The following is a 288,358-nucleotide window of genomic DNA, read 5'->3' as shown; positions in this document are numbered from 1 at the left end:
TGGAAATAAACCAAAATAAAATCCATTTGTGGAAAGATAATTCTTTTGTAATGTAGTAACCTGAAATTATCAGCAGAGCTTTCCCTGTTTTTTGAACTAGCAGTGATTTTCTTTAGGTAAGAACTATCCTTTTCTGGATTTTTAAAATTTTTTTTTAAACAATGTACTCCCGGCCATCTTGTATATTGCTTTTATTTTAAAGGGAGAACAAGAGATCAATATTCAGAACCAATTTCTACCTTTAGGTCTGATTGTAGCTCTTTAGTTTTGGTTTCAGTTGTAACTTCATCTCTGAACTCAGACATGTTAGCGGATGACTATTAGGAAAAGGACTTTTTAACAACTGCTGCACTGCTTTCTGCCTTCGGTGACCATTTGAATCCATGAACTAGTAGTCATGACTGCACTTAGTACCCACATACTATTATCTTTCTGCCAGAATGATGTGAACCAGAGTTTTCTATGTGCTACATAACACACCACAGAAAGTATAGTTCTTGTTGTATCAGATATCTTGAAGTTTATTTGCAACACTACCAAATTACAAGATTATAATAACACAGACTCACACATACACTCTGAGTTCTATGCTTGCTGATATTAAGTGCATTCCATATACATAGCGAATGTTCACACAGTATATTGACATAATTACACAGAGAGAATGGCTGAAGATGAGACGAGTACCTTTACACCAGAATATAATGTTGTGATTTTCTGTCACCATCATAAAGATACAATGATTGTGTGGTTTGGCTTCTGTGGTGACAACATAGTGAGTTCAGCTGATTGTAGTTACTGGAGTCGCTTTGTGAAGATTCTTAAAGCTCTGCTTTTTCTTAGGTGCAAAGGAACTACATTTTTAAAATATTGAAACATTTTTAATCTACTAAGAACTGAAAAATATATACCATTCAAGTTCATATGTTATGTTGTTTAGCTTTTAAACATCAGTTAAGTTCAGAATGCTCACAGATGGTAGAACACATATACACATTTTTTATGATAAGCACATTTTCAGCGATATGAATAAAATTGCACCAAGACACAACTCTTGAATGAATCAAGAATATCTTTTAGAGAAAAGAAAAGGTTCTGAGGTGCTGTCTGATTACAATGGTTCATGGAAGGTTTTTGTGCTTCAGGTTATGCAAATAAGCAGGAGTAGAAACTTGAACCATGACTTCACCTGAAAAAAAAGTGGAATTCTGAGTGCATTTTGCACACTGGTAATGCCTAAGGAGGAAACTATATGCAATAAACCTCACATGTTTTAATAGCTTATATTCTAAGCATAGTTTGATTGTGTATGGGCAGTATAACTACACAGACAAATATGTATGTTACGCAGATCAAAAAGCCAGGAAAATAAAAGGAATAAAAATTAGAAATAGTGATCTGCTGGAGATATTCCTTCAGAAATCATTATATCCCAGCTGAATTCCGGCAGATAGTACCATGAAATTCAATCCACCTAAAATGTGCCCAACATTCCATTGGCAGCACAAATGCGCTATATCCTATATCATTTATGCCACACGCATCACAAACTTCATTCCTGATCTTGCTATTCATATATTCTTAAATTCTCTGATACTCAAAAAATAAATTAATTAGAACATATTCTCACTAACTTGCCTGCATTTGGAGATTCAGGTACACATTGTCTCAGTGCTATACTCCTGTTCAGGCCATACTGTTTCTTTACCTTCTCAGCAATTCTATTTGTTGATTGAACTCAGGAATTCATTAAATTTCCTCTCCAATTTCAAAGTTCAAACTCTACAATTAGCCAGTTAATTTAATGAACTTTGTCGTTAAACTACTTTCAAGAGTAACTCAGTTAGAACTACTCAGATACTCATTCATACAGGAAAACTGAGGCAAAGGTTATCCCAATTTCTGCTTAAATAACATTGAACATTTGGAGAAGTTCCATTAAAATTTTGCTTCTACATAATTTATGAATTGTATTCGTACTCTTTATGTACTTAAAACTTTAATTTAGTCAGGCCACACTTTGTATAATTATGATTCATTGTCTAGTCAGTGTCGTAGATTGCAGCTTTTCAATAAAACTTACTGATAGTATAAACAAAATGTAAATTTCGTATAGCAGGTGGCGCCCTCTTCCTGTATAAAGATTACTTTCTCCACACCTATGATGTCAAATGAGGTATTCTTGAGTTGGAGACAGCACAATTGGCTTTAGCCTTAGTGCATTAGTGTTGTTGTAACTAATCATTTTCATTGTTGTAACTAATACTATGAATAAAATTTTCATACATACTTCATGAAATTTCTACTGCTTTTGAAATAATTAACATAAAATCAAATGCATGTATGGTGTATTTTGTTGTTTTGTTCAATATAAATGTATTCTGTTCACACACAAGAATTTGTGAAATAATAACTTGGGCTCTTTATTTAAATGTATGACCATATATAGATAATTTTCACTGGGAAACAAGTACAGGAACATCTCATTCCCATCACCGTTGCTGCAAAGTGCCTCACAAGTCGTGGACTTGGTTTTGGTGGATAAGTTTAGGCAGCAGTTTGAATTGTGTTCTAGTAAACTGTGTTCTTGGGAGGCACGGTGGCACAGTGGTTAGCACTGCTGCCTCACAGCACCAGAGACCCGGGTTCAATTCCTGACTCAGGCGACTGACTGTGTGGAGTTTGCACGTTCTCCCCGTGTCTGCGTGGGTTTCCTCCGGGTGCTCCGGTTTCCTCCCACAGTCCAAAGATGTGCGGGTCAGGTGAATTGGCCATGCTAAATTGCCCGTAGTGTTAGGTAAGGGGTTAATGTAGGGGAATGGGTGGGTTTCGCTTTGGCGGGTCGGTGTGGACTTGTTGGGCTGAAGGGCCTGTTTCCACACTGTAAGTAATCTAATCTAATCTAAAGGTATTTGTCATCATATTACAATATGGCATTTTTGATATCACACTGAAATTTTCAACTGTTTATATAAATATAATTCAACAGTTCGGACATATATGAACCACAGACCCATTAAGTCCAGCAAAATGTCTTCCAGTTCACTAGAGTATAAGTTTGTTATAAGCTTTATAATCATTGTTGCAATTCTGTGCATTAAAAAGCCCTTCAATGTAAACTCATTTTTGTCTTCCTGAGGCATAGTTTGCACTCACTAACTCCACCCTCTAAGTTGTGATCCAGTAAACTGGGTTAATGGCAGTGAGGTTTCCAAGCCACGGGCTTGGATTCAGAGTTTCCTTCTCCTGAATGAGTTGCTGACCAAGGCTTGAAGGGACTAGTGTTCCCCTGCAATTTTTTCCTTAGCTGGTATGCCAACAACTATATTCACAGAATGGAAGTGGTGGGGGGGGGGGGCACATCTTGTTCCAAAACAAGATTACTTTGGTTATTCAGGCCTCTCAGAATCCTTCCATACCTTCATCAGAGAAGACATTCCACCCAGCTGAGATCATGTTCATAATTTTCCTCCTTCTCCTTTCTCACTAGACCTCAGCTATACCCACCTCACTGCTGGTTGCAAGTGCCACATCCTGGCACACCATCTCTGCTAACAGGCAAGACATAGCAAGGAGAGAAATGAAGAATGATTGTGTGTACTATGTTTCCTTAAGACTGTCATGGTCTAATGCTTTCTGCTATAGAAAATAATGTAATTGGGAATAGTGTGACACTTAGATCTTCAGCACATGTGGAGAGGCTTTCTAACACAACAATTTCATAAACCTGGAGGAGAGGGTGGCTGGGCAGCGGTTTCTGATAGTTTGGATAAATGAGCTGCTCTTTCACATCTGGCATGTGAAGTTAAATTCTCTTCAAAACAGTACATTAAAGATTTGATGACCTCTTAATTTGGTGATGGTATGTCCATTTTTTCAAGTGCTAAACAAACAATTTAGCCTCTAGTATGTTAGGCAGGAAGCACATGCTCTTTCTGAGGTAATGGTGAACAGGAATTTTAAAAAGGCAGGCGTAAGGCATTTTCGCTATGCATACTGCATTTTGAGGGCTTCTGTATAAAATTGGCTTGTCTTGTTTGAGAAAACCAAGTCTACATGAGACTTCATCAACAGTCCTTAAAAGGATCACTGCAGGCCACAGTCATAAAGCTGCAGTTTTTTTAAAATTCTGAATGTGGACTAGGGAGCTATAGAAACCTCTGCTCAATATTAAAATATGGTTTGTTGCTAGAAGCTGCAAACTCTCTTCTGGATGACCCATTCAAAATTTTAAGTTCCTTTTCCAGCAAACAGTTGTTATCTCTGAAGTTCAAAAATCAGTGAAACAGAAACTACCCATTTCAATTCTTAGAAATGCTCCTGTCCCTTTGCTATTGACTGCATCAATGTCTACACCTGCCCTTTCAGACTAAATCCGATGGGAAGCAGCCTTTGTGTTGAATTCATTCCTAAACCTTAACTTTTCGTGGTATGCATGATCTGTCATAAGACATTTTTCCAGTTCTGAAATGTTGTCAATGTGCACATTTCTAAAAGCCTTCATTATCTTGACAATTGATTTCTCAAATGATTATCGTTAACAACTTCAGTAATTCCAGAACCCTATAGTCTGTGTTCTGTCCAGCACACTCATAATCCTTATCCTTGTCTGACATCATTGGTTCCTGCACTTCAGTAAATCAACAGTGGGAATTTTGACCTCCTTTACAAATCCCTCCTTTGCTGCTCTTTTATAACCTTACATTCTTGTCTTTCTAACTCAATTACTGATCATTCCTCGCATCCTCCCCTCCACTATCAGGGACCCATCTTTCAGCATGTGTGTTCCTGCCTTTTTAGATTCTTTCCTAAAACCACTCTGACTTGATAACAACGCCCACCCCCACCAACTCCCACACTCTGCCCATCCTTCAGTGTTTTAAAATATCTTTGATTTCACCAAATAAATTCCTCCTTTCGTTCTCTGTATATATAATGTTTTATAAGACATTGGACAGACATTCCTATACACCAGCAGGAAATAAAGGAAAATCCCTCAGGAGGTCAGTTCCCAGTAATGATGACAAAACTACCAGCAGTGGTTCAGTTGTGAGCTCCTGGGCTGGAGGACGTACAACCCTCAGGAATTTCAGCCAACCAATCAGGCCATCAGTCCCAGCAGCATCAGAACTACCAATCAGGACATTGCCTGAAGAGAATCATGGCTACCCCAGAAAGGTAAGTGCTGGTTGAAAACAGGTTAGGAAAGCAGAGGAGAGGGGAGCCAGCACCCCCTTAATGATGTCCTGCCCGCTTCCTTTTCATCTTTCTTCATAAAGCCAATAAGAGAAAATAGCATCCATACCTGCCTGCTTGCTCACACCAACCACATTTTGGCAAGGTAGTCAGGTCTGTCGGCTTGTCAACAATCTTAACTGACCTTGAATTATTCATTTAAGCATGACATGCTGGCTGCCAATTTCAATGCCGACCCTGACAGCCTACTATGGTCACAAACTCATGGGTCGACAAGAAGGTGACGGACTTTTGATGTGCAACACCAACTCCACCCTCCCCCAGCTAAAAATACATCCAGTGGGAACACTTAAAAGTCCAGCTCTAGGACTGAGAGCACAAAAATCAAAGTTGACACTCCTATAGAATCGTATATGCTGAAAAATCTGTCTTTCAGGTCAGCTGCTGAATCAAGGCCACATTAGTTCTGATGAAAGCTCATTTTTAGAACATAGAACAGTACAGCACAGTACAGGCTTTTGGCCCTCGATGTTGCACTGACCTGTGAAACCAATCTGAAGCCCATCTAACCTACACTACTCCATTCTTGTCCATATGCCTATCCGATGACCATTTAAATGCCCTTAACGTTGAACCCCCATCATGGCCACTCCCACAGCCACTTCCGCCCCTCACAATTCCTCATGCATCACACATGACATCACTTCTGCCGCTCACATCATCGCTGATGTCACATGCTCAGTGACTTCCGCCACCCCTACTGCCGTGTCTGCCACCACTTCTTCCCCCACCAAAGCCACTCACCTGCATTCTGCTGACACGCCCCCCACAGATCCCACTGCCACCATTCCCGGCCCCCAGAACCCTGAGGGGAATACCACCCCTGCTCATGACTCCACCCCATTCCCTCCACCATCACAACCACTCCAGTTACCGGCTCCGCCCCCACTTCCAGCTGCACACACACACCAGATCCCAGTTCCCAGCCCTGCTGAGTTTTCACCATCCCTCCAGACCTCCCCCTCATTGAGGATGAACGATCAGTCCTCAGCAAAGGACTCACCTTCATCCCCCTCTGTCCATGCATCAATGAATTTAATACACGCCGTGACGTTGAACACTTCTTCCGCCGCCTCCGCCTCCGAGCTTACTTTCACAATCAGGACTCCTGCCCACCTTCTGAGGACCCCTTCACCCACCTCCAACACACTGCATCCACCCGGACACCCCGTGCTGGCCTATTACCTGCCATCAACCTCTTCATTTCCAACTAAGGCCGGGACATTAACCACCTCAACCTGTCTACCCCCTCCCCCACTCCAACCTCTCACCCTCACAACGCGCAGCCCTCCAATCCCTCTGCTCCAATCCCAACCTCACCATCAAGCCAGCAGATAAAGGGGGCGCAGTGGTAGTCTGCTGCACTGTCCTCTACACAGCTGAAGCCAAACGCCAACTCGAGGACAACTCTTCCTATCGCCCCCTCGACCATGACCCCAACGCCCATCACCAAATCATCATCTCCCAGACCATACAGAACCTCATCACCTCAGGAGATCTCCCACCCACAGCTTCCAACCTGATAGTCCGGAATCCCACACTGCCCGGTTCTATCTCCTTCCCAAGATCCACAAGCCTGACCACCCTGGCTGACCTATTGTTTCAGCATGCTCCTGCCCCACTGAACTCATCTCTACCTACCTCAACACTGTCCTATCCCCCCAGTCCAGGAACTCCCCACATACGTTCGAGACACCACTTACGCCCTCCACCTCCTCCAAGACTCCACGGGCCACAACGCCTCATCTTCACCATGGATATCCAATCCCTCTACACCTCCATCCGCCATGAGCAGGGCCTCCAAGCCCTCCGTTTTTTTCCTCTCCCGACGACCCCAACAGTACCCTTCCACCGATACTCTCATTCGTTTGGCCGAACTGGTCCTCACCCTTAACAATTTCTCCTTCGAATCCTCCCACTTCCTCCAAACCAAAGGGGTAACCATGTCCTTGGCAGAGTGGGAGGGGGAGTTGAAATGTTGGGCCACAGGGCGGTGTGGTTGATTGGTGCGGGTGTCCCGGAGATGTTCCCAAAGCGCATTGGGGAGACTGGATGCCTCCTAGCAGAGCGCTTTTGGGAACATCTCCGGGACACCCGCACCAATCAACCACACCACCCTGTGGCCCAACATTTCAACTCCCCCTCCCACTCTGCCGAGGACATGGATGTCCTGGGCCTCCTTCACCACTGCTCCTTCACCACCAGACGCCTGGAGGAAGACCGCCTCATCTTCCGCTTTGGAACACTTCAACCCCAGGGCATCAATGTAGACTTCAATATTTCCTCATATCCCCTTCCCCCACCTCACGCTAGTTCCAAGCTTCCAGCTCAGCACTGTCCCCATGACTTGTCCTACCTGCCTATTTTCTTTTTCACCTATCCACTCCACCCTCCTCCCTGACCTATCGCCATCATCCCCTCCCCCACTCACCTATTGTACTCTATGCTACTTTCTCCCCATCCCCACCCTCCTCTCACTTATCTCTCCACCCTTCAGACTCTCTGCCTTTATTCCTGATGAAGGGCTTTTGCCCGAAACATCGATTTTACTGCTCCTCGGATGCTGTCTGAACTGCTGTACTCTTCCAGCACCACTAATCCAGAATCTGGTTTCCAGCATCTGCAGTCATTGTTTTTACCTTAACGTTGGTGAGTCTACTACTGCTGCAGGTAGTACATTCTACGCTCCTACTACTCTCTGAGTAAAGAAACTACCTCTGACATCTGTCCTTTATCTATCACCCTTCAATTTAAAGCTATGTCCCCTATGCTGGCCATCGCCATCCAAGGAAAAAGACACTCACTGTCCACCCTATCTAACCCTCTGATTATCTTATATGTCTCAATTAAGTCACCTCTCAACTTTATTCTCTCTAATGAAAACAGCCTCAAGTCCTTCTGCCTTTCCTCATAAGACCACCCCTCCATACCAGGCACTATTCTAGTAAATCTCCTCTGAACCCTTTCCATAGCTTCCGCATTCTTCCTATAATGCAGTGACCAGAACTGTACGCAATACTCCAAATGCGGCCGCACCAGAGTTTTGTACAGCTACAGCATGACCTCATGGTTCTGAAACTCAATCCCTCTGCCAATAAAAGCTAACACACTGTATGCCTTCTTAACAACCTTATCAATCTGGGTGGCATCTATGTACCTGGACACCGAGATCTATCTGCTTATCCACTCTATCAAGAATCTTACCATTAGCCCAGTACTCTGTATTTCTGTTACACCTCACTCTTTTCCATATTAAACTGCATTGGCCACCTCTCAGCCCAGCTCTGTGGCTTATCCATGTCCCTCTGTAACCTACAACATCCTTCATCACTGTCCACAACTCTACCGAACTTAGTGTCATCCGCAAATTTACTAACCCATCCTTCCATGTCCTCATCCAGGTCATTTATAAAAATGACAAACAGCAATGGACCCAAAACAGATCCTTGTGGTACACACTTCTCATCAACCACCTCCGTCTGTTTTCTTTCAGCTAGCCAATTTCCTACCAAGGGGAACCTTATCAAATGCCTTACTGAAATCCATATACACCACATCAACCACAACCTACCTTTTACAAAACCGTGTTGACTATCCTAATCAACTTATTCCTTTCTAGATCATTATAAATCCTATCTCTTATAACCCTTCACAACACTTTTACCAACAACCAAAGTAAGGCTCACTGTTCTATAATTACCAGGGTTGACTCTACTCCCCTTCATCAACAAGGGGTCAACATTTGCTATCCTCCAGTCTTCTGGTACTATTCCTGTAGACAATGACAACACAACGATCAAAGCCAAAGACTCTGCAATCTCCTCCCTGACTTCCCAGAGAATCCAAGGATAAATCCCATCCGGCCCAAGGGACTTTTCTATTTTTACACTTTCCAGAATTGCTAACAACTCCGCCCTGCGAACCTCAATCCCATCTAGTCTAGTAGCCTGTATCTCAGTATTCTCCTCGACAACGTTGTCTTTTTCTAGTGTAAATGCTGCCAAAACATGTTCATTTAGCGCTTCCCCTATCTTCTCTGACTCCACGCACAACTTCAAACTACTATCCTTGATTTGTCCCAATCTTACTCTAGTCATTCTTTTATTTCTGATATACCTATAGAAAGCCTTATCATTTTCCTTGATCCTATCCGCCAACAACATCTAAGGTCCCCTCCTGGCTCTTCTTAGCTCTCTCTTTGGTTCCTTCCTGACTGACTTGTAACTTTCAAGCACCCTAACTGAGCCATCACATCTCATCCTAACATAAGCATTATTCTTCTACTTGACAAGAGATTCAATTTCCTTAGTAAACCATGGCTCCCTCGCTCGACAACTTCCTCCCTGTCTGACTGGTACATATTTATCAGTTAGCCGGTCCTTGAATCAGCTCCACGTTTCAATTGTGCCCATCCCCTGCAGTTTCATTCCCCATTCTATGCATCCTAAATCTTGCCAAATCACATCATAATTGCCTTTTCCCCAGCTTTTGTCCTGCGGTATATACCTTGCCCTTCCCATCACTAAAGCTTTTAAAATTTGATTTGATTTATTCTTGTCACATGTACCTGGGTACAGAGAAAAGTTTTGTTTTGCATGCAGTACAGACAGATCATACCGTACAATGTACACTAGGGTAATAAACCAGGGTGAGAAATACAATGCTACATCTGCACAAAGAGCAAGGTCAACATTAAATCTGAAATTTGAGATGTCCATTCAGAAATCATTTTGACCTGAAATGTTAACTATGTTTCTCTCCAAAGACACTGCCAGACCTGCTGAGTATTTACAGCATTGTTTTGTTATTTTATGCCAGACCTACCTTTTAGGATGGATGCTGAAGATTGTACAACACTATTTGGAAGAATAGTAGTTGCATTCTCCCTGGTGCCCAAGCCAATATTAATATCTCTATCAACATCATTGCCAAGGTAAAAGTTTGCTGTTTGTAACTTGGATGCTGCATTTCCTACATTACAACTGTGTGTACACTGGTTATAGAGTAGTTTGAATTGTTTGTTATTTGTGTAAAGCATGTATAAATGTATTTCTTAAGTTCTAACCATTGCAACAGTTGATGTTCAGCATTGAATTTTTGGCATATAGCATAGTATCCCAACTGATGGAACATTTATATTTTAAGATGGAAATCTGGGAAATCTAATCAGTCACCATTTTGTTTTTCTAATTTCATCCCTTAATATTGATTTTTGGTTTCACAAGACTCCTGACCACGTTATAGTGTTAGCAACAATATTGTTAACACCACTGCTGGTGGCTTGAGGAGTCATCGCCCCTTCTTGCTGAGACTGCCATCCAGCATATTAAAATCACCCTGGGAACAGGCTGAGTTCAATCCTATTGAACTTTCACCCTCTGGAGAAGCAGTATGTAATGCATCCTATCTTTTTTTCAGTTGAGACTAATAATTAACTGTAAATATAAATAAAGGAAAAAACGGCCAAGTATTTAATAAATTAAGTCACATATACTTCCATGCCTTCAGCTGAAATTAGTATTTTGCACTGTTAGTCATATCATTTGAAAAGATGAGTGCTCCTATTGAATTTCCTTTGCCACCTGCCATTTAATGTCCCAGTGGCACTCACCCATAATGTTTTTGTTTGCTCTGCAGAAAGTTTCTCCTGTGAAAAACATGAACTTTCTAACTGCTTTTATTATCCTGCTGCAAAGTTGCGATGCCTCCCCCAGCAAACTGAAATTAACTAGCCCAAAGCCTTGATCTAGTTTCCTCAAATGACCTAATCTTTCTGCCAAGAATAGATGTGTTCTACTGTCTAAATATGCAGAGTTGTGTACATTCCTCTATACAAGGATCATGCAATCTGCAATGATGCCCTTAAAAATATATTTAAAAATCTGGAATCTTTTTGAAAATGTGTGATTTATAGCAAATTACAATAAATTTTAGTTGACAAATCATAGCATTTTTATGTCCAATACATAAACATGGATACTAATGCATCTATTTTAAATACATTAATATTATTTGGAAATAGTTGACATGGAAATGTCATATAATTGCATTAAACATTTATCTGCTAATATCATTACTGACAATTTCTAGACTAATTTTCTAAAATGCACCAAACCTGTGAAGTGAAAATACTGTTTAGTTTGGAGAATGATTGTGCTACTGGTGCAAATGGAAGGCTGAAGTTAAGTTATGTGCTAAATGATCATTTGATTCAGCTTTGACTGTTAGGTGCAAAGAATTGTATCATAACACAAGATGATTTAGTGGAATTCCCAATTAGCAGCCATTCCTTTCAGATGCATAATTTTGGAAAACTGATGAACTGCCCAATAGTTATTATTAGAGTCAAAGAAACCGACACTTTGGTCCAACTCTTCCATGCCGACCATAGTATTATAGAAATATACAGCACAGAAACAAAACCTTCGGTCCAACTTGTCCATGCTGACCACATATCCTAAATAAATCTAGTCCCATTTGCCAGCATTTGGCACATATTCCTCTAAACTCTTCCAATTCATCTCCCCATCCAAATGCCTTTTAAATGTAATTGTACCAGCCTCCACCTCTTTCTCTGGCAGCTCATTCCATACACTCACTACTCACTGCATTAAAAATGTTGCCCTTTAGGTCCCTTTTAAATCTTCTTCCTCTCACCTTAAACTTATGCCCTCTACTTTTGGACTTCCCCTCCCCGGGGAAAAGACCTTGTCCATTTGCCTTATCCATGTCCCTCATGATTTTATAAACCTCTATAAGCTACTCCAGGGAAAATAGCCCCAGCCTATTCAACCTCTCCCTACAACACAAATTCTCTAACTTTGGCAACATCCTTATTAATGTTTTCTGATCCCCTTCAAGTTTCAATCAACCTTCTTATATCAGAGAGACCACAATCGCATACAGTATTCCAATGGTGGCCTAAGCAATGTCCTGTACAGCTGCAACATGACTTCCCAACTCCTATACATAATGCACTAACCAATAAAGGCAAGCATACCAAATACCTTCTTCACTATTTTATCTACCTGTGACTCTACTTTCAAGGAACTGTGAACCTACACTCCAAGGTCTCTTTGTTCAGCAATACTCCTCAGGACCTTACCATTAAGTGTATAAGTCCTGCCCTGGTTTGCCTTTCCAAAATGCAGCAATTCCATCTGCCACTCCTTTGCCCATTGGCCCATCTGATCAAGATCCTGTTGTACTGAGGTAACCTTCTTTGACTAGATATCCTAAATGAATCAAGTCCCATTTGCCAACATTTTGCCCGTATCCTTCTAAACCTTTCCTATTCATCCACCCATCTAGATGCCTTTTTAATATTGTATTTGAGAAATCATTTGTTGAATTGATGGTGAATAAGAAATAAAAACAGATTTATGATACACTTCCAGTACTATCAACATCCAACAAAGAAAGACATGTTAAAGTTGAAGCTGTAATGCTCCATCATAAAACGCCATACTTGGTCTGGAGAAGTTCCCTTTATAGGGTCAATCAGTATAATTTAAGATATTGCAAAATATACAGGATTTCTGAATTAATCTCATATGCTGTGATCTGCTGGAGCAGCAACAGGAGCTCATTGGCTCAGAAGGAGTATGCTTCCTGTTGCCAATTATTTTGCAGTGACCCCAGAAGAAATGACAATATCACAACACCACCACCTAATAGTAATCTCAGGTCTCATACCTAGCATTCATATGCATTATTTCACCTCCACATAGTTAGCACTCCTGCAAACTTTAAACCCACATTTCACAGTTTACACACACTGATAGTGATTCAATCATAACAGCCACATCAACCAATGGATTGTATTATACTCATTAACACACTTCCATCTAACTTGCATAACAAGGCACCACACAAGTTTTCTGGATCTAACCAGAGGATAATTGTGAAGGTTTGTTCAGGCCAGTGACCACTGATAGTTGTCCTAATCTCTCTGCTCTGTCTATTGCTGGGGTGTGGGGTGGGGTGGGGTATGGTGGGGGGTGCACTAATGTAATGTAACAAGTAGTGTCACTCATACCACAAATGTTTGAATGCACTGACAGCACCATTTTCCACTCTAATAGCATTTATAACAAACAAAATACATGTGGTAATGAGCCCAAATTATAAGCTATTAAGTAACAAAGCCATGTGGATAAGCATGAGATTCTATATCCATATTTATTAAATAGCCCCACATTGTAGTCCTTGTATTCAGGGGCAACACGGAAAGCTTATCTTTCCACATTGAGAGGGTGTTTGATTGGAGACATGGGGTTTGGAGTTTCCAAATCTAAAAACACACTGAAGTTGAGACCTTGACCTGACAAGATAAAATCTAGACAACAGTCACCTCGTTGCTTTTGTTTTGTTATTAATTCTCCACTGTGTGCTTAACCTATTTAACTTTGCACAAAGAAGTGATATTTGGGTTTATGTATCAGAAGGCATTTCAAACTAAGCTACATTTCATAACGAGCTGCTGATCAGAGATCACACACAGCGAATGTCCATTGAATCCTTAGGAACCTGAATTTCAGCAGTCCAGCTGACTCATAGTAATGGGACTGAGAAAAAAGAAAGAAACCAGGCTTTGTGTCCGAAGGATTAGGATCAGGTGTATCACATGAAATTTTTGCAGACCTTATCTTAACACTTTTCAAAATATCTGTACTATGAAAACGGATTAAGGTATTTTCTCCCTCATCTAGTGAAGATTAGAAACTGAATGGGAAAAGGTTTTTGTGAATCTATTACAGGAAAGACATTTTTACAATGGACTACTATGGCAACAGAATGTCATAGCATCTGGATAATAATGGTACCAGCTTTCTTTGCTTCAACATCAAGGGGTTATCTTGTCTTTGATAGTGAGAAGGAGGATTACAAAAGATGCAAGTAAAAAAATGGAAAGTCAGCAATAAAATAAGAGAAGAGCAGAAAAAAGTAATGCTAAAAGGTTAAGAGTTGAATGTAAACTATGCTTAAAATGTTCTCATCAAGTTCCTCTTCCCTTACTCCTTTCCCTTCCCTTGAGTGGTCTCAAAGATTGCTATTTTGTTCTGTCAAGATGAACGGGATTGATAAGGACGTTTTCTTTATTATCCTTCTCACCTGATGAGAAAGAGGACCTACAAACTGTGAGAAGGCTTTTGTTAGTACTGGCCATGGTTTTCCAACCTTCCCTAACCTTCAGAGAATGGAAAGACTGTAGTGTTCCTCAGTCAAGGGTCACAGAATGTATGGTGTGGAGGTAAACAAGAGAATAACTGTGTTGAAACCCTGGCTGTGCTTCTTTGCTGTAAACCTATCCTGGCATTGACAGATCTGCTCTCAGGGACTGCCAATGCTGCATGTTTTACAGAGACAGGTGAAAGTAGAAACTAGAAGGTATTTCACGAGTAATTCAATTTTGATCTAATTTTCAGTTTGGGCTTCTTTTAAATATTTGTAACATTCTTTTTTAAAGAATTGACAGTGTAACTCAGTCTTGACAGTAATCATGTTCAGGCAATGCAAATCTGCAACTGTGTTAATACTGCTAATTATTGGAATTTTGTGATCACTTTGGATACAAAGAGAACACATTTGATGGCAATTATTTCATTCACAAACGTTTTGAAGTCTCCATCCAAGGACTGCAATAATGTCCAAAATAAACTGGATTCTGTAAAAGTAATTCTATGCATCAACTTAACAGATTTTGCTCTTAAACTCAATCATGGACAGAGTGTTCAATCCTCCAGTATCATTGTTTCACCACTAAAATCAAATGTTGTTATGAAGAGTTATGATATAAATATCATTTTTAAATGAATGCTTGGATCCATGTAAATGTATATTGAATGTAAAACAAAGCACACTTTGCTGAGGAAAACTCACTGGGCAAAAAGTGACAATGTCGCTCCACTAAGGATCAGAGAGATCAGATCAAATCATACAGTCTGGGGAACTTTCAGAAAGAGATCACATTGCCCACATTCAAAGTGGGGCTCAATTTTACATTTTCTTTGTTATGTGTCAGTTTGCAAGTTTATTTTGAGGGTTTCTCGCCATGACATTTCCCAACATCTGTCACCATGTCTGTTCAAACTTGCCTCATTGACTAACTATCCTGTCCCATTATGCCCCCCTCAGGCTAATTTCAGCTCCATCTTAACATACACTATTCCTGGAAGAACTCACCACTCACCGGATGTCCATTGTAAGACCACCATCCCTGAGCCATATTCAAAAATCCTTGTGCACTCAAATGAGCACTGGCATTCCAAAGCTGCCCTGCTTGGTGGCAGACATTGACTCAAGATGAAGACAAAGAAGGGATGATGGCAACATGATTCTCCAACAGAGACCTGAAGGTCCTGTTAGATGAAGTACAAGGGATGGTCTCTTCCTAAAGGACCAGCAGATGAAGCTATAACTAGAGAGCCTGGCAGCCAAGTCCAATGTTGACATCCAGGTCAATGCTCTCTCCACCTTCAAGAGAAATGACCAGCAATGTTACAAGATGGTCTGTGAGGCTGGAATTTTCACTGTGGCCTTCAAAATCTTCCCCACTTGGTCTTGTTTCTCCCCCAGCATCTAGGCCAATAACTCTGCACAGCCTCTGCTACCTGGTCTCTCACCCGGGAAACCTCACCAGCTTTAGCCCCTCTCACTTGCACTAACAACCATCCTATCTACTTTCAGCTCACTCAATCCTTCCCTTTCTCTCATTCCAGAAGACAGTCCATAATAGGGCAGAAAATTCCTGTGTGGGTCAAGGAGCACCCGAGATCAGACTCCTCACCCACATTAAGGAGAGAGTCCAGTCTTTTATAGAAGAAGACTAGAAACTCTCTTGTCGAGAAATTCAAGTCCTACCAATTGAGTAGGTACCACTCTTCCATTTCTCTGTAACTCTCCCTGTAACCCTGCTGTCAGTGTCGTTCTGACCATTAACTGTGATGTCTTCTCTGCCATATCTCTTGCAGATACCAGTGATTTATAGGTCCGTGCCTTCAGTGGGGAAATGGCTGGTTCCTTCAGAGGTCACTTCCTGTCCCTATGAGGACAAGGGTACCAAGGCCTCAGAGAAGACTTTGGCCATGCTGCCTCCTGCAACCACCACCGCACCCTCACCCCAAGCTCAGAGACTGACACATCATGGTATGTCACACTTAGAAAGTTTGGGAGCACAAGCTGGTGAGCACCTTACTGTGATATCTCATGGCTGGTTCAAAGAGAATCGTGCCAGGTTGCTGGCACTTGCTAGACTGTTAAGTCTCGAGCAAGGACAGGACCCTGTAGAATCAGCCATGCAGGACTTCATCCCCCGGTAGTCAAGCATGTAGGATGCAATGGCCCTCATTTCTCAGAGACTGCAGGAGTGAAGCTACAAAATGGGGAAACAGTTATCTCAAGCATTCACTGAATATCTCCATTGACAATCTGTAGGCTGCCATGGAGAGCCAAGTCCAGTATTGTCATAGTCTGCTGGAGTGACACACACAACTGCACTCCGTCACCCCAGCCAATTGTCTTCAGAATTGAAAGCATGGTGCCAGGGGCATAGGGAATCTGGCATGTATCCCTAGTACCACCATGGCAGTTGGATGAGGAACAACACACAAGTTCCTCAGAAGTCTCCTTTCAGAACAGTCAAAATGTGGCTGGGCACTCCAAATGCCTACCCACCTCTGATCCTTGAATGTTCAAGCTGTGGAAAGTCCACCTGCCTGCTTCAAGAGGACCCCCAGAAATTCTGAGCTATTCAGACACAAATGCTCCCAGGGTCACCCAACAAAATATCAAATGTCAACAGGTTTCACTGGGTAGCACACTCCTCCCCCCTCAACTGTAGAACCTGTGACACCACTAAGGCATAGTAGGAGGGAAAGAAGGGAGAAAAAGTCATTTTGAGGAAATTTGGTGTTCACTTCTGTATAAATTTGATTGGTTTTGCGCAGCATCCATTCATTTTAGTCTTTATGTAGCTGCAATTGTAACTGTGCCAGCAAGATATCCAACCTCATGTCCATACAGGATGAACCATGGATCAATGTCTGTGTTGAAATCCTGCTGCAGCATGTGGAAGCAAAAGGAACAAGCTGTGTATAGAGCAATGGGTTCTGCTAGCACCATTGTCCCTCAAGGTCAAATATCCATTTTCTTTCCCTGGCTTCTGTGTCCAAAAGTGTTGGTGTTGAATGGAATGCTCAGCAATGTGTGAGATGGCATTGTCCATCAGTCTTCTAGTGTAAGCCACCTCTCCAACTGAACCCATTTGTATCTTTGACCTCTGGCAATCTGATACATAAACTACCCTTGTCCTCTGCTCTGAATAAATGGTACTCATGCCTAGTAACACACCATTTACATTAAGTGTTAGTGTATGAGCTAGTATTCTTCTTCTGCCTCCTATTTTACCAGTTCAACCACTGCCACCACTGCCTGACTAAGTGGCCTTTCTCACTATATGAAAGAATTAATGCTCAGCTGTAGTGTTCTGGTGAGAGTGAGGAGGAAAGCAAGAGTGCCCTGTTGACATGGCCTGCAGTTTGTATACTAGAGTAGGTTACAAGATGAGAGAGAAGTTTAGGTATAAGCATCACTGAATGTTAGTTATAATTTATGATTGGAAAAGATTGTTGGTTGGTTAAAAGATGATGGTGAGGAGCATGGAATGTTTATGTGGATGCGAGGCCAGTGGTGCAGTGGGTGGAATCTAGTATTGGCAGATACATACACTGACCTTGGCTACCTTGATTATTGAACTTCTTACAGCACTGAATGCAGATCCTCAGGGCTGGCCACCTGACTTTGGCCCACACAGCTTTCTGCTGTGACTGTCTTTATCTGGAGGATCTTTTGGCACCCTATGAATAGATGACATCCCTCCTCCTGACCACCTCAACAACCATAACCTTCAGTGCAGCATTGCAAAATCTTGGCACCTGCTCACTGCCATTTTGTGCTATTATTGACTGCTCCCTAGATTGAAAGCTTTTCTAAGCTGCCGTTCAAGACTTACAGCTTCCAGAATGTGCTTCTTCTTTAAGAGGTGCAGGCTGGTGAAAGGGTGCAGACTAATCATTGTCATAGTCACAATTTTCAGGACCCTACTCAAGATATGCAGCCTGTCAACAGCAGATTGAATGCTGAACACTACAACTATTCAAATTAACAGGCAGCACAAGTTTTGAGAGTCACTTTCATTGATCCATAGAGATATACAGACACTTTAATCCAACTTGTTCATGTAGACCAGATATCCTAAATAAATCTAATCCCATTTGCCAGCATTTGGCTCATATCTTTCTAAACCCTTCCTATTCATCTCTCCATCAAGATGCCTTTTAAATGCTGTAATTGTACTCCCATCTGGCAGCTCATTCCATATATGCACCACCCTCTGCGTAAAAAAGTTTCTCCTTAGGTCCCTGTTATATCTGTCCCTTTTCACCTTAAACTTATGCCCTCTAGATTCCCCCACTGCCTATTTACCCTATCTATGCCCCTCATGATTTTATAAATCTCTATTAGGTCACCCCCTCAGCCTCCGATGATCCAGGGAAAACAGCCCCAGCCTATTCAGCCTCTCCCTATAACTCAAACCTTCTAACCCTGGCAACGTTCTAATGAATATTTTCTGAACTCTTTCATGTCTCACATGAACTCTTTCCTATAGCAGGAAGACCAGAATTGCATGCAGTGTTGCAAAAGTGGTCGAACCAATGTCCTGTACAGCCAAAACATGATCTTCCAGCTCCTATACTCAATGCACTGACCAATAAAGGCAAGCAAACCAAACGCCTTCTTCAGGATCCTATCTACCCATAAAGCAACAGTCACTGGTTAATCATCCATTACAATTCCTTTCTGACTCATCCATTTTCAGGAGTTATCAAATTTAACAAAATTTAATTGATACACCTTTGTATGTTTTCTTAGAAATTCAGCCCCTAATGGTTTCCTGAGTTATATTTAAGAGGTGCCTAGCACCATAGTCCACATATTTCAGTTTCCCTTCTTCATTTGCTTTGCTTTGCATTAAACCAGTCAATCTCAAGTCTGCACAGTCTGCACCCCTGACAAAGAGTAGCCTTGATTGAAGTTAACTGAGAATTCTTATCTACAAAGAAGTGGCAAACATATGTCATCTTCATTGTATTTCATATTTCTACATCTGTGTTGATCTGGATATTTGTTAATAAATGGCTCAAAAAGCTATGAAAATTACTGAAATTAATCTGAGTGTCGAAACACCATCAGTTTGAGAAACAAGACAATTTCTGTGCAAGAGACTCTCAATTCAGCAATAGATGATTATTTAACCAAAGGGATTTTATTGCAGCCTTGAAATGAAAAATTAACAGATAGAAACATACAGGCAGATGTTTTGAAGGTCACTAGCATAAAATTATTTTGCACATGGGAGCTGAATACAGTGTTTAATATTATTTGTTGTCATTGTCAATATTAGGAAATCCATTCAAGACAGGAATTACAAGTGGATTCATTGGTTGTACCTCATTGGATCAAAAGGTTTGAAATTATAAATTGTTTCATTTCCATTGCATTACAGTACAATCATATTAGAGAAACACGAATAGCTGGAGGTAAATGCACAGATGTCTTCCTTATGTGTTCATTTTATATTGTTTTTCTGGCATGCAATAATGTGTAACAATCTGACTAATATCATGCTACAAATATACTAGATGAAAAAATCCATATACGCTTTGTAATAGTATTCAGGTGTACAATAAGTCACAAGCTTTCAGAGCACTGCCCATTCATCATATGAAGTCAACTGATGAAGGGACAGCGCTTTGAAAGCTTATGATTTCAAATAAACCTGCTGGACTATAACCTGGTGTTGTGTGACTTCTGACAATGTGTGTGTGTGTGTGTGTGTGTGTGTGTGTGTGTGTGTGTGTGTGTGTGTGTGTGTGTGTGTGTGTATACACACCAGGTAAAGACATTTATTCAGTTATTGTTAATCTCATCCGAGTGCATATAATTCATTATGATATACAGTTTAAGGTAATACAAAAAATGAATGTGGAATTTGTTGATTCACCTCACTAAGTCTGTCAAACCACATGGTCTTTGTGAGATGCCTACTCATTTTTGCTGTTTTCTTTAAGCTTATTTTTTCTTGAATATGGATCAGTTTAGTTTGTCGGAAACTTGGGTGGAAGCTCTTGAGGCTATTAACATTTTGTGGTTCCCCACAAAGCTCGTCAAAATTGTTTATAACATTTTTAGTGGTTATATTTATCATTACAGTACAAAACAGTGAGAGCAAGTAATACAATCTATAAAGAGAGAGTAATGGTTATTTGAGAGCAATTACAAAATAGTGATCTGATGAAGAGTTTCAGATATAACAAACTGCAAGCTTGAAACTTAAAGAATGTTTAATGACAAACCCACAAAGCCAGATTATTTACTTGAAATGACTGCCAGCTGTGCAATATAAATGCATTATATTAATTTTATGGTCTGGTTTTAAATTATACACCATATTGTGCTGAATGTGATTGTAAATGCGATAGCCAATAGTCAGATTATTCTCGACTAAAGTGAAATTTATGATTGTGTTATTTTCCCCTTTGTTAAGTAATTTCTGGTCAATTAAAGGCAAATGTTCTGCCTTGTGTTTCGATGAAAACTAGCAATAACAGAGAAAAACATGATTTTGCTTTTCTTGCTCCTTTCAGATTCCTAACCATCATTCAAGTGAGTAAAGAGCATGCCCTGATGGTTCAACCAGGAGGTGCAGCATGTAACATGGAAATGATTTATTCAGGCCTATAGGTAGTGTACATGTATGGAATTTGTATGAAGTTAGGATTAACCGTGATTAATCCATGGTTAAATAGTCAGTAAGCATTCAATTTATAGCCTCCTACATGAGTCAGTCAGTGAGGCACCTGTGAAAATGTACGCAAAAGTCGGTCCTTTCAGTAAGGGCACAACTTCAGTTGAAGTCAGAAAAGTACTTGTAGAATTCTTGATTTATTAAGTTGTTGTATTCAAATGTTAGTTTTTCATTTAGGTAAAAAAAAATCATCATAAAGATTTCCAAAAGGTTACCAAAATATGTGTAGTTTAGCATCTTACATTGCATTTTGAACACCTGATTGGGTGTCTTTAGACTAAGGTTATGCTGAGCAGATAGGTGATGTGGAAAAAAAAGCGTGCTGTGTTTCCATTAAAACCCTAATCTAAAATGGGTCAGTCATTTAATAACCTTCACTGGGTCATAAGCATGTCAGGCAGCGTTTGAATAGATTTTGCACTCACGAGAAATACAGGATGTTGATTTCTACTATTTAACCAGAGAGAATGCAAACATACCTCTAAAAGAAATTTGCAGCCCTTGAGGAGTTGAAAAATGCATTAGGTGAAAGTCCTGACTAAATCTAAAACTTGACATGAATTTTAAAATTAATTATTTAATTAACTGACTCCCATTGTGAGAAGCACAGTTAAATCACGAAAGGGCTTTGCGACTGACCCGTATCGGATGGATTTCAGAATTGAAAATCAAGTTACCATGCATCACCTTCCACATTTTCAACCTTGCCAGCAAGTTAACTCTTTAATTGCTAAATGTCTCCTATAACTCATGCAATGTGCTGTTTCTCTCAATTAAAGTATACCTGCATTTATTTAAAAACTCTTTTATGACTGAAATATAACAAAGCAGAATTGCAGTTTTGAATGAAGCATAAAATTGCTACATTATCTTTTAATTAAGTGGAGAATTGATTTCTTAAAAGTAAAATTAGATTTTAACTAGCATTACAGTTCACAAGTATTTTTAAGTAAACTATAATTACAATATCTATCCCCAAAACTTTGATGGGACAATTTATTATTCATTATAAGTTAATTCTAGTTTGATTCGTAGTTTATTTACATTTCACTGTATAAATCTATTTTCCACATTCCTGGTTCCAATCATCCTGAGTTCACTTGAAACCAATGGCTGTTTGATTTTAAATTTAGAGTCTTGACCTGACATTAACACAGTATCATTGGACAAGAAGTACAGCAGTTTCACCAGAGAACATTCTGCACTTGGTGACATCAAAACTGACGCATAACATTATTAGTTTTAACATGTTTTATTAACAGCAAAAATACTCAAAGTAACAGATTGACCTGAGCATTTTCAGTCAGACATAGTGCTCGACCAGAGAATATCATGTATCCAAAACCTGCAAAATCAAAGAGGCCATTTATGCGTGTGCCCTGTGGAACAAATATGCAAGCTAGGAAACTCAGTAACATATGTAAGTTCTTCAGGGCTGGGATAATGAGAAATCTGAATTGTAAACCATCAGTAGAAACAACAGCTATTGATATTCCTTTAGCTTTGAGGGTCTTAAGGATGCAATTTATTTTTGAATTGATAAATTAATGTGAAGATTCAAGGCGTATATAGAATACAACGTTGCCAATTTGTGAAAAGAAGCAAAGGGAGATTAGAATATCCAAGAAATGGTGGTAAGGTGAGAATGCCAAATTTGGTTTGAAAAAAAACTCTGACAGTGCGACAATCAAGTATATAATGAATTTCACAATATTGTGACCCGAGGAAAAGCGTGTTGAATTCCCATTTCAGGGGCCACACTGCAAACCTCAAAGCTGGTTTTTATTTGAACCCAAACTTCCCTCTATGCATCAGTTCAATAGATGCTCAACTAAATCACCTGATGTGGAACTACATGGCAAATAGCATTCCATTCTGGACTGATGAAAACTATCCTGTCTGTAAAAACATGTCTCCTGTCAGAACATTACCAATGGTTCTGTGAAGTATACTGCACGCTCAAGTATTTCACACTAAAAGGGAAATCTAACTATAAAATTGCAAAGAAAGACGCAAGACTGAGAAGGTATTGCGAACAACGTTAGTTCAGTTTTCAGCCACGTGCAGACGGCAACTTTGATAAACTGGTCAAAACTATCATTAAATATCCACAAGCAAAACAATAACATTTTCTTTGATGAGAAATGTTTAGTAGCTTTGTGTTAACATGAAACTGTTCAGCTCCAGTGAATATTAGAAGAAATGAAACAATACTCTTCCCTCTAATTCACTTAATCCTTATCACATCTTGAAATCTGTGACCTGTTCTCCGAGAAAGTCTTAGTGCAATGTCCATAATCCTTTCAGTATGCAGAATGCAGGGTTTGGTGACTCCTGGTGACTTCCCAGTCTATTTTATACCTTGCACAACATTCCAAGAACTTCAGAAAGAATTTTTCCTATCTCTGCATTCTTTAACAAAAATACCAACTCCAGTGAAATTCTGCTCTATTGGTACCATTGTATTTCTCACATTTCAGCTAAAACACTCTAGTTATTGTGCACCTTTATGAAGGGCTTACTGAAAACTCAATACCACACACACATCTCCTGGCATTTCTGTTCTGCTGACCTTTTCCCAGGTCACAAATACAAGATAAATTCTTAACTTTACTGAAGCAGCCTTGTTAGATTGGCTGTATTGACTTTTTTTGGAGGAATTTAATCCAAGGTATTTTTTAACTAGCACAGCTTTCATATACTCATTTGGTTTTCTATTCAAGATGTAAGAAAATATTTTGTTAATCTAACTTTTAGGAATGATGACATTGGCTATTGTTGTAGTATCAGTTCAAATTGACAAGTAAAGTTTTATTTTGGCTTAGAAAGCAATTCAAATTGGTGGATCCAAATACTTTTAGCTTCAAAGGAGCCAAACTGCAGATTCAGCAGTCAAACCAGTTAAGGAGTATTAATGTTTGAACTAAAATTTAGAATTTTTTTCTATCTAAATGGAAATATAGGACAATATCTTATAGGGACCTGAACATTGTGGGTTGTGGTGAGATGAGTGGCAAAATCAGATAAAAAGTCCAGTCAGGCCTATCTTGACATTGGGAGCATCTCGATTAATCTCACTAGATAATGGCAAGTTGCCAATTAAGAGGGATTACAGTGTGCTAAAGATCAAATTAAAAGAAGAACTCACCAGCTTAATAGTCAGCTTTCTATGTTACCAAATGTGCCAAACAACCTAGACATGGAGAATTGTCGATCTGGGGAGATCAGAGCATGTACCTGGCAACTTCAGCTCACTTCTGGCTGCTAGGGGCCTCCAAGTTGTTCAGGATGCAGCAGCATCTCAGGGCACAATCCATGGGCACCAGCTGCATGCAGCTAATGCCCATGGTCATTGGTATCTGACATTCGGCAGCTCCTCACAATCCTCATGGTCACCTCTCGGATCCACTTGCTGGATACACCACAAGAACAGGCCTATTTAGAAACACGCTCTAAGAAACTGATATCCAATAGTCTTCACCTCTACAATACTACCTATACCCCATCATCCCCAACACCCATAAAAACTGATTGAGCACACTGCAGGACACAATGAGAAATTATTACTCCAATTACTGTAAAATTTGTCAATACTCTATAATTTTCAATGTCATCTAATCATAGGAAGGAGAAGTCAGAGCTAGAAAACAGAACAAGCTCAGGAACAACAGCAATGAATGTAGAAACAGAGGAGAGGAAAATCTTTCTAAGTAGGCCTTGGTTTTGTTAATCCGAACAAATTGCTTGACTGTGTTGATGAGTCATACAAGTCGAATCACGTTTAGAGAGAACAGGTATTTTATTTTGTTGTATGCCAGCAAGTAATTTTTAGTAGAGGTTAATTTCCTGTTAAAACATCAATTGGTACACATGCAGTGTTTTTGATGCATTATCTGCTGGCACATGGTGAAGGTGTGATATTGATGTACAATAAAATGACACCTACCTGACTGATAACTGCTGCCCATCAGGCCAGTTGCCTGATTATATGGCTGGACTAATTGGCACAGCAAGGCAAGGCATACAGGTAGGTGTTAAGTGAATGATTTCTAAGAGAACAAGCATGCAGCCCTGAGATCCAGCCTGGTCCAATCCATGATTTGGGTCATTGTTCATTCATCTAAAGTGTCCATGCAGCAGCCTCTCACTGCTAGCAGCCAGTATGTCATACAATGAAAGTCTATTCTCATGGAGTATCCTGCAAGTGGATCCAAGAGGTGGCCATGAGGACTGAGAGGGGCTGTCAAATGTCAGATATCTATGACCGTTGTCATTAGCTGCATACAGCCAGTGCTTATGGATCATGCTCTGAGATGTTGTTTCATCATGAGCAACTGGGAGGTGCCCAGCAGCCAACAGTGAGCTGAAATTGCCAGGTACACACTCTGATTTCCCCAGGTCGACAATTCTCCATGTCTATCTTGCTTGACACATATGGTAAGATAGAAAGCTGACTAGTAAGGAGGTGAATTCTGCTTTTAATTTAGTGAAGGCAGTTTTCTCGTGATGTCTGATCATATGTTTAAACCACAGATAAGCAATGTGTTTCAAAGCAGTTGGAAATTTTCATAGTTTTTCCTAGATGCATTTTAGATATTTTAGTTAGAACTTAACAGTACTTGTGTGGCATCAAAATTACTTGCCACATATCAGACCAAGTCTGCAGGTCATCCAGGTCTTGTTGCATTTGAGTAGTCATTGCTTCAGTATCTGTGGATCCAGGAGTTCTGCATGTGGTAAATATCCCATCTCTGACTTTCTGATGGATGGAAGATTATTGAAGCAACTGAAGGTACTTGTACCTAGGTTACTGCACTGAGGGAGTGCTACAGTAATATCCTCAGACTAAGATGAATGATCTCCAAGAAACACAACCTCTTCACGTGTGCCAGGCATGACTCCAACCAGCAGAGAGTTGTTCCCCTGATTCCCATTGACACCAGTTTTGCTGGGCCACACTTGATCAGATCCTGCTTTTATGTCAAGACAGTCACCTTCATCTCAACTGTAGAGTTCAGCTTTTTTGCCCACATTTGGAGCAGGGCTGTCAACAGGTAATGAGTTCAGTAATTCTAGTGGATCTCAAACAGGATACCAGTTAACAGGTTATTGCTATGCAAGTGCTGCTTGTTCCACATTTTGTTGATGACTGAGAGTAGACAATTGGAACAGTAATTGGCCGGCTTGAACTCATTCTGCTTTTTAAGGACAGGCCATACCTGGATAATTTTGCACATTGTTGAGGAGATATCAATACTGTAAATGTACTGGAATAGCTTGGCTAGGGGCAGGAGTAATCCTGGAGCTCAAGTCTTCAGTACAGTAATGAAGTTGAGCAGCCTGGGAGCTATAGGTATTTTTTGTTCACTGGTTAGCAGATCAAGCACATAACAAGCCTCTAGGGCCTCTGATTATTAGAGCTGTAAATAGGCACAACAAGAATATGTGCAATGGTCTTTGATCTTGACTACAACGGTTCCAGTGCTTCTCCAGCAAAACAGGGCGGAACTTATTATTTATTTGGAATTACGGGTTTTCAAAGCATGATATGGAATGAATCCCTCTGGCTGAATTCTGATTGAATCCAAGCTGCAAGCCGGAGGACTTCAGATTAAACCCTAACCTTGGTCATGATCTGTACCTGAAATCATTTTTCTGCCTTTGTTCAACATCCCACACTAGCCTTAACTAAAGAAGAATCTCAGTCTTGAAAGCAGCAATTGTCCCCGGCATCTATGGTCTCTTGGGGCAGAGAAGATCAGATTTCAGCTATTCTTTGTGTTAAGAAGTACTCCTTATTGACTGAGTTTTAACATTAAGGCTATGTCTCCTTGTTCTTGATGCTCCCAACATGAAGAAATGACTGACCTGTATTTACTCCATCAAATAATTTTAATATATTAAACATATTAATCAAATCACCCTCAAAATAAAAAATAACTTAGTATTTTTATGTAGTCTGTACTCATAAATTAAAACTTAAACCCTAATATCACTCTGGTGGAAGTGCAAACTGACAGAGAGTAATAGGGCATAAAAGTGGACTGAAGTGTAACTATAGGCCTCTTTAACCTTCAACTTTTTTGCTTATTTTATTTAAAGTGTGTTCAACAGAAATTTTAAATTTACTTCCATGTGTTATACAAGCTTTACTTTACAAAGATGGAACTTCTGAATTGTTTTAAAGAGAAAATCATATGTTTGTTACTAAAAGTGAAATGTAGGTTTCAATAACATATCCAGAATTTTCTTTAGATTTAGATACTGATATGGGTTACATTAGAGATTGAATAACAGAGGAACAAAAAAAAGTTGATGTGAGTGGATTGTTCTTCAAACTGATATATCCTTTTTTTACTCCGAATATTATTTTATTGCTAGTGTTAATTTGAAAAACTAGGCATTTCTTTTTGTATTCAGTATTTGGTACAAAATAAGCACATGTCATGAATATGAACAATGTCTGTCTCTCAGGAAAGTTTTGCTCCTTGTACATTCTCCATAAGGAGTGCTTTCATCTCTGCTCCCTTTCTTTCATTCATGCTGTTAGATAATTTGTGGTGAGTTTGATCTCAAGTTGCCCGGAGGAGTAAAAATGTTGCTCCCCCTCCTATCCTGTGCTGTCCTCGCTCATCATATCAGTCTGTCTTAAAAAATGTCCTTGTGTTGGTTTTTATAAAAAAGCTTAAAAGTACTCTGCATGAAGATGGACAAAGTTGATGATCTTATTTTGAATAAGATCAAAATGACTCCATTGTATCAGCAAATAGAGGTTGACTATTTAATAGAATCATTAATGCTTATAAAAGAAGAAATTAAAACCTGGAAGAAATAAGTGGACACAGGAATGCAGGAATGTAGGTAGCTATAACAGGACAGACCTAGGAAAGAGGATCAGCTTAGAGAGTACGAGCAGATCAGAACTAACTTAAAAGCAGAATTTCAAAGCTCATGATCTGCTCGAGCTTGCACTACCATTCAATAAGATCATAACTGATCGGTTTGTGCTTCAAATTCCACATTCCTATCAATCTCTGATAGCTTTTGATTCTCCTATCTAACAAGAAGGCAACCACCTCATCCTTAAAAATGTTCAATAACACCACCTCCAACCTTTTGAAACAGAAAGTTCCAATGTCACACAATTTGCAATACCTAATTTTTAAACAGTGCCCCTAGTTCTGGACTCAGCTGCATCCACCTTATCAGGAAAAAAAGAGGCCATTCAGCCCCTCAAGCTTGCTCCATCATTCTAGATCACAGCTGATCAGCTACCTCAATTCCATTTTCCTGTGATAGCCCCACAGCCGTGATGTCATTAGGAAATAGAAATCTATCATTTTCTGCTGTGAAATTATTCAGTGATTGAGACAATAACAAAGATGCACCAACTTAAGGAATTTCTCCACATCTCAATCCTAAAAGAAATGTCTTTTATTCTGAGACTGTGTCCTCATACCCAAAAGAAATATCCTTTCTGTGTTAACCCTATTGCGAATTTTGTATGTTTCTATGAGATCAACTCTCATTCTTTTAAACACCAGAGAATGCAAGCCCAACCTCCTCATTCTCTATAATTTCCCATCCTAGGATGCAGTCCAGTGAACCTTCACTGCTCTCCATGTATGGCAAATCTATCCTTCCTTAAGCAGAGGACTGCATGTAGTACTCCAGGTAATAGTCCAGTTGCAGTCTCATTAGTGTTTCATATGATCGAAACAAAACATCTTTACTCCTGGACTAAGATCCTCTTACAATCAAGGCGAACATACTCGTTTGCCTTCTAAGTAGCTTACTGCACAACCATTAATAGCTTTCAGTAACTTTTCAACAGGGACACCCCAGTCCCTTTGGCCATCAATACTTTTCATTCTCTCACCATTTAATATTTACTCTGCACCTTTGTTCTTCTTACCAAAGTGGATAACCTCACACTTATCTGCATTGCATTCCAACTGTCATGCTCTTGTCTGCTCTCACAGCCTAACAAGATTACCTTGAAGCCTATTTGCAAATTCTTCAAAACTTGCATTGCCACCACATTTTGTATCATTGACAAACTTGGAAATATTACAATTGGTGCTCCCATCCAAATCATTAATACAGACTGTGAACAGGCATCTATCGTGTGGCACTCCGTTGGTCACAGCCTGCCAACCTAAGAATGACCCATTTATTCCAAGTTTTTGCCTTCTGCCTGTGAACCAATTCTCATTCCATGGTAGTATATTACCCTCAGTCTCATCCAGATTAACTTACTTAATTAATCTTTCATGTGGGACTTTGTTTAGATTTAAGAAAATAGTTTCGTATGAAATTGCATCTTTTCAAACTTAATGGAAAATTCTAAGGTACAGTGGTCATTAATTCCTAAAGATTCTTATAAAACATGACTATCAATTTACTCTTTCCCATTGCATATCATTACATCCAAAATAGCTGGAGTCATATTTAGCTTTTCAGTACGGTACTCCAGAAAATGATCTTGAACACAGTCACAAATTCTTCCTCCACAGCACTGGTGCCCATTAGATTTACCTAGTTCATATGTAGATTAGGTTGATTGAAGTCACCCATGAAGACTGCATTCTCCTTGCTCTATGTACCTCTAATTTCCAGAATAATACCATGCCCAACATTGCTATCATTATTTTGTGGATAATAAATAACTTCTACCAATGTTTGCTAGCCTCTTTCTGTTTTTTAGCTCCTATCAAACATTGTATTTAGAATCGTTACATTTACTACATCCCTCTGATGAACGAGCAGAGTCACCAGCATTTAAAATAAAAGACACCCAGTAAGTGAGATAGGCTCAGGGGACTCCTACACTATCTGCCTGGTCTTTCTAGAGTTCCTATAATATGGAAACAGGCCATTCGGCCCAACAAGTCCACACCAACCCTTTGTAAAGTATCCCACCCAGACCCATTCCCCAACCCTATTATTCTAGAGTTCTCCTGACTAATGCACCTAACCTACACAACTCTGAACACTGTGGGCAATTTAGCATGGCCAATTCACCTAACCTACACATCTTTGTGATGGTGGGAGGAAACCGGAGCACCCGGAGAAAACCCACACAGACACCAGGAGAATGTGCAAGGTCCACACAGTCGCCCAAGGCTGGAATTGAAACAGGGTCCCTGGCGCTGTAAGGCAGCATTGCTAACCATTGAGTCATCGTGCTGCCGCCATTCCTTGGCATCAGAGTTTCCTCAGATTTATGAGGGGGTACCTTTGACTCACAAACCGATAATTACCGTTATACAATGGAGTCATAGAGTCATACAGCATGGAAACAGACCCTTCAACCCAACTCGTCTATGCCAACCACTTTTCCTAAATTAGTCCCATACGTCTGCATATCCCTCTAAACCTTTCCTTTCCACATATCTGTCCAAGTGTCTTTTAAATATTGTGATTGTACTCACCTCTACCACTTACTCACATTGTTATTCAACAGATTAAAAATGTGACAATTGTAATTATTCAGGATGTAGTTTAGCATCTGAAGGACATTTTTAAAGAGGAGCTGATCAACTATTTTCATGTCGAGGCAGGATAATCCTAGTGTTATGCATCAATGCAAAAGGAACAGCAACATAACTCAAAACTAAGCTCCTGATCTGGCTCTTCAACATACTAAAGCCAAGTTATGTCACCACCTGGCAGAGTTCAAAATTTTGCATATTATTCACAAATTAAGCCAATGACAATGAAAGATTTTGGCCTGGAATTTGTTGCTTCATTGATGGCAAAACTGTCAGCGCTCACTGTCATTATTGTGTAAAACTGACAGCAAAGCCTGGCAGCTATACATGTATGTGTACAATTTAATTTAGATTCCAAAAATTACTGTCAGGGGACCTTGTTTCTTTAGATTCTGCACTTAAGCAGTCTATACACAGACAATACAGAATCTGGCGATGTGAGCTTCAACTCATTTATATTGTATTCCCACTGTAAAAAATATTAATGTTCAACATAGTACAGTCAGGAGTAACTGAGTTTTAACTGCATCCTAAATCTTAATTACCGCTGAACCTTTCTGACCTAGAGAAAATAACAGTTAAATATTGTCTTATTTCCTCAGAAGGACACCTAAGAACAGCTAAAATGATGCATATTTTTAAAGTAGTTATTTTTTGAAGTTTGTTTGTGCTATTTCAGATTGTGTGTTAATCCCTTGTCTACGCCCCAAACTTTATTTTGTTTGCTGTAAAATGATTAAAAATGTGGATTGAAATCTATGGTTTTTCACTTTCTGATTTGCTGTCTGTGAGAATTCTGACAACACATACTTTGGAAATGGCACAAAATTCAAAGTATCCTTGAGATAGTGGTAGCCTATAACCTAGAGCCAGTTAAATCTTTCAGGGCCGCATTCTGTTAGTTAATCATTCCTTTGCCCCCGACTGCAAAATCCAGCCCAGTGTTGGACTAAGCATGTTTCTAATGATTATGACCCGTAAGGGAAGCAGCATGATGTGTCAACCCCTCTAGTCTGATATAATCACCCCACAGTTGAGAAGTTTAAGGAATTGTAAACTACTGCAGTAATTCTTATTCACAGTGTGAATCTTAACCCTGCTAAGTATTATTAACATTCACATCTTTGTGCTTCTTATAAATTCATTTAATATGGATTCGAATAATGTATTTGCAGGGTACCACTTTTACTCTAGATTCCTCATTTTCCAGGAATAAACTTAGCAGTTTGGTGAAATTTAAACAGAATTGTGGTGTTGTGATCCACACTGATATTTGTAAATTTTGAATAAGTTAACTTGACCTGGCATATGGTATGTGGAGATGTTAACCTCTCTAAGGAGATGCACATTTCAAAGCTGATCTATGGGTCTTATAAACAAGAGACAAAAGTATGGTACTGAATGATTAAATGAGAAGTAAATGTCTCCAGAAGGCACTACAAAGATTTATTAATATGTTTTGTTTTATAGTGACAGGATTTCGTAAAATTTCTGAATCACAAATGTCATAATAAAACATTGTGAAGGAAAGTTGTTTCAGACAAATTAAACCATAAACACTGACACATCTGCATTCTCAGTCAACTGAAAAAGACAAGAGTAGACAGGTGAAAATGGAACGACCAACTGAGAGGCAAAATCAGTAAAGTTACCGGACAGGATTATTATGTCTTAATGTGAATAAATATCGAGAGAAGCGGGCACAAAAGATTAATGCTGCTGTGCTGGTTTTGCACCATCAGGCCTTCCTCCAGCGATTTTGTTCAGGATGCCGAAAGGCAGAACCCAGTAACCGGCCTAATTTTGAAAAATGGCCAATTAATTTTGTTAATGAGCACATTGCCAACTTGTTAAGAGCCAGTTTAGAATTTTGGTGGTCTCTGAGTGAGATGGAAAAGAAAAAAGAAAAAGAAAAAAAAATAGAATTTTGATGGTAATTTGATGCAAGTGTTGCAATCTTGATCAGAGGTGTCCAGGTACATGGAGGTAGCAACAGAGCAGGAAGCCAATCAGTGGCTATACCTGAAATTAAATGGGTCCATTGGAGGGAGCACAGTAAAGAGGTGTTCAGCATTGATGCTCAGGTGAAATTGGGTGTACATTTTGCTGAGTTTGTGGAGCAAGTGGTTGGTACCAGTTTGGGCACTATAGGGGCCAAGACCTCTAAGGATTTTTGAACCATAAGATTGGCCCCAGTGTGATGTAAAGTTATATGTATATGCATACATGTATAAAATTTATTCTGGATTTTCAACAAATGGTATGGGAATTTTATATGTGTGAATAGGCTTAAGAATAACAGAGCTGTACAGCATAGACACAGACCATTTGGTCCAACTTGTCCATGCTGATCAGATATCCCAAATAAATCCAGTCCCATTTACCAGCATTTGGCCTATAACCCTCTAAACTTTCCTATTCATATATCCATTTTAAATGTTGAAATTGTACCAGCCTGCACCATTTCCTCTGTAGCTCACTCCATACACACACCACTCTGTTTTTAGAAAAAGTTACCCCTTAGATTCCTTTTACATTTTCCCCCTCTCTCTTTAAACCTATGCCCTCTAATTTTGGATGATGAACTTGTGCATTTCTGTACCCATGGTGATTTCTTTTTAAAAATAACAGTGTGTGAGAGAGAGAGAGTTCTTGAAGGCTAATTTGTTTACATTGGAAGAGTTTTGCAAGCACAGAGTAGTATGTTAGGCTTTGATTAGATGTTTCAGGGATCTGGGTATTTTTTAGCTGAGAGTGCACACTAATAACTTGGATTATTTTAGTTTCAATTTGGGACTTTGGAAAAAGTCTTGACTGAAGATGGGTGTTAAAAATACTTGTGTCTAAAGAAGGGTGATCGTTTGGAACTGTTGATGAAAAGATTAACTTAGTGTAAAGAGGAAGTGTTTTAAACTTCCAGAGCAGAAGTGTTTGATTAAAATCCTACAGAAGTTACTTGGGGCTGAGAAAGTCTAAGCATAGATGTGTGAGGAAACAAGGAAGAGGCAGTCAGATTCTCAAGGTGTGGAAAAAGGGAAGGGAATTGTCTGTGTTGTGCATACTGTAAGGGATTGCTGCTGGGATTAGTGGGATTGTCTTTTACCAAGTGTTTTGAAATCTGTAAACTTGTGTTACTTGCCAAAATATTTTTAAACATGATCAATCAAACCAGATTTCAGTCTGGGACAGGTTATGTCTAGTAAAAATATTAGCTGACATCACAATACCATAAACCATTGAGATTGCAGCTAAACATGAGCAAAACAACAGCTCAACACTACAGCAACTCACTAAGGCTTCTTCACTGTCATTGTGTCCTTCCAGCACTACCTTTCTAACAGTCTATGGATCTACCATAGACTGAAGTGGTTCAAGAAGGCAGTTTGTCAGTACCTTCTTAAGGGCAAATAGCGATGGACAACATGTGCTGGCCTTGTCAGAGATGCTCACATTCCAGAAAACAAGAAGAAAAATGGAAACATAAACAGAAATCATTGGAACAACTCAACAGGTTTGGCAGCAAATGCAGAAAGTAGAGTTAACGTTTTGGGTTCTATGACCTGAAACTTTGATTTTTCTTTGTAGATGCTGCCAGACCTGCTGAGTTTTTCCTGCAATTTCTGTTTTTGTTCTGATTTCCGCATCTGAAGTTTTGTTTTGATTTTTTATCTAAAAGGAAAAATGAGATTAATATTTTCAGATATTGGATCAAGTGATAATGAGGGTTAACATTCTCAGAAACAATGTCAAAATCCTGGAGTGAATTCTGTAAGGGATTAGCGGGATTATCTTTTACCATGTGTCTTGAAATCTGTAAACTTGTGTTACAGCAAGAATTTTTTTGTACACCTATCTTCAGCCAAGACTTTTTCAAACACCCCACACTGAAACTAAAAAAAATTCCAAGTTATTAGTGTTCACCCTCAGCTTAAAAAACCCAAATGCTAGAACTTTCTAAGCAAAACCTAACATACTACTGTGTGTTTATAGAACATAGAACATTACAGCGCACTACAGGCCCTTTGGCCCTCGATGTTGCGCCGATCTGTGGAACCAATCTGAAGCCCATCTAACCTACACTATTCCGTTCTTGTCCACATGCCTATCCATTGACCATTTAAATGCCCTTAAAGTTGGTGAGTCTACTACTATTGCAGGCAGTGTGTTCCATGCCCCTATCACTTTCTGAATAACAAAATTACATGACAGTTGTCCTATATCTATCACCCCTTAATTTAAAATTATGTCCCCTCATGCTAGCCGTCACCATTCGAGGAAAAGGGCTTTCACTATCCAATCTATCTAACCCTCTGATTATCTTATATGTCTCAATTAAGTCACCTCTTAACCTTCTTCTCTCTAACGAAAACAGCCTCAAGTCCCTCAGCCTTTCCTCATAAGACCTTCCATCCGTACCAGGCAACATCCTAGTAAATCTCCTCTGTACCCTTTCCAATGATTCCACATCCTTCCTATAATGCGGTGACCAGAACTGAATGCAATACTCCAAATGTGGCCGTACCAGAGTTTTGTACAGCTGCATGGTTCCAAAACTCAACCCCTGTACCAATAAAAGCTAACACATTGTATGCCTTCTTAAGTGTGTGCTTGTAATGCCTAGGATGCGCAACTGATAAAGAAGCTACCTGAATATATCAAAACATTGTTGCTGTGTGAACGTGCACCAATCTAGGGGTTTTGTCATTAAGATTTTCACCCTTATTGCAGAAGACCTCTGACCTCATAGCGCTGTTTACCATATCCTGTCAGTAGTCACTATAGTAAATGGCCTTGAACCTGTTCACCTCCTGCTCCTGGGAGAAAGTGAGGTCTGCAGATGCTGGAGATCAGAGCTGAAAATGTGTTGCTGGAAAAGCACAGCAGGTCAGGCAGTATCCAAGGAACAGGAGATTCAACGTTTCGGGCATAAACGCTTCTTCAGGAACCTGAAGATTCCTGAAGAAGGGCTTATGCCCGAAACGTTGAATCTCCTGTTCCTTGGATGCTGCCTGACCTGCTGCGCTTTTCCAGCAACACATTTTCAGCACCTCCTGCTCCTTCCAAGGATCAATTGAGGACTTTAATCCCTCAAGTGGCAGCACACCATTACATCTCACACATCATCAGTGTCCCAATTATTAAAGTTGGGCAGCACCTTGTGAAATTGCAGAAGACAAAGGTATCCTAGTTGCACAGGGGCGTGGTCGGACAACACAGGAACCAAGGTCCCACCACACTGGCATCAATGTGAGAGAGCATCAGATCCAAGTAAGCCACAGCCGAGCACTTCAGCTCCAAAATGGCAGGTGGAATCAAGGGCAAATATTGATCTGCGTTGATTAAGTCAGGTACTGTCAGTTCACAGTGTCAAATGGTGATTTATAACTTGCAGAATCACGTCAGGGGCTGGAGATGCAATCTCTCCACTACGTAAATGTATTCACATGGATATCTTTTATATGGGTTTGGTTGAGATTTGTGGAACTGAGTGCTGCAAAGAATCAAAAGAGTTAAAACTTAAAAAAAAATCAATCCAGCTATTCCACTGGTGTTCAATTTGTTCCCTTCGCAAAGACGTGCAGTTCAAATGTTTGTCCTTAAGATGACGAGGACTGCATGAGAGATTTTGCTGTGGGAGAGATTGTGGGAGCGAAGGGAGTCGTTGATCACCAGCAGAGCAAGAATTTGACAGTTCACAGACTTTGCTCTATGTGGATATTTGTCTCCATCAGAGACATAAAGTACTGTAAGATGCCCATTAACAAGCAGACTCCCTGCTCCTGCTCTTTCACACTTCCAGATAACAGCTGTGATTGATAGAGAAGGCAAGAGGTGTACTGATTACTGATTTATGGAGCCAATTTGTCTGTTCTCTGGGGTTGATTAAATTCATAAGCTACAGCTGTACTAATATACACATTTATTATACCATAATCAAGTTTTTAATTGTTGCTTACTTGCAAAGATCCAGGTTAACAGAAACTTTTCCTTGCAGAGTAAGCACTTTAGCATTCAGACTTAGTTTAAACAAGTCTGTCTCATTATAAATTTTGTAACAAAAGAACACAATATGAAATTATTTCAGGATGAATATAAATTTAATAATAAATAAGATTCATTATAATTACTGAGTAATTTTGGTGCTGTGCTCTCCAGCGCAGACATCCACTATTTATATATTCTATCTCATAGTTATACTGATTAATAATTACCAAAAAATTCAATTAACTTCCAGCATGTTTTATAAGATGTGGGCAGTTCTGGCAAGGCCAGAATTTTTTTGCAAATTCAAGTTTGCCTTTGAAAAGTGTGGCTTGCAAGACCATTTCAGAAGACAGTTTAAGAGTCAACCATTAATGTGTATCTAAATCACATGTAGGCCAGACCAAGTAAGGATGATAGATTTCCTTACCTAAAGGATATTTGTGAACGCCATGGATTTTTACAATAATCAATGCTAGTTTTACAGGCAGAGTTTAATATGGGTTTGAATAACATTGGCTATAGTGAGAATTAGAGCTGGATCAGACAATAAATTCACCATGGCCAGACTCAATGTTGGGAATATCAAGTTCCACCTTTTATGCTTTTAACCAGTGGCATAGCAAATTTCTCACTAGGCAGCTACAAGTTGCCAATTAAGGGGGTCATTGCTTGTTAAATGCCTCTTTAATAGCCCAACTTGACTCATTAATATTTAGCATTTGGTTTTAACTAACTTGTCAAATGAGCCAGACCTTGAGAAAACTTGATATTGAAATCAGAGTAGGTACCTGATTCAACTCACCACCTACTCCAAAGTAACTCAGTGTTGTTTAATTTAAACTGCATCTCAGGCTATGATCCAAAGGCATTAGTGCACACACCCCACATCCATGGATGTTGGCATCCAGCATTTGCCAACCCCTCACAATCGTCATGGTACTTTCCGATACACTGGTAGGCCAATTAGGAAGTGCATTGCAGGGTGCGTCAGTGACGAGAGTTGAAAAGCTGCAGTAGGGACACTTTACACAAAGGGAGAGAGGGCCAACTCGTGGACTGAACCAGGCTGCATCTTCTGGATTGCTTGCTTACTGTCTTAGTGCTCAGACTCTGAGCACCTAACAGCATGCTCGCAGCATTGCTGCCTTGCCTTGCCATGTCCCCATGCTTGTGAACACATTGGCATGGCCGAAGGGCTATCAATCCTGCTGTATTGAGGTGCTATTTTGCACAGACACACAGACAAACTGCTTTTCATGCTTGTCAATAAGGACAACTTGATGTACGGCACAACGAGATGTCAACTGAGCACCTACAGTATGTGCCAGCTGCCTATGTGCTAACACACTGTGCATTAAGTCAATAAAATGGCCATGTTGGAAAGTGGTGGGGTCTAGTCGAGTTCCGTTTGGAGGCGGGGGGGGGGGGGTGCGGGAGGAGTTGCAGCAGAGAGTCCTGGCCATTGTCTATTGTCCACTTAGAAAGTCAAGGGTTCTGTCCAAATACATCCATGCGAGGTGCTGCATTTTGGGAAAGCAAATCTTAGCAGGACTTATACACTTAATGGTAAGGCCCTAGGGAGTGTTGCTGAACAAAGAGCCCTTGGAGTGTAGTCCATAGTTCCTTGAAAGTGGAGTCGCAGATTGATAGGACAGTGAAGAAGGCATTTGGTATGCTTTCCTTTATTGGTCAGAGTATTGAGTACAGGAGTTGGGAGGTCATGTTGCAGCTGTGCAGGACATTAGTTAGGCCACTGCTGGAATATTGCATGCATTTCTGGTCTCCTTCCTGTTGGAAAGATGTTGTGAAACTTGAAAGGGTTCAGAAAAGATTTACAAGGATGTTGCCAGGGTTGGAGGAATTGAGCTATAGGGAGAGGCTGAACAGGCTGGGGCTGTTTTCCTTGGAGTGTCAGAGGTTGAGGGGTGACCTTATAGAGGTTTACAAAATCATGAGGGGCATGGATAGGATAAATAGATAAAGTCTTTTCCCTGAGATGGGGTCGGGAGTCCAGAACTAGAGGGTATAGGTTTACGGTGAGAGGAGAAAGATATAAAAGAGAGCTAACGGGCAACTTTTTCACACAGAGGGTGGTACATGTATGGAATGAGTTGCCAGAGAAAGTGTTGGAGGCTAGTACAATTACAACATTTAAAAGGCATCTGGATGGGAATATGAATAGGAAGGGTTTAGAGGGATATGGGCCATGTGCTGGCAAATGGGACTAGACTAGGTTAGGATTATCTGGTCAGCATGGAAGAGTTGGATTGAAGGGTCTGTTTCTGTGCTGTACATCTCTATGACTCTACGAACTTCCAGTCTAACTGATCCATGCGACATGATAGGATTTGCAACCAAACACACTTACTGCAAACATAATCATCAATAACCTGGAAACTCTCCTTAATTTCTGATAACCTAGTAGGAATAGCACATCACTCTACTAAAAGCCATCTTGCTCCTTAACAACTTACAGACCCAGAAAATAACACTGTTTTACTGCTCTAAAAAACACTGCTCCAGACTAACATTGTACCCATGTTTCATGGATGGGCTGGACCGGAAGGTGTGTTTCCATGCTGTATATCTCTATGACTCTATGACATCCAGGAAGTGGACAATGGCCAGTCCTGTAGGACCAGATAAGCAGGCAGGTGAATCATGTACCGTCAGTCAGGGAGCAGAGAACACAGTGGTCAGGGATCTCTTCAGTCATGTCTGTGGGCTGAGCCAACAAAAGAAAACAACAGAGGCTGGAGTTCTGAAATGGCCGGAGACACTCAGCAAGTCTGGTGGCATCTGTGGAAAGAGAATAGAGTTGGTTTTTCTCTCCATACATACTCTAGACCTGTTTTGGTTTATGTCTAGGAGCTAATTGTCAAAGCCAGTCAGAAGTCTGAGGTGAATACTGTCCTGCTTTTCTGTCTGTTAACTGGACAAGTGGGTCCTACAGGGGCAGCAGGAACATCACAGCCAAAAGCAGTGGGGCGATTGGGTTTCAAGGCTAGAGAGATGAAACAGAGGTATTTGTAGAGATGAAGAACAAGGATGGTAAGGGGGTAGAATCTATGAGTGTATGAGGGGGTAAGTGGGAGGGCATGATAGGCTAGAAGAGAGGGGATATGTGCCACACTGTTGTCTCTATAGGGGAACCATAGTGGATCAGAGTGGACATCATTGAAATGTGATGCCAGGGTTCGGAGTAGGGAAGGACAGGGAGGCAACAATCAATGTAGTTGGTCTCCACATAGGGGAGATGGGTGGAAATGGGTTGTCATACTTGTGCAATGTTAAAGAGGACATGAGGGGTGGTGGTACCTACAGCAAGGTGGTGTCTGTTGCTGAGTGTGTCCACCGTGAACAGTGTTCCCCGTCATCACTTCCCATTCTGTAACGCTGCTAGAAAATGACTGGGATGGTGCCCAGAGTGGAAGAAGTCAGTGCCAATTTGATGAAACCACAGGATTCACGTGTTCTGTGTGCTAAAACACTGCAGGAACAAACTTATGAAGCAACTGTTTGCAAAGTCCAGCTACGTTTAAGTAACAAATCAATTCATCAACCCATGGCTATGCACGTACATTGAAGGTGCTTCAGGGTCAGATGCTGATCAAAGGTGATTTGCATGATACCATTAGTGCGAGCATGTCGAACATGGGCATCTCAATAGTGATGAAGTTAGCAGCAATGATGGTAAAAAAGGCCAATGCTAGTTAAAGGTGAATTATTTTTTGTGCAACTCCCTCGGGTACTGTGGAGGAGAGAACAAGGCCTCCCACTGTGACCATTGCTCAATCCCTAACTCACACAGAGGACAGATACAATGCCACCCAACATTAGAGCTGTTGACATTCTGTTTCACTGCTTAGGTCAGTCTGGGGAGGCCCTTCAGCATAATCCCGATAGCTTGTACTGCGCCGTCCTGCTGGACTACTTTAAATTTGTTTTAACGTTTTAAGGTTTAATCATGTATAGAATGAACCAGTTGTTGGCACTTTATTTGATGGAAACATTTATCTAAAAGGAAAATGTAATTCCTTATGCATTCTTCAACAATTGCTCAATAGGAATGATTAGGCAAAAGGAAGAATTTGATAATCAGTAACACATTTAGCTTCTGCTGGGAATTCCATATGTTAAAGAAGTGCTGCAGATGCTGGAAATCTGAATAAAAATGGAAATATTCAGCAGGTCTGGTGGCATAGAATCCCTACAATGTGGAAACAAGCCATTCAGCCCATCAAGTTCATACTAGCTCTCCAAAAAGCATCCCACCCAGACCCACTCTCCTATCCTATTCTGTAACCTGTATTTCCCATGGCTAATCCACCTAGCCTGCACATCCCTGGACATGATGGACAATTTAGCATGGCTAATCTAACTAACCTCCATACTTTGGTCTGTGGGAGGGAACTAGAGTATCCAGACGAAACCAATGCAGACACAGCGAAAATGTGCAAACTTCACACACTTACCCAAGGTTGGAATCAAACCCAGGTTTCTGGCACTGTGAGGAAGCAGTGCTAACCACTGAGCCACCATGCCACCCTATGGAGATGAAACAGAGTGAACCTATTGAGGCCTGAATGATATGGACTGTGACAAGATTCATGGTAGAAGCACAAAAGAAGTCTGTTGAGGCCAATCTCAATGTCAGGAGCAACTTGCTGCATCTTTTCAGCATCTGACAAGTAGCAAGGTGAGTTTCCCACTAGGCAGCAGTACGTTGCCAATTAAGCTGAACTATAATTCATTTAAATGTTTTATTAACACTCAAACTCATTGCATTAAAATTCAGCTTCCTATCTGACCAAACAGACCAAACAAACCTGACATCCCGAATTCTTGACACGGAAATCAAAATGCGTACCTGCTCGCCACTTGCTCCAAAGGCACTGCATGGTTGATACTGGGCACCATCGCCTCAGAGCACTGCCCAAAACCCCCGCTACCCCCAACCCACATCTGCAGACATTGGCATTCAATGTGTGCCAGCTTCCAACAGCCCTCATGGCACTTCTCCATTCCACTTACAGGAAGCTTCTATACTTCAATGCTGCATCTTAGGCAGCATCAGCAACTATCATTGTAATGCCATAGCAAGAACACTGTGCACTCAGGGGCATATACCCAGCTGTGATCAGTGTGGGTCAAGATTAGAGTGGTGCTGGAAAAGCACAGCAAGTCAGGCAGTATCCAAGGAGCAGGAAAATTAACGTTTCTGGAAAAAGCCCTTCAGCAGTGTGATCTCACTAAGGCTGTGGTAACACTTCCTGCTCCTGGACTCAAACCTTTTGCAATAAAGGCAAATAAACTATGCCTTCCTAAATTTCAGCGCCTGCATGCTTATTTTCAGTGACTGGTGTACAATGATATCCAGGGCCTTTTGTATATCAGCCTATCCCAATCTATTACCATTTAAATAATACTGTTATTCTGTTCTTCCACTGAAGTGGATAACTTCACGCTTGTCTATATTACTCTACATCTACCACGTATTTGCCCACTCACTCAACTTGTGTAAATTGCCGTGAAGCTACTTTACATTCAGCTCACACTCTTGATTACACCTATCTTTGTATCATCCGCAAAAATATCAGAAAATATTACAATTGATTCCTTCATGCAAATCATCAACATACATTGTAAATAGCTGGGGCCCAAGTACTGATCACTGTGGTATCCTATTCATCGCAATCTTCCACCATGAAAAAGCCCCATTTATTCCTACTTCCTTTTTCCTGTCTGTTCATCAATTATTTATCCATGCCAATGTGGATTAATAATGGCTTGCTACATCTTCTAGCAATTTTATATGATTCCTCTTTGAATCTAATATCATCCTTCATTTCTTCTTTTAGCTGTGGTTGTGCTATTTTCCTCTTGTTTTTGAGCTAGAAAGCAATGCATGCATTTGTTTCTTGAATAATAATCTATTTTTATTCACTCTCATGACATTTAAAAAATGTTACTCAATCTATTGTTCCCAACACATCTCCCATACTTTCTTAGTTTTCGTTGTTTAGATTTATGGAGCCAAATTTCAAATTAGACCACTTCACTCTCCATCCCAATGAAACTTTCTACCATGTTATAGTCACTCTTCCCTAAATAACCCAGCACAACAAGATTATTAACTAACCCTTCTCATTTCATCATATGGAATGTAGTATAGCCTGTCATTAGTTGGTTCCTCAAAATACCTATATGAAAAATCATCTTGTTTACACTCTAGAAAGTCATCTATCACAGTAGTATTAGCAATATATGCAGATTATATTAGTTGTAAAGCAGCTCCCATTCCTGTTTCCTCACTTATGATGGACTTTAGGATTTTCTAAATGATAAAATCACAGAGACATGGAACTTGGCTCAACTGCAAACTTATTTATTAAAATAAACCTCCTCTTGTTTTGATACAAAGCCTCTAAGTGGATCTAGATGACAAATAGCTTAATTGGTTTGTTTGATTTGAATTCCTCCGTGAGGTAACCTCAGTTTCCACCCAAAACATGCAAAGTTACCATGACTTATTAAGACAAACCTTTATCAAAACACAGAAAATTTCACATTGCTGTCCAAACGTTACATAATTCAGATCCAAACCCCTTGGATTTATTATCTACACTTAAGTTACCTTAACCTCTCAGTCCCAGGACCCCTTTAATTTCTCTGATAGTTTATAATCCTCCAGATGATTTATCCTTCCAGTGCAGTCCCTTTCAATGATCAAAAGAGTCAATACAACATGATTAGTTCATAATGGATCTAATCATCTCTCCTGCGGTGTGGAGATGACATGGCAACAGCACTTGGCCCCAGGCTAGACATGGATTTGGATTATCCATTTCCCTCCTCAGTAGGAAGTCATCACAGTAACAATGGCCATATTCCAATACAATTGTATTAGGTGAGCAATCTCTTGGTTACATTAGGCAATAGGAAGTAATGGCATGTCTCTGTACTGTTGTCACATGAAAGTAGTCAAATTATGTTAAATTCCTCAACATGAGCCACTGGCTCAGTTTGAGGAATTTAACATAATATCTGAATTTAATCTCTGTACACATGTGCTGTTGATTGACTTTTATTTGCAGGTTTTTATATTTCATAAAGTCTAGATGGAGAGGATTCCAACCCTACATGGCCTATATATGGTATAAAGTTAACAATGATTACCATAGCACTTAATTGCATTCTTCTGTAATTTCATGATTATTGCCACTCCTTTACCATCACTATTTGAATATCTGTAGGCAACTTACAATCTATTTTCCAACTATTTTTGCTTCTTAACTCCACAGACTGATGTCACATTTAGATTTTCTAAGCCATTAGCCTTTCTCACTCGTCCAATTATTTTATCCTTTACAACAATGCCAATCCACCTCTTCCTCCTTTTTGTCTGTCCATCTTAAATATCAAATGCCCTTCAGTATAGTCACACCGTATGAACTGAACTGAAACATTCAAAATCTGTCCACAATTAATTTCACTTCAAACCTTATAATTGTTCAATGTTCCAAAAATTCTTCAAGACAGACTATTAAATTTATCATAGCAAGTACAGCTGCACAACACTTAAGTGTAGTGCATATTAATCCTCATATTTTATTTAATTCAGTTATCACTTTTTCAAATGTTTGTTGTCATTTTTGTTTATTTAAGTAAATAATATTTTTCAGTTAACATATGTTCAGTTTATAAGATGTTCAGTCTTGATCAGAGATCCTTGGTCACCCTACTGCTTGTCTCCATAATTGAAGACATATTGTACCCATTTACAACTATTTATGCTGTCAATTTATTTACTTTAATACAAAAGCTCCATGCATTCAGATGCAGTTCTTCAGATTTATTTTTAAAATGTTTTTTACACACTTTTTGTAATGTACTCTTAGGTACTGCTCCTTGTTTCCTCTGCCTTCTACTTTTGCTTTTTACTTTTCTATCTTTCATTTCCATCTTTTGTTTCCCTCTCCTATGTCTTAGCACTCAGGTTTCCAACCCCTACCACTCTAGCTCAAACCCACCCCCACCTACCAACAAATGAATCTGCAAGGAAATGGGTCGAATACTGCCAGGGCACAATGTTAGCTTTTAAAGGTCCCATCTTTCTCAAAATCAGTCTCAGTGCTTTTGGAATCCAAGTTCCTACCTCCATTACCATCTGTCCAGCCAAGTATTTGTCTTGTATATTCTCCTATTCATAATCTCACAAGCATGTCACAATAGAAATATTCCAGATATTATTACCTTTGAAGTCCTGCTTTTTGACATTTCTTTGTTTCCTATATTGTGGGAATAGTCCCTTTATTTTCTTTTTACTGAAGGCAATGGTACTGACATGGACCATGACCTCTGGCTTCACCCTACCCCTTCAGAATATCATGATGCTGCTCAGTGACATCCCTTGACATTAGCAATGGAGAGCTGAAAATGTGTTGCTGGAAAAGCGCAGCAGGTCAGGCAGCATCCAAGGAGCAGGAAATTCGACGTTTCGGGCATAAGCCCTTCATCAGGATTCCTCGATTCCTGATGAAGGGCTTATGCCCAAAACGTCGAATTTCCTGCTCCTTGGATGCTGCCTGACCTGCTGCGCTTTTCCAGCAACACATTTTCAGCTCTGATCTCCAGCATCTGCAGACCTCACTTTCTCCTCATTAGCAATGGAGAGGCAAAGTACCATTCTGTATCACATCAGTGGCTGCAGAAAACATTCTCCTTATGATAGAATCCCTGATCACTATATTGGGCTGATATCTAGCAGAGCTCATGTCTCCAGTAGGTTTAGCATCAGTGAGGTGCTTTGTGTGGTAGCCCACTGAGATTAAAGTACTTTGAATGTAGAAGTTGTGAATAAAGCAATGGGAAACCACTTTAGCTACGTTTCCTTAATATAGGCTGAAGGTAATCATGTGTGAGATTTGTGAGAGAAGCTGTCCTACAGTAAAAGTTGCCGTATACCCAGAAAGTAGCTCTCTCTTTACAGAAGAGACATCTGGTGGCGAGTTTAACTTCAGGGACATGATGCCTGAGGTGAGGTTGAGAAGGTGGGACCTTCACGGTAACCTTAGCTGATGTGGGGATTGAAACTTCACTGTTTGGCATCACTCCGTATTGGAAACCAGCCATTCAGCCAAATGACCCAACTAACACCACCTTCCCTCCCCCCCCCCACCCCCTGCCATTAGAGTAAGACACAATGGCTGGAAAAAATATGTCCTCAAATGCAGCTAAAGCAGGCAGCAGTCAGACATCTTGTTTATTTGGGGCAACATTCCTGTTAAAAGATTAATGTTTAGCTTATTAGAAAATACTTTGCAGGTAATTGCCACAAAGATTTGATGATTTGTTTCAAACATATATGAGTTTTGAAAAAACATGGAATTTCAGTATCATCCATTTTATCCACAATAATGGTCTGTAGATGTATGAGCACTGACAAGGTCATTGCCCTGATTTTGAAGGCAGACAATGACTCACATGTGTCTAGTCTGTGTGAAGAAGGGAGTGAGTAACAAGTTAGCAAGGCCAAGACCAGTGACATTGATGTAAATTACACAGAGATGGATGTGGTTTATATTCTTATAAAATGGGAGGACAAAGACTCAAAGTAAACACTGTTGAGGAACACACCACCCAGTGGCATGTCTCGGTAGTTTGTGTTTTAGGCTTTCACAAATTTCATTCCTAAGTGACCATTTCTGAGACTGTCATTCACCTCAGACTGTGTTGAAGATTTTAGTCTTTCAGGGCTAATTTGCTGTGTACCACAAAGCCTCAAAGCACACAGATGTAAAATTTGAATCTATATTCCAATTAATTCATAAATCTTGATTGAGCGATACCAACATAGAATATAGATGCATCCCATAACATAAGGTTAAGAATATTTCTGTAAACGTCAAAGCTCAAACTCAAGCAGAATATTCTGCCAAATATGGAATTTTTGCATAAGTAGAATTGAGTTGCCTTCTGGATCAGGTTTCCAAAGTTTGCACATGGCCCAAGAGTTGCAGCATGGGTAATTCAATCTAAGTTGGCAATCTAAAGGCACATGCCAATACAAATTCACCCTCTCTCCACTTCATTCCAATTGCTTTCATGGGATGTATTGAAGTTGAGAGATTGGATTTTTCTAATAATTGAAATCATGACAACAAAATGACAGTCCAACTTGGAATCTAGTTTATGCAGCTGATAATTTCTTTCAGAGAACAGTCGATCTGATATGTCACTATGCAAAGAAATTTGGTGCTGTCAAATCACAAGAGAGATTTGGATGGAAAATATCATTTGATCTCATTTTTCCAGAATACCAACCTACCCTTTTCCCATCGTAGCATTTAGTTGAATCCAGAATCATGATCACAGCCTACTTCAACAGTTGAACGCTCTCTCTAAAGAAGAACTACCTTACCTATCATAGAAATACTGACGTTCTTCCCTCTTTGTCTGCTGTTGTGGGGGGTCACAGAAACAGAGAGAATATAAGAGCATGAGTAGACCATTCGGCACTCTTTAGTCCTAACTGCTATATCTATATCTTTCTTGAAAGTCTTCAATGTTTAAGCCTCAGAGGTTTCCTGTGACAGAGAATTCCATCGGCTCAGTATTCATTAGGTGAAGAAATGAAAAATTAGAAATCCCTGTTTCTGACAGGAGGGGACCTTTACTGATTTTAATCTTTTCTCTTCACATACCTAAAGAAGCTTTTCCTATTGGTCTGCATGTTAGCAAGCTTACACTCATACTCTATTTTTGTTTCTTAATCAGTCTCTTTGTCTCTATTTGTTGGAATCTAAACTGTTCCCAATCCTCAGTTTATATGCCTGTTCCTTGAATTTAACACTATCCCTAATTTCCTTGTTAGACATGGTCTGACTGCATTTCCTATTTTGTTTTCATGCCATACTGGAATGATAAACTTTTGCAATTCTTCCATAGGCTCTTTAAATGATCCCCATTGCCTATCCCTTTAAATAATGAACCCCAATATATCATAGCCAGCTCATAGCTCATACCATCATAATTTGCTTTATTTAAAATTCAGGAACCTAGACTCAGAAACAGTTATGTCACTCTCCATTTTAACGAGGAATTCCATCCCTTTATGGTCACACTTTCCTAAAGGCCCATGCACAACTATGGTAGATTGTCATTTATTCCTTCCTCATTATACATTACCAATCAAGGATGGCCTTTTCTATCGTTGTTTCCCCAACATAATGATCCATAAAATTATCCCAACACTCCAAGTGTTCCTCCTCGACGTAAATCTACTGATTTAATTTGCAAAATTTTTATGCGTATTGCAGTTACCCAGGGTTATAGAAATAGACACCCCAATATTATTAATACAGGTTGGGCGTCAATATACAACTCCTACTACTGTCTTCTGGTCCTTGGTGTTTCTAAACTCCACCCGCACAGACAGTACTACATTCAGCTAATACCCCTCCTCACAATCACATTAATTTCCTTTTTAATCAGCAGTGTTACCCCGCCTTCTTTTCCTTTCAATGTGTCCTTTCTAACCACTGCCATATCTCTGTAATCCCCGCTATGTCATATCTGTTTAGATCTATTTGTGTGACTAATTCATCCATTTTATTGGAATGTTCCGCACAAATGTTTTTAGCTTTCTTAGTCCTGTTTATTTTGTTGCTTTGCCTGATTAACCTTTGATTTCTCTGCCTGTCATCTCTTCTGTTTTGTCTTTTGTTTCAATCTTCATTTCCCTGTCATTTATCTCCCTAGATTAGTTCCCATTCCTCTGCCATTTTACTTTACACTCTTGCCAACTGCACTCACAAATACACTGCCTAGTTCTGGTCCTGTCCAAGTGCAAGCCATCCAGCTTATACCACCTCCCTAGAACCAATTCCAATGCACCAAGAATCTGAAACCCTCCCTCCTAAGCAAAAGTGAGGACTGCAGATGCTGGAAATCAGAGTCTAGATTAGAGTGGTGCTGGAAAAACACAGCAGGTCAGGCAGTATCCGAGGAGCAGGAAAATCGACGTTTCAGGAAAAAGATTTCTGATGAAGGGCTTTTGCCTGAAATGTCAAATTTCCTACTCCTCGGATGCTGCCTGACCTGCTGTGCTTTTCCAGCACCACTCTAATTTAAACCCTCCCTCCTACTCCATCCCTCCAGTCACATATTTATTCGCTATATCCTGTTATTCCTACTCTGACTAGTGCATGGCACTGCCATCATGCTTGGGATCACTACTTTTGAGGTCCTATGTTTGAACTTGTTTCCTAACTCTCACATTCTGTTTTTAGGACCTCATCTCTTATGTTGCCTATGTTGTTAATTCTGATGTGTACAACGATCATTGGGTGTTCACCCTCCCACTCCAGAACATTCTGGAGCAGCTCTGAGACATCCTTGACTCTAGCATTCGAGAAGCAACATACCATCCTGGAGTTTTGTTTGTGGTCACAGAGCTATCTAACTCTTTCCCTTACTATTGAATCCCCTATTAGTATAGCATCATCGCCCACTTTCCTCCTCTCCTGTGCAGCAGAGCTGACTGATATGCATTGAGTTTGGCTGCTGCTATTTTCCTCCAAAGTGGTACATCTGTTTCACAGTTAATTACCCATTCCTTTGTTATCCATGGAGTCTAACCTGCAGAGTGATCACTTTCTTTACCTGCTATACTTGACTCTTCCAACATGTGGATGCTCCACTGTGTCCCCAGCTACTGCAGCTGCAGCTGGTTACATTTCCTACACACATCCTGGTCCTGTGAACATAACCACTTTCTCACATGGAGCATACCATAGCCTTGAGCTCTCCTTCCCTTAAACTCAAACAATATTAATTCTGGGGCCTACTGACCCAGATCTCTGAATTATAGCCCTTATGCTCTTAATACTTCAAAAACAATCAGCACCAATATCAGTACTAAAACAGGATAAATGGTACTTAAATAGTATAAAACACAACAGATAGAGTCAGATTAATACTCATCTAAATAGCTGGTTGTCCTTGCCCCCATCACTCTGAGAATTGTGTTAACAACAGTGAAACTGCATCCCCTGAATCCAGCAGATAGTCATTCCCCTACTCACTCTCCCACCCAGCTCCTCAACTCACCATGCTCACCCCAGTCAGTGTTTGCTCCCAGTGCTTCCAAGTTATCTGCATGCTTCATAACTCTCTGCTTGTTCCCCGCTTCACCACATACTCCCCAACACACGGCTCCTTCCCCAAATGCTCTGCTTCTTCCTTGTTTCATCACATGTTCACCAATTCAACACTCACTCCCAGGCTCATTGCTTGCCCCTGGGCTTACCAATCCCTTTCCAGCTCATCGTTCTCTCCTCAGTTCACTACATGTTTCCTAAATCAGCTCACATTCCCCACCTCAATGCACTCTCCCCAGCCTAACACACAATCCCTAGCTCACTGGTCACTCTCTGGCTCACTGCTCACTCAGTGGTTCACCACTTACACTTAAACAGTGAAACTTCCAACTCACCACTTGTTCTTTTAAACAGTGAACACGTCTGTAAATGCTGATGCTGCTAAATGGTATTTAGTGTTGGTTTGGTTGAACCTGAAATTTTAAAGACCATAATTTTTGTTCATAAGAAACTTGAAAGTAAGACCAAAGAATGGCCCAGTTCTCCACAGGTGAAAACACAGGTCTATGTCTGGCATCTCTAACTCAGAGATGTCTCATCTGCAAGATGTGACCATATGACTAATTTGCCAATAGTTTTGTTGCAAGCAGTGAAGCATTTGAAGGCAAAGCATTCTCTGTGGATAGAAAGAAATTGTAGATATACGTTCCTGTGATTTACAGAGGTGTTTGATAAAGCCTTGTCTCAAAGGTTATTGTGGAAAATAAAAGCTCATGTTGTAGTGGGTAACATATTAGCATGAGTTTAAGATTGGCAGACTGGCAGAAAACAGAGTGTGTGCATACTGAGGTCTTTGTCTGACTGGCAGAATGTGAAAAATGCAGTCACACGGGGATCTGCGCTGAGACCTCAACATTTCATAGTTTACAAAAAACAATCTTAGCTGAGATAATGGAATGCCTGGTCATTAAATGTGCAGATGGTGCTGGGGATCCAAGATGGTGGCAATCTAGGAAGATGGTGGTACAGAGTTCCGCACCACATTGCAAGCGGGACAAAGTCCTAACCCATCCTACCTGGACCACCACAATATCCTGGAACTCTGGAAAGGTCATGGAGTTCCAGAAAACTGTCAGAGACCAACGTTCGTCGGTTTTCACCCTCCAGGGATGCCAAAGAAAGGAGTAGGTACGTCCAAGGCCGGGTCCCCATCCCAGCCTGCAGGATCCTTGGACTCGATTTCCTACAGGTCCTGTAAAGAAGCTTGCAAAATCTCATGAGATGTTGGGCAGGCAGATAGAGGAGAAACTGGTCCCAATGTCTATCATGCTGCAGAAGCATGAAGAGCAGCTGGGAGACCTTGAGAAAAGGACGGATGAGGTAGAACATAGAGTCACAGTGGTGGAGCTGATACCAAGGATAGGATCCAGACCCTGGAGATGCAGGTCCATAATTTGCTTGACCAGGTTGAAGACCTCAAGAACAGGGACAGGAGAAAAAATATTCGGAATGTCAGTCTGCTGGAGGGTAAGGAAGGTGAGCGACTGGTGGAATTTATTGAGGACATTTTGCCAAAATTCCTTAACCTGAAGGCTGGAATGAGGAGCTTGAAGATTGAGAGGGCTCACCGGGTCACGGTGCAGAGGTCAGGTCTGGACCAACGTCCTCGTCCTGTCTTGGTGTGGTTTCATCACTATAGAGATAAGAAGAGAATCGTGGAAGCTTCCAGAATCCAGGAGAAGGATCCATGGGCCCTAGTTTACGAGGGTTCTAAGATCATGTTCTTCCAGGGCTTCTCAGTGGTGGTGATCTGGAAAAGAAAATCCTATGATGGCATCAAGAAAAGACTGAGGGAGCTTGGGATTCAGTACTCTCTGAGGTATCCGGCAGTGCATCGGTTCACCTTAGACAAATCTGTACATCTCTTTGACACATCGGAAAAGGCAAGAGACTATGTGGACAACTTAACTTCATCTGAACAGTTTAGTCTGGACAAACAGTAGTGTTGTTTGGGTATGTCTCCACTTTAAAAAAAGAGGAAGTCTGGTTGGGGCTTTCTTTTCCTTTTTTTATTGGTAATAATCTGGTCTAAACTATGCTCAGGAGCAGTTGGGATGTGCACTTTCAATTTCTAAGTTAAGTTATACCAAAGGATGGGTGGAGTACTTTACCTTTTGTTTTCAAAGTTTCTTTGTTCACATTGTTATTTCATGGTGTATTCTCTTTCTTTTCTCTTGTGTTTGTGGTACAGCTCTAGCTAGGAGGAGAGAAAATGGCTAGGATGGCGAGATGCCTACTTACGGGCAGTTTATGCCTGGTTCAGGTGTTTAAATGCCCTGGCTGCAGTATTGGCAGAGAGTGGGAAGTTGGGTTTTGGGATGTGTAGATGTCCCCTTTGGGCAGGGGATGAGTTCCCCTATTCAATGCCATTAGCGCTTTATATGATGGATTTTTAAAAATTTTTGTTATATACAGTCTTTGATAGCTTTGGAGGTTTCTTAACTGTAGTGGTTTTAGTTTATGTAGTTTTTATGTTCGATGCATCTTGCGACACTAAGGCTTGGCAATTTGTAATTCAAGTTCCTCCTCTCTGAAATCTAAATGTTACTGCAGAAGGTTATGGCTAATGACTTGATTAAATGGTGTACCTGGAACATCAAGGGGAGTCACTAACCAATTAAGAGGGAGAAGATATTTTCAAGTCTTAGAAAGGAAAAGGTGGATATTGCTTTATTACAGGAGACACACTTGGATGATAGGGAGTATTTAAAACTGCAGCAGAATGGCTTTAATCAGATTTACTTTTCATCTTTTAATACCAGAAGTAGGAGAGTAGATATATTGGTTAGGAAGAATCTCCCATTTAAAGTTTCTAGCATGTGTTAAAGACACACACGGGAGGTTTGTAATTGTTAAAGCTCTGATAAACAGGGAAGAATATGGTGCTTTAAATGTTTACTGCCCTCTGGCCCATCCTCTCAAATTTCTGGAAGATGCGTTCTCTAAATTGATCAGTCTCAAGTCCTGCATGTCATTATAGGGGGAGATTTTAGTTGTCTTATGAATCACACAGTAGACAAGTTGCCCAAAAACCCCCCAATCCACTCTGTACAAGATAAACAATTGTTGTGGTTCTGTTCGCCGAGCTGGAAGTTTTTGCTGCAAACGTTTCGTTCCCTGGCTAGGGAACATCATCAGTGCTATTGGAGCCTCCTGTGAAGCGCTGCTTTGCTGTTTCTTCCGGTATTTATAGTGGTTTGTTCTTGCCGCTTCCGGGTGTCAGTTTCAGCTGTAGTAGTTTGTATGTGGGGTCCAGGTCAATGTGTCTGTTGATGGATGTTCTTGCCGTTTCCGGGTGTCAGTTTCAGCTGTAGTGGTTTGTATATGGGGTCCAGGTCTATGTGTCTGTTAATGGAGTTTGTGGATGAATGCCATGCCTCTAGGAATTCCCTGGCTGTTCTCTGTCTGGCTTGTCCTATGATGGTAGTGTTTTCCCAGTCAAATTCATGTTCCTGGTTGTCTGAGTGTATGGCTACTAGGGATAGCTGGTTGTGTCGTTTTGTGGCTAGCTGATGTTCATGGATGCGGATTGTTAGCTGTCTTCCTGTTTGTCCAATATAGTGTTTTGTGCAGTCCTTGCATGGTATTTTGTAAACTACGTTGGTTTGGCTCGTGCTGGCTATTGGGTCCTTTGTTCTAGTGAGTTGTTGTCTGAGTGTGGAAGTTGGCTTGTGTGCTGTTATGAGTCCTAAGGGTCGCAGTAGTCTGGCTGTCAGTTCTGAGACGCTCCTGACGTATGGTAGTGTGGCTAATCCTTTTGGTTGTGGCATGTCCTCGTTCCGTGGTCTATCTCTTAGGCATCTGGTGATAAAGTTGCGTGGGTATCCGTTTTTGGCGAATACCTTGTATAGGTGTTCCTCTTCCTCTTTTCGCAGTTCTGGTGTACTGCAGTGTGTTGTAGCTCTTTTGAATAGTGTCCTGATGCAGCTTCGTTTGTGTGTGTTGGGGTGGTTACTTTCATATGAAAGTAACCACCCCAACACACACAAACGAAGCTGCATCAGAACACTATTCAAAAGAGCCACAACACACTGCAGTACACCAGAACTGCGAAAAGAGGAAGAGGAACACCTATACAAGGTATTCGCCAAAAACGGATACCCACGCAACTTTATCACCAGATGCCTAAGAGATAGACCACGGAACGAGGACATGCCACAACCAAAAGGATTAGCCACACTACCATACGTCAGGAGCGTCTCAGAACTGACAGCCAGACTACTGCGACCCTTAGGACTCATAACAGCACACAAGCCAACTTCCACACTCAGACAACAACTCACTAGAACAAAGGACCCAATAGCCAGCACGAGCCAAACCAACGTAGTTTACAAAATACCATGCAAGGACTGTACAAAACACTTTATTGGACAAACAGGAAGACAGCTAACAATCCGCATCCATGAACATCAGCTAGCCACAAAACGACACAACCAGCTATCCCTAGTAGCCATACACTCAGACAACCAGGAACATGAATTTGACTGGGAAAACACTACCATCATAGGACAAGCCAGACAGAGAACAGCCAGGGAATTCCTAGAGGCATGGCATTCATCCACAAATTCCATTAACAGACACATAGACCTGGACCCCATATACAAACCACTACAGCTGAAACTGACACCCGGAAACGGCAAGAACATCCATCAACAGACACATCGACCTGGACCCCACATACAAACTACTACAGCTGAAACTGACACCCGGAAGCGGCAAGAACAAACCACTATAAATACCGGAAGAAACAGCAAAGCAGCGCTTCACAGGAGGCTCCAATAGCACTGATGATGTTCCCTAGCCAGGGAAAGAAACGTTTGCAGCAAAAACTTCCAGCTCGGCGAACAGAACCACAACAACGGACACCCGAGCTACAAATCTTCAACCAGACTTTAAAGATAAACAATTAGTAGATCTGTGTGGAGTTAGGGTTGGTGGGCATCTGGAGACATCTCCACCCTCCAGGCAAGGGTTTTACATCCATGCAGATGTCACACCAGAATTGATTTTTTTCTGACCCAGTGGCAACCCTAGATTCGGTGGCATCTTGTACGGTTGGTAACATTACCATCTCTGATCACGCTCCAGCATACCTGTTGGTTAAGATTAAGAACGCTAAAGTGGGCCAGAGGCACTGGCAAATGGGTCTCTTTATCCTGAAGGATAATAAGTTTATGGAATACTTCTCTAATGAATTTAGGGCGTTCCTAGACATTAATTCAGGTTCGGTTATTAGCCCATCCGTCCGCTGGGAAACTGGCAAAGCCTATGCCAGGGGGTTAGTTAATTCCTACTCCGCCAATAGGAAGTGGCAGATGGAATCGGACTATTTGGCGGTACCCTTGGGTGCCGATCATTTGGCCCCGCCGTTTTGGCTGTAAATTGTTTTGGTGCTCATTACTTTGGCGTTAAGCTGTTTTGGCACCAATTCAGAATAAAAAGTCTTGTAACAAAAGCATTGTAAGAAATAAATCTAATTCTTTTTTATACATTATTTTTAACCTATTCATTATAAAAACAAATTTCTACATTTTGCTACATTTATCAAACACATAGATAACCATCGTGAGAAAATTTTGGTTTGTCTCTCTTGCTTAGAATGTTTTCAGCCATTTCTGGTATGGGCTCTACAAGAAAATAGAAAGAAAATTGTATTACAGCTTTCCAATGTGAAGACATCAAGGCAGTAGATGACTATTAACAATTGTTAAATGAGAAAATGATTACAAAACGAGATTTGAATCTACAGTGGGTCATTACAGCTTTGACTATCAACTCTTGCTAGTTGACAAAATTACATCGGGTCGTTAGTCATCCTCTCTTCTTTAACCAAACAAGACTTTTATTAAATTCTGAATTGGGACCAAAACAGCTCAGCACCAAAGTAATGAGCATCAAAACAGTTTAGAGCCAAAATGGCGGGGCCAAATGATTGGCGCCAAAAGGGCAGTGCCAAAACATACCCACCCGCAGCAGAAGGGCAAGCAGCAACATCTCCTCGAAGTACGGTTGAAGGCAGCTAAGAAGGCTTATTTTGACAGTCCCTTGTTGACCAAGCTACAGAGGAATATGGTGCTGCGGTCTGCATTGAGTTCCATGCTCACGCAGATAGCAAAGAAGGAGCTTACTTTCACAAAACAAAGGTAATATGAGCATGGTGACAAACCAGGCAAGTACCTGGCGTATCTCACCAGCAAATGTAGTGCCCCTCAAGCCATTACGTCGATTCGGGAAGGGTCTGGGAACCTAACATGTGATTCTAAAAAGATTAATGTGGCATTCCAGAGATTTTACTCTGAAATATACCAATCTGAGGGTTGTGAGGAGGGGCAGGCCAAGATGGAGTCCTTTTTCAAGGACCTGGAGCTCCCGGGTGTGACCCCCGGACAAGACTGTTTTCTCAATGCCCCCTTAACAGAGCAAAAGGTGCAGGAGGCTGTGAAGCAGCTTCAGAATGGAAAGGTGCTCAGTCCTGATGGATTTCCCAGCAAATTCTATAAGGACTTTAAAAGCATATTGTCAGGCCTGCTGCTCAACATGTTCAATGACTTGTACAGTCATGTTTGTCTCCCGCCATTTCTAAGAGAGGCCAATGTTTCGCTTATTCTTAAAAAAGGGAAGGTCCCGGAGGACTGTGCTTCTTACAGGCCCATTTCACTCTTAAATGTTGACTTAAAAATCCTCTCTAAGACTCTTGCATTAAGGCTGGAAACTGTGTTACCTTCTATTGTTGAAGGGGATCAGACATGCTTCACAAAGGGACACAGATCCTCCAATAATCTTAGGAGGCTGATTAATGTAATTCAAGCAAGTCAACAACAGTCAAAACAGGGATTTGTGATTTCCTTCGATGCAGAGAAAGCATTTGACCGAGTTGAATGGCCATACCTTTTTTATAGTTGAGAGGAGAAAAATCGGCGTTTTGGGCAAAAGCTCTTCATCAGGAAACCAGGATTCCTGATGAAGGGCTTTTGTCACAAATGTCAATTTTTCTGCTCCTCAGATGCTGCCTGACCTGCTGTGCTTTTCCAGTACCATGCTCTCGACTCTAATCTCCAGCATCTGCAGTTCTCACTTTCACCTAGTACCTTTTTTGTACTCTAGAGCGGTTTGGCTTGGGTGAAGCCTTTATAACATAGGCAAAGATTCTCTACAGTGACACTCTGGCTGCAATCATCATCAATAGGGTAAGGTCAAGCAATTTTAGCATTTTTAGGGACAGCTGACAGGGCTGTCCCCTTTTGCTATTGCTTTTTACATTGGTGATTGAATTGTTGGCGGGAGGCCATTCTTAGGGATCCCAATATATCAGCTCCAGAAGTGGGGTCACAATTCCATAAGATTTCATTGTACTTGGACGATATCCTCATTTTGTTTGTCTAATCCAGCAGTTTTGGTGCCCCGCTTGATACAATGCATCAGTTCGTTTGACACCTTTTCAGGGTGCAAGATTAATTTTGCAAAATCGGAGCCTATACCTTTGGTGCTAGGTCTTGAGGGCGAATATCGATTCCCATTTAAGTGGTCACGGGGGGTTTTATGTATTTGGGCATATTCATCACTTCAGCTCTTGACCGGTTGTTTAAAGCTAATTTTGTTCAATTATTTGACAAAATCAAACAAGACCTTCAAAGATGTGAGGCGCTTCCAGTCTCGTGATTGGGTCGGATAGTGCTTATTAGGATGAATATTCTTCCCTGTTTGTTGTACCCTATACGGATGCTCCCCCGATTCTCAATAAGCAAATACACAGGAGGCTGAATGGCTGGTTCAGCTCTTTTTTTGGCATTGTATGTGGCCCTTTATTACATTACCTAAACTGCAATTGCCTCACAGACTGGGGGTAGTGGATCTGCTTGACATTTAAAACTATCAACTAAGCTTGCTTTTATTTTACTTGAGTGATTGGGCTCGTGCGGACCTTCTTTCAATATAGTTAAATATCGAAACCTCTCAGGCAAAGTGCCCCCTTACTAGTTTGCTGTTTTTAGACAAAATGAGGACAGTTAAGGAATATTGCTATAACCCAGTAGTTATCAATACTGTTAAAGCATGGAGGGCAATTCAGCAGAGGAAAGGCAATATTGGCAAAACATCTTTTCTCACATCTATAGTAGGTAAGCCAGATTTTCAACTGGGGCTGATGGATTCAGGATTCAAACATTGCCTTGCATGATTCATTTGAGGGAGACACAATGATGTTTTTTGATCGGTTAGTGCAGAAGTATGAGCCATCTAGCAGGGACCTCTTTCATTTTTTTCAAGTTAGGGATTTTATTCATAAAAGGAAAACATTTTTGACTGACCCCTACAAATCCAACATAGAGAGGAGGGTGCTCAGTGGTAAGAGTATACTTTCTGTCACCATTTTATATCATCAGTTGGGGGGCGGTCCCTCAGATGAGTTCGATAGACTCTGCAGGATGTGGGAGAGAGAGCTAGGTGTTGAGGTTGAGGTGTTGGGAAGATATTTGGGAAAATGCAAGAAAGATATCTATTTGCAATAGCACCCATGCTTTGCTCTGGATCATTTATCAAAATTTTAACCTTCAACGTACCCCAAGCGTAAAGGTAGTGAGGACACTCTTACCCATTGTCTCTGGTCCTGTGGTAGGCTTCAAACATACCAGCGTGCTGTGGCAAGTGCAATGGAGGGGATTTTTGATGTAAGGTTGGAGAAGGACCCAATCTCTCTTTTTCTTGGCCTGCCCAGTGTATTCCCTGTAGATGCGCATAAGAAAAAACTTTTCAACATCCTCCATTTCTGCACAAGAAAGAATATCTTGTTAGGTTGGGTGTCCGAAAACCCCCAGGCCTGTCGGGTTGGCGTAAGATTGTTATGGGGCATATCCCCTTGGACTTTCTTACAAATACAGTGCACTACAAAACTGAGAATTTCTATAAGACATGGCAGCTCTTTTTGGGCTACCTGGACACAGATTTGTCTGCCACACTAATACGGGCTTTTTTATAGCCGTAACGATTGTGCTTTATGAGTCCAATATTCAGAGAGGGGGAACTGCAAATGTATGAATAGGTAAAAAGGACTGTAACAAACACTACATTGGACAAACAGGCAGAAAACTAGCCACCGGGATAACTCTTGATATTCGAGAGTTAGTGTTTTTTGCTGAGTTGTTGTATTATTATTTATTTAGTTAAGTAGTTAGTTGGGTTTTTTAAAATATCTTTTTACATATTTATACATTTGTACATGAGGGGACATTGGGTTTTTAAAAATGTTTTTGGTGAGCTTTCTTTGTATTGTTTTGAATTGTATTGTTTTGCATTGTGATCTTTAAAAAATCTATTTTTCAATAAAAATGTATTTAACAAAATGTGCAGATGATACAAGGTGAGTGGGAAAGTATATTATGAAGATACAAGGACATTGACGTATACAGGTTGATTGAGGGTGCAAATATCAAGCTTGTTGGGTATAATGTGAGGAAAATGTGAAGTTCTTTACTTCAGCAGGAAGAGTTTAAAAAGCAGAGTATTATTTAAATGGAGAATGACTACAGAATTCTGATATGAAGTGGGGTTTCACTGTTGTTGTCAATCAGAAACAGTAATAAGCATTCAACTGTACGAAATAGAGATAGACTGATCTCTTGACTTGTGCTTTGCATCCTGGGGTTAAAATGTAATACTTGGAAAAATTACAAAACTTCTCTAAACTCTGAAAATGCAGCTACTTATCAATCTCTTGAAGGTGACTATGAGAAAAAAAACCTTGCCTAAGGCTATAGGATTCCCTTACATTCACTCTCTAATACCTGTCAACTCCAGATGAGTAAAGGACAACAGTTAATGTTGCTGTTGCAGCTACGCTCTTGAAATGACCAAATTCTATGAGTGATGTATGTTCAAATTTAGATTTCCTTGAGCAGGGAAGCCTAGAAATGTCTGCAGATATTTTATGGCTCAAATTCCACCTAAAGTAAGGACCATATTTCATAGCTGACGTCATTGGCTCCTGAATTCCAAGATACATACAGTTTACTATCAGCAAATGAAGTATAAAGTAAGCTGCTTCATCTTCTTTCGAGCAAATACTCACAAGTGAATAAGGATTTGTCACTTTAATCTATCAAAACTACAGGCCCTGGTAGCACCTATCCATAACTCCTGAGAAATCTATGTCAACATTCCCCCAGAGTACTCAGGCTCCTTGGCATCATGGTAGCCCACAAACCCAAACACACTAAAACAGCAGTTAATTAACCTGAAAGACCCTATACAGACAATGAGCAAAACTAATGTCATTTACAAAATACCATGCAAGGACTGTAACAAACACTACATTGGACAAACAGGCAGAAAACTAGCCACCAGGATACATGAATACCAACTCAAAGTTTGTGAGAAGATTTGTAGCTCGGGTGCTCGTTGTTGTGGTTCTGTTCGCCGAGCTGGGAGTTTTTCTTTCTCTGTTTGGCCTGTCCTATAATAGTGGTGTTGTTCCAATCGAATTCATGTTGTTTGTCATCTGAGTGTATGGCTACTAGGGATAGCTGGTCGTGTCGTTTCGTGGCCAGTTGGTGTTCATGAATGCGGGTTGTTAGCTGTCTTCCTGTTTGTCCTATGTTTTGTGCAGTCCTTGCATGGGATTTTGTAAACCACGTTGGCTTTGCTCATGCTGGGTATCAGGTCCTTTGTCCTGGTGAGTTGTTGTATGAGAGTGGCTGTTGGTTTGTGTGCTGTTATGAGTCCTAGTGGTCGCAGCAGTCTGGCTGTCAGTTCAGAAATGCTCCTGATGTATGGGAGTGTGGCCAGTCCTTTGGGTTGTGGCATGTCCTCATTTCGTTGTCCTTCCCTGGGGCATCTGTTGATGAAATTGCGCGGGTATCCGTTTTTGTTGAATACCTTGTATAGGTGTTCTTCTTCCTCTTTTTGCCGTTCTGGTGTACTGCAGTGTGTTGTGGCCCTTTTGAATAATGTCCTGATGCAACTTCGTTTGTGTGTGTTGGGGTGGTTGCTTTCATAGTTCAGGACTTGGTCTGTGTGTGTGACTTTTCTGTGTACCTTCGTGGTGAAATCTCCGTTCGGTGTTCTCTGTACCATCACATCCAGGAATGGGAGCTGGTTGTCCTTTTCTTCCTCTCTTGTGAATCGGATTCCTGTGAGTGTGGCGTTGATGATCCGGTGTGTGTTCTCTATTTCTGTGTGTTTAATGATTACAAAGGTTTCATCCACATATCTGACCCAGAGTTTGGGTTGTAGTTGCGGTAAAACTGTTTTTTCTACCCTTTGCATTACTGCTTCTGCTATCAGTCCGGAGATCGGTGAGCCCATGGGTGTTCCATTAATTTGTTCATATATCTGGTTGTTGAATGCAAAGTGTGTTGTGAGGCACAGGTCTAGTAGTTTAAGTATGCCGTCTTTGTTAATAGGTTCAGCGTCCTGTTGTCTGTTATGTATGTCCAGCAGGGTGTTGTCAATAGAAGTGAACAGTGCCGTTACATCGAATGAGACCATGGTTTCTTCCTTGTCTATGTGTATATTTCTAATGATGTCCAAAAATTCTTGTGTTGACTGTATAGAGTGCCTGGATCCGCTAACCAGGTGTTTCAGTTTCTGTTGTAGCTCTTTAGCCAGTTTGTGTGTTGGTGTTCCTGGTAGTGATACTATGGGTCTAAGTGGGATGTCTGGTTTGTGTACTTTAGGTAGTCCATAGAATCTGGGGGTGTTGTTGCTTTCCGGGTTCATTCTTTGTAGGTCAGACCTGGTTATCTGTCAGTTTTTTTGTAGGTTTCTCAGTGTGTTGTTTATCTTATTGGTGAGCTGTGGAATGGGGTCAAACTCCCTCTTTTGGTAAACGTGGTTTACAAAATCCCATGCAAGGACTGCACAAAACACTACATAGGACAAACAGGAAGACAGCTAACAACCCGCAACCATGAACACCAACTGGCCACGAAACGACACGACCAGCTATCCCTAGTAGCCATACACTCAGATGACAAACAACATGAATTCGATTGGGACAACACCATTATTATAGGACAGGCCAAACAGAGAACAGCCAGGGAATTCCTAGAAGCATGGCACTCATCCACGAATTCGATCAACAGACACATCGACCTAGACCCTATATACCGACCACTGCAGCGGACAGCTACTGACAACCGGAAGGGGCAGATTCAAACCAGTATAAATGCCGGAGGAATCAGCACAGAAGCGCTTCACAGGAGGCTCCCAAGCACTGAAGATGTCACCTAGAAAGGGGACGAAACGTTTGCAAGAAAAACTCCCAGCTCGGCGAACAATGAATACCAACTAGCCACAAAAAGATATGACCCTCTCTCACTAGTATCCTTACATATGGATGAGGAAGGACACCACTTCGACTGGGACAACACATCCATCCTAGGACAAGCCAAACAGAGACACGCACAAGAATTCCAAGAAGCATGGCATTCCAACCGGAACTCTATCAACAAACACATCGAGTTAGACCCCATCTACCGCCCCCTGAGAAAAGGAACCGGAAGTGACTTCGCCACAGGAAATGACATCACCACAGGAAATGACATCACCAACCCAAAGAAACCTAAACATATAAATAGAAAGCAGGAATTTTCAGCATTGTTTCGCTGAGACCCACTGAAGATGTTACCTCATAGGGTAATGAAACGTCTGGAAATGAACCTTCCAGCTCAGCGAGCAAACCTACATCCAAAATCTCAACCTGAGTTACCAACCTTCTCAAAACACGCTATTCCCTCACTTGGCTGATATGGATTTTATCAACTTGTAAAACTCTGGGCAGAAACCAAGTCAATCGTTATTGCCTCCTGAAATTAGGGTAACAATTAGCCATCTGGAAAACTGATATCATTGCTGTGTAATGTGTACAAGTTCTGGAAAAGATGTTCAAATAACTCACTTCAAGGGTTACAACTCAAAGAAGCAAGGCATGTTTCGAGCATGATGCACAGCAAACAAGTATTAGAAAGAAAGAAAGAAACATAGAAAGTTGAAGCAGGATTACGTCATTCATCCCTTCGAGTCTGCTTCATCATTCGGTATGATCATGGCTGGCCATCCGACTCAGTATCTTGTTTCTGTTTTCTCCCCATATCCTTTGAGCCCTTCAGCCAGAATAATTATATATCCATTTCCTTCTTGAAAACATTCACTATTTTAGCCTGAACTATTTTCTGTGGCAGAGAATTCCACAAGCTTTTCATCTCTGGGTAAAGAAATTTCTCTCATTTCATATTCTCTTATGCTGACCCCTGGTTCTGGACTTTTGGATCATCAGGAACATCTTTCCTGCATTTACCCTGTCTAATCCGGTTTGGATTTTATAGATTTCTATGAGATACCTCCTCCTCATTTTTCTAAACTCCAGTGAATATAATCTAACCAATTCAATCTCTCTTCATAAGTCAGTCCTGCCATCCCAAGAATCAGTCTGGTAAACCTTTGTTGCATTCCTTCCACAGCCAGAACATCCTTCCTCAGATAAAGGGTCCAAAACTATACACACTATTCCAGGTGTAGTCTCACCACGTACCTGTACAATTGCAGCAAGACATCTCTGCTCCTGTACTTGAATCATCTCACTATGAAGCGCAACATACTATTTTCTTTCTTCACTGCCTGCTGCATCTGAGTGCTTATTTTCAGCAATGGTGTACAAGAACACCCAGGTCTCATTGCACCTCCCCCTTTCTCAATCTATCATATAATAATCCACCTTCCTGTTTTTGGTACCAAAGTGGATAAACATACATTTATTCACATTTTACTTCATTAGTCATGCATTTGCGCTCTCACTTAACTTGTCCAAATCATATTGAAGCAATAGTGCATCCTCCTCACTGTTGACCCTCCCACCAGCTTTGTATCATTTGCAAACTTGGAAATGGAACATTTATTTTCCTCATCTAAATCATTACTATATATTGCGAATAGCTGGGGCCCAAACTTTGATCCCTTCGATTCTCTACTAATCACTCGCTTCCACTCATAAAAAGACCCATTTAGTCCAATTCTTTCCTGCCTACCAGTTCTCGATCCATGTCAGTACACTACCCTCAATTACATACCTTTAAATTTTACTCTCTTATGTGGGACCTGAATGAAAGCCTTCGAAAAGTTCATGTAAACCTTAACCACTGGCTCCTCCTTGATAAATTGGGTCAATTGGTTGAGTTATGGTAGGTGGAGCAGGGGTCAGCAAGGATTGACCAGGATGTTTCCAGGACTGGGGGGTTTGAGTTATAAGGAGAGGCTGGGACTTATAAGGTCTTAGTGTCGTAGAGGTGTACAGCACAGAAATAGACCCTTCGGTAATGTAGTACAAACAGCCAAGTTTCTGGGACCGAGATTGGCTCTAATGTAATGAGGAGTACGTCAGGTTCCAAATGATCGATTGTGATAGGGGCCTTTCTAATCAGAGACACAGACAGATGTTTCTGTGGCTGACAGCAAGAAATCAGAATGATTGTGGCCTTCCTGGTGCCAGGATCATGGATATCTCAGATAGAGTGCAGAATATTCTCAAAGGGGAGTGAGACCAGCAGGAGGTAAATGTACACATTAGAACCAATGACATAGAAAGGGAAAAGAATGAGATTCTGTAGGGAGAATATAGAAAGTTAGGCAGGAATTTAAAAAGGAGGTCCTTGAGGATAGTAATATCTGGATTACTCCTGGTGCCATGAGCTAGTGAGGGTGGGAATAGGAGGATAGAGAAGATGAATGTGTGGCTGAGGTGCAGGAGAGAAGCATTCACATTTTGGGATCATTGGAATCTCTCCTGGGGTGGAAGTGACCTGTCTAAGAAGGACAGATTGCACTTGATTTGGAAGGGGACTAATATACTGTGGCAGAGAGATTTGCTAGAGCTGCTCGGGAGAATTTAAACTAGTAAGGTGGGGGTAAGATGGGACCCAGGGAGCTAATAAGGAAAGAGATCAAGCTGAGACTGGTACAGTTGAGAAAAGGAGTGAGTCAAACAGTCAGGGCAGGCAGGAACAAAGAAGAGAACGAGGTCGGACTGAAAAATTAAACTGCATTAATTTTGATGCAAGAAGCCTAATAGGGAAAGCAGATGAATTCAGGGCATGGTTAGGAACATGGCATTGGGATGTCATAGCAATTACAGAAACATGGTTCAGGGATGGGCAGGACTGGCAGCTTAATGTTCCAGGATACAAATGCTACAGGAAGGATAGAAAGGGGGTAAAGAGAGGAGGGAGAGTGGTGTTTTTGATAAGGGATAGTATTACTGTTGTACTTAGAGAGGATATTCCTGGGGATACATCTAGGGAAGTTACTTGGGTGGAACTGAGAAATAAGAAAGGGATTGTACTATAGACTCCCTAATACTCAGCATGAAATTGAGAAGCAAATTTAAAAGGAGATCTCAGTTATCTGTAAAAACAATAATGTGGTTATTTTAACTTTCCAAACATAGACTGGGATTGCCATAATATTAAGGGTTTACATGGAGAGGAATTTGTTAGGTGTGTACAAGAAAATTTTCTGATTCAATATGTGGATGTGCCTACTAGAGAAGGTGCAAAATTTGACCTACTCTTGGGAAATAAGGCAGGGCTGGTCACTGAGGTGTCAATGGGGGAGCACTTTGGGGATAGCGACCATAATTCTGTTAGTTTTTAAATAGTGATAGAAAAGGATAGACTGGATCTAAAAGTTACAATTCTAAATTAGAGTAAGGCTAATTTTGAAGGTTTTAGGCAAAAGTTGTTTGGGGGTGGACGTTCGCAAGTAAAGGGACAGCTGGAAAAAGGGAAGCCTTCGAAAATGACATAACGAGAGTCCGGAGTACCTTCCAGTTAGGGCAAGGCCGGCAGGCACAGGGAATGCTGCATGACTGGAGAAATTGAGGTTTTGGTTAAGAAAAAGAAGGAAGCATATGTCAGGTACAGACAGTAGAGATCGACTAAATTGCAAGCAGAGTATAAAGGCAGTAGGAGTGTACTTTAGAACGAAATCCGGAGGGCAAAAAGGGGACATGAGATAGCTTTGGCAAATAAGGTTGAAGAGAATCCAAAGGGATTTTATAAATATATTAAAGACAAAAGAGTAACTAGGGAGAGAATAGGGCCTCTCAAATATTGGCATGGGAGCCTATTTGTGGAACAGTAGGAGATGAGGGAGACTCTAAAGAGTATTTTACATCCACGTTTACTGTGGAAAAGGACATGAGAGATATAGAATATGGGGAAATAGTTGACATCTTGAAAAATGTCCATATTACAGAGAAAGTGGTGCTGAATATCTTAAAACACATAAAGGTGGATAAATCCCCAGGACCTCATGAACAGAAGAACTCTGCGGGGAGCTAGGAAAGTGATATCTGGACGCCTTGCTGAGGTATTTCTATCGTCGATAGTCATAAATGAGATATCAGAAGATTGGAGGTTGGCTAATATGGTACCACTATTTAAGAAAAGTGGTAAGGAATATCCAGGAACTGTAGACCAGTAATCCTGACATCAATGGTGGGCAAGTTGATTAGATTAGATTTTCTACAGTGTGAAAACAGGCCCTTCGGCCCAACAAGTCCACACCGACTCTCCGACAAGTAACCCACCCAGACTAATGCACCTAACACTATGGGCAATTTAGCATGGCCAATTCACCTGACCTGCACAGCTTTGGATGGTGGGAGGAAACCAGAGCACCTGGAGGAAACCCACGCAGACACGGGGAGAATATGCAAACTCCACACAGACGTCACCCAAGGCTGGAATCGAACCTGGGACCCTGGTGCTGTGAGGCAGCAGTGCTAACCACTGAGCCACCGTGCCAGCCACCAAAGTTGTTGAAGGGAATCCTGAGGGACAGGATTTACATGTATTTGGAAAGGCAAGGACTGATTAGGGATAATCAACATGGCTTTGTGTGTGGGACATCATGTCTCACTAACTTGATTGAGTTTTTTCAAGAAGTAACAAAGCGAATTGATAAGGGCAAAGCATTGGATGTGATCCATATGGACTTCAGTAAAGCATTAGACAAGGTACCTCATGGTAGACCGGTTAGGAAGGTTACCACAAGGAACACAGGGAGAACTAGCCATTTGGATAGAGAACAGGCTCAAAGGTAGAAGACAGAGGGTGGTGGTGGAAGGGTTGGTTTTCAGACTGGAGGCCTGTGACCAGTGGTCTGCACAAGGATCAGTGCTGAGTCCACTGCTTTTTGTCATTTATATAAACCACTTGGATGTGAACATAGGAAGTATAGTTTTTAAGTTTTCAAATTATTCTAAAATTGGAGGTATAGTGGACAGCAAAGAACCCCAACGGGATCTTGATCAGATGGGCCAATGAGTTGAGGAGTGGCAGATGGAGTTTAATTTGGATAAATGTGAGGTACTGCATTTTGGAAAGGCAAATCAGAGCAGGACTTATACGCTTAAAGGTAAGGTCCTGTGGAGTCTTGCTCAACAAAGAGACCTTAGACTGCAGGTTCATAATTCCTTGAAAGTGGAGTACCAGGTAGATAAGATAATGAATAAGGAATTTGGTATCCTTTCCTTTATTGGTCAGAGCACTGATAATAGGAATTGGGAGGTCATGTTGCAGCTGTACAGGACACTGGTTAGGCCACTTTTGGAATATTGTGTGCAATTTTGGTTGCTCTCCTAGCTGAAAGATGGTGTGAAACTTGAAAAGATTTCCAAGGATGTTGCCAGGATTAGAATGTCTGAGCTATATGGAGAGGCTGAATAACCTGGGACTGTTTTCCCTGGAGCATGAGACACTGAGAGGTTTACTTATACTTTTTATAAACCTTATAGAGGACGGCATGGACATATTGGACCGAAGGGTCTCTTTTCACACTGTGCATCTCTATGACTCTAAGTTGAGAATTCTTAGCATGGAAATCTGAGTGGATACCTGGTGACACTGTAACTAGCAGGGGAGAAAAGCAGCTTATACTGAAGGACTGCAAGAGGGTCACATTTGCATGTAAAGACAGCTACCAAGCTCAAGGATTGGACCTGGTTACATCCATGGGCTGCTCATGTGCTCTCTTTGAGCGCTGCTCAGTTCAGACAATTCAGTCTGGGGAATGGGTTGTATTTAGTCCTGTGGCTCGACAGCAGCCAATCCACAGTTTGAGCTATCACGATTGAGGAGTTGCACAGGCATTAGTCAAGGGTCTGGGCACTTTTCACTCGGGACTGTGTGGTTAGCTCACTCAAGGGGGTGAGCCGCAATCAGTCCATTTGGTCCATTCACAGAAACTAAGAAGGTTTGGAGAGTAGTCATTGGGCCATGCTGGCACAGGAAGCACAATTTGTTGGTTGGGATTGGGCATGCAGCACAGGGAGAAGTGGAAGCAGGAGTTTGACAACTGTGAAGGGTTGGCAACAGTATTCGTAGGGGAGGAATACATGGATGGGGAAGGGGCTATGTTTGCCCAAGGTCAGGAGCACCATGACCATGGAATACCAAGAAAGGCCTCCTTATATTCCAGGGGTTGGGGGAGGTTAAGGTTAGCAAGCGCAGGTTCACAAAGATGGGCAGCATGTACAAGAGAACACCATCACTTACAGATTCCCTCCAAGCCACTCGCCATTCTGACTTGGAAATGTATCACTGTTTCTTCAGTATCTTTGGATCAAAATCCCAGAATACATACCCTAACAAAATTGTGGGTCTACATATAGCAAATGGGCTGCAGAACTTCAAGAAGGCAGCCACCACCACCTTTCCAAAGGCAACAAGGGATGGTAATAAATGCTGACCAAGCTAGTGAATCCCACATCCCACATCCCATGCCCTACTTATCATTCTTTGTCTTCTTTCGTGATTGTACAATTAAAACATTTGTCAAAAGATAAAATTTTACATTGTACAATGGTTATATTACCTGCCTTGTGGATTGAGCACTCAACAAATAGTTATAGAACTCATTAGACAACAAACATTATTCTTGTGTTAAAAAAAATACAAAGACTAGAAAAGATCAGTTAGGCACAAAAACAAATTGTGATTTCTTTTCACAGTCAGTCTTCAAGCGAAGTGAATGTACTCCTATCAATAAATTTTGGATTGTTACCTAAAACTGGCAGATTTATCAGGTGACTTATAAGCTTGTTAGTTCCCAAACATCTGATAAATTTATAAAGGCTAACATGTCCAGTACTACTAAAGAAATATTTATATTGGCTGAATTTTCATGGAAGTGTTACAGAAAATCTCTTTTCTACAAATGTCTGTGCATTTGTTGCACTTGGAAAAGGAGAGGGACACTTTGATTTTATTTTCGAACATCTTTCAGTCATTGCTCTAATGTGATTACACAATTTATTGAAATGGATTGGGCTTGTTGCATGAAGGAAAACTGAAACTATGCCAATCAATTTAATGTTAAAGGCATTGTACTTTATGGCCTTCACCTCAGAATAAGTGAGTCTGCCTGAGTTTGGCACATGTCGGTAGTCCAAACTGTTTTGGTTTCTTTGGAATATTTATTCACAATACTTTAAAGTAATTCGATTCAGTACATCCTCACTAAGGATGCAATTTAACTAGATTGCCAGAAGCCATAAATTATAGCTTCTGGATGGCTAGAACTTTGTCTCTTGTCTGGTCAGATGACAACACTCATTTTCATATTGTTCTCATTGCTATTATTGTTATACAGATTGTGTCCTCTGTTGCAAACTCCCATGGTATTAAATGTCCCCTCAAAAAGTATCAGAAGCAGATATCATTATCAAGATTTTGTGATTAATATCTGTCAGAATGTTTTTCAACAGCAGAAGAAATGAATTAATGAACAATGAAACAACTCAAATGCAAATTTCTGATCATGGCAGTTATATCAAAATGCATGTCACAAATTAGAAGTTCAGGTAAAATACTGAAAATTGGATTTGAGCAATATATCTTGCAGTTATCTTTCGCTGTAGGTTTAACTTTTGAGTTTTAGATAATAATTTCTGCGTGTACACACTCAGAATAATCCAGGTGGAATGAAGTCAAATAACACAAACAATCATGAATTTTATAAGTGATGTGAAATATACCTATGACCACACTATGCCCAGAATCCATGACATTTAAATGTTGTTCACCATGTAATTTATTTGAAACAATTCCAAGGAAGTTTGTCCCAACTATTCCAATATTTTCTCATCAGTGAGAATCCAAGTTGCAGTTGCAACTGATCAGCTAGAGAGCAACAGCCTGAATGCCTAGCTTTCCACTGATCAGGATTATCAGACCTACAGGAATTCTTTAAGGATGTAACTAGGAAAGTTAAAGAGTTGTAGAATCATACAGCATGGAAACAGACCATTCAGTTCAACTCGTCCATGCTGACCCAAACTAATCTAGAATCATAGAATCCCTACAGTGTGGAAACAGGCCCTATGGCCCAGCAAACCCACACTGATGCTCTAAAGAATAATCCACCCAGACCCATTCCCCTTTACATTGACCCTGACTAATGAACCTAACCTACACATCGATGTACACTATAGCAATTTAGCATGGCCAATTCACCTAACCTGCTCATCTTTGGATTGCGGGAGGAAACCGGAGCAAACCCACACAGACAGTCACATGAGGAGAACATGCAAACTCCACACAGACAGTCACCTGAGGCTGGAATCAAACCCAGATCCCTGACACTGTGAGGCAGCAGTGCTAACCCACTGAGCTACCATGGTGCCTAGCCCCACTTGCCTGCATTTGGCCTATATTCCTTTAAATCTTTCTTATTCATGTACCCACCCGAAATATTGTTTAAATGTTGTAACTATACCTTCATCTACTACCAACCCTGGAATTTATTCCATACATGCACCACCCTCCGTGTGAAGTTTCCCATCAGGCCCCTTTTAAATCTTTCTCTTCTAACCTTAAAAGTATGCCCCCTAATTTTGAACTCCCCCATTCTCAGGAAAATATCTTTGCTATTCACCTTATCTATGCCCCTCATCATTTTATAAATCTCTATAAGGCTTCCCCTCAACCTCCTATCATAAAATCATGATGGGCATGGATAGGAGAAATAGGTAAGGTCTTTTCCCTGGTGCAAGAGTCCAGAAGTAGAGAGCATAGGTTTAGATTAGATTAGATACCCTACAGTGTGGAAACAGGCCCTTCAGCCCAACAAGTCCTCACCGACCCTCCAAAGAGCAACCCACCCAGACCCATTCCCCTACATTTAACCCTTCACCTAACAATGGCCAATTCACCTAACCTGCATATCTTTGGACTGTGGTCGGAAACCGGACCACCCGGAGGAAACCCACACAGATATGGGGAGAATGTGCAATGCCACACAGTCAGTTACCCGAGACAGGAATTGAACCGAGGTCCCTGGTGCTGTGAGGCAGCAGTGCTAAACACTGAGCCACCGTGTCACCCCAAAGAAATACATATAGATTGGATTAGATTCCCTACAGTGTGGAAACAGACCTTTGGCCCAACAGGTCCACACCGACCCCCCGGAGAGTAACCCACCCAGACCCATTTCCCTCTGACTAATGCACCTAACACTATGGGCAATTTAGCATGGCCAATTAGGGCGAGAAGGGAAAGATATAAAAGGGAACTAAGGGACAATCTTTTCACACATAGAGTGGTACGTATATGGAATGAGCTGCCGCAGGAAGTGGTACAATTACAACATTTAAAAGGCATCTGGATGGGTATATGATTCAGAGGGGTTTAGAGGGATATGGGCCATTTGTTGACAAATGGGACTAGACCGGGTTAGGGTTATCTGGTCAGCATGGAAGAGTTGGATTGAAGGGTCTATTTCTGTGCTGTATATCTCTATGACCCCAATAACCTGGAAACTCTCCTTAATCTCCCATAACCTAGTAGGAAGAGCACATCACACTACTCAAGGCCATCTTGCCTCCTTAACAACTTACAGACCCAGATAATAGCACTGTTTTACTGCTCTAAAAAACACTGCTCCAGGCTAACATATTTTTAAAATTTAATCAAGAGACAGATCCCAATAAAACGTATTATTTAAAAAAGAGCCCACTCTACTCAGTGTTGTAGATTTACAGCAAGGTTACACTTGAAAACTATGCACTCAGCTTCTCCCATACAATGAGCTCTCACACACAGGTTCCTCCAAGGTCAGCTGTGAATTTTGCAGTTTGTTATTTTTTCTTAGAGCACTCCAGTGTCCAGGGCTGCTTGAACTCAAACAGATTCACTGCTGTGTCAGATAGCAATGTAGGTTTCTTTCTCTGACCATGTGGTCTCTGACTCTGTCTCTCTTCTTGCTTTTAAAACTTGTTGTTTTGATCTTTTTTCCCCTAAAGTTCCAAAACAAAGCAACAGCTTATAAAACAGCAATTACTCCTCCTGGAATTCAAGGAAATCACCTCCAACATTTAAAATACCTCAAAAAAGGAGCAGCTGTTACAGCCACAACTTTTCCCCCATCATCCATCTTGAATTACTGAGAATCCAATTGGTTTTTCTATCCTGTTTGATGCATTTGGTAAGATAGCCTGAATTTTAATGAAGTGAATTGTAACATTAATAACAAACTTTGTAACATTTAACAAACTATAATCCCCTGAGTGGCAATTTGTTGATTCCTGACAAGAAACTTGCTTTGCAAAAGCATAATAGATGCAGACAGAGGCTGTCAACGTCATGGGTCTCACCAGACTTCTCATCCGATTATACTGCAAATCTCTCCCTAGTCGACATCACTCAGATTCCAATAGGATTCTACACAAAGAATAAAGCATTGAGATTTGTTGGGTGGTGAGGTGGACACAAGGGGTTGCAATGATGTATAGATGTGTTTAGTGAATAGGCAACAAGGTGGCTGATGAAGTATAAGGTCATCAGAGCCAGAAAGTACAGTCCAAATTCTGGTGGCGAGATAGTTCCATCAGCAGGATTGAGGCAAGGAGCTTGCTTCAGTGGTTATCTTCCAAACCATTATCCAGCAGGAGAGTAATGAATTGGGGTGATTGACTATGTGACTGTCTCTGACTCCAAATCCCAAAGGAATTTGAAGGACCAGAACCAATAAATTGGAATCCTGATGTCAACATCCCTAAATCTGATCCATCTCTGAGTGGAAAACTTTCTTTTCTCTTTCTCTTCCCTCTGATTAAACCACTCAACATTGCAGCATTTTCCATACTTGCATCACCTTCTGTGCCTTTACATTCTTCATTTGACCTATTTGTAGAAATTGGTCACAAATTGAGCTCTTTAGCACATAATTCTTCAGCATTGTAGTTGTCCATTTGATACTAAAATGATGTTTGTGCTGTATGTGTACATGTCCAACGTGATCTGTGCTAGTACAAAGTTTACCATGCTGCATATGCATTTAATGTGTGACTAAGGGCAGCTCATCATGCTGCTGAATGCCTGCTACTCTAGCAGTAGTCATGATGCTTTCAATCTGGCCTCGCCCAATATTCTCTCAGTCATTCAGTAACCACATTAAACAAGATGGTAGCTACTGGATGACAAGGGTGATCTATAGTGCTTTACATGTGGCTAATATTTCCCCTCCATAAGCAAAGAATTATGTTGCCACAAGAAACAACATTTAGCAAACAGTTATGCTGCAGCATCAGTTCCGCTGCCTTAGCTGGTCTGTAGGAGTCCTCCTGTACTTGTGCCCCTCCATAACTTGGTCAACATGAGGGCATAGTCCTTGGCACCAAGAATCCATTGAACAATTTAGGAACAGGAGAAACAATATATAGAAAAGAGGCAGCTGGTTCATCCAGATACTAGTCAGACTGTCCATGATCATCTCCTCCAACCCCTGTTCCCAGATATACACTATACTTTCCTTCCACGACTTACCAATCCTCTGGTCCTGACCAAACTCAGCGTCATTGCAGCCACAATGCTACACTGAAAGGCACCACAGGTCAGATGTCAAATTTATCCAACAAAAAGACAGTGCTTACCTTTTTCATTTCCTCAGCTCGTAGATTCCTCATGGATTGCAGCATCTCACTATGGGTTGCAGCAGAATGGAATCGACTGACCGGCTGGTAACTATCATGAACAGGCTGGCAGTAATGAGAAAACCAACATAGTTTCCAGACAGTCACCCTCACCTCTGTCTCTGTGAAGCTAATAAAAAGATTTATGAGCCATACTTGATACAGTTTGTGGATTGGTGATTGCAGAGATGTGGTGAATTAAACAGTATCGAGTCATAGAGATGTACAGCACAGATACAGACTCTTCTGGCCAACTTGTCCATGCCGACCAGATATCCCAAACCAATCTAGTCCCACCTGCCAGCACCCGACCCATATTCCTCCAAACCCTTCCTATTCATATACCCATATAGATGCCTTTTAAATGTTGCAATTGTACTGGTCTCCACCACTTCCTCTGGCAGCTCATTCCATACACGTACCACCCTCTGAGTGAAAAAATTGCCCCTTAGGTCTCTTTTATATTTTTCCCCTCTCATCCTAAACCTATGCCCTTTAGTTCTGGATTCCCCCATCTCAGGGAAAAGACTTTGTCTATTTATCCTATCCATGCCCCTCATGATTTTTTAAACCTCAATAAGGTCACCCCTCAGCCTCCAATGCTCCAGGGAAAACAGCCCTAGCCTATTCAATCTCTCCCTATAGCTCAAAACCTCCAACCTTGGCAACAGCCTTGTAAATCTTTTCTGAACCCTTTCACGTTTCACAACATCTTTCCAATAGGAAGGAGACCAGAATTGCACGCAATATTCCAACAGTGGCCTAACTAATATCCTGTACAGCCGCAACATGACCTCCCAACTCCTGTACTCAATACTCTGACCAATAAAAGAAAACATACCAAACGCCTTCTTCACTATCCTATCTACCTGCAACTCCACTTTCAAGGAGCTATGAACCTGTACTCCAAGGTCTCTGTTCAGCAACACTCCCGAGGACCTTACCATTAAGTGTATAAGTCCTGCTAAGATTTGCTTTCCCAAAATGCAGCTCCTCACATTTATATAAATTAAACTCCATCTGCCACTTCTCTACCTATTGGCCCATCTGATCAAGATCCTGTGTAATCTGAGTAATCTTCTTCGCTTGTCCACTACACTCCAATTTTAGTGTCATCAGCAAACTTACTAACTGTACCTCTTATAGTCCCATCCAAATCATTTATATAAATGATGAAAAGTAGTGTACCCAGCACCGATCCTTTGGCATTCCACTGGTCACAGGCCTCCAGTCAGAAAAACAACCTTCCACCACCACCCTCTGTCTTCTACCTTTGAGCTAGTTCTTTATCCAAATGGCGAGTTCTCTCTGTATTCCATGAGATTCCCTTGTCAAATGCCTTATTGAAGTTTATATAGATCACATCTACCGCTCTACCCTCATCAATTCTCTTTGTTATTTCTTCAAAAAACTCAATCAAGTTTGTGAGACATGATTTCCCACGCATAAAGCCATGTTGACTTTAATCAGTCCTTGCCTTTCCAAATACATGTGCATCCTGTCCCTCAGGATTTCGAAAGGGAATTCACTGATCTTGCCCACTTTTGTGTGCTTATAGGACTCTGGCACTCGGGTACTCAGAGTCACACTACTTGTATTGATTTCCTTGGCTACCGTTAACTTCATGCCACATTTCTGGATGGCCTTGTTACTCACAGTGAACATAGTTCATCTCTTGCTTGCACCAGAGTGTCAAGTGCCACATAAGAAAATCTTTTAGCCTACTCTTTTTCCTGTCGTGTCATCAACACTCACACCAGCATCCAATACTCCCATCTATTTTGGCTGCCATTCTGGAACAAAACCCATCAATCCAATTCCACTTTTGCTTATTCTCTCGTTTTTCAATTCCTTATAATAAGCACAATGCCAAAACTTATTGACTTGCATTTATCAGGACAAACACAAGAACGCCAAATGTTAAACAATCATGATAACTTATACCACATGAGAAACCAATTGCACCCCATTTTCTATAGGCAATCAATATCCCCTACTCCATTAGCTTTTCCTTCAGGCAGAAATGTCATCGATAGTGTAGTGGATATGTTACTGCGCTAATAATTTGGAAGCTAGACTAATGAGGAATAAACTAATTATCCTCACCTCTGAAATGTCCCTCAACTCAAGGGTAATTATGCATGGACGATTTCTAGATTGCTAGCAATGCGCACTCAGCCTTTTGGCTCAGAATATGTGGTGTTTCTGAGGACCTGAGGAAGAGATTCTGCTTGAGTGCTGCAGGTTCGACGCACAGGGCATGTGATGGCGGGGGAGATACCACGGGGATCGTGTTGCGTGTCGTCGGAAGTGCTGGAGATCATCGCTGGATCGTGATTGGACATTGGAGGAACGTTTGGTTGTGCTGACCTGCTCTTGGTGGATCTTTATGCTGGCTTCGACCTAACGCCAATTCAAGTACCAGCCAACCGCAGAGCTATGGCCTCAGCAGCCGCTCGCAGCCCAGGCTAGGGCTTTTGCAACACAGTCAGGTTGACTGTGAAGAACGTGGAGGAGCACACACCAGTCGATCGGACAGTGTTTGTGAAGTTTTGTTAGAGTGCTGTGGGTTTGAAGCAGCATGTACTTCTCGGCCTTTTGGCTAAGATCAAGTGTCTGTTCTTATCAGGACAGGTGTCGAGTTGCGAGTCATCAGAGCTAGTGGAGAGACCATCGCTGGATCGTGATTGGACGTTGGAGGATCGTTTGGTTGTGCTGACCTGCTATTGGTGGATCTTCATGCTGGCTTCAGCCTAACGCCAATTCAGGGACCAGCCAATCTCGGAGCCATGGCCTCAGCAGCCGTTCGCAGCCCTGGCCAGGGCATTCGCAACACAGTCAGGGTGACTGTGAAGAAGGTGGAGGAGCACACACCGGTCGATCGGACGGTGTTTGTGGAGAAGGTTTTGCTGGAGTGCTGTGGGTTTGCAGCAGCAGATGTGTACTGCCTGCAGGATTTCCCTGGGGCAGGCTACTTCGACGTGACCTTCAGGAGTGTGAAGCAGTGTGAGCAACTCCTGAAGGTCTTCAAGGAGAAGGAAGGGGAGCCGCTATTCTCCATCTTGTCGGCGGTCCCATTGTGTGTGCTTCCTGCACAGAGAAGTCGGGTTGTTACAATCCAAATGTACAACCCCTACGTCCCAGCGGCAGATGTTCTCACCTTCTTGAAGAGGTATGTCCAGGTTGAAGGAGAAAGCACCGATGTCGTTGATCCTTTCGGGATCTGGACAAGTAAAAGGCAGGTCAAGGTAACCCTGAGGGTCGATGGCAGCGGGAACATCCTCCACCCACCCTCCAGCTTCGCAATTGGAGGGAGCAGAGGCTACCTGACGTACGCAGGGCAGCCGAAGGTGTGCCGAACCTGCGGGAGGTCAGGCCACATGGCGGCCGACTGCAAGGTGACCGTATGCCGAAATTGCAAGCAGGAAGGCCACCTGACCAAGGATTGTAAGGAGGCCAAGAACTATAACCTGTGCGGAGAGGCGGGCCACATGTACAAGGCCTGCCCAAGACGAGGAGCCGCTACCTACGCACAGATGGCCGGAGGTAGCAACACGAATACGAGCCGCGGACCAACAAAGACGAGGAAGGCAAATGAAAATAGCGTGGAAACGGTGCCTGGAGGCACCCAGAAGGAAGAGCAGGCAGTAGCGGAGCAGACGGCAGACAGCGGGGAGGTGCAGCAGCCGATCCAAGCTCCGTCAAGGCAGTCTGAGGAAATGGAAGAGGAGGAATCAAAGGATGCAGAGGACTGGATCACAGTAAAAAACAGGAAGAGGAAACCTCTTGGGGGCCCCAAAGCCACCCAGCGAAGGGGAAAGCGACACCTACAAGGCGAAGACGCATGCAGCTCTTCCGATGGTGAGGATGGGCGCAAGAAGGGTCGTCATCAGAGGAAGAGGCAGAGCGTCGTGAGGAGAAAGGAGGGCAGCACCGCCCAGGAAGGAAAGGACGATCCCTCTGAGGGGACGGGTAATGGCCTCCCCCTACCCGGTGAGAACCAGGAGGTACTCACCAGCCCACAGCTCCAGGTATCTGGGAGCAGCGGTCCTATGACAGCCCTGCTGTCAGACGGAGAACTGGTCAGTGCGGACCACGGGCCCGACACGAAGACAACAGAGTGGGGTAATGGCCCCAGCGCGGAGCTGGACAGTTACCTCAGCCCTGCGAAGGTCCAACAGTTTGCCGCCACCACAGGGATGCACGCAGCTACCCCAGAAGGGCAAGACCAGCAGCAAACGGACACCGGTAAACCTGTAAACTGTTAAAATGGGGTTGAAAATTGCTAGCATCAACGTGCGTAGCATCAAATCGGCTACGCGATGCGTTTCAACGCTGGCCTCCCTGGCCAGCGTCAAAGCCGACGTCCTGTTTCTGCAGGAGTGCGGGATACCCCACCTCAGCAGTTACAGGAGGTGGTCGAGCTTGTGGGCCCATGGGCCGTCAGTGTGGTCGGGGGGCAACGATAACCGCTCCTCAGGCCTAGGGATCCTTTTGCGGGGAGGTAACTTCACCATCTCCGAGGTTAAGGAGGTGGTGGGCGGGCGCCTCCTCGTCGTGGATGTTAAATACAGAAACGCTCCCGTAAGATTAATCAACGTGTACGCCCCAGCGGATAAGAGTGAACGGTTGGCCGTCCTGCAACAGCTTCCACTGTTGCTGGCTACGTCCAGGCCGACCATTCTGGCTGGAGACTTCAACTGCATCATTGATGCAGATGGACGATCCGGCGGGGGGGACAGTAAACTGGACGCTACGTCCAGAGCCCTGATGGAAACGGTCAAAGATGCCAAGCTGCACGACGTCTTCAGCACCCCTGCAGATGGAGCGCAGCGTAGATACACATGGTCACGGGCAGACGGGTCTATCCGCTCAAGGATAGATTACCTGTTTGTGTCCCGAACGTTCTCAATCAGAACCACCGATGTCAAGCCGGTGTTCTTCTCTGACCACTGCCTCCTACTGGCCGACTGTCACCTACAGGACGAGCAGCGGACGGGCAAGGGAACGTGGAAACTGAACACTAAGCTGTTGACCCCGGGAAACATCGAGGAGCTCAAGAGGGATTACGCAGGTTGGAGAACCGCGAAGTGTCTCTTTGAGTCTCCAGCAGACTGGTGGGAAACAGTAAAAGGGAACATCAAGAGATTCTTCATCCTCAAAGGTGTTCAGGAGGCGAGAGAGAGGGGGGGAAAACTGTCCCGACTCCAGAAAAGTATGCAGAACCTGCTCCTGCTGCAGACGTTGGGGGTCGATGTCACGGAGGACCTCAAGGAGGTGAAGGGCCAGCAAGCCTCGCTCTTTGCCTCGGAGGCCTCCAAGATAATCTTCCGGTCCAGGGTCCGCTCGGTGGAGCAGGACGAGACGTGCTCACGTTTCTTCTTCCAGAAGGTGCACAAAGAGAGCTCTGTGCTCAGCAGCCTGAAGGAAGAAGATGGCTCGGTAACGTCATCTCAGGCTGACATCATGAGGATCAGCAAATACTTCTATGCCAGTCTGTATGACACGAAGCCAACCGACAGCACGGCCTCACAGTCGTTCCTGTCCTCTATCACGGAGGTCCTAGAGGACGGAACGCGAGAGAGGCTGGACCAGCCGCTATCTCTGGATGAGCTGACCAGGGCCCTCGAGTCCTTCGAAAAGAATAAAACTCCCGGAAGCGACGGCTTACCGGTCGAGATCTATTCCGCTCTTTGGGACTTGATTGGCCGGGACCTGCTGGAGGTGTATGTCAGTATGCTTCGGGCAGGTACCATGAGTGAATCCATGAGGAAAGGCATCATCACCCTCATCTACAAGCGGAAGGGGGAGAGGGATGAAATTAGAAATTGGAGACCGATCTCACTGCTAAACACAGACTACAAAATCTTGTCAAAGGTCATCGCTAACCGGGTCAGGTCTGCTCTGGGAACGGTGATCCACCCCGACCAAACCTGTGCTGTACCGGGCAGGAAGATCTCTGAGAGCCTCGCACTCCTCAGGGATACGATCGCCTACGTGCAGGACAGGGGGGTGGACACCTGCCTCATCAGCCTGGACCAGGAGAAAGCCTTTGACAGGATATCGCATACATATATGAGGGATGTCCTCTCCAAAATGGGCTTTGGGGAGGGAATCTGCAATTGGATCAGACTGCTCTACACCAACATTGTCAGTGCAGTCTCAATCAATGGGTGGGAATCAGATAGCTTCCCTGTAAGATCTGGAGTCAGGCAGGGCTGCCCACTCTCTCCTGCCTTGTTTGTATGTTGCATAGAGCCATTTGCCGAATCCATCAGGAAGGATGCGAGCCTGAGAGGGGTGACTATTCCTGGCAGCGGGGGCCTACAGGTTAAGGCCTCCCTGTACATGGATGACGTCGCCGTTTTCTGCTCGGATCCGCTGTCCGTGCACAGACTCCTGTGCATCTGCGACCAGTTCGAGCGGGCCTCGGGGGCCAAGGTAAACCGAGGGAAGAGCGAGGCCATGCTCTTCGGGAACTGGACCGACCAATCCTATATCCCCTTCACCGTCAGGACTGACCACCTGAAGGTGCTGGGTACTTGGTTCGGGGGTGCTGGGGCGTGCGCCAAGACCTGGGAGGAGCGGATCAGGAAGATGAGACAGAAACTGGGCAGATGGGAGCAACGATCGCTCTCCATCGCGGGGAAAAACCTGGTCATCAGGTGCGAGGTACTCTCAGTATTGTTGTATGTGGCACAGGTCTGGCCTATCCCCAGAACCTGTGCTGCCGCAGTCACCCGGGCCATCTTCCACTTCATGTGGAGATCAAAGATGGACCGGGTCCGAAGAGACACCATGTACAAAGACCGGTGCAATGGGGGAAAAAACACTCCCAATGCCACCCTCGCCCTGATGGCCACCTTTGTGTGTGGCTGCATCAAGCTGTGCGTGGATCCCCGGTACGCAAACACCAAGTGTCACTACGTACTGAGGTTCTACCTGTCCCCGGTGTTGCGAAGGATGGGCCTGGCCTCGCTGCCGCGGAACGCTCCGAGTAGTTGGACCGTTCCGTACCACCTGTCCTTCGTGGAGAAATTTCTGAAGAAAAACACCTTTGACCACAAGTCCATCAGGAAGTGGTCAGCACGTAGCGTCCTTGAGACCCTTCGGGAAAAGGAGAGGGCGGATCCTGTTGAGTGGTTCCCTGAGCAGACTGTCAAAGCAATTTGGCAGAATGCCTCATCGCCAGAACTTTCCAACAAGCACCAAGACATGGCTTGGCTGGTGGTGAGAAGGGCTCTACCTGTGAGATCGTTTATGCACGCCCGGACTCTCTGCCGCACCGCACGCTGCCCTCGAAGCGGCTGCGGGGGGGACGAGACTGTCACACACCTCCTTCTGGAATGTGCCTATGCAGAGGAAGTCTGGAGAGGAATGCAGTGGTATTTGTCGAGGTTCGTCCCGAGCAGCGCCGTGACACGGGACTCCGTGCTCTACGGCCTGTTCCCCGGGACGCACACCGAGACGAATATCAACTGCGCCTGGAGGATCATCAACTCGGTGAAGGACGCTCTCTGGGTGGTCCGAAACCTGTTGATCTTCCAGCTGAAGGAGTTGACCCCGACTGAGTGTTGCAGACTGGCACATTCCAAGGTCCAAGACTACGTGTTGAGGGACGTGCTGAAGCTTGGGGCAGCTGCCGCCAAGGCGCGGTGGGGAAAGACCACCATTTAACATCTGCCTGTCTAAAGAAGATCAGGGGGCCCATGCAGTCATTTGGGTTCTGCTGACGTCTCAGCCCAATATAAGGGCATAGGAGCGAGAAATGCACAGACTTGCATGTAAAAAGGAAAATTCTAAACTGTGTATGTTAATGTGAACATATGTATGGCATTACCCAATGTACAGTGTATCAAATTATTTATGAATATTTACGAATAAAGTATATTTTGAAATAAAAAAAAATGTACTGCCTGCCTCCGTGAAGCCACTCTTTGAGTCTCCAGCAGACTGGTGGGAAACAGTTAAAGGGAACATCAAGAGGTTCTTCATCCTCAAAGGTGTTCAGGAGGCGAGAGAGAGGCGGGGAAAACTGTCCCAGCTCCAGGAAAGTATGCAGAACCTGCTCCTGCTGCAGACGATGGGGGTCGATGTCACAGAGGACCTCAAGGAGGTGAAGGGCCAGCAAGCCTCGCTCTTTGCCTCAGAGGCCTCCAAGATAATCTTCCGGTCCAGGGTCCGCTCGGTTGAACAGGACGAGACGTGCTCACGTTTCTTCTTCCAGAAGGTGCACAAAGAGAGCTCTGTGCTCAGCAGCCTGAAGGAAGAAGACGGCTCGACAACGTCATGTCAGACTGACGTCATGAGGATCAGTAAATCCTTCTATGCCAGTCTATATGACGCGAAGCCGACCGACAGCGCGGCCTCCCAGTCGTTCCTGTCGTCTATCACGGAGGTCTTAGACGACAGAACACGCGAGAGGCTGGACCAGCCGCTATCTCTGGACGAGCTGACCAAGGCCCTCGAGTCCTTCGAAAAGAATAAAACTCCCGGAAGCGATGGCTTACCGGTCGAGCTCTTTTCCGCTCTGTGGGACTTGATTGGCCAGGACCTGCTGGAGGTGTATGTCAGTATGCTTCGGGCAGGTACCATGAGCAAATCCATGAGGAAAGGCATCATCACCCTCATCTATAAGCGGAAGGGGGAGAGGGAGGAACTCAAAAATTGGAGACCGATCACACTGTTGAATGCAGATTACAAAATCCTGTCAAAGGTAGTTGCCAGCCGGGTCAGGTCTGCTCTGGGGTCGGTGATTCACCCTGACCAAACCTGTGCTGTGCCAGGCAGGAAGATCGCTGAGAGACTCGCACTCCTCAGGGATACGATCGCCTACGTGCAGGACAGAGGGTTGGACGCCTGCCTGATCAGCCTGGACCAGGAGAAAGCCTTTGACAGGATATCACACATGTATATGAGAGATGTTCTCTCCAAAATGGGCTTTGGGGAGGGAATCTGCAATTGGATCAGACTGCTCTACACCAACATCGTCAGTGCAGTCTCAATCAATGGGTGGGAATCAGATAGCTTCCCAGTCAGATCTGGAGTCAGGCAGGGCTGCCCTCTCTCTCCTGCCTTGTTTGTGTGCTGCATAGAGCCATTTGCCGAGTCCATCAGGAAGGATGCGAGCCTGAGAGGGGTGACTATTCCGGGCAGCGGGGGCCTGCAGGTTAAGGCCTCCCTGTACATGGATGACGTCGCCGTTTTCTGCTCGGATCCGCTGTCCGTGCGCAGACTCGTGCATTTGTGACCAGTTGGAACGGGCCTCGGGGGCCAAGGTAAACCGAGGCAAGAGCGAGGCCATGCTCTTCGGGAACTGGGCCGACCAATCCTCGATCCCCTTCACCGTCAGGACCGACCACCTGAAGGTGCTGGGTATTTGGTTCGGGGGGGCTGGGGCGTGCGCCAAGTCTTGGGAGGAGCGTATCAGTAAAGTGAGGCAGAAACTGGGCAGATGGAGGCTACGGTCGCTCTCCATCACGGGAAAAAACCTGGTCATCAGGTGTGAGGCACTGTCATTGCTGTTGTACGTGGCACAGGTCTGGCCTATTCCCAGAACCTGCGCCGCTGCAGTCGCCCGGGCCATCTTCCAGTTCATATGGAGTTCAAAGATGGACCGGGTCCGAAGGGACTCACTATACAAAGATCTGGGCAACGGGGGAAAAAATACTCCCAATGCCACCCTCACCCTGATGGCCACCTTTGTGTGTGGCTGCATCAAGCTGTGTGTGGATCCCCGGTACGCAAACACCAAGTGTCACTACGTACTGAGGTTCTACCTGTCCCCGGTGTTGCGAAGGATGGGCCTGGCCTCGCTGCCGCGGAACGCTCCGAGTAGTTGGACCGTTCCGTACCACCTGTCCTTCGTGGAGAAATTTCTGAAGAAAAACACCTTTGACCACAAGTCCATCAGGAAGTGGTCAGCACGTAGCGTCCTCGAGACCCTTCGGGAAAAGGAGAGGGCGGATCCTGTTGAGTGGTTCCCTGAGCAGACTGTCAAAGCAATTTGGCAGAATGCCTCATCGCCAGAACTTTCCAACAAGCTCCAAGACATGGCTTGGCTGGTGGTGAGAAGGGCTCTACCTGTGAGATCATTTATGCACGCCCAGACTCTCAGCCGCACCGCCCGCTGCCCTCGAAGCGGCTGCGGGGGGGACGAGACTGTCACACACCTCCTTCTGGAATGTGCCTATGCAGAGGAAGTCTGGAGAGGAATGCAGTGGTATTTGTCGAGGTTCGTCCCGAGCAGCGCCGTGACGCGGGACTCCGTGCTCTACGGCCTGTTCCCCCGGGACGCACACCGAGACGAACATCAACTGCACCTGGAGGATCATCAACTCGGTGAAGGACGCTCTCTGGGTGGTCCGAAACCTGTTGATCTTCCAGCTGAAGGAGTTGACCCCGACTGAGTGTTGCAGACTGGCACATTCCAAGGTCCAGGACTACGTGTTGAGGGACGCGCTGAAGCTTGGGGCAGCTGCCGCCAAGGCGCAGTGGGGAAAGACCACCGTTTAACATCTGCCTGTCGAAAGAAAAGCAGGGGGCCCATGCAGTCATTTGGGCTCTGCTGACGCCTCAGCTCAATATGTGAGTGAGAGATGCACAGATCTGTATGGAATAATGATAATTCGGAGCTGTGTATGTAAATGTGGAAATATGAATGGCATTACCTAATGTACAGTGTATCAAATTATTCTATGCATATTTTATGAATAAAGTATATTTTTGAAAATAAAAAAAAATGTACTGCCTGTGGTCAAAGGTGTTTTTCTTCATAAACTTCTCCACGAAGGACAGGTGATACGGAACGGTCCAACTACTCGGAGCGTTCCGCGGCAGCGAGGCCAGGCCCATCCTTCGCAACACCGGGGACAGGTAGAACCTCAGTACGTAGTGACACTTGGTGTTTGCGTACCGGGGATCCACCACAGCTTGATGCAGCCACGCACAAAGGTAGCCATCAGAGTGAGGGTGGCATTAAGTGTATTTTGTCCCCCGTTGCCCAGATCTTTGTACAGCAAGTCCCTTCGGACCCGGTCCATCTTTGAACTCCATATAAACTGGAAGATGGCCCGGGTGACTGAAGCGGCGCAGGTTCTGGGAATAGACCGGACCTGTGCCACGTACAACAGCAATGACAGTGCCTCACACCTGATGACCAGGTTTGTTCCCGTGATGGAGAGCGACCGTAGCCTCCATCTGCCCAGTTTCTGCCTCACTTTGCTGATACGCTCCTCCCAAGACTTGCTGCACGCCCCAGCCCCCCGAACTAAATACCCAGCACCTTCAGGTGGTCGGTCCTGACGGTGAAGGGGATCGAGGATTGGTCGGCCCAGTTCCCGAAGAGCATGGCCTCGCACTAGCCTCAGTTTACCTTGGCCTCCGAGGCCTGTTCGAACTGGTCACAAATGCACATGAGTCTGCGCATGGACAGCGGATCCGAGCAGAAAATGGCGACGTCATCCATGTACAGGGAGGCCTTAACCTGCAGGTCCCCGCTGCCAGGAATAGTCACCCCTCTCAGGCTCGCATCCTTCCTGATGGACTCGGCAAATGGCTCTATGCAACACACAAACAAGGCAGGAGAGAGAGGGCAGCCCTGCCTGACTCCAGATCTGACTGGGAAGCTATCTGATTCCCACCCATTGATTGAGACTGCACTGACGATGTTGGTGTAGAGCAGTCTGATCCAATTGCAGATTCCCTCCCCAAAGCCCATTTTGGAGAGAACATCTCTCATATACCTGTGTGAGATCCTGTCAAAGGCTTTCTCCTGGTCCAGGCTGATCAGGCAGGCGTCCAACCCTCTGTCCTGCACGTAGGCGATCGTATCCCTGAGGAGTGCGAGACTCTCAGCGATCTTCCTGCGTGGCACAGCACACCCCAGAGCAGACCTGACCCGGTTGGTGATTACCTTTGACAGGATTTTGTAATCCACATTCAACAGTGTGATCGGTCTCCAATTTTTGAGTTTCTCCCTCTCCCCCTTCTGCTTGTAGATGAGGGTGATGATGCCTTTCCTCATGGATTCGCTCATGGTACCTGACCGAAGCATACTGACATACACCTCCAGCAGGTCTTGGCCAATCAAGTCCCACAGATGGGAATAGAGCTCGACCGGTAAGCCGTCGCTTCCGGGAATTTTATTTTTTTCGAAGGACTCGAAGGCCTTGGTCAGCTCGTCCAGAGATAGCGGCTGGTCCGGCCTCTTGCATGTTCTGTTGTCTAAGACCTCCGTGATGAATGACAGGAATGACTGGGAGGCCGTACTGTCGGTCAGCTTCGCGTCATACAGACTGGCATAGAAGGATTTACTGATCCTCATGACGTCAGCCTGAGATGACGTTATCGAGCCATCTTCTTCCTTCAGGATGCGGGAAAAGGAGAGGGCGGATCCTATTGAGCGGTTCCCTGAGCAGACTGTCAAAGCCATTTGGCAGAATGCCTCATCGCCAGAACTGTCCAACAAGCACCAAGACATGGCTTGGCTGGTGTTGAGAAGGGCTCTGCCTGTGAGATCCTTTATGCAAGCACGGACTCTCAGCCTCACCGCACGCTGCCCTCGAAGCGGCTGCGGGGGGAAGAGACTGTCACACACCTCCTTCTGGAATGTGCCTATGCAGAGGAAATCTGGAGAGGAATGCAGTGGTGTTTGTCAAGGTTTGTCCCAAGCAGCGCCGTGACACGGGACTCTGTGCTCTACGGCCTGTTCCCTGGGACGCATACTGAGACGAACATCAACTGCGCCTGGAGGATCATCAACTCGGTGAAGGACGCTCTCTGGGTGGTCCGAAACCTGTTGATCTTCCAGCTGAAGGAGTTGACCCCGACTGAGTATTGGAGACTGGCACATTCCAAGGTCCAGGACTACATGCTGAGGGATGCGCTGAAGCTTGGGGCAGCTGCCACCAAGGCGCGGTGGGGAAAGACCACCGTGTAACATCTGCCTGCCTAAAGAAGAACAGGGGGCCCATGCAGTCGTTTGGGCTCTGCTGACGCCTCAGCTAAATAGATGGGCATATGAGTGAGAAATGCACAGACCTGTATATAACAATGATAATTTCTGTTTTGTGTATGTAAATGTTGACATATGTATGGCATGACCAAATGTACAGATCATCAAATTATTTTATGATTATTTTACGAATAAAGTATATTTTTGTAATAAAAAAAAGCAGACGTGTACTGCCTGCAGGTTTTCCCTGGGGCAGGCTATTTCGATGTGACTTTCAGGAGCATGAAGAATTGTGAACAGCTCCTGAAGGTCTTCAAGGAGAAGGAAGGGGAGCCTCTGTTCTCCATCTTGTCGGCGGTCCCGTTGTGTGTTCTTCCTGCACAGAGGAGTTGGGTTGTAACAATCCAGACGTACAACCCTCACGTCCCAGCAGCAGATGTCCTGACCTTCTTGAGAAGATACGTCCAGGTCGAGGGAGAGAGTACCAATGTGGTCGATCCTTTCGGGATCTGGACCAACAAACGACAGGTCAGGGTAACCCTGAGGGTCAACGCCAGTGGGAACATCCTCCACCCACCCTCCAGCTTTGCCATCGGATGAAGCAGAGGTTACCTGACATACGCAGGGCAGCTGAAAGTGTGCCGAACCTGCGGGAGGTCAGGCCACATGGTGGCGGATTGTAAGGTGACCGTCTGCCGAAACTGCAAGCAGGAAGGCATCCAACCAAGGAATGTAAGGAGGCCAAGAACTGTCATCTGTGCGGAGAGGCGGGCCATATGTACAAGGCCTGCCCAAGACGAGGAGCCGCCACCTACACACAGATGGCCGGAGGTGGCAACACGAGCCGTGGACCGACTAAGACCAGCAAGGTACCACAAAACAGCACAGGAACGGTGTCTGGAGGCACCCAGAAGGGAGGGCAGGCTGTAGCGGAGCAGACGGCAGACAGTGGGGAGATGCAGCAGCCGATCCAAGCTCCTTCAAGACAGGAGGAGGAAATGGAAGAGGAGGGATAAAAGGAGGCAGAGGATTGGATTACTGTCAAAAGCAGGAAGAGGAAACATCTCAAGGGCCCCAAAGCCACCCAGCGAAGGGGGAAGCGACACCTACATGACGAGGATACAGGCAGCTCTTCCAATAGTGAGGACAGGCGCAAGGAGGGTCGTCACCAGAGGAAGAGACAGAGCGCCGTGGGGAGAAAGGAGAGCAGCACCGCCCAAGAAGGAAAAGACGATCCCTCTGAGGGGATGGGTAAAGGCCTCCCCCTACCCGGTGAGAACCAAGAGATACCCACTGGCCCACAGCTCCAGGTAACTGGGAGCAGCAGTCCTGTGACAGCCTTGCTGTCAGATGGAGAACTGGACGGTGTGGACCATGGGCCCGACACGAAGACACCAGAGCGGGGAAATGGCTCCAGCGTGGAGCTGGACAGCTACCTCAGCCCTGGGAAGGTCCAGCAGTTTGCCGTCACCACGGGGATGCACACAGCTACCCCAGAGAGGCAAGACCAGCAGCAAATGGACACTGGTAACCTCATAAACTGTTAAAATGGGGATAAGAGTCACCAACATCAATGTGCGTAGCATCAAATCGGCTACATGATGTGTTTCTACGATGGCCTTCCTGGACCGCATTAAAGCTGATGTCCTGTTTCTGCAGGAGTGTGGGATACCTCACCTCAGTAGCTACAGGAAATGGTCGAGCTTGTGGGCCCATGGGCCGTCAGTTTGGTCGGGGGGCAACGATAGCTGAGCCTCCGGCCTGGGTATCCTGTTGCGAGGAGGGCAACTTCACCATCTCCGAGGTTAAGGAGGTGATGGGCGGGCGCCTCCTCATCGCCGACGTCATGTACAGGAATGCTCCCCTGAAACTGATTAATGTGTACGCCCCAGTGGGTAAGAGTGAACAGTTGGCCGTCCTGCAGCAGCTTCCACTGTTGCTGGCTATGTCCAGGCGGGTCATTCTCGCCGGAGACTTCAACTGTATCATTGATGCAGATGGACGATCCGGCGGGGGGGACAGTAAACTGGACGCCACGTCCAGAGCCCTGATGGACACAGTAAAAGATGCCAAGCTGCACGATGTCTTCAGCACTCCTGCAGATGGAGCGCAGCGTAGATACACCTGGTCACGGGCAGACGGGTCTATCCGCTCAAGGATAGATTACCTGCTTGTGTCCCAAACGCTCGCGGTCAGATCCATCAACATCAAGCCGGTGGTTCTTCTCTGACCACTGCCTCCTGCTGGCCGACTATCACCTACAGGACGAGCAGCAGGTGGTAAGGGAACGTGGAAGCTGAGTACAAAGCTGTTGACCCCGGGGGACATTGAGGAGCTCAAGAGGGACTATGCAGGTTGGAGAACCAGGAAGCCCCTCTTTGAGTCCCCAGCGGACTGGTGGGAAACAGTAAAAGGGAACATCAAGAGATTCTTCATCCTCAAAGGTGTTCAGTAGGCGAGAGAGAGGTGGGGAAACTGTCCCAGCTCCAGGAAAGTATGCAGAATCTGCTCCTGCTGCAGACGATGGGGGTCAATGTCACGGAGGACCTCAAGGAGGTGAAGGGCCAGCCAGCCTCGCTCTTTGCCTCGGAGGCCTCCAAGATAATCTTCTGGTCCGGGGTCCGCTCGGTGGAGCAGGACGAGACATGTTCACGTTTCTTCTTCCAGAAGGTGCACGAAGAGAGCTCTGTGCTCAGCAGCCTGAAGGAAGAAGATGGTTCGATAACGTCATCTCAGGCTGACATCATGAGGATCACCAAATCCTTCTATGTCAGTCTGTATGACACGAAGCCGACCGACAGTGCGGCCTCCCAGTCATTCCTGTCCTCTATCACGGAGGTCTTAGACGACAGAACACGTGAGAGGCTGGATCAGCCGCTATCTCTGGACGAGCTGACCAAGGCCCTCGAAGGAGGAAGCGAGGGCTTACCGGTCAAAATCTATTCTGCTCTGTGGGACTTGATTGGCCAGGACCTGCTGGAGGTCTATGTCAGTATGCTTCGGTCAGGTACCATGAGTGAATCCATGAGGAAAGGCATCATCACCCTCATCTACAAGCGGAAGGGGGAGAGGGAGGAACTCAAAAATTGGAGACCAATTTCACTGTAGAATGCGGATTACAAAATTCTGTCAAAGGTAATCGCCAACCAGGTCAGGTCTGCTCTGGGGTCGGTGATTCACCCTGACCAAACCTGTGCTGTGCCATGCAGGAAGATCGCTGAGAGTCTCGCACTCCTCAGGGATACAATCACCTACGTGTAGGACAGAAGGTTGGACACCTGCCTGATCAGCCTGGACCAGGAGAAAGCCTTTGACAGGATCTCACACAGGTATATGAGAGATGTTCTCTCCAAAATGGGCTTTGGGGAGGGAATCTGCAATTGGATCAGACTGCTCTACACCAACATTGTCAGTGCAGTCTCAATCAATGCGTGGGAATCAAATAGCTTCCCAGTCAGATCTGGAGTCAGGCAGGGCTGCCCTCTCTCTCCTGCCTTGTTTGTGTGCTGCATAGAGCCATTTGCTGAGTCCATCAGGAAGGATGCAAGCCTGAGAGGGGTGACTATTCCTGGCAGCGGGGTCCTGCAGGTTAAGGCCTCCCTGTACATGGATGACGTTGCCGTTTTCTGCTCAGATCCACTGTCCATGCGCAGACTCATGTGCATTTGTGACCAGTTCGAACGGGCCCTGGGGGCCAAGGTAAACTGAGGCAAGAGCGAGGCCATGCTCTTCGGGAACTGGGCCGATCAATCCTCGATCCCCTTCACCGTCAGGACCGACCACCCAAAGGTGCTGGGTATTTGGTTCGGGGAGCTGGGGCATGCGCCGAGTCTTGGGAGGAGCATATCAGCAAAGTGAGGCAGAAACTGGGCAGATGGAAGCTACGGTCGCTCTCCATCACAGCAAAAAACCTGGTCATCAGGTGTGAGGTACTGTCATTGCTGTTATAAGTGGCACAGGTCTGGTCTATTCCGGGCCATCTTCCAGTTTATATGGAGATCAAAGATGGACCGGGTCCGAAGGGACTTGATGTATAAAGATCTGGGCAATGGGGGAAAAAATACACCCAATGCCACCCTCACCCTGATGGCCACCTTTGTGTGTGGCTGCATCAAGCTGTGCGTGGATCCCCGGTACGCAAACACCAAGTGTCACTACGTACTGAGGTTCTACCTGTCCCCGGTGTTGCGAAGGATGGGCCTGGCCTCGCTGCCGCGGAACGCTTCGAGTAGTTGGACCATTCTGTATCACCTCTCCTTTGTGGAGAAGTTTATGAAGAAAATCACCTTTGACCACAAGTCCATCAGGAAGTGGTCAGCATATAGTGTCCTTGAGACCCTTCGGGAAAAGGAGAGGGCGGATCCTATCGGGTGGTTCCCTGAGCAGACTGTCAAAGACATTTGGCAGAATGCCTCATCGCCAGAACGTTCCAACAAGCACCAAGACATGGCTTGGCTGGTGATGAGAAGGGCTCTGCCTGTGAGATCCTTTATGCACGCCCGGACTCTCAGCCGCACCGCACGCTGCCCTCAAAGCGGCTGCTGGGGGGGAACGAGACGGTCACACATTTCCTTCTGGAATGTGCCTACGCAGAAGAAGTCTGGAGAGGAATGCAGTGGTGTTTGTCGAGGTTCGTCCCGAGCAGCGCCATGACGCGGGACTCCGTGCTCTACGGCCTGTTCCCCGGGACGCACACCAAGACGAACATAAATTGTGCCTGGAGGATCAGCAACTCGGTGAAGGACGCTCTCTGGGCGGTCCGAAACCTGTTGATCTTCCAGCTGAAGGAGTTGACCCTGACTGAGTGTTGCAGACTGGCACATTCCAAGGTCCAGGACTACGTGTTGAGGGACGCACTGAAGCTTGGGGCAGCTGCCGCCAAGGCGCGGTGGGGAAAGACCACTGTATAACGTCTGCCTGCCTAAGAAGAACAGGGGGCACACGTAGTCATTTGGGCTCTGCTGACACCTCAGCTAAATAGATGGACATATGATTGATAAACGTACAGGCCTGTATATAGAAAAATGATAAATTCTGATCTCTGTATATAAAAGTTTACGTATGTATGGCATGACCAACTGTACAGACCATCAAATTATTTTATGAAAAAGTATATTTTTGAAATAAAAAGAAGTGGGCGCGTGATCATTGTAAGGTGACCGTCTGTTGAAACTGCAAGCAGGAAGGCCACCCGACCAAGGAATGTAAAGAGGCCATGAACTGTAACCTGTGCGGAGAGACGGGCAACATGTACAAGGCCTGCCCAAGCGAGGGGCCGCCACCTATGCACAGATGGCCGGAGGCGACAATATGAGCTGTGGACCGCAGAAGACCAGCAAAGTACCACGAAACAGCACGGGGATGGTGTCTGGAGGCACCCAGAAGGGAGGGCAGGCTGTAGCGGAGCAGACGGCAGACAGTGGGGAGATGCAGCAACCGATCCAAGCTCCTTCAAGACAGACGGAGAAAATGGAAGAGGAGGGAACAAAGGAGGCAGAGGATTGGATTACTGTCAAAAGTAGGAAGAGGAAACCTCACCAGGCCCCCAAAGCCACCCAGCAAAGGGGGAAGCGACACCTACACAACGAGGATATAGGCAGCTCTTCCAACGGTGAGGACGGGCACAAGGAGGATCATCACCAGAGCAAGAGACAGAGCGCCGCGGGGAGAAAGGAGGGCAGCACCGTCCAAACAGGAAAAGGTGATGGGTAAAGACCTCCCCCCACCCGGTGAGAACCAAGAGGTACCCACCAGCCCACAGCTCCAGGTAACTGGGAGCAGCGGTCCTGTGACAGCCCTGCTGCTGGACAGAGAACTGGACGGTGCGGACCCTGGGCCTGACCCAAAGACACCAGAGCGGGGAAATGGCCCTAGTGTGGAGACGGACAGCTACCTCAGCCCTGGGAGGGTCCAGCAGTTTGCCGTCACCACGGGGATGCACACAGCTACCCCAGAGAGGCAAGACCAGCAGCAAATGGACACTGGTGACCTCATAAACTGTTAAAATGGGGATAAGAGTCGCCAGCATCAATGTGCGTAGCATCAAATCGGCTACACGATGTGGTTCTATGATGGCCTTTCTGGCCAACGTTAAAGCCTACATCCGTCCTGTTTCTGCAGGTGTGTGGGATACCGCACCTCAGCAGCTACAGGAGATGGTCGAGCTTGTGGGCCCATAGGCCATCAGTTTGGTGGCGGGGGCAATGATAGCCGCGCCTCCGGCCTGGGTATCCTGTTGCGAGGAGGCAACTTCACCATCTCGGAGGTTAAGGAGGTGGTGGGCGGGCGCCTCCTCATCGCCGATGTTTTGTACAGGAATGCTCCCCTGAGACTGATTAATGTGTACGCCCCAGTGGGTAAGAGTGAACGGTTGGCCGTCCTGCAGCAGCTTCCACTGTTGCTGGCTACGTCCAGGCCGGTTATTCTGGCCGGAGACTTCAACTGTATCATTGATGCAGATGGATGATCCTGCGGGGGGGACAGTAAACTGGACGCCACGTCCAGAGCTGAAAAATGTGTTGCTGGAAAAACGCAGCAGATCAGGCAGCATCAAAGGAGCAGGAGAATCGACGTTTCGGGCAAAAGCCCTTCAGGAATAAGGAGGGTGTGCCAAGCAGGCTAAGGTAAAAGGTAGGGAGGAGGGACTTGAGGGAGGGGTGTTGGGAATGCAATAAGTGGAAGGAGGTTAAGGTGAGGATGATAGGCCGGAGAGGGGTTGGGGGAGGTGGGAAACGGAGAGGTCGGGAAGAAGATTGCAGGTCAAGAAGGTGATGCTGAGTCCGAAAATTGGGACTGAGAAAAGGTGGGTGGAGGGGAAATGAGGAAGGTGGAGAAGGTGCATTCATCCCTTGTGGTTGGAGAGTTCCTAAGCGGAAGATGAGGCACTCTTCCACCAGGCGTCATATTGCCGTGGTCTGGCGATGGAGGACGCCAAGGACCTGCATGTCCTTGGCGGAGTGGGAGGGGGTGTTAAAGTGTTCAGCCACGGGGCGGTTGGGTTGGTTGGTGCGGGTGTCCCAGATGTGTTCTCTGAAACGTTCCGCAAGTAGGCGGCCTGTCTCCCCAATGTATAGGAGGCCACATCGGGTAGAGTGAATGCAGTAAATGATGTGTGTGGAGGATTTGTGACGGATATAGAAGGATCCCTTGGGGCCTTGGAGGGAGGTGAGGGGGGAGGTGTGGGTGCAAGTTTTGCACTTCTTGCGGTTGCAGGGGAAGATGCCGGGAGTGGAGGTTGGGTTGGTGGGGGGTGTGGACTTGACGAGGGAGTCGCGGAGGGAATGGTCTTTCCGGAACACTGATAGGGGAGGGGAGGGAAACGTATCCTTGGTGGTGGGGTGTGTTTGGAGGTGGCGGAAATGTCGAAGGATGATACGATGTGTCTGGAGGTTGGTTGGGTGGTAGTTGAGGACCAGTGGGGTTCTGTCCTGGTGGGGATCGGAGGGGAGGGGTTCAAGGGCAGAGGAGCAGGAAGTGGAGGAGATGCGGTGGATAGCATCATCAACCATGTCTGAGGGGAAATTGTGGTCTTTGAAGAAGGAGGCCATCGGGATTGTTCGGTATTGGAATTGGTCCGCCTGGGAGCAGATGCGGTGGAGGCGAAGGAATTGGGAATATGGGATGGCGTTTTTACAGGGGGCAGGGTGGGAGGAGGTGTAGTCTAGGGAGCTGTGGCAGTCAGTCAGTTTATAAAAAACGTTCGTGTTGAATCGGTCATCCAAGATAGAAATGGAGAGGTCTAGGAAGGGGAGGGAGGAGTCTGAGACGGTCCAGGTAAATTTGAGATCGGGGTGGAAGGTGTTAGTAAAGTGGATGAACTGTTCAACCTCCTCGTGGGAGCACGAGGCAGCGCCGATACAGTCATCGATGTAGCGGAGGAAAAAGTGGGGGGTGGTGCCAGTGTAGCTGCGGAAGATGGACTGTTCCACATATCCTACGAAGAGGCAGACATAGCTGGGGCCCATGCGGGTGCCCATGGCTACTCCTTTGGTTTGGAGGAAGAGGGAGGATTGGAAAGAGAAGTTGTTCAGAGTGAGGACCAGTTCAGTCAGTCGAAGGAGGGTGTCAGTGGAAGGGTACTGGTTGGTACAGTGGGAAAGGAAGAAGCCAAGGGCTTTGAGGCCTTCGTGATGGGGGATGGAGGTGTACAGGGACTGGATGTCCATGGTGAAGATAAGGCAGTGATGGCCGGGGAAGCAAAAATCATGGAGGAGGTGGAGGGCGTGGGTGGTGTCCCGAATGTAGGTGGGGAGTTCTTGGACTAAGGGGGACAGGACTGTGTCAAGGTATGCAGAGCTGAGTTCGGTGGGGCAGGAGCAGGCTGAGACAATGGGTCGGCCGGGGCAGTCAGGTTTGTGGATTTTGGGCAGGAGGTAGAAACGGGCGGTGCGGGTTGTGGGACTATGAGGTTGGAGGCGGTGGATGGGAGATCCCCTGAGGTGATGAGATTATGGATGGTCTGGGAGATGATGGTTTGGTGGTGGGAGGTGCGGTCATAGTCAAGGGGGAAGTAGGAGGAGGTGTCCGCAAGCTGCCGTTTAGTCTCAGCAATGTAAAGATGGGTGCACCAAACTACCACTGCGCCTCCTTTGTCCGCCGGTTTGATAGTGGGGTTGGGGTTGGAGCGGAGGGAGTGGAGGGCTGTGCATTGTGAGGATGAGAGGTTGGAGTGGGTGAGAGGGTGGACAAGTTGAGGCGGTTAAGGTCGTGGCGGTAGTTGGCTATGAAGAGATCGAGGGCGGGTAAGAGGCCAGCACGGGGTCTCCATGTGGATGGTGTGTGTTGGAGGTGGGAGAAGGGCTCATCAGAAGGTGGGCGAGAAATAGGCACAGAGGCGAAGGCGACAGAAGAATAGTTCGATGTCTCGCCGTGTGTTAAACTCGTTAATCCGGGAGCATAGGGGGATAAAGGTGAGGCCAGAGCCCTGATGGACACGGTAAAAGATGCCAAGCTGCACGACGTCTTCAGCACCCCTGCAGACGGATCGCAGCATAGATACACCTGGTCACGGGCAGATTACCTGTTTGAGTCCCGAACGCTCGCGGTCAGATCCATCGACATCAAGCCGGTGTTCTTCTCTGACCACTGCCTCCTGCTGACCCACGGTCACCTACAGGACAAGCAGCGGGCTGGTAAGGGAACGTGGAAGCTGAACACAGAGCTGTTGACCCTGGGAAACAGTATGGAGCTCAAGAGGGACTACGCAGTTTGGAGAACCATGAAGCCCCTCTTTGTCATAGGTAATCACCAAGCAGGTCAGGTCTGCTCTGGCTTCAGTGATTCACCCTGACCAAACCTGTGCTGTGCCAGGCAGGAAGATCGCTGAGAGTCTCGCACTCCTCAGGGATACGATCGCCTACGTGCAGGACAGAGGGTTGGACACCTGCCTGATAAGCCTGGACCAGGAGAAAGCCTTTGACAGGATATCATACAAGTATATGAGGGATGTTCTCTCCAAAATGGGCTTTGGGGAGGGAATCTGCAATTGGATCAGACTGCTCTACACCGACATTATCAGTGCAGTCTCAATCAATGGGTGGGAATCAGATAGCTTCCCGGTCAGATCTGGAGTCAGGCAGGGCTGCCCTCTCTCTCCTGCCTTGTTTGTGTGTTATATCGAGCCATTTGCCAAGTCCTTCAGGAAGGATGCGAGCCTGAGAGGGGTGACTATTCCTGGCAGCAGGGGCCTGCAGGTCAATGCCTCCCTGTACATGGATGACGTCGCCGTTTTCTGCTCGGATCCGCTGTCCATGCTCAGACTCCTGTGCATATGTGACCAGTTTGAACAGGCCTCGGGGGCCAAGGTAAACCAAGGCAAGAGCGAGGCCATGGTCTTCGGGAACTGGGCCAACTAATCCTCGATCCCCTTCACCGTCAGGACTGACCACTTGAAGGTGCTGGGTATTTGGTTCGGGGGCACTGAGGCATGCGCCAAGTCTTGGGAGGAGTGTATCAGCAAAGTGAGGCAGAAACTGGACAAATGGAAGGTACGGTCACTCTCCATCGCGGGAAAAAATCTGGTCATCAGGTGTGAGGCACTGTCATTGCTGTTATACATGGCACAGGTCTGGCCTATTCCCAGAACCTGTGCTACTGCAGTCACCTGGGCCATCTTCCAATTTATATGGAGATCAAAGATGGACCGGGTCCGAAGGGACTCGATGTATAAAGATCTAGGCAACGGGGGAAAAAACACACCCAATGCCACCCTCACTCTGACGGCCACCTTTGTGTGTGGCTGCATCAAGCTGTGTGTGGATCCCCGGTACGCAAACACCAAATGTCACTACGTACTGAGGTTCTACCTGTCCCCGGTGTTGCGAAGGATGGGCCTGGCCTCGCTGCCGCGGAACGCTCCGAGTAGATGGACCATTCCATATCACCTGTCCTTCATGGAGAGGTTTATGAAGAAAAACACCTTTGACTATAAGTCCACCAGGAAGTGGTCAGCGCGTAGTGTCCTTGAGACCCTTCGGGAAAAGGAGAGGGCGGATCCTATCGAGCGATTCCCTGAGCAGACTGTCAAAGCCATTTGGCAGAATGCCTCGTCGCCAGAACTTTCCAACCAGCATCAAGACATGGCTTGGCTGTTGGTGAGAAGGGCTCTGCCTGTGAGATCCTTTATGCATGCCCGGACTCTCAGCCGCACCGCACGCTGCCCTTGAAGCGGCTGTGGGGGGAACGAGACTGTCACTCACCTCCTTCTGGAATGTGCCTATGCAGAAGAAGTCTAGATAGGAATGCAGTGGTGTTTGTCGAGCAGCGCCGTGATGCGGGACTCCGTGCTCTACGGTCTGCTCCCTGGGACACACACCAAGACAAACATCAACTGTGCCTGGAGGATCATCAACTCGGTGAAGGACGAACTCTGGGCGGTCCGAAACCTGTTGATTTTCCAGCTGAAGGAGCTGACCCCGACTAGGTGTTGCAGACTGGCACATTCCAAGGTCTAGAACTACGTGTTGAGGAACTTGCTGAAGCTTGGGGCAGCTACCGCCAAGGCACGGTGGGGAAAGACCACCGTGTAACATCTGCCTGCCTAAGCACAGGGGGCCGACGCTCTGCTGACCCCCCAGTTAAATATGTGGATAGTAATCATAGAGACCTGTATCTATGAATGATTTCTCAGTATGCAAAAAAATGGAATGTTTACGGTATGGTATGACCAATTGTACAGATCATCAAAAGATTTTATGAATAAAGTATATTTTTGAAATAAAAAAATAAAGAAAATATCATGATTGTTTAAACTTTGATATTCTTGTGGTTGACTTGATGAAGACAAGATGAAAACCTTTGGCTACGTGTGTCTCTTTTCAGCAATAAAATGGATGTTTCCTTATGTGGCTTGGTTTCATACATCATTTTTCAATGCTTCTGCATCATAGTAAGGAAAATTTTTAAAAATAAGTTATTATTGTAGCTAGAATGTGTCACCCCTTTAAAAGATAAAATCTGACTTTACGTAGTTCAGGATATCTTTAAGTGCTGGTGTTGCACGAACTAGGCCCCCTACTAAAGCATGCAGCCAGTCAACTGTGCATTTATCACTAGGCTGCACGCCACATCCATGTAAATTAGCTGTCAGCATGAAGTTGCATACTGTCTGCATTACTTTAAATAGGCATGGGTTAACTGTCCACTGTGATCCCATTGCCCATTTTCAGACATTGTATAATTTTTAAAACCTTATATTTACGCCTCCTTGTTTATCAACTCACACACAAGTGGAAGCAATTTCTCCCTGTCCATTCTATTGAGCTCCTTCACATTTTGACTGTGTTCCTTAGTTTTGCACTTTTGTTACTGATTAGACAACCACTGGAAACAATCTTTTGCTGTTTTTCCTGCCAAAACTAATCATGATTTTGAAGGCTTTTATTGAATTTTCCTGTAAACGTCTCTGTTCCAATGAAAAAAACCTCAAATCCTTTGAGCCTTTCTTTGGAGTTATAACTTTTGTTCATGTTATCATCCTATATACAATTTTCCACAGTTCTGATATCTTTCTAAAAAGGTTTCCCCAACATATACAATGCAATGATTTGGTCTATGTTTTGTACAAATCAAACATTTTTTTTTGCTTTATCCCATGTACAAAATGTAGAATACTGTTTTTATTTATTTATGTGCTTTGTTCTCCTTGCACTGTCAAAAATCTTCATATCTCTGTTCCCTCACTTGACATTGAATATCAGTGAAGTATTTTACCACAGCAGTAAGTAATTCCTGTTCTCTTTAGACCTTTATGTACAAATGCCAATGATAGACGCTGAGTAGAGATCAGAGGAAAGAGTGCTGTCTGATTTTCCTCTTCAAGCCCTGAGATCAACAATAGTATCCCTTTCGTTATCCCAACTGACACAACAAATGCAGCATAAAGGACTCAAACCTCATTTCTTTTTCTCTGTGTGATTTTGATAGCAAAATTAGTATTTAAAACTAATTGCCTGCTAGTGCAGAATGTAATGCTAAAATAAGACATGGGCTGAATCTTATCTTTGTTTGGCTAAGCCTGAGTTGCATCAGGTTTTTTGGCTGAATCCAAACATGAGTTTTTATTTACAGACAGCAAGAAAGTTCAGAAATGCAATGAATAGAGGTTGTATTTTGCCCCACAATGCCATCCCAAAGCTGGTAATATGACCAATGACTATTATACAGCCTATGATTGTCTGATACACCCACGTCTCATCGACTGGAACTGGATGTCAGCCAGGTTCTGTCTGGCTTGGAGTGCCAGCAGAGCTGAGCTCTGTCAAGGACAATGAGAGCCTCCTCTTCCCCATTGTCACGAGAAGACTGTGCTCTCGGTTCCTCAGCATCTGTCACTTCACTCTGTTGCCTGTTCCAGTTGTGCAGAGCACAGGACGAAGCAGCAGATTGTGTCAGACTATGGTGCAAGGCCCTGGCTAGACCAGTCCAAGCCATGGAGCAACATCTTCAGGAGCTCTATCATCTGCTCCATCACAGCCCTGGTTGTGGCATGTGCACCAACTTGATGAAGGTGCCAAGCTGGCTGAGCAATCAACATATTGCATCAAAAATAATTGCCTCTACTATCCACCCCGTTCCCATCCCAGATCCACGTGAAGCATTATATTCAGTACTCATGACATATAATAGAGTGATGTTCCTATCTCTCAAAGCACCCTTGAAAGTTTCATAAATGATAGAACGCTTTAGCCAATATTTGCCTCTTTTAAAGTCAATGATACCAACTTCTGCTTTATTGTGATGCCAATGTTAACTTTGCAAGCACCAATGCAATAGCAAATTGCCATTGACCAGCAATTGAATTGGAAGCATGTTCACTCTGCATACATTAAAATGGGCAAAGTATTTATTAGAAATTAAATGTAGCTGGAGTTGCAAAGACATGTTTCATGTATTTGCCGCATCAAAATCCGACAGTCCAGCAAATATGGAGCTCCATCAAACTGACACTGACTATGCTGACCACAAGCGTTGTCCCAGCTCTTTCCAAGTTGCAGCTAGCATCTAGAGAATGGCAATGGTGTCAGGAAACACAGCTGTCAGTGGACACCAGCAGCATAGGGCAGCACCTGTACAAGGTCAAGCAAAAACCCCAATATTAAAACCAATGGACAAAACCCTGGGTTTTAGGCAGAACCCTGAACTTTCAAAACTTTTAGAAAGAAAAAGGACGGCTGGACTGAGTTCTGCAGGAAATACACAACACAACCAGCAGAACAGGCATTGCTGTCTGGGACTATAGTTCAGTCTGGAATCCCAATGTACACTCCTGTCTAATAGAATAGTCAGCCAAAACCAATAGACCAAAGCCAATTTTTACACCTCGGGCTACATACCACAGACAGTATGGGGCCTACAGAGATGCTGGACATTCAGCCTCAATCAAAACCCATTCGCACATACTCTAACCATCAGAAAGCCAATCAATGTCAGAAGAGAACATCAGGAGCACAATGAAAACTGCAGATTTGGTACAGAGATGGGGGAGGCCTATAATAGCCAGCCCCAATCCCACCTGAAGGGTGGCCATTTTCAACAACAAGCTTCTGTTCGAAGAGCTTGCCCCACAGGCTTCCCTCACAAACAGCTTCAGAACCAAGAACCGAACAAGAGCTTCCGAACACGGGCCCTCCTGAAGCAAGAACACCAACAGTGAGAACCTCAACAATTAATCACAAGAACTAAAGATTGATAATGTGAAGCAACAACCAACTTGAACAATACTACAAGTATACTACAACGATACTACAAACACAACCTGAGGTGAAAACTGGGCTCGTCAAACCAGCAAAAGGTAAAGAAAGCCAGGTACTTACCTGATAGTTGCATTGCGCAACTTCCCACATCAGTGGACACAACCCAACTGAAAAACCTAGACAGTCCGAAGTCTACACCAGGCTGTCAGTATGGCAAGCCGGAACTGCCAGGCATATTCCAAAATTGCATTCTGAGTGGTGAGCATAAACTTTCAAGTTCTGACCTAGCTAGCAGTGAGGGGAAGGCAGATGGTGCCAGTGGATTGGACCCTGCGAGTAGCAATTCCAGAGTATAAAATTAAACACTCTTTCTTTTTGAGTGAGTTAGTAAAAGAGCCAGTAATAGTGGCATCTAATTCCAAGTGTATTTTAAAGTACTACTGTTCTCTTTTATATTAATTGAGTTAATTTCCTTGATTTATTGCATTACCAATTTCTTGTATTGTAATTACCTTTTGTACCTTAAATAAAAACTGATTCTTTTGCCCTGAAACACCTGTCTACTATCTCTTCGTTCACATCCCCTTTTTAGTTTCTTTCTTAACCTTGTCTGCTTTTAACAGTGAAATAATTACACAGAGGCTGACATCCTGTTGCTAAGTCATTGTTTATTTACTTGTGCGCAATATGTTGGCTGTGGCCAGCCAGCTCAGAGTCAGTCCCCTGAACCGAAGAGATTCTAAGGCACTTGCTTTTTTTTAAACCAAGTGTAAATAATTTTAGGAAAATCATCCATGAAGCCAAGGAACCAGCGACAAGCAAAGACCAGAGCGAGCAATGCCTAAAATAAATCAAAGGTGAAGGAGGTGAAAAATTAAATTGGAGGAGGAAATATAACACTCCATCCCCTGTGATGTCCACCTCTCCCTAAAGATTTCAATAGTATCACGTCCCCTATATAGGTCCAGTATCCAAAAACAGGGGTCTAGGAGTAATTTGAACCATTTAAAGATCAGGAAAATAACTGATTGCAAACTAAAATCATGTACCTGGTCGCCAGGTACCTCCCCACAGTCTCCATACCCTCTTTACCTCACACAACCTCAACACCTCCATTCTACTGATCCCACCACCACTACATCCCATGTCAGGAAGATATAGATGGGTCGGTCAAATGGGCAGATCCGTGACAGATGGTATTTAACCCTGATAAGTATGAGAGGATGTGCTTTGGAAGAAGAAATAAGATGAGGGAATATTTAATGAATAGCAGGATACTGGGTAGATTAGAGGAATGGAAAGATCATGGGATAATTATTCACAAGTCCCTGAAGTTGGCAGAGCACATCAATAGGATAGTTAAGGAGGCATATGGGACCAGTGCTTTCATCAGACATGGCATAGAGTATAAGAGCAAGAAGGTAATGTTGGAGTTGTACTCGGCATTGGTCAAGCCACAGCTGGAGTGTGGTGTGCAGTTCTGGTCACCTCACTACAGGAAAGATGGAATAGCACTAGAGGGGGTACAGATAAGGTTCACCAGGATGTTGCCTGGGATGTGGAAATTGAGCTATAAGGAGAAACTAGTTAGACTTGGATTGTTTTCTTTAAAACAGAGAAAACTGAAGGGAGGACATGATTGAGATGCTTAAGGTAATGAGAGATATGGACAGGTAAGAAGAGAGCGACTGTTTCCCTTGGTTTAGGGGTCAATCATGAGAGGACTTAGTTTTAGAGTAAGGGACAGGAGATTCAGAGGGGATTCGTGAAAAAATAATCTTCTTCGCTCGGTGGATGGTGGGAATCTGGAATGCACTACCTGGGAAGGAAGTGGAGGCTGGAAACCTTACAAACTTTAAGAAATATTTGGATGAGTACTTCAAAAATCATTCAAGTGTTCTGAGCTTTGCAAGCATGGAATGGTTGAACAAGATTGTCATGATGCCCACTGTGGACATTCAAAGAGATGAATTGTTTGATAGAGGTTGCCTGTTGGTGGGAAGTAAAACAGTGGTATAATGGTAAAATCAATGTACTAGTAGTCTAGTACCCCTAGCCCTACTTTCTGGGGACTGAGCTTGAATCCAATCACATCAGATATTAAAATTTGAATCCAATAGTATTTTGAATTAAAAAGTAATCAAATGGAGATCATGTAACCATTGTCAATTGTCATTTTAAAAATAGGCATTTTGTTCACTACTGCTCTTCAGGGAAGGAAATGTGCCATTATTAATTGAGCCTGGCTCATAAATCCTCTAAAATAATGTCTTAAGTCACAAAGTACCAACTCATGACAAAATCTAAAGACAGAAATGAAATGAGAAAAATCACCCAGAAATGTACACAAGGTTCAGACTGTACTTCAATGGCCATCATCAAGATTGGCTACATATCACCATGGGTTTGATCAGCCAAATCCTAAAGGATATAACTACCAGACTAGGTCTGAAATAGCGGTGAAGGAACTAATAAAAAGGAAAAAAATTACTTGATCTCATCTTTACTAACTTGTTTGTAGAAATGATAGTAAATGTTTCTTTTAATACATAAGAAACGAGAGGCAAATGTAGACATTGGGCCGCTCCAAATTGATGCAGGAAGGCTAGTGGTGGGAGATAAGGAAATAGCTAAAGAACTTAATAAATACTTTGTGTTAGTCTTCACAATGGAAGACATGAGTAATATCCCAACAATTAAGGAGAGTCGGGGGCAGAGTTGAGTATGATAGCCATTACAAAAGAGAAAATGCTAGCAAAGCTAAAAGGTCTAAAAATTGATAAATCTCTTGGCCCAGATGGGCTACATCCTAGAGTTCTGAGGGAGGTGGCTGAAGAAATAGTGGAGGCATTGGTTGTAATCTTTCAAAACTTACTGGAGTCAGGGAAAGTCCCAGATGATTGGAAAATTGCTGTTGTAACCTCCTTGTTCAAGAAAGGATCAAGACAAAAGATGGAAAATTATAGGCCGATTAGCCTAACCTCGGTTATAGGTAAAATTCTAGAATCTATCATTAAGCATGAGATTTCTAAATTCTTGGAAGTGCATGGTCAGATTAGAACAAGTCAGCATGGATTTAGTAAGGGGAGGTCATGGCTGACAAACCTGCTGGAATTCTTTGAAGAGGTAACAAGTAGGTTAGACCAGGGAAACCCAGTGGATGTTATCTATCTAGACTTCCTAAGGGCTTTTGATAAGGTGTCTCACGGGAGGCTGCTGAGTATGGTGAGGGCCTGTAGTGTTTGAGGTGAGCTACTGGTATGGATTGAGGATTGGCTGTCTGACAGAAGGCAAAGAGTTGGGATAAAAGGTTCTTTTTCAGAATGGCAGCCGGTGACAAGGGGTGTCCCACAGAGTTCAGTGTTGGGCCGCAGCTGTTCATTTTATACATTAATGATCTGGATGAAGGAACTGGGGGCATTCTGGCAAAGTTCACCAATGATACAATGTAGGCGGACAGGCAAGTAGTACTGAGGAGGTGGGGAAGCTGCAGAAAGATTTAGACAGTTAGGAGAGTGGTCCAGGAAATGGCTGATGAAATCCAACATGAGCAATTGCGAGGTCTTGCACTTCGGAAAAAATAATGCAGGCATGGGCTATTTTCTAAACGGTGAGAAAATGCATAAAGCCAAAGTACAAAGGGACCTGGGAATTCTGGTCCAGGCTTCTCTAAGGGTTGACTTATAGGTTGAGCCTGTGATTAATAAAGCAAATGTAATGTTGCCATTTATCTCATGAGGATTGGAATATAAAAGCAGCGATATGCTTCTGAGACTTCTCAAGCTCTAGTTAGGCCCCATTTAGAATACTGTGTCCAATTTTGGGCCCCACAGCTCAGGAAGGACGTACTGGCACTGGAGCCTGTCCAGCGGAGATTCACATGGATGATCTCTGGAATGGTCGGCCTAACATACAATGAACGGCTGAGGATCTTGGGATTGTATTCATTAGAGTTTAGAAGATTGAGGGGAGATCTAATAGAAACTTACAAGATAATGCATGGCTTAGAAAGGGTGAATGCTGGGAATTTGTTTCCATTAGGCAGGCAGACTAAGACCCGTGGGCATAGCCTTAGAATTAGAGGGGGTCAATTTAGATGGAAATGAGGAGACATTTCTTCAGCCAGAGAGTGGTGGGCCTGTGGAATTCACTGCCACGGAGTGCAGTGGAGACCAGGATGTTAAATGTCTTCAAGGCAGAGATTGATAAATTCTTGATCTCGCAAGAAACTAAGAACTACGGGGAAAGTGCAGGTAAATGGAGTTGAAATGGCCATCAGCCATGATTAAATGGTGGAGTGGGCTTGATGGACCGAATGGCTTTACTTCCACTCCTATGTCTTATGGTCTGCCGTTGTTGCATCTAACACAATATTACCGTGGGATAACAACAGTCATTATAGAGAAAAAAATGTTCCTTCATCTTGAGGAAATCCTCCATTTGTGTTGTGTGGTACTACGAACAAGCTAAATGGGACCGCCATCATCAAGTCTAGCAACTCAAAACAAGCATTCTTCAGGTGCTACAAACCATTGGCAGCAGTTGAATTGTGTGCAACCACAGTATGTAACCTCATGGTCTTGACTATCCCCCATACCACCATTACTATCAGGCCAAAGGATCAACCCTGGTTCAGGGAAGAATGCAGGAGGGGCATGTCAGGAGTGGCACCTAAAAATTGAGTGTCAACCTGATGAATCTACAAAACAGAATTCCTTCCATATCAAACCACAACTGCACCAGGGCTAAGCACTTCCATAATCAATGGATCACTTCAGAGCTCTGTAGTCCTACCATATCCAGTCCCAAATGGTGGTGAACAATTAAATAACTAACATGATCAAATATCATAATTGTTAATTATGGTAAAAGCAAAAGCATCAAATGACAAGGCTGAAACATTTGCATAAATGAATGATTTATCAGCTTCCTTGAGGTTCCCAGCATCACAGGTGTCAGCTTTTAGCCAACTTGTTTCATTCAATGGGATATCAAGAAATAGCAAAAGGGATTAGAAACTGCAACAGTCTTGGCCTAACAACATTCCAGCAATAGTACTGATGTCTTGTGCTCCAAGGCCAGTCAGATTGCTAGGCAAGCTGTTCTAGTACAGGTTACAACACTGGCATTTACCTGACAACTTGTAACGTTGCCCAAAAGTCCCTTTGCACATAAAGCAAAACAAATACTACCCAGCCAATTACTATCTTACCTACTGAGTCTCAATCGTCAGCATAGTGATAGAGGAGATGCACTTTGCAAATGAGTAACCTGCTCAGAGATGTTTAGTTTGGATTCCACCAGGGTAATTCATCTCCTGACCTCATTGCACCTTGGTGTAAGCAAGGAAAAGAAAAGCTCAAATCCAGAGGTGAGCTAAAAATGGATGTCATGAGCATCAAGGCAACATTTGATGATGTCTGGTATTCAAGGACCCCAAGCAAAATTAGAGTGAATTAGACTGGGGGAAAGCTCTTCACTAGTTGGAGTTATACAAGGAAGAAAATAATTGTTGTGGTAGTGGAAATGAATCATCTCAGCTGTAGAAAGTCACTGTATAGGTCCCGCAGAGTAGCGTCCTAGGCCCAAATGTCTTCAGCTCTTTCAAACAATGACATTCCTTCCATCATAAAGTCAAAATTGAGTATGTCCACTGATGATTGCACAATCCATTTGCAATTCCTCAGATATTGTAGCAGTCTATGTCCATATGCAGGAAGAGCTAGACAACATCCATATAAATACTGTGGCTGCAAGAACAGTCAGAGGCAAAGATCTCTGTGGTAACTCAGCTCCTGACTTCCAAATGTCTGAACATGATCTATAAGGCACAAGTCAGAAGTGTGATGGAATACTCTCCATTTATCTGGATGCAGCTCACACAACACTCAAGAGATTTGACACCATCCAGGATAAAGCAGCCCACTTGCTTTGCTCCCAGTTCACCACCATTAATATTCACTCCCTTCACCACTGATACACAGTGGCAGCAGGATTTACCATCAAAAAGACTCACCAAGGTTTGGTTGACAGTATCTTCGAATCCTGTGATCTCTACCTCCTAGAAGGACAGGGCAGTTGTACTGCAGGAATGTCATCACTTTGAGATTTCCTACCAAGCCACACGCCAGTTAGTAAAGGGCATGGTCAATGTGAATGGACACAACCTGAGCGAGATAAAGGCAGACCATAGCTAGGAAGCAGATGCAAAGTGGCAAGTCAGTACAGGAAAGGAAGGAGTGCTTTAAATTAGGTTTTCTGCAAGAAATTAAGTATGTCGAGTAAAGGGTGAGTGGGAGAGGATTAAAGGCATAAACTGTGTGGCTTACTAGCAATGAGACCAGTAGAAGAGTGATATTGCAAATCACAATATGACACTGATGCAGGGAAAGCAGCTGTTCAGTGAGCAGATCTGGTGAATATTTCTAGTCTTCAAAGAAAAAATAAGGTCTTCAATTTGTGTTGAAGTTTCTAGGATTTTCTCTCTTAAAAATGGCTTAAATATAAGATTGATACCACTATCATTCAAAGTTTAAAAAATCTGCAAAGTGAAAATGAAGGAAATTGAGTATAATTAATTAATTAAGTAAAATCCAACAGTGATGGTAGGTCTAGTGATGCGATGCTGTTGGAGCGTGTGGGAGCTGCTGGATACCAAGGTGATCCATAGCAAATACATCTGCTTTAAATGTTCTTAGCTCAAGAAACTTCAGGTCTGAGTTGAGGAGCTGACATCAAGGAGGACATAAGGTGCCTGGACGCTTTGCTCCAGGAGGTGCTGAAAGCCCTCAGACTGGGCAATTCAAATTGGGTCTGTGATCAGGAACAAAAGAGTGTGACTGCGGGTAGGGTAGGTATTGAGAACTGCAGGTGGCATTTGAGGGGTCTTAACCTCTGCAAATGTCCAACATTTACAAGGTTCTGTCAAGCTGTGCAACCAAGAGTGGTGACTAAAAGAAGGATGAGTGAACTGGGCATGGCACCTTGGTACAGGAAGCCATTCAAGTTGGGGGGTTGGAAATAAGGACACAGTAGTGGTAGGGGATAGTATAATTAGAAGGATAGATACTGTTCTCTACAGGTCTGAGCATAAGTCTGCCCATCTGGGTTGCCTGCCAGGTGCCAGGGTTCAGGATGTCTCCTTGAGGCTGGAAAGGAACTTGGACAGGGAGAAAAGGGATCCAGTCTTCATCATCCACATTGATAATAAAGGATTGGTAGGACTGGAATGGAGGTTATGTTGAATGAATTTGGACATTTAACAGGTATATTAACAAACAGAACCTTCAAGGGGTTAATACCTGAGCCAAATGTAAACTGGCGAAACTTTAAATGCGTGGCTCAAAAATTAGTGGACCTGAAATAGATTTCAGTTCATGGGACTGGCACCAGTACTCAGATAGAAGGGAGCTGTTGCAGTGGACCAGGAGGTTTAGACAAAATGTGAAGAAAAACAACTCACCCAGAGGGTGGTGGGAATCTGGTACTCACTGTCTGAAAGGGTGGTACAGGCAGAAATCCTCATAACATTTCCGAAGTATATGGGTGTGCACTTGCAATGCCAGGGCATACAGGCAATAGGGCAAGCACAGGAATTACGATCAGATGTTAGTGCTTGTTTTTGACTACTGCAGATGATGGACCGAAAGGCCTTTTTCTGTGCTGTAAATCTCTATGATTCGGTGACTTGAACAATGAAGAGATAAGTGTTTCACTGAATCAAATAACAGGGGCTTTAGCGGGGGCTTTAAATTAATTAGAGAGTTGGGTTGGTGGGCTGAGACAATTTAGGAGAGTGTAAATGTCATCCTCCAAAACCAAGTCCAAATTCTATGGACTTACATTTCTGGTACCTTCTCAGGCACAAAACCTAAAAGACTGTTGTCCCAGTGTAAGTGATAGAATACTTACCCAAGGATGTGTAAATACTGGTCCTGCTAAAGTACACAGGCTGTGGAGGAAATTCTACATCTAAGGAGAATTGACCACTAGGGCAATATCTCAGGCTCAAGTACCCTTGGGCGAACAACAATACTGAAAAACATTGTTCATTCTTTTAAAAGATGGAAATTTCCAGTGTTACCAAAGTTACCAAAGAAGGTATTGGTACAATCTAGCTTTACAAGAAAGATTCAATTTGATTTTGAGAGGCTTCACTGCAGTGGGAGAGATGCCTATGACATGAAGAATCTTCTAAGCTGGAGTTCCTGCATTCATAGCATGATGGAGCCCCTCAAAGCCACCTCCTGCTGAAGAGCTTCTTTATCAGGTCAGCTTAAGAAAAAAGAAGGGGAAGAAGGAAAAAGAAAAAGAAAAAAAATGCCAATGACGAGGACAAGTCTGGGCACAGGAGCCTGCACGCTGCCTACTCTACTCCGCGATCTCCAACATAAAGTAAAGCTCTATTTACTCCATTTAATAAAGCTGTGTTTACTGAGCATCTGAAATATTACAATGAAAGATTTTAACTTCCTGGACAAGCCACTCTTATGACTTTATTGGATGACAACAGTGATAGATTTTCTATTTTTTTGAAATGCATTGAGGTTGCCATTTAACTTTGTATTCTTCAACTATCTTTGTGAGGAAACTATTATTCCAACAGCTAGATCCCATTTCCAGAAGTCAAAGAGGAAAATGACTTCCTATCTTTATATTCTAATTTACTATACCAATTGTGCTGATCTCCTACCCTTTTAATTCTTTTCAATCCCTCATTCAATCTCCAATACATCTGCTGGTTTATATCTGGACACATTTCTAGGTACCTGTACAATATTTTATTCCTAATATGTTCTGGGTTACTCTATATAATTGTTTCCTTTTCTTTATAACTTCAAGTTTTCTGCCATATTTCCCTGTACTTTCTAGCCTTGTCTTTTTCATTTTCACATTCCACATTCCTTTCTACCAGTCTGGATTAGATATTTCCCAAATACAGACATTATTGTTGGTTCCAAAAAATCTGCTGCAAAATTGATTCATATGAAAATGTTCTCTCCGAAAGAAGTCATGTTTGCCCCAAAGCCTTTCCTTGTCACCAATGAAATCCATCCGCTGCTTTCTAAATTACCTTTTGAACCACTTTTTAAGACCAATTATCCTGCTCAACCTTTCATCACCTCCTGTCATCACCGAGTGGAGCCCAGATCTCACCACCTTTTTACCCCATTCTGAAGAGTATATTCACCATTTCTATGCACTTCCTCTTAGTTCCTGAGACGGCCTGTCTCAAACATCACTCGGACCCACATGTGATACTACTGCCAGTTCTTTCCATGCTCATTTTAAAATCCTATCATGTGTCTATATTGCATGAATATGCGGGCTATGCGCTGGACAAGTAAAAGCACAAGACAACAGCTGAGTGTTTTAATATGTTCCATACCCCTATTTCAGGAAAAAACCTGCATGTCTTTAAACTGTAACCATTAGCGAACCATTCAGAGTACATTCTATGTAGGGATGGAATGGCCCTTTTAAGAATACACTTGCTTTTTAGATTAAAATAAAATTTGTAGAATGTGGCGTGTGATTGCCAATCAAAAAATGCATTATTGAAAAGCTTTATTGAATTTATTCAAGGCTTTTAATGGAATCAGTTTAAACCTATAAACACTTCAGTAACAAGAACAGTAAATTATGACATCAATAACAACTTTATATATTTCTCTGCGTACTAAATGGTAAACTTTCTTGTAATATCAATGATTGTTGTTTCTTCAATGCAATTCACCTGGTTCGACAAAGAACTCAGTGGTACCTCAATGAATAACTAAACAATTTGCATAATAGCAACAAAATGCGTATAAAATGATATTGTTGCAATAATATCACAGTGTCACTTACATGTAAAGCCTGTATAGTGCATTTGAGGTCTGTTCACTCTTTTTATATCTGAACTAGCAATAATCCTCCCCCTTAAATATTGCTGCCATCATAGAGGTGCATCATCCATACCAGCATTTTTATGTTGAAAAGTAAAGAGTACACTTCCATTTTGGGGGATTATTTTTGTGAGTTCAATCCAGAGAACAGTCTAGTCTAAAATTTCTAAGGCAGTGACAAGCCCAGGCCACTCACATGGAATTTCCAACACTCAGTGTCAGAGAATAGCCATTTTCATACAAATACAATCATTGAATCTCCACAGCTTAGAGAGAGGCAATCGATATTCTGGAAGGATATTCACTTCATTCATCTGAGTGTAGACCTCATTGTATTACAATATAGAATCTCCAATTTAAGTAAATGAAATGAAAAGCAAATGGGTATTACAATAAACAAATGATTTGCCCAGCAGTAGATAAGAAATTTTACCCTTATATTTCTGTGTAAGGAAAGATTTTCCAGACTTAGATTGCTGAAGGACATTTCAAGGATTGGTGTAGACCTTACCAAGTTGCAATGGATCTAGGCTACTGTCTAAGACTTTTCAGTCATTGTGCCTTAGAGGCTGGAAACTGTAAAACAACATCTTTCAGGTTGTACGCAAACAAAGACAGATATTGCTGGAGAAGCTCAGCAGATCTGGCAGCATCTGTGAACAGAAATCAGAGTTGATGTTAACTCTAATTTTTCTTCATTGATGCTGCCAGACCTGCTGAGGCTTTCCAGCAATTTCCATTTTTTTTCTGATTTACAGCATCTCCAGTTTTTTGGTTTTCTCCCAGGTTGTGTGTTGGACATCGAATGACTAAGGAAATTCTTACATGTAGGTGCTGTGAGTAACATTAAGTGTTGCAAGCAACTGATTTAATTTGCACCTTATGTATTGACAGATTTGAAAGGTCAGTATTCAGATAAATTTTATGAATAGCATATATTTTTGATAAAAGATGACATAAATTAGAAATGATATAAATGTTCCAGTACGTTCATGTGATGATGTGAGTTGTAAAGTAACAAAGCTTCTCTTTATTTGTGGGTAATAGCTCACAACCACTTTGAATCACATCAAAAAGCAGGCCATACACAGAAATCTCTGAGTTCAAGAAATTATTTTATTTCCTTCAGACATCTTCAAGCAAAAAAACACTTGGAATGTCACAAAACCCCTTATTTCAAATCTATAAATTTTGAGTTACAGCAAACTGTGCTCCCCTGTCTATATCTGTGCTCTAAGTCATTCTTTATGTACTCCAAATAAAACCTCACCCTCAAACATTGGCAGCAAATAAAAAGCCGCTTAAACAATGTGGTTTCTGTTGGGTGTCTGCTTTCTGTTATAGGTTAAAAGTTTTAAATTTTACCTTCCTTTATTTATTTAACTGAACATTTGAATTATGTGTTGATGTTATCTCTAGCTTTCATGGAACTGTTTTTACATGAAAGAAGTCCACATCATTATCTAAACACTGCTTACATGGAATACAGATACTTCATTGCATGTTGTGCATGGTAGGAGAAATGTGGTTAAAAGAAGATTGTTCTTAGGACTGGAAACCATTTGATATTGTTTGTCTTAACCTCTTCCAAGGTTTTCCTTGTGTATTGTAGTTTTCTTTTCAAATTGTTATCTTACTACAGAGATTTTCAGATTGCTTCAAATCCTAGAAATATAAAATCAAAAGAACAACAAAGCTACAACGAAGCACTTATTAGAGCAGTACTCATGCACCATAACTCCAAAATTCAGTTCTACCAGTCATTGGACCACATTATTGTGCAGATGAGGTGCTCTGCCATTGATTGAGTTGTCATAATTCACTACGACAGTACTCCGATCAGGTAACCACTGCTGCATTTATACATAAAACAGTTTGTCAAATTGCACAAATATCTGACATTTTTACCTACAATTAGCTTGTTTGAAGTGTTAAGTAGGTAAACACAGCAGCCATTCTATGCATAAGATTATTGTACTGTTTCACTGGTAATGTTTGGAAGAACATTGGCCAAGACATTATGTTCTCGTAGTACCATAAATTCTTCAAATTTTCAACTTAAAAATTGACTATTGTATTGTACTTTTATCACTACCATTCAGTTTTTAAAAAGATTTCAACTATTTTTATAACATTTTAGTTGTGCTTCTTCTGGAATATCAAGGTACAATAGTGACTTGGAATTTAATTTAAATGATTTTAGGTATTCATAACAATAATAATGTGAAATTATATTAAAGGAAATTTAAAATTATAAGAATTACTTAATATTTAAAATATTTGCTGTAAGTTAGTTGGAAGTAAATATAATTTGTGACACAAAATTATTGAGTTTATTGTCTGCCCTTCTGAGTCTTTTTCCTGTCCATTCCCAGTGCTGGTCCCATAATGTCTCTGTCGAAGTCCTTTGATAATCTCTGAAAATGTAGAATTATGTAAAGTCCTATAGGCAAAACCTAAACACAGTATTGTGTCTAAAGAATTGTATTACACTGATTGAATCTGAACAACCTCCACACAAAATGAAACCTTAGACTAATTTCTTGCAAAATATTGATACAAATGTGCTTTAGGCTGAAAGAACCTTGACCAACCTGAGCTTTCTGCCTTTTAATGTGGTTCCATAACAAATTAAGAAACGTTAATAGTCATGGTGACTGGGGACAATCCAAGTGCAAACAGCAAAGCATTTGCCTTGTGAAAGATATGAGATGAAACAACAAAGTATGATAAGAATATTACTCAATGCCTGAATGAACTTATACTTTCAACTTGTAATATACGTTACAGTAATATAGAAGCTCCTGAAAAGGACAAAAAAATTCTCCTGAAGTGTTTCAGAAAATCACACAATGCTGCAACATTTAATAATGATGCTGGAGTTTTTTAAACCATTTAACTATAGATTAGACTCCCTATATTATAGAAACAGACCCTTCAGCCCAACAAATCCACACCGACCCTCTAAAAAGTAACCCACCAATACTCATTCCCCTCTGCTATATTTACCCCCAACTAATGCACCTAACACTACAGGCATTTTAGCATGACCAATTTACCAAACCAACACATCTATAGATTGCAGGAGGAAACAGGGTGAATTTGCAAACTCCATACTGACAATTCACCAGCAGTGGGAATTCAACCCAGGTTCCTGGTGCTGTGAGGCAGCAGTGCCAACCATTGAGCCACTGTGTAGGTAAATGTGCATTGTTCATTTATTTTATTTAAAGTGAAATTACAGCAGTGTTCAAGATGGAATGAAGTAAGGCAGCCACAGACTTCAGAGAATATTTTTTACATTAATCCAGCAAAGGATTATGTCATTCAAAACTCTCAATTACATCCTTTTTAATCATTCCAAGGTTTCTGGAATTGTTGACACAACCAAGCATAACCAAGGACACTTCTGAAATCACAAAACAAAATCATGATTAGATGAAGAACAGACCAGAATTGATGACAGAAATGATCCAGGTACTTTTGTAGCAAATACATTTCCAGATTTCAAAACAAATACTTTGGTCTGCTTCTAATGATGACATCACGAACAAAGGCACATATTTTAGTACATATGCCGCAGTGACATTTGAGAGCCAGTAAGGGTTTCTCCTTAGTACAGGTGGTACAATGTATAACATTCCCACTATGTATCTTAATTTACCAAGTATCCAGCATACTCAAAGGTCAGATCACACAGGGCACCTCTAAATAACATGACACTCCCTTCCAGGGATAATGCATTTCAGCCAAGGTTACAGTACCACCCTTATTTTCCCTGGCATGAATATGATATTAAATTTTTGGATAACAGGCTGACAAATGGTACCATAAAACATTGGCACATATTAAAAATGAAAACATCCTGCTATTTTAGCAGAGTATGCTAAATGCTTTGCATTAATTTCACTCAGCCTGCTGAATGGAGTGAAATCTGATTTTGATTATTATTGTGGTGAGTGATTCAAAGAATTGACATTTTGTGGTGAGGTCTTTTGGCTAGTTTAAAACTGGTGCATCTGGAATGCACTTGCAAATTGCAGGTCATGGCTGATCATGTGTTGGATATTATTCATATTATTTTCAGTACTGCTGGAGACTCACATTTAGGAGCAATATTTTTAACTTTATATTGCTCTAGTCAACACAACTGACCCAGTTAATTGCAAAGAATGGCTAGGAGAAAGTGAGGACTGCAGATAGTGGAGATCAGAATTGAAAAGTGTGGTGCTGGAAAAGCACAACAGGTCAGGCAGCATCGGAGGAGCAGGGATTCTCCTGTTCTTTGCTTGCTGCCTGACCCGCTGTGCTTTTCCAGCACCACACTTTTCGACTGCAGAGAAAAGCTAGCCCAATAAAGGAGCTTCACTTATTAAAATAAATAAGTCAACTTTGAATCAATGCCCCAGTTAGTTTAGTTCTCTATTTCTTTGATGTAAGTTCACAGTTATCAGATCCTTCACTAAATTCCAGCAAAGCTGTAAAGGGTTTTGTGATCACAATCAGTTTCTGTAAAACTAGAGGGCATAGGTTTAAGGTGAGAGGGGAAAGATTTAAAAGAGACTGGAGGGGAAACATTTTTACAGAGGGGGATGCTCATATGGAATGAACTGCTGGAGGAAGTGGTAGGGGTGAGTACAATTACAAAATTTAGAAACATTTGGACAGGTACATAAAAAGGAAAGGTTTAGATAGATGTGGGCTAAACACAGGCAAATGGCACTAGCAACTTAATCAGCATGGATGACTTGGACCGAAGGGTCTGTTTCTGTGCTGGATGACTCTATGAGTGCAAATGATTCTAAAAGATGTACATTTTAAAATGCAAGGTGGCAAACAATAATCTGACGTTTTCCACCTTAGGATTTTTCTGGATTTTTAGTTCCTGCAGCAGGATTGTTGGCTCAATCTTCTGGGAGGCATCTGATTTTGAAGCTGTCTCTGGGAATGCCAACCAATGAGGCACCACTAGGGGTTGAGAAGGCAGGAGTGCAATTCAAAGTGTGCAAATCTAAGGGTGGCCAATCATCTTTACTGATCTACAGGGATAGTGAATGAAATGAGAGAGGGGGGATGAAGTGTGAGCGTCAAAGGGCTGGAGGAAATGGCAGTCATTTCTTCACCATGAGCACAACTTGGCATATCAGTTTCCAGGAAATAGTCAACTGTAAGCCTCTGACCTGTACAAACCTCAAAGTTGCCAACTTGCATCTTCAACATATTATTTTCATGGTACTCCAACCTCCCACTCTGCATTTGTCTCCTATAAACCCCCAAGCTGCAGGCATTGTGAGGTCTCATGCACTGCTGGTAAAATTCTACTGCCCTTGAAAATGCATGATATTTGCTCAGTTAACAACCTCAACTGGCTTCCTGTCATCAGTTGACATCAAGTATGCAGAAGCAGGCTTTGTGAAAAGCGTCAGGTAGGAACACATCAGAACTCCTGTCCAGTGTTATTTCTCCTCATTTTTTTATGCCGTGCTCCCCACTCCAAAGCCTATCTCTAAACTCACCTCCAAATGCCTGGTAAAGCTTCTCCAGTATTTGATAGCTTGAATATACAATGCAGATGCCAGACTTGCCTGTGAATTTAACATTAAAAGACCATCATATTGACACAGTGTGAATCACTTGAGGAATGGATCTCTTTGAAAACTGTTACAAGACAAAATTGACAGCTGAGTAATGAATCAATATGAATAAACAGGAAGGCCAGAAGAAAATTTGTAGCATCTTGTGGCGCAGTGGTACTGTCCCTGCTTCTAGGGCTGAAGGTCGCATCTGCTACAGAGGTGTATCATTACACTTCGAGGAGCAATTAAAAAGTACATAGAATGAAATTAGACATTTTTCCATTGTTTTGACAGATATTGAAATGTATCAGTGAAGTTTATCTAAGTAAGGCAAATGGTGTTTACACTGGGAAGAGTACTTGAGCATTAAAAGCCAAATTTAGAAAATCAATTTGACAATAAATCTATTTAGCAGAGTTAGAAATAACATGGAAAAGAGGCATAATCTGTTGTGGCAGAGTTTACGGAATGAACCTGAGTATCGGGGTAGAATATTCTACTGAAATGTCATGATTAAGGAATGTGTTTACACACACACACAATTGCACACATTTGTTTATAACTTGCATTTCTGTAGTTCTTTGATTTAATGGAATCAGGAAACAGGAATAGTAGTGAGGGAAATGAGCAGTGAGCAATAAAAAATTATCAGCTTAGTAGACAGATGAAGAAATGGACTTTGAGAAGTTTAGTTTCGATATAGAGGAGTGGAGAAACAGTTTAGAGCTTCAAAAGATTGGTCACAGTTTCAGTTGATAACTAAATATGATTGACAATACTAGATGGATCTCTGTGTGGAATTGAACAATTCTGTAAATCAATACACTTTGGATTTGTTTATTTAACTAGATGATTTTGTGCAGGTTTACACAGTTTTGTATTGAATCTATACAACTTCCTGGGGAAACTGTTAATTTTCAATCTATTATTATCTCAATTGCTCTTTTCTTCTCTGCTATGACATGCGCCATCTCTCAGCTGAGAGCAACTTCCTCCGTTTGCCTTTAGCCAGATGGTCAAAGATGCACAAGACTAACTCAGACTAACAGTTGACTTTCAGTCCATTCCTGCCAAAAATAGCATATGGCCCGCCCTCTGATTCTCTAAGTGACACAGCAATAACCAAAGCATAACTGCATCAAGTTTCCGTATTAGTTTGCCACCTATCGCCATGGTTTGTGGATTTCTATTCTGTCTCAACCCATTCCACATAGGACAAACTCATACATAGGTTTTTTTGTGTATTTGCCATAAATAGGATTTTACAGATAAAGTACACAAAAACTTTTAAAATCATCAATTATGCTATGAAAGAGAACTTTAGAAAGTTTATCAAAATCCCTGTCATTTGAGAAAATCATAAAAACAGAAAAAAGCAGAAAAGGACAGAAAGTGGTCTCTCCTTGAGCTTAAGACTATCCATCACATTGGAAAGTTAAAAATCACACAACACCAGGTTATAGTCCAACAGGTTTAATTGGAAGCACTAGCTTTTGGAGCGCTGTTCCTTCATTAGGTGATCATCACTGGCATCTCCAAATCATCACATTGGACCACTTGTAGTTCTCTTTACCATATATTTTGCTATTCATCATGAAGGAATATGTTCTCGATAACTATCACAAAAAGTGCCATCACAAGTGGACTTAGAGTTACATGATCCTACCCAGTTCTGCGCATCATTTGGCAATACTATCTGACCAACCTACAACTATTTCCAAAAGAATGTTAAAAGCAAGTTGTATAATTCACTTCTTGTCGATTCTTTGGTGAAATGCTTTTCACCAATCTATCATATCATGCTAGAACATCAAACAAATAAAACAAAAAAGTGCTAATTGGTGCTATGGAGTTATTCAGTTTTATAACAGTGGTACATGAAATAAATATCATCATCATATGATAAACAAATAGCTACTTGCATCTGCTGTCACACATCATGCTGAGCATTAACTGCAAAATACTGGATGTAATAGCTAACAGATGATAATTACTGATCATGAACAAAATATTGCTTTAATTTGTTAAAGATGGAGCAGTTTTTGAAAGCATATACAGTATCAAATTTAGTCTTGGTTCCTAATTTCTTCAGATGGTGGGTTAGTGAAAAAGCTAGTTGCAAAATAACCATATAGGCTTCAGTTCACCATTTCCTCAGGCAGCCATGGATGGACAATAAATGTGGATTTCTAATATCAACCAAATCCCAAAAACAAACTAAAGCATATGTCACTGATCATTATATCATGTGATGCATAATATTAACTTGGAATGTTCTTGATAACTATTACCCTGGCCCATGACAACAGCTTGTGCCTTTGTGTTTATGATGAATAAGTACCATGGGAGCTATATGTTGCGCAGAAGTAGTTACACAGAAGTAGTTACACAGATGGGCTATAACTATTGTACAGGCATTTAGTATTGAAAGGGTTAACTGACATCCAAAGATAAGCTCTGCTCAACAAGATATAAAAAACTGTTCCTGGGAGGAATTAACTGGTGTTTCGTAAGTTGTCTAAAAACCAGTTGTAAGTGTGAAGTTCCATGTAGCTGACAGTAATGTATATTTACTATTACATCTAGCCTGACATCATACAAGAGATATCACATAACTCAGATCTAATGTAACCAACAGATAGGTACTATGGAATAAACCTATCCTGCTTATCAAGGTCAAGTTCACTTCTTCTTGTGTGGGCATCGTTCCCCATTTGGTATCACTAAATTATATTAGAATGAGAAAGATCAATGGCAGTGCATCTACTCAGTGATGGATCTGGTGGACACAGCCATGATAACAAGCTGCAGCATAACCTCTGCATCAAAGTTATATTCATTGAACCCCTACAGTGTTGAAGCAAGCCTTCCAGTCCATTGAGTCCACACTAAGTCTGCAAAGAGCATCACATCCCTTTTAACCCTTTTGACCCTGCATTTCCCATGGCCAACCCACCTAACCCTGCACATCTTTGGCATGTGGGAGAAAACCAGTGCACCCAGAGGGAACCCATGCAGACACAGGGAAAATGTGCAAACTCCACACATTCCACTCAAGCCTAGAATGAAACTCAAGTTCCTAGAGCTGTGACGCAGCAGTGCTAGTCACTGAGCCACCATATCAGAGTTCTGAGTTCACAGTTTGATTGACAGTTTAAAGAGGGTATTAAAGGTTAAGTTTAACAACTTGATTTAAAAACTCAATGGATTCCAATAATGAGAGGATTTTCATGATCAAGTGTGTAATGGTGAGAACTGTATTGGATTGTCTGAAGTTTATTTTTTTTAATCTGCACATGGCTGCTGTCTGTGCTAGAAACCAAGTGAGTAATTATGGAAGTACCATGTGCATAGGAGGGACCTGTTAGGATATGGATGGACAGTGTGAGATGAATGGAGGAGCTACTAGAGTAGGCATGTTAGTGGGAATGAGGGCTTAACAGATCTGAAACCAATTGGGACCAATTCTGGGGTCAGCAGACCAATTGTATGTTGCTGCCACATACTGGGAGGAAAAGATGGGCTTAAATGGGCCCTTTAAATTCAGGCTAGTCTGCTGATTCAGGGAATTTACTGACTTAGAATAATAGAATCATAGAGATGTACAGCACAGAAACAGATCCTTTGGTCCAACTTGTCCATGCCAACCAGATAGCCTAACCTAATCTAGCCCCAATTGCCAGCACATGGCCCATATCTCTTCCTACTCATATATCCATCCAGATGCTTTTTAAATGCTGCAATTGTACCAGCCTCACCACTTCCTCTGACAGCACATTCCATACATGCACCATCCTCTGCATGAAAAGTTGCCCCTTCGGTCCCTTTTCTATCCCCTCTCACCCTAAACCTATGCCTTTTAGTTCTGGACCCATCTACCCCAGGGAAAAGATTTTGTATCTTTATCCTGTAGTTCACTTGAGTTCACCAGAGTTCAGCCGCTATCTATTAAGATCATTGTTTCACATGTTAGCATTTCATCTCTTTTAATTATACTAAAACACCACAGTGTTTCTTGGCAAGAAATACTTAATAGTCATTTCTTTTCAGCTAATAATGCAATGATAGAGAAGAAAAATTCCATTGGCTGACATTTTGACCTTATTGTATTTTCACTTTATTTCACCGCATGGAATTTTACTTTGTTACACAGTGTGGCTTCTGAAATGACTGAACACATGTGCCTGTTAGTCTTCCAAAACTGTTTGCATTGTTTTATTCAGCGGGGAACCAGTTAGAAAGATATGTCACAGTTCTAAATATTAAGAACATCTCACAATCAGCAAATCCATTTCAAGTGCATCTCAGCTGAAGCCCAGATGCTGTGTTCAAGAGTGAGATTGTTCTCAAAACAATATGTGTCCGTTTAACCTCCAAGCCATAATAAGTACATGAGTAGAGATTTATCCCTAATGCATGAATAAGCATGGCTTTTCTTCTTGGCATTTATAGTATGAGAACAGTTATTGAAAATAAAGCAAAATGCCAAAGGAAAATAAACATTCATGTTACTTCAGGAGCAGGGATTATACTAAAGATTTGGCCCAGATATTTCAGTCAAGATTGAAAATAAGGTTTAAAATGAGGGTTTAAAGTATCTACCTATCAAGAGATGATTCCTGTGCTGGAGATTCCTAGATTGGGGCTTCTGTAATGAACCTATCCAGGAATTCACATAACATGCCCTTTTTCAAAGCACTTTGTGCTGCGTTCTGTAATTTAAATATTAAAAAGACACTTTGGCAGCAACTGTGAAAGGGTAAGTATCTAAGGCCTGTGAAGGGGTGTGGCTGAAGTGGAATGAAGTGGGTGGTTACTAGGTAAGTGCTTTAAGTCTGCAGAGGGGCTGGGAATCAGATCAGGTTTGAAAGGTTTCAGGGGTTTATATGGCACTGGTTTGGGTCAAATTCAGGGGAATGTCAGGTCTGTAGGATTGGGTAGATGCTGGAGAATCAGACAGGCAGGGATGGAATGATCCAGTGTCAGTTCAGTATTGTGGGTGCAGTATTGGTGGAGGTTCTGGTGGTTGGGCCAGGGAGGGTAGGGTGCCTGATCATACAGGTGGTTGGAAGTCAGGTCAGGGAGGGGTGCTGGTGAGGAGATGGATATCAGGAGCTGGCCAGAAGGAGGGTTCTGCTTTGAGTTAGGGGTGAGTTTATTACTTACCCAAGTCGAAAATGTGGTGCTGGAAAAGCACAACAGGTCAGGCAGCATCCGAGGAGCAGGAGAATCAACACTTCGGGTAAAAGGCCTTAATCAGGAATGTGGCTTGTGGGCCGGGGGGGCTGAGATAAATGGGCGGGGGATAGGTTGGGGAGAAGGTGAAGGTGGGGGAGAAAGTGATAGGTCATTATCAGCACTTACATTAAGGAAATTTTCTGTCTGATTCAGTACATCGTGAGGCTCTGTGGTTTCTTCTCCAGAGCTTTGGATATTCAAACTTCATCACAATCCTGCAATTGCTTCACAATGATACAATCTTCTTGAGTAAAAGATCTGAGGAAAATACCTTTAAAATCTAGACAGGTGTCAAGCATGGCCATGTGATAACCTCCACAATATTTAATTTGCCTTCCTGTTCACCTCATCAAAGATCAATTGCCCTCTGGTGTGAGTATTAAATATTGCCTCAATGGAAAATTCTTCATCCTCATCTTGCCTGTGCCCAAAACTAAACTGACCACCATGCCCAAACAATTGACCTAATATTTGCAGTGTTGTTGCTCACTCTGTACCAGATTTGTAAGCCACTTTCGATCACTTTGATACTACAGACTGGCAACTCAGCATGTCCTTGAATGGTTCCAAAATAAAATTTATAAACCAACCCACATAAAACAACAATAGTTAGTTATAAATCAACTAACGCATTTGGATGATGTTAGTCATCTGAACATATCACTTTCTATATTTGTTGAAGCAGACATACTAGGATATGTTGCACACCTTTCATGCCTTCACTGCTTCCTCTCTCAAAACAAGACCATTGAAGATGAGATCCAACACTGGAAAAGCTGCACTAGCTCAGACTTTTACAACAAGTTCCTGACAACAAAGACTTCTACAAGTCAACAGAAGTCTTAGTGTACAAAGGAGTTGTTATCATCACACTCTTGTAGTACAATGAGATTGGGCTGTGGATCAGTGAAACATGATAGTGCGTGAGAAATTCCATCAACAATGCCTTCACCACATCCTCCGATTCAATGGGAGGACTGTAAAAATAAATGCTAGTGTCGATCGTGAAGCTAGACCCAAAAGCATTCAGACAGAACTCCTGTAAAACAAACTGCAGTGCACTGGAAACTGTGTCCAAATGGCTGCAAATTAGCTGCCTTACCAGATCCAATTTTCTCAATTTGTAAAAGCCTAGTGTTTCAGGGGAGGATGAAGAAAACACTTCAAAAAAATTCTGAAGTTCACTTTCAAAAGCGGCAGAGTTGATGTTGATGACTGCTATAAGTCTGACAATCCATCACCATGGTGACAAATTGCCCATCAAGTTGCATCACATCCTGCGTCCAAAAGCCTGAAGGATGGGGTGGAGTGACAACAAAGAAGGAAGCAAACCTTGCACTCCAGGATGCCACTACCTCATGGCACTCCTGCCTCACTTGTCCAACAATCTGCAGGTTGACTGCATTCATTGGAAGTGCATTTCCCTAGTGTTGTTAAACGCTGGGCAATCGCCCAGGTACTCTATGCAATTGGGTAAGCCTGCCACGACCTTGTTCATAGACCTTTGAAAGGTGACTGGCCATTTCAGAGTTCAAATGGCATGAGGCATATAGCCCATCTGGAGTTATAATGGCAGCAATTTCTTCCATAAGGTAGTCAAGTAAACCTTCTGGTTTGGTAAATCTATCCTGGTAATGTATACTGCTTTACCTGCCCTATCAAATCAATATTCAAAAGGCCCAAGAATTTGGTGCCAATAAGCTAATTAAAATTGAGTAAAACCATTGGATTCATTGAGTGAGTCCCCAGTGATGAAGGAAATAACTCAGTCATGGGGCTACTAATGGTATTATGCCCTGGTCATTGCTTTTAGGATCTGGTGGTACCATTGCAGTGCCCCTGCACTGTGGGTGATACTGTGGTTGTATTATGGGAAATCCCGGATTGGACATGACACCCTGGAATATTTTAGACATGAGATGTAAGCTCATGTGATCTGACAGGACATTGGTGGGCACACCATACTAGGTGAAGAATTAAGTCAATTCCATCTCCACTGCCTTGGCAGATATGGTTCTCAAGAGAACAGGCTCTGAGAAATACATAACTACATTGATCATGTCGGGAGTTCTACACAGTCCACTAACACCTTGCTGAATTGTTCCCCAAAACCTGGCACGCAAATCATAGGTGCAAGTCTGTTGCCTTGTGCCCAAAACTAAACTGCCTACCATGCCCAAAAGAAATCACCTGATATTTTTGGATGACAGCAGTGCTGTTGCTCGCTCTGTACCAGATTTGTAAGCCACTTTCAATCACTTCGATACTGCATACTGGCAACTCAACATGTCCTTGAATGATCCCAAACGTCTTTCCCACAACTGTGTGCAAAATCTTACGACATCCCTGTGGTCCTGTGGCCAGTAAAAGTGCTGGATAATGTAGGTTTAAGTTTTGTGTTCTCAACTTTGTGAGCTAGCTGCAGCATTACCCTTGTGATACCTCACTGGCATCACTACCTGGTGGATCCCTGCCCTTTCCTCATTCACAGCTCTGTGAGGGAGGGGGGTGGGGTGTGGGGGGGTGGGGGGGAGCGTAGGTGGGTTCTTCATTTCCTCATCAGCACCTCATTTTTAAAATAGTGATGTCCAGTTTCTGTTTCCACCTCAGTTTCGGTGCGAGCAACCTGAGCTGGTGATGTTTACAGTCATTTAGCTTGTTGGGCCTTCTTAAAATTTATTTGTGGGCCTTGGGCATTACCAGCTGGCCAGCATTGATAGCCCATCCCTATCTGCCTTTGAGAAGATGGTCGTGAACTGACTCTTGAATCATTGCAGTCTGCTACTAAGGAAGTTCTACTTTGAACCTCTTGGTGTCTACTAAGCTTCTGAAGAAGGTTTTGAAGAACTAGATTTGAGGGACTTTTGTTGCAGTGCCCTTCAGCCTCCACTGACCATAAACTGAATGGCCCCACTGTCCAAGAAAATGGTGCACATTTTTTCCTGCAGTTGGCCACTGAGGATGCTGCTAACTTTGATCCCATCCAGATCGTTGCAAAAGATTAGGTCAATGCCGGCCACAGAAAAACTGGAGATGACTCCCAAAGTCACTGCTCTCAGCATGTGGTTGCACTCCCAATGCACCATGGGGGGTAGGTATCCTCCTTCAATCATTTCATCAGCATCTTGGCACTTACTGCACGCCAATGGGAAGGTCATGCCTTTTCTCAACAGTAAGGTTTGACTGGCCCCATTATTCCTAATACCACATGTGCTTGCTTGCTTCACTGTGGGGAAATGTTGTCACCCTTCTGTTAGATGCAAAATCACAGTAACTCTCAGGGATTTGTCTAACCTCATCCACACTCTCGAGTGTGCTCTTATAAGGATTCACAGCTACAATCAGAGCAATAGCCTGGTCTACTAAGCATTCTGACTGACTCCCATCCCCTGGTGGTTTTTCCTACAGTTGGCTCAGACATGCCCCAACTTTCAGCAGTTAAAACACACAAGGATCTTGACTTCAAATGGCACCAGCCTTTCTCAAAAGGCTCCCGGAATTTCCCTCTCCCCCAAGGGTGCTCAGTTTCCTGTCACTGCGCGCATCTCTATCCTTTCCAGTTGGTTGGGGTTGAATAGGGGAGGGTTTCTTCTGGAACAAGGGTTTATGGATCAGCTCATAATCATCAGCCAAGGTGGCTGCCTGCCTGATCCAGTCACATTCTGTTCCACTGCATTCAGTCCAATTGGCAAGTACATGGAGTTTCTGAACTCCTCAAAGAGAATTAGTTCTCTCAGATTTTCGTAAGTGTCTCCTGTATTAAATATCCATACCCACTGGTCAAAACCAAGCCACTCAAGCTTTTCAAATTTCAAGTCATTTCCTGAAGGTATGGCATTTTTGATGGGACCGCCTCCAGCACTGACGAGTAGGTATTTAAGATGCACTTTTTTTTAACTGCCTCATAGCCAGCAGTACTTTCTTCAGGCAAGAGGTTTCCTCAAAAGATTATACCTCAGCAAAAATGTTGGATTGACCACTTTCACTGTTGTGCTACCCATTTTCCTGCTATTTTCCTGAAATTCTCTCTCTTCCCTTAATCCCTTTCCTTCCTTTCCCCATTACTCTCTTTTGATTTCCTCTCTCTCTTTATCTTTGCTTTTCTTCAAATTCTAAATTCTGCTATTTCAATTTTATTCTCTCTACTCATAGTCTATTGTTTCATCATCTTCAGTTTCTACATGTAAACCATTGTCCATTCCTGTTAAAATTTCAAGTTTCCTTGCTTTCGGGCTAATTCTTCAACTGTTCAAGGACAGAGTTTTCAAATCATCAAAAATAACTGGCTAATTCTGTTAGGAATGTGCTGAATTCAGATGCAGAGGTCTCTACATTGTAACAGTGAAAGCCTATTGCAGTATTCCTTTCCCAAAAATTGATTTCAAGGTAACACTTTATCCCCTTTTTGTTCCATCGCAGGGTTTGAACTGCAGCATGATCCCTAATTTTTTTTTACAAATCAGACCACAAATGAGGTTCCACATATTGTGTGTGACCGTGCTGTCACTTTAAAAAGGTTATTTTGTCCTTGGTTTTTTTTGAAAAGAGGTCATAAAGCCAGAGATGCTAAAGAATCTAGTTTAACAATAGAAGGAGAGTAGCCAGTTTTTCCATTTCAGGCTTTTTCTAATATGCTTTTAGCTGTAACAGTCACAAGGTGTGTGATCCCAGGAGAGTTGCAAGCTTCAGTAAAGGATTCCTCGGACTTTCTCTGAAATCTCTGTCTCAATGTTGTTCTCTCCTGCCTATAAGAATCTGTGTTTGAATTTACCTTTTTTTATCAAGGGGTGTGTTTATAGGCTGTTACTGTATTGCAACAGTTAGTTAGTAATAGTTACTGCATCAGGCTGGTTAAGTTTTCCACATAGTTAGATTATTCTAAATTCCACTTCCTTGTGATTGTGTTTCAATTGTAGTGTGGGTGGTAGAGTTACAGTGGTTGGGGGGTTTTGAGGGGTGGGGTTGGGGGGGGCAGTTACAGGACCGCCCAGGGAGGAGCCCAAGGCTCCTCATGACTCTGGTATGATGGGGCACGGCCCCCTAAACTGGCTGTCCAACTGGGAGCCCCAATACCTGAAGATGGGTGAGAGGCAGGAGGCCAGGCCTGAGAGTGGCCCCGGCAGAAGTGAGGCTGAGGCCCAGGGACATCAGCTTTGACCGTGCTCGGCCACCGCCATTGCCCAGCTCTATGAAGGTACCCAGGGACGGGGGGAGAGACAGAAAGAGATCCAAGGGATGGGGGAGTGAGGTTGGGGTCTGTGGGGCAGCAGGAGGGGAGATGGGGGTCAGGTCGCTTTGGTGCAAAGAGGATTGGGATCTGGAGTAGAGAGACCTGGGCAGGGGGAAGAGATGGTGGGTGGGGGGGGGGGCGGGGGGACAGAGATAGATGGGAGTGGGGGAGAGACCCAGGGTGGAGTAGAGTGAGAGGAGACTTAGGATGATGCAGTTTATGTGGGAGAGCTGGGGATATAAAAGATGGAAGAGTTGGGTTAGGCAAGAGAGAGGTGACCAGGTGAGAGGAGGAGGTGGGCAGGGAGTGGGCTAGGAGAAATGTGGATAAGGAGGTTTAGGAGAGACCTCGGTTCCCACCTCGGTCCCCACCCCCTCTCCGTCCCCCCCAGTCGGTCTGCTTCCTGGCAAGGAAAATGAAAACTCTGATTTCAAATCTCCGCTGCCTTGCAGTCAGACCCGCACGTGGGAAAGGCTTCAGATGTAAAGCTCAAGGAAAAATCCAGAGCTAGGGCCCTGAAGGCAGTTCGCCATTACCTCCAGCCTCATTCTGGTGTTGGTGCCAAACCATAACGGCTTTGCTGTTCCTTTAGATTACCCAGTGTCATGGAGGTGGGGGACGTGCTTCATGGGCAACAGCTTGTTCCCCAAAGCACACTGCCTGGGCTTGCATCCTACCACCACAGCTTCGCCTGCAGCGACAATGCAACGTGTGTGTGTGTGTGTGTGTGTGTGTGTGTGTGTGTGTGTGTGGAGGTGGGCGGGGGAGGTTGGTGGTGGGGTGGGTAGCAGATACCGGTTTTAAGTCATCATTAGATTGGCATGAAGCACGACACCAGATGTTGCTCCCGACGGTGAGAAGGATTTTCGGTCCCACTGGACAGCTATTGTCCCCCCACTTAAGCTGGGCAGCCCCCAGCCAGTAAGGTGCTGTCCCACCACAGTCTGCTATCCTCATTGGGTGCATGGGGATTAGGAATTATCCAATCAGCAGATTGCGATCACCACACCAAGCAGCAAACGAAAACAACAAAAGAGACCAGTTTTAAAACTGGGAAGTTGGAACATCCGGACAATGATGACCGGCCTTTCAGAAAATCTCCAGGACATCAGCAACTCCAGGAAACCAGCTGTCACAAATAACGAGCTCAAGAGACTCAATGTGGAAATAGCTGCCCTTCAGGAAACAAGGCGGCAGAGGCAGGCGCACTGGCAGAGAAGGACTATACGTTCTATTGATGAGCCCAGAGAGTATGGGGTCCGTTTCACAGTGACAAACAGTCTGATGAACAAAGGACAAATTCTACAACAACCTTCCACCCCCCCCTCCCCCCTCATTAGCAGCATTCCTAGGAAGGAGCAGCTTGTTCTTCCGGGTGACTTCAACGCCAGATTGGGTGCAGACCACGACTCGTGACCCTCCTGCCTTGGACATTTTGGTGTGGGCAAAATGAATGAGAACGGACAGCGACTGCTCGAGCTGTGCACTTACCACGATTTGTGCATCACCAGCTCCTACTTCCAGACAAAGCCTCAGCACAAGGTTTTCTGGAGACTCTCGCACTCAAAGCATTGGCACCAACTTGATCTGATCCTAGTTAAGTGCACCGCCATCAAATACGTTCTCCACACATGCTCTTACCACAGTGCGGACTGTGACACATACACTCCTTAATGTGTTGCAAGATCAGGCTGCACACTAAGAGATTTTATCGCACTAAGCATCAGGGGAACGCTCGCATCAGAAAACATTTGATAAAGTCCCACATAGGAGGTTAGTGAGCAAAATTACAGCACATGGTATTGGGGGCAAAGTACTGACTTGGATTGAAAGTTGGTTGGCTGACAGGAAACAAAGTGTAGCGATAAACAGCACCCTTTCAGAATGGCAGGCGGTGACCAGCGGGATACCACAGGGATCAGTGCTGGAACCGCAGCTTTTTACAATATATATTAATGATATAGAAGATGGTATTAATAGTAACATTAGCAAATTTGATGATGATACAAAGCTGGGTGGCAGGGTGAAATGTGAGGAGAATATTAGATTACAGGGTGACCTGGACAGGTTAGGGGAGTGGACAGATGCATGGCAGATGCAGTTTAATGTGGGTAAATGTATGGTTATCCACTTTGGTAGCAAGAACAGGAAGGCAGATTACTACCTAAATGGAGTCAAGTTAGGTAAAGGGGCAGTACAAAGAGATCTGGGTGTTCTTGTACACCAGTCAATGAAGGCAAGCATGCAGGTACAGCAGGTAGTGAAGAAAGCTAACAGCATGCTGGCCTTCATAACAAGAGGGATTGAGTATAGAGGCAAAGAGGTTCTTCTGCAGCTGTACAGGCCCCTGGTGAGACCACACCTGGAATATTGTGTGCAGTTCTGGTCTCCAAATTTGAGGAAAAACATTCTGGCTATTAAGGGAGTGCAGCGTAGGTTCCCGAGGTCAATTCCTGGAAAGGCAGGACTATCTTATGTTGAAAGATTGGAGCAACTGGGCTTGTATACCCTTGAGTTTAGAAGACTGAGAGGGGATCTGATTGAGACGTATAAGATTATTAAAGGATTGGACATTCTGGAGGCAGGAAACATGTTTCCGCTGATGGGTGAGTCCCGAACCAGAGGACACAGCTTAAAAATAAGGGGTAGGCCATTTAGGACAGAGATAAGGAGAAATTTCTTCACCCAGAAAGTGATGGGTGTGTGGAATGCTCTGCCCCAGAGCGCAGTGGAGGCCCAGTCTCTGGATTTGTTTAAGAAAGAGTTGGATAGAGCTCTCAAGGATAGTGGAATCAAGGGTTATGGAGATAAGGCAGGAACAGGATACTGATTGAGGATGATCAGCCATGATCATAATGAATGGTGGAGCAGGCTCGAAGGGCAGAATGGCCTACTCCTGCACCTACTGTCTATTGTCTATCAACATCAGCAAGATCTCCCAGCCAGACCTTGTGCAACAGATCTCAGAGGCACGGAGACTCTGCTACAGAGAAGTGTAGAGAGCAGAGAACCTTGCAGGATACCATGCACCGCACATCCCTGGCTATCTTTGGGAAGATGACCTGCAAGACACATGACTGGTTTGAGGCTAAGACAACCGAGATGACCCCTGTCGTTGAAGCCAAGTGTGTCGCCAGAGCTGAGTACAAGCAGTCAGTGAGCAGGAAGAACCTGCAGATTCTCAGGGCTGCCAGCAACAAGGTTCAGCAGACTGCCAGGCATTGCGCTAACAAGTACTGGACACAGCTAAGCGAAGAACTTCAGATTGCGGCTATAACGGGGAACATTAGAGGAATGTACAAAGGCATCAAAAAGGCACTAGGACCAGCTCAGAACAAGAGAGTCCCCCTCAAATCCTCCACTGGGGAAGTAATCACAGACAAAGGCCAGCAGGTGGAGAAGTGGGTTGAACACAACTCTGATCTCTACACAGAGAGTACACCATATCGGCTTCAGCAGTTGCTGTGCTCCACGTGCTTGCCGACTATGGACAAGCTAGACACAGAGCCTTCAGTAGAAGAGCTCAGCAAGGCCATTGACAGTCTGGCCTCAGGTAAGGCCCCAGGATTCCTCCTGATCTGATCGAGTGCTGCAAGACCAGCTTACTGCTCCCATTGCATGAAGTCCTATCTGTGTGCTGGCAAGAAGGAGCTGTACCGCAGGCCATGGGGGATGCCAAGATCATTGCCGTCTTCAAGAACAAAGGTGAGAGAAGTGACTGCAAGATCTACAGAGGTATCTCTCTCCTCAACACTGTCAGCAAAGCCTTTGCTCGGGTCATCTTGACTCACCTGCAGAAACTGGCAGAACGTGTTGACCCAGAGTCACAGCGCGGCTTCCGAGCTAAAAGGTCAACAGTAGACATGATCTTCTCCCTTTGCCAACTGCAGGAGAAGTGCAGGGAACAGAAAATGCCCCTGTATGTCACTTGCATCAACCTCACCAAGGTATTCGACCTGGTCAGCAGAAAAGGCCTTTTCAAGGTTCTCCTGAAGATCTGCTGCCCACTGAAACTGCTGAACATGATCGAATCCTTCCACTGTAACATAAAGGGGACAGTGCAGTTCAACAGCAGCTCTTCTGAGCCCTTTGACATCCGCAGCAGCGTCAAGCAAGGTTATCAGTTACTAAACATGAAATATTTAATAACACTACACATATGCACAGAGATTAGAAATTGGACATGAGTCCAAACAATAAGTCAAAAAATGTTTGAATCAGTCTCTCTGGGTAATTCATGAAGAGTAAATGATGGAACATTGATAGCATAGATGTCAGTTTCAGGATTTTTGGCTTTGTGGTTAGTTGAAATCTATTTGTCCTGTTTCCATTTTGTAGTGGTTGGCCAGTACTACTCAAAGAATGGATCCTTTACCTGCGTACCTGCGTCCTTACTCCCACATACTTTGGGATTTTTTTGCTGTGCTCCTGAAACATGCCTTTGGCACCACATGGTCAGTAGGTCAGATGGCAGACTCTTCAACCTGGCCCACCTCAGAGCCAAGCCAAAAGTACATGTGGCCCTCATCAGGGACATGCTATTTGCCGATGATACTGCTATTGCAACACACACCTAGCAGGAACTCCAGTCACTGGTAGAATGCCCCTCCCATGCCTGCAAGTGTTTCAGGCTGACTATCAGTCTGAAGAAGACGAGCATCCAGGGACAGGACTCAGAGGCACCACTGGCCATCACATCAATGACAATGAACTCACTGTCGTCCATCAGTTTACGTACCTTGTGTCTACCATCACTGACAACCTCTCTTTGGATCAGAGATTGACAAGAGGATCGAGAAAGCATGTACACTCTGCTCAGGCAGCGTAGACTGCACTGGCTGGGCCCCATCTACCGCATGGAGGATGACCACATCCCAAAGGATATTCTCTATGGAGACCTCGCATCTGGAAAGAGACCCACATGGCGCCCCCCAGCTGTGCCACAAGGACATCTGCATGAGAGACATGAAGGCACTTGATATCGTTATGGAGTCCTGGGAAAGGCTTGCAGCTGACCGCGCTAGATGAGAAGCAGCCTGAACCAACACTCAAAACAGGGGAAAAGAAGCTGATGAGCACTTCAGCAGACACGCTGGCACGAAGGAAGGATTGCAGCAGCTCTAGCAGATCAACCATCACATACAGATGTGACCTCTGCAACCGGGACTCTCACTCCAGTTTTGGTCTCTTCAGTCACAAGTGATGATGCTTCAGGGAAGCAGAGCTAGAACAACGAAGATAAAACCCATGGTCAGCCATGACCAAAAGGGACCTCACTCACCCAGTCAACTGTAGTGTTTAAATAAATACTGTTTTGCTTAAAGCCGATTGGTTTGACCAGCTGCATCACATCCACTTCACATCTGCCTTTGAAATAAGAAAAAGTTAGGGTCCGGGCTACCTTCTTAAAATATTTTAAGGGGGTCTGGACTGGTCCATAGCATATGGTTCCAAGAGGTTACACCAAAACATTAAGATCCTGGTGAGAAGGGATGAACTGGTTCTGTTTCTTTATTCCCCATTCATATGGTTGTTTGCAACAAAGTTAATTTAAAACAGATTCCTCTCTGATAGATGCCTTTCTTCCAGACCAAATGAATTTCTGTTTTAAATGAAATCAATTCAACCAAGTTTTCTTGAGTTAACAAACATGCACATTTATCAGTTACTAAACATGAAATATTTAATAACACTACACATATGCACAGAGATTAGAAATTGGACGTGAGTCCAAACAATAAGTCAAAAAATGTTTGAATCAGTCTCTCTGGGTAATTCATGAAGAGTAAATGATGGAACATTGATAGCATAGATGTCAGTTTCAGGATTTTTGGCTTTAGATTAGATTAGATTAGACTTACAGTGTGGAAACAGGCCCTTCGGCCCAACAAGTCCACACCGACCCGCCGAAGCGCAACCCACCCATACCCCTTACCTAACACTACGGGCAATTTAGCTTGGCCAATTCACCTGACCCGCACATCTTTGTGACTGTGGGAGGAAACCGGAGCACCCGGAGGAAACCCACGCAGACACAGGGAGAACGTGCAAACTCCACACAGTCAGTCGCCTGAGTCGGGAATTGAACCCGGGTCTACAGGCGCTGTGAGGCAGCAGTGCTAACCACTGTGCCACCATGCCGCCCACTATTGTGCCACCATGCCGCCCACCACTGTGCCACCATGCCGCCCACGGTTAGTTGAAATCTATTTGTCCTGTTTCCATTTTGTAGTGGTTGGTCAGTACTACTCAAAGAATGGATCCTTTACCTGCAACACAAGGGTGACTACACAGTGGCTCTTCAGCTGTGATCTTCACAACACATGAGCACCCGAAATCCAGGCTAATACACACAAATACTACAGTTCATTAGCACACTTTTTTCCACCAACATATCTCCTTTCACAAGTAAATAACCAGGGTTACAGCCATTTTATAACCCTTTTCCTGTATGTTCTCAGAAGGGTAGGAAGTGGATTTCTGTTGAAAGGAGTGAAATATCAGCCCCATAATTATCTCTTCCCATTCTCTTTCTCTCTCGCTGTTTGAAGTTTCCTGGACATTTTAATGGTGTGACATTCCTTGCATCCCACAGGACTTTACCAAATAGGACTAAATTTATAATCTGTGGTTCTTTTGTTTCTGTAGTAGTCCTCGATGTTATTCAAAAATAAAAACACACTTTGTAATAAAGTATTTTAAAAATACAAATTGTGTTTTGAATTCGCATCCAGTGTGGTGGACAACAAAGGTCCCCGGTTTATTACAGATGGGATCCCCCAAATTGTCAAGTTCCAAAGTGAGGAGGGATGAACTGGCTCCCATTCTCTATTAGTGAACCTCCTCAGCGGGTCACAACAATGATAATCCAAAACCAATCCCTTCCCTTGTAGATACATTTTCCCAATCTAAATAAATTTTGTTGTAAAAGATTAAATTTAATCAGACTCTCTTAAGTTAATGAAAGAGTGAGTTTATTAGTTCCTAAACATGAGAAGAAATAATAGTGCAGCACATGTATACAGATTATAAATGCAAAGTGAGTTTAATAAAATTAAAAATTAAAAAGATATCCAGATCTGTCTCTATATTCCATAAGGATTTGACAATTAGGCATTATAGCTGTTTTATTGGGTGGTGTGGATCACATGAATGTTATACCATAGAATGTCTACAGTGTGAAAACAGGCTCTTTGGCCCAACAATTCCACACTGATCCTCCCAAGGATATCCCACCCAGACCCATCCCCTATCCCTGTGCCTTTGCATTTCCCAAAGCTAATGCACCTAACTTAAACCCCTGAGAACTATAGGTAATTTAGCATAACCAATCCACCTAACTTACACATCTTTAAGCTGTGGTAGGAGACCAGAGCACCCAGCAGAAATAGGGAGAATGTGCAAACTCCAACACAGACAGTCACCTGAGACTGGAATCAAACCCGTCCTTGGCACAGTGAGTGCTAACCACTGAACTACCGTGCTGCCCATGTGATGGATGGGCATTTGATGTTAAGTGGTTTGACTTTGCATGTTTGCCAAAAGGCCTTTATCTTATTTCCAAGAGACCATGGTTTCACTTACTTTCTTGTTTCAAGCAAAGCAAGAGAGACTTTCCTTTCACTTTACCCGTTGTGTCAGCATGGCTTGGGGTTTTCTCAGCTGTGGCCTTCATAGTACACACCTTTCCCCAACAGCACACACAAAGCAGGGTTAAAACTGGCTTTAAATGTTCCCCCAGCCCCTGCCTGATCTTGTGCATTCTTGAGGCAGAAAACATGTTTCTCCGCCAGACAGATATGTCAGTAGATGATGCAGGTTATGATATGTCATCATGACACTTTACAAACATGAACAAACCAATGAGCAACTGGCATAAAACTGTAGAAGATTTTGGCTATTATAGCAGAATACTGGATTTTCATTTGAATTACACAAAAATATTCAACTAAATAAAAGAAATTGAATTAGACATTTTTACTTAAATAATGAGATAATCTTTATTAATTGGTTACAACTGCTGATATCTGCAGGTTTCATTTATTTACACTTTGAATATTTAATAAGTGTTCAAAATAACACGTTAGATCTTGAACATTCCCAGCATAGTTTTGTAGAAGCTGATCCATTTAAAGTAGGAAGAGATTATGATTTATTTTATTTGTACTGAAGATGTCACTGTTGTTTATTGGACTCAACTTTACCAATAGATGCTCTTATAATTTTCCGGTCAATGATTAACATTTTGTATTCCTGTCACTTTTTTTATTGCAAACTTTTTATTTAAAAAAATCATCTGTAAGTACATATAAAAGGTTGTCATTCTGTCCTGTACAATCCTTTCAACAAGGAAAAAGAAACCCAAATAATACATAGTCATTTTACATCCCACAGAGCTACAATGCAGTAGCAAATAACAAGGATTGTTTTAATTCGTGTGGAAAGGAAATACTTACATTTTGAGACAACAAAGCGTCTGACAACTGAAAGGACCCCCATTATACTTTAACAGAAAGACTTTAGATGATAGTCTTTATTGATGTTATATTGCAGTTGGCTGTTAGGTTGCTTCATCCTGTGCTTTGAAACACTGTTGAATGTTGCAAAGAAAAATATTTATTCCCACCTTCCTGAGGAAGATACTGACAGCACTAGTAGCAAACTAAGTTTGCATGCCTCAGGCAGTGTGTGAATAATAAACTGATCTCTCCTTTCACTTACAGTGTTGCAATAGCAAAGTATAGCAATCCACCACTATTAAAACAGGGAAAGCCTGTGCTGTTCCTCCTAGAACAATTGTCTGGCCATGTTTAAAGAAGCCTTTCTCCATCTGTGCAGTGATTCAGTGTAATTATGTTTGTTGATACCTGAATTAATATTATAAAGGAAATAACTGAGGTATTTTCAATAAAATTTGTGATGATAAATCCCAAAATCAGTTAACAATTTCAACTTATATATTTTCAGTTTCGTTTAGTTAAAGATGAACCAAATCTTGGTCTCAAAATTCTATGGTTTTGTCTGATGGAAAGCAAATGGCTCAAACTGAAAATGAATTTGAGAGATTGCCTGGACCCAAAAGATCACACCAGTTACTTTCTGACCAAAGCTGTAACTGAAGCAAAGACTGGAAGAAGATACCCCATTCCTGATGAAGAGCTCTGGCCCGAAACATCGATTTTCCTGCTCCTCGGATGCTCCCTGACCTGCTGTGCTTTTCCAGCACAACTCTAATCCTGACTGGAAGAAGATGTCCCAATCCTTGAAAGGATGTAATCACCCAAATGATGCGTTACGGCTTTGAAAATATTATCCCTTCAAAATGACTTCACTTATAACCCAGCAGTCATGAATATATGATATAACACTATGAAACACAAGTGTCTTAGATGATTTAAACTGAGAAAGGCTAAAGTTAAATCTTAAAGATGAATTGAAGAGCTTTCTGATGTTATAGAATCACTAGTTTAAAGTTGTTTTTGGTAAATATTTTTGGGTCTCCCACTTTAGCTTAAAAATTCTTCTCAGTACAATTTGTTTTGTTTGAAGGATTTTCCCAAGAATAATCAGTAAATCTAATCATTGACTTCCCAATGGGATCGAAATTCCTTTTAGTAATGTAAATTGGAGTGGTGGTGGAGCACCAGACAACACACAATGCACTAACTGCGGGAGGTCCAGAACTTTGTGCATATTCTCAGCAACCAGGAGTTACTTGACATTTAGCACAGTGTTATGCATAACGAAGGCTATAATATCACACAATTTTGAATCATTGACGTGATGATTTGTAAAAGTTCTTGAAGACCAAGGTATGCCCTCTGTATGTGAGACAGTCATTGGAGCAGTCAATTTCTTGGCTATTAGATCAATTTACTAACCATTTTTGCAGCAAATGCCTGTTAGAATTAATGTCATGCTTTCTAAGGTGACTATACTATTAAATTTGACTCATCCAGAAAATGGATGAGTCAATCATTCATTTCTATCAAATTTTTAAAATTTGTTTGGTACTTGGAGTTACAGATCGTGCTCATATGGCTACATGCATTCCAACAGTGAATTCATACTGTTAAATAAACGCAAAGTGTTTAATTAATGCGCGAGTGCATATACACCAACGGCCAGCATGCATAGAGCTAATTTATTAGCATTATTGCTAGTCCAGTCATCCCGCTGTTTTTCAGTTCCAGAACAAAATAAATTCTTGTAAGTAATAATATGCTCGGGATGACTCAACCTTCCAATCTTATGGAGAAGGACAACAAATAAGAATACTACAATGATCTTTATATTGCAATCAAACTAAAATGGAACAGATAACTGGCTTTTAAAAGAAAGATGCTCCTTTGTATATAAACCCAAAATTGTCTTGTGAATTATATGAAGCTGCTGTCTTCTCCACTATTTATTGTTCAAACTGCCAAGAAACTGTGACAATGACAAGAAGATTAAGGCAGAAGCTGAATCTCTAAAATTGCGGAAACTTGAACACAAACAGGACTTAGATGTTTTGATTCATTGACTTTTTAATTCTCTCTACATGATAACAAAAAATGGCTGAAAGCATGAGATAGATAAAAGGCCATGGGTCTAACAACATCCCCACAGTAGTGCTGAAGTCTTATGCTCCAGAACCTGCCTTAGACCAAGACAAACTGCTATACTATAGCTCCAACACGGGTATCTATATGACAATATGAAAATTAACCAGGCATTTCCCTTTCACATAAAGCAAGATGAATCCAATCTGCTAAATTACTGCCCCATCAATCTCCTCTCAATCATCAGCAAAGTCATGGGAATGTTGGTAACAGTGCTATCAGGCAGCACTTACACACCAACCACCTCCTCAATTTTTGGATTTCACCAGGACCTCTCAGCTTGGGATCACACTAAACCTTGAATCAAACATGAGCAAACAAACTAAATCCTAGAGGTAAGGTGACAATGTCTGCCATTGACATTAAGGCAAGATTTTACTGAATGTGGCATCAGGGAGCCCTAGTAATGTTGAAATCAATAGGAATTAAGGAGAAGCTCTCCATTGGCTGAGAAGTACTTGGCATGAAGGAAGAAGTTTGTTATCACTGAAGTTCAATCATCTCAGCCCGAAGACATTGTTGCAGGATTTCTTCCCTAGGCCAACTTCATCAATGACGTCCATATCATCAGAAGGTCAGAACGGGAATGCTCACTAATGTTTGCACGATGTTCAGTTTCAATCACAATTCATCAGATACTAAAGCAGTTAAATCCCCATGTGCAGCAACCTCTGAACAACATTTGTGTTTGGTCTGGTAAATGGTAAATAACAAATTCCAGGCAATGAACCTCTCTAACAGGAGAGAATGTAACCACCTCCTCTTGTTAACCAATTACTTTACCTTCACTGAATCCTCCTACATTAATATTCAAGGACTACCGTCAAGCACATCAGCATAAATATTGTGGCTACTGGAGTGTTGGGGGTAACCTTTCCACAAAGCCTTTCATCATCAACAAGGCACAAAGTCAGGAATGTGATAGGGTGCTCTCCACTTGCCCGCAATAGCTTCAACAACACTGAAGAAGCTCAATATTATCCAGGATAAAGTTTGATTAACAATCCATTCACCACCTTCAATTGCCATTCCCTCCCCCCATCAGCACACTGTATCTGCAGTGTATACCACCTCAGACTCACTGCAGCAACTCACCAAAATCTCTTCAACAGCATCTTCTGAACCTGTGACCTCTAGAAGTACACAGTCAGTAAGTGCTTCAGAGCATGATCATCTACAAGTTCTCTTCAAAATCATATTAACCTGACATGCATGCTGTGCTGAAGCCTGTACATTCCCTCAATTATCAGTGGATGAAAGATTTTCCTATAAGCAGTGGTGCCATCCTGTGCAAGGATGAGATCATAATTTGCAGAATACAGTTAAAGCTGCCTAATGAACATCACTACAACTTGCTCATTTTTTTCAAGTGCCATTTTTAATGAGAAGCAAAGTCAAAATCCTTCTTTGTATGCTATTCTCAAATGCCACTTTTAAAAAACAATTGTCACAATGCAATAATCAGCTCAAAATGGGAAATTGTAAATGCAGCAATCTGGGAATATTACTTCCAGATCAGCAAATTTCATAACTGGCTATAGATATCATTCAGACTATGTGAACCTGTATTTTCTGGATACAAACATGATTATTCATGATTTCAAGACTTTGTTCATCAGTAGTATTACCTCTGCGGGTGCTTTCCATGTGTTTGATGTGTCATCTTCCAGACCCTCTCATGATAAATCATAGACCTGTGTGCTGAGACCATGATAGGTTAATTAGTTTGAGTCAATGAAGTTTTATTTAACTGTACCACTTGGATTACAGCTAGAGAACTAATCACAAAGCAAATGAGAAAAGCCGTATGTTAGTGCTCTATTTTCAGAGTAGATTGACAGATTTGACACAGTTCTACAATTTAAACCCTAAACCTAATAAACTGGTAACAGTTACACCTCTTTACAGGTTCTGTTGGAGAGAAGATTGCTACATGCCTAACCAGTGTACTTGGAACAGGCTCTTAGAAGTATAACTAATATTGTTTACGGTCTTGAAATAAGCAACCAAGATTAATATGTCAAGGTCATTTATCAGTCCAAAAATAGTAAGTTGCCTCAGATTTACAGAACAGGCTGACATGGAATCTTCTCTCTAGTTGCTCTAGTGGCACCACATGAATGTGGTGGAGTGGTTCCAGTTCTGACTGACACCTTTCTTTTCACCTCTTTTTCTCTCTCATTCCAAATGTTTTCTCTTTGTAGTGGGAAACCTTTCATGTTCCAAAAGATATACCTTCTGTGCCATTACAGCTTTGCTGCATGAAAATAGCAAGCATTGGATAAGTGTTACATTAGGAATTAAAGAACAAACATAAAGCCCCAAAACAATGCACGTTAGATGTACAAATAGGTCAGTCAGCATCCATGAACAGAACAACTCCACATTTACTTTTACTCCTCCTCTTTTACTCCTTCTTACTTCAATCTCATCTGACACATTCTTTATGACAAAGGCACTGCATTCAGTAGCCAACACTCTCCTTTTCATTGTGCTTCATTCTAAAAGCTAAATTTGTCTGTCCCTTTTATTTCAGCTTTAGACTAATAATAATTGGTCCACATTTTTATGGATTCACTACGTTTTCAGGATGAATGAGCCAGGTTTGTTTTACATTGTGGATAACAGCCAACAGAGGAAGGCCCATGGGTTTGCAGTCAGCTTCATTGGTGTATTGGAAAACCTTTGCCAAACAAAACCCACACAACTCTAGTTTATATTGGCAGCATAAAACCAATGTTGAGGTAATACTGGGCGAACCTACAGAGCATACAATAAGAACATTTTCTTTCAATCTTTGGCATCTTACAAGTCCTCTAGAATCCAAGTATAAACAGTTTGTTCAATCAGTGTAAGTTACCCACAACAATGTTGATTGAGAAATCAGTAGATAAAAATCAATGTACACATAAACTAGATCGAAGAACTCATGTGAGGAATTTTTAGGGAAAGCAAAGATCAATAAACCTGTGTGCTGGTGTTTTAAGTTTGCTTCTAGTTTTTCATTCAAAATAGGTGCTTAATGAGTAAAAGACTGGTACTGGGCTAATTTTTGACTGCAATTGCATATGGTTTGCACCTACTTATCTACTGCTAAAGTGACTTCATTTTCTAGGGCTAGTCCTATTGAAATAACTTTTGAAAGTTTTGGGTGCTTGAGTCAGGAAAGGACAGCAAATTGCTGCTGCAGGCCTCATTGTGGTCAGCTGACTTTAGGGTAGCTGAAGCCAAGATTTCATTGTCAATACAAAGTCCATACCTAGCAGAGCATGTACCCCAAACTTCCTTAGTGTTGTCAGTCTGCTGCCAGAATTTCACTGTAAGTAAAGTTGACCACCCTTCCTACCTGCATCTAAAAGGATCTGACTCACTTCTGGTAGTATTGTAGTGCTGGATCAGGAAATTCTAAGCTAATTCAGCCAATAAAGCTCACAGAGACCCCAAGGCTTACGTTTCTGCATGCGTGTATATGGAATATGGAATACACAACAGAATATTTTAGAAGCTGTTTGGGTAGAGCCAGTTCAGTGTCCCAAATCTTCCAATGATCTTCACAGCTATTGTACCTGTAGCTATGTTCTTCCTGCTGAAGGAGAAAACTACTCACTTACCTGTATAAAGTTCTCCTTACCAAGCTTATAATACAGGATCCTGCAGATCTTCTTCAGAGCAGGTATCCTGGTGATACAAGTTGGTAGAGAGTGGTGATTCTAAAGACCAGGAGATGGGTGGAACAAAATTAGTTGCCTGAAATAAGGACATCTATCTGAGGAACAGGGATCAAGCCAAAGGCTGATGTATGATGACCACAATGTTACCAGTACAACAATCTTGGCATGGTGAATGGTGGGAAATGCAGCCAAGCAGAATAGGCTTCATTAAAGATAATGGTGTTATTACCCTCAGACAATTTTCTCTTCAGGCCACAATGTCAATTCAATTATCCACAATAAGTTTTTGAATGGCTTGAGTAGGGAAATGCATCGAGGAGCTGTGAGAGTTAATGTGCTGACAGAATCCTCAGCAACAAGAAGGGTCTCAGCAACAAGAAGGGTCAGTGCACAGGGTGATGTTTAACACAGTTAGCTCCCAGTGAGTACAATAGCTGGGAAAACCAATGATACAATGGAATGGGGAAATTTTGTTTGCTATTTGTAATAAGTTAGCATCAAGTACCTCGATAAGAAATGGCACTAACAGATTTTTACATAATTTCACCAGAGCTTTAATAGGTCCCCTACTATGATAATGGTGGGAAATCAAAAGTACCCGTTGGAAAATCAGCAAAACAACTGATTCGTGGAGTTGTGGGCATGCCAAATGTCAGAAGGGACTGAATCACTCCAAGAAATCTGATGTAGTTAGATTCCGATTTACGGGAAATACGATAGGCTAATTTACCTTGACTTTAAACGTAGTAGTGAATTTCCATCATCACTGCTAATAAAGCAGTATTAGAATTCATTTTTCTCAGCTTTGAACATAATCTGTGGCACTTGTACTGGAGGAATGATATGTACTCAATTTTGCTTCCAGTGCTGACTTGCTCCATCCTGTGAGGATGTCTGTGCCAGACAGACTGAAATGTTGTGACGTTTTATCTTCACCCTTGTCAGGGCATTACTGAGTGATGGGACATGTTGTGAATAGCCTATTCTGTACGAGGAGAACTTGGTGTCAACATCCTCCAGAACGTAATGGCTGGCAAACCATTCCCTGAGGGATGCGGGATACTGAGATCATTACAACCCCGGCCCATGTCAGTTGTCCTCTTATACTGATATTAATCCCAGTGCTACTTCTGCTTTGTTAATGCTAATGCCAATTGGATCCTGTAGAAGGGCAGTTTAACCTCCTATTGTTATTAAGCAAATGTACAAATAGAACTGCATGTAGTGAATCTTTCATCTAATAATAGATCAATCTAATAAATAATGCAAAGTATTTCATTTTCAACAGATTCAAAGCTCATTGAGAAGTCACAAACATAATTTACTATTTGCATATTTAGTTTCACAAGCAAATTGTCTAATAGTTCATTTGTGTTAAAGAAATACTGCTGACAGCAGGTTCCACTGAGAGTGACAGCCACGTTTGTTCGCTGAGGTTGTCCCAAACCATATAAGCCTCTTGCAAACAGACAGTTTCTCTCGCGCTTCCAGAGGTCCCACAGATAAACAAACTCCAGTGATTACTTTCTGCATTCAGTCTTACTCCAGGCAATCTTTCATTATTCAGTGAATTTAAATAAGTAAGAAAGTGATATGGAGATCACCGTACAGTGAGGCATCAAACTCTCTTCAATCTCAGGTGAACTTAAAATCCCTTGACATTATATCAAAAACAAAAGCAAGGGGATACCTTCTTGCAGCTACAGGTCACATTAATCCTTTAACCAATATCATTATCAATTGGATTATCTAGTTATTGTCACATTGCCGTCTGTGGGACCTTGCTCTGTCCAAATTTGCCTTTCCCATGGTCCAACAGTGACTTCACTGAATTGAAAAACTACTTTCCTTGTTATAAAACATTTTTGGATGTCCCAAGGTAGTGAATAAACTACATAAAGGCAAGGCTTTGTTCCTATTAACTATAGAGAACAGAAATTGAGTCTGGTGTTGTCAAAACTGCCACCATGAGTGGGGCCAGAACATACAGGATTATATTTACTTTAAGTAGATGAGTTAGATGAATCCTTGTCTCTATTTCCCAAATACCTCACAATTAAATAAAAACACACTTGACTGATGAAAGTCTGTCACTGATCTGTACTGCATAATATTACACAGCAAACTTTGCTTTAACCGATGCTTTATGAACTGGCTGTCCTGCTAAACCAGCAATACCAGGGCATTTACTGTATTGTTCTGTCCAGTTGATGTAGCGTTTTGATCTATTTACTTTAGTGCAGATATACTTGTTGTTCAATCAAAAGGCCACGCAAAATAATCGCAGTTGATTCAAGTTTGAGTCAATTTCTTTTCAAATACCCATGATACCTGAGTAGTCAGCTGAGGGTGTGAGTGAGAACGCTCTCTGCTGGTAAGTTTTATTTAAGGCAAGGTTGCATTATTATTTAAGTGATTTATGCTGTAATAAAATATAACATTACTGTGTATACCCCTTGCATTAAGCGAATTTTACGTAGTGTATGTTTTTACATTGATTTGTGGACCTCTTGATTATCCAGAATAATTGATCAAATGGCACACTCCTGGTCCCATAGATGCCGAATAATAAAATGTTTACTGTAGAGAGATAACCATCTTTGGTATCTTACTTGAAATCAGCAATGTTTTTGGAATATACTTCTCATTTCTTTCATTCATTCATCAATTGTGAGTGCTGCTGACAAGGCAGCATTTGTTACTCATTCCTTATTGCCCTTAAGAAAGTGGTGGTGAGCTGCCTTCTTGAACCATTGTAGCTCATGTCAAGTAGGTGCATCAATGTATTAGGAGGAGAGTTCGAGGTTTTTGATTCGGCAGCAGGAGTATTGTTGTGTGACTGAAAGGGAAATTTATAGTTGGTGACGTTTCCTTGAATCTACTGCCGCTATCTACATGTTCAGGGTGGCAGGAGATTAGCGGGCCTGAGCTTTGGGCTTGTCTGCTGCCCTTTGCTTTCTTTCTTTTTTTGTTTGTCTTCGTTTTGCTTTTGTTCCTTTTCTGTTTTTCTTTAAAGCCTGGTGATTGATGGGCGAAGGTGGCAGAGGCAGCAATGCTAGGACAAGCCAGACATGGCTCCACCCCAGCCCGGCTGCTGCTATGTGCTAGATATGGAGCAAGTGAATATCCAAGGTATTTGATTTGGCATCAATCAAATGGGTCACATTGAACGTCATTGGCGCTGCATTCAACCAGGCAACTGGGGAGTAATCCATCAGACTCCTCACTTGTGCCTTGTAGACAGTGGATAGGTTATGGAAAGACAGGAACTGAATTATTAACTGCAGATTTCCAAACCTCTGACCTACTCCAACAACCTCAACCACCTTCCCTTATATTAGGTATGATTCGAAACAGTGAATAAAAATTCTCTTCATAACCATAGACTTCACTTTTGCTCTGGGGTTCCTTAATTCTATATTCAGTCAAATGCTGCCTTGGTTTCAAGGGCAGTCAGTCTCACCCCTTTCTCTCAACTCTATTGACCTTGTTTGTAGCAAGGCTTCATTGAGAAGTAGAGCTGAGTGGTCCTGGTAGAAGTGAAATTGCTGGGTAGGTTATTTCTGTGTAAGTGTCAATTAACAACACTATTGAGAATATTTTCCATTACTATGCTGATGATTGAGAACAGATTGATGGGGCAATAATTATCTAGATTGGATCTGTTCTGCTTTAAGGAGCAGAATATACTTGGACAATATTCCACATTGTTGGGGGACACCAGTGTTGTAGCTAAAATGGAACAATTTTTCCAGAAGCCTAGATAGTTCTAGGAACATTGCCTTGAAAGTAGTGACCCAGATAACCAATGCAAAGTCGGTCGGCCCTTATTTCTACATGAAGGTGACTTGTTCATAAACCAATGCGGCCCTCATTAATGCAGGGCAGTGAACAAAAAGCTTGAAATTTCATACACACCAAACAACATTAGAACTTCAGTTATTTTTGGTTCAAAAATAAACCCTTCCTCTAACTGTCATAAGTTGCAAATGAGACAGACCATGAGATCATAATTCCCTCCATACTTAGATGGTAAATGCTGTTCAATGTAACTAATTCTGCCAAGATTTAATTTGTTATTAATGAAGTATAGCTGCAACCTCAAACTTTGGTAACACTAGGCAACTATCCACAGCAGGCCTAATGTTTCTGACTTGAATACCAATTCACACATGTTTTTAGGGTCAAACTTTCTGTTTCTTCAACTTTATATTTTCATATCACGTTTACCACGTTGGCTGCTTTTAAGCAAGTTATATGCCTTAATTAATGACTTTCATTTTTGGTGCCATAGCCATCCACACCTTCGGAATTATGGAATTTAATCTCAGAAGATCATAAATACTCTTAACAAAGTTCAACTAAGGAAATATGCCTGCAAACAATCACCTCTGTTAGACATCTTATCACAAACTATTAACTTGAAGTCCAGTTGTCAGTCCTTACTTCCAAACATAGATTTCGTATCAGTGCTGATTGAGGTTGTGCCAGTTATTACTACAACTTAAATCAGGAACCAGGAATGAAGAGCCAACATCTTTCGAAGAACCAAGGTCTGGATTTTTTCAATTAAAAGTTGCCAGAATGTGCACAGACATTTGACCTTGAAAAATAGCTGTACCACAGCTTGAAACTAATATATTCAACGTGGAGTTACAGTATGTTTATTTCTATGTTCATGTAAGTTCAAGTCAAGCTAGCATAGGAATTATTTCAAAATAAATACATCAGCATCATCAAGCTAAAAGGTCTAAAAATTGATAAATCTCCTGGCCCCGATGGGCTACATCCCAGAGTTCTGAGGGAGGTGGCTGAAGAAATAGCGGAGGCGTTGGTTGTAATCTTTCAAAAATCATTGGAGTCAGGGAAAGCCCCAGATGATTGGAAGATCGCTGTTGTAACCCCCTTGTTCAAGAAAGGATCAAGACAAAAGATGGAAAATTATAAGCTGATTAGCCTAACTTCGGTTATAGGTAAAATTCTAGAATCCATTGTTAAGGATGAGATTTCTAAATTCTTGGAAGTGCAGGGTTGGATTAGAACAAGTCAGCATGGATTTAGTAAGGGGAGGTCAAGCCTGACAAAGCTGTTAAAATTCTTTGACGAGGTAACAAGTAGGTTAGACCAGGGAAACCCAGTGGATGTTATCTACCTACACTTCCAAACGGCCTTTGATAAGGTGCCTCATGGGAGGCTGCTGAGTATACATTTATGAAGTTCAATGTAGCTAAGTGTGAAGTGATTCACTTTGGTAAAAGTAACAAGAAGATGGGGTACTCGGCTAATGGTCGGTAACTTGGTAGTGTGGATGAGCAGAGGGATCTTGGTGTCCATGTACACAGATCTCTGAAAGTTGCCACCCAGATAAATAGTGCTGTGAAGAAGGCATATGGTGTACTGGCTTTTATTGGTAGAGGAATTGAGTTCCGGAGTCCTGAGGTCATGTTGCAGTTGTATAAGACACAGGTGCGGCTGCATCTGGAGTATTGTGTGCAGTTTTGGTCACCACACTATAGGAAAGATGTGGAGGCACTGGAACGGGTGTAGAGGAGGTTTACCAGGATGTTGCCTGGTATGGTTGGAAGATCGTATGAGGAAAGGCTGAGGCACTTGGGGCTGTTTTCATTGGAGAGAAGAAGGTTTAGGGGTGATTTGATAGAGGTGTACAAGATGATTTGGGGTTTAGATAGGGTTGACCATGAGAACTTTTTTCCATATAAGGAGTCAGCTATTACGAGGGGGCATAGCTTTAAATTAAGGGGTGGTAGATATAGGACAGATGTTAGGGGTAGATTCTTTACTCAGTGAGTCGTGAGTTCATGGAATGCCCTGCCAGTAACAGTGGTGGACTCTCCCTCTTTATGGGCATTTAAACGAGCATTGGATAGGCATATGAAGGATAGTGGGCTAGTATAGGTTAGGTGGGCTTGGATCGGCGCAACATCGAGGGCCAAAGGGCCTGTACTGCGCTGTATTTTTCTATGTTCTATGTTCTAAGGTGAAGACCCATGGTGTTTGAGGTGAGCTACTGGCATGGATTGAGGATTGGCTGTCTGACAGAAGGCAGAAAGTTGGGATAAAAGGTTCTTTTTCGAAAAGGCAACTAGTGATAAGTGGTGTCCCGCAGGGTTCAGTGTTGGGGCCACAGCTGTTCACTTTATATATTAATGATTTGGATGAAGGGACTGGCTGCATTCTGGCAAAGTTCGCCAGTGATACCAAGTTAGGTGGGCAGGCAGGTAGTACTGAGGAGGTGGGGAGGCTGCAGAAAGATTTAGACAGTTGAAGAGAGTGGTCCAAGAAATGGCTGATGAAATTCAATGTGAGCAAAGGCAAGGTCTTGCACTTTGGAAAAAAGAACACAGGCATGGAATATTTTCTAAATAGTGAGAAAATTCATAAAATCAAAGTACAAAGGGATCTAGGAGTGCTAGTATAGGATTCTCTAAAGGTTGACTTGCAGGTTGAGTCCTGGTTAAGAAAGCAAATATAATGTTGTCATTTATCTCATGAGGGTTGGAATGTAAAAGCAGTGATGTTCTGATGAAACTTTATAAAGCTCTAGTTAGGCCACATTTAGAATACTGTGTCCAGTTTTGGGCCCCACACCTCACGAAGGACATACTGGCACTGGACCGTGTCCAATGGAGATTCACATGGATGATCCCTGGAATGGTAAGCTAACATACGATGAACAACTGAGGATCCTGGGATTGTATTCATGAGAGTTTAGAAGGTTGAGGGGAGATCTAATCGGAACTTTCAAGATAATTCATGGCTCAGAAAGGGTGGACGCTGGGAAATTGTTTCCTTTAGGTGGGGATACTAGGACCCGTGAGCACAGCCTTAGAATTAGAGGTGGTCAACTTAGATCGGAAACGAGGAGACATTTCCCCATGGTAGGCTCGTTCAGTAGGTCAGGAGGAATGGGATACAGGGAAATTTAGTTGTCTGGATACAGAATTGGCTGGTCGACAGAAGACAGCGAGTGATAGTGGAAGGAAAGCATTCTTCCTGGAAGTCAGTGGTGAGTGGTGTTCCACAGGGCTCTGTTCTTGGGCCTCTACTCTTTGTAATTTTTATTAATGACTTGGATGAGGAGATTGAAGGATGGGTCAGCAAGTTTGCAGACGACACAAAGGTTGGAGGAGTCGTTGACAGTATAGAGGACTGCTGTAGGCTGCAGCGGGACATTGACAGGATGCAGAGATGGACTGAGAGGTGGCAGATGGTGTCCAATCTGGATAAATGCGAAGTGATGCATTTTGGAAGGTCGAACTTGAAAGTTGAGTATAGGATTAAAGACAGGATTCTTGGCAGTGTGGAGGAACAGCGGGATCTTGGTGTGCAGGTACATAAATCCCTTAAAATTGCCACCCAAGTGGACAGGGTTGTTAAGTAAGCATATGGTGTTTTGGCTTTCATTAACAGGGGGATTGAGTCTAAGAGCTGTGTTGCAGCTCTATAAAACTTTGGTTAGATCGCACTTGGAATACTGTGTCCAGTTCTGGTTGCCCTATTATAGGAATGATGTGGATTCTTTGTAGAGAGTTCAGAGGAAGTTTACCAGGATGCTGCCTGGAAAGGAGGGCTTATCTTACTAAGAGAGGTTGACTGAGCTTGGACTTTTTTCATTGGAAAAAAGAAGGAAGAATGGGGACCTAATTGAAGTGTACAAGGTAATGAGAGGCATAGATAGAGTTGATAGCCAGAGACTTTTTCCCAGGGCAGAAATTGTTAACACTAGGGGTCATAGTTTTAAGCTGTTTGGCGGAAAGTATAGAGGGGATGTCAGAGGCGGGTTCTTTATGCGGAGAGTTGTGATAGCATGGAATGCGTTGCCTGCAGCAGTTGTGGAAGCGAGGTTGTTGGGGATATTTAAGAGACTGCTGGACATGCATATGGTCACAGAAATTTGAGGGTCCGTACATTAGGTTTACCTTACATGAGGATCAATGGTCGGCAAACATCGTGGGCTGATGGGCCTGTTCTGTGCTGTACTGTTCTATGTTCTATGTTCTACATTCCTTCAGCCAGAGAGTGATGGGCCTGTGGAATTCACTGCCATGGAGCTCAGTGGAGGCCGGGATGTTAAATATCTTCAAGGCAGAGCTTGATTAAATTCATGATCTCACAAGGAATTAGTGGTTGCAGGGAAAGTGCGGGTAAGTGGCGTTGAAATGCACATCAGCCATGATTGAATGGTGGAGTGGACACGATGGGCTGAATGGCCTTACTTCCGCTCCTATTTCTTATGGTCTTATGGTCATCCTTTAATTGCCCCAGAAACTATTGATCCGTCCGTGTGTTTACCTCACGTTTATACTTCCAACAATATTATATTTTCAAGATTTTATTTAACCATCTCTACAACCCCAAAGGTGGACCATGAGATTACTTCAACTTTCATTTTCTTTATGCAAGGGAATAAGAACATTCTCCTCCTAATTTAAATGTTGAAACCTTAATTAAAAATATAAAACTACAGCCTAGGTGGCATCTCATTCTTGTTCTTAATAATATATCTAACTTGTAGTGTTCATCTCTATTTACAAGTTTGCTGATGACACCACCATTGTAAGTCAGATCTGAAACAGCTATGAGACAGAGTACAGGAAGGAAATTGAGTGTTTAGCGGCATCATGGAAAGACAACAAACTCTCCATCAATGTCTGCAAAATGAAGGAGCTGGTCATTGACTTAAGGAGACAGAGTGGAAGCCATGGCCCTCTCTGCATCAGTGGTGCTCAGATGGAGATGCTTGAGTGCATCAAGTTTCTGGGAATGTCAATCACCAACAATCTGTCCCAGACCACGCATGTGACACTACAGTTAAGAAAGCGTAGTAATGTTTCTACTTCCTCAGAAGGCTAAGGAAATTCAGCATGTCTTATAAATTGTTAGAGATGCACCCTAGAAAGTATTCTACCTGGATGCATCACAACATGGTATAGCAACTGCTGTTCCAAGATCAAAAGGAACTGCAGAGAGTTATGAACACAGCCCAATCCGTCCCACAAACCAGCCTCCCTTCCATTGACTTCAGCTATATTTCCCACTATCTTTGGAAAACAACCAACATAATCAAAGATGCCTCACATCCTGCTTATACTCTATTCCACCCTCTTCCATCGGGCAAAAGATTAACAGGTTTGTGTACACATATGACCAGATACAAGAACAACTTCTTCGCCACCGATATCAGACTTTTGTATGGACCTCTTTAATGTTAGTGTTGATCTCTCTCTTCATCTTCTCAGCAGCTGTAACATTGTATCCTGCACTGTTTTGTTGCTCTGATTTGTATTTGTATATACTGACAACACTTTCAACTGTGCTTCAGTACACACGACTGTAATAAATCAAATCAAATCTATTCAGAACACACTAACTGTAAATTTCTTTGGTACTGTTTCTTTTAAACAATCCTAACTTTGCCAGGAGTACAGTAGGAAACCAGAAATTCAATGGCCTGATTGTATAAACAGCTTTACTAGTATCCTCAGTCCAGGGCAAACAACGATGGCATCAAATTTAGAGTAAAGATGTACAATGCTGAAAAGATCAGATGCAATCTAAAAAAATTGGGAACAGATTAGAACCCAGCAAAGAATAATTTCAATAAGATAATAAAATGGTTGAAAACTACCAAGAAATATAAAAACAAATAGTAAAAGCTTCAACAAATAAACAAAAACAGCGTTGTTAAAATTAGGGGCCATGTACATACTCTCCCTTCATCAGTACTGCCTCATGCTGGCTCAGAACTGTCCTCCCCCATCCCACCCCCAGTTCCACATCATCCTCTGGCTCATTCTTAGTTCTAACAAGATTTCTTTTCCCTTTCAGGCATGAAGGAACACAAAATGTTACAACATAGAGATACCCATATCCTTCAGGAATCTTTTTCCCTTTCCCTTCGATCTGACTCCATCCTCTCTCCTGACCCCACCTGTGATTGAATATTTACTATCCCTTTCGTTCACTGATGCTGAACATTTTGTACTCAGCAAAGGTCTAAGTTTTATCCCTCTTTAATAAATTTCGGGCGTGACACGATGTTGAACTCTTCTTCCGTCATCTTTGCCTCTGTGCACATTTGTTCTGGACAAGAGTCCTCTCCCTATCTCACAGGACCCTTTACCCACCTCCAATACTCTCCCTTCAGCTGGACTCCTCCCTTCGGCCTTCTACCTGCACTTGGCCTGTTCTGTGAGAACTATCAACACAATATTGGTTGCCTCAATTTCTCTGTCGGTCCTTTCCCATTCAAGCCTGTTTCCCTGTGAAATGATTGCACTCTGTGCTCTCAGATCCGATCCTGACTTTGTAGGTAAGCTTGCCGACAAGATTGGAGCTGTTGATGTCTGATTGACTGACCTCTACATTGTGGAGGCTGAGCACCAGTTCTGAGAAGCTCCCTCCGATCTCCTCCTGGACCAAGACCACACCATGGACCTCCAGGCTATTATGTCCAAAATGGTCAATAACCGCATTTCTATCTACACCCACACTGTCCCCAAACTCATAAACCTTCAATCCCACACAGCCTGCTTCTACCTCCTTCCCAAAATCCACAACAGGACTACCTGGGCAGACCCCTATTGTTTCTACCAGCTCCTGTCCCACAGAATGTATCTCTTCTTACCTCAACTTGATGTTTTCTCTCCCTTTTCCAGTCCCTTCCCATGTATAGTCACAATCCTTCTAACAATTCACATCAGTTTCAGAATTTCCAGTTCATGGGCTCCAGCCATTTTCTCTTCACCATGGATGTGCAATACTTTTCTATGTCTATCCCTATCATCAGGATGGTCTCACGGCCCTCTGCTTCTTCCTGGAAAAAAAGCCTGTACCATCCCCATCCGCCACCCTCCTCTGTCTCGCTGGGATCATTCTCACTCTGAACTTCTCTTTTAACTCCTCCCACTTACATCCAATCAAAGGTGTAGCCACAGGTACCCACATGGGCCCCAGTTATGCCTGTCTGTTTGGAGGGATACATGGAACATTCCTTGTTCCAGTCCCATTCTGGCTCCCGCCCTCAACTCTTGTTTCCTTAACTCGAAAATTTGAAAAGGTGATCTATTTGACTTCCAATTTCCACCATCCTCTCATCTTCACCTGTTCCATCTCTGACTCCTGCTCTCCCTTCTGGGGATAGACTGACTACCAATACCTACTACAAACCGATCAACTCCCACATTTACCTTGACTATACATCCTCACACACTGCTTCCTATAAAGACTCTAAACCATTCACACCTTTCCTCCAACTATGTCACATTTGTTCCAATGATGCCAACTTTGACGGGGTGGGGGGTGGTAGTCTCCAAAATTCTTACCTTCTTCCTCAACCAAAGATCCCCCACCACTATATTTGACTGGGCCCTCAGCTAGATCCGACCCATCTCCACATTTGGCCCTCAGCCCCTCTCACCCCTCCCACGAAAGTGATGGGTCCCCTTCATTCTCACTTACCACTCAACCAGCATCCACACCTGAAGGATCATTAGCTAGCATTTGAACCACTTCTAGCAGGATGCCACTACCAGACACATATTCCGCTCTCCTCCTTTGTCACCATCTGCAGGGACTGTTCCCTCTGGGACATCCTGGTCCACTCCTCCTTCACTCCCAACTTCCTCCCCCACAACCTCCACACACACAGCCTCACAGCACTTTCCTATGCCATCACAAACACTTGCCTATTTACTTCCTCCCTCTCCACTGTCCAAGGATCTAGATTCACCTTCCAGGTAAAGTAATGATTTACCTGCACTTCACTCAATCTAGTCTAATATATTCGCTGCTCACAATATGTCCTCCTCTACAATGGGAAGACAAAGCGCAGACAGAGCAACTGCTTTGCAGAATTCTTATGTTCTGTTTGCAAAAATCATCCTGAGCTTCCAGTTGTCTGCCATTTCAACATACCACCGTATTCCGTGGCCAACATCTGTCTTGGGCTTGTTGCAGTGCTCCAGTGAGGCTCAGCATAAGCTGGAAGAAGAGCATCTCATTTTCTGCTTGGTCACCCTGCAGCCCTCTGGACTCAATATTGAGTTCAACAATTTTAGGGCTTGAGTACCTTGTCCAATGTCCTCACCTCCACACCAGGTCTTGTCATCACACTGGCTGCTACCATAACCAACCCATTGTCAGCCACTAATGGTCCGCTTTAGCAGTTATTGATTCTCCCAGGCTGATCTTTACCCACTTCTTTATCTGTCTGCCCAACTGTTTTTCTTTCTCTCTGGGTTCCAATTCCATCTATCATCTACTCCATCGCCCTCCTCTCACCCCCCTTTCTTTAGCATACACAAGATTGTTCTGCTATAATGTGCGTTTTGTCAATGTGAATTCACTGTTAACACGATTCTGTTTATTCTAAGTTCTCTGTGATATAGACTTCTTAGCATTCTAACTGCTGGTGGTCTCCAAAATCAATTTTGCATAGGAACTGGCTTGGCTAACATCAGTAACTGCATCTGTGTCTGTTTTTCTTCCAGTGGATACCTTATGAAAGGCCTTTCATTGTACAGCTATTAGAATATGAAGTGATACGGAATGTAAAGTCCTGAATGTTGCCAATACTTTAAAAACTAGAATGAGAATAGAGCTCGTACTAAATGCTACCCAGGATACAACACAATTTAGCACAATGGACATTTTTCTGTGAAGGTCATGTTGTTTTCTGATACGAGCTCTATTTTCTACCCATCTCTTATGTTGTTGAGAAAGTGTACACTAATCAGTTTAATTTGCTTTGGCTTGAATGTCGGATACGGAAGAATGCCCCAATAATTGCTTTCCCACTGATTTTGCCTCCTACTTGTGGTGAAGCAAATGGCTGTTGAAGTCAGATTGCAGCTCTAGGACCACGTTATTCCACATTGTAGTATCTTGGGCTTATCACAAAACAATTACTAACCTTCGTTCTTGATGCTCCCATCATAGGAAGTAGTTCTGTTATCCATCCAATTAAATTTTCAATGTTTGCACACCATCACCAATCCTCTGTAGTGAAGTGAATACAAACCAATTCCATTTCACTACCCATCCAAGCTTGGTATCATTGGTAAAGTTGCCACTTTGGATTCAGAAATAGCAAACTTGATACAGTGATGATTCCAAAGCTGAATCCTGGGGCTATTCAACCATTACTTTCTGCCATATTTAAGATAATCCATCTGACAAGTACTAATGTTTTCTGAGCCATCAAACAGCAACTTATAACTATACCCAGGGATTACTCTGAAACTCTGGTTTGGAGTTTAATTCATAATTTTTCATTTGAAATGATTCAAAGCCAAAATAGATATTTGGGTTTGCTCTTCTCCAGAGAAATTCAGAAGCTGCCATTTCCTAGCTCACTATTTTCCAGATGGCTTACAAACTTACTTTTATAATCAATTCCAAAGTATTATATTCATTTTGAATCGCTGGGATCAGGAAATGATCTATATGTGACCTTAAATTTTAAATTAGATCCTGCTGCTAAATAGTATATAATTGTCTGGGCCACAAAAACAAATGGCTTGGGCACTCATAACAAAATATTTATTACCATTAAATATAATTAATTACAGATGGAAAAGGACCAGAAAACAAGAGGTCATAACATATTAGACCTCAGAAGTAACAAGGAGACAATATTAGATTTTATTGATGGGCATTGAACCAGATTTAGTTACCAGTCAAATGGTCTGTTGATACCTATCTAATAGTGACCAAAATATGATAGAGTTCAATGTAGTTTTTGAAAGGGAAAAACACAAAACAGCTACTAATGTTATAGAGATAGGTCAGGCTGATTCGTTGGATAGGGCAAAGATTGTCCTCAGTAAATTGAGCAAGGCCCTAAATCTGTAAATCAGAGATGATTGGTGGGCGGTGTTCAAAAAACTTAACATGCAATGTGATCCAGCTAATACCTCTAAGGAGTGCCATGAACAAATTACATGGAAGGAAACTGAATGGGAGGTAGACACTTTGGGCAGAATCTCAACAGGCCTGCATGATGGAGGATGCAGCAAGACTTTTAGATTAGATTAGATTAGATTACTTACAGTGTGGAAACAGGCCCTTCGGTCCAACAAGTCCACACCGACCCGCCACCCACCCATAGCCCTACATGTTCCTGAATCATGTGAGAAATCTGGCAAGACCCATCCTAACATCAGGAGCAACTCGCTGCATCTTTTATGCACCTGCAGAGCAGTGAGGCATGTTGCTCATTAGGCTGCAGGAAAGTCTTTGTTAAAGTACCCTGAATAGCATCCTATGTAAAGGTCAAGGGCAACAAATACATGGAAATGCAGGAGTGAAATTAAGAAAATCTTCAACACACAAGTAGTTTGGAATTCTCAGAAATGGCAACTAATGCTTAATCAATTGTCACTGTTAAACTTGAGAGTGAAAGCTATTGGTTAAGTATGGGTATAGATCAATTTAGGGGAAAGATGGATACAGAACAGCTACATTGAAAGATGGGCACATGTACAACAGGCTTCACAGCCTACTCCTGTTGCTATGCCATTCAGCCCATCTTATATATCATATGATTATCCCATTTCATTATTCTATAGAATGAAAAACACAAATTACACTACTATTTCTTAAATATTCTAAGTACTACCTGCAAGTATATTTCTTTTTTATTATTTATTTGAGAAGTATTTCATAATTATCAGTTGCAAATTTACCATTAATTAGTATAAACCTACTCCCATTTGTTACATTTTTTCAATTTTATTTAAGTTCTGTTTTGACTCAATATTGACTTTTTGTTACATCTCAATGCATGATTTGCTTTACAAACTGAATTCCTTTGTGTTTTTCTCTCATAACAAATAAATTATTTACAAATGTATTAATTCATACAAAAGGGCATTTGTTGGTTTAACAGCTTATACATGTTCTATTTGGCCTCTTAATATATAACACAGTTCATACTCATTATTTTTGACTCTCAAATGTAATGACTTAAGTTCCGTAAAACAGCCAAATAAAATAGTCATTTAAAGACATTCCATGGTTCAAAATAGATTTGAACTGTTGAGTTCTGAATATTTCAATTTTCTTTAGAAACCTTCTTCATTACTCCACTGAAGTACTTGTCACGGAATGAATTGTGGCCCACATATGGACTATACTTTGCATCAATAAGATGGGCATATCGATCCTGATCCTAACGGATAAAAGAAAGGACGTTAGTATAAATAACACTGTTTGACTACTAACTTAACCACAATAGAATTCCAAATAATTAATTTTCAGAGTCAAATTTTCATCCAAAATAAGATGGTTTTGAATTGATATTGCCTGTGGTTAGTTATGAAATAGAAATAAGTATTTTAATATACTGTTCCTGTCATTTTCTTGCATCTTCTTCTTTGTGAACTGTCCACTACCGCTTCAAATAGCTTCTCATCCGAACACTACCTCCTTTTTGAAACTATCTGATGTTTCTCTTCATTTCCTCTCTCTGCTGTCACCTCATTTTTAATATATTCCTCTCCATTGACATTTGCTACTTTCTAAAGATGTTTTATGGTTTGACTGCTTTTAAACTTTAAGTTAAAGAGAGAATATAATTTCAAGTGTTTCCCTAGCATTCTTCATCTCTATCTCAAGTGAAATCAGAATTCCAGTTTCTCACATTAATGTCAAAATTTCCTAAATGTCAACAAAAAAATGGCATAAATTGAGGTAGTTTAAAACTATTTTTTGAAAATTGCATATTAAATAAGTGTGAAAACCACTTCCCCTCTGAAGACAGTACCTCCCAATCACCAGTTGGGATTTTGACTCCGTAGCCCCAACCTTGTCCATGGACGGTAAAGCCAAGTGCAACCATTCCATGGCCATTCCAACTGGAACTGTTGTCCCCCAGAGAAGTAACATTGACACCAGTCTCAGACCAAGGCAAGTCAGATTGGGACTGCAGAGCTGGTTTGGCAGACCCTAGCTGGTGAAGGAGAGTGTATTGTTACTGTGGACTGGCCATTGCTTCCAGGGTAGTACCTTGTGAGGTTAGGAGGGCCCACCCTCAAGCTCCCCAGGAGATTCTACAGTTTACCTGGCAGATTTCTCAAGTGGGAGAAAGTGAGGACTGCAGATTCTGGAGAGCAGAGTCTAGAGTGTGTTTCTGGGAAAGCACAGCAGGTCAGACAGCATCCGAGGAGGAAGAGAATCGACGTTTCGGGCATAAGCTCTTCATCAGGAATGAGGCTTGTGGGCCTGGGTTGAGAGATAAATGGGAGGGGCATGGGATGGGTACCTGAGAAAGTGATAGGTAGATGAAGGTGAGGGAGAAGGTGATAGATTGGGGGGGCAGAGTGATGGGCAGGTCTGAAGGACAGTGCCAAGTCGAAAACTTGGGACTGGGACAATGTGGGGGGAGGGGAAAGGAGGAAGCTGTTGAAATCCACATTTATCTCATGTGGTTGCAGGGTCTCAAGGTGGAATATGAGGCGTTCTTCCTCCAGGCATTGGGTGGTAACAGTTTGGCGGTGGAGTAGGCCACGGACCTGCATTTCCTTGGCGGACTGGGAGGGGGAGCTTGAAGTGTTCAGCCATGGGACGGTGGGGTTTGTGGGTGCGGGTGTCCCAGAAATGTTCACTGAAATGATCCACAAGAAGGTGTCCTGTCTCCCCGAAGGAGGGGAGACCCCACCGAGTGCAATCGATGCAGTAGATGACATTGGTGGAGGTAAGGTAAAGTTCTGATGGATGTGGAAGGATCTTTTGGGACCATGGACAGAGGTGAAGGGAGTGGTGTGGGTGCAGGTTTTGCACTTCCTGTGGTGGCAGGGAAAGGTGCCAGGAGTGGGGTGTGGGCTGGTGGGGGGTGTGGGCCTGACGAGGAGTCACGGAGGGAATAGTCTCTCTAGAACACTGATAGGGTTAGGGACTGAAATATATCTTTGGTGGTGGGGTCCATTTGGAGGTGGCTGAAGTGGCGGAGGATGATGCGATTCATGCTGTTGGTGGAGTGGGATTCTGTCCTTATTACGTTAGGAGGGGTGGAATTGGTCATCCCGGGAACAGATGTGGCGGAGGCAGAGACATTGGGAATAAGGGAGTGCAGTTTTACAGGAGGTAGGGTGGGAGTGAGTGAGCTTGTTGTAGATGTCTATGGTTGGTCACCAGAGACGATGATGGGAGAGGTCCATGAAGGGGAGGGAGGTATCCGAAATGGTCCAGGTGAATTTGAGGTCAGGATGGAAGGTGTTGGTAAAGTTGATGAACTGTTCAACCTCCTCGTGGGAGCATGAGAAGGCGTGGGAAGTGGTGCTGGTGTAACTGCAGAAGACAGACTGTTCTACGTATCCATCAAACAGGCAGGCTACCCCTTTAATTTGGAGGAATTGGGAGGATTGGAAGGAGAAGTTGTTGAGGCTGAGGACCAGTTCAGCCTAGTGGATGAGGGTGTCAGTGGAAGGGTACTGGTTGGAATGGCATGAGAGGAAGAAACGGAGGGCTCGGAGGCCTTCGTCACAGCGGATCGATGTGGACTGGATGTCCATGGTGAAACAAGGTGTTGGGGGCCGGGAAAAATCTTGAAGGAGGTGAAGGGCATGGGTGGTGTCACGAATGTAGGTGGGGAGTACCTGGACTAAAGGGGACAGGACGGTGTCGAGGTAGGAAGAGATGAGTTCAGCGGGACAGACGCAGTGGGGCAGTCAGGTTTGTGAATCTTAGGAAAGAGGTAGAATCAGGCGGTGCAGGATTCATGGACAATGAGGTTGGAGGCAGTGGATGGGAGATACCCAGAGGTGATGTGGCTGTGGATAGTCTGGGAGATGATAGTTTGGTGATGGGAGGTGGTGTCGTGATCAAGGGGATGGTAGGAGGAGTGTCTGCGCCAGGCGTCAGTCGTGTAGAGGTTGGTGTGCCACACTACTACTGCACCCCCCTTGTCTGCGGGTTTGGTGGTGAGATTGGGGTTGGAGCGGATGGAGCGGCAGCCTGTGCATTATGAGCGTGGGCGGTTGGAGTGAGGGGTGTAGACAGGTTGAGCCGATCGATGTCATGGTGACAGTTTGAAATGAAGAGGTCGGTGGCAGGTAACAGGCAGGCATGGGGTGTCCAGGTGAATGGGGTGCGTTGGTGGCGGGAGAACGGGCCCTCGGTGGGTGGGCAGGTTCCTCAGGTGGCAAGGGCCCTCACAACATTGGCAAAATGTATGCAACAGCCAGAAAAAAATGGCTAATTGGCCTCTGGCTGGAAGGGCCATTGAAATCCTTTCCCACTACTTGCAAAATGCCATGGCCATGAGAAAGGATGGGCACACCTCCTTCACTCTAATGTTTCAGCTCATCACTTGTCCTCTTCCAGTCCCCAAGGCCCTTTGCAATCCCAGCTACCTTTTGCTCTCTCTGATCCAACTTCACTGACACCCTCAGCGTAATATGCTTTACAAAGTTATAGAAAACAATAAAGCTGGTAAAGGTGAGAAACCAGACTTATCAGCGTTTCTTGGTGGAACAAGTTGGCAAGCACGTATCCCGCCGGTTTTTAATACACAACGTCATTTTTTTGTCAGTGAAGCTTTTGAAATTTGTCCTCATTATCCAAAGTTATTTGAACAAAAACTAATCAATGTTAAAAACATATTAGTAACTAATAGACCAGTGCTGGTATATTCTTGGTACATTGTTTATGCTTCACATTTTAAAACCAGTTCAGCACTCGTCAAAAACCTTCACGTTCATGTTCTAACTGTTGCAATTTTCAGGCGAAAAATTTAGTTGAAGCCATTAAATGAATACACAAAAACAAAATGAACTGGGAAAAGTAATTACAATAGAGCAAAAAATAATGCATTATAAATGTGTGCATATTATTTTTAGTGAAAAAAATCATAATGTGCAATATGTATCAAAAACTTGACAATAGCCAATTGCATTACAGAGGAAAAAGTGAGGTCTGCAGATGCTGGAGATCAGAGCTGAAAATGTGTTGCTGGAAAAGCGCAGCAGGTCAGGCAGCATCCAAGGAGCAGGAAATTCGAGGTTTCGGGCATAAGCTCTTCCTGATGAAGGGCTTATGCCCGAAACGTCGAATTTCCTGTTCCTTGGATGCTGCCTGACCTGCTGCACTTTTCCAGCAACACATTTTCAGCAGTTGCATTACAGAGTCAAGAAATGCATTCAGATGCAAGATATTTAATACATATTTGGTACAGATGGGTCATTGGTTTATTGGTGAGTATGTTAACTAGTATTATTAACTGATTAGTTCAACTATAGAAGGCGAGAACATCTTCTCCTTCAGCAAACTGGAAGAAGCTCCTAAAGTTGGAGTGTCTTGGTCCAGTATTAATCCACTGTGAGCTATGTTTGGGACTGTTCCTTTTTCTCTGTTAATATAATGCAAAAATGTAATTTTCTTTGATGCCAGATATATTTCACTCCTTTTATTTGATGGTTTTACTTTAATTAATTGCTTTTCTTATATTCTTTGCTTTATTTTCTCTGCTTCTCCAGAAGGTAAAATTTAATGGGTACCAACTTTGACTTGCAAGCAGAGATGGAATGAGTTAGTGGATTGGGAAAGTAACAGGAAAAGCAACTGAACAATGAGTAGGAATTACATGTGGCTGTTTCTTCTACCTCAGCTTGCTCTAATTACATAATAGTGCAGTACTAACCCAACTGGGATTACCTGACTCAACACACCCAGACTTCAAACTTGTCATTTTGTTGAAAGCAATACTAGCTTCTTTTTTTCACTATTCCCCTTTCTGAGACTAATGGCCTTGCCTTCACATCTAAGGTGACCATAAGTTCAGGAGATATCAATGTTGATAGAGGAAGTATCAAAAATGTTATCAGACAATAAAAGCTAGGATTAGTAAATGGAAGTTCAGGGGAGGGAATAAAATGGGGACAGACAATTGAAGTAAGATAATTTACATTGGGAATAATGTTTTTTTTCCTTAAAAAAGTCTTATCGGCTTTAATGCACCAACATTCCAATATTTATATAATTTTAGAAATGAAAGCTTGCCTCTTTGTTAAATAACATGTATTTTAATTGAATCTCCCAAGATGCTCATTGAGTTAATTCAATATATTTTAAAAATAATGGAATGATTTATCTTCTAAAGATATCTGATTCAAAATTAGACTGAATGTAACTTCATGTTATTGTATCCCTAATGCAGCGGTTAAGAAAGAGCCAGTAAGTGTATTTGTTTCCTGTTTAATTTGTAGAATATTTATTCCAATTAAACAGAAAAACTAATTTCCCAAGAAAGGTTACGTTGGGATCAGGAAACTGCAATTAAATGCAGCCAATTTTCAAGTCCTTGTATCGCAGCCTATTTAATTTTATATCCAGCAACTGAATTGAAACAAAAACAGTCACACCCCAAAGAAATGCTTTTCTCGAGTCAGCAAGATATTTTACATGGCCTTTACCAAAGGACTCACTGTCTTATCATGCGAATCATTGAAACCAGATAACTCGACATACTTTGTGCTTCAATCAGCATTTATTTAAATGTTCCATTTGGATCAAGAGTTACTACGCAATTAAACACGAATGCCAAGCAGTTTGGTATAACGGAATTTTATGCTTGGATCAGAAATGCATTTATTTGGATACATGTGTAACCTATAAATTTGATTTATCCTTCTCAGATGTGAGAGGGTTAAACAGCATCTTTATGACCTGCAGTGGTTTTGTGCTACTATTATTACATTCAAACATACAGTCCCTCTTCAAACGATAACATAATCATTCGTTGGGGTCCCTTATTGCTGTGTTCACCACAAGTCACTTATGGCCTTTAAATACTAGCTATGTGGAAAAAGAAATGCTGCAATCTGTAATGTTTTAGAAGCAAATAGCAGCTGAAAGCACAAACAAAGTAAATTGCTCCTGTGCGCTTCTCACCTTAGCTTCTGGAAATTCAAACCAACTCTTGACAATTGGCTTTGGAACAAAAAACTGCTGACCTAAAACGTTGCGCTGGCAATTGCAATATCTAATCTGTTATTAACTATGCTATTTCCATATTATAAACAGGAAAAAGAAAGTATCAGGTGGTGTTGCATTTGCTTACACTTTTTAAAGATTCATATCCTACGTTTACTCAAATGGGCCTCAGTTCAGCTTCAGGGTAATTGCCCGTGTCTGGTTTTTGTTTAAAAAGCCTGTCTTTCTTATCACAGCTTTTCACTGCTCGACATCTGCTGCTGTACAGTAGCTATAGAAACCACTTGTGCAAAATCATACAGTTATAAACATTGAGAAGGACAACTAGTTCTGACATAAAACCACTGACACGAAACCATGAAAATCATAGGAGAGAAACATAATTTGAAAATACATCCAAAATAAATTGCTTTATTCAAGCCAACACTTAAATAATGACGTGCACTTGAAGAGTTATGCAAGAAAAAGTAGTAACTATTAATATGGAGAATTAACCTCTCTAGTTTTACCTCAGAATAAATTAAAAGAAAATTGCAATTTTGTTACTGACTACATGCCAAAATTGGAATCTATCCTTCAAAGGTCGACACACGTTTATTTTGGCAAATTATTTGAGGCATGGAGTGAACTTCACCAGCCTGCTGAAAGATGAACTGCAAAACTGTGGTAGTGTGGCCAAGTGGTCTAAGGTACTAGAATTAAACTCCAGTCTCTATCAAGTCGTGGGTTCAAATTCCACTGTGACTGTAGTCACAGGTGATATACCCCAAGCAGTTGCTTGCCAAAGATCTGGGCACCTTCAAGTTTGTGGTGTTTACTTTAAGGACAGCATAGTGGATAGCACTGTTGCCCCACAGTGCCAGGGACCCGTGTTTGATTCCAGCCTCGGGTGACTGTGTGGGGTTTGCACATTCTCCCTGTGACTGTATGAGTTTCCTCTGGCTGCACCAGTTTCTTCCCACAGTCCAAAGATGTGCAAGTTAGGTGAACTGGCTGTGCTAAATTGCCCTTAGTGTTCAGAGATGGATAGACTAAGTGCATTAGTCAAGGAAATGTTCAGTAATAGGGTGGGGGAATGGGTCTGGGTGAGAAACTCTTCGGAGGGTTGGTGTGGACTTGTTGAGCTGAATGGCCTGCTTCCACACTGTAGGGATTCTATGTAAAACAGAAGGGTTCATAAAACAGCTTCAGAAGGGGCCAAGAAAGAAGGTCAGCATCTTCCTACTGTTATGGGATTTTCCCAGAAGCAGAAAATAGCTACCCACTAACTGAAGAGCATGTTCAACTTAATCAATGAATGGCTGCTGTACACCTGTCACCAACATTTTATTGGCATCAGGAGGGTCTCCTTGCTACATAGGAGACCATCATGCATATTAAGGCAGTTTTCCAGGGTATATGTGTTTTGGAGGTTGGTGAAGGGTGGATGGATTTTTTTCAGGCTGCCCCAAAGCCTCTGCAGCTCCATGTTGCCACTGGACACTTCACTCCCCTAAATGCCAGGGTCTGCCTGCCTTGGATCTGGCCCATTCAAAAACATCTTACTATTTGAGGGTTCCTTAACAGGGAGGCATCACTTTGCTGCAGAGTCAGCAACAGATCTGTATCATTGGCTCTACTGAGTCAGCCAGATTCTTGGCCTCAGATGGGCCTCAGGAGCTCTGGGACAGGCCACCATCTTTAACTGGAAGGCAGTCCTGTTGGTGGTCTCGTATTGGCTGCTGCCAGTTAAATTCCTCATTGCAACCCAGCAGACTTGGAACTCACTCTTGGTCCGTTTGGCAAGATTTCTTTGATTTGCGTGAGATTCACTCCATTATTACACAGGGTGATTCAATATATAATAGAACATTTTTTTCCACTTTGTGTAAAAAAAAAGAAAAAATAATTTTCCCACAATGTAAATTCCAAGACCTTATTCTTGAAAAGCACATGTTATTCTATTCTTAAAAAGCATTACTGGAAAATTAAACCTGTTTTCACTTTTGCATCCAATGTCAGTGTTGGTACAAATGTTTCTCTACAATGCTCTAAAATACACATCATTCTATCTCAGAAAAAATATATTTTAATTACACTCCAGTGATAGCCACTTTTATTCCCGAACTTTTTCAGCTTCTCAAAATATGTAGGTCAAGTAATGGATTACATTTCGTAGTGGAATTAGTGGGAAGATAGGATTCCTGACCCTCACTTCTCTTCCAACCAGCAGAATGAACAGGAATTCAAAGTAACCCTGGCTCCTGGAACAGCATCTCATTACGATCCACAAACAAGCACAAAGATGTCTATATAACCTGTCAGAAGCATGTACAGCTGTACAGAGGAGAAACAATAGAACTATTTGCACAATCATAAAATCAAAGAACTCTGGAAGAAAACAACATAAAATGCTGGAAATTCTCAGCAAGTCAGGCAACATCTGAGGAGGAAAAAAGAGTAAATGTTTTGGATCAATGACCTCATGAAGACAGTTTAATGGTGTTACCTATCCAAATTTATTTTAATCTATTTTCAGAACACATCATTGGCAAAACTGGAGTTGAATTATTTAGATAGCAGTGGGCTTCCTTCTGTAAGCTTGCTTTTTTCCTGTTTATTTGCAAATATGGGCATTATTGGCTACAGCAGCATTCACTGCCCATCCTTGCCCTTGACATGGTGGTGGCATGCTGACTTTATGAAGCATTGCAGATCTTATTGTGTAGATGTACTCACAATATCGTTAGAGAGTTCCAGGACTTGAAACAGTTAGAGTAAAAGAATAACAATATATTCCAAGTCAGGATGGCATGTGGCTTGCAAGGGAAATTTACAGGTGGTGGTGCTGCCTCTGCCCTTCAAGTTGTACAGGTTGCAGGTTTGGAAGGTGCTGTTGAGAGAGCTGCAGTGTTTTGCTGCTGTGCATTTTGCAAATGGTACAAAATGCTACCACTGTATTTCGGTGATTAAGGGAATAACATGGACAGGGGGCCAATCAAGCAGAATGCTTTGTCCTGGATGGTGTTGGGCTGGAGTGTTGTTGGAGCTGTATCTTTCCAGGCAAGCAGAGAGTATTCCATCCTCATTTGTGCCATGTGAATTTGGGGAGACAGGAGGTAAGTTACTCATAGCCCAAATCCGAGCCTTGGACCTACTTTTGTAGCCATAGAATTAAGTTGGGTGGTCCAGTTCACTTTCCAGTCAATGGTAAACCCCGAGATGCTGACAGTGAGAAATTCAGCAATATTAAGCCTTTGATTTTCAAGGAGAGATGATTAGATTGTCTATCGTTTGAGATTCTCATTGCATTTGTATGGCATGAACATTGCTTGCCAATTATTAGTCTAAACCTGGACATCATTCAGGCCTTCCTACATATGAACACAGGGAATAGCTTCAGTAACTGAGTTGTCACAAATGGTGCTTTACATTGTGCAATCAATGAACATTCCCACTTCTGACCTTATGATGAAGGGAAGATCATTGATGAAAGAACTGAAGGTGGATGGATCCAGGTCACTATCCTGAGAACGCTGTGTGATGACTTGGGTCTGAGGTGACTGACTTCCAACAACTATAACTGAATTAAGAATCAACCACATTGCTGTTGCCTGGAGTCACATGTCGGTCAGTCCCAGGTAAGGTACAGAAGACTTCCTTCCCTGCATGACATTAGAGATTGGTCTTTATTGCAATTGATGATAGTTTCATGGTCACCTTTAATCAGACTCATTTGGCAATTTAATGTAGTTAAATATCTCAAGGAGGTTTATGTGAGCATACAGAGTAGCAATAACAACAAGCCATAAAAACAATAAATGACCAGAAATTTTATCAAGGAGATAAACTGTCAGGAAAATCTTAAGGAAAGAAAATGAGTGAGAGTGATAGAAAGGCATAGAGAGGGAATTCGAAAGATTACAGCCTCACCAACTGAAGGCTCAATCATCAATGAGGGAGCAACTTAAAGTGGAGATGCCCAAGAAGCTGCAATTTGATAAGTGCAAATATCTGAGGGCTGTGTGACTGTAGGAGCTCATAGAGACAGAAAAAGGTGAAATCATGGAGGGATTTGAAATCAAGGATGACAGTAAATCAAGATATTGCTTTATTGGGAGCCAGCGTACACCAATGAACACAGGAGTGGTAGGAGAATGGGATTTGTTGTGGATTACGACACAAACATCAGTTTTAGATAACTTCAAGGTTACAGAAGGTCCATTATGGGAGACCAGCCAACTCAAGTCAAGGTCAAGATAACAAGACTTTTATTTATGATCTCAGCTCATGTTAACATTAGAAATGCCTGTTCCCAGAGTAATACCTGGTTTAATAGACACAAACCTTGCTTTTATTTTAAACTATCAAAATCAATAATTGAAAACATTCACAAGTCTGCCAATGTACATTTAATACAAATAATAAAACATTTATTAAATATAAACTCCTTTACATTTGACATAACGATTAAAAAGATTTCTATCCAAATACCAGAAGAGGAACCAAGCTCACACTATTTGTTCTATCCTAGCAAATCTTTGCAAACACCAAAACTTCAGGCTAACACCGCTGTAACTGCTTTCCTTCCAGTGAATTTCTGCACAGTCACCGGATGCTTTTGTTCAGCTGTTATCTCTCCCTAAGACATCTAAAACAAACAGCAAACTAAACTCACAATTACTTTAACATCACAGCAAACTTAAATTGCCACAACTCAGTTTCCACCGACCTTGCAGGATTTCTCACAGGGGAAAGGGACAATTTTGCACCTTCACACTGACACACACACTGACTGACTAACACTCATCTACAGTTTCCTATCTATATCCCTGGATCCCTTTCATTAGGCAACAGCACAGTTTTTCCACTTTTTTAATGCACTGAATTACAAAGTCCCAGGGTTGTAAACCTTCATGAAAATGCATGTAAATAAACAAGTCACCAGACTCCTTGGTAGCAAACCAAGAAGAATAAATCTACTGAATAAAAGTAAAACCACGTCTCTATCTTCTTCACAAACAAAATACAAAATATAAATCAAACTTTAGGTGATGCTGCTCTAAGCAATGTAAACGAGGGTGTCAGCAGCAGAAAGGTTGAAACAATGACAAAGTCAGTGATGTCCAGACATGCAATCTAAGTGATGGTACAAATATGAGGTCAGAAATTCATCTCAGGATCAAATGTAGCACCAAGGTTCCAAATCTCTAATTGTAGACAGACAGAGGGATAAACTCAGGGATCAAGAAATGGAGCGTGGGCACCAAAAACAATGACTTCTGATATTCCAATATTTAATTGGGGAACCACAGAGGTCATTACTGTTGTCATCTAGTTTTAATTGTTGATGTAAGCAAGCAAACAAAATCTTTCATACATACAAAATGGAACAAAAATTTGTGGGAAAGCGCATCCTTTTGGTGTTAATCAGATCACATATTGACAGAAGTGACTTGCATTCACAAAAAGCTTAAAAAATATTTCAGAATAGCCACCCATGAGAAAAAGACTATGTTGCTTAATAAAGCACATGCTCCTAAAACTTTTCTTCCCAACTAAGCAATCAAATTTTTTTTACATATCCTTTAACATTTGTCCTGAGTATACTGTCGAGTGGATTATTCTATGGAGATTGCATTCTTCAAGCAAATAAATAATGAAGCCCTTAGTTCTGTCTCACCACAACTTTATCGCCCAAGTCCTAATTTATTGGTTTAATTTGTAGCAGCTAAGCTATGCTATTTGTTTTATGTTTCAATGCCACACTATTTAAAGTTTAATGGTCTTGCTATTTCTAGGAGAAAGTGAGGACTGCAGATGCTGGAGATCAGAGTGAAAATGTGTTGCTGGAAAAGCGCAGCAGGACAGGCAGCATCAAAGGAGCAGGAGAATCAAGGTTTCGGGCATGAACCCTTCTTCAGGAATGAGGAAGGTGTGCCATTCAGTCTAAGATAAAAGGGAGGGAGGAGGGACTTGGGGTGAGGGTCGTTGGAAATGCGATAGGTGGAAGGAGGTCAAGGTGAGGGTGATAGGCCGGAGTGGGGGTGGGGGTGGGGGCGGAGAGGTCAGGAAGAAGATTGCAGGTTAGGAAGGTGGTGCTGAGTTCGAGGGTTGGGACTGAGACAAGTTGGGGGGAGGGGAAATGAGGAAACTGGAGAAATCTGAGTTCATCTCTTGTGGTTGGAGGGTTCCGAGGTGGAAGATGAGGCGCTCTTCCTCCAGTCGTCGTGCTGCTATGGTCTGGCGATGGAGGGGTCCAAGGACCTGCATGTCCACGGATGCACATCCACTAATATCATTTATTGTATCCGTTGCTCCCGATGCGGTCTCCTCTACATTGGGGAGACTGGGCGCCTCCTAGCAGAACGCTTTAGGGAACATCTCCGAGACACCCACACCAATCAACCACACCGTCCCGTGGCCCAACATTTCAACTCCCCCTCCCACTCTGCCGAGGACATGGAGGTCCTGGGCCTCCTTCACCGCTGCTCCCTCACCACCAGACGCCTGGAGGAAGAACACCTCATCTCCCGCCTCGGAACACTTCAACCCCAGGGCATCAATGTGGACTTCAACAGCTTCCTCATTGCCCCTTCCCCCACCTCATCCTAGTTTCAAACTTCCAGTTCAGCACTGTCCCCATGACATGTCCGGACTTGTACGACCTGCCTAGCTCCTTTTCCACCTATCCACTCCACCCTCTCCTCCCTGACCTATCACCTTCATCTCCTCCCCCACTCACCCATTGTACTCTATGCTACTCTGTCCCCATCCCCACCTTCCTCTAGCTTATCTCTCCTTGCTTCCAGCTCACTGCCTTTATTCCTGATGAAGGGCTTTTGCCCGAAACATCGATTTCGCTGCTCATTGGATGCTGCCTGAACTGCTGTGGTCTTCCAGCACCACTGATCCAGACTCTGGTTTCCAGCATCTGCAGTCATTGTTTTTAGCTCCTTGGTTCTCTAATGACTAGTGCAGCATAAAACATGAGCATAACTGTTGTATACTCCCACTTTCTTTTAGCTTTGTCACATTATCTCAACTGTATTAAAATCTATCATTATTCTCAGGCATTAAACTTAACCTTATTTAATTATTTCATTTATTATATGTTTATCCAGTATACTTTTTGAACAATGTTATTTTACATTTTCAGTTTTTTATTTTACAAGTTAGCAAGTTACTCAAGGTGCATAAACAATAAAAATACCTTAAACATAATCCATCTCAATTATTGTCCTTATTTTGTGTCATGAGCAAATTAGACAGCTTTATGTTTGCTTTCAGCATCCTATTCATTTTTGTAGATGCAGAGGATTCCAATCATCAACTTAAAAGCTCTTTCCAATATATTTATCACACTAATCATAAGTAATCTTCCTGTTTTTCAATTATCTATGTTCTATCTTGGATCTAATAGACAGTTATAGTACAATTAAACTTTCATGTGAAATTTTAGGACAACCATTCCTGAAGACCTTGTGATCACGAGGTGAAATTTATCTACAAAGACAGATGTAAGGAGGAAGGCAATGAGGTCGAGCGATGAGAGAGATTATAAAGTGAACTTGGATAGAAAGATGAAGTAGAAAAAGGAATACAGGCAGGCAAGAGTGAAAAAAAACAGAGGATAAGATCCTCTGTATATTTCTTCACAGTTGAAATTAAGTGGGAAATATAATAAAGAGATGAAAGACAAAAAGCAATGATAGATGGGGAAGACTGAATGGCATTAGGCCAAAACCATATTCTTAGGTGATCATTATGAAGTGGCGGGTAGATAGACTGGCATATTTGATAGGACAAAGTGATTCAGGATGGGAGGCTGGAAGAAGCACGAGTTGTTCAATTTTGTCAACTCTCAGTGTAGTTTGATGAACTTGTCAGGTGTGGTTTACAAGTGACTTTCGCTCTTGAATGCCCTAATTTCAACTCATCTGCTGTACAGTAGCCCTAATCTCAGATGAGCAAGATGACTACGGTTTCATTTTCAGCTTTCTGGGTGGCAACTGATGGCTGCATTTAAGCTGGATTCAGGGGAGCAGAAATCTAGCTTTCAATGTATTCTGAGGGGCCTTGAGACAAGATTGTCCCAATTTCATTCAGTCGAGGATCAGTTAGGTTGACTCAGCAAAATTATCTTACAGGTACTTCCCCTACAAAGCACATTTATTAAACATGATTTGGTTCTAACATGAACTAAATAAAGCGAACTCCCAATCACTGTTACGCGATTCCATCCCTGGCACTATCTGAACTGCAAAACTCAGCCTCAGGATCCTCTGTCTGCAAAATGCAAATTCTGTGTGGTGTGCTAAAACAGGAAATGCAATCAGCTCTGCAAGCCTTGAAACTTAGCTTGAAACTGGGAATTGTAGTCTACATTCAGAAGGAATGTACTTCAAACCAGGAGAGAATCTTAAGGATTGGACTTCCACATCGGCATCATTTCGTCAGACAGCTCGGGCACTTTCTAATGAAGAGCTTTGTGAAAGGTATAGCGTTGTAGTCAGTTATTTCAGTGTTAAAAGTGTTAAATTTACTGTATTATTTAATTATTATTAAAATATATGATTTAAAAATTTACTTAAGACTGTGCCACCACCGTTTGTGTCAGGCTAACTAATATTTGTGTTTCAATTTTTACTGATAGTTTTGGTGGTTCACCCCAATCCTGCTTTTCCCATAGGTCCCATTATTTATATTGCGTGATTTCTCTAACACAGTGTTGCATGGGAATGCAACTATCACACTATAAGACAACTACCTCTACTTCAATAATGTCTGTCTTGGGACCACATTAGGGTGAAGGTATGCAGGAAGAGAAATGCACTCTTCTGGATATGTTGACAGCATATTTATATTAATCTATGTTGAGAATTTATTTTTAAACATTTGTGACTCCAGACGACTGGCAGGTAAATATAAAAACTTTCCATCCATGGTGGAACTGCAGCGATTTTCCCTTCAGTTACTTTGGAACTATCCTTGGGCCTGACTTTCTTTCCAAGTGATCACTGGTCAGCTTGAGCTTACATCTCCCCATTATATCTTAAACAAACGAGTCAGCATTTTAGCAAACTTTATTTCAGTGACATGTTATACCTCATTAATTAGTAGCTATATTTTATTCATTTGACTAGTGCCTGAGAGCTTGGAGCAAGGATATTATTGTCTAAATGATTATGATTGGGTGGGATTGGGAGTAGGAATATTAGGTGTAACATAATATTGGTCAGTCCATTGCAATTAATTAGTAAGCAATATTATGTCATGTTCACTTAGCCACCTACAACTACTAAAACTTTGAAATCCTGAGACCACTTAACTTTAGTACACAATGAATTTTTAATATTTTTGGAGTGTGGGTGTCACCAGTATGTATTGGCCATCACTATTTTCTCAGGAAGATGGTTGTGGGCAGCTGCCTTGACCCTAGGTAGGAGTGAAGGTATTCCCAAAATATTGTTCAGTAGGGATTTCTACAACTTTGACTAAGTGACGTGAATTGTGATACATGACTAAATCAGGGTGGTGTGGACTTAGGCAGAAACACAAACATGATGTATAGGCTCAGGTGAAATTCAGCTGTAAGCCATAGTCCGTAAGGAAAACAAAGCCAAAAAGGACCCTCCAGTAAACCCACCAGGAATATCTCAATACTTAGTACCATCATTGTACCCTTATAACAATATTACTTTGTATTGAATACATTTAAAATCATAGAGCATCCATTTGTGTTATTTATTTAGTTTTGGTATTCAACTTAAAAAGGTTCTTTCCCTATTCAATTTTGGCATCGAACTTCAAAAAAAAAACACTGCTTCGACACATAGCAAATTCAATTTATCAATCCATTCGGGGTTAATCTGTTCAATCTGTGTGCTGTTTGTGAGTTGTGAATTTCTCTGTGGTTAACAGATATATTCCTCTGAGAGAGTAGTACTAGTGGCTAGCTTCACTGGCATATTCAGAAATCCCACTATTTTAGGAAAACTAAGATTAATGGCAGAGTAGGTGGCCATTCAGCCAATCACAAGAATGTCAGCTAAGAAATAGCTACTCAGTTTAATCCCAATTTCCAACCTTGTATGGTAGTCCTGCAGATTACAGCATCTCAAAAGGCACATCCAAGTATTTTTTTCAAATCGATAAAGGTTTCTGCTCCCACCAGCCTTTCCAACATGGAGTTCCAGGACCCCACTACCCTGTGGGTGAAAAGATTACTTCTCAACTCCTTGCTAATCCTTCTACTAATTATTTTAAACCTATGCCCCTTGCTGACCACACTGCTAACAGAAATAGATTCTTCCTCTCCACTCTATCAAGGCCCCTCAATTTTATAAACTTCAATTAAATATCTCCTCAGCCTTCTCTGCTCCAAAGAAAACAGTCCCTTATTTCTCTTCAAAGCTAAAATTCTCCAGTCTTTGGCAAGAGTCATAGAAATTTCTTCTGCATCATCTCCAGTGTAGTCTCATCTATTCTGTAATGCGGTGACAAGAATCATATGAAGAATTCCAGCTGTGGTTCAAGCAGTGCTCTATACAATTCTGGCATAACCGTCTTGCTCCAATACACTAGGTCTCAGGTAATAAAGTACTACGTACACCTCCCTTACAATCTCACCTCCTGTCTTGTATCCTCAATAGTCTGTGGACATATAGTGCAATCTTCCTCCAGTCCTCAACATTTCCAGAATTTTATTATTTAGAGTTTATTCCCTTGCCTTGGTGTATATATTCTTTAATTGCATTTCTCAGAATTTTTTTTTACTTTCCCATCTGACTAGTCACTGATTTGTCCCTTAGAATGGAGATGACCTGCTTCAATCCCAGTTCAATGAACTTATCAGCCATTTTAGAGTCCAATAAACAAGCTGCAGACTCTACTATATGCAAGACGGGTGATATCTGAAGGGTTAGGTGGTTTGCATTGTTTGGAATTTTATGCATTTATTTAGACTCCTCAATTTCACCCCTGTATACTCCTGATAGCGATTCTCAATGCAGTGCTCCCTTTTGGTTAGTCACAAACCAAGATCACCTAGGCGTACGTTTGACTTATAGCAATGCTCTGAGTACATTCCTAAAGCCTGCCACAATTAAATGAGGTGGTGGCGTAATTATGTCATCCCTCAACCAGAGCAGTCTTCCCTCTACTTTTCTTTCCAGCTACGTGGGACACCAAGGGCCATGCACAGCAATGACTTCCGGTGTCAAAGCTGTGATCAGCATGCCGACAGCAGTCATCACACACGGAACCTTGAGCATATGGATACATTCGTAGCCACACAGCTTAGAAGGAAGGTTGAGCCCCAGAGACTCTTGTTCTAGGTTCATGGATTCAAATCCCACCAGGGCAGATGATGGAACCTAAATTTAATTTTTAAAAATCTGGGATGTAAAGGTGGCCTAATGTCACTGTGAGAGGTTGTGAAAATCCATCTACCTCAATAAAGTCGTTCAGGGAGGGAAATCTGCTGTCCTTACCTGGACCTACAGCAATGTGGTTAATACTTAATAACCCTCTGGCCAATTGGGGATGGCCAATACATGATGGCCTAGCTCGCAATGTTCACATCACTTAATAAATAAAAACAAACTGGAGTACTCATGAGAGCTGGTGTTTTGGGAGTCTCATGCCAAGTACTGTATATGCTTGGCAAATTCTGCACAGTGAGGCTGGTTTTGAAAAATCACTAGGCCAGAGACCATAAGAAAGGGGAACATGAGGCCATTCAGTTCCTTGAGCTTGCTTTGTCATTCCTTATATCCACTTTCCTGCTTTTTACACATAACCATTGGTTCCCCTACTGTTCAACAATCTATCCCTCTCAGCCTTTAATGACTGTCCCCCTAAAGTTCTCCATGGCAAGGAATTCAAAGACTCAACTTTCAGAGAAGAAATTGCTCCCTATCTCAGTCTTAAATTGTTGCCTGGCAACATCCTTGGAAATCTTTCCTGAACGCTTTCAAGTTTCACAACATCTTTCCGATAGGAAGGAGTCCCGAACTGGAAGCAATATTTCAACAGTGGTCTAACCAATGTTCTGTACAGCTGCAACATGACCTCCCAACACCTGTACTCAATACTCTGACCAATAAAGGAAAGCATACCAAACACCTTCTTCACTATCCTATCTACCTTGAACTCCACTTTCAAGGAGCTATGAACCTGCACTCTCTTTGTTCAGCAACACTCCCTAGGACCTTACCATTAAGTGTATAAGTCCTGCTAAGATTTACTTTCCCAAAATGCAGCACCTTGCATTTATCTAAATTAAACTCCATCTGCCACTTCTCAGACCATTGGCCCATCTGATCAAGATCCTCTTGTAGTCTGAGGTAACCCTCGTTGCTGTCCACTACACCTCCAATTTTGGTATCATCTGCAAACTTACTAACTATACCTCTTATGCTTGCATCCAAATCATTTATAGAAATGATGAAAAGTAGTGGACCCAGCACCGATCCTTGTAGCACTCCTGGACGCAGGCCTCCAGTCTGAAAAACAACCTTCCACCACCACCCCTCTGTCTTTTATCTTTGAGCCAGTTCTGTATTCAAATGGCTAATTCTCCCTGTATTCCATGAGATCTAACCTTGCTAACGAGTCTCCCATGGAGAGCCTTCTAAACTCCAGTGAGTGGCATTCCCACCTGTTTAAGCTTTGCTCATAAGACAATCCCTCCATGCCAAGGATTATCATCGTGAACATTCTCTGAACTGTCTCCAATGATTACCACTTTGGTTTGGGATAAATAGGCTCAGGAGAGGAGATTGCTGTTGAGCCAGCTTTCTTGTTGGTAGATTTGGAGGATGTAGATTTTGACCCAGTGACAATGAAGAAACAGCGATATATTTTGCAGTGGGAATGGTCTGGACGGGAACTTGCAGATGGTGGTGATTAAATCTATTTGCTGCCCTTGCCCTTCTAGATGGAAGGGCCATGGGTTTTGAAGGTGCTGCCTAAGGTTCTTAAGCAAATATCTGCAGCGTATCTTACAGATGGCACACAATGCTACGATGGAGCATCAGTGGTAGAGGGAGTGAATGTTTGTGGATGCAGTGCCAATCAAATGGGCTTTGTCCTGGATGGCATCAAACCTCTTGAGTTGCCAGGCAAGAGTACTCCATGCCATTCCTGACTTATGCCTTATACATGGTGGACATATTTTGGGGAGTCAGGTGGTGAGCCACTAATCGACATGTTCCGAGCCTCTGAGCTGCTCTTACTGCCACTGTATTTATATGGCAAGTCTAGCTGAGTTTCCGGTCAATGGTAATCCCCACAGTGTGGATAGTGGAGGATTTCAGTTTTGTTAACGCCGTTGAATGTCAAGGGCTAGTGATTAGATTCTAGCTTACTGTGTTTTACATTTGTGTGGCGTAAACATATTATTACTTGCCAGCCCAAGCCTTGGTGTTGTTGTATTTGAATTTGGACTGCTCAATATCTGAGGATTCATACTTGGTGCTGAACTTTGAACAATCATCAACGAACATCCCCACTTTATGATAGAAGGAAGGTCATTGATGAAGCAGATGAAAGTGGTTGGACCCTAGACACTAACCTAAGGAACTCTGCAGAGTTGTCTTGGAGCTGAATGGCTGACCTCCAACAACCACAATCATCTTCCGATGTGTCAGATAAGACTCCAACCAATGGAGAATTTGCCTTCTCATTCCCATTGAGTCCACTTTTGTCAGGGCTCCTTGATGCAACCTTGATCTCAACAGCTATCACTCTCACCCCACATCGTTCATCCATGTTTGAACCAAGGCTGTGATGAGGCCAAGAGCTCAGTGGCCCTAGCAGAAACCAGCTGTCTGTCACTCAGCAGGTTACTGGTGAATAGATGCTGCTTGATAGCACTGTGGATGATGCCTTCCATTTCTTTACTAATGCTTGCGAGTAGCCTCATTGGGCAGTAATTGGCAGGATTTGTCCTACTATTTGCATTTAGGACATAGATGTGGTTGTACTGGACCAGTTTGGCTCACGGTGCAGCATGGTCTACAGTGCACTATTCAGTACTATTGCTGGAATATTGTCAGAACTCACTGTCTTTGCTGTATCTACTACTTCTGATCATTTATTGATACTGTGTCAAGTGAATCAAATTGGCAAATACTGGGTACTATTGGAGGTGACTAAATGGAGCAACCACTTGGCACCAGGTATGCCTCTTGCTGCTCTTGGCATACCCTCCTGCAGTCTCCATTGAACCAGGTTTCATCCCCAGGCTTGATGGTAATAGTCGAGTGGAGGATTTGCCGGGTGGTGAGTTTGCAAGCTGTGCTGAGAGTATAATTCTGCTGCAGTTGATGGCCCACAGGCTCTGTCTTGAGTTGTTACATCTGCTTGAAGTCTGTCCCATTTATCACACTGATAGTGCCATACCACACAATGGAGGGTATTCTCAATGTGAAGGTGGGACTTTGCCTCCACGGTGGTCTCTCGCACCAACATAATCATGGACAGATGCATCTGCAGCCAGCAGACTGGTGAGGATGAGGTCAAGTATGTTTTTCCCTCTTATTGGTTCCCTCTCCACCTGCTGCAGACTTAGCCTAGCAGCTAAATCCTTTGGGATTTGACCAGTTCAATCAGTTATGCTGCTGCCAAGCCACATTTGGTGGTGGACATTGAAATGTCCCACCCAGAGTATATTCTGCACTCTTGTCATGCTCAGTGCTTCTTCCAAGTGGTGTTCAACACAGATTTTGATCCTGATGCCATGAGGTCCAAAGTCAATGTTGAAGATTCCCAACGGTATATCAATACCATCGTTTCAATACCTCTGCTGGTTTATCCTGCCAGTGGCACAGGGCATTTCCAAGGTGTCTGAGATATTGTTTGTAAGGTGCAATTCTATGAATATGCCTGTGTCAGGTTGTTGCTTGACTAGTCTGTGAGACAGCTCTCCCAATTATTGTACGAGCTCTGGATGTTAGTGAGGAGGACTTTGCAAGGTCGACAGGATTGTCGTCTTTCCCAGTGCACAGGCTGATGCCAGATGGTCCAACTGGTTTCATTTCTTTATAGAGATTTGGTAGCAATTGCTATAATTGTGTGGCTTGCTTGGCCATTTCCAAGAACAACTGAGAGTCAACCATATTTTAGTGGGTCTGGAGTCACATGTAGGCCAGAGCAGATGATTTTGTTCCTTGAAATACATTAGTAAGCCAGCTGGGTTTCTCTGACAGCTGTTTCATGGTCATCATTAAATTCTCAATTCCAGATTCAATTCATGTTCCACCATCTGCTATGGCAAGATTTGATCCCAGGTCCACAGAACTTGAATTTCTGGACTAATAGTCTAGTGCTAATACCACCAGGTCATTGCCTCCCCTTTGCTGCTGTGGTGAATCATCCAAGTCACTGAGACATATGTTACTGCTACCAGCTAAGCCAAGAGCTTAATTTCACTTTCAGGATCTTTATTCCCAAAATACTCTTTTCGTCAGTCAGTCAAAAGCTAGCAAATCAGAGGCAAGAATGAATTTTGCCATCTATATTTGATCTTGCACAAACAAGTGCACTAGTACTCTTGAATGCACGAAAAAGATGCACATATTTTATTTAAAAACCAAAATGGAAAATTGACGATTTACCTTCAAATAAGACAGAGTCAAGCGATCAGGCGACCTCACCCCTTGTCTGCAAATATACATGAATCTGTCCAGTTTGCTGCCCGGACAGGTTGTTAAAATGTACATTTGAAGAGATATTAAAAAGGCAATGGATCTCACCTGAGAGAGTTAACAGCTGTTACTGTCTACTATAGAAACTTGCATACTGTGGCCATACAGAATTACTGTCAAAATTCTACAAGTGGGATGTGAAGGAGACGCAAGGGGCCAATATTCAAAGTCATAGTGAGTCAAGGTTACTATGATCAGGGACCATCGGTATGATCAATGGGAACACCAGCATCAGGATTACCTGGCAGAAACCAGCTTACTAGAAGCAACATTTCTTAACATGCTTTTTAAAAAGCAGCCTCATGACATTCATAACTGGGAGCCAAAGAGACCACAGAGAGAGAAGATCCCAGGCCTGGAGTTCTAACAGGCAGAGAAGTGGGATTATATTTTACCTGAAACAAACAAATAAACAGAAAGTGCTGGAGAAATTTGGGTCTGGCAGCATCTGTAGAGAGAGGAACAGAGTTAGCATCGAAAGTCCTGTGACTGCTGTATTTTACCTACAGATTTAAAACCAATCCACATCTTCACAACAGGGACTCAAGTTTGACTGGAGCAAAACTAAACAAAAAATACTGGTTCAGGATAAGGTATTGTGAATTCCTTACCATAAACATCCAACCTCTATTTTCTCTCAATGAATTAAAACAAAGTCATCAGGCCTGTGGCATTTATTTGCTGCAGTCTTCAAACACAAATGTATTGCTTACTGTTTAGATAATTTAAACACTTCAGTGACCTCTTTAGTAATTGCCTCCTTCCGCGTGATTATTGAGTGGACATTATTGAAATTATATTTTGGGTGCAGCAAAATAAACATTTATTCTTTCTTCTAATTTTAACTTAATGAGAAAACCTATCATGATCAGACTTGACACTCAATGAGATTAAAATACATCCTGTCATGGTTATTTGGATGCGAGCATAACAGGCACAGTTAGTAAGTTTGCAGATGACACCAAAATTGGAGGTGTAGTGGACAGCGAAGAGAGTTACCTCAGATTACAACAGGATCTTGAGCAAATGGGCCAATGGGCTGAGAAGTGGCCGATAGAGTTGAATTCAGATAAATGCGAGGTGCTGCATTTTGGGAAAGCAAATCTTAGCAGGACTTATACACTTAATGGTAAGGTCATAAGGAGTGTTGCTGAACAAAGAGACCTTGGAGTGCAGGTTCATAGCTCCTTAAAAGTGGAATCGCAGGTGGATAGAATAGTGAAGGCGGCATTTGGTATGCTTTCCTTTGCCAGAGAAAGTGGTGGAGGCTGGTCCAATTGCAACATTTAAGAGGCATTTAGATGAGTATATGAATAGGAAGGGTTTGGAGGGATATGGGCCGTGCTGACAGGTGGGATTAGATTGGGTTGAGATGTCTGGTCGGCATGGACGGGTTGGACCGAAGGGTCTGTTTCCATGCTGTACATCTCTATGACTCTAGTCAAAGGTAAGTAAAGGGAGAAGCCATTCTACATCTTTCCCCTTTCCATAATTGTCAGTTTTCATACAAAGAAATTCCTTTGGTAAGGAATTCACAATAGCTTATCCCTTGAACCAGTATTTTTTGTTTAGTTTTGCTCCAGTCATTCCTTTCATTCATTCCTGATGAAGGGCTCTGGCCCGAATCGTCGAATTTCCTGTTCCTTGGATGCTGCCTAACCTGCTGTGCTTTAACCAGCAACACATTTTCAGCTCTGATCTCCAGCATCTGCAGACCTCACTTTTTATTCAAAGATTTTAACCTACTGCGAATCCTCTTGCAAGGATGCCTTCCTTGAAGAAGCTCTCTTCCTCTCTCTACAAGGATTTCAGTGAGTCTCTCTCTCACTGCACCCCCCAGGTCATCTCCTCTGCACAGAAGCTCTTCAGCCACATTCTCAAACAGACCCGCTACCACAGCCACATCTCCTTCCTCAGCACCTGCCTACGGAACCGACTGATCCCACATGGACTCCGAACTACATTCCAACCAACAAAATTTGGACCCAGCCAGGACAACCTGTACCTACAACAAATCCGAAGCCTCCAGCAACAGACCTCCCTCCGGATCCTCCGCTCCACCCTTGCAGCCATGCGTCGCCACCTACGCTCCCTGCAATCAGCCCTACCCCAGCTCAGGACAACACTCTCACAAACTTGCAAAGGACCTCTACTGTTCTTCATCTACAGAAGAATCCACACACTAAACAAACAGTTCTTCCTAGCCATATGAGAAATTAAAGACAGTAAGTACCGAAAACTTTCACGTACTTACCCACACACTTGTGGTTCCTCAACTGTTTCAGAATCTTCTATCGGCCTGTCGGACGCCATTACACATGTGGCCGCTACAGCGCCTGCGGCACCAACGGCCGCTGCCGACCGTGACGTCACTTCCGCCCCGCGATCGCCGCCCAAACAACCGCCCCGGCGATTGCCGCACAGACAACCGCTTCCACGATCGCCAGGAAGATCGCCGACAGACTCGCGACCCCAGCGGCTACCGGGAATGACAACGGTTCTTTCGTCGCCACAACCATTTCCGCCCCTTCGGTTGCCGTCGCCACAGCCACTTCCGCCCCCACTGACATCACTAACCGGCACGACCACAACGCCTCAGGTGTCTCCGTCCCCACGTCGTCTTTCGTCACTACACGTAACCCCGCCCTCACGCAAACCTTCGTCACCACGCATAACCCCACCCCCACGCCGACTTTCGCCACCACACGTAACCCCGCCCCCACGCTTACTTCTGTCACGACGCATGACCTCGCCCCCACGCTTGACCCCGCCCCCACACTGAGCAACGTCACCACGTCTAACCCCGCCCCTACGTCGATCTCTGACCCCGCCCCTAACCCCGCCCCCACCCCCAGCTCCAGTCCCACACCAGGTCCTAGCTCCCAACCTTGCTGGATCTTCACCATCCCTCCAGACCTCCCCCTCTCGGAGGATGAAAGATCAGTCCTCAGCAGGGGCCTCACCTTCATTCCCCTACGCCCTCGGATCAATGAGTTCAACACGCGGCGAGATATTGAACAATTCTTCTGCCGCCTTTGCCTCCGTGCCTACTTTTACAACCAAGACTCCCGCCCACCCTCTGACGACCCCTTCTCCCGCCTCCAACACACCCCATCCACCTGGACACCCCGTGCTGGCCTCTTACCTGCCCTCGATCTATTTATAGCCAACTGCCGCCGCGACATTAACCGACTCAACCTGTCCACCCCTCTCACCCACTCCAATCTCTCACCCTCAGAATGTGCAGCGCTCCACTCCAACCGCAACCTCACCATCAAACCGGCAGACAAGGGAGGCGCGGTAGTAATTTGGCGCACTGACCTTTATACCACTGAGGCCAAACGCCAGTTCGCGGACGCTTCCTCTTATCGCCCCCTTGACCACGACCCCACCTCCCACCACCAAACTATCATCTCCCAGACCATCAATAACCTCATCACCTCAGGGGATCTCCCATCCACCGCCTCCAACCTCATAGTCCCACAACCCCGCACCGCCCGTTTCTACCTCCTGCCCAAAATCCACAAACTTGACTGCCCCGGCCAACCCATTGTCTCAGCCTGCTCCTGCCCCACCGAACTCATCTCCGCGTACCTCGACACGGTTCTGTCCCCTTTAGTCCAAGAACTCCCCACCTACGTTTGGGACACCACCCACGCCCTCCACCTCCTCCATGATTTTCGTTTCCCGGTCCCCAACGCCTTATCTTCATGATGGACACCCAGTCCCTGTACACCTCCATCCCCCATCACGAAGGACTCAAAGCCCTCCGCTTCTTCCTTTCCCGCCGCACCAACCAGTACCCTTCCACTGACACCCTCCTTCGACTGACTGAACTGGTCCTCACCCTGAATAACTTCTCTTTTCAATCCTCCCACTTCCTCCAAACTAAAGGAGTTGCCATGGGCACCCGCATGGGCCCCAGCTATGATATTATTCATTCCTGATGAAGGGCTCTAGCCCGAAACGTCGAATTTCCTGTTCCTTGCATGCTGTCTAACCTGCTGTGCTTTAACCAGCAACACATTTTCAGCTTTCATACAAAGAAGGCTTACTAAATATGGGAAATGGTCCACACTTTACAGCTTCTCACCAGTACTCTTAAATGAAAGGGGGATGCTGTTGTGCTGTGGCAACGTGTTGGAAAAGGACCTTAATTTTCTGGGTGCTTCAGAGAAAGAGTTGGCAATGACTTCAGCTCAGTTTCTAAGTGAGCAAACACACAAACTTCACCTGAATGGTGGAGGAGTATTTTGGTTTTGGATTTGAAGGCTACATAAATTGAACAGTTCCTGTCCTTTAGAATATAGCAAAGATGTAACCTTACAGCAAAATAAAAATGAAGAGCTGGCATAATGACAAAGCTTTCCTTGACTCTTTTTTTCCCCACTTAGATCTGTTAGTGCATTCATGGAAAGTGGGCAATGACAAATTTCTGAGGGCAACCAAATTTGAGGAGGATTTGATAAGCCTTCGAAATTGGTAAGTGTTAAAAGGCCTTCATAAGGGCAAAAAAATCATGTACAGCTTTTAGTGCTATTTCTTGCACACAGTAAACATCAGGCCAAAGATGCCCCTTGACACATAAAAACTATACTCAATTCTGAATTAAGTTCCTCGACCATAGAAGTGGGCAGTTGAGGAGGATTCTAGCAATGATCTTCCCTGTGGTAGACAAGGGGATAGTCTCTCTTTGCAAGCACATTCTTCCAGAGATTTGCTGTCTTTGAGGTTCCAGTGTTGAAAACCCTGAGGAGGATTAGTTTGTTGCCTGTTAGAACTCAGGCTGGGGATTGCTCAAGTTCGCTGGAGAATACCTGCCTGGTCTCAACTGTTGCCAGAGATGTAGCAGTGTATGTATGCGCTGAGAACAGTAACATGTTGATTTCTCATTAGGGTGAGTCAGATAGGCATTTGGCATCTGATTATTCCATAGGCAGGTCTGCTCAGCCAACAAGCAAGCTCATATCTGATGGCAAAGTCCATCCACCCTGTGAAGATGTCATTTTTCTTCTGAAAGGTTCTTGCATGGAAAGTTGCATGTATTGCCTTGCTTCTTCGGTTGGCCTTCTCTTGCATGATGTCTCATTTAACACTGGCAATGTCCATGTTGAGAGACTAAAGTACCTGGTCTATGGTGACAGTGCAGTATTCAGGTCTGTCACTGTTAGAACTGCCCATGAAGATCCTAGTGAGGGAACCCTCCCAAATCTCATTTTGAGGAGTGGGAGGTGCCTGTGCATGATTTCATTACCAATAATCCTACATTCTTAGCAGATCCAATGGCAAGGTGTTCCAAGATAACTGATGGCTAGACTAAGCTGTGAGGCATTAGCATATCTGTGCATGGTCATATGCAAATGTTCACCATTGACAGGTTTGACAATTTTAGGGAATTCATGATCACAGTTACTTCATGTAAGTAGTCGACAATTTGTACCAATTTTCCAATAGTTTATTGAGTTTAAGCAGCAGTTTAGAGAAGATACATTAGTCAATTAAATGAAGAAAATATACAATAACAACAACTGGAGATGGTTCACTGATACCAGAAGACAAACAGGCTACTGGCATTGAATGTTTGGTCTGGTTAAGACAGTGGGGCAGCAACTCACTTTCTAGTCAAGACGTTAGGGAACTCTTTCCTGCATCTTCCTCCTCTTCTGATTCTTGTTCCATTTAAGAAAACAGCTCCCTTAGTACTGACTGATGAGCACACACTAATAAGAATATCCCTATGCCCCGAACGTTGATTGTTATGTCACATTTCTAGAGCCAGGTTATTTTCTGCGGGTCAATCTGTCTGAACCGTTTTGCTCAATGTCTATCGGACAGCTACTCAATGTAAAATGACTGTTATTCCCTTACCCGCCTTCAGCTGAGGGTTAGTTTATCATTCTTTCTAAAGAATATAGTTCTTACTTTCAAAACCAACCCACTGACAATAGAGCACAATTGGCACCAGATAAATTGTTGATGCTGGTTCGATGGGCATCAAGACCTCAGTGCTCTTCATTTTCCTTCACTTTTGTTTTCATATAAGGGAATTTTGGAAAGTTAAGTACTGCTGTAATAGCTGTTAAACAAAATCTCATTTTACATGGTAAATACTAAGAAAATTCAGTTATTAGAGACCCCAATATCTAAAAGCTTCTTGCAGTCTACAGCTTTTTACCTCACTAACAAACACAGTGCTATTTTTTGCAACATCTGCAAAGTTCTTAAACATGCTCCTCTGCAAGGGATCCAGTATTGAACCACGAGAAACTTCACTGGAAACAGCCTTCCAGTCACAAAGTACCCGTCAAACATAATAACCACTCTTCTCCCACTTACTGTTGGATCGCATGAGCTTTTAATTTTCAAACCAGACCTTAAGCTTCACTAAACCTGTTGTATCTTCATCAGTGCTAATGTTCCCTTTTATTCAATGTTCTGCATGTTCATTGTTTCCAGACACAGCATCTACTGCCTTTTGCTTGGGGAAACATTACAGCAAAGAACTATCGCCAACATGTGTGCTACTGTAGCATGCCACCGCTGGACAGAATCTTTTCAAAATGCAGACTGAACCGCCTTGAGTGTTAAACAGTAGCTCATTTATGATTGCTATAAACTTCTTTCGGAGCAGTTAAACCCAGCCATGTATCTTGAGAATTTAATCCCAAAGATTTTATTGCAGTCATAGAAAAAAGCCATGAGTGATATTCAATCTGACCACATAGCTCTCAGCTTCTACTTTATCAGATGTGCTTGATATTGCTTTTTTAGTAAGTGAAGACTTCATAGGCAATGAAATGATGTGAGATGAAAGGAAAGTGACAGAGCTGAAGGTACTGATTTTTCCTTCTAAATAAAATTTGATGACCCATTGTTTTAAAAAGCACAATATTAAAAAGCCAGATGGACAAAGCATTATAGTGCAGGACAATAAATTCGGTCAAATAAACCTCCTGGGTTTATAATCAAATTGTTATTAAACAGAAAGAGACAGAGAGTAGGGAGGCCACAAAAGTCTCTTTCATGTGTGTTTACGATAAGAGTAATAAATGCTTGCTTTTCACTGGCAAATCAAAATGGCCAAAAGCTTGAGACTTCATCCTAAGCATAACTGTTTATTACTTTGGAGTAAAACTGGAAGACTTTATTCTGTTTTTGTTTCTTTTTAGGGAAAATGTTCCCTCAATGCCTTTCTAACCATTTTTTGAACCTTTACAATTACATCAGTGAGAATGAACAAAAAAATCTGACTTTGCAATAAATATACATCAAGCCAATGATGCTTTAGAAACTTGCCTTTCCCACAAGAGGAAATAATTCCCTGGTATCTATCCTATCAAGATCCCCCAAGATCTTATATGTTTCAATAGGATCAGCTCTCACTCTTCTAAAGTGGGTGGAGATAGTTGACCAGGCTGAGCCTATCTTTCATAAAACAAGTCCACCCTGGGAATGAGTCCCATGAATCTTCTTTGAACTGTTTCTAACACAACCATTTTTCAAACAAGGTGACCATAACTGTACAAAGTACTTTGGATGTACTTTCACTAAAGCTCTGCACAACTGCAGTAAAACAGCAATAAATAATAAATTAAACACAATTTGCCTTTCACAATTTCCATCAGGATTCCTACCCACCCTCCAAGGACCCCTTTGCCCCGCGTCCAACATACCCCATCCACTTGGACACCCTGTGATCGTCTGTTAGCTGCCCTCGATCCCTTCACTGCCAAATGCCACAGTGACATTGTCTGCCTCAATCTGTCCATCCCTCACCCATTCCAACCTCTCACCCTCGCAACGCGTAGTCCTTCATTCCTACCCTACCTATTCCAACAGACAAGGGGGCGCAGTGGTAGTTTGACACACCGATTTCTACACCGCTGAAGCCAGGTGCTAACTCACAGACACCTTCCCCTATTGCCACTTCGACTACAATCTCACCTCCCATCACCAAACTATCATCTCCCAGTCCATGCATAACCTCATCACCTCAGGGGATCTCCCATCCACAGCCTCCAACCTCATCGTCCGTGAACCCTACACTGCCCAATTCTACCTCCTACCGAAGATTCACAAACCTGACTGACCCCGGCGACCCATTGTCTCAGCCTGCTCCTGCCCCACAGAACTTATCTCCTCATACCTTGACAATGTCCTGTTCTCCTTTGTCCAGGAACTCCTCACATACATTTGGAACACCCATCCATGCCCTCCACCTCCTCCATAACTTTCGCTTCCCAGGCCCCCAATGCCTCATCTTCACCATGGACAGCCAGTTCCTGTACATGGCCATCTGCCATGACAAAGGCCTCCAAGCACTCGGTTTCTTCCTCTCTCGCCAATCCAACCAGTACCCCTCCACCAACACACTTATTCGATTGGCTGAACTGGTCCTCACCTTCAACAACTTCTTCTTTGAATCCTCCCACTTCCTTCAGACCAAGGGGTAGCCACTGGCACCCTCATAGGTCTCAGCTATGTCTTCCATTTTGTTAGGTATGTGGAACAGTCCATCTTCCATAGTTATATGGGCACCTTCCCCACCTTTTCCTTTGCTCCATTGTTGACTGCATCGGCGCCACCTCGTGCTCTCATGAGGAGGTTGAACAGTTCATCAACTTCACAACCACCTTCCATCCTACCCTCAGGTTTACCTGGACTATCTTGGACATCTCTCTCCCCTTCCTGGACTTCTCCATCTCCATTTCTGGTGACCAACTCAACATGAAACATCTACTTCGAACTCACAGATTCCAACAGCTACCTGGGCTAACCTCCTCCCACCGCTCCCCCATCCTGCAAAAACACTATTCCTTACTCACAATTCTTTCGCCTCTGCCGCCTCTACTCCCAGGAGGAGCAATTCCACGCCAGAACGTCCCAGATGGTCTCCTATTTCAAAGACTGAAATATCCCCAACATGGTCAACTATGCCTTCCAGTGCATCTCCTCCACTTCTGCCCTTGAACCCCATCCCTTCAACCGCAACAAGGATAGAAACCCCTTGCTCCTCACCTTCCACCCACTGATCTCCAGATTCAACTCATCTTCCACCACTTCCGCCACCTACAGTCAGACCCCACCACTAGAGATATATTTCCCTCCCCACCCCTTTCAGCATTCAACAGAGACCATTCCCTCCGTGACTCCCTCGTTAGGTTCACACCCACAATCAACCCACCCTCCATTCCTGGCACCCACCCATGCCACCGCAAGAGGTGTAAAACCTGCACCCACACCTACCCCCTCACCTGCATCCAGGACTCCAAAGGATTCTTCCACAACCGACAGAGATTTTCCTGCACATCCAAACACCTCATCTACTGTGACCGTTGTTCTTGATGTGGTCTCCTCTACATTTGGGAGACAGGACACCAACATGTGGAATGTTTCAGAGAACATTTCTCTAAACAACCCCACCATCCTGTGGCCGACCACTTCAACTCCCCATCCCTCTCCGCCAAGGACATGCAAGTCTTGGGCCATCTCCACGACCAAATCCAACCCACCCAACGCCTGGAGGAAGAACGCCTCATCTTCCATCTTGGGACACTCCAACCACACGGCATCAATGTCAATTTCACCAGTTTCCTAATCTCGCCTCTCCCCCAGATCCAACCCTCTAACTCGGTACAGCCTTCCTGAACTGTCCTACCTGTTCATCTTCCTCCCCACCTTTCCGCTCCACCCTCCACTCCTATCTATCACCAACACCCCCCACCTATATCTATTGGTCGCCTCCGCCACCAACCCCACACCCCCCAGCTCCACTACCCTTCTATTTATATCTCAGCCCCTTGGTGCATACCCCCCAAAACACACACACACACACACTCACTCACTCACTCACTCACTCACTCACTCACTCACTCACTCACTCACTCACTCACTCACTCCTGGTGAAGAGTTTATACCAGAAATGTCGACTCTCCCGCTCCTCGGATGCTGCCTGACCTGCTGTGCTTTTCTAGTGCCACATTTTTTGACTCTGATCTCTAGCATTTGCAGTCCTCACTTTCTCCTTTCACAAAAGCATGTTTACGCTACCTAACCTCATTAAGATTTGTGGATATTGCTATGAATTCCTTATTCATACATTCTAGCAGCTTCCTTTTGACAGATATTAGGTAAGTGACCAAAGTTTCTTGCTTTAACTTGCCCTCTTGTATTGAATGAAAGTATTAAATGTGCTACTTTCCAATCTACTGGGACTTGTCCAAAATCTAACTCTAACTATTGCCTCCATAATCTTTGCAGTCATTTATAGAATCATAGAATCTCCACATGACAGAAGCCATTCAGCTCATCTTCACCAACACTCCGAACAGCATCCCACCAAATCCCCATAATCCCACATTTACCATAGCTAATTCACCTAACCTGCACATTCCTGGATACAACAGCAAATTTTAGAATGGCCAGTCCAACTAATTTGCACATCTTTTCACTGTTGGAGGAAACTGGAGCAGCCGACAGAAACCCACAAAGACCCAGGGAACGTCCACACAGACAGGCACCCAAGGCTGGAATCGGGACCGGGCACCTGGCACTGAGAGGCAGCAGTGCTAACTACTGAACCAAAGAAAAACTGGTATTGGTCCTATCCAACAGATACAGTGTGTCGGTTGCAGATCAAGGAGTGGGAAAAAGTGTACAACAGAAAGATCGTCATCATAGCAAGGTCAATAATATGGGGAAACTGCAGTGAGGACTAACCAACTGAAAAGGCACACTGCCCACTTGGTCCAAAGGTAAAAGATATCTCAGAGACACTGTTGAGGAACGTGGAAAGGAAGGATGAAATTCCAGGGCTGTGGCCCATGCTGGAGCCAATCACATAGGGAAGAAAAGGGAAGACAACCTCATATCAGAGTCCCATTATTTAAATATCCATCCACCATCCGCAAGGCACAAATGAGGAATGTGATGCAATGCCCTCCTCTTGCCTGGATGGGTGCAGCCAGGACAAAACGACCTTGACTGGTACCCCACCCAAAATCTTCAACATTCACTCTAACCACCACCACTGCACAATGGCATGGCACCATGGCACCTTCAATAGTGCCTTTAAATCCCATGACCGTTTGAACCCAGAAGGAAAAGACAGTAGAAAAATGGGAATGTCACCTCTCAAGTTCCCTTCTAAACCACACACTATCCTGGTCAGGACTGCAACACTATTACTTCACTGTTGCGAAGTCAAAATTCTTGAATTCCCTTCCTAACTGTCCATAAACTGCAGTGGTTCAAGAAGACAGCTCATCATACCAATGGACATTTCCATATTTCATGAAAAAAACAACATCAGAAATGGGCCAAATTATTTAGTTGAACTAAATCTACCTGTCAAAAACAGAGTGGCAATCAAATTCAATGTTGTGATCAGATGCAAGTGGAGCGTGTTGAGTAGGCTTCTGTAGGATATTTGCTGATTAATATTACAAGTTGCTAATTTGAATCAGTAAGGAAAATTATTTACTTTTCTCATTCAGTATTAGCAGAGTCAAAAATGTTACCTACGCAAACAAGTTAGATACAAAGATATGTGAAAAGATGCAGATTCAAAATGATAAATTTATAGATACACAAGTCACAGATTTCAAATCAACATATTTTGCCTCGGTATGCAATGAAGGAATCGTTGCACCTTTTCCTCTAAACTGATCTCTTAGCGGCCCTGTTCTGAGAAAGAGTCACTTGATCTGAAACATTAACTCTGATTTCTCTCCACAGATGCTGCCTGACCTGCTGAGCTCTCTCACCATTTCTGTATCTGATTTACAGCATCCACTGTTCTTTTGGCTTCTATCAATCTCAAGTTGATTTCCAGAATTCTAGGAAATAATTGAACCAAGAATAATTGCGGCTTGAACTACATTGCAAGCAGAGACCTCTGATGGAAAACAGACCACTGAGAAAATAAAATATAAGTGATTTTTAAGAGCATTTTTTGACATTTTTAGGCAATTGTAATTTCTTTGGGAACCATGCAGCTGAATACAAGAGAGAAAATCATCAGTTAGATGTTCGTGTCAGTTAAAAATACTAACACTGCTCAAAACAACTTTTCTAGGAATTGCAGATGGCTTAATGTCAGATGGCCATTAACTTTTACTGTTACATTAACGATAACCTTTGGAACATTAGAACAGGAATGGACCATTCAGTTCCTCAAATCTGTTCGGTCATGAGTTAGATTATGATTTATCTTCACCTCAGCTCCACTTACCCACCCCTTTGAGCCACATTCTTTTGTATTAGTCTTAAAAATGCAATTGACTCAGTACCCACAGGTGGTACAGAAAATTCTGGATTTCTAACACAGATTGCATGAGAAATAAATTCCCTGCCACTGAAAATCAGAGTAATGTCTTCACCTCAGTTTGTCTCAAAAACTAAGAGATGTATTTCAACAAACTTGATACAGAGGAAGATGAATGGCCAAGGAAGCACACTTTAGTTTATGGCAAATCGGCAGATCAATAATCCTGTTTTTTCCTAAATGGGGCTGCAAACAATGCATTGAACTACATAACCAAATTAGTAAAGAATAAGAAAAAAGTGAAGACTGCAGATGCTGGAGATCAGAGCTGAAACATGTGTTGCTGGAAAAGTGCAGCAAGTCAGGCAGCATCCAAGGAGCAGGAGAATCGACACTTCGGGCATAAGCAGGGCTTGGATCCTTGGATGCTGCCTGACCTGCTGTGCTTTTCCAGCAACACATGAGTAAAGAATAAGGAAGAGGAAGTCTTAACCAGGTGGTACAGTACTCTGGCCAGACTGCATGTTTTATCATGTTCTAACAACGCACAAAAATTGAAGCCAGTGCATAAAAGGACCCACCCAAGTCTAAGCCTTGGCAGTAGGGGCTTGGTTATAAAGAGTATCAAATATTTCAGCGCAAGAAATAGGTAAATGAGAGGTTCAAATCTTCTAGGAGAAAGTGAGAACTGCAGATGCTGGAGATCAGAGCTGAAAATGTGTTGCTGGAGAAGCGCAGCAGGTCAGGCAGCATCCAAGGAGCAGGAGAATCGACGTTTCGGGTATGAGCCCTTCTTCAGGAGAAGCCCTTCTTCAGAATTCCTGAAGAAGCGCTCATGCCCGAAACATCAATTCTCCGGCTCCTTGGATGCTGCCTGACCTACTGCACTTTTCCAGCAACTCACTCTCAGCAAATGAGAGGTTCACCCCATTGGGGCAAACAACACAGTAGAATGCAAAAGATAAATCAAGAAAAAAATTACATTGTGAAAATGGGACAAGGGATCATACTTGAATGTCACAGAAGACAAATATGGGCTCCAGGGAAACAGCTTTGTTCAACTTGCTCTACGAAATAGTCCTTCAGTTAGATTCCCCTGTCACCCATTCAAGTATGTGGAGTATGTCATACACTTCCTTAATTGCCTTATCAATTTTTCATGTGATCTTCAACAATTTATGTGTACTTTCCTCTAGGTCCGTCTGTTTTGCTGCCTCCCCCAAATAGTGCCTCTTTATTGTACTTCTTCAAAAGGGCATCACATCACATTTATCTGCATTAAATTGTTTGTGTCATACAGCAGAATCAACAAAGTTCTTTGCACAAAAAAGTAACCCACATAGAATGGGCACTCAGATCTGGCAAGCATGCTATGAACTCTAGAATTATTTAAGAACCATCTGGATGTTGTAAGACTGAAATTTCAGGTCATTCTAAAGAAATGAACTGAGATGGAATTATCAATTAGACCAGACCAGGAATTATGATTAGCCTCATCAATTTGTTAGGTGAGGTTGTATTTTTTGAAATGTACTTCGTATAAATTTCTCCATGATATTTTTACTTCCCAATTGTCACTGATTACAAAATAAATGCGGAGGCTTTGCTAACTTATTAGGTGCTCCTAATAATGTTGACTATCATGTGCACTTTTTTGCAGGGTGGTTTATACCATTGTTACTGCAAGATTTCAGTGATCTAAACAGCTAACAGATTTTGTTTAAGCTAATTGTAAGACTTATGAAAGAATGCATTTTTTCCAGATTCTACCATTTACACTCAAATGATATATCTATGTTACTTACATTGAGTTCACTCATTCAAAAAATAGATCAAATGTGTAAAACTAGTGACTTGAAGAATATAACTGGCTTCAACAGACATAAATTAAAGTTGTATCTAATGCATCTACACTGTACAGTGTATGCTTGTAGGCAAAAGCAACATTTTGTCCAGACCTTTCACAACCTAGCAAACTGTAATAAAGCAATAAGCTACTCTTCAAATTCAGATAATGATCATAAACCACAGTGACAATTTAAAATATTAGCTAAAGCCTATAAATGTTATTCACTGATAAACATATTTAGGTATCTTTTGCTTCTATATTTTAGAAACTTTTCAATATTTTGTTTCAATGGTTGTTAGGTCAATTAGGTTTTGTAGTCAATCCAACGTTCTACACTACAGTAATGCCTGGCATATATTACTGCTGAAACACATGGGAATTCATACATAAAGCTCAAGAACACAGTGTGCTGGCATCACATGTTACATCCTGAAACAGCACTGAAGGGTGATTTATTTTTTTATCTAAACAAAGACAGCTTTAAACAACCATTACCCATGAAAAGGAATAAGACTGCCAATGTTCAGTTTCTAAGAAGTGCTCTCATCAGGGAATGGAATAATTTATATAGGATATAAAATCTTAACTAATACTATGAGCACAGATAAAACTGAAAAGCACTGGCTTAAATCTGCTAATTTTCCTGTTTATATCAGTTCAGGTACCAACTGTTCAAAAAGAAAATCACCACCACAAAGCACCAGCTTGATTACTTCATATTAATTGTAAGTGTGAACTTTATGAGAAGTGGTATTCTTCCCAAACCATCCAGCAGTTACCATTTATATATTTAACCAAATCAGAGTGCTGGCAACTCATCAGCATCACTGTTAGTGGTTAGGCTGCAACGTGAGGGGGCAATATCTCAATGCGCAAACAGCCTCAAAGATGAGGGAAACTTTTCTCTATCGTTTCCAGGCAAGGCAAGCAGACCCTAACAATTGATCGGCAAAGGATCCTTGTTCTACCGGTGGCACTTGGGATCGCCATTAGCAGAAGGAAACAGCCTTGTTATGGATCATGGAGATATCATAAAGACGCTCATTTTACTACTCCCTACAGAAAGCCAACTGGATCACTGCTTACCTATCAGTCTTCCTTTGTGGTGACAACTTCTCCTGATGTCAGTAAAATGCTGACAGGAGCAAAGGATGCCCCTTAAGTATTTCAATTAGCAATCCAATGGACGCTTTTGAGGTTGCCAATGCTGGGAAATGGTATGGCAATGGGAAAATGCAAGATTTCTCCCCAAATTTATCAGTGAACGTGATGGAGGCTTAATAATAACTGATAACAGAATCATAGTACCCCTACAGTGTGGAAGCAGGCTTTTCAGCCCATCAGATCCACATTGACCCTCTGAAGAGCATCCCACCCAGACCCACTCCCTTACCCTATCCTCACAACCTCCCCTTACCCATAGCTAACCTATCTAGCCTGCACATCACTGGAAACGATGGCAATTTAGCATAGTCAATTAGACCTAAACTGTCCCTCTTTGGACTGTAGGAGAAAACCAGAGCATCCAGAGAAAACCCACACAGACATGGGGAGAACGCGCAAATTCCATACAGACAGTCCCCCAAGGGTGGAATTGAACCTAGGTCCCTGGCTTTGTGAGGCAGCAGTGATAACCACTGAGCCACCTTGCCGCCCAAATCATGATCATTACTCACATTAGCTTTCAATTCCAGATTTTACTGACTAAATTTAAATTCCACCAGCTGCCATCATGGGAGTTAAACGCTTGTCCCCAGAGTATTAGCCTTGACCACTGGATTACTAATTCAGCAACACCCAACAAACTCTGCTCCATGTCAAAACTAAAATCACTGGACTTAAAAAAAAACTTTGCTGCTTCTGGATTTTCTGGTGTTCTTCAACCTTGCTATCACCTTTTTATCCTTCAGCTGACCGTGAACCTCAAACACCAACCCTCATTCAGCATTGAAATATCACTTGCTACTATGATCTCCAAATTGATCTCCCATCTACTTTTTTTTGTTATTACCTCAGGAGACATGAGTGTTGCTGAAATGGCCAACATATGTTGCTCATCCATATTTGCCTTTGTGTTGGTAAGCCATATTTTGAACTGCTGCCATACATCTCGTACAGTTAAACCTTAAGTGCTGGCAGAAAGGAAGACTTTGACCCAGCAACAGGAATAGTGATGTCATTCCAGGTCAGGGTAGTGCATGGCTTGAAAGGGAACTTCAAGGGTGCTATTGTTCCCATACATCTGTTACCCTCAGCCTTCTAGATGATACAGGTAATGGCTGTAAAAGGTGCCTTGATGAGTCACTGTAGACCATCATGTAGATTGTGCCACTGTGCATCAGTGACGAAGGGAGCGAATGCTTCATATGGTGAACTGGATGGCAATCAAGGGAGGTGCTTTATCCAGAAAGAAGTCAAATTCCTCCAGTATTCTTGGAGCTAATACTTATCCAGCCAAGTACAAACATTCTGCCACATTCTTGACTTGTTCCTTGCAAACGGTTGACAAGCTGTGGAGTTTCAGAAAGTGAATTACTTACCATAGAGTTGTCAGGGACTGATTTAGTATGAGGAGTTACAAAAATGAACTGAAAAGTGTGTAATCATCAGCGAAGATCCCTCACTTCTGATTTTAGTGAAGCTCATAGACAATAAGCTGACATTTACCATCAAGATTTTACAGAATCTAATTTTTGTGTAACCTTGCCAAGATAACTTATGATCTCTGAATTTATTTACAGGTGAAATTTGGTTGCTGCTTTACATCTGATCCCGACTAATCTACTTTACCCTATGATCTTTTTAACACTGAGATAACCTCATTGCTTTCCTCCCTCACTGCCCTGAATGACTTCTTAGTATTGGTCATTTTAATATACATTTCAATTAATCATTCGCTCCCCTCTGGATTCACTTTGCTGTAATGCTTCTTAAATCTTTCCCTCCATGTAAACTCCCCAACCTATATACTAATAGTCATGCCCTTGACCTCTTGGCCTTGCTAATCCATCATAGTTCGGAACATTTCAGATCAATTTCTTGTATTACACTCCACATACAATCCCCTTTAACACACCAATCCCAACTCCTTTTGTACCGGTTCTTGGGAAAAATTATCCACAATTCACACACAACTACATGTTCAAGATCCAAACTATTTAGCCTTTGCCCTCTATTTATCATATTTCTACAATGACCGATTTGCTCAACTAGTCTGTCTCCTTCACTTTCCATGTCCTAAACAATAAAATGATTTCTCTCACAATGGCTATCCGACACTAATTTCTGCTCACTGAATATAGGGACAGGAATACACCATTCAGCGTCTCAAGCCTGTTTTGCCATTCTAGATAACAGTCAATCACACAATTGCACCGGCACAGTGGCTCAGTTGTTAGTACTGCTGCCTCACAGCTCCAGGGACCCGGGTTCGATTCCTGCCTCAGGCGACTGTTTGTGTGGAGTTTGCACATTCTCCCAGTGTCTGCTTGGGTTTCCTTCGGGTGCTCCGGTTTCCTCCCATAATCCAAAGGTGGGTACTTTAGGTGAATTGGCCATGCTAAATTGCTCATAGACTTGAATCGAATCCTGGCGCTGAGAGGCAGCATGTTAACCACTGAGCCACCATGCCCCCTAACCACTGAGCCACCATGCCACCCTAGTATTGAAGTCAGAGCTGTAGTCAAAAGGTATGAGCCCGATTAGGTATCTTTATTATCCCGATGTTCCAGGGATGAGTTTAAGGCCAGGGAGATGACATCTGCAGTGGTACTGTTGTGCCAGTAGATGAATTGCAAAGGATCAAGGCGAGGTGGAGATGATGTGAGTCATGACTAACTTCTTGAAGCACTTCATTGTTACGGATGTGAGAGCCACCAGACAGTGGTCATTGAGGCATGCTGGTTGATTTTCCTTTGGCACTGGGATGGTGGTGGTCTTCTTGAAGCAGGTGAGGACTTCAGATCTTAGTAAGGACTTCAGATCTTAGTAAGGGGAGGTTAAAGATGTCAGTGAATACACCCACCAGCTGGTCCACACATGATCTGAGTGCATGCCCAGAGAGTCTATCCGGGCCAGTCGCTTTCCATGGGTTCACTTTCAAAAAGGCCGATCTAATGTCTGCGGCAGTGACTGTGTGTACAGCCCGAAGTTGTTGAGATAAGTGACATCGTTTCACTGACCTTCAGTTCAAGGCGAATGTAGAATGCACTGACTTCAGTGTGTATGGATATATTATTGCCTGCGATTCTGTTCGAGTTCACTTTGTAGCCCTTTTCTGTCGTGAAAGCCTTGCCACAAATGATGGATATCCCTGTGGTTGGTCTGGGTCTCAAACTTAGTTTCATCTTGCCTCTTAGCATCTCTGACAGACTTACAAAGTTTGTACCTGGGTTTCCTGTATAGGTCAAGGTTGACCAACTTGAATGCCTCAGTCCTGGACTTTGGTAGGGAGTGGATCTCCCAGTTCATCCATGGTTTCCAGTTGGGAACATTCAAATTTGGTTATTGGTGTTCAACACACATACTCATGAAGTCTGTAATGATAGTGGCATACTCACTTAGGTTAGCAGCTGAGTTTTGAAAATGGACTAGCCAACCCCCAATTGATTTCTAGCTCTAGAGTTAGTCCAATGTCACTTTTCTGTGCTATCCCTATAATCCTTGATGTCAATTGTACCTAGAAATCTATCAATCTCTAACTTTCACATATTCAGTGATTTTCTACAAGCCTCTGGGCTAGAGGACTACAGAGATTCACCACTCCTGCTTGAAGTATCCCTTCCACATATTAGTCCGGATGACTTAACCCTTGTCTGAGGCTGTGCCTCTGATTCTAGACTCCACAGCCAAGGGAGACTCCACATCCTTTATCAATCTACACTCTTAATTTCTTTAATAATATTTTAAGTTTTAATGATATCATCTCTTATTTCCTGGAGTTGGGGAAGTCCAAAACCAGCGGATATAGGTTTCAGGAAAGAGGGAAAAGATTTAAAAAGGACCTGAGGGGTAACTTTTTCACACAGAGTGTGGTATGTTATGGAACAAGCTGCCAGAGGAAGTGGTGGAGGCTGGTACAATCAGCTGGGTGAGACTGCTCTCTCCTGATTCCATTCTTATATAATCACAACTAGACTATCTCTTGGGACAGCTTCTTATCTTGCTTCCACACCAAGATACTTCCAGTGTCACTCCAATAATCTATTCTTGCCCACTTTTATTTATCTCTATGTTGTAACTTGGTGACATCATTTGGAAACACCACATTAATTAATACATGCACACTGTCAACACCCAACTCTATCTCACTACCATATCTCGCTATTCCTTCACAGTTGCTAAATTTACAGACTGTGTATCCAACATTCAGTACTGAATAAGCATAAACTTACTCCAACCAATTATTGGGATGAATTATGCCTTTTTTTTATTCTTTTGCCAAACAGCATTGCCACATTACAAATTCCATTTCCCTATCTAGCCACAACCCAAGATCAAATCGGACTCTTTGCAATCTTGGTATTATATTTGATGCTGAATTGAGTGATACCCAAATATTCACACCATCATGAAGACCACCTATTTCCCTCTCCGTAATATCGCCTCACTTTAGCTCCAAACTTCTGCTCAAACTTCCATTCGTGTCTTTGTTATCTCTGGACTTAACTGTTCCAATGAACTCCTGGCTGATCTCCTACATTCTATCTCCTGCATACCAGAGGTCATCAAAACATCTGCTACCCATATCCTAACTCAGTACTCTTTTACCCAACACCCCTGTACTCACTAGCTGATATTGGCTTCTAGATAAGCAACACCTTTATTTTAAAACTTTCATGCTCAATTTTATATCCATCTATGGCCTCACACCTCCCGATCACAGTAATCACCTCCAGCACCACAAGATTTATGCTCATCTAAGGCCTCTTGTACATCCCTGATTTTAATGCTTCACCAGTGGTGGTGATGCTATTAGGTGCCGAGGTCTAGAATTCCCTACCTATACCTCTCAGCCTCCCTACCTCGGTTTCCATCTTTAAGAAACTCATCAAAATCTGCCACTTTCACCAAGCTTTTGGTCATTTGATCTTATCTCCTGTTAGGCCATGTGAAGCATTTAAGATGTTTGTTATATTATGTTTTATTTGTTCATGGATATAAATGAGGCCAGCATTTATCACCTACCACTAACTGCCCTGGTGGTGGTGGAGGGCTGTCTTCTTGAACCTCTGCAGCCCTGGAGAGAGATCCACAGTGCTGTTCTGAAGCAAGTTCCAGAATTTTAACTCAGTGATAGTGATGGAACGGTGGTATATTTCCAAGAAAGATTGGCATGCAACTTGGAGGTTGGTAAATACCATCTTTAACATAATTTGTTGTTCTCAGGTCCTGCACAATCTCCTTAACTCCTGCTCTCTGAAATGCTGTCCTGCTGTTGTCAGAGGAACCTGTCCCAGAAGTCCTTCTCACATCAACCTAATATAAAGAAATCACCATTTACCCATTAAACAAACAGGGGTTCCAGTGTTATAAAACCTCCTTCACTTGCCCACAGAAGCTGATGTGATTAGATTAGATTAGATTTGGCTCAACAGGTCCACACTGACCTTCCAAAGAATAACCCACCCAGACCTTACCCTATACTTTACCTCTGACTAATGCACCTAATATTATGGGCAATTTAGCATGGCCAATTCACCTGAAGTGCACATCTTTGGATCGTGAGAGGAAATCCACGCAAACACGGGGAGAATGTGCAAACTCCACACAGACTGAGGCAGGAATCAAACCCAGGCCCCTGGAGCTGTGAGGCAGCAGTGCTCACTGCTGAGCCACAATGCCACCCCAGAGTTAGGACTCTGTTGAGTTTTCCTTCACTTGCCTAGTGCTTCGCACTCTCCCTTGGCCAATGTTATCAAGTATCTGAAATTCATTTTTCTTGTTGCTTTGGGCCAAAACAAACATTTATTCCCATACGCAGGCACTTCCCTTTTAGTGTACAGATTTTTTGATTTGAACCTGCTGGTCAGAATTCCCAATTGTCCTTTTGGGTTTAGTCTGCTTTCATAATTTTGCATATTAGCTGTTGTGGAATGTCAAGGCAGTTAATGGCTCTGCTCCACTGACACAATTTGCAGCAATGAAAGCTACAATTGTGCTGATAGCAACATTTTAACTCCACAAAAATTCTTTGAACACTCTGTCCTAACAATTGCATATAACCATACAAATCAGGAACAAAGGTAGAACAGTTGACCCCTTGAGTGTGTTTCATCATTCTGTAAGATCATGGCTGATTTGTCTGTATTTCAAATTCCATATTCCCATCTACCCCTGATGACCCTTGTTTTCCTCACCTAACAAGACTTTTTCTGCACCTTAAAGTCATTCAATGATCCCATCATAACCACCATCTTGAGACAGAGATTCTCAAAGTCTCACAACCCTCAGAAAACAATTTGCCCATCTCTGCCCTGAAAGGATGACCCCTAAGTTTAAAAATGCCTCCTAGTACTTGACTCACCCACAAGTGGAAACACCCTTGTCAAATCTACCTCGACAAAATCTTTAAGGATCATATACATTTCAATCAAATCACTCAGTTTCTCGACTCTACTGAAAATGAGCCCAGCCTGTCTTCATAAGACAACCCACTCTTTTCAGCTATCAGTCTCATAACAATTGCAATTTTTACAGTGTCCCATTGGCTCTTCAATGGTTTTTTTGGCCTCCGCCCTAATATGTGCTAAGCTGCAAGAATTCCCCAATTCTTCTAAAATGGATAAACACATGACACAAATACCATTGCAAGCTCCAATTTGTAGTCTCTTCAATCTTAATAGCTTGCTGTAAGTCCATATCCTTTGTAACTAAATGCAAATAATGCAAGATCTTGTATTCTGCAGAGTTATGGCTTGCTAGGGCCCACGCACCTCATTCTAGATACAGAGATCCTGGAAGAAGGAAAAAGCCCAACGGATTTGAAGACAGAATAACATAGAGTACAGCATCACGGTGAGGATGTCCCCAAGTGATGCTTGTAGAAGACAACACATCAATAAAGCTGCCTCACTGGTTTAACATCAACCAGTGCCATGACTCCTCAGAGATCAAACAGAGCATAAGCATAAAACTTTTTTTGGTACAATTAACTTAGAAGTGACCATATGACAACTCATTCTTCCTTCATATTAGGGTTCTTTTGGACATCAAAATGCCCTATATTCTCCTCTTCTCCAAATTCTCCTAGGTAATTTTAAGGGATTGAAGAGTACCCTTTCGGTTGCAACCCGTGTTTGTCTCCTGAGGAGGTCATTATGGTTTCTTGCTGTGGAATGTTGGAATTGGCAATCAATGAGTTGAGCATTGTACCCTTTTCTTAGGAGGGTATTATTGTGCACCTTCAGGTGTCCATCATGTTCTCCTCATTTACACAGGGCTTGTCCGTAGAGGATGGCTGCTTTAATATGTTTAGGGTGGAAGCTGGTGAAGTGTAACATTGTGTAGCATCTGTGGATTTGCAGTAGAGTGAGGTACTGAGGTGCCCATCCTTGATGGGGATGCACATGCACAAGAATGAGGCAGATACTAAAGAGTAGTCCATGGCAAGTCTGATGGTGGGATGAAACTCATTGATATCACTGTGTAGTTGTTTCAGTGACTCCTCGCCATGGGTCCAGAGGAAGAAAATGTTACCGTTATATCTAGTGTATGGAGTTGGTTAGAGATCCTGTGCAGCAAATAAGTCTTGTTCAAATTTGTGCATGAAAATGTTGGCATATTGGGGTGCAAACTTGGTTCCCATGGCTGTTCCATGTGTCTGGATGAAGCACTGGTTGTCAAAGGTGAAAATGTTGTGGTCGAGGACGAAGCAGATGAGTTCTGGATGGTGCTCGGAGATTGGCAATTCTTGGTGTTGAGTACTGAGGCTGTTGCAGCGATGCCGTCATCGTGGGGGATGCTAGTGTAGAGTGTTGAAACATCCATTATGACGAGAAACGTTCCTGGTTTGACCAGTCCGTGGGTGCTCAGTTTCTGTTAGAAATCTGTAGTGTCTCTACACGTAATATCTTGTATACTCCACTTTGGAAATAAAACCAGTCAGACTCCAGATTGGAATATAGACAGACTCTAATCTCACACCTTTAATGCATTGTCTGAGCTGAGACGTCACCTTTAGTTATAAAACCTTATTATCTCAACAATAACTTGAAAGAAGTTCTAAGATTTACATATTAATGAACCAAAACCCGCACTCCATTCTAAAAGATGAAAGACTTAACAATTCAGGTTTGTTCAATATATTGTTTCAGTTGCATGACACTAAGTTTTTTTGTTATAAATTCTGTGTCTTATGACCTTATATTTCACAACCACCTGATGAAGGAGCAGCACTCCAAAAGCTAGTGCTTCCAAATAAACCTGTTGGACTATAACCTGGTGTTGTGTGATATTTTTAACTTGGCCCTATGAAAGCTATTTTGGAGACAGGGACATGTTGGGCTGGGAAAGCAGAGGGAACCCCATTCAGCTGCATGACTCCTAATTTCTATTCTGTCTTTTCCAAGGGCGGGTTCTCACGCGAACCGGCAACCTGCTCCGTGAAACAGAAGGGAAACAATTCCTCTAAGGTTGCATCTTTCTCAGCATCATAGGAGGCCCGTGCTATGTTGGGAGCCTTGTAATAGACTGCACTTAGATTTGCAATGAGATGTCTGAGCCACTGTTCATTTCAGTCTTTACATTTATTTGTCTACAATACTGCACAGCAATGTGGGATTTATGAACAGGGTTAGGCATGTGGCCCTTCAACAAGCTACACCAGTTCATAAGATCATGACTAATCAGATTGTGGTCTTAATTGCACTTTTCTATCCGTCCCTCATACCCCACGATTCCCACGTTTATCAAACATCTACACAACTTAGCCCTGAATGATTTTAATGATACAGCATCCTTGGCTTTCTGAGGAACCGAATTCCATGAACCACAATCCTCTGACACAAAACTACTTCTCCTTATCTTGGTTTTAAAAAAGAGATCTCTTGTATTTATACAGTGTCCCCTTGTTTGAGTCTCCTCCTAAAGAGGAACCATCCTCTGAGAATTTACTCTATGAAAACACAGAGATTTCATTAAGGTCACCTCTCATTCTTCTAAACTTCAATGGGCACAGACCCACCTGTTCATAAAGGGGCTCCAACCCCAAGCAGCAGGAAATGCTCTTTAGCCATCTAATGGAGACAGACCTCCTTGCTTCAATATTAGTCAGTTCCCTCCTATTCAAGGCACCTCTGTGATACCACTTCTATACTTACTAAATGCCAGGCAATGCACACACATCCACCTTCGGGAGGCATCCTGACACTGTCCCAAACTAGATGGGCCTCTCAGTTCTAGATTGTTCTGCAACAGGAAAATCAAATGCTTGCCACTTGCTCTTCTGAGGTCCAAACCCAGAATTTGACCCACTGTTAAGGTAAGCACACTAAGCAGCAAAATTAAGCCCCTTTGATAAAGAAAAGCCTATTTCACCCAACACATCGTTGATTCTGTATGCCATATTCATCCTGCTATATCATTAGTGCTAGTCGCACATGTAGTATGCCATGGAGAGGTCCTGCAAAGCTTCTCTCTGCTTACACATAAAATGAAGTCAAACAAAATTCCAGACTATCTGAATAAAAATTGAATGCCTGAAAATGCTGGAAAGTTGACAAGGTAGGCCAATTATCTGTATACAGCTGCCAAATTCTGACTTGACCACCTATGTATTTTTAACATTTTTTGGAACATCTGACATTAGTGATCCAGAACTAATTGTTTTCCACGCCATTTCGCACCATTTTACCATCTCTGTGCAATCTTGTGTCCAACTGAGAGGACAATGAAACACTTCAGTCTAAAGGACAACCCACACAGAGATCCTCTGTTGGAAAGGAACATTTCTCTGATCTCAAGCCTTCCTGAGATTTATTGCTCTTTGACCTAAGTCTCCAGATGGCACTTAATATGCAAGACAAATAATTTGTATGCATCTTATGAAATGTAAATAAAGAAATAATTTTAGAATTCTCTCTATAGTATCTGATTAATACAGATAAAGTCACCCATATAGCATACCTTCAAGCTCTTCCCTCCCCCATTAAAATGCAACATTCCACATAAGTGCCCAACCTCCTTCCAGTTAAAAATTGAATAGTGAAAAACAAACTGATATACTGCTTTCATACCTCAAATTCCTTCACTTTTTCCATTGTAATCAACTGCCGTGATGTATGAGTTGTGAGAGACTGTTCACAGTTACTAATAAGTTTCAAGCAAGGATGTTGGGGGATAACATCTTCAGAGTAGCTGGGAGAAGAAAAAAAGAGACAAATTAATGAAATCATAGTGGAAGGGATAGCTTCTTGCTAAATCACAATTGCTACAGACAGAACATTATTCAGCCCATTGGCTCTATATCAGCTCTCCAACAGAGCATTTTACCTCGTGCCATTCTCCTGCCTTCTCCCAATAACAATGCACGTTGCTGCTTTTCAACTAGCCATCCTTTTGTGGATGCCTTGATTGAACTTGGTTCCACCACACAGTAAGACAGGCCATTCCAGACCCTAACCATTCACTACTTGAGAATTTCTTGTCAAGTATCACATTTGCTTCTTTCACTAAGTACTTTAAATGTGCAATTCTTCATACTTTAATGACAGAGAACATTTTCTCCCTAGTTACTCTGTCCAGTCTTCTCATAATTTTGATTACTTCAATCAAATTTGCTCTCAGCATTCCCTTCTCCAAACAGAACAGTCCCATCTCTACAATGCATCTTCCTAACTGAATTTGCCTATTCCTGTAACCATTCTTGTAAATCTCTCCAGCACTCTCTTCAATGGCTTCATATCTTTCCGAAAAGTGCAGTGTCCAGAATTGGATACTGACACGTATACAGTTAAACTGCTTACTCAGAGGTACAGAAGAGAAAGGAGATTTTAAAATTCTACATTTATTCCTATTACAACATGTAAGGTGTGCTGTAAACAGCAAAAATTGCAATACAATGAATATGAAGCAAACTGAGTGAACAAAAAATATAGTTAATATTAGACACTTTTTGGAGGATGGCGAATTTACTGCATGTAACTTGTTACAGCTGACACTTCCCAACTTTTATGATAAATTATCTTTATAATTCTAATCCTTCCTCTCTCAGAAACATTGATGCCAGGAGGGTGGGATAATAAAAGAATTGAGGGTAGATCATAAACTCTCTTCATCACATGACTATTCATTTTAATACTTTTCTGAAAACATTTACAAAATAATATAAAAATAGAATTCCAAGAGTGTGGAAACAGCCCTTCAGCCCAACAAGTCCACACCAACCCTCCAACGAGTAATCTACCCCAAACCCATTCTATCAACCTGTTACTCTACATTTCTTCTGACTAGTGCATCCAACTTACACAACCCTGAACATTATGGGCAATTCAGCATGGCCAATTCACCTAACCTGCACAATCTTTGGATTGTGGGAGGAAACCGAAGCACCTGGAGGAAACCCCCACAGACATGAAGAGAGTATGCAAATTCGACACAGACAGTCACCCGAAACTGGAACTGAACCCAGATCCCTGGCACTGTGAGGCAGCAGTGCTAACCACTGAGCGCCCATGCCATGATCCGTCTCTCAGTCTTATGGCTAGGTTGGGAGAAATATTTGCATTTCTCCGTACCTGATCACAATCTTATGACTACTGCTGGAAAGCTGACATCTGGTGCAAACACAATCAGGCTTGCTGAAATCTCAAGTGCATCTAATTATCAGCCAACATCTACATTTGAAGAATGGTCACTTGAACGAGTGTGCTTGGTGCCTGTGAAACCACAACCACGAAAAAAACTACAGTATACAGAAAGGATATCCTACATGGGCTATTGGAGCGGTGTTTCAAGGAAAAATTCATTTTTTCTGGATAAATACATAAAATCTATTTAGGCCTTGGGGAATTTGTTAATATTAAAAGACGTAATAAATAAACACAATGTTTTCTAGTTCAGGATATTCCAAATCTTCACACAAATTTTACATGAATTACTATCCTCCAACTGTTTTGAATTTGGTGTTCCTCTGAAGATCTTTTCTCCATTTTTGGTCAAACAGTAAGCTGGAACTCCTTCTCAGTTTGCTTTCGTTTTGGGAAGGTACCGTCAAATTTGTTTTACTTTAGTATTTCCTTTCAACCACTTGGGTATGACTGTGGGCTGCAGTCAGATTCAATCCTGCCATTCAAGTGCAACCAAGTGGTCGTGAAACGTGAAATTTATCTTTTAGAGCTTTTACATATAACGTTCGTGGAATTAAACAGGAACAGTGATCAAATATTTGGCACCACCATAATCATAAAATGTTAAAGCCGTGATAGGTGTGTGGTTAAAGTTGTTGAATCTAATCAGTTCAGGCCACAAAAGGAATCGAATGCAATGGTCAGCTAAATGAATAAGATGCAACATTTCAGAAACTCAAAAACCTTTCCCTGGAACCCGAAAGCATTCAAAAATAAAACATTGGAAATGTTTAACATATCACAAGCATGCACACAACCATCAATTTGATGTTATAACTTAACTGGATAACTATCTTTGGAATAAAGAACGGATCTGTAAAAGGTTGTTTGAATACTAAAAAAGTCAGAAAATCAATAATTGCTGTGTCACCTCCCAAGTCACTGATACTACGTTACATTGTCAGGTCCATGCCATAAGGTAAAACATTGCAAAAGAAATGTTTAAAAATCGCCCAATAAAGTGCATCACATAATCTGATACAGAACTATATGGATATCGATTGAGAATTTTGTCAATTAACATAATCTGCCATTCTTGATAAAAGAGAACACATCAGAGCAGTCAGAACAAATAAAAAGACTACATGAGATTCTCTGCGACTTTAAAATCTAAATGCATCAATGTAGGATAGGTGCCATTTGGACTTGCACAATCCCTAGTAAACAAGACAGAAAATTAATGCAATGTTACAATTGATGAGACAAATTTCTCGGTGCTACAATGGAAGGAGTTGATCAGCTATAACATACAATGCACACGACTTCTGAATCTACAAAACAGGTTGTGGCATAAAAATAACAATAACAATCTACTCTGTGCACCATCTGGAATGAAGTCAAATTTATAATATTTATAAATTAGTTTATGACTTTAGCATTAACACTTCACAGAGGGCATGTTCTCACTCTAGACCTTTGTCAAGAACACAGGAGAGATGAAACTGAATCCTCCTAATCTGCAAAAGTCCACATAGACAGTGTTGGAAGATCTATAGATCTAATATAATCTATGAAAATATTTTCAGAAATTTATATGATGGCAGTTGTACAACTCAATTTAGCTTGGTTTGTAGCATCCCCTGCTGGAAATATTTAACACTTACACATTTTTACAGAACCTAACTAAAAAGGTCAATGTAATGGATGGCAGTTATAGGAAGGGAGAAAAGCAGCAGATACAGAAAGATGGGTTAACTCCAGGAAAGGTAGGCAGGTCGTGCAGGAGTCCCCTGTGGCTATCCCCATCTCAAACAAGTATACTGCTTTGGAAAATGTCGGGGGTGATGGACTCTCGGGGAACGTAGCACGAACAGCCAAGTTTCTGGTATCAAGACAGGCTCTAATGTAATGAGGGGTACTTCGGGTTCCAACCGATCGACTGTGATAGGGGACTCTCTAGTCAGAGGCTTGGAGTGCAGGTTCATAGTTCCTTGAAAGCATAGTCGCAGATAGACAGGATAGTGAAGAAGGCATTTGGTATGCTTTCTTTTATTGGTCAGAGCAGTGAGTATAGGATTTGGGAGGTCATGTTGCAGCTGTACAGGACATTGATTCGGCCACTTTTGGAATATTGCGTGCAATTCTGGTCTCCTTTCTATTGGAAGAATGCTGTGATAGAGCTCAGAAAAGATTTACAAGCATGTTGCCAGGGTTAGAGGATTTGAGCTATAGGGAGAGGCTCAGTAGGTTGGGCCTATTTTACCCGGAGTGTCGGAGTCTGAGAGGTGACCTTATCAAGGTTTATAAAATCATGAGGGGCATGGATAGGATAAACAGACAAGGTCTTTTCCCTGGGGTGGGGGAGTCCGGAACTAGAGGGCATAAGTTTAGGGTGAGAGGGGAAAGGTATAAAAGGGACCTAAGGGGCAACCTTTTCATGCAGGGGATAGTGCATGCATGGAATGAGCTGCCAGAGGAGATGGTGGAGGCTGGTATAATTACAGCATTTAAAAGGCATCTGGATGGATATATGAACAGGAAGGGTTTAGAGGGATATGGGAAAAGTGCTAGCAAATGGGACTAGATTAGGTTAGCATATCTGGACGAGTTGGACCACAGGCTCTGTTTCAGTGCTATACATCTCCATGACTTTATGCCTCTAGTTATTCTCCTTGTTCCCTCAAACCCAGTCAGCACAGGAAGCCACATACCTAGCTTAAGCAAAAATTTATACAGCATATTTGCATATAAAATGATGAAAATAAATCCAAAAACAAGGATTCATCTTCAAGGGAACAGAGGCTGAGAGAAATCCAAGGCGTAGACACAGAAATTACATGAGACACACTAACAGTGGAGGAAAAAAAGTGGCTCAAAGATTTCTTGAAATTTATGCATAACAACACCAAACACAAAAAAAACGTTGCAGAGAACAGTCACACTGCAGCATTTTATGTCTGCACAATGCAGTATGCTGTTTTGAGCATTTCACAGGGAAAGAAAATTAGACCTCTGAACAAAAATGCAACATTGATTTACTAACTGAGAAGTGGGGTGAGAGGATATACTACGAATGAAACATCCACAAAATGCTTGAAAAAAGCAAAATACCTTCAGGTGCTGGAAGATTGAAATAAGAACAAAAAAAGGATGGAAAAACTCAGCAGGTCAGGTAACATCTATGGAAAATGTTATTCACGGGAGCAGGTTAACACATGGGCAAGAATGTAAAACATGAAGTGGTGAGGATGCGTAGTCCAATATTACTTCAACTACTTAATGAATCAGAACATAAACACATTTATGGCACCTGGCTAGCTCAGTCAGTAGAGCATGAGACTCGATCTCAAGGTCGCGGGTTCGAGCCCCACGTTGGGCGATACGCTACCTGTTAAAAAAAACACTCGGACAATGGGCGGCACGGTGGCACAGTGGTTAGCACTGCTGCCTCACATGCCAGAGACCTGGGTTCGATTCCTGCCTCAGACAACTGTCTGTGTGGAGTTCACACATTCTCCTAGTGTCTGCTTGGGTTTCCTCCGGGTGCTCCGGTTTCCTCCCACAATCCAAAAGATGTGCAGGTTAGGTGAATGGCCATGCGAAATTACCCGTAGTGTTAGGTGAAGGGGTAAATGTAGGGGAATGGGTCTGGTTGGGTTGCTCTTTGGAGGGTCGACGTGGACTTGTTGGGCCGAAGGGCCTGTTTCCACACTGTTAGTAATCTAATCTAAAAAAAATCTAATTTAGAAATAGCACTTTCAAAAGTATAGTCTCTAAGTTTTCCTACATTTTCACTAGGTAGAGCAACTTCTGTAAAAGGTGTGTGAGCAGCAGAACAGTGAATAGATATCACAGAACCAATTAGCAATCGGGGAAAGATTTTTTTTTGTAAATATATTTATTAGCAATTTTTTTTTAACTTTACAAACATATAAAATTATTGAAAAATACAATCAATAACAAATATCAGTATAATAAAAAGAAAACAAACACAAGAACAATACAACTACTGTCTCCTAACTACTAACCTACCCTCTAATACAAAACAAACCCTAACACTGTGCAAAGCAACACCAAAAAAAAAGAAAAGCCAAAAAAACAATACAGAACAGCTATGCTCGGCGCAAAGCTCCCAAACAGAGGAATGGGAGCATTGTATATATACCCGTATTAACTTAGCAGACTCTCTCCAGGGCCCAGAGCTTAACAAATCTAACCATCCTGGTTAAACAAACACACTAGTTAAGATAACTGACAAATCTGTTTCCAAATAACTCAAGTAGGGCTGCCATGTCTTATAAAAATATGTCTGTTGTGTGGTGCAACATGTTTGTAAAAAAGTCCAAGGGAATGTGCTCCATAATTAATTTCTGCCATCCCAGCAAGTCCGGCGGGTTCTCAGACACCCAATTTATCAGAATATTCTTCCGTGCACAGTGTGCAAGAATATTGAATAGTTTCTTCCCATGCCTGTCTAAAGATGGTAAATTCGGTAGACCTAAGAGGAGAGATATCAGGTCTACTTTGACTTCAGTCCTCAATACCCTCCAAATCTCTCCCACCACAGCGTTCCAATAAACAGGGAGCCTGTGGCATGTCCAGAAGCAATGGGTCAGAGTACCTACACTTATTTTACATTTGGGGCATACCGAAGATGCCCCTTTTTTAAACTTTGCCAGACGGTCTGGTGCCAGGTGAATCCTGTGCAGAACTTTTAACTGCATAGTGCATGTCCTATTACTGATTGACATCTTTCGAGTTTTCTCCCAAATGTTCTCCCATGTTTTGGAAGAGATCTCCACTCTTAGCTCTTGCTCCCAGACCTCACATAACCGGTTAATATCCTGCCAGGCCCTGCCACCCAGCAGACGATAGAGGGCACTAACCGAAAGGGTGCTTGTAGAACATAGAAACAATCTCTCTGTATAGGGCTTAGTGAGAAATGTAGTCTTCTTCTGGATTAAATCCCTAACCTGAAGATCTCCGCTGGGTAATCCGTATTTGCAACTCAATAGCTCAAAAGACATCATAACATCCCCCTCAAACAAGTCTCCCAAACTAGAAACTCCTCTCGCTGCCCATAGCTTGAATCCTAGCCCATCATCCCTGGTTGGATTCCTGGCATATAGGTGTAAGTGGCAAAGTTTTGGATAAACCACCCTCACTCTGATGCATCATCCTCCAATGACAATGACAATGGGATTCCGGCAGTGGTCCATAACTGTCCTCAGCTTTTCCATGAACAATAGGTTAATAAGAGGGCACTTTGCTTGGGAGGCCTCAATATTCAGCCATATTGAGTTTGGATCATTACCTACCCAATCGCAGACAAAGGACAGCAGGGAACTCAATTGATACCTTCTGATGTCTGGGAAATCAACTCCTCCCCTCCTTGAGACAACTGCAATTTAGTAAGTTTGATGAGGAGCCGCCCACGATGCCAGACAAAAGAACCAAACCACCCCATAAGCTTCTGCAGCATTGACCTGGGAAACATTATAGGGAGCATCTTAATGAGAGATATTTGGCCCAGCCATAAAATTGGAAGAGCCTCCCATCTCTGGAGCTTTCGCCTAATATTGTTGAGCAAGTGAGCAAAGTTAGTTCGAAATAACAGATCAAACTTGGGGGTAATAAAAATGCCTAGGTACCAGAACCCTGCCCGAGACCACTTAAAGGGGAACTTAGAGCCACTTTCAACTTCTGGCACATCCTTAAGGTTCCTCAAAGGCTTGGCCTCTGATTTTGCAAAGTTAATCTTTTATCCTGAAATAACCCCAAATGAATTGATACATTGTATCAAATGGGTACAGAGGTCATCGGGTTCAACAAAAACAGAAGGACATCATCCACATACAATGTAATCTTGTGTGCCCTCGATCCCACTTCCGGAGCGGTTATGTGGATGTTCTGATGAATGGCCTCTGCCAGCGGTTCTATCACCAATGTAAACAACAACTGTGAGAGGGGGCAGCCTTGCCAACTACCCCTATCCATCCTAAAATTCCCAAACTTCATCCCGTTCGTGATGACTGCGGCCAGAGGGTGGCGATACAAAACCTCCACCCACCCTGCAAAGACTCCACCCAATCCAAACTCTTCTAAGACATAAAAAAGATACAGCCATTCCACCCTGTCAAATGCTTTCCCTGCATCTAAGGAAATTACCAACCACTGAAGTGATTGTTGCTAACAAACTTGGACCACATTCAGCAACCTTCTAATATTATTCAGCAGACCTTCTATATAACCTACGGCCCGTTATAAAGCCTATCTGATCCTCTTTAATAATACAGGGCAACACCCTCTCCCAATCTCAGCGCCAGGATCTTGGACAGAATCTTGAATTCTGAATTCAATAGAGAGATGGGCATGTATGAGGAACAATCCTCAGGAACCTTCCCCTTCTTAAGAATGAGGGAAATATTAGCTTCTCTCAAAGATGGTGGTATATTCATTCCTATATACATTCATGCATATAGGAGTGATTGTACATCTCCAACATCGACCCTGACAGAATCCCTAAAACTCCTTATAAAACTCACCCGGGAGACCATCAGGGCCAGGCACTTTCCCACTCTGAAGTTGTCTAGCTGCCTCCTGTATTTCCTGAACTGTCAAGGTGACATTAAGGAGAGAGGTCTGTTCCAAGGTTACCCCGGGAGGTCCAGATTCTTTAAAAAGGTCTCCATTTTAGCCCTCCTGTTTTCACAACGTTCAGAGCGATACAAAAGCTCCGAAAAGCCTCATTAATCGTTTAAGCATTGTATGCAAGGACCCGGGCGCTGTCTCTGATTGCAGTAATGGATTGGGGAGCATGCTTTTTCCTAATCAGAAACATTAAATACTTCCCTGGCCTATCCCCATATTTGAACAGCCTCTGTCTAGCAAAAGCAAGTTCTTTCTTTGCGTTTTGCGTCAGTATTGAATTCAAGGCAGCCCGGAGGGCCATGATCCACTGTAGCTTAGTCACCGAAGGCCACGCAAAATGTGCTGCCTCCGCGGCTTTCAACCGCGTCTCCATTGCTGTTCCTCCTTCTGTCATTTCCGGCTAGCCAATTAGGAAATACTAATCCCCTAGCAAAAGGCCTTAGCAGTCTCCCATCGCATGGACGGACTACTAGCCGTGCCTGAGTTGATAGTCAACAATTCCTGAAACTCCTTCAAAAAGTATTCCACAAATTTGGAATCCTTAAGGAGAAAAAGGTCCAAAAGCCAGTGCCACAAAACTAGCCCTTCCCTCTTGGCCTTAACCTCCAAATATACTGCCGCATGATCAGAGATAGCTATATTCTCAATTTTACAACTCAATCAAATCCAGAAGGACCAAGGGAGCGAGAAAGAGATCAATCCTCGTGTGACATTGATGCGGGTTTGAAAAAAAAGGTGAAGTCCCTGCCGGTAGGGTGAAGACATCTCCAAATATCCACCAGCCCCAACTCCTCACATAAGTCAACCACCTGCTTCGCCTGTGAAGAAATAGTTGGGGATCCACAAGGCATCCTGTCTACTGTCAGATCCAAAAGACAATTAAAATCCTCCCCCCCCCCCCCCCCCCCCCATAATAATTTGCCGTGTTCTAAAAGCACTCAACTTAGACAAAGCACTTATCAAAAAGCTTGAGAGGATGCGCCGGAAGACAGTAGACGTTTAAAATGTCATATTCCTCCCCTATGTATCAGGGTTTTAAGTATCAGAAATAGTCTCTGCTCATCTTTCACCTGTTCTAATAATGTGAACGGAAGATTTTTTCTGGATAAGTACCGCCACTTCCCTACTTTTAGTAGTAAAGGATGAAAAGAATACCCGGTCATCACCCCCCTGTTGTAATTTCAGGTGTTCCCCATCATCAAGATGGGTTTCCTGCAACAAAGCGATATCAACCCTTTCCCTCTTAAGGCTCGAAAGCACTTTTTTTTTCCCTTTTAACAGGCATGATTCCCCTTAATATTCCAGGTGCATTATTTAATAAGACACTTAGCCATATCCCCTGGAAAGATGTTTTTAAAATTAAAAAGAGTTCAGTGTGGGACTTATGACTCACTGGGGTCTCTTTGATCTTTGGGCAACCTTCCAGCAGAGCATGCTGAATAGGGTCCCTGGATCAAGGCCTCAAAACAGGCTGTGATGATGAAGGCAAATTGCAGTGGAGTGTAAATGGGCCTTCGATCATGTCACATATACACTGCCACATAGGCTTGAACCAGTTCGTACAGTAAATGGCAGCCTGGGTACTATTTACATCATAGGATGTGCAATCTCATATTGACAGAGGTCTTTCTCTAAAACAGCTGGCCTGAATTGGATCCTGTTCAAAATCAAACTTGCACTGATGGGTGCTCAAAGGAGTTGATAAGATCACCAATGCCATTTTGAGTCCTTTACAGTTAGCACAAAGTAATAAGAGTCTAAATCAACTCCAATTTATTTTGGCTTAGTTGAAGGGAGTTCAAACACTGCCTTCTGTTAGGCAAATTACAGGAATACTGTAGGCCCAGAAAATGCTGCTGCAGGAAGATTTCATTGCAAAAACAAAGGAAAATATTTCTACAGTTGCATGAAAAATGAAGAAAATTAATTTTAGATCATAAATTAAGTACATAAGTATCCAAACATAGAACTTCTTTAACATGTAGTTGAATCAAGAAACTGCGGAATATTGTTTGTCACACAACAGTTAAATGATACAGTCAATTCTGCTATAATGCATGTTTCTTCAATGCGAATTGGCTATAACAGTGATTGAAGAACTTAGACCATTATTTATAGAACATGAACTTTCCTTACCTGTATTGGTTATAATGAGATTCCAGTCTCATTGGTTTAAGTGGTACTTCTATTACACAATTTTCTCAAAATGCAGGATTGTATGGGAACTGAACTATCGTGTTATATCAGAACAGACTATATGCTACTTCATAGGTTTCCTACAGTGTGGAAACAGGCCACTTGGCCCAACATGTCCACACCAACCCTTTAAGAGCATCTCATCCAGACCCATTTCCCCAACCAATTACTCTACATTTACCCCTGACTAATGCACCTAACCCACACATCGCTGAACATTATGGGCAATTTATGGCCAATTCACTTGACCTGCACTTCTCAGGATTGTGGGATGAAATCACAGCACGCGGAGGAAACCCACGCAGACTTGGGGAGAATGTGCAAACTCTACACAGACAGTCACCCAAAGCTGGAATCAAACCCGGGTCTCTGGCGCTGTGAGGCAGAAATTGCGATTTCTGTGAACACAAGTAACTGATTAAATCTTTTTATAATTGTGGGTACAGAACTTTAAATGTTGTGTGGTACTTTAGTTGTTTGTTTCAGTCAGCAAGTTCTCAAGCACACTGCAGCCCTGTGTCATATCACTCATAGGTACATGATGACCTGAAGCTTTTTATTTGTGGTTCCTTGCAAATAAGTATTCACCAATCAGAAGAACAATTATTTTAATGTACAAGTTGCAAAATGATAATCAGTAATATTTTGAGATTCAAGTCTAATAAAAGACTGATGGAAAATAGACTCCAATTTCAACATGTATAACATCAGAAAGAAGTCTCATTCCTTTCCTGATTTAAAGTACAAAACACTAAAATTAATCTTGCTTTTTTTGAAAGCCAAGTGTAATAAAAAAAGATATATCTCAGGGCCATTGCCTGATATGATGAATATCACCACTTGTGAGGTGAACTCTTAAATATCTCCAGTCAGCAATTAGCTCTTTAAATGCACTGGTTCAGATATTTCTCATGTTACATGGCTGGCTCCAAACGATCCCCCATTTGATCGAATGGATGTCTTTGAGCAGTAATCAGTAATGAGAAGTTTCAAAAGAAATTAACTGCAAGTTGGATTTCATGTTAAGTTTCACTTTATAACTGAAAGCATATCCTTTCCTTCGTAGACTTGATACTGGTTTGTTTCCAAAATGAAAATCTACTTTCATGAGGTTTTTGAAAAGCAAAAAAAAACCTCTTACATACCACAGTGTACGGAATAGAAACATATGAATTTGATAAGATTTAGAAGGTATGAACAATGTTGTAAACATTAAAATATTACTGGACTGTTAATCTTAGTTGTGAAAGCTTCCTGTTAATGTGTTTCTTATTGGGAGTTTTATGAACATATCAGAAGCAGGTGGGAGACAACTGCTGTGAACTGTTCCACTTGAAAAACCCAACTCAATACTGGATAGCATCTAATTAGTCTAAGCTTGAACAACACACTGTAAATAAGTATGAGGAAATTTTAATGTACTTCAAAACCATATAAAGTGATATTTAATCAAGCCATTCAAACATTAATAATGGCACTTCTAAACTGCATAGCAAAATGCAAACATATGACAGCAGCAAATGCCAAAATTTTAATAAATTAACTTTCGACATTAAATATATATTTCCACAAAATAACAGTTAAAGTTTATAGCAAAATGGTAACATTCATTGTTTCCCTCCTCAACTGAGGGAGCAATGCACAAGCTCATGTGCTGTAAATCCAATTAGGCACTTTGCATAACTGAACAGACTAATCTTTAGAAGATACCCAGACACTGTTTTTAATTGCATGATTTTATTTCTTTCTTTGCAAAGAACTGTTTTATGTCAATGTAGATATTGCAGAGTAAAGAAGTGTGATTATATTTGATTCAGTTTTCCACTAGAATTCCTTTGACTGTATCTCCTAAATAACGACAAAGTGTCTGCACACAATGAAACACAAGTCCATGCAAAGGAAAAGAACTAGAGGAACTGTAGCCAATTACATGAGCAAATGTAGTAGCCACCCAGTTCCTGTCAACCATTAACATCACTGAATTTGCAAAATTTGTGCTAACTATATGTACTGTCCACCTATTGTCATTCATCTCTCTTGCTGACAATTTTCTGATATTAAACGATCTGTTTACAACCTTATGGAGAACCTTCAATCTCATATTTGCATCATCACGTATACAATAGAAGTAGAAGCAAACCATTTGGCTCAATGACCCTGCACCGCCATTCAATAAGACTATGGCTGATCTGATTGTGTTTCAAATTCCCTACTACTATTCATACCCAATAACTCTGTCTGACACGAATGCAACCACTTCCACCTTAAAAACACTCAATGACCCGGTCTTTCTACATCTACCTTGCCAATATGATTCAGGATCTTATGCGGCTCAATCAACTAGGAGAAAGTGAGGACAGCAGATGCTGGAGATCAGAGCTGAAAAATGTGTTGCTGGAAAAGCGCAGCAGGTCAGGCAGAATCAAAGGAGCAGGAGAATCGACGTTTCGGGCGTAAGCCCTTCTTCAGGAATGAGGAGGGTGTGCCAAGCAGGCTAAGATAAAAGGGAGGGAGGAGGGACTTGGGGGACGGGCGTTGGGAATGCGATAGGTAGAATTAGATTAGATTACTTGATTAGATTAGATTACTTACAGTGTAGAAACAGACCCTTCGGCCCAACAAGTCCACACCGACCCGCCGAAGCGCAACCCACCCATACCCCTACATTTACCCCTTACCTAACAATACGGGCAATTTAGCATGGCCAATTCACCTGACCCGCACATCTTTGTGACTGTGGGAGGAAACCGGAGCACCCGGAGGAAACCCACGCAGACACGGAGAGAACGTGCAAACTCCACACAGTCAGTCGCCTGAGTCGGGAATTGAACCCGGGTCTCGGGCGCTGTGAGGCAGCAGTGCTAACCGCTGTGCCACCGTGCCGTGCCGTGCTGTAGAAGGAGTTTAAGGTGAGGGTGATAGGCCGGAGAAGGATTGGGGGCGGAGAGGTCGGGAAGAAGATTGCAGGTCAAGAAGGTGGTGCTGAGTCCAAGGGTTGGGACTGAGAAAAGGTGGGGGGAGGGGAAATGAGGAAGGTGGAGAAATCTGAGTTCATCCCTTGTGGTTGGAGGGTTCCTAAACGGAAGATGAGGCGCTCTTCCTCCAGGCGTCGTGTTGCCATGATCTGGCGGTGGAGGAGGCCAAGGACCTGCATGTCCTTAGTGGAGTGGGAGGGGGAGTTAAAGTGTTCAGCCACGTGACTCCCTCGTCAGATCCACACCCCCACCAACCCAACCTTCACTCCCGGCACTTTCCCCTGCAACCGCAAGAAATGTAAAACTTGCACCCACACCTCCCCCCAAGGCCCCAATGGATCCCTCCATATCCATCACAAATTCACCTACAACTCCACACACATTATTTACTGCATCCGCTGCACCCGATGTGGCCTCCTATACATTGGGGAGACAGGCCGCCTACTTGCGGAACGTTTCAGAGAACATCTCTGGGGCACCAACCGTCCCATGGCTGAACACTAACTCCCCCTCCCATTCCGCTGAGGACATGCAGGCCCTTGGCCTCCTCCACCGTCAGACCATGTCAACACGATGCCTGGAGGAAGAGCGCTTCATCTTCCGCTTAGGAACCCTCCAACCACAAGGAATGAATGCAGATTTCTCCACCTTCCTCATTTCTCCTCCCCCCACCTTTTCTCAGTCCCAACCCTCAGACTCAGCACCGCCTTCTTCACCTGCAATCTTCTTCCCGACCTCTCCGCCCTCAACCCCTCTCCGGCCTATTACCCTCACCTTAACCTCCTTCCACCTATCGTATTCCCAACGCCCCTCCCCCAAGTTCCTCCTCCCTACCTTTTATCTTAGCCTGCTTGGCACACTCTCCTCATTCCTGAAGAAGGGCTTATGCCCAAAATGTCGATTCTCCTGCTCCTTTGATGCTGCCTGACCTGCTGCGCTTTTCCAGCAACACATTTTTCAGTTTTGCGGCTCAATCAAGTCAACATTCACTCTTCTAAACTCCAGGAGACACAGAGCCCAGTCTGTCCAATCCTCTTAAGCAACCAACTATCTAGACACCAATCTAGTAAACCCATCTGAATTGCCTTCAATTTATTTAAGGAAGGATGTAAATACAGAGACCAAAACTGCATACTGGTTAATTCAAGTTTTTGTCTCACCAATGCTCACCAGAGAAATTGAACGTAAAAGTAACAAAGGATCGCATCGCATTAGTTGTTCTTATTAGATGCTGTACCTGCAATAGCAACCTTTTGTGTCTAGTACACTGAACAGCCAAATACCTCTGCACCTCATGTCATGATTCACTAGGACACTGGAAATACAGCCCCATTATTCCTGGAGTTATCACCAATGTGAAAAGATTTGGTCAAACTATTTAAAGTCCCTAACTTACCTGACTGACAATCACACATTAAAAGGCCACACTCACCAGGCGTCTGTACTTAACAAAATAATAAGTCATTTTTATGAACAAATTATCTTTAATTAATGGCAATTAGGAAATATGAATTGCTAACATCACTCTTAATAATTTAACTCTACCACTTTTTAATTTCCCCTTCACAAACAGACAAAATCACAAAGAAAGATATGGATATTAGGCATGGAAAAGGAAAACAAAATCAGGGACACATAGTTCACTAGCTCCAGTCGGGGCCACAGGAATCGATCAGTTGTTTCTCTCGGTTTCTTCAAATTGCTTTTAGTTCTTTGCTGCTGACACAAGGATGTTAGAGTTGATAAAGTCTGACGCTAGAAAAGCACAGCAGACCAGGCAGCATCTGAAGAGCAAGAGAGTCGATATTTCGGGCATAACCCTTCACCAGGACTAGGAAAGGGAAGGGGACTGAGAAATAAATAGAGAGTGGGGTCTGGGGCTGGGGAAAGGTAGTTGGGATGGCAATAGGTGGTCAAAGGTAAGAGATATTGTGGTCGGTCAGTAGAAAGTGTGGAGCAGACAGGCAGGAAGGAAGATAAACTGGTAGATCAGGTCAAGAGGGTGAAGCCAAAACAAAGGTTGGATCTTGGTTTTGGATAAGGGGAGATTTGGAAACTGGGGAATGCAATGTTCATGCCCTGTGTTGTATGCTTCTGAGGCAGAAGATGAGGTGTTCCTCCTTCAGTTTGCGGGTGGCCTTATTTAGACGGTGGAGGAGACCCATAATGGATATGTCATGGCGGGAGTGGGAAGGGGAATTGAAATAGATGGCCACAGGCAGGTGGGGTTGGTTGGTGGGTATGGACCAGAAATGTTCCCTGAACTATTCTGCAAGTTTGCGCTCGGTGTCTTCGATGTATAGCAGGCCTCATAGAGAGCAACAGAAGTAATAAATGAGTTTCAAGGGTATGCAAGGAAATCTCTGTTGGATTTGGAATGATCCTTTGGGGCCTCGGTCAGAGGTGAGGGGGGAGGTGTATTTTGCAGCTGGTATGGTAGCAGGGGAAGGCGCCATGTATGGAAAAGGGGTTGGTGGGGAGCATGGACCTAATTAAGGAGTCACAGAGGGAACGGTCCCTGCCAAATGCAGATGGCGTGGGGAGGGAAATATCATTTTGGTGGTGAGATCTGACTGTAGATGACAAAAATGGTGGAGGATGATAGATTTGGAGACTAGTTGGGTGGAATGTGAGGACCTGGGAGATTCTATCCTTGTTGTGGTTGGGGGTTGGGGTTCAAGGACAAAGCTGTGGGAAATAGAGGAGATGCAATTGAGGGTATTGTTGATCATAGGGGAGGGGAAATAATGGTCCTGGAAGTAGGAGGACATCCGTGATATCCTGGAGTGGAATCGCTCATCCTGGGAGCAGATAAATTTCCCTCTTAAGTATCTCTCTACTGCCTTTATACACTAAGAAGTCATTTCATCTCTCCTGTCTATACAGTCATATGCTTCCTTCTTTTTCTTAACCAAAACTTCAATTTCTCTAGTCATCCAGCTTTCCCTCCACCTACCAGTCTTGCCTTTCACACTAACAGGAATATACGTTCTCTGGACTCGTTATCTCATTTTTGAAGGCTTCTCAATTTCCAGTTGTCCCTTTACCTACAAACATCTGCCCCAATCCAGCTTTTGAAAGTTCTTGCCTAATACCGTCAAAATTAGCCTACCTCCAATTTAGAACTTCAACTTTTAGATCCTGGCTATCCTTTTCCATCACCATTTTAAATCTAATTTAATTATGGTTGTTGGCCCCAAAGTGCTCCCCCACTGATACCTCAGTCACCTGTTCTGCCTTATTTCCAAAGAGTAGGTCAAGGTTTGCACATTCTCTAGTAGGTACATCCACACACTGAATCAGAAAATTTTCTTGTGCACACTTTAAATTCCTTTCAATCTAAACCCTTAACACCATGGCAATCCCAGTCTCAGTTTAGAAAATTAAAATTTCCTACCATATCCACCCTATTATTATGATCTTTACACGCAGAATTCTCCAGTTCTTCCTGTTGGAGTAAACATTTTACATTTCTCCACATTATACTCAATTTGCCAGAATTTTAACCACACACTCAACATAGCTATTTCCATCTGCAACATCTATGGACCCTTTTCACAACATACTTTCCTACCTAGCTTTGAGTTGTCTGTGAGTTTAGCTTCCATGACTTCATTCCCCTCATCCAAGTAATTGATGAATTGTAAAAAGTTAAAAGCCTCAACAGATTCCTGCAGGACTTCACTTATCACATCCTGCAAATTAGACAAAGACACATTTATGCATATTCTGTCTTGTCTGTCAGCCAGCCAGCCAGCCAATCTTCTATCCATGCTAACATGTTACCCCCTAAGCCATGAGCTTTCATTTTCTGCAATAATCTTTAATGCAGTAACTTATCAAATGTCTCCTGGAATACCAATTACACTTGGTTTTCCTTTTCCAGATAACATTTGATTCCCTTTATCCACAGCACATTTTAATCCTTCAAAAAGCTCCAACAGATTAGATAAACATGACATTCCCCTGACAAAAACCATTCTGACCCTTCAAAATACCTTGAGTTTTTCTGAGTGCACGATTTCCCCATGTTAACAGTAAAGCAAAACTGGCCTATAGTTTCCTACTTCCCTCCCTTCTTGAAAGGAAGTGTTATATTTTCTAATTGTCAATCTGGCAGAATCTTTCCTAAATCAAGGGAATTTAGCAAAATTAATACCAATGCATTTACTAGCTCATCGGCAACTCATTTCAGAACCTAGGATGAAGTCCATCTGGACACAGAACTTGTCAGTTGACAGCTCTACCTTTTATTTGATACCATCTTCCTCGAGAACATAAGGTCATGAAGTTCCTTCTATCTCTTGATTTACGTCTTTTACTGAAATGTTTATTGCATCCTCCAAGGTGAAGATAGAAGCAAAGTATTTGTTCAGTTCACCTGCCATTTCTTTGTGATCTATTACTAACTTCCCATAGCTAATCTCTAGATGACCACAATCCACTTTACTTCCTTTCCTTTTTAAATACCTGTAGAAGTTCTTACTATCTGTTTTTACATTCTCAGTTAGCTTCCTCTCATTCTCTAATTTCTTTGACCTGATTAAACATTTAGTCATTCTCTGATGTCCTTTATATTCTGACCATAGCATGCCAATTGATCAGCTACCTCTGCTATCTCATCCACATAGCCTCCCTTTAAATTTAAAATACTAGTCTTTTGACTAATTGGCAATGGCCAACTACCTATTCCTGTTTCTTATTGTCTAATCACCAAAATGCTCTCCCACTGCCACTTCGAAACTTCTGTCAGCTTCATTCCCTAGAACTAGATCCAGCACTGACCTCATCCCAGTTAATTAAACATATTGCAAATAGTTGAGGATCAAGGCACGTTTCTTGTTATATCCTGCCAACCTGTAGAAAACCTATTCTCTGTCTCGGATTCTTTAGTCCATGGCAATATGCCACCCACCTCCATAGAGTTTTCATTTTTTACAACAGCCTTTGATGTGAATCTTTATCAAATGCCATTTAGAAATCTAAGTACAAAAATCAGTCCTTTATCCACAGCACAAGTTACTTTCTAAAAAAAAACTGTATCAGATTGATTAAATATATTTCCTTTCTCTGAAACCATGTTGACTCTGTCTGATTAACCTGAACTCTTCTAGATGCCCTGCTATAACGCTTTTAATAATAGTTTCCAATATTACCCTATGTCAGATGCTAAGGTGACTGACCTGTAGTTTTCTGCTTTCTCTCTCCCTCCATTTTTGAATATAGAACTTACATTCTTTCTCTTCCAATCTCATGGGACTTTGCTTGAATTTTGAAAATTGAAATCAAAGCATCAAATGTCTCACAAGCTACTTCTTTTAAGATCCTAGAATGAGATCCATCAGGACCCAGGCACTCCTCAGTCTGTAGTTCCATTTTACTCAATACCACTTCTCTGCCAATTGTGATTTCTCAAAGTTCCTCCTTCCCTTCCATTTCTTGGTTTATCACAACTTTTGGGATCTTACTTGTATCCTCTCTAATGAAGATAAATGCAAAATACCTGTTTGATTCATCTGTTTATTTCCCATTATCAATTTGGTAGACTCACCTTCTATAGGAACAACACCCACCTTTTTAAACTCTTCTTTTGAAACTTTATAGAAACTCTTAATATTTGTCTTTATATTTCTGGCTAGCCTTCTCTTATACTCTAAGTTTTTCCTTATCAACATTTTAATAATTCTTTGTATTTTTTGGATATTTAACCCAATCTTCTGACATGCCATCTGTTTTTGTGCAACTGTATGTTTTTTCTTTGAGTTGGATCATCGCTTTAACCTTACTATTTACTACAGATGAATTTTGCTTCCTTGGTGGAATGCATCTTTTCGGTATATTCTGAAAAATCCCTTTAAACATCTGCTACTGCATCACTATTGACCTATACTTTAACCTAGTTTGCCGATTCACTTTAGCTAACACTGCTTTCATGCCCTCAATATTTCTTTTTACACAAGTTTTAAAAAAAAGTCTCAGCCCCTCTTCTCTTTCTCCCACATCAAGTGTAAAATTTAATCATTTGACGGGCATTGCTACTTTGGGATGCCTTAGTTATGAAAACTTTAATCAATCCTCTCTTACTGCACAATACTATGTCTAATGGAATCTGTTCACTGGTTGGCTTCAGAACATGCTGTTCTAAGAAAGTTCTGAAAACATTCTATGAACTCCTCAAATGAAAACAAAAAGTGCTGAAGAAATTCAGCAGCATCAATGGAGAGAGAAATAGGGCTAAATTCAATCTACATGGAGCTTAAAATTTCCCTGATTACCACCATGCCTTTCTAACTGGCTCTTGTTATTTCTTCCTTGGTGCTGTACTCTACCATGTGGTTACTGGTAGAGGCCTGTACACCACACTCAGAATGATTTCTTCCTTTTAACATTTCTCATCCTGGTTTCCTGAACTTAGGTCATCCTCACTATTGTGTTAATACGATCATTAACAGAGCCACCCATCACCTTCTCCTAGCTTCTTGACCTTCCTGAATGCCCTGTACACTTCAATGCTTAGGTATCAATGTATCATACAGCCATGTTTCTGTATGGCTATTACATCATTTTTATTTGTTTGACACTCTTAATTACTCATCTGTTTTGTTTCAAATGCTACATGCATCTAAATGCAGAGTCCTCCATTCTAGCATTTAATTCTTTTTTGTATCCTTAGCCTTAACTATCGATTTAGTCTTGGATTTGTATTCTTTATTCCTTCCAGTCATGGTTTGTTTAACATTTCCATTATTAACAACTTTCTCTCTTGCCTTGCCTCTACTCTTTAATTTGTAGCATCTTCCCAAATTACTGTAGCAACTCACTACCATCTCCCAGTTAAATATGAGCAATGAATCCTGGCCTAGCCAACCGAATCCACATTTAGGACAGATACGAAAAAGACAGATTTTTTAAATCACAGGCTATTGTAAAGCTCTAAAGTAAGAAGATATATTATCCTGAAATATAAAAATAAACACTTACTCAAGTTTATGCACAGGTAACCAGTAAACCAGACGACCATTCATGACCAGGTTTTCTGCAGCCAAGTTCAGCAGATCAATGAAAATGTCACTCAAGTGATAACTCATGGAGACTGGGACGTGACTTTCCGTGCTGAAAGGTAATAAAATCAAACACAATCATTCTTCAGATGGCAGATAAGTCTTTTTTTTACAATGCGAATATCTTTAACTTATTACTTAGATCTTGAACACCACAAAGTTTCTCCCATGCTCGTAAAGCAGGTTGATGAAGCTAGTTTAAAATCTTCACGACCAGGTGGGCAAATATAAAACTTTGCCTTAATTCTCTGGTTCATAAACAATTAACAGAACTGACAGTTTTCAAGTATGCAATCCTAAAAATGTTTTTTTTAAATGGTAAAAGAACAACTAAAGCACAAATGTAACTGTGAAAATTATCCTTTAACACTTCACAAGTACTAACACAGTTCAAATGTCAAGGGTGAAAGAACGCAGTCTTAGCGAAAATGCAGTGGTGAAAGCAAAGCACAAGGTTAAGCTGGTAGTAAAGTTCTATACATCAGAGGTTAACCCCAGGTGACAACCTGGGAGGTTGACAGAGTTGAAGCTGGAGTCATATTGGTATTTGTGGGATCAAGAGTGGATGGTTTCAGTTTTTACTAATATCCGAAGTGAAATGCACTAATGCCTAGTGTAATGCCTGTTGTGAATCACATGTCACCTAAACCCTTTGAATTCTTCTGGCATCCTCTCTTGTAACTGACCCACCAAATGGGCACTTCACCAACATCCACTGCCAAAAATTTTTCTACAGTTCATATTCATTTTAAATTAGTACGACGAAATTTAAAAATCTATCCCCCTCATTACACTCAATGCTGTTCGAAATTGTAGTAAACTACTCATATTCAATTTAACTGTAAAGCAGTAGACTGCTGCCCAAGTTATTTTTTAGGTAATATTAACAATCAAAAAGGGAAGACTCGCAGCTTTCCACTGTGTGTGTAGGATCAACTTTTAGAAGGGGTCAGAATCTTTAAATCAATGCTAACTAGAGATCAATGGGCCATTAATGATTTTGCCAATATTCAGCTAATTTTCAATCTATCTTCCATTAATTGTAGTGAAGACTTAACTTTTTGTTCTATAAAATTAATTTCTAAATAACAACCATTCATCCATATAATCACAGGGAGCATAATAGTGTTATTAATAATGTTCAACAGGTCAACATTGAACATTAACTTCAAAAGAACAAAAGATTGCAATAATGATGCAATATCCAAACAATATCAAGTTAACAACTTGAGAACGTTATAAAATCTAAGAAACGTTTTACCTTCTTACAATGAACTTAGAGTCTTATTATAGTTTTAACATAGCTCACATTTTGTGGCTTCTGAATTTAATTGCAATTTAAAGAATGAATATTTTATTGTACTCTACAGACACTAAGAAAATGCATGTTTTAATATATGTATTATAAAAAACGACAAGATAATGGTTTGTAGATCAGGCTGAAAACAAATTATGAATGCAATGAAATAACAGAAACTTGAACAGGATGTTTAAATTAAGATCATCTGGCAATCATTTCCAATTTTCTTTGGGGCGGGGGGGGTGGGGAAATGAACAGACTGATCAAAGTGAAGAATGGTAGTCCTGAGGAATACAAAATTAATGGTTTCTATTAGCAAGAGAGTCATTTACAAGATAAACATCAGTGTGAAGGTCATTCAGTGCCTCGTAGACATTCATTCAGAATAATCCTTTTCTTTCCTGATGAGGCATCTAATTGTTTCTTAATTCCAGAGTTCTCACATTTACTAGTCTACCAGAAATATGTTCTGATCTCTCACAGAGCTTCCTGTTTCCATGTGTTCACTACTTTGGCTTGCAGTTCACAGTTTGAGTAGTGTGCTTAATCTTCTGGTACAGTTCAGCATTCTATTGGTTTACTGATTTCTATTTTCCAGTAATCAGATACTGTGATCATCAATTTAAAGATGCTAAATCATTTTTAAATAAATCTTCAGCAATTTCATCAGTATTGTGAGGTAAACATTTTACCCATTACTTCAAAAATGAAAGTAATAATGTGAAAAGAGATTATAGTATCTTACCATCTCCCTAGACTTATTTTTAACCAATAGAAATTATTTGAGTCTGTATTTTAATTAGTTCAGAAGTAAGACTATAGCCAGAGGTAAACAGTGCCATCTAGTGATTGAACTTGACCTCGCAGCACAAAACTGCAAAGAAGGCCAGCAAGACACAGAGTCAGAGGACAGCCCCATCTTTTTTCTTATCCAGGCCTCATTTAACATCCAGTCATCCAGCTGGTCACCCCTACCGGGCATTCAGAGGCAGTCTATACATGTAAGCAGCATTTAAAAATGCAAGCATTGGTAGCCCAGAGGCCATTGGTCAGGCCAATTCCAAGAAGTGTTGGGAAGGGAGGGCAAGCGAAGGATGGGAGTGATCCAAACTTCCTCGGTAATGCCTAAAGTAACACTCTGTTCCATTTGGTTCTATAGTGGGTCTGCACAATTAAAGTAACATAAATACCTTATCTATCTATAGGACTCTAACAAAGCACCTGCCCTCATCAAATAGATGCTTCAAATGTCCAAGAGAATAGCAATAATAATATAGTAAAGCAAGTGGAAATGAGCACTAAGTACTCGGAGGATTTTAAATCCCTTTCATCTCAGTTTCTGCAGAGGAAAGGATTAAATTTCCCCTCTATATCTCATTCACAAGTCAGAATGTATTCAGGTTACCGAGTAGTTAAATATGGAAGACTATCTGGGAAGAGAGCTCTCTGTTCAAAGTACTCACTCAACCTCCTCTTCTCCAATCTTTGTCTGGATAAAAATTGCAATATTAAGAAGCTATGTCAAAAAAGAACACAGCAGGCCAGAGATGCACATTTTGAACCTCCCCTTTTTTGATACTCCATGCTTTAATTGATGAGCCCTGCACCCAAGCTGGAGCATTTTGACATACTGTTGTTTGTGTCTGTGTGTATCAGGTTATTCCAAGAAGCACACTACTAATTACTGGAACAATTAATACCACAACCAGGGGGTCTCAATCAGCTCCTGGACCAACTCAAATTGTCTGCATCAGTCAAGCAAAGGAAGCATTTAACAGCATGATCAGACAACAGCTAAAGGAAGAAATAAACCAAACTGTTAAGTCTCCACAAGGCTGCTAGCAAAATATTTTAATGTGAACACTTTTTCACATAAGGTGCGAATGACTTCATAAAATAATCTACAAATATTTTCAAACCTTTAGTTCTATAATGCTGATGCTTATAGCTATTCCTGTCATGATCTACTGTCATGGTGTACCACACTTGTCCGTCTGTACCAACCTCGTGCATCCACTGTAGTTCCTCTGGAAGCACTCTGCTGTTGTAGTAGGCACCTAAAACATTATTATGTTAGTATTAACAGTTTTTAACCATGGGCTAATCGCTCAAATCGAATGAGTACTTACTATTCCTCTGTTGGTTTTAAAACTTCTTTCTGTGATCCTGTTTTTCTTGTGGATTCCCTTATGCCGTATGGAGCTGGAAAAAAAACAATATTTGCCAATATAAGGAAAAGGTTCGACAAAAAGAAAACAGTAAATTGTCACACTCGTTGCTTCGTTTTATACTTGATTATTGAGTCATTTTACCAAAAGAATGTAATCATGGAGTGACATCTGGGCATAGCTGAAGGCTTTTTCAAAAAGTATCAGTATAAAAGTTTAAACACAACATAACCATGGTTTAAAATGCAAATTAGTCAGTGAGGGGAAATTTTAAAACTGGCTCCGGAGGAAAAAAACATGTCTCAGAAACACTCAAATTTTTGCTTTTGGTATTGACCCAAATTATATTATAATTCATTCACCACCAAGGAGAGCAAGCAAATGTACCCAGCCTCTTTTGAAAAGATAAACAAACTTGTATGAAGAATTACAGTGAAAGAATTATGTAGAGTTATCAGGTGCATTAGAAAAGCAACCACACTCTAACGTGTTTAATTAGTTGTAAAGTGTTATGTGATGAGATGGTGATGAATGGTCTGCCTACAAAACACGAATACAATGTCTAAAGTTTATTCACCAAACCTATTTGCACATCTCCCAATGGATATCCAACAGGTATGCTCTCCTCACTGCTCCCAACTCAACCAAAAACTTCTCCACCCTGTTGTATGCTACTCACTATTCTTATCCAATACCAGGTCAGAAGATGGAATCCTACAACACTCTGCAGAGAAACTCTGAACCAAAATCCAACTCGAGATTGAGCAACATTATTGAGCATTGCTGACCTGCAACTAAATCTCTTCCTAAATTACTGCCTGCAGTAAACAATGCAAAATATGTTGCCCAGCCTCTTCTACCTCTAAATATAATGGAACATCAACTTACGATCTGTGATGATTGCATCAAACAACTTCCCTCTCCTCCATATATTTTTTGAGGCATCAGAAACAAGCACATCAACATAGAAGCCCTCCAAGCCATACTGGCGAAGGTTAGCGCGGATGTTCTCATCTGGTCCTCTCCATTTCTGGTTTTTCCTGCTGGCCTTACCTGCAGAAATATACAATGCCCATCATTTCATAGTAATCAAAATAAACTTTAATAGAAAGCACACCACATTTACTGTGTAACTAAAAGATGGAAAATTGATTTTATCTGATTGATTCTTTTCAGCTCTTTATTCCGCATCCACAATCCTCAGAATTTATTTACTAATGCTTCTATTTCCACTTCTTTATCTTATACTCCTTTCAGGGGCACTGCACTTTCTTTGATATTTGTTTTTTGCTCTTTGTTCTTACAATGACTCCACCGGCCGCCCCCCCCACAGTGCCATTCATCACTGACAGAACCTATTTTACTTTGTGTAACAACATCCCCCTGTCAATGTACATATATTCTTGTACAAAACATTATTGCCTATATCCTGAAATATGGACACTGAAAACCTGAAATTAAAATACAGAGTGTTGGAAAGATGCTAATAGCATCATGTGCACACTTCTGCGCTCAGTCTGCCACAATGTTCTAGTGAAGCCCCACACAAGTCTGAGAAACAGTGTCTAATCCTCCAATTAGGTGCTTGACAGCATCCTAGACTCAGCAAGGTGTTCAACAACTTCAGACCATTAACTCGCCCCTCAATTTTGCATTTTTCCTGCCAAGTACTGTACTATGGATCTTTTTCTTCATGTTTTTGCCTTTTACACATAGTCGTCCTATTAACAGTTTGGAGCAATGCTTAGTTTCTTTATCACACCCTACAGTTTAAAGACATTTTAACTATTAATCTCTTTTGGCCTCTAACATATCCCTGGCCTTTGTTATTTTTTTCTGCCTGACCTATCTCCACTTTTTCAACATCATAAAACCCATCACATATCTATCTCAAGAGTCATGCTGGACTTGAAATGTTAATTCTGTGCAATTTTAAATAGATGCTGCCAAACCTGCTGCCTTTTCCAAGCATCTTCAGCTTTTCTTGCTTGCTCATTCAAGTTTTACTGTGACCAAACCAACTGGATCCTCCATCTTCCCAATACACTAAACATCAGCTGATCCTCAGAGCCCTGCACCACACTTCCCTACACTATCTTTGAAATCGGTACATCATTACATCACATCAATATATCCTATGGTCTTCTAAATATTGACATTCCATGTCATCCTTCACTTTACTGCAACATAAAGCTTTCCACTGCCCTCATCTCATACTCAAATTCTGCTGACCTGAAACACATCATCTCCCAATTTCTTTCCCCTCTTAAATCAGAAAATACCTTGCATTTATACAGCACCTTTCTAGTACTCAGATGTGCCAAACACCCTTAAGCTAAATACAGACTTGAATTTAGGATAAGTCTGCACACAGCATATTGAGAAATCAGATGATCAACCAACAAATCTATTTGAGTGCAAGTGGTTAAGCATTTTAAAAAAACTATTCTACCCTTCTGTAAATTCAGCCATTGGAAAGGTTTACATCCTTCAAAACTTTAAATCAATGACAAGAATGGTACAACTGAACCAAATCTTTCAAACATTCACTCAGATCTCTCTTTCCAGAGCCTGGTGTCCATTGAACTTTTTAATTTTCTTTTGTGAATTTCTTTGGAACTTTTAATCAAACTTTAATACTGCTGCACAAATGAAGAATGTTTCCTTGCAGAGTACCTCAAACCGAAGTCCAAAATTAACCCATTCAAGTTTATAAACAACTTCCTTTTTCAAATGAACATCAGTTTCCTTGATAAAGTGCCAGAAATAAACCTACTCCTGCTTATTTTAAGAAACTCATATTCCTTTTTAAACAATGCAAAATGTTTTGAAAAGACTTGCTGCTTTTCATGCCTGGTTACTTACCACGCCCATGAATAATGTTGTAGTCAATGTCTGTTCCACATACGTAGGCACCAAAATGGGCACAAGCTACAAGAAGACTACCTAGGAAAAACAAAAACAAAAGCAGCCATGTCAAAGTGAAACTCTATCAGGACTACCCATTAACACTGAGAAGGATTTAGAGATAGAACATATGAGGACAATAAGACACAGAAGTGGAAGTAGGCCATTCAGCCTAGCAAGTCTGCTCTGCCATTCATTGAGATCATGCCTCATCTAATAATCCTTAACACCATATTCCTTTGCTACCTGAAGCCCTGAAGGGAGTTTGCCTCACCTCAAACAGGGTCTTTTATAGGAGACATGAATGTTCCATCCACTATCCCCATCAAGAATTAGTTGAAAAGCAGACACTGAAATCAATTTTCCACTGTTCTGATATTTGAAAACAGATCTATTTGACTTAGAGCCACTTCGATATAGCAGAAATGACAAAATTACCTGGGAATCACAAATACCATCATTGCATGTGTTACTTCTGATTTTCATGGCAGCTAAGTTTGCAAATACTCCTATCTGATGAAGAAAGCAGTTTACCATTCAACCAGTCAGCTGCCTCCATTTGTGGCTGTACTCACCAGTGAGTGAAAAGTGCAAACCGGGTAAGAGGAGATCCGTTTCAGTGGATTTATTTTGGATAGCCAGGGCACCCGTTTGGAGAAGTGAGGCTCCCGTGTGACATGGCCCTGAGACAATTTATGTGGGGGTTCTATAGAAGGTCATACTCAACTAGATACGTAACTCTGTTGTTCTCTCCAAAAATGCTTTCAGACTAGCCAAGTCTGTCCAGCACTTCCTGCTTTTATTAGAATTTATGTGGGAAGTCGGGTGCCATTAGAAGGGTGACCTACATTTTGGATTACAAGGGAAATAAATTACATAAAAAGTGCATGAAACCAAAAATGGTCCATAAATGTTGAAAGTAAGTCTTCATAATCGATTAACAAAAGGACTTTCAATGTTTTGAACTTTTTGTTTTAATCAATAAGTGTTTTCTTAAACATTGACATTATCAATAAACTAGATTAGATTAGTTTAGATTCCCTACAGTGTGGAAACAGGCCCTTCGGCCCAACAAGAGCAACCCACCCAGACCCATCCCCCCCTGACTAATGCACTTAACACTACTGGCAATTTAGCATGGTCAATTCCCCTAACTTGCATATCGTTGGATTGTGGGAGGAAACCGGAGCACCCGGAGGAAACCCACACAGACACGGGGAGAATGTGCAAACTCCACACAAACAGTTGCCCGAGGCGGGAATTGAACCTGGGTCCCTGGTGCTGTGAGGCAGCAGTGCTAACTGCTTAGCCACCGTGCTGCCCCCCGTAACTTTATTTTATTTCTTCATTTTATGGGAGGTATTTAATAAACTGATGTTTAATTTTTATTTCTAATTTTCAGCATCCATAGCATTTTTTCTTTTATGAAGATGAAAGATATCTAGAATAGTGCATTCGTTTTGGCCAGCTTACCTGAAGATGTCAATAACTGAAACAGCTGAGAAAAGACTCTCAAGATTGCTTCCTTGAATAAAAGGGCAGTGTTGAACAGATTGTACCTGTACTCATTGGAGCTTAGAATAAGAGGTGATCATATTGAAGCATGTAAAATTCAGAGGGAGTGTGACTAGATAGATACTGAAAGAATTCTTCTCCTCACAGAAATATCTAAAACAGGGCAGAAGGATACAATTTCAAATTAAGCAGCCTCCCATTTAAGATGAAGGTGAGGAGGAATTTCTTCTCTCAGAAGATTGCTAATCTTTGGAATTTTCAAACCAAATCAATAGTTACTAAATACATTCAAGGCTGAGTTAGACAAATTTTTGATCTACAAGTGAGTTAAGAGCAGCAGTCTGGAAATTAATTTAAAGCCATAAACATGTCAGAATATGATTAATATTAAATGGCAGAGTAGATTCAGGGCAGTAAATGGACTACACCTAATCCCATTTCTTATAGGCTTATGTTCTGTCCTTATGGGTGGTCATGCCACGACAGTACGTCAGTCAGCAACTTGCAAGGTGCACATAGGTACAGTTAAAAATAAATTGGGAAACCTGCTATGAATTGTCCCTGCTCCTCCACAAGCTTTGCCATACCAATGCCTCAAAGACCAGGCATTTACATGGTTTACATCTGCAATACTAGTTACCCAGCAAACAAGCCAAATATAGACTGGCCTCGTCCCTTTCAGCATTAACCTAATTTTAAATATCACAATATGTTTTAATTATTGTCAAACAATCTTTTTACTCTGAAAAGCAAATTTTTCTAAGTGTGGATTCACATTCCTTCAGATTATAAAGATTGTTTGCATCTGCAAAATTAAAATGTTACTTTTTCTATCGCTGTTCACTGTAAATTTTATTTTTCTTTGACTCTCTGTACATAATTTGATACTGAATTAAAATTCTCAATTTAGACTCTGTGTGCCTCAATGAGGATTGTTCAGCCTGATTGGTTGAGCAGACACATTCTGTTTGTCCTTTTTACACAGATTGAACATCCCCAAAGGAGGACTTTGTGTTTTTTAAACCAGCTTATAAATTGTTATGATTATCTGAAATTTGGCATTCTTGCATTTGTCCTGATGAGAAAGACAGAATAAAAGGGCTTAATTTGAAATTGTATCCTTCCGCCCTGTTTTAGATATTTCTGTGAGGAGAATAATTCTTTCAGTATCTATCTAGTCACGCTCCCTCTGAATTTTACATGCTTCAATATGATCACCTCTTATTCTAAGCTCCAGTGAGTACAGGTACAATCTGTTCAACACTGCCCTTTTATTCAAGGAAGCAACACATCCCTCTGTTCAGCAATATTTAGGTCCATACAATCAAGCACCTATTTAAATTGCATCTATGTGTTGCCTGCATAACATGCCTTTAGAATTTTTTAAACAATGATGGGAAAATAAATAAAATACTTAGCAGTTAAAAAAATGGAATAAAGCTTGCACTGTTAAAGATTTCTCTTAAATCCATCTTTTTACCTGTTCCCACAAATGGATCAAATACCAAGTCATTAGCTCTTGCTTTTGCGTGATTTGCCATTAGAAACGCAAGACCTGCATCCATACTGGTATTCCCAATGAAATGACGCTTCTTCACACTGTATAAGTTGATTAACTCCCTTCGACCATCAGCAAGCTAAAACAGAATGGATCATAGCAGCAAATTAAGTATTCACTTATTTTAATTCTCCAAACTTTTTCTTTAAGTATTCACTATTACCAATCTTTTTGATGAAAATTATTTAATGCTGCAATATATTTTACATTTTGATTAATGAGATATATACAAAACTTTCAATCAAGATTTCTAGCTTCTACTAATCAATAAGTTTACCAATTCTCTGGAATCCTTCATTGTATATCATTTAAACTCCTCAATCTACCAGGACTGAATGTCAAGACAAAGGATAGCATGTTCTGAACAGAGAATGTTGTCTACGGGTGATGTTGCATCAGTTGCCCAAAGAGAATCAGCCCTGTTACTGTGTCTTTTTACCCCTCACCCTAAGCACTAAGGGAACTAGTATTGAACATGATGTTGTCTCTCCAAGTGTGATCGGACTGAACAACCCATCACTGAGAATAGTCAGTGATATTCTGTTGCCTTGGATTTACGGTGACAAACACCCTGTCTATTAATGAAGAGCCCAGCATTTACAATGGAAAATCAGCCACCAACTATTGCCAACTCAAAAAACAGTCAGTCAGTCATTCAACAACCCTGACCCACAGGACTAAGATGCTCATCGACAAGGCCCACATTTTCAGCATACTGCTGCATCACCAAGTCCACCAATGAAGTAATCCTTTTCAGAGCAAATAATTCTAAGCATGCTAATGAAGCACAGAAGGTTTGGCTGGCTTGGGCATATGTACAGGATGGATGATGGATGCATTCCCAAAGATATCTAAAGATGTGTGTAGGTTAGGTGAACTGGTCACACTAAACTGCCCACTGTGTTCAGGGATGTGTAAGTTAGGTGCATTAGTCAGGGTAAATGTAGAGTAATAGGGTAGGGGAATGCGTTTGGGTGGGACACTCTTCAGAGAGTCAGTGTGGTCTTGTTGGGCAGAAGAGCCTGTTTCCACATTGTTGGGATTCTATGATTCTATGAAATACTGCTTGTGCAGATAGCCCATGCCAAGAGATGGGCAAGATGTCTGAAGCTCTGATTCAAGGATGCTATCAAGAGACATGAAAGTCCTTAACATCCATTATGACAAGTCAGAAACAGATGTCTAATGCAAACAGGAAACCCGCAGTGAGTGGAAATTCACCACTACCATAGAACGTGATTTCAGAAGCTCCAAAGCTAGCGCCACAACAAGGCATAAGCAGAGATTATCCTGTAACATCAGGAAGGGAGAACTTCACATGGGGACTCGTAGCAGAGTTTACCCTTCTAAAATTAGTTTATTCAGAAAGTGCAACACATGATCTCACCTAACCATGTAAAGGTTCTGAGAATGCATTCCCATCATCCCTCATGATGGAATTCTGCCAACTACTTACAATTACTTAAATTATTTAACAGAGGAAATTTTTGTTTTTAAACCTTCTAACTGGCCTCCACTTCCCTTGAATACACGGATTCTTTGGGTGCTGTAGATAAATATCCCCTGCTCCCTCCTGATCAATTATCCATTCTTCAGGAATGTATCTAGACAGTCTGGGGAAAAAAAGGCTCATGCTCCTGTTCTGCTGACATAATGGAATGGAGCAAGATCACCACAGAGTTATAACCCTGCCTCCACTACAATTCCCAGGATCAGGTATTTATATGAAGTAGGCAACTACCTACCATGCAGAGACACAGCTGAATGAGGAGGAGGAAGTTGAACTTCTGGTGTTGAACAGTCACTGAAGCAAATGGAAGAAAGTTAGCACAATGGGGCCCTTTTGGTGGAATGCCAGTTTTATCATTCACTGCAGTAATAGCGTCAAGAGCATCACTGCCTTAAAGTACTGCACACCTGCTTCATTCAAAATGTACAGTGTACTAGGGAAACCAGATGCATGATGGGAAGGAATTCCATTGGCCATATCATCGCAGCAATCCCACGAAGGAAAAACAGACAAAGTACCCAACTCTTTTAGCTAAGGAAAACTTTAGTTCAGGACTCATAGGATGGAGACCAGCATAAAAAAAACCCTGTGCTAGTTTTCACTCACTCCAATAACCAAAACCCTCATAAACCAAATGCAAAACAGGGTTTTGAGCCCTCAAGTGTTTACAGGCTACTTAACAATGCAAGTCATCACATAAAAATACTAAATATCTATTTTCATTTTTATTTAAACCACATGTTACAGTAGGTATCCTGGCAGGGTAGGTCCCCCCACAGGTTAAGCATGGAGGTCAATTGAGCCATTCCACTACCAATCATGTTCAGACCAACTAAACCAGTATTGATGAGGGGTTAAAACTTCAGACATTTTCTTGTTTGAACGTCAAACAGGACATTCATCCAGTGAGGGAAGAATACAAAAATGTTAATATCAATGAATAATAAATTTCCACAGAGGAAATTATTCTACAAATCTCACCCATCTTCCAAAGTAAATAGAAAAGGGTTGCTCTGGAGCGTTATTCGGGTCTGTGCCATAGTCTTCAAGTAACCAAAACACATGCTCTGGATTCTTTAGATTCACTGTTCCTTGAAAGGGAAGAAAGTCTAAACTCTGTAAAGAACATGAAATAACATTTGAGACAAAATCACATGTTCAACAGAACTTTTTTTACATTTTGACAACTTGAGATTATTAGACCAATGCATTGGTTGGCATGTTAGTCTTGTGATAAAGACAGTACCCAGTACCTTGTATAATCGTCTTATGGAATGGCCCAGGCCTCACTCTTACTTTCTAATATTTATAAAGCATTGAAGGCCACCTTTTTAATTATAAGACATAGGTGAATTATAACCACAGTTTCAGTAGGAAAATTCAGGCTTGGTGAGATTTTTGTATTTACTTGTGGACATTGTTGGCAGGGCCAGCATTTCTTGCCCTTCCCTAGGTGCTTTTGAGAAGGTGGTGGGTGAGCTGCTTTCTTAAACTGCTGCAGTCCATGTGCTGTAGGTACACCCACAATGACATTAGAGAGGGAGCTCCAGGATTTTGACCCAGCAACAGTGAAGGAATAGCAATACATTTCCAAGTCAAGATGGTGAGTGGGTTGGAGGGGGACATGCTGGTGGTGATATTCCCATGTATCTGATGCCCTTGTTCTTCCAGACGGAAGTGGTCGTGGGTTTGGAAGGTGCTGTCTAAGGATTTTTGGTGAACTTCTGTAGTACGTCTTGTAGACAGTACACACAGTTGCTACTGTGTGTCAATGGTGGAATGATTGAATGTTTGTGGATGTGATGCAAATCAAGACAACTGCCTTGTCCTTGGTGGCCTTAAGCTAGAGTGTTGTTGGGGCTGAACTCATCCAGGCAAGTGAGGTGTACTCCATCCATTGCTGATTTATGCCATGTTGATAATGAACAGGTTTTGAAGTGACAGGAGGCCAGTTTGTCCCTGCAAAATTCCTAGCTTCTGTCTTGTTGTTATAGTCATTGTATTTATAAGGCTAGTCCAGTTCAGTTTCTGGTCAATGGCAATTCTCAGGATGTTGACAGTGGGGGTTGTCAGTGACAGTATTTATCCTTATGCTAATGTGCAGCAACTTAACATAAACACACCAGATTCTCTCTTTCTGTGGACACCCTTTTATTTTGTCCTTGGAATGAGATGTGAATGATACTGAAATTACACATCCCTCGATGCACAAGAGGCTGAAGAGTCACCTGTGTAGTGAGGGGCTGAAGACATAAATAGGCCAGGCTAGGCAAAAGCAGTAGGTCCTTTTCATCAACCACTGGCGTCTCAGCTTGGTGTCTCACACTACCTGGCAGTTGCGTAGTTACTTTCCCAATGAAGAGTCATCATGTATTTCACAAATGAATTGAACACTGAACCTCGGACTGACTAGCAAGTCCCATAAACAAAAGATTACCCTCACCTTACCCCTAGATCAAAGGATCTTTTGTTATTTTTCTTCAACAAATGCAATTCTTCAAACCAGCAGTCACCCTCTCCCAATGACTCACTCTGACCTGACAGCAAGTTCTAATCAGTCCTTTCCTAACACACGTGCATCTTACACATTCCCACTCTAGCTCCTGGTGTTTCTACCTGATGTTCTCTCACGATCGGAGTGACACTGGAAAGCATGGAATGATATCCACTGCTAGTTGCCCCAAGATGATAATACTGGGTCTTCTCCTTGAGGCACTTTAGTCCTTGTAGTGAGGTGCTTATAACAATCGTGAAGGTAGATAATACAAGAATATTGATCCAACAATTATGAAGGAATATGAATATATGTCCAATTCTGAACAATTTGTCACTTAGATGTGACAGCATTACTACCAGTGATGTTTGTATCATACAGTCATACAGCATAGAAACAGACCCTTCAATCCAACCAGTCCATGCCAAGCATAATCTCAAAATAAACTAGTCCCACCCGCTTGCTCCTGGCCCCTATCCCTCCAAACCTTTCCTATTTATATACTTATCCAAATATCTTTTAAGTGGTGAAATTGAACCCCCATCCACCATTTCATTAGAAGTTCATTCCACACATTAACTACTCTCTATGTAAAAAGATTGCCCTCATGTCTTTTTTTTTAGAAACCTCTCTCCTCTCACATCAAAAGTGTGCACCCTGGTTTTGAAATCCCCCATCTTACAGAAAAGGCAACTACCATTAACTCGATCTATACTCATTATTTTCTAAACTTCTAGAAGGTTGCCTCTCAACCTCCTACACTCTAGCGAAAAATTCCCAGCCTATCCAGCCTAAGTCAAACGTTCCATGCCCAGCAACATCCTGGTAAGTCTCTTCTGAACCCTCTCCAGCCTAATAATATCCTTTGCATAACTGAGCAACTAGTACGGGACACAGTATTTCATGAGCCATTATATCATTAAGAGTTGCTTCCATCACCGTCCTTTGAAAAAGCAACTCATACAATTGCCATGTTGATAGAAAAGGTGACTGAGGTGGAAGCTGGAAGATGGTCAGTTTCTGCAGTATATCCTGTAGCTGCCCACACAATAGGCACAGACTAGCAATGATGGAAGGGCAGAACATTGAGGCAAGTCATGCAACAGCCATAATGTTGGCTGGCTATTCTACAAATAATATTTTTATGAATATTCATTTTTCTTCTCATACTTCCTGCTAACACTGGTCAATTAGGTAGATAGCCTACTCCCAGGTCTCTACCAATGATAGTAGCAACAAGGAAATAATTAAATATAATCGATGTAAGTTGAGGTTTACTATCTATCTTCGCAAGTGTCACCCTGCACTGATAAGAGTGTAACTGAAAGTGTTAAAAAGCAAGGCAAATCCAGGCATAAATATTTTCATGGAGATACTTAAACACGAAACATAAAGTGAGCATATAGGCGTAAGCAAAAAATCAGGAGGGCTAATGGAATTCTGGGCCTCATTTCAAGAGGGTTGGAATACAAGAGGAGGGAAGTGTGACTACAACTGTTGGTGAGACTACAGCTGGAGTACTGAGTGCGGTTTTGGCCCTCTTAATTATGCAAAAATACAATTTTGGTGGAGGAAGTTCAGAGAAGGTTCACACGGATGATCCCTGATGTGGGGGGATTGTCTGATGCGCAAAGGCTAAACAGGTTGGGACTCGACTTACTGGAATTTAAAAGATTGAGAGGTAATCTCATTGAAACATATAGGATCCTTAAAAACCTTGAGACAGTAAATGATGAGAGGACATTTGTCCTCATGGGAGAGTCTAGGATAAGAAGGCACAGCTTAGAGTTAATGGGTGATAATTTAAGATAGAGTAGTTTGTTTTCTCAGAGAGTTGAAGGTCTTTAAAACTCCTTGCCAAAGAGAGCTGAAGAAGGGTTATACCCGAAATGTTGATTTCTCCACCTCCTGATGCTGCCTGGCTTGTTGTGCTCTTCCAGCCTCCTGCTTGAATACGGAGAGGTGTGGGAGCAGAATCTTTGTGCATATTTAAGGCCGAGATAGATAGACTCTTGATCAGTAGGGGAAATCAAGAGTTACAGGGAAAACACAGAGAAGTGGATATGAGAATGTCGGATGAACCATGATCCAGTTGAAGGATGGAGCAGACTCGAGGGACCAAACGACTCACTCATGATCCTATTTCTTATGGTCTTCAAACTTACTTAAAATATTTGCTGCTTTCAGCATTCTTGACAAGAAGTTAGACTGTGAGATTAGTTAAGTAGTTATATAGTATAGGCAGCACAGTGGCTCGGTGGTTAGCATTGCTGCCTCACACCCCTAGGGATCCTGATTCAGTTCCAACCTCAGGTGACTGTCTGTGTGGAGTTTACACATTCGCTGTGTCAGTGTGGGTTTCCTCCAGGTGTTCTGGTTTCCTCTCTCAATCCAAAGATGTGCAGGCTAGGTGGACTGGACATGCAAAATTGTCCATAATGTCTAGGGATGTACAGGCTAGGTGGATTAGCCATGGGAAATGCAGGATTTCAGGGATAGGGTAGGGGAGTGGATCTTGGTGGGATGCTGTTGGAGGGTTGGTGTGGACTCAACAGGCCAAAAGGCCTGCTTCCACACTTGAGGGACTCTGTAATTCTATTGGCTGAAGAAAAAGACATTTCCTTAAATTATTGATGAAAATGTATAATAAGAATAGCAAGTCAAAACATTGAGAAGATTAAAGATTTTCCCAGAGCAAATTATTACATAAAATCTTCCATTATTTTCACAAGTGTATCAAATTTGAGCAGAAGTGGCTACCATAAATAAAGCAAGTCTTAGGTAAATCATCTATCTCTCATCTGTCCCAAAGATTGGGAGTCATGTTCTAAAACCACAATTGGCATCTGAAACTTTATTCAAGTTCTCATTTTTCTATTTGTGTGGTAAGATGGTGCCAACAGTTAGCTATTATGAACACCATCAGTACAGTCTGACCTCATCCCACATATTTTGCAGGAATCACTTCTCCCACTTTAACCTAGATGTGTTGAAAACAATTTTTGTGCCACCTTCTGACCATTGAATCTAGTGAGGAACAAGAATGAAAAACCTTGACAGCATGTGCCATTAGTTACACACTTAGCAATTAGTTACCAACTGAGGCATTGAGGAAGCTATTTTCACTATCTTAATATTCTCAAACTTCTAAATTAATCAATATTGGTGAGAAAAGAAACATCAGCTAAACCTTAGACAGTAGATTGAAGAAATATCATACATACATCTATCTTTTGAATCCTCTCTTTTTGTGTCAGTGTTTTATTGAACGCATAAACCGTTATCTGATAGGTTGAACCACATTGAAGGAATGGGATCTGAAGTAGAAAAAATAAATATGGTTAATTTAATTCAGACCTATAGTTTTAGCAATATACACAAGGCAATGTAGATGGTTCCTGTGCATACACACCATTCTGTCTGCAGGATAATTTTTCAGTGAGTTATAAAGTTCTTCATGTGTTCTTCCTTGACCCCACAACTCAAATATTGATCTGCAAAGTAAAGCATGGTTGTTGTGTCCAAAACAACTTCTTCAAACACAGATTCTGATGCCATACAGTGATCTAGCTGAAACACCAGTAGCAATACCATAACTGTAATTCCATTAGTAATTCTCGTTAACCATCATATTGTAAAAGTTTTCCTTAAAAGATAAAAGGACCAAATTTCCCAATGCTTTCACTAAGGCAACACCCACATCAAGGCACAAAGGTCAGAGAAAGGGTGCAGCAAACAACCTACCTGGAACAATGCCCCTTCACGTTATCTGAAAATCCTCAGTGCTTCCACAAGGTGATGATGTTGGGGAAAAGAATTTGTATATAACCAATGGAAAATGGGCCATTGGTTATATACAAAATGAGGCAATGAGGAACAGTTCTAGCTTCACACCTTAATTTTGTTTACATAGTTCAGTTGGGAATGCAAAGACATTAGGAACTGGGACTGATGGCAAGAGCTGCACTTTGTGATGGGTTTACTATAGCTCAGATCAAAGAAAAGCCTCAGTTCGCAAGAAATCCATGCCTCCCCCTGCCACCAGGACAGTAATCAAGCCTCTAAATGTCCAACAGTAGCCAGTAGGGCCCAGTCAATGGGACATGGCAGAGCTCTAATCGATAACTGAAAAAAGTATTGGAGTAATCCTTTGCGACACACTACTGCCCTTTTGACCCTTTTCACCTGCTTCACTATTCAATATGATCACAGCTGATGATGTTCCAACTTTATTCCCATATTCTTTGATCCCTGTAGCCCTAAGAACCACTTCTAATTCCTTCTTGAAAACATTCAATGTTTTGACCTTGACTTCTTTTTGTCACAGAGAATTCCACAGGTTTGTCACACTCAGGGTAAAAGAAATTTCTCATCTCAGTCTGAAATGGTCTACCCAGTATCCTTAGGCTGAGACTCTCCAGTCACTTGAAGCATCTGTCTCTCATTTACCCTGTCTAGGTCTGTTAGAATTTTATAGGTTTAGAGTCATACAGTCACAGAGATGTACAGCACAGAAACAAATCTTTCGGTCCAACTCGTCCATTCTGACCAGATATCGTAACCTAATCTAGTCCCATTTTACCAGCTCTTGGTCCATATCCCTCTAAACCCTTCCAATTCATACACCCATCTAGATGCCATTTAAATATTGCAAATTGTACCAGCTTAATTCCCCCTCATTCTTCTAAACCAAAGTGAATATAGTTCTAACTAATCCATGCTCTCTTCAAACATCTCAGGAATCAATCTGGTAAACCTTCATTGCACTCCCTCCAAAGCCAGAAGATCCTTCCTCAGACAATGAGACCAAAACTGCACACAATGGTCCAGGTGTGGTCTCACCGAGGGCTTGTACAAATGCAGCAAGACACTCCTACTCCTGTACTTGAATCCTCTCACTATAAAGGCCAATATTACATTGGTCTTCTTCACTATCTCTATGTCAGCATGCTACATTCAGCGACTAGTGTACCTCAAGACATGTTGCAACTCTCCCTTTCCCAATCAAATATCACTCAGATCATCTGCTTTCCTGTTTGCATCTCTGTATACTCTTCACAGTTCACCATCCCACCCAGCTTTATGTCATCTGCAAACTTGGGACATTAAATTTAGTTCCCTTATGTAAATCATATACAGTGAATAGCTGGGCTCCAAGTACTGATCCCTGTGGTACCTCAATAGTCATTGGCTGCCACATGGAAAATTGAAGGAAAAATGAGGCTGTAGCCAATGCGAGAGAGAAGGGTTCACATTCTTGGCACATTGAAATGAATCCTAGAACAAGGGAAGATGACAGACTTGAATTGAATTGAAATGCTTTGACTAATCCAACATAAACATTTATTTGCTCAGACGGCAAACAGTGCAATGAGGGATGTTTTAAACTAATTCAATGTCTGGAAGTTGCAAGTAAAATTCATGTTTGAAGCTAGGAAGGAACAGTTAGGCAAATAAAACAATTAGAACAGAAATTGAAGGTGTGCCTGAAATGACCAGTGTAAAAATATTATCAGAGAAGAGGAGAAATAAAGTATGTGGTAGCAGTACATCAGAAAGGGAAAGGGACATCAAACAATGAAATGAAAAACTCACAAAGAAAATTAAGAGGCAATGTTCCAAACTTTACAATCATGTAAAACAGAAAAGTACAGAACATTTAAACAGTCTTGTAAAAGAAACGTAACAAGTGCTTTGGTATTTTAGGGGTAATGAATGGTGCTGAACATTGCACAATCATCCACGAACATCCCCACTTTTGACTTTATGATGGAGGGAAGATCATTGATGAAGCAGCTAAAGATAGTTGGGTCTAGGACACTACCCTGAGGAACTCCAGCAGAGATGTCCTACAGCTGAGGTGACTGACCCCCAACAACCACAACCATTTTCCGATCATAGGATCATTGAATCCCTACAGTGTGAAAACAGGCTATTTGGCCCAACAAGTCCACACCTACCCTCCAAAGAATAGCCCACCCCAGATCCATTCCCCCACCCTGTTACTCCACATGTTTCTTGACTAATACACCTAACCTACACAACCCTGAACACGATGGGCAAGTCAGCATTGCCAATTCACCTAATCTGCACAATCTTTGCACTGTGGGAGGAAACTGGAGCACCTGGAGGAAACCCACATAAACACAGGGAGAATGTGTCAATTCCACACAGACAAATGCTCAAGACTGGAACTGAACCCAGGTCCCTGCCACTGAGGCAACAGTACTAACCACTGAGCCATCGTGGCACCCAATGTGTCAGGCATGACGCAAACCAGTGGAAGGTTTTACTGGATAACCATTGATTCCAGTTTTGCTAAGGTTCTTTGATGTTGCACACGGTCAAATGCAGCCTTGATGTCAAGGGCTGTCATTCTCACCTCACTGCTGGAATTCAGTTCTTTTGTTCATGTTTGAACGAAGGCTAGAATGAGGTCTGGAGCCGAGGGACCTTGGTGACCCAAACCGAGTGACTCTGAGCAGGTTATTGCTGAGCAATTGCTACTTGATAACACTGCTGATGGCACCTCCCATTACTTTACTGATGATTGAGATTAGACTGATGGGCAATAAGTTGCTGGGTTGGATTAGCCCTGCTTTTTGAATCCAGGACATACCTGGATAATTTTCCACATTGTCAGGTAGATGCCAGTGTTGTAACTGCACTGGAACAGCTTGGCTAGGGGAACGGCAAGTTCTGGAGCACAAATCTTCGGTACTATTGGCAGAATGTTGTCAGGGCCCATAAGCTTTCTGTCTCCAGTACCCCCAAAAGTTTCTTGATATCACATGCAGTGACTCGAATTGGCTGAAATCTGGTACCTGTGGTGCTGGGATCAATGAAGGAGGCCCACGTGGATCATCTAAATGGCACGTCTGGCTGAAGATTGCTTAGAATGTACAGCTTTATCTTTTTCACTGATGTATTGGGTTCTTCCGCCATTTACAATTGGGATATATGTGTAGTCTTCGCTTCCACTGTGTTGTTTAATTGTCCACCACAATCCACAACTGGATGTGGCAGGACTGCAGAGCTTAGGTCTGATCCATTAGATGGGTCGGGGAGTCCAGAACGAAAGGGCATAGGTTTAGGGTGAGAGGGGAAAGATATAAGAGAGACCTAAGGGGCAACTTTTTCACACAGAGTGGTACGTGTATGAAATGAGCTGACAGAGGATGTGGTGGAGGCTGGTACAATTGCAACATTTAAGAGGGTTTGGAGAGAAATGGGCCGGGTGCTGGCAGGTGGGACTAGATTGGGTTGGGATATCTGGTTGGCATGGACAGGTTGGACCGAAGGGTCGGTTTCCATGCTGTACATCTCTACGTGGGATCACATCACTCTGTCTATCACTTGCTGCTTATGCTACTTGGCACACAAGTAGTCCTATTTGGTAGCTTCAACAGGTTTTCACACCTCACTTTTAGCTTTGTCTGGTGCTGCTCCTGGCATGCCTTCCTGCACTGTTCATTGAACCACGATTGATCTCTGGCTTGATAGTAATGGTTGTTCAGGGGATATGCCAAGCCATGAGGTTACAGTTTGTGTTGGAGTACAATTCTGTTGTTGATGGCCCACAGTGCCTCCTGGATAAAGTGAGGACTGCAGATGCTAGAGATCAGAGCTGAAAAATGTGTTGCTGGAAAAGTGCAGCAGGTCAGGCAGCATCCAAGGAGCCTTTCTTATATCCGAAACGTCAAGTGCCTCCTGGATGCCAGTCTTGAGTTGCTCGACCTGTTAGTCTGCTAGTCTGTCGCATTTAGCACAGTGATAGCACTATCCAACATGATAGAGGGCATTCCTAATGTGAAAGTGGGATGCGATGGGATGAATTATGCTCACCTGAGTGGACACACAGACCCTCAGTTTAATGAGCCATTCAAAAAACAAGCACCTCTTGACAGTGCAGTAACCCACTCAGTAACAAACTGAAATATCAGGCTTGATTTTTGTGCTCAAATGCCAGAGTTACATGTGCACCCACATCCTCCTTCCTTAGGCGTAGTGCTACCAACTGAACCAAGGGGATATATTTGTGGTTACGGTTAGACAAGGATATAAAGGTTATATGGTAGTTTAACAGAATAATTCTATTACATTGCCAGAGTATCTTCCAGTGCATTGGATTGACTATTTCTACCCAGAAAGAGTGTTAAGAAAAAGAAGGGAACCTGGACAAATTACCTGTCTCAAAGATTTTTCTGAACATTCTGCAGATATGTGGGAACATCATAATATGTGGCTATTTTAACAATCCCAATATCATAGTTAAAATGGGAATTGTTTTTCAAAACACAAACAATCTACATTTCTCACCCATCAAGGAAAGGACTGTTACTTTCAAAAACTAAATTTAATAAATCTGGTAAACAACTAATATAGTTCAGTAAGATACAAAAGCATCTGACAAAAATCAAATGGAAACAAAGTTTAGAAAACAAGTTAGCAGATTAGTGATAAGTCTTCCAGAAAGAGATTTACAAAGTACAAAACAAATATATTGTTTAGCATCACTGGTGTAACATCGGTAATGGTGTAACAAAGCAACAACAAGGACAAGTCACATAACTATATGCCAGTAATCTCTAGCCCAATGTCAGTTCAGGAAAATACTTGGAATTCAAGTTTTACAAAAGTGCAGCTGTGCTTAAACATTTGAGCTTTGGATAACCCGACAGACTAAATAAATAAAGGGAAAACAGTAAATGGATTTTTAGAACTGAAAATGCTAAAACAAATGGAAGAGAGCAGGAAGACAAGCAAAAATAATTTTTCAATGGTTACTCAAGAAAACAAATAATTAAAGCTGCCAGTTGGATTTGCCACTATGCACTAAAACATAATTGCTTGAAATACATATTTATATTAATGCACTGAACTGAACACCAATGCCATATTCTGGGCAATAACAGATGCTTTGATTTTCCAACAACACCCAAACTATTGACTCTGATCCTTACCCACAAGTATCATGCACTGTGTTACACAACCCATTTTTAACAATGTTTCACAGCAACCAACCATAATGAATACCAGAGACCCAATGCCAGGAACTAGCATTACTAGCATAGGTCATTTTGCAACATATAAACAACTAGAGAGGAAAACATTGTTCTCCAACTTCTGATCATCAATAAGAATGACATGAATTACCTACTTGGCACACACTGTCCGTTTCATGACTCTTTTTGCCATGTCCTCAGAGGGAATGTGTAGAATCCAGAACGGGGACTGAAAAATAAACTTATACATTAAGATACTTGGAATGTCAGGAACGTTGATGAAGCTTTTAAAAGAACTTTAGTGAACATGAATTAAATTAAAATATGTTGGCATTAAACTGAACCTCACATCTCGGAAATTTGTAAATTTTGTTGAATGTTACAGGAATTTGAACATCTACATTCATCACCCTGCAATAAAATGTGCTTTAAAACTGCAAACATTTCCTAAATTACAACTTTTCACTCCTATTTAGAAGAAAGTGAAAACTATATCAAAAAATATAACTAGAAATAAAACTTCAAATGCAAGAGGTAGAGAAGCCTTGTTAATCAGACAGACAATCTGATATATTACATAGATGATTTTAAGAGGTGACCGTCTAGTGGTATTATCACTGAATTACTTATTCAGAGATCCTGGTAATGTTCCAGTGATCTGCGTTTGAATCCCACATAGGCAGACGGTGAATCGGAATTTAACAGAAATGTGGAATTAAAAGTCTAATGATTATAAAAGCATTGTCACTTGTTGGAAAACCTCATCTAGCTCACTAATGTCCTTTAGGGAAGGAAACTGCTATCCTTACATGGTCTGGCCAACATGTGACTCCAAACCCAAGGGAACATGGTTGACTCTTAACTACCCTCTGGACAATTAGGAATGGGTAACAAATGCTGGCCTAGCCAGCAAAACACATCCCATAAATGAATAAAAAATAAATTTGTAACAGTTCTAGTGTCAAATCCCACAGAAACTCAAGGTGCTCCATGAATCACGAACCAAGTCTAAATCGAATAACAACATACGTGCAATTCTGGTCTCCTTCCTATCGGAAAGATGTTGTGAAACTTGAAAAGGTTCAGAAAAGATTTACAAGGATGTTGCCAGGATTGGAGGATTTGAGCTATAGGAAGAGGCTGAATAGGCTGGGGCTGTTTTCCCTGGAGTGTCGGAGGTTGAGGGTTGACCTTTTCAAGGTTTATAAAATCATGAGGGGACTTGGCTAGGGTAAATAGACAAAGTCTTTTCCCTGGGGTGGGGAAGTTCAGAACTAGAGGGCATAGGTTTAGGGTGAGAGGGGAAAGATATGAGAGAGATGTAAGGGGCAACTTTTTCACGCAGAGGGTGGCACGCATGTGGAATGAGCTGTCAGAGGAAGTGGTGGAGGCTGGTATAACTGCAACATTTAAAAGGCACCTGGATGAGTGTATGAATAACAAGGGTTTGGAGGGATATGTGTCAGGTGTTGGCAGGTGGGACTAGATTGGGTTGGGATATCTGGTTGGCATGGACAAGTTGGACCGAAGGGTCTGTTTCCATGCTGTACATCTCCATGACTCTATGAACTGCACATCCACTTGGACACTTGTGATACCAAATCCTGTTCATTTCTAGATGAACTATAGCTGAAGATGCAAGGGCTTGTGACTTCTGTATTTTTTTCATTATTTGTCTTATCACATAAGATTTGATATCAGTGGCATTACAGCTCCTTAAAGTACAAATACAAGATTCACATAGTATCTATTAATGAGAGTAATGCCCCATGGCATCTCACTGAAGCAAATGGAAAATATACACCAAACCACAGGAAACATTATTACAGTAACCGAAAGCTTGGTTGAAAACGTGTTTTAAGGGCAGCCTTAAAATCAGGAGGGTGGTGACAAAGCTGACAATTTATAAGAGTTGCAGAGCATAGTGGCAGTGATGCTGGAAGCCCTTAACAATGAGGCTGAGCTGAATAAATCGAGGCTAAGGGAATGTACTGTCTCACAGCACCTATAATCCATCCACCCCACTCCCATCACCAGTGAATCAGTTTTTCTCTTTTTTATTTTTTCATGGGATGTGGGCATTGCTGGCTGGCTACCGTTTATTGCCTATCCCTAGTTGCCCTTGAGAAGGTGGTGGTGAGCTCCTTTTTGAACAGCTACAGTCCATGTGCTATAGATTGCCCAACAATGCCATTAGGGAGGGATTCCAGGATTTTGACTCAGCAACAGTAAAGAATGGCTATATATTTCAAGACACGATGGTGAGTGGCTTAGAGGGGAACTTGCAGGTGGCGTTGTTCATAGATGCAAATGAGTCACATGAGAAAGAGGGAGCAGAAGAAAAAACAGTTGCTTTAGCTCTGTCCCCAGGAGAAACTGCTGGCAGGTGGGACTAGATTGGGTTGGGATATCTGGTCAGCATGGACGGGTTGGACCGAAGAGTCTGTTTCTATGCTGTACATCTCTATAAATCTATAACTGCCCTTCCCCATCTCCGCCCCACTGAAGGGGACTATTGAAGTAAAACTATGCCTGGAATTGAGTCGATCTGAACAAGAAAAAGATGCCTAGGGAAAGCATCACCCTTTTGGCTTTGTTGCAGTAGAATCCAGATGGTATTTTAAACATAATGAACTGGGAATGTGTTATTCCAAGTGAAAAGGCAATGTTATGCAAAGGTGGGAAGTATAAGGTTTGAATGTTCTTTGAAGATAACTACCCCTCATCGTCACCAAAGTGTGAACTTGAGCCCCCAATATTCCACCAAATGTGTATCTCTCTGGTATTGTGTGTCTATTCATTCTAGAGGAAAATAAGGATTGGAGACTTGCGATTATTATTAAGCAGATATTAATTAGAATTCAAGATCTTCTAAACAAACCATCAATCAAGACCCAGCGCAAGCGACGCATACACAACCTACTGCCAGGACAGAGTATAGTATGGAAAATCAGTTCAAGCACAGGCAAGGAAATTTGTTCCAACATAAAACCAAATGACTGAAAGATATGGATTTCTGACTATCAGCCGAGAAAGAAGGCAGCTTTTCACATTTAGCAAGGTCCCTGTTACAAGCAATTGGCAGTCTTTGGGGGAAATAAATTGCATTGTTACTTAGACAGCTCTAATTCTCTTGTAACACCTCATATAAGATCTGAGGAATATACTCTATCAAGAAATTAATTCTTCACCACAACGTTTCATAAGGCTTCAAATTTTAACATCTATACTTCCTTCAATACAGGTTATCTAACTTGCACTGCCATTCTTCGCTGCTTTTATTTCAAGCATTGAACGTCTGAAATATATCACCTTTTGGCCTTATTTAATTTACAGGTACTAAACAGGATGTGATCCATTATATCAGTAAGGTGGTAGAGGAGGTGGAAATTGACCCAGGAGAACATGGATAAGGTTTCATGTGTTGAAAAATTAGGTGAGCAATCATACCTGGAATGCAGAGGGTAGCAGTATATGTATGAGTGTGGAAAATGATAGTCAGCAACAGCCATTGAACGTTGCTTACACTTTTCTATCAAGAAGCTTTAACATGCTTTTGTGACTTTTGTGATACAAACAGATTATTGCACAATCACTAATATAAAAAGACAACCTCACATACTAATTAGTATATATGTTACAGAACATGACAACATACCAAACAAACAAAGACTGTAATATAACTTGAGATTTCTCAGGATAAATATAACAAATCCAATCACTAACAAGTGTAGTGTGATATGATTATCTGTGTATTTAGTGGTAAAAGTTAAGGATGTACCATACCTTTTCATCAAAGCTTTCTTCACATTTTAATTGTCCACCACAAAGAGAAAACAGGGATTTTAGTTCCTGTAACAAAAAGATATATGGTTGGCAATGGCGCATATTAAAACCCTGAAAAGCTGTCGAATCAAAACCCTTCTGAATTAAAAGAATACTCACTTAACAAGTACTTCCTTGATTACCAAATAAGACTTTCTGATCGGAGTTTCAATATCCCTCCAACATCTTTTTGTTTGGTACAGTTTAGGTGTGCTTAATGACAGCTACATTATTGCATTAAAGGATAAAAAACATTAAAATTTGTATGATTCTCCCTACCTTTGTAGGTGGTCTTGACAATCACTCTAGCCAAGAGACTGAATCTCGTGGCTTAGCAACCAGCAATAAGGTGACGTTAAAATTTCTTCAGATGTTCATATCATCAACATTGAATTACAAAAGCATAGACAGTGAGGATGGTTCCTGTTTGGAATAATGAATGAATGGCACACAAGGTGAATCGGTCCATTCCTGGACCCGGTTGCACCAGCAGTTACTAACCATTTTGCATCATAAGGACAGATCTTGTGCTAGATAATACATATATGCACACTGATCAAAATTATGCTGACCACAGGAAATAGCAAGCCTTATGGCCTCTCAAGCCTGCTTTGCCATTCAATAGGATTATGGCGGATCCAACATTCTTCGCATGCACTTTCCTGCCCTTTCCCCAGATCGTTGATCAAACGAGGAATCAAGGATTTTACCTATCTCGAAGTTAAACATTCACAAGGTCTCTCTGTCCTCACAGCTCACTGTGACAAAGAGTTTTAAAGAGTTTCAAGAGTTTAAAGAAATTCCTCCTGATCTCAATTTTAAATTGGCATCCCTTTATTCTGAGACTGTCCCCTCTGGTCCAAGATTCTCCCATCAATGGCACCACCATCTTAGAGTTAACCCTATCAAGACCCTTAAGAAACCCTATTTCTTTCAATGAGATTACCTCTCATTCCTCTAAATGAACAGCTCAAATTATGCTCATGTAAAACTTTTCATACACATTAGAGAGATCATGCATCTGTAGGGCTGAAGTGTCAGAGGAGAAATAACAGTACTCGAAGCAAACAAAATATCTGTTCACGCAATATGTGAATGCACCATCTACAAAGTTTACAACAGTATAAGAATTACTTATTAATTTAGATAGAAAGGTTTTTTTATTGTTATGATACTGCAATTCATCAAATCATCATGAATACGACTTAACTAACAAGGAGAAGTGGTTAAACTAAGGTGCTGCTCCTTTCTTTTGAGTCAAGACCATTTCGCAGTCCTGAGTCTTATATCACCTTTTTTGTAGGGCCCCACTAGCAAAAGGTCTCGAGTTAAGTCTTGATAGCCAAGAAAGCAGGAAATCCTCACAGAGGGAAACCAGCTCTGCATCACAGGGTGTGGGTGAAATTTACACCTCTTGGGAAAGCACCAGAGCTGTAGCAGAGACATGATCAGCCACCCAACTATGGTTGTGTGAAGCGATTGTTATTAGAGCTCACTCTTCATGTGAATTTGAATGAGATGCAGAGAGACTGCAAGCACCTGGAGCATGAACTATATTCAGCAAATGATCTATGGAAATAGAAGGTGATTATGGTGACCGTTGCCTTTGTTAGTGGAGGCACTGAAGAGCAAAGAGCTTATGATACAGCTCTACAGAACACCAGTTAGGCCACAGATGGAATACTGTGAAAAGTTCTGGTTGTTACACAATATGAAGGGTGTGATTGCATTCAAGAGGATGGAGACAAGATTCCCCAGGGTGTTATCTGGGCAGGGAATTATTCAGCTATGAAGAAAAACTACAAAGAGTTGGTGTTTTTCCTTGGAGGGGGTTGGAATCTGTTTGTAGAGTACAAAATTGAGGGACAGAGACAAGGTACACAGTGAGAAATCTTTCCCCTCAGTTGAGAGGTCAATATCCAAGGGCCAAACTTTTATGCTAAGGAGCTGGTTTAGAGGGGATTTGAGGTGTTTTTTCACCCAAACGGGTTGTGGGGATCTAGAATACTGAAAGAATAGAACAAGCAGGGGCCCTACAGACATTCAGAAAATACTGAGATGACCACATGAATTGCCATAATATACAAGCCATAGGTCAAGTGCTGGAAAATGGGTTTTGAATCAAAAAAAGAAATTGCTGGAAAAACAGTTAACATTTTTCTTCCACATATGTTGTCAGACAATGCAGAGTTCCTCCAGCACTTTGTTTTTGTTTCAGATTTCCAGCATCCGCAGTTAAACAATTCTTTGAACTGTTTTGGAACAGGTGGATGTCTTATGCCAGGAGCAGTCACGATGGACCGAGTGGCCTCCTTCCTTGCTGGAAAAACTGACTCCTGCAGCTGCTGGAAATTTGAAACACAAAACGCTGCAAATTCTCCCCTTGTTCTGGAAGTGAATCCGCGGTGCCAGGTCTGACCGAGAGTTCAATCCCATCTCCGGTTATCACCGGGCGGCCAGAACCCGGACCCGACTCGGACTCACCGGGAGCCGGAATTCCAGGTTTTCTTGAGCTAAAAGCAGCAAAAACCTCCGACACACGTTCCCCCTGGAAAGTGCCATGTTCCCGTCCGTCAACAAAACCATCCCGTGCTCCGCCAGAGCCGCGACGCTTGGTTCCGGGACTAACTCGCCCTCGACATCAACAATCACCTTCTCACATTGGCTTCCTTTTACGTCAATCAATTCTTGCTTTTTCTTTAAAAGAACTCTTCCAAATTGTATTCTTCTGTTATATTTATTGTGTTATTCTTAGATTCGAACCTGTTCTCTTCATCGTGTTCACAGAATCGTTAAGATGCAGAATGAGGACATTCGGCCCATCCTGTATATTCTAGACAAAAAACACGAATCTGAAAACCATTGATACGATTTTAAATGAAACTTTCCACGCTACACTACTTATAGTATAGAAATACAGAAACTGAAAGGTACATCTCTTTGAAGTGTGCAGTTTGCTAAACAGGGCCTCCAGTTTCTGAAAAAAAAGTAGAAAATTGAGACGTAGAAAATAGCAGCGGGTATAAATTAGTATGCCCTTTTAGCCTGTCCCACCACTCAACATATTCAGGGCTGATCATTAAACATAGTATCCTGTTTCTGCTTTCACCCCTTATCCTTTGACCCCTTTGGTGGCACAGTGGTTAGCACTGCTGCCTCACAGTGCCTGTAGACCCGGGTTCAATTCCCGACTCAGGCGACTGACTGTGTGGAGTTTGCACGTTCTCCCCGTGTCTGCGTGGGTTTCCTCCGGGTGCTCCGGTTTCCTCCCACAGTCACAAAGATGTGCGGGTTAGGTGAATTGGCCAAGCTAAATTGCCCGTAGTGTTAGGTAAGGGGTAAATGTAGGGGTATGGGTGGGTTGCGCTTCGGCGGGTCGGTGTGGACTTGTTGGGCCGAAGGGCCTGTTTCCACACTGTAAGTCTAATCTAAACTATGTCTAACTCCTGCTGGAAACATTCAATGTTTTGGCCTCAATTACTTTCTATGCCAGAGAATTCCACAAGCTCACTACTCCCTAGGTGAAGAAATTTCCTCTCATCTCAGTCCTAAATAGCCTACATTGTGTCTTTAGACTGTGACTTCTGGTTCTGGACTCCCTGGTCATCAAGAATGTCTTTCCTGCATTTATCTTGTCTCGTCCTTTTAGGATTGTATAGGTTCCTATGAGATTCTCTTTTCTTTCTTCTAAATTCCAGCGATATTAACTAGCTGAAAGTAACCCCAGCAAAGGGGAAAATTCTGGTCATCTTCCAATCCTCTCCAGAGCATATTGTCCTAATAAAATATATAATTGTACTACTCATTACCATTTCTCCACATTAAGTTCTTCTGTTTGCAACATTTCTTGCAATTCTCCTAGCATGTACATACTACAAAGTGGCTTTTTCTTAGACAAATTATCTATCCAGGTAACCACAATAATTTCATACCAAATGTGTCTGCTTTCTAAATTCATTCAGGAGAATGTGGGCTCAGCTGGCTGGGCCAGCAATTAATGTCCATCACAGAGGTGGAATGAGTGGAGAGTGTCACGCCCCTGGGAGTGGTCATCCACAACAAGCTTTCTTGGACTCTTCATGTGGATGCACTGGTTACAAAGGCCCAGCAAAGTCTTCTTCTTCAGGCAGCTGAGGCGAATACCGTTGCCAACTTTCACAGGTGTGCCATTGAGTCATCATTCAGTTCAATAAGAAATAAGAAATAGGAGTGGAAGTAAGTCCATTCGGCCCATCAAATCACTCCACCATTCAATCACAGCTGATGGGCATTTCAATGCCACTTACCCGCACTCTCCCCATATCCCTTAATTCATTACGAGATTAAGAATTTATCAAGCTCTGCCTTGAAGACATTTAACGTTCCGGCCTCCACTGCACTCTGCGGCAATGAATTCTACAGACCCATCACTCTCTGGCTGAAGAAATGTCTCTTCATTTCTGTTCTAAATTTACCCCCGCTAATTCTAAGGCTGTGCCCATGGGTCCTAGTATTTCCGCCTAACGGAAATAAATTCTCAGCGGCCACCCTTTCTAAGCCATGCATTATCTTGTAAGTTTCTATTAGATCTCCCCTCAACCTTATGAACTCTAATGAATACAATCCCAGGATCCTCAATTGTTCATCATGTGTTCAGCTTACCATTCCAGGGATAATCCACGTGAATCTCCACTGGACATGCTCTAGTGCCAGTAAGTCCTTCCTGAGGTGTGGGGCCCAAAACCAGACAGAGTATTCTAAATGGGGCCTAACCAGAGCTTTATAAAGTTTCATCAGAACATCACTGCTTTTACATTCCAACACTCTTGAGATAAATGACAACATTACATTTGCTTTCTTAACCACAGACTCAACCTGCAAGTCAACATTTAGAGAGTCCTGGACTAGCATTCCCAGATCTCTTTGTATTTTGGCTTTATGAATTTTCTCACCATTTAGAAAATAGTCCAGGCCTGTATTCTTTTTCCACATTGCAAGACCTCACATTTGCTCACATTGAATTTCATCAGGAATTTCTCGCACCACTCTCCTAAACTGTCCAAATCTTTCTGCAGCCTCCCCACCTCCTCAGTACTACCTGCCTGTCTGCCTAACTTCGTATCATTGGTGAACTTTGCCAAAATGACGCCAGTTCCTTCATCCAGATCATTAATATATAAAGTGAACAGCTGTGGCCACAACACTGAACCCTGCGGGACACCACTTGTCACTAGCTGCCATTCCGAAAAAGAACCTTTCATCCCAATTCCCTGCCTTCTGTTAGACAGCCAATCCTCAATCCATGCCAGTAGCTCATCTTGAATACCATGGGTCCTCACCTTACTCAGCAGCCTCCCGTGAGGCACCTTATCAAAGGCCTTTAGGAAGTCTAGGTAGATAACATTCACTGGGTTTTCTTGGTCTAACCTACTTGTTACCTCTTCAAAGAATTCTAACAGATTTGTCAGGCATAACCTCCCCTTACTAAATCCATGCTGATTTGTTCTAATCCGACCATGCACTTCCAAGAATTTAGAAATCTCATCCTTAATGATGGACTCTAGAATTTTACCTACAACCGAGGTTAGGCTAATCAGCCTCTAATTTTCCATCTTTTGTCTTGATCCTTTCTTGTACAAGGGGGTTACAACAGCGATTTTCCAATCATCTAGGACTTTCTCTGACTCCAGTGATTTTTGAAAGATTACAACCAACGCTCCTACTATTTCTTCAGCCACCTCCCTTAGAACTCTGGGATATAGCCCATCCGGGCCAGGAAATTTATCAATTTTAGACCTTTTAGCTTTTCTTTCTAGCATTTTTTCTTTTGGAATGGCTACCATACTCAACTTTGCCCCTTGACTCTCCTCTCCTGATAAGGTGATGGTGTGCCATCTTCCTAAACTGCTGGAATCAGATGGGTAAGTACACCAACAGTGATATTAGGAAAGGAGTAAATGTTTCTTTACTGAATGTCTTTTCAAAGTCTGTAACTAAAGTTCATCATTCTTAACCATCTGTCTCTTCAAATAACTCAATAGGGTTTGTCAAGCTGTTTGATCCTTATTTTGATTTCATCTTTGACAATAATCTCTGGAAGTTTTCTAATTTGTCTGCAGCCCTACAAGATAATAATAATTGCATTTAAAAGTTTTGGGAGGTCCTTCAAGTCATGGCAGGCACTATATAAATGTAAATACTCTAACTAGTTTTAAACTTATCCGAATCTTACTTACCTTTGTGCACAGTTGTGTTAGAGTCATAGAGTCACAGAAATGTACAGCACGGAAACAGACCCTTCGGTCCAACTCGTCCACGCTGACCAGATATCCCAATTCCATCAACTCCCACCTGCTAGCACCTGGCCCATATCCCTCCAAACTCTTCCTATTCATATACCCTTCCAGATGCATTTTAATTGTTGCAAGTTAACTCAAAAGTGAATAAAGAGTTTTAGACTGGTTTACTGAACAAGATTTGGAGATGCCGGTGTTGGACGGGGGTGTACAAAGTTAAAAATCACACAACACCAGGTTATAGTCCAACAGCTTTAATTGGAAGCACATAGCTTTCGGAGCGACGCTCCTTCATCAGGTGATTGTGGAGGGCTCAATCCTAACACAGAATTTATAGCAAAAATTTACAGCGTGATGTAACTGAAATTATACATTGAAAAATTGATTGTCTGTTAAGCCTTTCATCTGTTAGAATACAGTGATAGTTTCACTTCTTTCATGTGTAAATCACAAAACCTTTTTTTTAAAAAGTTGCATTCTCAGGTTAGCTGTTAACAATGGTGATAGCTAGACGATATGTTGAAGGTGTTGGCCCCCTGTGTTCTCTGTTTTTGCTATGATGTTTAGATTGATTCTAATCTAAAAAGTGAGATAATGGAGTTTTACATAAATTCATGCAGTTTTTGAGCTCAGAGTTCTACATGAATGCATGCAGTTTTTGAGCAAAGTATAATGTAACTCTGCAAGTACAAATTCACCCCACAAAATATATGTGTGCATGTGGGTCTTTGTCTGTCTGTGTGTCTGTGTCTGTCTGGCTTGGGGGTTGTGAGTGTGAGAAAGTGTATGTGTAATATCACCATTATGCATGGGGCCACCTCCGACCTTGTACATGGCAGGTACTCATGTGACTCAGCCAACGTTGTCTATCTTATACGTTGCAGGCAAGGATGCCTGGAGGCATGGTACATTAGGGAAACTGAGCAAAGGCTACGACAATGGATGAATGGGCACCGCACAACAGATAGGAGGGTTCCCTTCCAGTTGGGGAACACTTCAGTAGTCCAGGACATTCAGCCTCAGACCTTCGGGTGATCATCCTCCAAGGTGGACTTTGGGACAGGCAGCAGAGAAAATTGGCCGAGCAGAGGCTGATAGCTACGTTCCGGTACCCATAGGGAGGGCATCAACCAGGACCTTGGGTTCATGTCACATTGCAGGTGACCACCATTGCACTATACACACACACAGATACTCCTACACACATACAGGCACTCCTATACACACATACACACGGACACACATACACACAGACGTGCACACAGATACCCACACACACCCTTACAGACACACACACTACCCCTCACAGACTTAAGACACTACACACACATTTATGTAAATTTATGTATAACTCCGTGATCTCACTTTTTAGATTAGAATCAATCTAAACATTAGGGCATAGACAGAGAACACAGGGGGCCAACACCTTCAACATATTGTCTAGCTATCACCATTGTTAACAGCTAATCCGAGAATGCAACTTTTTAAAAGAAAGGTTTTGTGATTTACACCTGAAAGAAGTGAAACTATCACTGTATTCTAACAGATGAAAGGCTTAACAGACAATCAATTTTTCAATGTATAATTTAATTGACATCACACTGTAAATTTTTGCTGTAAATTCTGTATTACGATTGAGCCCTCCACAATCACCTGATGAAGGAGCGTCGCTCCGAAAGCTAGTGCTTCCAATTAAACCTGTTGGACTATAACCTGGTGTTGTGTGATTTTTAGCAGTTTTTTTGGGTTTCAGTACAGATTCCAGCATCTGCAATAATTTGCTCTTGCATTGTTTTTACTGGTGGTGGTTACTGGTTTCCTTTTTTTTTAAAAAAACAGAAACGTCACAGTGATTTTAGTGGTGAGAATTGTGCGTAATAGCACTCCAGAGTACACAAAAAAAACGAAACACTGAATATCTCATCCACAACTTGGGGAGACACAGTATCATTTAGTATTGGTGACACTGATCGATTGCAACAAGTTGCATTATCCAATGGACAGACGGCGCTCTCACCCTCGGCTCAGCCTATTGGTGTCCAGATGAAATGTTTCTCCTGTCGGTTTATGAAGCCGTCAATCCTAATGATCCCGGCCGAGTGTGACATGCAGCAGGACGTCCGATAGGGTGTCCAAGTCTGCAGTTTGGTGTGGGCGTTTAACAGCAAAAACATCCAGAAAAATCTTCACTGTAAGTGAATAATGTGAAAAGCGAATCGGCCGCTGTTTGTTATAGGGTCAGAAATGACTGCGATGACCTTCCAGGATTAGGGGATCCTGATAATGTGCGGGAATAAAAATGGCAGCGAGTGGAGGCAATCGCCAAATGCCAGGACAGGACGGAAATGCAAGCCTGAGGAAGAAGTGGCAGGAATGGGCCGACAACCACAGGCAGTACCAAAGGTCCAATCCTTTCAGCGGCTCCCACGCGGTCACTCTGCGCTTGCAGAGAGGGGATGAAGAATACGGGCGTCCCAAAAAGGGATCCAAAACAGACCAGAGAGGTAAAGACGCACATACCCACATCGGGAAAGAAGTCGAAGAGTTGCTTTATGTTATTAGAAGGTACGGAGAAGCCGGGCCAGGCGGGAACATCTGCATAACTTTCGGGAGATTGTTTGATGCCTACGTGACAATTTCCAATAAAGTGGTGGGAATCCTGCTACGAGCGAGAAAACACGGTCTGGTTCATTTTGAAGGGGAAATGCTTTGGCAAGGAAGGGATGATCGCGCTCTCATCACGCTGCTTGAGTGAAGATAGATTTGTGGGAAATGAGACTTTGTGAAGTTGCACTTTTTGATTGTGGTTGCACTGCAGTGAAGCTACGCATATTTTAAGCCTTATTTTGAAAAAAAGACTCGACACATCAAAATCTGATTGTATTTATGACCTGAAATGTGAATCTGTAGCAAAAGAAACAAATGTTTTCAACTATGTACAGAATATATTTTCCAATGCAAACAAACTAATGCGGATGCTGCTAAGATAGAATTGGAAAATGCTGGAAACACCCAGCGGGTTTGGTAATATCTATGAAAAAGAAACAGTAAATGTTTCGGGTCAATGACCTTGAAAGTATTGTAAGATTTGCCAAAACCTGCCGGCAGTAATGTATAGAATCAATAAAGGTTTACTGTACCAATAGAGGTCCATTATTTTTACAACCAAACCACCCTGACTACGTGACAATTTCCAATAAAGTGGTGGGAATCCTACTCCTGCACTGGCCCTCCTCTACCAACAAATCAAAGCCACCCGCCACCTGGAAGAACAACCTCGGGATCTGAGAATCACATGGACTTCACCAGTTCCCCGATCTTCCCAACCCCCGCCTTGTCCCAACTAGATACTATCCTCTTGACCTATCTGATCTGTCCATCTTCCTTCCCACCTATGTGCTCCACCCTTCTCACCAACCTATCACAATCACCTTTCACCTATAGCCATCCCACTCAACTTCACCCCAGCCCCACCCCACCCCCCATTTATCTCTCAGCCCCCTTCCCCCTCCACATTCCTGATGATGGGCTTATGCCTGAAAAGTCAGCTCCTGCTGCTGGGATGCTGCCTAACCTACAGTGCTTTTTCCAGCACCACGTTTTGACACTGGCCATGTTCCCAAATTCAACTAGTCCCACTTGCCTGCATTTCACCTATATCCATCCAAACATTTCCTATTCGTGTTCTTATCCAAATATCTGTTAAATGTTTTAACTGTTGCATCGACCACTTCCTCTGGCAGTTCATTCCACACATGGTCCACTCTCTATGTAAAAGAAGGTGCCTCTCATGTCATTTGTCAAAATTGCTTAATTCACCTTTGTTTTGAACTCCCCCACCCAAGGGAAAGTACCCTTGCTAGTCACCTTATCTATGCCCCTCATTTTATAAATCTCTATAAAGTTACAGCTCAACCTCCTACACTCCAGTGAAAAAAGTCCCAGCCTATTTGAATCAGATTTACTTATTGAGAGCAAATTGGTCAGAGTGTTGAGTACAGGAGTTGGGAGGTCATGTTGCGACTGTACAGCACATTGGTTAGGCCAGTGTTGGAATGTTGCGTGCAATTCTGGTCTCCTACCTATCGGAAAGATATTGTGAAACTTAAAAGGGTTCAGAAAAGATTTTACAAGGATGTTGCCAGAGTTGGGGGATTTGAGCTATAGGGAGAGGTTGAATAGTCTAGGGCTGTTTTCCTTGGAGCGTCGGAGGCTGAGGGGTGACCTTATAGAGGTTTATAAAATCATGAGGGGCATGGATAGGATAAAGAGACAAAGTCTTTTCCCTGGGATGGGGGAGTCCAGAACTAGAAGGTATAGGTTTAGGGTGAAAGGGAAAAGATATATAAAAATCTAAGGGGCAACGTTTTCACTCAGACGGTAGTACATGTATGGAATGAGCTGCCAGAGGATGTGGTGGGGGCTGGTACAATTGTAACATTTAAAAAGCATCTGGATGGGGATGGAGGGATGTGGGTCAGGTGCTGGCAGGTGGGACTAGATTGGTTTGGGATATCTGGTCGGCAGGGCAAGTTGGACCAAAGGGTCTGTTTCCATGCTGTACATCTCTATGACTCTATGACTCAGTAGTTATGAAAGGATACTAATGGCCCAGGTTCAAATTGATTACTTTCTAACTTTTGCATTTATATTTTTCCAAAATTTGCAGTCATTTTCACAATATAATGGTGAGGGAACAAACCTTTTCTTACAGAAGGATACAATGCATGAAGTCCATGAAGGGCTGATTGGACTATTCCTTAAATTTCCATTCTTTTAGTTGAGATAGAAATTATTGCAAAGCTAGAATTATATAATTCCTAGTGTGGAAGCAGGCCATTCATCCCATCAAGTCCACACTGACCTGAAGAGCAGACCGTGCAGATCCACCTGTCCACCCCACCCTTTTCCCAGTAACCTTGCATTTTCTGTAGCTGACCCACATAGTCTGCACATTCCTGGACACTTTGGGCAATTTAGCATTGCCAGTCCACCAAATCTGCATATCTTTGCACTGCAGAATGAAATCGGAATGGTAACTGTACAAGGTCTGCTTCAATTGATACCAACACCAAAAGCTGAAAATGTTGAAAACACTCAATAGGTTGTGCAGCATCTGTGGTGTAAGGGATTCCATTCCTTTCCTCACTAAAATCATGTGGACCCCAGAAGTAAAAGAAAAAAATACTTGCAACGTTTTCGGTTAACCTTAAATTTTTCAGTTGATTAAACCAACAAAACCATGGTTCAAACCTCTATATGATTTGAATGAATTAAAGTCATTCATATACAGCCTGATTGTTAATCGCCAAGTCTGAAGATAAGTCCTGATGCTTCAACAGTGTCCTTTCTTGTCAGGTCCCAGTCACACTATCACACACCCAGGCCTCAGAACTATATCCAGTTAACAGCCTGCAGGATCACCTAATCTTCATAACTTTTTATCTTGGTATTTAAATCTCCTGAACTATAGAACTGCAATGTAAGAGACAATTCCTGCTGTTTATACAGCAGAAAGATGATGTGGCTTCCCTCGTGATGGGTGTTTAGCTCATAGCATTGATCATGTACTCATTTGTCTTCCATTCTTTCCAGGGATTGGGATTCATTATTGCAGTTAGTTTATGGAATTGTCCAATTGTTAATGTTGTCCAAACTGATTATGAGTCTCAGTTTCAGTTTACTCATTCCGTCTGTGCATCAAGATTAAGTGGAAAGAACAAACAATTTGACATGTCGCATTTGGTTCTTTTTGTTTTAATGACCCTGTATCAGAAACAGTTTTTATCCTGGTAAATATGCAGGGCTCAGCTGTCCTTTTCACTCAACACATCTTGCATCTAGCAGGAGTAATAGGTCATCATGTCATTTGACAGGTGCATCTTTTCTGTAATAAATCTCACTCATTAACTATTTATCCTGCACTTGTTACTCACCTTTGTCATATAGATCACATTAGAACTGTTTTTAATTCTATATCATTAGATAAAGCAGTGTTATTCGTAATAAAAAGTAGTCCGCCAAGTCTAATAAACAGACTGTAGCGGAATCCATACCAAGTTTTAATTCTTCTAACTGACTGCATGGACAGATTATATCTAAGCTGAATCAGATACCCGCTTTCTAAAGCGGAAAAGATGAGGAACAAGCAAGGATTCCTTTCTTATACATATCATGTAAAACTGATAAAAAAGAAAAAATATATTTTGCATTAGCTTATGTGTGCGGGTGTTACACACAGTGAAAGACAATAGGTGTATAAATCTTTGTTCATTTTCCATCACCAGGATGAAAGGAAATAGCAGAGTGGGAAGTAACAAGCAGTGCCCTTCTTCAAAACAAACGTGATGGGGAGGACAGGGATTAAATCAAAATAGAGTTGGAGGGGGAAATAAAACACTCCAATTCCCTGCGGTGCCCCCCTCTCCCTAAAACCTCTAGGGTGTTGGTAGACACCACGTGCTCCTTCTCCAGAGACACCTGGGCATGTACGTAACCACGGAAGAGGGCCAGGCAATCGTCCCCAATGACCCCCTCCACGGCCCACAGCCTGGACCTGTTTACGGCCAGTTTGGCCAGGCCCAGGAGCAGACCCACGAGGAGGTCCTCTGACCTACTCACCCCTCTCCGCACTGGGTGTCCAAAGATCAGGAGCGTAGGGCTCAAGGTGCAATGAAAAACAGAGAAGATTTTTAAGAAATTCAAAAAGAGAGCGCAAACACCCACACCCCATATATACATGGTGCACGGACTCCACAGCACCATAGAACAAGCAGTTGAGTTGGGAGTCCGTGAACCACCGCAATCTGTGATTGCAGGGGACTGCCATGTGCAGCACCCTCCACCCCAGATCCCCAAGAAAAAGGGGGAGGACTCCCATGTAGAGAACCCTCCACTGGGGATCCTCACTGCCCAGTGGCAAATGGGCACACCAGGGCATGTCCAGGCGGTGGACTGATGCAAAATATATTGGGATGTGAAGCCATGGGAAACTTAAGTGGACAGTGAGAATTATGAATAAAGTTTCATTTACCTATTGGAGGTTTTTGTGGAAATATGATATCTGACATAAACTCACAAGTATATAGAGTCATAGAGATGTACAGCACGGAAACAGACCCTTCGGTCCAACTCGTCCATGCTGACAAGATATCCCAACCCAGTCTAGTCCCACCTGCCAGCACCCGGCCCATATCCTTCTGAACCCTTCCCATTCATACACCCATCCAGATGCCTTTTAAATGTTGCAATTGTACCAGCCTCCACCACTTCCTCTGGCAGCTCATTCCGTACACGTCCCACCCTCTGCGTGAAAAAGTTTCCCCTTAGGTCTCTTTTATATCTTTCCCCTCTCACCCTAAACCTATGCCTCCAACGCTCCAGGGAAAACAGCCCTAGCCTATTCAAACTCTCCCTATAGCTCAAATCCTCCAACCCAGGCAACATCCTTATAAATTTTTTCTGAACCCTTTCAATTTTCACAACATCTTTTCAATAGGAAGGAGACCAGAATTGCATGCAATATTCCAACAGTGGCCTAACCAATGTCCTGTACAGCCACAACACTTCCCAACTCCTGTACTCAATACTCTGACCAATAAAGGAAAGCATACCAAACACCACCTTCACTATCCTATCTATTTGCAACACCATTTTCAAGAAGCTATGAATCTGCACTCCAAGGTCTCTCTGTTCAGCAACTCTCCCAATGCCCTTACCATGAAATATATCAGTCCTGTTAAGATTTGCTTTCCCAAAATGCAACACCACACATTTATCTAAATTAAACTCCATCTGCCACTTCTCAGCTCATTGGCCCATCTCGTTGTAATCTGAGCTTTAGGATAAATGGGCAATGATAAAATTAGAAATGTTACTCTGTTGTTCAAAACAACAATATTTATCTCCATAAAGTACATAATTCGAAGTTAATGATAAAACTGGAAGTCAGTTGAAATAATAGGGCTGTGAAGTCCTGTGGGTTCTGCAATCTCAGCATAGTTTATGGGGGAATTAGTAGATATAGCACAACTTTTAAAAATCATTTGCAGTACTGGACATTTTTTATGGTGGTTCCAGGCACCTCCTTAATCCCTGCTTTCTGCAAAAATTCTATTCTCCCAGTTTCTACATCTCTGTTATGTGTATTCTGATGATGCCACTTCCCACAGAGATGTTTTTTGACATGTCTTTTTATGCCACTGAGGATCTCCCCCACTCTAGTGGACAGGGTCATCAACCTCAATCAATCCCTTTTCTGGCACACCTAATTTCACACCACCTCCCTCCAAGAACTACAATAGGGTTTCTCTTGCAGTAGATTTTATCCCACCAGCCTGCATATTCAAAGAATCATTCTCCCCCATTTCCATCACCTTTAGCATGTGCCACCATCAAACACATCTTCCCCTCCCTCCCAGAGTACTGAAGGTATTGTTCTCTGCCATACACTGGTTCATTATTCCATCACTCTTAACATTTCAAGCCCTTCCATGGCACTTTCCCATGCAGTTGCAGGAGGTGCAAAGTTGCCTTTTTAACCTCCTCACTGTCCAAGATCCCAACGATAACTTTCAGGTGAGATTGTGATTTACTTGTGCTTCTTTCTAATGGTCTCCTGCATTCACAGCTCACAATGTGTCTCCTCTATAACACCATAAGACATAGGAGCAGAAATTAGGCCAATCAACCTACAGAGTCTGCTCTGCCATTCAAACATGGCTGATAGTGGAAGTTGAGAAACCTATCCCCCTGTAAACCTTGATCTCCTTGATAATCAAGAACCTATCTGCCTCAGTCTTAAATATACTCAATGACCTGGCCTTCACAACCTTGTGTGGCAATGAATTCCAAAGATTCACCACTCTTTGGCTGAATAAGTTTCTCCTTATCTCCATTCTATAAGGTCTTCCCTTTACTCTCAAGGCTGTGCCCTCCATCCTAACCTCTCCTACCACAATGGAAACATCTTCCCAACATCCACCATTCAATGTCCAGACCATTCAATATTCTGTAACTGAATATATTAACAGACCAAACACAGTCTGGGTGACGGTTTGTGGAACACTCCCAGGCAATGCCTAATTGCTCTTTTTCTTCCACTTGCCCCTCACCTTTACCAACACCACAAAACCTATACTATTTCTACCCATTCTCAGTTTCAAAGAAGTTATACTGTGCTTGAAAGGATAACTCTGTTTCTCACTCCAAATCTTTGATACCTGTTGAATTTCTCCAGCACTCTTTTTCTTTCCAATCTCTGCCATCTGCAGTATTTGACTTGTTTTTAAGAGTGTGCTTTTAATGGAATAAATACATGCAAAAGCTCAAGTATTTTATCAAACTATGAATTAATCATTTCCTGAGGATTAATCCTTTAATAAGATATCATATTCACAGAAAGACTTTAGTATCACATTTTGCTCAAATTTTTTGACTTGTATTCATCAGAACATTTCATAAGAATACCAATTCAAGGGGAAAACCAAAATGTAAACTGCATGATGGAGTTTGGTTGGCAAGTGCACGCTATGCTGCCCACTGCTGTTAATATTTTAGGACTTGTTTTTAAAAAGCTGTAACAATTTACTTCCAAAATTAAAGAAGCACAATCAAAAATTGACAATGTTACAAAACAGTATTTGACATTATTTTTAATTAGCACCTTTTAGAAAAGTTATAGAGATGAACATGTTGGTAGTGTGGTGGCAGGCCATGAAGGAATTTGAAAATTTTAAAATTGACACAATGTAGATCCAAGGATTGATTTATAAGCTAATGATCATAAGAACAATGATGAACAAAATTGATCATTTGTTTTGAGCAGATTATGTATCACGTTAATAAGTAGAATAAAGAATTCAATTTTATACCTCAAATTAAACAAGATATGTAAAAGACACAAAACACAGAAGTAGGAGATGCTGTTCATTATCGTACACTTTTGAATATTGAATGATATAATAAGTGATCATCCAGACATAATGTAATGAGGAGTAATGTCTGACAAGCCTGACTTTCCCAGTAGCAGAGAAAATACAAGTTTTGCTTTGGTACCATGCTTTCGTGAGTCTCAACTCGTGATCCAGTAATTCTAGGTCAGGAAAATGGAAAATATGTTTCAAGCACACCCAATTCACACTGGCCGAAGATACTCATACCAGTTTCTGATGCTGTCACATCCCCATGTAGTCTGAGCATCTGACTTTTCCTTACAATGTGGAAGGAGGCCACTTGGTTCATCGAGCCCACATTGACTCTGGAGAGTATCCCACCTAGAATCACCCCTTACTCTATCCCTCTAACTTTGCATTCCCATGGCTAATCCATCTAACCTACACATACCTGGACACTGAGTAATTTAGCACAGCCAATCCATTTAACCTGCACATCTTTGGACTGTGGGAAGAAACAGGAGCACCCAGAGGAAATCCACACAGACACAGGGAGAATGTGTGCAGTTTACACAGTCGCCCGCGGCTGGAATCAAACCCAGGTCCATGTTGTTGTAAGGCCGCCATGCTAACTGTTGAGCCACCGTGCCGCTCTAAGTGTGCTTATACCAAAATTTAATATTTTAAAATAGAAACCAACTAGGCAACAATTGAACACCCTTGTGACCTTAAAGGACAACTTATAAACTGCAAAACTACCTCATGAAAACATACTTCAGTTTCCAGGTTACACCTCAATGTTGTATTTGCACACTGCTTTTTCACGATACTGTCTAAACATACCAATTCTGCCCAGACTGGCATCCCAACTTTCACTATCCACAAACCTCCACTGCCAACACACTGACTCTCTAAGAGATGTAGTTTGCCAGTGTTTGAGACATTAGGGTAAAATCCAGCATTTCAGAGGTGCCAAAATCTTATAGTTGTGAGCTGAAAATTAGATTTCAGTGTTAACACATTTAAGAAAATGCAGTACAGTGGATCAGAGAATACTGCATTATAAAAGCTTCAAGTAGCTATGGCACAGAGAACACCAGCAATTCAACTTGTAATGCACTTACAAGCAATGGCTTGGATATTCTGCAGTGAATGCAGAATATAATTGTATAATGATTCTATTTTTATATTCAAATTAATGGACTTTATAACTGTTGATATGTTAGAACAAACAATTCAACACAAGATGGTGGCACAGTAGCGACTCATGTTTACGTTCTATCTGTAAGAACACATTATACATTTTCTGAATGAATTAGTGTGCTCTCATATTCAGTTTCATAAACTGAGAACAAAAATTTGTTACGATATCTGAAAACCTAATCCATACCAATGTAGTCATGTACTAATAACTTGCCATATACAAGATATTTATTGCACATGGAACATTTTCACACACTTAAGGTTTACTGTAATGTTGATACAATTAAATATTTAAAATGGTATTTAAGACAAAACTTACATAACAACATTACATAAATAAAGTTCTTCAGTATTTCCAATTTTACATCTAGCTAAATTTACTGATTGTGTGCATGCTGACAAGTTTAACAAGTCGTTGTTTCTCACTTACACATAAGTAAATTTTGAAGTTTTTGTTAAACTGTCCAGAGAACTGCTACAGACCTTCACTTCCTAAATGAAAAGTTATGAATTTGAAAAAACAGAAACCGAGTAAATGGATTTTTTTTCAATTCTGATGGGCACAAATTAATTCTTGCTCATTAAATCAAAAGCTGATCCAGATCAAAGAGCAGCTGCAGTCTTGAAGTCTTCTGGAAGTATCTGCAGTGGAACTCAACTGCATGGATATAGTATCTTCTATCATTCACTCGTCCGGAAGAGACTTTAGATTTTCAATCAATTTGTCAACCTTAGGGTGGGGGAAAATGTCTACAATGTAATAAGTGAGATAAATGTACGCAAAGCATAATCTATAATTGATACTGGGTGAAGCAGTGTGATCTTTGTTGAATCTTTCAGAGAATTATTTTAAAACATAGCTGGCACTGTTGACATTATAATTTCCTCTCTGTATTGCCTATGCAAGATGAATTTGGGCAATTTCAATCCAGTTTCCAGTAAGCATGCAGCATAAAACAACCCATTATTATGTTTGATTTGGCAATTGCCTAGAAAATAAAAGCCAGGTGGTTTCACGCAAGTATAGAACCATTTAACTTCAAAGTATGGAAATCAAGTACAATAAATTTTGATTAAAAGCCTTTTTCAGTGTCTACAGAATATATCAAGAAATAGTAATTGAGGTCAGGAATTTATCTGGAACATAGGAGGAGGCCAATCAGCTTTGGTAGCCTGTTCCACCATTCAAAAGATCATGGCTGGTCTGATTGTGGTCTCAATTCCTCTTTATGCGCCCTCTTGCTTTCTTATCTCATACCTGGGTTTCTAAAAACAAGAATTGTTCCTCCAGTGTCATTAAGGACAGACTAAAGACTGAAACTGAGTGTTCACTAACATTAAGAAGAGCATATCTCAATAAGGTCATAGTGTAAATTGACTTACATTTTCACCTATCATATAATGAACAACAGAGACAATATACTTACCGTAATAAACCAGTAGGAATTAACTCGGTAAACCATTCTCGATATAAATCCCATCTGACTGGCTGGAGCCAATACGTGCAAGTGCAAGTGAGTTATTGTACAGAATGGGGGCAGGTGAAAGCCCAGCCTGTAAACAAATCCAATACTTTTGTAACAATTCTGATGATAATCTGGGATAGCACAAAGAACACAGCATAAAGCTTCAAAGAGAAAGCTGAACTAAGGCAATTAAATTCATCCAGAAAATATTAAATTTATTCATGTTAAAAATTGTAGCTTCAGTGTAATTTAAATAATAAACTTGTGAAAATAATGCAACCAAAGTTATAGGTAACTTCAATGTTTATTGTAAAATTAAAAACGAAGAGATGTTAATGTGCTGGGTGTTATTTTAATACTATTTTGTTATTGCCATTTGCAGTCCTTTACAGAATGTTTAGTTGGACAGAGGGAATAATTATTCAGTAGATTACATCACAGCACGTGCCTGCGAGTAGCGTGTAAATAGGCAATACTTCTCACAGTAACTGTGTGCTAGCTTCCGTAAGCAAATATAATTTGCTCAGCTACAAAGTGAATACCAACACATTTCAATTAATGTTGCTTCACACAATTCAACTTAAATATTCACTAAATCAAGGTTTATTATTTTTAAATGGTCGGAGCTTTGTGCATGCCTTTTTGGAAGATTACATAAAAAAAACCAAAGGTAGCTATCAAACAAACAAATGTCATAACCATAACTTTTTCAGAATCATATTTGGTTATCAAGCACCCCTTTTATATTCTGGAGTATGTACATACCTTACATCTGCCAGGTCATTCATGCCATTTTGTTGCAGTACACTTTTTCCAATGTTCACCATCTTTTGAACTATTCATTAAAACAATTTTGTAATTAGTTGTAGCATAACATAACCAAAAAGCATGTACACTAAAAGCAACATGTAAAATAAAAACAAATAATGTAAAACTACAATTTACTTTTCATAATTTAGAACATAGTCCTCTCCCATTTTAACAGCCAGTTGTTCAATCACTTTCCAGGCATACGCAGGCAATGGGTCAATAAGGTACCTTACCACATCTTATTCCTACTACTGGGACACTGGCAAAATTAAGTAGCCCACAAATAAAGGCAGTACCTAGTAATGACAACATTAGGACAGGAGTTAAACTGAATGATCACTGATCATCTCGTCCCTCTGAAATGCTAACACAGAGCAGACAGCAGTCACAACAGCAAAACACGGCAAAATCAAACAGGAGAAAATTAATATTGCATCCAAAGGCTTACACAAGTCTGCTTTGTATTTTAAATAAGAATGTGGAAAATTGCCTAACTGCTCCGTACACAAAAAACAGAACAAATCCAAACCAGCCAATTGCCACCCTATCAGTTTATTTTCAATCATCAGTAAAGTGATGGCCGGTGACATCAACAATGCAATTAAGCAGCACTTACTCAGCAATAACCTGTTCAGTGACACCCAGTTTGGGATCCACCAGGGCCACTCAGTTCCTGACCTCATTACAGCATTGGTTCAAACACGAACATTGGTGAGGTGACAGTTATAGTCCACATTCAGTTGAGTATGGCAAAGCACCCGAGCAAAACTGGAATCGATGGGTACTGGTGGCAAACTCTTCACTGGATGATCTCATACCTGACACATAGGAAAATGGTCATGGTTGTTGGAGATCAATCATTTCAGCTCCAGAACATCTCTGCAAGAGTTCCCCAGTGTGGTATCCTCAGCCAAACCAACTTCAGCTGTTTTATCCGTTCCCTCCATCATGAGGTCAGAAGTGGAAATGTTCGTCAATGAGTGCACAATATTTAGCACCAATTGTAACTCCTCAAATACTGAAGCAGTCCATGCTGAAATACCACAAGATCCAGACAATATCCAGACTGGGCTGGCAAATAGTAAGTAACTTTCACTCCACACAAATGTCAGGCAATGATCATCTCCAATGAGAGATAATGTAATCATCACCCTTCGACATTCATTAGTGTCACCAACACTACTACACCATCATTCCCCACTCTCAACATCCTTCAGGTTACCAGCAACCAGAAAGTCAACTGGACTCATCACATAAACACAAACAGCAGATCAGAGGCTAGGAATTCTGCAGCAAGTAATTCACCACCCGACTCCCCAAAGCCTGTCCACCATCGACAACGTGCAAGTCAGGAGTTTAATGGAATACTCCCCACTTGCCTGGATAGGTGCTACTCCAACAAGAAGCTTGACAGCATCCAGGACAAAGCAGCACTCTATCTACAAGCAATCACTCCCTCCAAGGGCAATGCTCAGCAGCAATGTGTACTATCTACAAGATACATTGCAGAAGTTCATGGAAGATCCTTCCAAACCCCTGACCACTTCTGTCGAGAAGGACAAGGGCAGCAAATAACACGGGAACACCACATCTGCAATTTGCCCTCCAAGCCACTCAGCATCCTGACGGAAATATATTGCGGTTCTGCGACCGTCACTCGGTCAAAATTCTGAATTCCCTCCCCAAGGGCATTTTGGGTCAAACTACAGCATATGAATTGTGATGGTTCAAGAAGGTAGCTCACCAGACAATAAATGCTGGCACAACAATGATGCCCATGCCCACAAGTGAAAAAGATCAATTTAATATCCCTCCACTTTGTTATTAGTCCATCCAAGACAGTGCAATATTATGCACAGATAATTGGGTTTGCTAAATGTGATTCAAATTACTGAAAATGATCACTGAAGACAAGTACTCAGCACACTGAAGACAAATACTGTAGCTTGTGCGCCATTCCAACCAGAATACATCCCTCATTCTGTGTAAACAAAAGGTCATACTACTGCTGATACTACAAAGCATCAAATATTACACAAGGAAAAATAAATCAATATTGCCACATATGCAATCCACATACTGGGGTATTTAGGTAAACTATAATTCAACAGAAGCTGTTTACGAGACAAGGGTGCTAGCAGAAGCTTGTGCTGGAAATGGAAATTAAATAGAATTTTCAGATGTGACCATAACACAATCATATCACCAAACGAATCATTTATATTTAAGACTTAATGCATCTCTTGCATTTTAACTTGCTCTTTGGCCTATCAGAGTTCATCCAAAGAGCTGTATTTTTGAAGTACGTTCACAAAATATATTTGTAAAGCCTCTACAAGCACAGTTCAAATGAAAGATAATGAAGTGTTGTTATATGATCTGAACAACAAAGTGAATGGAATCTCACCTACTGATATATGCTCCTTCTTCAGAGACTTGCAATTTGCAATGTGTTTTCTTGGTACAACAAGATAATGATGGGGCGCACCAGGGCGAATGTCCCTAAAGCAAGCAAACTGGTCATCCTGCACAAAAACAAGTTAGCATTTTAATATCTCTGATGACTTACTTAATGAAGATCATGTCACTTAAGAAATAAATGTGGTCTTTTGGTCATAATTATTTTTAATTTCTCAGCTATATATCCATTTGATACAGCTGGTTAAAATATAAAAGCAAAATTCTCCATTCATTCAAGATCTGAATTGCTGGGAGTGGTTAGGTCTACCATCATAGCATATACTTTCTTTTATTCATTTATAGGATTTCACTAGCCAGGCCAGCATTTAATGTCCATCTCTAACTGTCCTCAAAATAGCAGAGAGATGAGTTTTTGAACTGCTGAAACCACATGATGGAGGGAGGGGATTCTTCGATTTTGGTCCAGCACTCATAGAGGGACAGCAATACAGTTTCAAGTCAAAATCATGTCTGACTTGGAAGATAAAATGTTGTTTGTAGTATACCATGCTCTTGTTCCTGTAAGTGATAAAGGTTGCAGGTCAGGAAGGTGGTTTCGAAGGTGTCTTGCAGGCTGCTATGGTGCAGCTGTCATCAGGCACTGGCATTATAAGGATTGAATGTTTAAAGTTGCAGATAGGGTGCCAATCATGTTCTGACCTGGATGATGTTGGGCTTCCTGAGTATTGTTGGAGCTGAACTAATTTAGTTAAGTGGGAAGTTTCTGTCTATTTTGTAGATCCCTCTTCAATTTCAAAATGCTCTATATAATCTAGCTGTTTGACTGGGCTTTTTTTCCGTCCTTGGCTTCCCCTTCAACTTGGGCAACTACCCTATAAAGAGTTGTAAAGGATTCTTTTGAAAGTGAGGCTTCCACACAATGCAAAATGCTGCATTATGATTTGTAAATATTCTAAATGTAAATGTAATTGTAAATTATTTTTAGTTGAAGGTTTATCAGATTAGTTGCCCAAAGTTGGAGAACCTATTCCCATTCATAATATAATCAAGACCCACAGGGCACAGATTTAGTGTCTTTGTAAAAGAAGTAAATGCAAGATGAGAGAGAACTTTTTTCCCACGATGAGATATTAGGGTCTGGAACGCACTGCCTAGATGTGGGGCAGATTCAGTTTTGGCGCTCTGGAGTGCTTTAAATGACTATTTGAAAGAAACCAATGTGAAGGATTATGTAGCAAAGGAAGATTGTGACTGCACCATTTTAGCTTAGTGCCAATGAAGTGAATGGTCTCCTTTAGTGCCATAACAAAACTGCAATTCTAATACCAATCATGTGAAGCAGTTGTCCACACAAAGCAGGAAAAATCCAACCAGCCAATTATCACCCCATCAGTCAACTCTAGATCATCAGCAAAATGATGAAAAGGGTCATCCACCATGCTATCAAGCAGCACTAAGCAATAATCTGCTGGTTCTTAATTTGGCTTTCGGCACCACTCAGCTCCTGACTTCATTACAGCATTGATACAAACATGTGCAAAAGATTTGAACTCCAGAGATGAGGTAGAAGTGGTTGTCCTTGATACCAAGGTAGTATTTGACCAACTGGGGCATTAAGGAGCCCTAGCCAAACTGGAGTCATTGGAATCAGGAAAACTTTCCACTGTTTGGAGATATTGCTTGTATAAAGGAAAATCATTGTGGTTTTTCCAGATCAATAACCTCAGTCTTGAAACATCCCTGCAAGAGTTCCTCAGGGTTGTCTCCTGGTCCATCATTATCTATTTCAATTACCTTTCTTGTATCACAAAGTTAGAAGTGGGAAGGATCATTGATGATTGCAAATGTAGCATTCAGCACCATTTGTGACTCCTCAGATAGTGCAGCAGTAAGTGTCAATATACAGTAAGACAACAGGGCTCACAAGTGCCAGCCATGGATTACCTCCAACAAGGGAGAATCTAAACCATCATCACTTGACATTCAGTTTGTATTACCATCGCTGAATCCTTGATTATTAACATTTTGTGGTTTGCCATTGATCAGAAACTGAAGTTGTCCAGCTATATAACTATTGTGGCTACAAGAACAGATCAGAAACTCAGGAAATAAAAACCAAAAGTACTGCGGATGCTGTAAACCAGAAACAAAAACAGAAGTTGCTGGAAGAGCTCAGCTGGTCTGGCAGCATCTATGAAATCAGAGTTAACCAGTTCAGAGGAAGGGTCACTGGACCCGATGAAGTCTGATTTCACAGATGCTGCCAGACCTGCTGAGATTTTCCTGGAACTTCTGTTTTGTTTCAGAGATGAGGGATCCTGCATTGGGAAAGTTGCTTGCTAACTCCCTAAACTTCACCACCGTATTCAAGGTACACATTGGCATGACTGAATTCTCCTGACCACTTGGATGGCTGCAGCTTCAGCACTCTAAAAGCTTCATAGCGTTAGGTCAAAGCAGTCTATGTGACTCCCACCACATGGAGTACCTTCAATATTCAATCCTTTTACTGAGGCACAGTAGCAGCAGTATATATCATATACAAGATTTACCAAATACAGGGGAACATCACTACCTACAAGTTTACTTCATTTCTAAGCCATTAGCCTCACTCTGAATTTTCTTTTCAGTCAGTCATGGGATGTGGGCATCTCTGGCTAGGCCAGCATTTATTGCCAACCTCTAATTGCCTGGAGGGCAGTTAAGCATCAACCATATTGTTATAGATCTGGAGTCACACATTGGCCAGACCAGGTGAGAATAACAGAGCTCCTTCCCTAAAGGACATTAGTGAACCAGATAGGTCTTTCCCTGATAATTGATAATGATTTCATGGGCGTTACTAAACCCTAAACCAAAATATTTATTGAACTGAGATTCCGCCATCTGCCATGGCAAGATTTGAACTAGGTTCCCTGGAACAGTAGCTCAGTTTCTAGATTTACAGTCTAGCAAAACATCACTAGGCCATTGCTTCTCCCAGGCAAATATATCACTGTTCCTTTAATGTTGCTCGGACAAGATCCTATAATGATTTTCCTAATAGAACTGTGGATCTGCCTGCACCAAATGGACTGCAATGGTTCAAGAAGGCAGCCTGAAGGCAACATGTCACAAATATTACTTGCCACTTGTCAGTGAAAACCTGTCATTATCCAGGTGCATTTGAACTTGGATTGATGCAGAATCTGATGAATCTCAAATGATTCTAAATATTGTGCAATCACCCTAAGGAACTCCTGCTGTGATGTTCTAGAGCTGAGATGACTGATCACCAACAACTACAACCATCTTCCTTTATGTCAGGTACAAGTCCAACCAGCTGAGAGTTTGCACCCTGCTTCCCATTGCTTCCAGTTTTGCTTGGGCTCCTTAATGCAACACCCTGGTTGAATGCAGTCTGGATGTCAAGGGATATCATTCTCACCTCGCCTCTGGAATGCAGCTCTTTTGCCCACATTTGAACCAATGGTTTAATGAGGTCAAGAGCTGAATGGCCCTGGTTGAACCCAAACTGGGCATTGCCGAGCAGGTTATTGCTGAGCAGCTGCTGTTGATGGCACCTTCTATCACTTTACTGATGATCAAGAGTAGATTGATGGGCTGGTCATTAGCCGGGTTGGATTTGTCCTTTTTTTTGTGTACAGGACAATATGTGTACCTGGGCAATTTTCCACATTGTTGGGTAGATGTTGTAATTGTACTGAGACAGTTTGGCCAGAGAACTGGCAAGTTCATTGGGCTTAAGTCTTCAGTACTAATGCCTGTGAATGTTGTCAGGGCCGTACCACCATCTTACCCACAAATACATTTTGTTTTCTCACACACACACATACAAAGTTTGTGGGTGAATTTGTACTTGCAGACTTACACATTATTTTGCTCAAAAATTGTATGAATCCATGTAAGAATATGTAAATCCAATTTTTAGATTAGAATCAGTCTGAACATTGGGGCACAGACAATCTCTCACCTGCAGTGCATTATCTGGGCCAACATAGTTAAAGTTCACATGAGAATGTAACATTAAGAATGTTCTGCATGCCCATTCTAAAAGATCAGCGACTTAACAAACAATCCAAGTATTTTTCAATATATAATTTCAGTTACATCACACTGCAAACTTTTGCTATAAATTCTGTGTCCTACGATCTTATACTCCACAACCACCTGATGAAGGAGCAGCATTCTGAACTAGTGCTTCCAAATAAACCTGTTGGACAATAACCTGGTGTTGTGTGATTTGTGACTTTGCCCTCCCCAGTCCAACATCTGCGCCTCCACATGCTTTTCTTTAAACAGTCACAGGAAATAAAGTTAAAAATCACACAACACCAGGTTATAGTCCAACAGGTTTAATTGGAAGCACAGTAGCTTTAGGAGCATCGCTTCTTCATCAGGTGATAGTGGAGGGCTCAATCCTAACACAGAATTTATAGCAAATATTTACAGTGTGATGTAACTGAAATTATACATTGAAAAATTGATTGTTTGTTAAGCCTTTCATCTGTTAGAATACAGTGATAGTTTCACTTCTTTCATGAAAGGAGCGTCGCTGGTGTGCTTCCAATTAAACCTGTTGGACTATAACCTGGTGTTGTGTGATTTTTAACTTTGTACACCCCAGTCTAACACCGGCATCTCCAAATCATGACAGGAAATAAATGTTTCAAACACTTCCGCCCCCTCACCCAATGCAGCAAATCCACCGACTCCTCTCTATTCCCGATTCTACAAAAGATGCATTTTTTATCAAATTCCGGATAGGCCGCTCCCGAAGCCCCGGCCTCAGATCCTTCTGCGGCCGCAACTGGGCCCACAGTGTCCCCATCATCCCCGACACCAACCGCCGCCATGGCAACAGCGCCGATCAATGGAGCCCAGAGATCACCGATCCGCACCGATCCATGGAGCCCAGAGGACGTCCATCCGCACCGACCAATCGAGCCCAGAGAACACCGATCCATGGAGCCCAGAGGACGTCCATCCGCACCGACCAATCGAGCCCAGAGAACACCGATCCGCCCCGACCAATCGAGCCCAGCGAATATTGATGCCTCGCCACTTCTGGTGAGACTGCTGCTTCCGGGGACAGAGGTTCCTGAAAGTGTTCAGCAGCGTCTGAGCGAAGAAGTGTTTACTTATTTCAATCCAAACGACTTGGTCATTATTTTAGAATGTATGCCCTAACTCCAGACTCCCCTGCCATTGGAAATATCCCACCTACATTTGCCCTGTCAGAATCCTGTTGTTTGAATTAGATCATTTTTTTATTCTTCTAAATGCTGGAGAATAAAGGTCCAGACATGAGGATCATTTACCATGGTCCTAAAGACGATACTTTATAAAGAGTGAAATGTTAGAAACTGTGGAGGACCAAAGATTCCTGAGGGTCCAGGAATATGGAGCATTCCAATGCTTTGAACCAATACAGTAAAAATATCAAAAAGGCTCAAAATATTGGCCTTTATACCCATAGATCCAGAATACAAGTCGGGCATTGGCTGTTCAAATCCATGCTTCAACCTCCCCTGAAGGACTATAAGTGTTAGAAACAATATTACTGTCTCCGAGCAAGTCCAGCATTATTTGCCAGAATACAAATGTATGGTTTAGGAGTGGAAGGAGGCCCTAAAGCATGCTGCCCACTCAAGGCTGATCTGCTTATGTTTGGAATTCTACAATCCCATCTCCCATTTTCTGAGGTAGTGAGTTTCAAAGACATCCAACCCTCAGAAGAAAAATCATTCTTCTTCTCCCTGACCTGGAGAAGGGTGATCATTAATTTTAAGGTGTCTAGTAGGCCTGGACTCACCTTCCCAAGAGCCGTCAGGATCTTATATACTTAAAGCAAAACACCCTTTGCTGTTCTCAACTCCAGTGGAAAGATCTTTCAGGGAGTGAAATTAAGAAGCAAAATTACACTTAGAAGTTGGAAGCTGTTTGTTAACTTCTGCCAATGACCATTGACAATGGGTTGACTCATAATTATAAAACAGACTCATAAAACTTTGGTGAACCAAAGTTATTATGGGGTGTGGGACATATGCAGATATATGGAGAATGAGCCACAAAGTCCTATGGAACAGGCTCAAGGAACTGCCCTACCTTTGTAGCTATGACCAGACTTCATTTGCTGAAATATGAGAAAAATTACATGATTGCAAATTTCCCTTTTATTTAAACTACTGTGATGTTCTTCCAATAGCTATCTTTCTGTTCTTGACTTTTGCCCTAATTTGCTTTATATCTTCCAAACTGTTTTGGTTTTCATTCTTAATGGAGCAGAGGGCATGTTGGTAAGAGGCTATAGAATCCTGCAGGACACATCAGGAACTCTGGACTGAATCATGCTGATAATGGGAAGGCAATCGGGTGGAAAAAGCAAGAGGGCAATTGGCTTGTTAATGTTACGACACAGGGTAAACCCCTCTGCTAATTTAAACCAGCAACACAGAAAAAATTCCCCACATGCTGTAATCTGTTAAAATTCAAGAGGCAAAGTACTATCCCAAAGCTCAGTATTTTAAGTAGAAATTAACAACTTTATTTTTTAAGTCTAACAGAGAACATTTTTTTTAAAAGATATTTTTATTAGAAATTTAATATTTTGACAGATTTACAAAAATAAACAGAACTTTCAAGCACAAACATTAATATAAAAATAGATCTTAAATATATAATCATCAAAATTCAAAGGAATGATACTAAAGAAGAAAGAAAAACAATGAAACTCAGTTAACTACTAATCTAATCCACAATTATCCAGAGTGTATAGTTGAGTCACTTACATCCTTCAAACAAGAGAAAATGTTCTCTAATACACTCATAACAGTATAATAAAAAGGAAACTATTTCCAAACAATAAGAACAAAAAAAAATGTTTGAATGGAGATCCTCCCCCTTGTTCTCAGGGGGCCTTACTTCCTTTCTAAAGGTCCACCATATCCTCTCCCAAACAGTGTCCCACCCTTGACCCGGGCGCTCCTTAATAGGATTTAGATATAATACCGAGCTAGAGTTAACAGTGAGCGCCCCACCCCCACCCCTCCCCACCCATACCTGAGTATATCTGATAGCATCAATGCCACGTACAAACACACATAACTATAAAATTACAACTCCAACAGATTACAGTTAAGTATAATAACATAAAATAGCAAGGGAAGACAACCCTGCTCCCAGAAGCAAAAGTAAAGTAAAGTATCCACTTCTCCCCACGGAGTATGGAAGAGGTAAGCCAACATAAATTGTCTCTTACGATTTATTTAAACGAGTCTAAAAGTTCCTTAGCCTCTTCTGGTGATCTAAAATTATACTCGGATCCTTCATGGGTAAAGCATAACGTCGCTGGGTAGCGTAAGGTGTATTGAATATTTAAGTTCCTTAGACATTTCTTCACCTCATCAAACGCCTTCCTCCTTCGTGCCAAAGCCGGGGAGAAGTCCTGAAATAACAATCTTGGATCCTTCATGGATCATGGCTTTAGGATCCTTTCCAAGATTTCTGGAGGCGTCCAGGAGTATCTGCCTCTCCCTATAACTCTGCAGCCGGAACAGGACCGGGCGTGGGCGCTGGTTTGGGCCAGATCCGCGTACTGCGACCCGGTAGGCCCACTCCACCCTTACCCGGTCAGTTTCAGCCCCCAGGTTTAAAAGCTGGGGCAGCCATCGCTCCAGAAATACTACTAACTGTCCTTTCCCTTCTTGTTCAGGGAGGCCCAGAAGACGGATATTCTTTCTCCGATTTCTATTATCCAGGTCATCCATGTAGATTTCAAAGGCCCGGACTCTCTGCTCCAGAGCTCGCATCTGTTCTGCAGCTGTTTGTGCTGCAGCCTCGGAGGTCGTGGCCTTTAGCTCCGCCCCCTTCACTCAGCCCTGTAATTCCTCGAGAGCCTGGCTGTGCTTTTGTAACTTTTCTTCGAATGCATTCCATCTCTGTCGGGATTCTGCGATGAAATTGACGAGTGTCGTTTCCAGCCTGGCAATCATCTCTTCAAGGCCTGTTTTTACATCAGCTGCAGCCGGAGGAGGAGAGGAGGGTGGGGGAGGGGTCTTTGTTTTCTGAGAGCTGCGGGATCCCTTTGGTTTACTCATTATCCACTTAATATTAAACTGCTTAAATATAATAGTAAGCAGCTAATTAAGGTTAGAAAATTTTTTTGGGTGGTTTGGTAAGTGTGGGGGGGTGAGTAACTCACTTTACCCAGGTTTTGGGAAGAGCACTGTAAACTCAGACTTGCTGAGTCGCCGCCATCTTGGCTCTCCAACAGAGAACATTAACTAACAACTATTTTACAACTCCTTTCTCTTAAACCTATCCTTTACCTCCCCCTCTATAATACTAGTTCAATAAAATAAATCCTGATTATGATTTGTAGAAAAATAGTTGTGTTTCAAAACCCATCAGCTTTGCCAAGTTTCCTCTGTAGATCTCTCTCCAGGTCAGTTTTGATGTTTTTTCTATGAAAGCTCCTTCTCCATATAGGTACTTCTCAGAGCTCTTACTAGCAGCCAACATCTGCTGGTCTTTTGGCAGTTCTCTTTGCCATTCTGAGTAACTGTTTAAAATGTCTGATATTTATACCCCGAAACATTGGATCATTTCATTGGTTTAGTGTTGTCAAACCATTATTTTTTTCAAATTCGATTGGATTTTGGTAACTTGGGGCATAAATTAAACTGATTGGCCAAATTCAAATTTGTTTTTGTATCCTGGCAACACAGCTCTTAGCTATTTCAACTAAATGTTACATTGTTACCTTGTTCCAAACTCCTTAAGTCCTTGCTAGCTTTTCTACTCCCTTAAAGGTACAGTACCCTTATATTTTCATAACGTTAAAAAGGTAAATATGTTGTATTTGCATGTGTTTAAATGGAATTAAATGTTGTGTTTCAAATTAAATTTCAGTGCATGAGGATTTCACGTTGTCAAACCATTGACAATTCAAAGAATGTGCTAGCAAAGCAAAGTCTTGGAACATGAGAGAACTACTAGCCATTGTGAAACTGCCTTCCACAGGAACAGAAACTTTCACCAGAAGAGAAGGCGGGGTCAGTGAACTCACAAAGCTGAAGGGCATCTCAGAGGGACAGAGCTATCAATGCCAGACATATTGACAAGCAGGAGGCTGAAAGAACACAAGCCACAGGAGGTGGAGAAGCCAACATTTTGATTGTAACCCTTCTTCAGGACTCGGGGTGTGCCTATGGGGAGCTACAGATAAAAGGTGGGGGTGTGAGAGAAGGTTTTAGATGGGAAGAGGGACAGAGTAGTGAGGTCAGGATAGGTGAACACAGGTTGAGGGTATGACCTGGTTGGTCGATTGGAGAAATGAATCCGGTAGGTAGCTATCCTCCAAGGAGCAACACCTCATCTTCCGCCTAGATAGCCTACAGCCCAGAGGACTCAACATTAGGGTCTCCAATTTCAAATAGCCTCCCTTCCTATCCCCCGTCTGCCTTTCCAGCACCACCTCCTCCTCCCTTCCATTCCTCTGACTGACCTTTCCTTCTAGCTATTAATTGGATTCATTCCTCCCATCGACCAACGAGGTCATACCCTCTACCTGTGTGCACCCATCCCTACCTCACCAGTCCACCCCTGTCCTCACCTAAATCCTCCTCCCCACCTCCCCACTTTATCTGCAGCTCCTTTTACATCCACCACCAATCCTGAAGAAGGATTACACCTGAAACATTGACTTCTCCACCTCCTGATGCTGCCTGGCTTGCTGTGTTCTCCCAGCCTCTTGTTTCTCTATCCTGGATTCCAAGATGTGCAGTTTTTGTGTCTCGAGATATATTGACAAGGGCTAAAACTTGGGGTAGCTGCTGTCAACGTGCTGTGGGGAAAGGTGATTGTTTAAGATCTTTCTGCCAAAGTTACATGTTTGTCCATTCAGTAGTCAGACCTTCCTGATGCCTCAAATATATGTAAATATAGTCTTGTAAAATTAAGAAATGCCTTGAGTTGTTTGTGGGATTGAGTTAAACTCTAATGTTTGATTGTTTCTTCATATGCTACTGTACAGAACTGAACTGCTTTTGGGACAGTATATGTAAAGAAAGATATTTTATGAATAAAGTATATTTTTAAAATTAAAAAAATGTATTGACTAAGCTAGGAATTTGTGTTGCAGACGTTTCGTCCCTTGTTTAGGTGACATCTTCAGTGCTTAGGGGCCTCCTGTGAAGCGCTTCTGTATTGTTTCCTCCGGCATTTATAGTGGTTTGTATCTGCGGCTTCTGGTTGTCAGTTCCAGCTGTCTGCTGCAGTGGCCGGTATATTGGGTCCAGGTCGATGTGCTTATTGATTGAATCTGTGGATGAGTGCCATGCCTCTAGGAATTCCCTGGCTGCTCTTGTTTGGCTTGTCCTATAATAGTAGTGTTGTCCCAGTTGAACTCATGTTGCTTGTCATCTGTGTGTGTGGCCAATAAGGATAGCTGGTCGTGTCGTTTCGTGGCTAGTTGGTGTTCATGGATACGGATCATTAGCTGTCTTCCTGTTTGTCCTATGTAGTGTTTTGTGCAGTCCTTGCATGGGATTTTGTTCACTATGTTGGTTTTACTCATGCTGGGTATCGGGTCCTTTGTCCTGGTGAGTTGTTGTCTGAGAGTGGCTGTTGGTTTGTGTGCTATTATGAGTCCTAGTGGTCGTAGTAGTCTGGCTGTCAGTTCAGAAATGTTTTTGATGTATGGTAGTGTGGCTAGTCCTTTGTCTTTCCCTTAGGCATCTGTTGATGAAATTGCAGGGGTATCCGTTTTTGGCGAATACATTAGGTGTTTTTTAGATTAGATTGCTTACAGTGTGGAAACAGGCCCTTCGGCCCAACAAGTCCACACCGACCCGCCGAAGCGCAACCCACCCATACCCCTACATTTACCCCTTACCTAACACTACGGGTAATTTAGCATGGCCAATTCACCTGACCCGCACATCTTTGGACTGTGGGAGGAAACCAGAGCACCCGGAGGAAACCCACGCAGACACGGGGAGAACGTACAAACTCCACACAGTCAGTCGCCTGAGGCGGGAATTGAACCCGGGTCTCAGGCGCTGTGAGGCAGCAGTGCTAACCACTTGTGCCACCGTGCCACCCACTTCTTCCTCTTTTTGCAGTTCTGCAAAACCAACTGCAGTGTGTTGTGGCCCTTTTGAACAGTATCTTGATGCAACTTCTTTTGTGTGTGTGTTGGGGTGGTTGCTTTCGTAGTTCAGGACTTGGTCTGTGTGTGTGGCTTTCCTGTGTATCTTTGTGGTGAAATCTCCGTTAGGTGTTCTCTGTACCATCATGTCTAGGAATGGGAGTTGGTTGTCCTTTTCTTCCTCTCTAGTGAATCGGATTCTTGTGAGTGTAGTGTTGATGATCCGGTGTGTGTTCTCTATTTCTGTGTTTTTAATGATTACAAAGGTGTCATCCACATATCTGACCCAGAGTTTGGGTTGAGTTTGCGGTAAGACTGATTGTTCTAATCTTTGCTTTACAGCTTCTGCTATGAGTCCAGAGATGGGTGAGCCCATAGGTGTGTCGTTGATTTGTTCATATATTTGTGAAGTATGTTGTGAGGCACAAGTCCAGTAGTTTGATTATACAGTCTTTGTTGATAGATTCCCCGTCTTGTTGTCTGTTCTGTATCCAGCAGGTTGGCTATTGTTTCTCTGGCTAGGGTTTTGTCGATAGAGGTGAACAGTGCCGTTAGATTGAATGAGACCATAGTTTCTTCCTTGTTTATGTGTATATTTCTGATGATGTCCAAGAATTCTTGTGTTGACTGTATAGCATGTCTGGATCCCCTGATCAGGTGTTTCAGTTTCTATTGTAGTTCTTTCCTGATGAAGGGCTTATGCTCGAAACGTCGAATTCTCTATTCCTGAGATGCTGCCTGGCCTGCTGTGCTTTGACCAGCAACACATTTTCAATTGTAGTTCTTTAGCCAGTTTGTGTGATGGTGTCCCTGGTAGAGATACGATGGATCTGAGTGGGATGTCTGGTTTGTGCACTTTAGGTAGTCCATAGAATCTGGGGGTGGTGTTGCTTTCAGGTTTCATTCTCTGTGGGTCAGACCTGGTTATCTATTTTTTTGCAGGTTCCTCAGTGTGTTTATCCTGTTGGTGAGCTGTGAGGTGGGGTCAAACTCCCTCTTTTTGTAGGTGTTGGTATCTACATATAGTTGTTGCGCTTTCTGAATAATCTCTGCTTTGTCCAGGATGACCGTCATTCTGCCTTTGTCTGCTGATAGTATGATTATGTTCTTATCATTTCTTAGTGTTTTTAGTGCTTCTCTCTCCTTGGTGTTGAGGTTGTGTGTTTGTCTTTTCCTTGTTATCAGGGGTCTGATACTTTTTCTCACTGTTTGTTGTGTCTCTTCTGTCTGTCCATTGTTTCTGAGTCTGCATTCTAGTGCTGCTAGGAAGCCTGCTGTCTTGGCGCCCCTGTGGTTATAGTTGAGTCCCTTGGCCAGTATTGTTCCTTCCGTGTCTGTGAGCTTTCTGTGAGAGAAGTTTCTGACTACAAATACAATCTATTCGCCAAAAACGGATACCCCTGCAATTTCATCAACAGATGCCTAAGGGAAAGACAACGGAATGAGGACAAGCCACAACCCAAAGGACTAGCCACGTTACCATACATCAGGAGCATTTCTGAACTGACAGCCAGACTACTACGACGACTAGGACTCATAACAGCACACAAACCAACAGCCACTCTCAGACAACAACTCACCAGGACAAAGGACCCGATACCCAGCATGAGCAAAACCAACATAGTGAACAAAATCCCATGCAAGGACTGCACAAAACACTACATAGGACAAACAGGAAGACAGCTAATGATCCGTATCCATGAACACCAACTAGCCACGAAACGACACGACCAGCTATCCTTAGTAGCCACACACACAGATGGCAAGTAACATGAGTTCAACTGGGACAACACCACTATTATAGGACAAGCCAAATAGAGAACAGCCAGGGAATTCCTAGAGGCATGGCACTCATCCATAGATTCTATCAACAAACACATCGACCTGGACCCAATATACAGGCCACTGCAGCAGACAGCTGGAACTGACAACCGGAAGCGGCAGAGACAAACCACTATAAATGCCGGAGGAAACAACACAGAAGCGCTCCACAGGAGGCTCCCAAGCACTGAGGATGTCACCTAGACAGGGGACGAAACATCTGCAACACAAATTCCCAGCTCAGCGAAAAGAACCACAACAACGAGCACCCGAGCTACAAATCTTCTCACAAACTTTGAATGTATTGACTAAGGCTAGAGTGCAGTGGAGAGTATTCCTTCTGATCTGCAGCAGCCAGTAAAGGGGAAGTAAAAGGGACCTGAGAATCATCTCCCCAATACTCCTGGACCCCTGAGCAGTGAGGGAGCTGTGCACTGAGGGAGGGCTGAATCTCAGAGGAGCAACAGTGAGAGATGCAGCCCACGACTGGACGGGCAACAGAAGCATGCCATAGGGAAGAACAGCAAGAACAAGTCCAAACATGGGTTGTGCCACATTCCAGAGTGTTCAAGTGTTGCATGAGCAACACTTAAATATTGGACTGCTGATTTCAAAGAAGACTAAATCTGCTGAGGCAGTCTGTTGCTAGGTAGTGTATGATGCTGTAGGATGGCCTATAGCTGATGAGACTAAATGACCACCCAGTACCAGTCACACTGAAAGTCACCGCCGCACTGAATTTCTACATCAGGCTTTTTCAGGGTGTTACCAGGAATGTGCAGATACTCCCCACTGTTGTGTTAACAACAACACGACAAATGTGTTTAAGAAGGCTGGAGACTTTGCGTGCTATCACACTGCTCCTGAAAGCCAGGCATATGTATGGCTTCAGAGCCATTACTTATTTTCCAAGTGTTGAGGTGTTATCAAATGCCCGTCAGTGGCCATCAAAGCATCAGTGAACCCGGAACCTTTGTGAACAGAAAGACTTCTGTTCAATAAAAATCCTGGTAGTCTACATTGACCAAAAGTGACCATGTTTTAATATAATGTGCCAATTATTTATGGATGTTTCAGGTCTGAGAGTCATGATACAGACTATGGACTAAACTATTAACATTGTCTTATGATTCCAGCTGATAGTAATATTGGACAAATCAAATTCCAGAGTGAAACCTAAACCATCATTTTTTTCATATTGTGGAGGTTTGTCACTGAGCATATTCATGAGAGGCTGCCAACACACTGTAAACAAAAGTTTAATACACAAACTATATTGCAATATGCAAATTATTAAATACAAGAACTATTTCAGATTAGATTTCCTATTCGGCCCAGCAAGACCTCATCGACCCTCTGAAGAGTAACCCACCCAGACCCATTCCTCTACATTTACCTCTGGCTAATGCATCTAATCTACACATCCCTGAACACTTTGGGCAATTTAGCTTGGCCAATTCACCTGACCTGCACATCTTTGGATTGTGGGAGGAAACCGGAGCAAACCCACGCAGACACGGAGAATGTGCAAACTCCACAGACAGTCACCCGAGGTTGGAATCGAACCTGGATCCCTGGCGCTGTGAGGCAGCAGTGCTAACCACTGAGCCACCATGTTGCCCATTTTTAACAAGTCCACACCAACCCTCCAAACAGTAACCCACCCAGACCCATTTCCCTCTGAATGACGCACCTAACACTATGGGCAATTTAGCATAGCCAATTCACCTAACCTGCACATCTTTGGAGTGTGGGAGGAAACCCATGCACACACAGGGAGAACACACAAACTGTCGCCCAAGGCTGGAATCGAACCTGGGTCCCTGCACTGTGAGGCAACAGTGCTAACCACTGAGTCACTGACTTAATATTCCAATTGCCATCGGGAACAAGGCTGCTTCTGCCTGGTTTTGAACAGGGGACCATTTGCATGTTAGGCAAATGTGATAACCACTACACTACAGAGACATGCTCAGTGGTTAGCACTGCTGCCTCACAGCACCAGGGTCCCAAGTTCGATTCCAGCCTCTGGTGACTGTTCGGCATTTTCACATTCTCCCTGTGTCTGTGTGGGTTTCCTCTGACAGTCAGATTAGGTGAATTAGCCATGCTAAATTGCCCATAGTGTTAGCTGCATTCGTAAGAGGGAAATGGGTCTTGGTGGGTTACTCTTCGGAGGTCAGTGTGGACTTAGAGTCATAGAAATGTACAGCATGGAAACAGACCCTTCGGTCCAACCTGTCCATGCCGACCAGATATCCCAACCCAATCTAGTAGCACCTGCCAGCATCTGGCCCATATGCCTCCAAACCCTTCCTATTCATATGCCTTGTTGGGCCAAAGGGCCTGTTTCCACGCTGTAGAAAATCTATTCTATTAAGGTCATATTACAAACATCAGAAAGATTCATCCCTTTTACCCTAGCAATAACCTTACAACATAGAGTCAGAGTTTTGACAGTTCAGAAAGAGGTCCTTTGGTCTATTGTATCCACACTTGTCATCAAATATCCAACTGTTCTTATCCCATTTCCCAGCATGTGACCCATAGCTTTGCCTGCTATGGCATTTCCAATGCTCATCTAAGTAATTCTTAAATATTCTGGGGGTTTCTGCTTCTATCACCTTTCCAGACAGTGAGTTCCAGATACCCACAGCCCTCTCTGACCTTTTTTCCTTCTAATCCCCTCTAAACTTCTTGCTTCTCACTTTAAGATTGTGTCTGTTGGTTAGTGACCCCTCTACTAACAGGCAAAGTTCGTCTCTATCTATCCTGTCTATTCCCCATAGAAACTTGTACACTTCAATCAAGCCCTCCCTCAGTTTGCAGAAACAAAAACAGAAGTTGCTGGAAAAGCTCAGCAGGTCTGGCAGCATCTGTGGAGAGTTGACGTTTTGGGTCCAGTGACCCTTCCTCAGAACCTACCTCAGTTTTCTCTGCTCTAAGCAAAACAACTCCAGCCTAGTTAGCTTCTCTTCATAACTGAATTGCTCCAGCCTAGTCAGTATCCTGGTGAGTTTCCTCTGCATGTTCTCCAGTGCAGTCACATCACTCCTACAGTGCAGGGGGACCAGAAGTGCAATAAGTACTCTCATTGTGTACTCTCGTTAATATTATATACAGCTCCAACATAACCTCCTTGTTCTTGCATTCAATGCCTTGACCAATAAAGGCAAGTATCCTGTCTGCCTTCCTGACCACTTCTCTACCTGTCCTGCTGCCTTCAAGGATCCATGGGCATGCACACCAAAGGTCCCTCTGTGCTTCCTAGAGCCCTATCATTCGATGTGTATTGCCTTGCTTTGTTAGTTCTCCTAGTGGGCGGTACGGTGGCACAGTGGTTAGCACTGCTGCTTCACAGCGCCAGAGACCTGGGTTCAATTCCCGCCTCAGGCGACTGACTGTGTGGAGTTTGCACATTCTCCCCGTGTCTGCGTGGGTTTCCTCCGGGTACTCCGGTTTCCTCCCACAGTCCAAAGATGTGTGGGTCAGGTGAATTGGCCATGCTAAATTGCCCGTAGTGTTAGATAA

The 288,358-nt window shown here is 42.2% G+C and overlaps 3 protein-coding genes and 1 pseudogene across 3 annotated transcripts; 2 read left to right on the top strand and 2 right to left on the bottom strand.

Annotated features, from left to right (window-relative positions):
- Positions 1 to 155,812: 155,812 nt before the first annotated feature.
- Positions 155,813 to 252,370, bottom strand: trmt11 (tRNA methyltransferase 11 homolog). The gene is made up of 13 exons (XM_060821210.1): positions 252,271 to 252,370; positions 249,748 to 249,813; positions 246,117 to 246,190; positions 240,369 to 240,450; positions 240,181 to 240,273; positions 235,444 to 235,578; positions 232,875 to 233,031; positions 229,838 to 229,918; positions 227,861 to 228,025; positions 226,934 to 227,006; positions 223,425 to 223,556; positions 203,071 to 203,191; positions 155,813 to 156,271 (listed from the first exon to the last, which is right to left on the bottom strand). Exons 1-13 carry the CDS (start codon positions 252,346 to 252,348, stop codon positions 156,155 to 156,157), a joined length of 1,374 nt encoding a protein of 457 aa, XP_060677193.1. The 5' UTR covers positions 252,349 to 252,370; the 3' UTR covers positions 155,813 to 156,154.
- Positions 248,220 to 248,950, top strand: LOC132830150 (SUMO-conjugating enzyme UBC9-like; annotated as a pseudogene).
- Positions 252,371 to 258,132: 5,762 nt separating the features above from the next.
- si:dkey-29b11.3 (actin-binding Rho-activating protein-like) lies at positions 258,133 to 259,204 on the top strand. The gene has a single exon (XM_060821208.1). The coding sequence runs from the start codon at positions 258,361 to 258,363 to the stop codon at positions 258,814 to 258,816; it is 456 nt and encodes a 151-aa protein (XP_060677191.1). The 5' UTR covers positions 258,133 to 258,360; the 3' UTR covers positions 258,817 to 259,204.
- A 6,686-nt stretch (positions 259,205 to 265,890) lies between these two features.
- Positions 265,891 to 276,834, bottom strand: hint3 (histidine triad nucleotide binding protein 3). Its single transcript, XM_060821207.1, has 5 exons — positions 276,546 to 276,834; positions 271,841 to 271,958; positions 269,389 to 269,458; positions 268,585 to 268,711; positions 265,891 to 267,887 (listed from the first exon to the last, which is right to left on the bottom strand). The coding sequence occupies exons 1-5, from the start codon at positions 276,819 to 276,821 to the stop codon at positions 267,843 to 267,845; spliced, it is 636 nt and encodes a 211-aa protein (XP_060677190.1). The 5' UTR covers positions 276,822 to 276,834; the 3' UTR covers positions 265,891 to 267,842.
- Between the last annotated feature and the right edge of the window lie 11,524 nt (positions 276,835 to 288,358).

This window comes from Hemiscyllium ocellatum, chromosome 3 (genome assembly GCF_020745735.1).
Source record: "Hemiscyllium ocellatum isolate sHemOce1 chromosome 3, sHemOce1.pat.X.cur, whole genome shotgun sequence".
Taxonomy (NCBI): domain Eukaryota; kingdom Metazoa; phylum Chordata; class Chondrichthyes; order Orectolobiformes; family Hemiscylliidae; genus Hemiscyllium; species Hemiscyllium ocellatum.
This window is presented reverse-complemented; position numbering and strand designations above follow the sequence as displayed.

Bases quoted from the DNA above. Each gene is read 5' to 3' on its own strand.
- hint3 (XM_060821207.1), bottom strand. From the start codon at position 276,821: ATGGATCGGTGTTCTCTGGGCTCGATTGGTCGGTGCGGATGGACGTCC. The intron at 271,959-276,545 runs GTGAGGGGGCGG...GTTTTTGTGCAG, and splicing joins CGGTGGATTTGCTGCATTGG to GATGACCAGTTTGCTTGCTT. The intron at 268,712-269,388 runs GTATGTACATAC...ATTTGTTTACAG, and splicing joins AATGACCTGGCAGATGTAAG to GCTGGGCTTTCACCTGCCCC.
- trmt11 (XM_060821210.1), bottom strand. From the start codon at position 252,348: ATGGCACTTTCCAGGGGGAACGTGTGTCGGAGGTTTTTGCTGCTTTTA. The intron at 246,191-249,747 runs GTATGGTACATC...TTTATTTTTCAG, and splicing joins AAGAAAGCTTTGATGAAAAG to TCCCCGTTCTGGATTCTACA. The intron at 156,272-203,070 runs GTATGAAAGCAG...TTTATCCGTTAG, and splicing joins AAAAAGTGAAGGAATTTGAG to GATCAGGATCGATATGCCCA.
- si:dkey-29b11.3 (XM_060821208.1), top strand. From the start codon at position 258,361: ATGGCAGCGAGTGGAGGCAATCGCCAAATGCCAGGACAGGACGGAAAT.